Below are 288,358 nucleotides of genomic sequence, written 5' to 3' on the forward strand. Positions count from 1 at the left end.
GGAATATAATGTCGAGACGCAGATTTAGAGGGAGAATTCCTCAGGGGCAAGGTAACTGATAGCACAACCACTCACGATACATATAGTAAAATTGTACATGGTGAGATTTCAGAATTGGAATGGCAGGGGCAAAGGTGAATTTGAAAAAAAAGATGAAGATTTTAAAAGTGAGTCCCTGAATCAAGAGCTGGTGTGGGTCAGCAAGCACAAGGGTCAACAATACAGTGCAATTTAGGATACAGGCAGTTTTGGATGAGTCCACGTTTATTCAGAGTGGGAAGTGCAAGGCCAGCAGGGGGCACTGGAATTGTCAATTCTGGAGCCAACGAAACAATAACAAACAAGCAAAGGCCAAATCCATCCCATATTGTCTACCTACCACAGGACTTAGTTGAGTCCATCCAAATGACTGAAGCCACAGACCTATCAAGTCAACAGAAATTTAAATAATAAAGCATGTGAAAATATCCATTTAAAAAAAGAAACATTACTTATATATTAATTTGCAGGCAGGTATAACAAATCGATTCAAAAGCCCCCAAATCCCCATGCATCTGTTAAAAAGAATGTGCTGATTTAACCCATTGGGGTTAAATGGCTGACTTACCTATTTTCAGGAGTAATTAAGGAAATGAACAAAAAGACAATTGTGACACAGCACAATTCACAGCAATTTCTTTCTTTGAGTAGCTTCAATTGTTTTCTGGGCAAATAATAACATAGAGGCCACAGGAGCAGTATTAACAAATGATAAGCTATTGTTGTTGATTAAGAGATAAATTTTGGAACTTCCAGGTTATCTTCCAAAAGGTGACATGGATTATTTAAAGACACCTACATTACACTATTGTTTATTGACTACAGCTCTGCCTTCGATACTATAATTCCAAACTCCTAGACCTGGGGACTCAACATCTCCCTTTGCAACTAGATCCTTGACTTCCTGACTAAAACAGACCATGATCAGTTGATCAGTAAGGATAGGGGGTAACACCTCTGCCACTAATATCGTCAACACTGCTGCCCCTCAAGGCTGTGTCCTTAGCCCCCTAATTTACACTCTATACTCTCATGACTGTGTGGCCAGATTCTGCTCTAACTCCATCTACAAGTTTGCAGATGATACCACCGTAGTGGGCCGTATCTCAAATAACTATAAGTTGGGGGTACAGGAAGGAGATAGAGAGCCGAGTGACATGTTGTCATGACAACCTTTCCCTGAATGTCGGCAAAACAAAACAGCTGGTCATTGACTACAGGAACGGGAGCAGTGCATACGCTCCTGTCTACATCGATGGTGCTGAGGTCAAAAGGGTTGAGAGCTTCAAGCTACTAGGAGTGAACATCACCAATAGACTGTCCTGTTCCAGCGACATAGATGCTACAGCCAAGAAAGCTCATTAGCGCCTCTCCTTCCTTAGGAGACCAAAGAAATTTGGCATGTCCCCTTTGACCCTCACCAATTTTTACAGATGCACCATAGAAACTATCCTATCATGGATCACAGCTTGGTATGGCAACTGCTCTGTTCGAGACCACAAGAAACTGCGGAGAGTTGTGGACACAGCCCAGCACATCACGGAAACCAGCCTCCCCTCCATGGATCTGTCTACAATTCTCACTACCTTGATAAAGCAGCCAACATAATCAAAGATTCCACCCACCCCAGACATTTTCTCTTCCCCCCCTCCTCATCGGGCAAAAGTTATAAAAGCCTGAAAGTACGTACCACCAGGCTCAAGGACAGCTTCTATCCTGCAGTTAAAAGACTACTGAACTGTCCCCTAGTATGATAAGATGGACTCTTGACCTCACAATCTATTTTGTTATGGCTTTGCACTTTATTGTCTGCCTGCACTTCCTCTGTAACTGTAACACTTTATTCTGCATTCTGTTATTGTTTTCTCTTGTACTACCTCAATGCACCATCTTCAGACTGCAGAATTAGGCCATCTGGCCCAGCAAGTCTGCTCCGCCATTCAATCATAGCTGATTATTTTTCAACCCTGTTCTCCCACCATCTCCCCATAACCCTTAACCAATCAAGAACCTATCAATCTCTGCCTAAATACACCCAATCATTGCCACAGAGGCCTTCACAGCCGTCTGTAGCAAAGAATTCCACAGGCTGTGCCCTCGGATCCTTGACTCTTGTACCACTGGAAATATCCTCCCTACGTCCACTTTATCCAGGCCTTTCAGTATTCGGTAGATTTCAATGAGATACCCCTGTCATCCTTCTGAACTGCATAGATTACAAGCCTAGATTGCTGGTTTCCGTGATGTGCTGGGCTGTATCCACAACTCTCTGCAGTTTCTTGCGGTCCCAGGCAGAGCAGTTGCCATACCAAGCTGTGATGCATCCAGATAGGATGCTTTCTATGCTGCATCGATAAAAGTTGGTGAGTGTCAAAGGGAACATGCTAAATTTCTTTAGCCTCCTGAGGAAGTGGAGGCACTGGTGAACTTTCTTGGCCGTGGCGTCTATGTGGTTGGACCAGGAAAGGGTATTGGTGATATTCACTCCCAGGAACTTGAAGCTCTCAACCCCAGCACCATTGATATAGACAGGAGCATTGTGCACTGCCCCACTTCCTGAAGTCAATGACCAGCTCTTTTGTTCTGCTGACATTGAGGAAAAGGCTGTTGTCATGACACCACGTCACTAGGCTCTCTATCTCCTTCCTGTACTCCAACTCATTGTTATTTGAGATATGGCCCACTACGGTGGTATCATCTGCAAACTTGTAGATGGAGTTAGAGCGGAATCTGACCATGCATTCATGAGTATATAGGGAGTGGAGGGCTGAGGATGCAGCTTTGTAGGGTACCAGTGTTGAGAATAATCCTGCTGGATGTATTGCTGCCTATCCTCACCGATTAGGGTCTGTTGGTCAGAAAGTCAAGGATCCAGTTGCAGAGGGAGGTGTTAAGTCCCAGGTCTCGGAGTTTGGTGATGAGTTGCTTGGAACTATAGCATTGAAGGCAGAATTGTCGTCAATAAACAAGTCTAATATAGCTGTCTTTACTGTCCAGATGCCCCAGAGATGAGTGTAGGGCCAGGGAGATGGTGTCTGCCATAGACCTGTTTCGATGGTAGGTGAATGGCTGTGGATCGAGCTTTTCTGGGAGGCTGGAGTTGATGCGTGCCATGACCAGCCTCTCAAAGCACTTCATGACAGTGGATGTCAGAGCCACCAGGCAGTAGTCACTAAGGCATGTTACCTTGTTTTTCTTAGATACCAGGATGATAGTGGTCTTCTTAAAGCAGGTGGGAACCTCAGATTGAAGCAGGGAGAGGTTAAAAATGTCTGCAAATACTCCCACCAGTTGATCTACACAGGATCTGAGGGACACCATCCAGGCCAGATGCTTTCTGCAGGTTCACTCACCAGAAGGCTGATCTTATGCCCTCAATGGTGACCATGGGCTCAGGTATCAAGCAGCCTCGTGTGCGGCACCTGGTCAAAGGCCTTCTGAAAATCCAAGTAAATAGCATCCACTGAATTACCTTTGTCTCCTACTTGCTACTTCCTCAAAGAATTCTAACATATCTGTCAGGCAAGATCTCCCCTTAATGAAACCGTGCTGACTTCGTCCTATACTTACAGTACCCCAAAATTTCATCCTTAATAATGGACTCTAAAATCTCACCAACCAGAGATCAAGCTAACCGGCCTATAATTTTCTGTCTTTTGCCTCCCTCCCCTCTTAAACAGTGGTGTTACAATTGTGATTTTTTTGATGAAGTGACAGAGGATCAGTAAGGGAAATGAAGTTGATGTGGAACATGTAGACTTCAAAAAGGCATTGATAAACTGCCACGTAACAGGCTGGACACCAAGATTGAAGTTCATGTTATATAAGAGGCTTCTACAGCTTGGTAGAAAACTGAACAAGTAACAGAAAAAAAAATGAACCGACAATCTGCTGGAGGAACTCAGCGGGTGGAGCAGCATCTGTGGGGGGGGGGGGTGGAGTGGAGGAACTGTTGATGTTTTGGGTCAAAATCCTGCATCAGGACTGAGAGTACAGAGGGAAGATGGCCAGTATAAAGAGGAGGGGGAGGGGTGAGACAGGGGCCAGTAGGTGATTGGTGGACTGAGGAGAGGTGAAGGATGACGGACAGAAGTAGCCCACTAGAGGAGGCCAAAGGGTGGAGCTGGGAGAGAGGCAGGTGGATGATAGATGGAGGTCGACGAAAAAGGGGGCAGATGGAGCCAAGTGGGAGGAGGGGAAGGTGAAGGTGGAGACAGCCAGGAAGGTGTTAAGCAGGAACACAAAGGCTGTACAAAACAGTAGTAGTGAAAAGCTGTTTTTCAGACTTGAAGGAAGTGTATAGTGGAGGTTGCCAGAGGTCAGTACCAGGACCACTTTTTAAAAAATCTCTATTAATGACTTGGACGGTGTATCAAAACAAGATTTTAAAATCTGCAGATAACACAACACTTGTAGGAGGAGAGAAGCAAACTTGACGCTTATGGATGGAATGGGTGATAGATGAAATTCAGTGCTAGGACAGGTGAGGTGCTGCATTTTGGTAGGAAGAATGTTTAGAAGTAATATAAAATTAAGGGTATAATTCTAGAAGGAGTACAAGATTTGACAGATCTGGAGTTTTTTTTGACAATTCATTGAAAGTAGCAGGGCAGGTTCAGAAAGTAATTAAAAATAAGAGGTTTCTGGGCTTTATTTATAGAGGCATACAGTGCAAGACCAAGGAAGTCATTATGAACCTTTATAAAAAGGCTGGTTCAACCACAAGTGGAGAACTGTGTCCATTTCTGGATACTATACTTTAGGAAAGATGTAAAGGCTTTAGAGAGGGTGTACAAAAGTGGGTGTACAGAGATGAGGGACTTTAGTTATGTCGATGCACTGGACAAGCTGGGGTTACTCCATTTGCAACAGTAGTAGATGTAAGAGGATTGAAGGAGGCACTTAAAACCACGGAGGATAGACAGTAGCCTGAGAGAGACCATTCACATTGGGATTAGGAAAGGTAGAATGAAGGTGATTGGTAAAAGAATAAAAAGTGACAAGAATTAAAGATTTTTTTTAATGGGAAGGCAGGTTCAATTATTGCATTCAAAAACAGCAGAGACTAGAACAAGCTGGGTACTCTTATATTCCACCAGTATAGATTTGAGATGCCAAATGGCCTCCTTCCATTATGTAACTATGTGATATTTTATATGCACTTGAGCAGGGAGATCAACCAACCCCTGGTTTACCACCTTTTAAGTCAGAAATGCACCAGGGTGTCAACCTAAAACCAGCCATGAAGTTGAATCCACACCCTTTTCACTCTTATGGGAAGGTTTACCTTTGAATTAAGCTGAACAAAAGGGGAGTGGCATCATAATGTTTCTATCTTATCACACAGTTGAAAGGTGTAGAATGCTCTAAAAACCAAGAACACAGATATTGACCAAAAATGAACAAACACCTTTCTCAGAAATGTCAAAAATTATGCACAAAAGGTACAAGTGTAGTGCAAGTTTCAAAATTGGTTTAATGTTTTGATAAGAAAATAAAATTTAAATAAAAATACATTTCTAAAACACTAACATGCAGTTAAACAAGTGCTGTTTCTTAAAAAAGTTTGAGTAAAGCCAATATACAATATAATACAGCAATATGGTTTATCAACATATACAATATTAATGGTCTTGAAGAGAATATATAGACATCAAAATACAAAACAGACTTTGTCTGGAAAATGCCTAATCATGTACCAAATTGTTCAGCAGTCTGTACAATGCTCAATTCATCTGGCAGCTGTCAATCACATTCTTTCATCCTTTGAATTTCTTATCAGTGCTGAGAATCAGGAACATAAGATAACATTTATTAAAAGAGGCTGTCCTCTTATTTTACATTGTAAACTAATTCTCTTTGGGGTGGAGGGGAAGCAACAATTCCAAGGAGTCAGCCAAGAACAAATACATGGTTCATTCAGATCAATAGCTGTTTTCCAAAATGGGATTTTATCAACTGTTCAGACAATAAGAACAATTTGACTTCTTCCACCAAGCATACCTCCTTTAAGCTGACTTTATTACTAATCCCCAATATTGGGAGTATTTGAGAGGCAGTAGTCAATTGTTTAAAAGATCTCCTAAAGGCGAGTTGGTGAAGGCACCAATTGGTGCAATATTAAACTACAGTCAAGAAAGGACCAAGGAGTGTTGAATTGACTCGCCTTAGCAGGTAGCTACAATTAGCTTCAGTTTGAACATGTTTGAAGGACCCACACACCCCCAAACAAAAACAGGTGAAATCAACTGCCAACATGAGTCAAGGAAACACTGAACCAAATTAAAAAGCAAGTTCTTTTCCTTTGCAAATAGAAAAGGAAATTGTATACTGGAAGGGTGCAGAATTGTACTCCATCACTGCCAATTAAAACAAGCAAATGCTTTTGGTTAGTAGAGGTTATTTTAGGAATTTTTCTGTGCGCAGTTGTACAATTTACATAAAAATATGCTACAAACAAGCTTCTTCCCATCATTAGTACCGATTTCTTTGGAAATATTGAAGTTATTTTGTAATTAAGATCCACTATATATTAAATACTGACTACCTCCCTCCACATATTATTCAGGATATCAACATTTAAAAGTTATTATGGTGTTGAGACTTTTATCTAAATTATTCAAGTATTTATTAAAGCTATTATCTTATGAGATGATAGGAACCATTTGATATGTTCAGTTCTGAAAAGCAGCAGATACAGGGAATGCCAGACCTCAACCTGCTCATGGGGCATTTCAGAAGAATACAGTCTAGACTCAATACACAAGGAATACTGAGTGTAATAAGCAGGACATTCCTTGTACTATGGAAAGTACTGTGGATGATTTTGGAAATGAAGACCTTCCTGGGATATTAAAACAAGTATTTAATACCCTTCAATCTCAGTTCATTCACTTTTAAAGGTTGAAGGATGTTAAAAAAAATTTGGGAAGATCATCAAATATTAAATGGTCCAACATATAATGGAATTCACAGAATAGCTCCACAATTAATGACCATGTTATGACCAAATGGATTGTTCAACAAATCAGAAAAAAAATACCAGGTATCAGTCTTTTTAAAAAAATTATAAATTAAGATCACCTGGGAAAGTTCAGGAGATTAAAGTGCATTGAAATCAGTTCACTTTTGTGGACTTCACATAAATGTACACCTTCAGTAAACCAGTTCGTTCATTTACTGAAAGCTTGTGTCCTTAAAACACCAGCATAGTGAAGAAAACTATTAATTTCAGAGCTTCAGCAGCTGCCAGGTCCTGCTCTTCCACTGGGATTATTTTGCTCCTATAGGATTTTCTCTGTAACAAAAAATAATAACAGCATAATATCTTGAATTGCTGCTTTGTGAAGAATTTCAAAAGTCATCTTAAGACGGTAACAATTCCACTTCAGAATTTTTTTTTTACGTTATCTGAATTTGGTTTAGACACCACCACCGAACAAATTATTACAATGGGTTCTCAAAAACAGATGGTGTAGCCTAGAGATGTACTATAGCTCTACTTCATGCTACTTCATGTTTTGCATTGAAGTCAAAAGAAAGTAAAATTGGATGACATGTAAAGCCAGTAACCAATTCAATCCCATTAACTGCTCGTCAAAGTTAAAGATTATCCCACCCATTGGAAGATTTGAACCTGAACTGTCACAGTGGTAGATTAAACTAGTACTTACTCGCTTCCATATTTAGCACGTGTTGATCTCTTAATTCTGTACTGCTCATGGGATTTAGCCAACTCATCCACAACTCCAGTTATTTGCTGAAGTGTTTTAAAGGTAACTCTTGAGTCTTGGATAGTAAAATGGGCATATTCATCTTGCTCTTGTTGAGGACCTTGATACACATCTATACTCCCACAAGCATCTGCAGAGAAAATACACCACAATGTTAAAAACAGTCAAGACCCATCAGCTAACCTTCATTCTCACCAAGTTCTTTTCGATGTCTCCTCTTGAAACTGTTCCTTGTTAACAAAGGAATCGTCATTGATTACATTTAGAATGTGCTCATTTTAATTTCATGCGTATACTTTTAAAAAAAAAAGTTTGGGACACAAAACTAATGAATTCATATTACTGGAGACTCCTGGAAACTTGCCTTCCATTTTTTGTAGCCTGGGCAGGTTAGCTTGGAACAGTGAAAATATTCTCTCAGCTTCCCGGTCACAGTCAATGGCCAGCTGAATATTTGCTGGAGAACCTCTGAAGGTAAAGTAATAAACTGTATTAATAGCAAGAAAAGAAGTAGGTTTTAAATATATAATAATAGAAAATATCAAAAATGTCAAACAATTCAGGCAGCATCTGAGAAGAGAGAAAAATAGCATGAATGTTGCGTGAATCTTTCTTCAAAAACAGAAAAGTAGAAACATTTTCAGATGCAGAGAAGTTTTTTTGGGGGGTTGGGAGTGAAGAACAAAAGATATGCAGCTGTGTGAAAAGCTAGAGATTAAATGACAAAATAGTTGTTAATGTAAGGCAAATGATGATATTGGAACAAAGGTGCTTAATACTAGTCCAGAGTTGTAAATGGGAATGACAGAATTAGCTGAAATTGATGAACTAAATGATAGGACTGGCAGGCCATAGGATACCTACTTGATGAGGTGTTCTTCAAACTTCATGGAAATGTGCAAGAATGCAGAGGTAGAGATCAGTGAGGGAGAGTTTGGAGAATTAAAGTGACATGCAAATAGAAGCTCAGGACCTTGCTCAACTTAGCAGTTCTGCAGAGGTCATCCTATCTGCATTTGGTCTCCCAAAGTACAGGAAATTCCTTTGTAAGAAACAAATACTACTTGTCAAACAGTGGTGTGGCGATTGCCGAGGACAGACAGGTCAGTGGGAGTGGAGAATGGGAAGGGGAGCTAAAATGACATGCAACTGGGAGCTCAAGATGGCAGTTGCAGACAGAGAAGCTGCTCTGCAAATTGGTCAACTGGTCTATACTTGGGTCTCATCATTATAGAGGATGTCACATCACATGCACCAAATAAAACAGACCAGGTTAGAGGAGGAGGTACACTTGAATCTCTGCCTTACCTGTAAGAGTCCCTGGATGGTGGCGAGGGAGATGGTGCACCTCCTATGGTTTCAGGGGAAAGTGCCAGGTATGGGGAGGGTGTGAAGGGGAGAGTGCTCCCTGCAGAAAGTGAAAGTGGGGGGAAGAGGGGAAGATGTGGGATCCCGTAGGAGATGACAGAAGTGGTGAAGGATGATATGCTGGATGTAGAAGCTACTGGGGTGGAAAGTGAGGAGCAGGGAACTCTATCTCTGTTCTGGCAGGGGGTGGGTGGGCAGGCACAGGATGCGAGTACACTCGTGAAGAATATAGGTGCAAATCCCTCTTTGCTCAAAGATAATGACTCACCCAGTACAGCTGGTGCATCCAACTGCTTTTTCATCTGTACTTTTGCAGCACATCCAGCTTCCAGATAGAAAAGCACAAGGATGGTAAAACTGCAGCCTCTTATGATTGCAACGGCTCAGTCTGGTGATGATCTCAATCCATTCATTAGCTTCCACACAGTTACTAGCCTGAACATAAAGGGGTCTTTCAGGTCTATCCGCACTGAGGATTTGAAACATCTAAAAAACAAAAATTCAAATGTTTACTGTTAAGCAAAAGGGCTTTTAATCTCTGATTGTAAATGGTTGGGGTAAGGAGAATTCAAAGTGACATTTGCACTGCTTCTTTAAATCCCTGAATGCAATGAGTTAATTTTCTGTTTAAGTTAAGCAACGTGAATTTTTCCATGACAGGAATCAAATTCAGATGAAATTGTTGATAAAAAAAACAAAATCAGACAATAATTGTACGTGGATTAGTTGAAAGCATACAATGCTTCAAGTTTCACACCAAAACTCTTAAATGTAATGCTTTCAGTTTGGGGGAAAGACCAGTCATAACTTCAACAATATTCAAACAATAACTTACTTTTACCAAAGAATAAGATGCTGATTGGACTGGAGAGGTGAATTGTGATATCCACCCCCATGGATCGGTGATGGAACCAAATGGTAATTTATTGAAACAATTTGCAGTCACAAAGGAGTAGCTAAATAATCATAAAAGTTGGCAACTACAAGCGAACTTCAAAAGAACACAGAAGATATGTACTTTCCTTTCAAAGGTGAGACTGATTATTCCACAATGTTCATCTCCCCTGCCAGTTCCTCAGATAATGTTGTTATCTGTGCCTGGCATGACTTGGACAACATCGAGGCTTGGATTTAAGTGGTAAATCACATTCGTACCAAGTCAAAGTGAATCTATCCACCTCTCTTAAAAGTGAATGGCATTACTATAGTTGATGATAACAGATGTAGAGAAGCACCACCTATTTCCTTTCTGGCTCACACAACACTGCAACTCGCAAATATTCTTCTATTCGAACTTGATAGCTAGATTAAAATCCTGGAACCCCCACTACCAGCACTCCAAAACCCCTTCAGCACACCGACCACAGCAATATTGAGAAAACTACCACTATCACTTTCTGAATTAAGAATAGTCTCGCCGCTGACACCCACATCACAAGTGAATGTAAACATTTTCAAAATATTGTCATCTATACAATTAGTTATCACTGTACAAATGGCACAATTTAAGAGGAGATAAAGAGAGGTTATATGCAATAAACGGTAATGTTTCAAAAGAAAGGGGAAATGAGAAGCACATATACAAATCCTTAAAAGTGGAGCCAGTTAAACTGTGAAAGGAAAACACATAGGGTGCCTTAACCTTCACATTTTGGGAGACAAGATGGAAAGAATATAAAAAAATGGAAGTGATGGCAAATCTATACATGAGTTTGGCCACAGTTGGAATACTGGCCCACAGAGGACTGGAAATTTTAGTGCAACTAAAATGTTGCTCTGCTTTTTCTGGAGATAATTCAATTAGAATGGATGAAAAGGGTTTTAAATGATATTAATGTGCCTCCCAGCCATTCTTCCATCAACTTTTCCAGAATATTTGCAGCTTGCATTCTCACCAGAAAACCACACTGAACTCTTCACATGAAATCTGGCAAGTAGTCAATTGCCCATTGCTGAACTGCTGTCAGCAAATTTAGGACTTGATGCTCCTATATCACATAGGGTATTGGCAACTTCTCTTACATTTTCAAAGATGCTGCATGTACTATTGAGGTAGTTCCAGTATTTTCCATGTACATATATTTAAGGAAACCAAAACATTGTTTAATCATATGTACTTCCACAAGCTAATTTAGGATGTCATTGTTACTTACATTTTTTCTGTTGAAGCATCTTTCTTCAAGTTTCTCGACTGCAATAATATTCTTAATCAGAATGCTGTACAGGGAATCTTTACCTGTGCAAACAGATTTACCAAATGTAGTTAAGGTTCACCCATAGAATATTAAAACAAAAATACCTGTTGTAGTCAAGTTGTGGCTCAGTTCCTGCTTGCTCACTTCAGAGTAAGATCATCGAGCGTTCGAGCCCTACTCACATGATTCTAGCACAAAAAATTAGGCACAGAAACAGAATACCATACAATCAGAAGTGCAGTCTTTCAGACGTTACACCAAAGCTCCTCCTAGTTTTCTTAGGTGGAAATAAAAGGCACGACTTTTAAAAACAAAATCAACATTTAAAAACAGATTAGCTGATCATCACTGGGATTTGACTGCCATTTTCCTACATTACATTGATTACATTTCAAAAATACATAATTGGCTTGGGATATATGAAAGATGGTCTATGAATACTTGGGCTTTTTCAATAAGACTGCATTCCTAGTGAGAGGTGGACATCTATTGAGTACGGTAGTTACTAAATAGGAACAATTAAGTATTCTTTTACAATGCAAGAATGCTAAGAAGCACTTCCTGACAGGCAGATATTACAAAGTTTCAGAGTTCATATATTTCCCATACCTTAATACTTAACATATTTTAAAATATACTGGTGAATTGATATTTTCTTCCCTTAAAACAAGCTTGATATTTGAGCCTCATGTAGAACCCGAACTACAAGACAGGTGAATGCAATAAATGTGGGTTCATTGTGTTAAAAGTGCATTAGCTGTCAACAAAAAAAGCCTTCTGAGAAAACATCAATGTTAACATTTATTTCTTACCCTACTTGATGAGATTTTACTCTTTGATAAGCAACTGACTTATTTGTCACCGTCATACTCAAGAAAGTCAAGTATTCAATCATTTCAACCAACAGATTAATGCAAAATCTTGCACAATTTTAAAGGGGCCAACGTTCCTTCTTCATACAACAGGTTCAATAAAGAGTGTATAAATGAGTGTCTTATTCAATACTTAGGCATTAAAATATTGCTTTCACATGATTGTATACAAACTTTCAAAGTCTTGGACAACGGGGTAGTGGTTATGAAATTCAACCAGCAGTCTAGAAATCAAGACTTACATTTCAAAGAACATACATTCAAATCGTGTAATAGCAATTTTAAAATGTTTTCAGGAGAAAAGTAAAACACAAAACTTTCAGATATTTATAAAATCTGAACTTTTCAAAGGAAATGATAGCTTAACCAAAATGTGTTTCGGCTTCCACATCAATGTGGTTCATTCTTAACTGCCATTGTCATCCTGCAGCTACATTAAACTGTTACAAAGGAATAGTAAAACCAGATAGGATTAAAACATAGAACAGCACAGCACAGGCCATTCGCCCACAATGTTGTGCCGACATAGCTATTCCTCTCATTCATGTGCCCATCCAAGCCCCTCTTGGAAGTTCCTTGGGGCAATCTTGGTATCAGTCTAGGCCATGACCAGGGCACACCAAGCCAGATCGACTTTACAAAGTTCTCCTCAGTAATAGCTGGTAATTGGCACTAAGTATTGAGGTGTGTCCTTCTGGCTAGTCAAGCAGTCTGACAATCATGGTCATGGGTTAACTTTTATTATCCATTGTTCCAGACTCATCCAACATGACAGACCCAACAAAACTGTGACAGAATGGTCTATTGCTGGGAGGAATAGACCTGCGATTCCCCAACAATGACTTTAGTTCCCATTAAATCTAAAACTGTCAGGTCAAAGACTGCACAGAGTTGTAGACCCAGCCAGCTCAATCACAGGCACAACCCTCCTTACCACTGAGGATATCTTCATCAGATTTCTGAACAGTCCATGAACACAACCTCATTATTTTTGTACTATTTATTTATTTTGTAATTTACAGTAGTTTTAGGTCTTTGCACTGTATGACTGCCACAAGACAAGTTTCACATCACATAAGGCAGTGACAATAAACCTGATTCTGATTCAAAGCTGGGAATGGAAATTTTGTGCTGATTATCACTTCATCTCAGCTAATTAAATCAGTACTCCTTCACTTGAAAACTTGAACTAAAGTTGACAAAGGAAGTAGCACAGGATTTAATTTGGATGGCGAAGCTTGAAATATCTGTTACAAGATTTGACAGCACCATCAATGATCCAGTCCTGGTAGCAACACCCTCCAGATTTGACTGCAACTGGTGGTAAGAGGATGCACACCAAAGAATAACTACCTATTCTCAAAAATTTACGATGAATGCAATTTTGTTGGAAGGATAATTTAAAGTGACATCTTAACATTCCTTGTGGAGTTCAAGTATTGTAATCACACTTGGAACATGCTCCACATGAGAGTGGTACACAGAACTGTGAGCTGTCTGTAGTGAGCAAAAAACAAACTGCTGTGAAGTAGTTGCAAAACTACTGTTAGCTCTTGATGTCTCCTATGGTCAAGATCACATCTAACATCCTGGTCATAAGTCTGCTGTGATTTCCTGTTATGAACAAGCATGAATTGCTGAACATTCCAATACTACATCTCCAGTGCAGGTTTCAATTTGGGAAAAAAGTTAACAGAAAAGATCCTATTCTACAAAACTGATGAACATTTTCTCCCCCACCCCAAGTTCTGTTTTTGCACCACATTAAAATGTGAAACAGCAGCTGATACAAGCAGTAGTGGCATTGGAAATATCGGTCACTTGTTTTGAACAGCAGTGAATAGGTTATTCATGATGGATTCAATAACCAATTTTCTTATCATTATTATCGATATGTTTTCCCAATGGTGAAAGTTGAATTGAAGTATCTATTCCTGAATTTTACTGAGTATTTTACAAAGTAAACCCTTTACCCTACCCTGCAAATGAAAACAAGTAAATTGTTACCTTGACAACTTTGGCCTGCTATTGTAGACATTCCCTCTGTTCTATCCATCCCTCACATCTCTGCAACTTTAAGCAGATACCTGCTGAATATTTCCACCATCTTCTGCTTTTATTTTGGATCTCCAGTATCTAAAGTTTTTTACTCCAAAACCAATTTTGCTTACTCTTGTAATGCATACATCTTCTGTGGCATGATGAACTAATGGTCTGGATCTTAAAGCCAAAACAACGAGCTCATAGATGTCTGAACCAAAAAGTAGACACTGGAAATTGCCATCCTTTTTGCTTTCTTGTTCACAAGCTTTGCTACAGTTTTATAGGACTTCACTTATTCAGTAGTCTCATGCTTGTGACAGCATGAAACTGGGATACACACCAATTAGGAATCAACAAAAGGCCAGAAAGGGTTTGGGCTCATCTACTGAAGTGTAAATGAATATTTAATGTCACATTGTCTCTAATTAACTGCCTCTAATTTTGGAAGCTCTTGGTCCCAAAATATAGTCTCATTCCTTCAAATTTTATTTAGGTAGAAATTTTAAAAATTACTTTTTTTTCTCTCGCCATTCCCCTCTTCACAGGATTTCATATTCAAATCAATGTACTTGTATTTCTTGGTTTATAAGCATTTCTCAATCCTAGCCCACTTAATTCCCTGCAAGGATGTGGGACCCATCACAAATCAGTGTTAAAGCCTACAGAAAAAATTGTGGATGGGTGTAGATGCAGGGCCAGTAGTGATTAGATGCTGCTCACACATAATTCAGGCCAATGTTTCTGCAGTGTTGACACTGTACTAAAACATCATTTGCCTTAAGCCCATTGTAGTAATGCTGCATGGTGCATTATAGTTTGTCCCATGAATTTAGCAATCATCCTTCGATAATAAATCCACAAAATAGTAACAGGTGAATATCTCATTCCAGATACAAACATGCCATTTCTTTCCACTTCACCACAGGTCAAAAGTTGCCATGTATAGGTGGAGCTCCTTCAGTGCTGGGTTTTCAGACCCAGCTGCTGATAGCTTGTTCCCAATTGCAGATCGTAGGGTAAAGACTGCCATCTCTGGTTTGGATTTTGCTGCAAGTATATCACAGCAATACCAAAACTTCATCAACAAGGCCTTTGTTTAAATTCACTGAAAAAAAACCTTTGTGAAATTGGCCAATGACTTTCAGGACTTTTTAAGACAGAGCAAAATATGCTAAGTGTCCCCAGTTTAAAGAATACTTCATAACATCCCAAATCACTGTCACTGAGGCTACACTAATGCAAAAGCATTTTCATTTTCTTTTACAACTTGCTCCGTGCTTACAATCCTACCTAGCTTTGCATCATCAGCAAATTTAGAAATATGTCATTGGGTTCCCCAGGCCAAATTGTTAATATAGATTAAGAAAAGCTGGGACCAAGCAGATTCATGTGTTACCTCACTAATCAGAGCATACCAATCTGAGAATGATCTGTTCATTTCCACTCTTAGATTTCTGTTTGATAACTAATTCTCAATCTACTATTAACCCTAATTCTAGCTTTGTGGATCAGTCTCCTGTGCATGACCTTGCTGAAAACCTCCTACTAATATTAGGCTAACATGTCAGTAGTTCATAGTTTTTGGTCTTGCACCATCCTTAAATAGTAGGGACACAGTTGTTACTCTCCAACCCATAGGAACAATTCCAGAATCTATAGAGCTTTGGAAGATTATAACCAAACCATTTATTATCTCTAAGTCTCTAAAAAAAAAATTCCCTAAACAAAAGCAAAGTAATTGTTTAATCCTTCTGCCGTTTCCCGGACATTTGTGCCCCAGCCCAATGTAAACTGGGAGAAATTAATTTAATGTTCACTGACAGGACTATGCTGCCAGACCCCAAGTTGGTTGCTTTGCATTTGGCTTCTCTCACTACAAGATAACTGCAGTGTGCAATGGTTTCCTGCTCAGTACCAGATCTCTAGCTTTTCATGGATTATACAAATGATTTGGATTTAAGTGAGGACCCACAATTAAGCAGTTTGCCAATTACACCTAAAATAAAGCATGGAAAAAAAAAAGGTCTGGGTTGCAAGAAAATAATAATGAACTGGTTATATGTGTGCAAACGTGGCAAATGGAATCCAGTCCAGGGAGGTGCTAGGTAATGCATCTGGGGTAGGCAAACAAGCTAATATGGATACTACATACGGGATAAGACTGCGTGTCCAGACATCTCTGAATATAGCAGGTCAGACAGATAAAATGGTTAAGTAGGCATACTTTATAGACTGATGCTTTGAGTCCTTCAGCAGGGAGGTTATACCAGAAATGTATGTTCTAGCATGACCTCATAAGGCAATCACTGGGATAAAGGCATGATAAACAATTGAGCAATTTGTGCCAATGCTTATTGGAGTTTAGAAGAAAACGAGGAGAGATGATCTTACTAAAACAGATGATTCTGAAGAAGCTTGACAAGGTAGATGAGGTGTCTTCCCAAATGGAGGAAACTGAAAACTAAAAGGGACTCAATTTTAAAATACCGAATTACAGGCATGGTAGTGTAGCCGTTAGCATAACGCTATTACAATGCCAGCAACTGGGGTTCAATTCCAGCTGCTGTCTGTAAGGAGTTTGTACGTTCTCCCCGTGACTCCATGGGTTTCCTCCGGCTGCTCCGGTTTCTTCCCACATTCCAAAGATGTACGGGTTAGGAAGTTGTGGGCATGCTATGTTGGCGCCGGAAGCGTGGCGACACTTGCGAGCTGCACCCAGAACACTCCATGCAAAAGTTGCAATTCACCGTGTGTTTCGATGTACATGTGACTAACAAAGATATCTTATCTTACCCTTAAGATAGAGATAATGCAGTGAATCTTTGGAATTCTTTACCCAAAAGAGCTGTTGAGGCTAAGTCATAGAATAAATCAATCCTGAGACAGATTTCTGGACTGCAGGAGTTGGTAAAGTTGATAGGGAACTGTAATTCGACTCTAGTGTGCAGGGGAGTGGAAAAATCTTGGGGGCGGGGGGGGGGGGGAGGTGGGGTGGAGTGCGAATGGGAACAAGTTAATGGGAACACGGGAAGACTATGTAGAATTAGCATAAGTGAGTGCTCGAGTACTTGATGGGCAGGGCAGACTCAGTGGCTGTGGCACCTGTTTCTGTGCTGTATGACCCAGTTGGACTTGTCCATTACTCTTGGCTCTTGTGCACTGGCACACAAGAGAGGACCCCCACCTTGACTGGAAGTAAGCAAAAATTGATGGCATGTCAGAAACCTGAGTTGTTTTAAGAATCTGTACTCACACTTCCCTGGAACCAGTAACCCATGCAACTTGAGAATCATGCTGCTGAGAATGGAAGTTCAAAGCATTGCGATAGTATGGATCTCAACATTGTGCTGAAAATATTTCATGCTACACTATAAAGTTGATGATTTACCACAGCAATGACAAAATTTCCATTCAGAATTTTTGACTTTGCATATAGGCAGGTTAAGAATTTTCTGACAAATGACAGATTACAGTCATAATCTATTTATGCACATGTGGGAGTCTTGGAAGAATTACTCACCCTAATAGAGGAAGAAAAACAAAAGAGATCAGTAAAATCATCAGAATCTTTTAGAACAAAATAGAAAGTCAGCAAACGTTGTAAACCCCTAAATAAAAACAGTGCTGGTAACTTCCATTTCCTTTTGGATTCCTCTAGCAAAGAATCAGCACATATGGGCAGAATTCCAGCAAACTGTTGTAACACTTTGACGTATTTATTAAAGAGACCTACTGATGTCATACTCAATTATCTGATCTATCACAGGCATGTAGGTTACTGAAAATGGAATTCTTCAGCCTTAAGGAACCACACACTTATCCCTATCCTTTGGTTGCACATCATCATCAGCCTGAAATTTCCTTTTGGACTTCGACAAGTCTGAACACAAATATGATGCTAATTTAGTATAAATTGAAGAATAAAGTTGTGGTACAACACCTAAAATTAACTCAGGAGAAATTCACTTCTGGAGTCAAGGAAGGTACCAGATCCTAAAAGGGGCTTCTTTGTAAATTTAAATTCCTCCATGCTGAACTTGGCTGTATAGCAAGCTGAGCTTTAAACTTCACATAATATCCACCACACAAATCAATTGCTTTCATTCTGTCATTCTTTAACTGTCTCCACTTGCAGTTATAACAAATTCTCCATGCCTTCATTATTCTCAAAGAGTTACAATGATTCAATTACAGATCTTCTCTTGTATTAAACCTCATTCCCTCAGTTCTTTTTCACTAACCTTGCATGCAGCCTCTTTCTGCCTTACTACTAATTCTTTACCTGGTTTTGTCCATATCTTTTGGTATCACTTCAACTCACGTGGGAAACACACAAGTGCAAGGACATTCAATTACATCCAAATTCCACCTATTCTATATTCTCTTACATTCTCACCAAAGAATCTATAATAGTTTGATTTGGAAAATTTCCATTGACCATCATCCTTTGGATGAACGAGTATCAAATTTCTGCTACCCTTTTATGATAAAGCACTTTGAGGAAATCAGGAAGCTAAAAAGGGGACATGAGATATGCTCAGCAGATAAGGTAAAAGAGAATCCTCAGAGATTCTGTAAATCTATTAAGAAATCACTTACCTTCCAGTCCAGGTGAATCTGCTCCAGGTTTTCCAGGTCTGACCTTAAGCAATCACCTACCAGGTGGCTCCACTCCAGGACTTCCAGGACCAATGAGTTGCAGCCACTTACCTTGGAAGCTTGGTAAGAGGGCTGGGCTGCAGGTGAGGCTGAAACAGCACGGGTACAAGACCCTTCCTGCTCAGCATACTACTAGCTAACATCCAGGCCATTGAGAACAAAGTTGATAAACTAAGGGAAAGACTGACCTACCAAAGAGAACCGAGGGACTACCGTGTGCTATGTCTCACCGAAACGTGGCTTACAACTGCTTCACCTGACTGTGCCATACAACCCGAGGGTTTCTCAATCAACCAAATTGACCGTACAGCGTCCTCGGGCAAAGTTAGAGATGGAGGGGTCTGCTTCTTAATCAATAACTCATGATGCTTGGATGTAACGGCCCTGGCAAGTTCCTGCTCACCCAGCCTGGAATATCTAACAGTGGTGTCGACCATACTACCTGCCATAGGAGTTCACTTCAGCTATCCTGATGGCAGTCTACATCCCACCCCAGATGGACACGAAGCCTGCACTCAATGAACTATATACTTTGTGGTCAACAGCCTTGAAACAGGATACCCTGAAGCCCTCTTCATTTTTGCAGGTGACTTCAACCAGGTCAACCTCAAGAGGGTGTTACCAAAGTACTACCAGCACGTGTCCTGTCCCACCAGGGGCCCTAACACCCTTGACCGTTGCTATACAACCAAAGATGCCTTTTGAGCCACCCCTCACGCTCACTTTGGTAAACCAGACCACCAGCCTCGTCCTTCTCCCTGCATACAAACAGAAATTGAAACAGGAGGATCCAGTACAGAGAGTCAGGCAGTGCTGGTCTGAGGAAACAGATGAGCTTCTCAGCGACTGCTTGGAGTCAGTGGACTGGTCCATGTTCAAAGGCTCAGCTGCCAGCCTTGATGAGAATGCCACCATCATCACGGACTTTATCAGCAAGTGTGTTGAGGACTGTGTACCAAAGAGGACAATACGGGTGTTCCCAAACCGGAAACCATGGATGAACTGGGAGATTCATTCCCTACTGAAGTTGAGGACTGCTGCATTCCAATCAGGTAACCCTGACCTTTACAAGAAATCCAGATACGACCTCTGTAAAGCTATCAGAGATGCCAAGAGACAATACCAGTTCAAAATAGAGTCCCAGACCAGTCATCAGTTGTGGCAGGGCTTACATGCTATAATGGGCTACAAAACGAAGTCGGGCAGCATAGTCAACAACAGTGCATCCCATCCTGATGAGCTCAACGCATTTTATGCACATTTTGAACAGAAGGGGATTGGTTTGTCACCACCCACCCTGACAGCCTCCAATGCAATTGAACCCGTCACCATTGAGGATGTAAGATCAGTCTTCCAGAGAGTGAATCCGAGGAAAGCATCTGGCCCAGATGGTGTCCCTGGCCAAGTGCTCAGATTTTGTGCTGATCAGCTGGTGGGGTATTTGCAGACATATTTAACCTCTCCCTGCTTCAATCTGAGGTTACCACCTATTTTAAGAAGACAACTATCATTCCAGTACCTAAGAAAAACAAGATAACATGCCTTAATGACTACCGACCAGTGGCTCTGACATCCACCATCATGTGCTTTGAGAGGCTGGTCATGGCATGCATCAACTCCAGTCCCCCAGACAACCTCGATCCACTGCAATTTGTCTACTGCCAAAACAGGTCTACAGTAGATGCCATCTCCCTGGCCCAACACTCAGCTCTGGACAGTAAAGACACCTACATTAGACTATTGTTTATTGACTACAGTTCCACCTTCAATACTATAGTTCCAAGCAACTCATCACCCAACTCCGAGACCTGGGACTTGACACCTCCCTCTGCAACTGGATCCTTGACTTTCTGATCAACAGACCCTAATCAGTGAGGATAGGCAGCAACACCTCCAGCAGGATTATTCTCAACACTGGTGCCACACAAGGCTGTGTCCTCAGCCCTCTACTCTCTATATACTCATGACTGCATGGCCAGACTCTGCTCTAACTCCATCTACAAGTTTGCAGATGATACCACTGTAGTGGGCCATATCTCAAATAATGATGAGCAGGAGTACAGGAAGGAGATAGAGAGCTTAGTGACATGGTGTCATGACAACAACCTTTCCCTCAATGTCAGCAAAACAAAAGAGCTGGTCATTGACTTCAGGAAAGGGGGCGGTGTACATGTGTTGTCTGCATCAATGGGGCTGAGGTCGAGAGGGTTAAGAGCTTCAGGTTCCTAGGAGCGAACATCACCAATAGCCTGTCCTAGTCCAACCACGTAGACGCCATGGCCAAGAAAGCTCATCAGCACCTCTACTTCCTCAGGAGGCAAAAGAAACTTGGCATGTTGCCTTTGACATTCACCAACTTTTACCGATACACAATGAAAGCATCCTATCTGGACACATCACAGCTTGGTATGGCAACTGATCTGCCCGGGACTGCAAGAAACTGCAGAGTTGTGGACGCAGCCCAACACATTACGGAAACCACCCTCGCCTCCATGGACTCTGTCTATGCCTCTCGCTGCCTTGGTGAAGCAGCCAGTTGAATCAAAGACCCACCCACCCAGGTCATTCTCTCTTCTCTCCTCTTCCATCAGGCAGAAGACACAGGAGCCTGAGGGCACATATCACCAGGCTCAAGGACACCTTCTATCCCACTGTGATAAGACTATTGAATGGTTCCCTTATACGATGAGAAGGACTCTTGACCTCACAACCTACCTTGTTATGGCCTTGCACCTTATTGTCTACCTGCAATGCACTTACCTGTAGTTGTGACACTTTACTCTGTATTCTGTTATTGATTTTACATTGTACTACCTCAATGCACTGTGTAACGAATTGATCTGTATGAGCAGTATGCAAGACAAGTTTTTCACTATACCTCGGTACAAGTGACAATAATGAACCAATAACAATACCAATAAAGGTGGGTACATTCCTGGGGCCCGACAAAGTGTAACTTAGGATGCTGTGGGAAACAAGGGAAGAAGTTGCTGGGACCCTGGCAGAGATATTTGCACCTTCCTTAATCACCATTGAGGTACTGGAAGATTGAAATTGTAGGGATTGGTGCTGGGTTCCCCATTGCTTGTCATGTATACTAACAATTCGAATGAGAACATAGGTGGCATGATTAATAAGTTTGTGGATGACACCAAAATTGGTGGTGTGGCGGACAGTGAAGATAATTGTCTAAGGTTAAAACAGGATCTAGATCCATTGGGAACGTGGGCAAAGGAATGGCAGATGGAATTTAACTCGGACATTTTGGGGCAGGACTTAAACAGTGAATGACAGGGCCCTGGGGAGTGTTGTAGAACTGAGACCTATTTCCCTGAAAGTGGTGATTCAAGTAGACAAGCTGGTGAAGGATGCATATGGCATGCTTGCCTTCATTGGATGGGGCATTGAGTGAAAGAGTTGTACAAGATGCTGGTGAGACTGCACCTGGAATACTGTGTGCAGTTCTGGTTGCCCAGCAATAGGATGGATGTGATTAAGCTAGAGAGGGTGCAGAAATGATTCATAAGGATGTTGCCAGGACTAGAGGAATTGAGTTTCAAGAAGAAACTCTATAGATTGGGATTGTTTCCCTGGGAGCAAAGGAGGCTGATGCGTGACATGATAGAGCTTTACAAGATCATGAGAGGCATAGATAAGGTGGATGGTCACAGGTTTTTCTCCCCCCCCCCCCCCCCAGGGTAGGGGAGTCTAAAACCATAGGGCATAGATTTAAGCTTAGAGTGGAAAGATTTAAAGGTGACCTGATGGGAAAAGGTGACCTGGTGGTGGCTATATAGAATGAGCTGCCAGAGGAAGCGGTAGAGATGGGTACAATTACAATGTTTAAATGTCATTTGGACAGGTTCATGGATAGGAGAGGTTTAGAGGGTTAGAGGCCCAATGCAGGCAAATAGGACTAGCTCAGGAATGCACCTTGGTCCGTATGGATGAATTAGGCCAAAGGGCCTGTTTCCAATGCTGTACGAATCTGACTCTATGATCTGGTACCTTACACTGAACACAATATTCCAGATGGCTTTAATTATTACAACTGATCCATTACTTCCTCCCCTTAGTAATCCAGGCCATTGAGATACAGGCCAACATTCCATTACCATTTCTGGTTGCTTTCTGTTGGGTGCCCTGAACTCCCAATGTTTATAAAATTTGTTTATGACGTATGATCATTGGCAATGTCAACATTTATTGATCCCAAGCGATATGTGTTTATTAACTCCTAAATCTCTTTGCTCCTCCCTCTTAAGTTTTCATATATTAAGAAAATTTGTATTGTTTAAAATCTAAAATACAAAACCTTGCTCTTTTTCACATTAAATAATCAACCAGAGTTTTGCCCTTCTTCACCTCCTCTTTGATCCTTTATAATTTCTCAACAACATCCACAATTATTGTAGTCAATAAAACATAAATGCTGGAAACCCTCAATAGGTTAGGCAATACTTGTGAAAGGAGAAGCAAAGTTAACATTTCAAGTCGAAGACTGGAAGAAAGAGATAGAAGTTATTTTTAAATTTCAAAGAAGTTGGAGGATAGATGAAGAAGACGAAAGGACTATCTCCAAGAGGGTGAGGCGAGGGTTGTCATGGGAATAAACTATTAATGAAATCATTTGGTTGATAGATTAATTAAATCAATTGGAGAAAGAACACAAAAGATTATAAAAGCTGCAAAATGTTTGGCAGGTGAGGGTAAAATTGATGGACGCCAAAGAGAAAACACTCTGCTGGTTGAAATAATATCAAGCACAAAGGTTTATGGGTGATGGAGATCAACCATTTCAGCCAGAGCACATGAATGTATGGCAGTGCCCCAGACTGACTAAACTGACTTGTTTCATCAAAAACATCAAAAGTGGGAATGCTCAGTGATAATTACATAATCTTCACCTTCAATTGTTGTTCCTCAGAAAATGAAATAGTTCATGCATCCAGCAAGATTTAGACAATATCCAGGTATGGGGTGATAATTCAGAGGTACAAATGACCAACTCCAATAAGAACATCTAACTACTTTCCCTTGGTATGCAAGGAAATTACTATAGCCATTCTCCAGCATCAACATCCTACGTATAATCAATGACAAATCAAAAACTCTGCAGTAAGTGAGTCACCATCTTTCTACAATCTACAAGGCAGAAAGTAGGTGATAAGACTATGCATCACTTGCCTGGATGAGTGCAACTGAAGCAATGCAAGCTTAACATCACCCAGGATGAAGCTGCTGCTAGACTGGTATGGCATTCACACCCAAAACATTCATTCCTTTCACTAATGATACACTGTGGATGCAGCACATGCCAGTTACAAATCTGACAACATTTCACAAATCCACGTCTGCTTCCAAAGACAAGGTTACCACCACCAGCAACTCCCTCTCCAAGTCACACACCACTTTGACTTGGAAATAGAGTCATAGAACGATACAGCATGGAAAGAGGCCCTTTGGCCCACCAATATCAACCACCTCTATACACTATTCCTACATTAATGAATCTTTTCTCCCTGCATTCTCATCAACTCCCCAAAGAGTGTACCACCCATCCAGACACTTAATTTACAGGGGTAATTTACAGTGGCCAATTAACCTACCAATCTGCACATCTTTGAAATGTGGGAGTAAACTGGTGAGGATCAATCCTGGGTCTCTGATTCTTTGAGGCAGTGGTTCTAATGGCTGCACCACTGTGCAACCCTAAATATATTCCCTGGGGAATATTTTCCCCCATCTTATCTGGCACCAGGCCTAAATCCTGGAACTCCCCATGCAATAACACCTTCAAATGAAGGACAGCAGCATTTCACAAAGGTGACATCACCATCTTAGGGACAAACAATAAATGTGGTCAACAATGCCCACATCCTGAAATATGAATATAAAGTATTCCAATTCACTGAGTGGAATTTCTACTCAACTTCTGTTTTGGGAGATATACACTAGATCAGAAAGTCAACATATGGCACATACCGCAAAATTATTTTGCAAAGATACTTTTAAACAATAAGCAAATCATTTCATTTTAAGCTGATATTAAGGATACAAGCATAACAGTGTAATGCTTTATGACTGAATTTAGAGTTAAACAAGACAGGTATTTATTTGTATTCTTTAATTTTTCAAGGCAATTTAAAACTAGGTGATTGTTCTCAAAGTTCTTGATGCTGCTGATGAAAACAATTTTTTTTACACTCATACCTGACTGTTTGTGGTAAGAGATCTCTCTGTTGGTCAAACGGAGCCATCGCCTCTTAAAATTATGCACTCTATGAATTCGATTTCTTCCCTGAGCTCTTTTAATGACTTCCCTGCAATGTGGAACAATATATACTTTATTTGCCTTTGTATTCTCAAGGAGTTAGTACCTGCCGAAAGACTTGGGTACAACTTAAGCGGTATTCACCATATCCAAACTTGCTAAATCCTAATCAAGATATTCCAGGTTAGTACAAGAACAGCAGCTATCCACCATGGTGACAAGATCCCCAGTTATACTTCAAGCATATCAGAGTTGAGAGTTCTTCCCCAAATCAGCTTTGATCTGTGGTCAACTTCCCATTCTACTTATTTTGTCAAAATGCCTGTTCTCATGAACAATAATAGTTCCAGGAGAGCTGCAGTAATTGCTAACTATGGTATGTGTTATTCAATGTGCACTTTAATTTTATAATATTTCTCTAGTTTTATTCATTTGCTTTAACTCTTACCCTTCTTTGAGAATAATTGTTTCTTCGACGCCACTGGGCTCCTTACTTTGCACAGAAGATACTTCATCTATAAACTAAAAACAGGATCATTTCAGGATAAAACTGTTGATATTGACGATATTGACAGCAGAGTTAAAAATGAATATGACCAAGCTTTTCTATTTGTAGGATACATTTTAAGTGCAATATTTTCTTAACATTTAAATGATTACAAAACTCCTAAAGTGTCCTAAAGTGTTTGTTATTAGACTCACCTTTTTAACTGAATCAATGCATTTTTCTTCCTGAAACAGTTTAAAGAACTCACACATATAGGATTCTTTGAAGCTTGACTGCAAGTCAAAAGAAATCAGACATCAACACACAGTAGCACAGGAAAAAACTGCACTAAATCTTTGCAAAAAAATAATGATGGTACTGACTAGTTTGTTTTTCGATAAACTGCACCAGCTTCCCAAGGTTTGGATTGTTTTAGAAATTAGAGTCAAGACTCGAGATGTCTGAGCATCCTACAAGGGGAGGAGGTAAGAGAGAAAAAGAAATAAATTAAACTAAGTAATTCGTGCTCCCTTCCAGAGTTTCAGCTTGCAACATGAAATCAATGTTAATTGAAAGGCACTGAACCTTGCTGTCAGCCTCTCCAAGGAACACCTTAATAGTCCCAGTTTAGCATTCAAATGTACTTTTAAACAAGTTTGAAATTTTAGTCTTTATACTTCTACACCACAGCTGGATGGTGACATCAGACATACATTTCACTTGTGTTTCCTGACATATTTAAACATCATTAGTCATTACTTTTCCATCGACTTTCTTAATTTTTTTTTTAAGTATTAGATTCACATGGTTTGGGGATTGTCCCAACAATTTCTTACAAACATACAAATTCGGAGGACGAGTAGACCATTCAGCCCCACGAGCCTGCTTCAGATTTCAATAAGATCCTGGCTGATCCGAAAGTACCCTCTGCATTCCCGTTTATCCGCAGTGACTTTTCACCCAGTTGCTTAATATCCATCTCTGCTTTAAGAATTCAGAAAGGCTCTGGTTTGCTGTCCTTAGAAGAAGGGTTCCAAAGACTCTCAATCCTTACAAAAATATTTTACCTCACCTCTGTCTTAAAAGGGTGACCATTTATTTTTAAACAAGTTTCCAGGTCTAGATTCTCCTATAAGAGAAAAAAAATGTCCTGTTCACATCCACTCTGTGAAGACCCCTCCCCAGGATCTTATGCATTTCTCAGGCACAGGTTCAATGTTACACACTGCTTGAAGAGTGTTCAATTTTTTCACATTTAAACATTGTTCATTGCATCTTTCCAGTTTGCCTACTTAAATGCTTCTTTTAAGGTATTTCACGATTTCCTCTTGAAAATCTTAATACTCAGTGATGAATTTCAAACTCTGCAAAATTGAGTCAGGGTATAATCATAACTCTTCAGGGTCTTTTATGACCTACAAGAACCAAGTGAAGTTACCTCAAATTGTGAACCTAACTTAATCAAAAATGAAATACCACGAATGCTGGAAATCTGAAATAAACAGAAAATGCAGGGAGCCCTCATCAGATCAAGCAGCATTTCTCATGTACCAGTAACTTCAATTTCTCATGCCCATCTTTATTGAGCATATTTCAAGTTCTAGGTAATGTTGAATATGTCCCAGGCCTTTCCTGCTTATCCAGAGTTGATTCAAGTGGTCACAATCAAATTCTGCTCCATGAATTAGCTGGTCTCATTACAAATTGTCCTCATCCTTACGGATATCCAAGGTAAAACTCAGGCAAATCGGACAGCTTATTTCACTTTGCATCCATTCCTGGGCTTCTAATTTCTCAGTTTTGAAATCAGAACAGAGTTATTTTGTACAACTTACTGGGTGATGGGGTCGGAGATGGAAAGTGTGAGGTGAAACAATTGCAACTGCGAAGAATCGAAGGAAGACAAAGCTGCTTACGGCAGAGTACTTCACATGGAGATCATCTGGAAATGCAGATTCAGTAAAGAGGGTTAACGTTTTATTACTAGTTGTCCTTTCTGATGTTTCAGAATCACAGAATGGTTACAGCAAGGAAAGATTTGACCTGTCAAGTCTGTACCAACTCTATGTAAAACCAATCCCGCTAGCACTGCTCACCTCCTGCTCTAGCCCTGCAAATCTTCTCCTTTCACATCCCATCTCTCTTTTAACACGATCCCCCCTCCACCCCACTAACTGTTCTCTCTTTCGGTCAAATGGATTTATTGGTCTCTATTACACTCTAAATGACACCAGAAGAAATATTCAGTGATCAAGCAGAATTAATTATGAGACCTCAGTCTAAACAGTGACATGCCTAGAACAGTGTATCATTCAACTCCTCAAATTCACCCAGTAGAAACTGATGTACTTGTTTTCACAGTATACTTGTGCCATGATTGTGACCTTGGGCATCAATTAGGCTACTCTACCAACAGCCCATAAGAACAAAGTGTTAAATCATAAGATTATGCTTCATTAAAATATTAGTTGAAAAGCTCCATCAGTGTGATAAGATGCAACATCTTGGAGCTCAGGTTTAATTTTCAACCATTAGTATAGATGGTTACTCGATGATTGGCAAAGACAGAGTAGACCGAAGGACCTGTTACTGTACGACTCTGACTCATTAATATACTCATTTACATTTGATTTTTTTTGTAGAAAGACAAAAACTGAATTGTTTTAATTATCATCTATCATGCCTTGCATCTCTCACCTGGAAATTGATTCCTTGCCAATTTTTGTAGTGAATTAAACACCTCGCACATTAAAGTAGGACAACTCATACTTGATTGCACAATCACATTGAACACTCTTTCAACATAATGGCGAAGGTTCTCCTGCAAAATTCAAAACATACAATGAAAAAGAATAACATTTCCATTGCAGCGGAAGCACAATTTGCAACATTATGGACAGTATTCCTTCTCTCACTACCCCTTCCTACACTTTTTACAAGTGAAAAACCTGATGTAGTATCACAGGAGATACTCCAAGATGACTGCTCTGAATTCTCAATGTTTTGTCTATCTTCACCCTATAGAGTTGCAGCAATATGTTGGCATTTAGGGCACATGGAATTTGACTATAATAATATGCATTAGAATTAGTTATCACATTGGAAGACGGGAAATAAATAGACAGTTCTAGATGGTTACCACAGGAAATGGTGCTTGGACACCAGCATTTACAATTTATAACAACTTGGCTGAGGGGATCAAATGCCAAGCTAAGTGAGTGGGTGAGAACATGGCAGATGGAAAGTAATGTGGAAAAACATGAGGTCATCCATTTCCATGCACAAAACAGAAAAGCAGAATATTTTTTTAAAAATGGAACAAAATGAATTGTCCAAAACGGGCCTACCTGTCCTCATACACAAGTCATTGAAAGCTGAAGTGCAGGTGCAACAAGCAATGAGGAAGGCAAATTCTACATTGGCCTTTATTACAAGGATCTGAGTACAGGAATAAAGCTATCTTGGTGAGACCACATCTGGAGTACTGGTGTCTTTCACCAAAAATGGATATACTTGCCGTAGAGGGAGAGCAATGAAGATTGACCAGAATGGGTCCAGGGTCAGTGGATTTGTTGTATAAAGAGAGATTGTGCCTGGATTTTCCAGAATTTAGAAGAACCAGAGGAGATCTCATTGAAAATTCCATCAGGGCTCAAGAGGATGGATGCAAGGAGGATGTTTTCCCTGGCTGAGGAGAATAGAACCAGTCATCCCAGTCTCAGAATAAGGGGGTAGAATATTTAGCTCTGAGATGAGCAGGAATTTCATTTCACTCCAGTGGTGAATCTTTGGAATTCTCCACTATGGAGGCTCAATTATTCAGTTCATTCAAAGGAAATACAAAAGATTCCTGGATATTAAGGGATGTGGGGACAGTGCAGGAAAATGAAGCTAGGGAGATAGAAATACAGCCATTATTTTGATGAATAGCAAAGTAGGCTTGTGAAGTTAGATGGCCTATTCCTGCTCACAATTGTTTTCTCAAGCTCTCTCCAGCTGCAGTCATCTCCCTAAGTCTAGCCACTAAGATTACTCGATAATTACCAGCTGATTAACTTCCAGCAAAATGAATGAAGGTGTCATCAACAGCATTATCAAGTAACACATATTTACTGTTGCCTAGTGTGGGTTTCACCAAGACTGTTGGGATCCATTCCTCATCTCAGCCTTGACTCAATTGTGGATCAAAGTTCTGAATTCTAAAGATATGGCAAGTGTGCCTGCTTGACATCAAGGTAACATTTGATAGAGCATGGAATCAAGCAGCCCTGAAGTAAACTGGGCATTAAAGAAAAAATGGATTCCTACCTCGCACAAAGGAAGATTTTTTTTAGTAGTTGGAGATCAAAAATCCCACCCCAAAAACATCAGTGCAGGAGTCCCTGGGTGTCTGAAGCCTAATCACTACAACTGCTTCACCAATGACTTTCCTTCCATCACAAGGTTCATTTATGATTGCACTATGTTCAATTCCATTTGCAAGTCCTCAGCAAAGAAATGCAGTAAAACCTAGATCTGATAAGTGGGTGTAACATTTATGCTGCAAACGGTGTCAGACTCTTGACAAGAGTGTCTAACCACTTATTCTTAACATTCAGCAACTGTACTGCCACAGAGCATTCAAACTCATCAATAATCATGGGGTTAGATCATTGACTAGTAAAACGCTTACGTTAGTACAGTTGCTATAAGAGGGCAGGTCTAAATGCCTGGGCATCCTGTGACAACCTCCTGACAAACGCTACTGTCTTACTACTGTCTATCAAAGGCAAACACAGAAGCACAATGGAATACCATGTATGTGCCTGGATGGATGCACCCAAACCCCACCCAGTTTAACATTCAATCCCTTCCACTACTGGTGCACAGTGGCTTAGTGTATGCCATGTACAAAAATACATTGCAGTCACTCATTAGGCTGCTCAGAGCCATGACTTATATAACAAAAAGCATATGAGCAGCAGATACGTGTACACCATCTCCTACAGGTTCTTCTTCAATACACCCAGTGTCCTAACCTGGATATCACTGCTGTTCCTTCACTGTGACCGCCTCTAAATCTTGGAACTTCAAACCCAACATCCTTGTGGAAGTATTTTCAGCAGGAGTGGTTTAAAATGTCAACGCTCATCTCCATCTTTGAGAAAAAAATAGGGATGTGCAATAAACACTGGCCTTGCCAGCAATGTCCACATCCATGAAAATGAATTTAAAAATATAGAAATCTGAACAGAGACCTGCCACGTATCTCTGACACAGAGCAATAGTCAAAAGTGCTAGGCTGAATAAAGCAAGTGCTCACTTCCAGCCAACTCAAATGGTAAGCTCCACAGATCATGCACAAGTTATATGGATTGTTGCCAGGGTTGAGTGTTTGCTGCATTGAGCACTTAACTGCCTAATTAGGAGGACAGTGACTGGAACCAATGTGAAAAAAAATTAAATTGGCTTTCTGGTTTTAGTTGAAGGGAATTTTATATTAGCTTGCTGGTTTTAGATGCAAGACAGTTTGCTAGCAGGTCTACTGACAGTAATCCTTGTGTACTGCATGCAAAACTCAAGGTCTGCACACTTCCCTTTGCTGACATGGTGAAAATGAAAGTGTGTTAATCAAGGGGCTACTACATTGATGAAAGGGTTTGGTAAACTAGTTTGATGGTGTAGTATTCTTAGCTTTACATAAACATTAAATTACATATTCTGAAGCAATTATCAGAAAAATGAATGCACGCACCTTGTTCACCTCAAACATTATCACCTTCCTTGAGCTTTATATAGGATCAATCTCACAAGTTTTGCAGGAGTCACAAATCTAAACAAATAGAAATCCAATTAATCTTTAGTAAGGATTTTATGAATATCTTAAAAGTTACATTAACTCAAATAATATAGGTCTTTTTATTGCAGAAACAGATTCATACAGCACAGAACAGGCCCTTACAGCCCACCCTCATCCTGCTTACTGTGATGCCAATCTGCATCAGGCCTGTATCCTTCTATGCCTCTCCTGTGCAAGTACTTGTCTAAATGCCTCTTAAACATTGTAATTGTATCTGCCCCTACCACCTCCTCTGGCAGCATGTCCTAGATAACCACCACCCTGTGTGAAAAACTTACCCTTCAGATCTTTTCTAAATTTCTCACCTCTCACCTTAAACCTGTATCCTCTAGTTCTAGATTCCCCTCTCCTGGGAAACATTCCGACTATCTATCCCATTTATGCTCCTCATAATTTTATGAAGCTCTGTAAGGTCACCCCTCAGCCTCCTATGTTCCAGTGAGGATAAATCCAGTCTATCCAATCTCTCCCTATAAGTAAAGCCCTCCTTTCCAGGAAAAATCCTGATGAATCTCTTCTGCACTTACTTTATTGGTACCACATCCTTCCTGTAGTGTGGTGACCAAAACCGTACACACTACTCCTAGTGTGATCTAACCAACATTTCGTACAGCTGCAACATGACATCCCAACTCTTATACTCAATGCCTCAGCCTATGAAGGGAAGCGTGACAAATGCCTTCTTCACTACTCTAACCAGCCGTGCCGCCACTTTCAGTGAACTATGATTTCCTGTTGTCAACTCGCCTCAGATATGTTCTATCTGAACCTTCTGGAGCAGTCTATATGCAGGGTCTGAATGGTGATCTCAACAAAACTGGAACTACTGGGGAATGAACCACTTGCATTTGTTGTCTGCATTGTTACTGCTCTGAGCCTCTCAGGAAGGATGCTCATCCTCTCGGGATATTGTTTCAGTACAGGTCCAATTTATGTACCGCCTTTTATTGGGACTTTCGTGACTACTCAAAGCTGCGTTATTGGATAATATTTTTCCCCCTCTTCAACTGTCAGCAGCATGACATGACAGGCATATGATATTCCAGGTACACGAGAAGAGCATGTTATCATTAAAATAATTGTTTTGAGATAAACATCACACAAGATGTGTCATGTGTTGAATGTGGAACACAGCTGTCAGGTGGCCATGGATGGAGAGGTTGCTGCTTCCCAGGGATCATTTCTTGGTTGGGAACACAAGATGAGCACAATATACAGTCATGCCTCAGAACATTTTTGCATTGTAAAGCAAAAGAAAGCACAACATTTTCCCCCCATCACTTATACTCAATTCACTGTAGAAAAAAATCCAGGAATGAGATCACATATTTCTGGATGTATTCACACGTTCATTTTTGCAGCAATATTTGTTATAGAAATCCTGGGCCCAACACATTGATGCAATCAGCTCCACTATGTTAGGAGCTTGAAGAGATTTGGTATGTCACCAAAGACTCTTGCAAATTCCTACAGATGTACAATGGAGAGCATTCTGACTGATTGCATCACAGCCTGGTGTGGAAGCTCCAATGTGCAGGATCGCAAGAGGATGCAGAGGGTTGTAGACTCAGCCAGCTCCATCACGGGCACAACTCTCCCTACTATCGAGGACAGCTTCAAGAGGCGGTGCCTCAAGAAGGCAGCGTCTCAAGGCAGCAGCATCCATCACTAAGGACGCTGACCATTCGGGACGTGCCCTCTTCTCATTACTTCCATCGGGGAAGAGGTATAGGAGCCTAAAGACCAATACTCAGCAACTTAGGAACAGCTTCTTCCCCTCCGCCATCAGATTTCGAAATGGTCCATGAACCCATGACGCTACCTCATTATTCCTTTTTTTTGTACTATTTATGTTGTAATTTATAGTAATTTTATATCTTTGCACTGTACCGCTGCCGCAAAACAATAAATTTCACGACATACGTCAATGATGATAAACTTGATTCTGATAAATATAATTATTGCATAAGATTGTTTAAAAGACACACATACCTACCTTCTTGCAAAAAGTGTGAGAACCTAATTAAGAGCTAGCAATGAGACAAAGTGCTCAAGTACCAGAGAGAAAATAAAATTAAAAACAGAAGAGATAAAATTCATGTGTACACGTGACAATGTATTTAGCTCAATACACAATATTTATAATGCTCCAGATTCGAGCATCTGCAGAATTTCTTGTGTCAATGCATTTAGATAGCATCTTTAGTAGAGTAAACGCTGCACCTTGCAGTAGAGATAACGAGCATAAATTGATATCGAGCCACAAACCAACGTCTGATCAAATAAGACTAAGAACTGTTTAAAGGAAGAAAGAGAAGCAGAGCTTTATATAAGAACAGGGATCTATGTAGAAGGCAGTGAAAAAACAAGATGTACTGGTGAATGGAACTGGTGCTATGCACATGTATCAGCTTTATAAGGATGGAGGAAGTTGTAATAGATAGGGAGAAGCATCATCATGGAGGAGTTTGAATATTACAAGGCAATGCTAGGTTGGGATCCAGCTTTCGAAAGTGTATAAATGGGCAGTCAGCAAAGGAATATCAAATGAGAACTTTACAGAGTGGAATACGAGAGATCAGTCAAGAGAGCACTGGAATTCATCAGATCTGGAGATAACAAAGTTTGGATTAGAAATTCAGCTACATGTGATCTAAAGCAACTGCATAGTCAAGCAACGTTATGGAGGAGGAAGTGGATGGTTTCCGTGAAGAGCACAGGGGGTTAGAAGCACAACTCAGGGTCAAGCAGAATACCAAAGAGGCAAACTGAATGGTCCAGTGTTAAAAAATGAACAGGAAGTGGCATAGAATTAGTGGCTATGAAATGTTGTTTTTGGCAGGGGCCAAAATCAATGGTTTTAGTCTTCCCAAAATTCAATTACAGAATATTTATGCTCATTCCCATAATGGATGCAAATCAAGAGTAACAGAAGGTTTGAAGTAGGTAGAACCAGTGTGGTTTAGCACACAAATGGAAGTTATGACGAAAGATACGAGTATAAGAGAGATAAAACAAGACAGTGAAGATGAGAGAGGAAGTAAAAGTTGTGGCGTTTTTCTCAGAACAGAGGAGTTATGAAGGGATTGTGTAAAGGTACTTAAAACCATGGAGAGGGCGAGAATGTTTCCACTGGCAGAAGGGTCAAAGACTAGAGGACATCATATAAAGGGAATTTGGCAAATGAACCAGGGTGAATATGAAGAAATTGTTTTTTTATTTTAGAAACATGAGGAGTGGATAGAATCTGGAATGCACTGCCAGGGGTAGCAGTGGAGGCAAATTCAATTCAAATGCACACTGAAAAGGAATAAAAACTGTCAAAGAGGAAAAGATTAGCCAAAGTTTATGTGGGTCCCTTACAGAATGAGATAAAAGAAATTATACTGGGGAATAAGGAAGCGGTATAAAAATAATTGTTTGATTTCTGCCATCTTCACAGAAGGTGACATGGCAATTATTTGAGAACTCTAAAAATAAAAGAGGAGCTCTAAGAAATTAGCATCAAATTTTAAAAAAGTATTGCAAAAATTAACAGAACTAAAACCCAAGGTCTCGCCACATTTATTCCTGGGATGCCAGGTTAGTCACGAGGAGAGACTGAGAAAATCAGGGTTACATCCTCTTGTGTTTAGAAGAGTGTGATCTCGTTGAAACATAACATTCCTGTTGTGCTTGACAAAGGCACATGAGAATTTGATGTCCTCTCTGGCTATGGAGTCCAGAACCAGGGACAGTCATGAGAGAAAGATGACGACGACTCTGGAATTCATTACCCAATGGAGCCGTGGAGGCCCAGTTTCTTCAACGCAGAGCTTGATAGATTGTTAGATATTAAGGGGAATCAAGGGATATGGAGTCAACACGGACAAGTTGCAGAGGTCAAATATCAGCCAATGATCTTACTCAATGATAGAGTAGGCATAAGTGGGTTTAAGGCCCACTTCTGCTTTTGTTTATGTTTTTTTGCTGCTATTTCTCATGAATTTTCTGAGCCAAGGGGAGAAGAAAGGGAAGTGGAACTATCTAAATTGCTCTTACACAGAGCCAGTATACACTGAAAAGGCTGAAGAGCCTATTTTTGTGCAGTAGTCATTCTATGGGGAAAAGAAATAAAGAAATAGAAAAAAGCTTATTAAACATTTGTTACTCAGCAATTGCACAGGATGATAAACAACAAAATGTATTTTCCTTCATTTGCTAATTGTAGAAAATTTGATCCAAATATAAACTTGGAAGTACATTAATGGAAAAAGGAAAATAACATGTATAACTAAAAGAATAGAACTTGCATCTTACTTCATCTAAAATAGGTTTCAGAGTCACTTTCAGATAATGCTTTCCAACCAGTTTCATCGTTTCATCGATACACCGAGTGGCCAGAGAGTTTCCCCTGAAGATAGTGTTGGCTTCCCTACAAAATCAAAGAATCTGATTACTTTAAAGCTTGTGTGTTTTCTTAAAGCTGCTTAGAACTGAAAGATTGCCAATTGGCAACACAATGTACATTATATCCAACGGTAACTTAAGGTCAAACATTAAATACACATCTTAAAAGCAAGATAACTAAAACTAAAATATAAAACCACTGAGAAAGATATTCAGATTTCTTGCAATATAAATCATTTACTTTATATACAGGATTACTACTGGTTACAGCTTCAAACTTCACTCAACCCAGATTTGGTATTGGTTTATTATTGTCACTTGTAACGAGGTACAGTTAAAACTTGTCTTGCATAATGTTCGTACAGATCAATTCATTACACAGTGCATTGAGGTAGTGCAGGGTAAAAACAATAATAGAATACAGAGTATAGTGTCACAGCTACAGGGAAGTGCATTGCAGATAGGCAATAAGGTGCAAAGTCAAACAAGTCCATCTCATTGTATGAGGGAACCGTTCAAATAGTCTTACTTCAATTTCTGAGACTTCAGCTGAGATTTCAATCCTCAGCTGCACCAATCTACACTTCAAGGAACAGATATTTCCTCTCTCCAGTCTCTGTGCCCTTTGATAACTTTCTAGATACCCAATTAATATATCATGCATTATGTAATTCACATTTATAGGAGGAGTCAACTTTTTATACATTTGAGGCTTTGGATAATTGGTTAAAGTTCAACTAAGCTTGGCTAAATGAAAGTTAATTTAAGAGTTCATTAATAAAGAAAGGAGCTCATTTAAAATAAAAGAGACTCGTAAGTTCAAGAGTATTCTGGTACTGTTATAGGTTCATGTCAGAAAAGGAAGTTGTAGGAATTATGGCTTGGTTTCATCCAAAATGTTTATTTAAATTCACAGTTTACTAAATAAATACTGCACAAACTGGGAACATTCATTGAGGTTAAAAGAACTGATGTGGTACAGGAAAATGTTATCTTGCATAACAGGTCTTAAGAGAATATAATTGAACTTAGAATAAAAAGAGCTTTACTTGGCATCAAGTACATCCAAATCATTGCAACAGTTGTGGGAGTTGGAAACGTGGTCTATTACTCGTTCAGAAACAAATAATGATTTGTTTTAAATATTCCATATCAGAACTAGTGATTAAGCAACCTCTGCTTCTCCCAGGATCAGGTACAGAAGTAAGGGCAACCACTGTCCCAAATGACAGACTTACTGCGTTTGCTGGAGATCTAATTCAGCTAAGCCATGAAGGAAAGGAACTAGCTTCTTATGATGTAACAACAAGCGTACGAGTGGTAACACGGCTTCTTGTTTTGCATTGCATACTTCACCCAGGATATGGACTGCTGAGGCAGATATAGGCTTGAAAACAAGAGAAAAATTAACTTCAGACTGATTTGATCTGAGTGATCACTTAAATTATCCACATTCTATGAATACAAAAATACAGAAAAAACTTAGCATACAGTCCAACACATTTCAAGAAAACCTTAATGAGTGCAAGACTAATCATTTAATTAATAAAATAGATCAGATAATATTACCTATTAGATTACACAAATCTTGTTTACCTGTCGATCTTTGCTTGCTGACTTACACTGGCTTTTGTTTAAACTATGCTTCATTTTTAAAATTCTCATCCTTGTTTTCAAATACCTCCATGGTGTCATTTATCGCTATTTCTGGAATTTCCTCCAGCCCATAATCCTCCAAGTTACCACGCTCCTCTAATTCTTGACACTTGAACATCCCTGATTTCACTGCCAGGGCTTAAAGCTCTGGATATCCCTACCAAAACCTTGCTCCCTCTCTACCACTATTTTCTTTTTCAAGATGCCTCTCAAAGTTTGCCTCTTAAATAATAAAATATAGCCATAGGCATTGTTTATGTGGCTCAGCATTCATTTTTATTTGATCGATAACACTCTGTGAGGCAACCTAGGGCATGTTAAAAACTCCATATAAATATTGCTTTTGTGTTTTTGTATAACAATACCAATCAGAGCCACTGGAAACAAAAACACATTTTAGTACAAGTAGTCAAGCCCGATTCGTCAGCCTGTGTCAGCTCACAATTAGTTGAAACTGGACTCTTAAATGTATTAATGACCAGAAATTTGATATTTAATAATAAATAAATAACCATAAGCAGTATGATTATATACATAGAAGAGCATGTTGCTATAATAAGCTTAGTTATATTTGGATCTGATGCTGTCTTTCATTTTAAGATTACCATTTAATTTGCAATAATATGTGTATTTCAACAGATTATTTAGTGCTGAATGAAAATGCTAGTTAATAAAACCTGGGGATATGGCAATAAACCAAAACTTCTGGCACCAAAAAAAAAGATTTTACATTCTCTTCAAAACATAGACTTACCGTGCTCATATAGAGAAAGGTTACATTTAAGCAAGAAACTTAAGATGCACACACACGGGTGGCCAGAATTATACTCAAAAGGGCAATGATGTCCACTATGATAGGCTGAGCTGTTGTACGTGATTACAACCATTAAAAGACTATCAGCAGATGATGTCAATACCTCTGCTTAAATCAGAAGCTGCCTGTAACTGACAATTTTGTTTGGATCTAAAAGCAGCACTTCCCCCTCCCACCCCCCCTCTATTTTACGCATTAAGGGATAACTGTCATGTCTACCATACTACTGCACAGTACAGGGCCGGTACCAATAACTTTTAAAGGCAAGGTGAATGGCTTGTTTTCATTAGTAGAGCATCCTGGAGGAACAACTTCTTTGTTAGTGGGATATCCACTCAAAATGTGATTTGGTTTTTAAAATGCTACAGAAGTATTTTCTCACATGGTACGGTTACAGTGTCTCAGCAACAACAGGCCACATATCCAAACACATTAATGAAACATATTCTGTACACCCATTCAGGCATAACTTTCAGTTCAGTATCATATACATTTCCCCATTCCTCTACTAACAAAAAAGACAAATCTCACTCAATGGCAGTTATTTTCATTCATTGCACTTCTTTACCCTTCTAGGCTACTCGACAACATATGTTGGATGATATTTTAATAGTTGGCTCTCAAATTGGTAAGATGTTTTGAAGAAGTATAAACTATTGTGCCTTCAAACTTCTCACTCCTTCTAGACACCCCATCTTTCTTTCCCTGCTCCCACCACCACTATTACCAGGCCAAATTCAGCATTTCACCTTTCCTAAGCATATTAGAATAGTTGAGATAATGTTTTGTTGAGAGAAAAGTCAATAAGCAAACAAGATCACCATGTCTTTTTAATTACTGACTCAGTGAATTTCCATTATAATGAGCCAGGTCTGTTTTGTTTTGTACTAGAATGCACAAATTCTACAAAGCTGCATCACATAGCACAAGAGCAAAGAGCTATGACTTCCACCAGTAACTACCTTTACATCAGAAGACTTTAGCAGCAGGTCATTAAGAGAACCATAGTACTGAGATGGAAGAACATAATCTTCATTGTAGGATATGGACAGGCGAAGTGAACCCAAGTCTTCTGATTTTGCAGACTTGTTTCCATTGTCCTTTGGTTGTAGTAAGTACCTGCACAATAACAGTGTGTACATAGTTTTATTTGGAATTTCAACAGCAATGCAAATATTCCATTGGCAAACTGTAACTAATTGGCTACTAATAATGACTTTATCCCATCAGTTTTGGAATGTATTAAGAATACTGCGGTAGAAAGGATTTTTAGAGTTATTTAGTTTTCATACAGATGGTGCTTGGATTGTCAACCAGTAATGGTTTGAAGATTTGAGGATGAGGAATAAATCACAAGGCCATGTTAATTCAATCCAAAATGGTTAATTGCATATAAAGTCTATGCTTGCTGTCTTAGCTTCTTACATGATTTTTGCTCTGTGGTGCTACTAGGAAAAATGTACATAACCTAATAAATACATAACAGGAGTCTGTCTCCACACAGTAGGTGCATAAATGCAATTAATATCTTGGCTACATGTAATTGGACACAGTTGCCACTGTGCTACACCAGGCTTGTTTTTCCATCACTCACTATCACATTAGAAAGCCATGATAATGTGATAACTTTCACTTGATATAAAAGCATTATTATAATAAGTCAACAATAAATTTTCTCTTCTCCTCAAATGCTATAAATTGACATAAAAATGAGGAAGTGGTTATTTAGTTTTCATCCAAAACTGGCAAAAGAATATAGCTTCCACTTTCCCCGGGCAAAACTTTTTCATAAGATAAGGTATCTTTATTAGTCACAAGTACATCAAAACACACAGTGAAATACATCTTTTTGCGTAGAGTGTTCTGGGGCAGCCCACAAGTGTTGCCACACTTCTGGCGCCAACATAGCATGCCCACAACTTCCTAACCTGTACGTCTTCAGAACGTGGGAGGAAACCGGAGCACCCGGAGGAAACCCACACAGACACGGGGAGAATGTACAAACTCCTTACAGACAGTGGCTGGAATTGAACCTGGGTCACTGGCGCTGTAATAGCATTATGCTAACCGCTACACTACTGTGCCTGCTTAGACTACATAGCCATAGAATTAATTAAGTGAGCAAAATTAAATGGCTGAAATCATTTGACACACAGTTTATCTAAAAGTTCTTGGATCTATATATCCACACACACATACATACACACACACACAGATAATAAAGATGAAAATACAGTAGGAAGAAAAAGGGAAAAAAGTGGGGTACATTCTGTTGCATTTTGAAGAGTTGAAATGGCAATTAGGTTTGCATTGGATAAATTCACCAAGACACAATTGGACACAATCTTTAATAAATTAATATAAAATCCTCTCAATACAAATTAGAGATTTAGTCTGATCTTATCTGTAACTTAAAGAAACTTATTTCACATCTGAGCTTCATTTAACTACACATCTGCTAGCCAGCCTTTGTAGGATCTGAAGAATCATATGTAAAAAAAAAACAGGTTCAAGTCACAAAAGATGTAATTATTATATTGCTGGATAACATTATCATGAAAGCAGACAGATGGCAGGTCAAGGATGCTTTTTTTGATTGGTAGTCCCTGACCAGTGGTGCACCACAGAAATCAGTGCTGGGACCCTTGTTGTTTGCAATATATGAATTGCAAGAGGTATGAGTAGTATGCTTGCAGATGCCATGAAAGTTGGTAGTGTTGTGGATGGCAAGGAAGGTTGTCTCAGGCTACAGCAGGTTATAGATCAGATGGAAGTTTGGATGGAGTGTCAGCAGATGGAATTTAATCCTGACCAATGCAACATGATGCATATTGGGTCAAATAGGGGTTCAAGTCCATAGTTCCCCAGAAGTGGCAACACAAGTAGATAGGGTGGAGAAGAAGGCACTTGGCATGCTTGCCTTCATATGTCAGGGTATAGAATATAAAAATTGGAACGTTATGCTGCAACTTTATAAAACAGTGGTTAAACTGCATTTGAAGTACTGTGTCGCCACACTATAAGAAGGATGTGGTTGTACTGGATGGTGTTCAGAGAAGGTTCACTAGGATATTGGTATTGGTATTGCCAGGATTATAGGCCTTTAGATATGGGAAGACATTGGATAGGCTGGGCTTATTTTCCCTGGAGAGAACATTGCTGAGAGGCTTGAAAGAGATATACAAAATTATAAGAGGCATAGATAGGGTAGATAGTCAGAATCTTCTTCCCATGATGGGGGTTTCAAAAACAAGACAGCATAGGTTCAATGTGAGAGGAAAGACTTTTAAAGGGGACTTGAGGGGCAAGTATTTTTTTTAAATGCAGAGGATGGTTGATATCTCAAACTTACTGACAGAAGAGTCGATCCTCAAGGACGAGGTTATGGAATACCGAGAGGTGCACGACAAGATAGGTCCAAGCCAGCATGGTTTCCATCAAGGGAAGATCCTGCCTGACCAACCTATTGGAATTTTTTGAGGTAATCTCAAATAAGATGGACAAGGGATTTTCAAAAGGCCTTCGATAAGGTGCCGCACAAGAGGCTGCTTAATAAAGATGAGTGCCCATGGAATTACAGGAAAGATATTAGAATGGGTAGACCATTTGCTGATGGGCAGAAAGCAAAGGGTGGGAATAAAGGGATCCTGTTATGGTTACTAGTGGTGTTCCACAGGGGTTGGTGTTGGGGCCGCTTCTTTTTACACTGTATATCGATGATTTAGATAACTGAATAAATGGTTTTGTGGCTAAGTTTGCTGATGACACCAAGATAGGTGGAGGAGCAGTAAGTGTTAAAGAAACAGAAAGGTTGCAGAGCGACTTGGACAGTTTGGAAGAGTGGGCAAAGAAGCGGCAGATGAGATACGATATTGAGAAATGTGCGGTTGTACACTTTTGGAAAAAGAAATAAATGGGCAGATTATCATCTAGATGGGGAGAAAATTCAAAATTCAGAAATGCAAAGGGACTTGGGGGTCCTCGTGCAGGATACCCTAAAGGTTAACCTCCAGGTTGGGTCAGCGGTAAAGAAAGCAAATGCTATATTGGCATTCATTTCAAGAGGAATAGCATATAAAAGTAAAGATGTGTTGATGAGGCTCTATGGGGCACTGGTGAGACCTCATTTGGAATACTGTGTGCAGTTTTGGGCCCCTTATCTTAGAAAGGGTGTACTGATGTTGGAGAGGGTTCAGAGAAGATTTACGAAGATGATTCTCATAATGAAAGGGCTTACACACGAGGAGCATTTGTCGGCTCTTGGACTGTATTCATTGGAGTACAAAAGAATGAGAGGGGACCTCATAGAAACATTTCAAATGTTGAAAGGACTGGACAGAGTAGATGTGGCTAAGTTGTTTCCCATGGTGGGTGAGCCCAGGACAAGAGGGCACAGTCTTTGAATTAGAGGGTACCCATTTAGAACAGAGATGCGGAGAAATTTCTTTAGCCAGAGGGTTGTGGATTTATGGAATATGTTGCCACATACAGCTGTGGAGGCCCGATCATTGGGGGTGTTTAAGGCGGAGATTGACAGGTATCTAATTAGTCAGGGGATCAAGGGATATGGGGAAAAGGCTGGGAATTGGGGCTAGATAGAAGAGTAGTTTAGCTCATGAAGTGGCGGAGCGGACTCGATGGGCCATGTGGCCTACTTCTGCTCCTTTGTCTTGTGATCTTGTGAGGAGGTGGTGGAGTCAGATACTATCAATTTGTTTAAGAGACAGGCACTTAAATATGTAAGACACAGAAGGATGAGGACCAAATGCGGGTAAATGGACATGGTGGGCCAAAGGGCCCGTTTCTATGCTATATAACTCTGAGTCCATATATATCAAATAATGTGGGCAGGTTTCTGCAGTTTTCAAATAAAAATGGATTGCACTAGTTTATTGTTTGATTCTTAATGTTATGCAATAAATTAAATAACCAAATAAATTATTTCATCACAAGCAATGTGAGTTGATAAATTGACTCACTGTCTTGTATTATGGGTAACTATTGATGTTTTCCAGAAGATGTGAATCTGACTTCAATGCAGGATAAGATGACAATGGGGAAGAAGTTCTGAAGCATAGATGAGGTGGGTGGGAGTCAATTTTGTAGGAGGCCAACCAGTGGGAACATGCCTGATAAAACAGGCCTTCCACCAGGTTCTTTCGTTAAGGGCCTGCTTCTGTGTTCTGCGTACCATTTGACACGGCCACTGTGCACACCAAATCCATGGATGATTTGGAACAAAAATCAAGAAGTGGTCTTCTGGGACACTTAGTATACTTTTGAAAAAGGTCTATCAACTAATGCCAAAATGTGATATGTGAAAGAATTTCAAGGTCAGTGCATTTTCCTGAAGTGCCAGCTTTCATTTCCTTAACACTAGGTAAAGATGTGTTTCACAGCAACTTTTTTCTCTAGAAAAAGTACAGCTAAACCTCCACTACAGAGAAGCCCAAGCATTTAGACACAAAGTTTCTGTGCAGAGGCAGCAATAATGATATTTGAAATTACTTGTAGTAAGGCACCACATAGAGGCTCAAGTTCTGCATGCACTTTCTCCAGGCAATTCATTCACTGACTACAGTTTATAAGCATTGGGATAAACAATTTGTTCACTGTAGGAGGTTTAGGAAGGAAGGAACAGAGTAAAGAGAAATCAATCCCAGGAGTAACAACATAAAACATTTTTCCTCAAAATAAATTAGACTCAATTCTATGCATCAGAATCCCAACTCTTCAGTCAACTCAGCTTTTCTCTCTTCCAGATGCTGTGCTTTTCCACGTTTTTCTAATTTAAACATGGAATAAAGCCCAACATGTTGTAGCCACACATTTCCATTCTCTTAGTGTCAAGTTTCCAATTGCTTTGATTAAAGATGCTATATTTATTTCCTGTTGCCCAAAATGATGTAAAAAGTTTAAAAAGTTCCAGTCTCCCTCCTTCACAAAGTCTACCTCATATTTTATTGGAAAATAATATGGCATTAATTTGCAAGATTCATAAGAAATATAAAGTTATAGCAAGCAAGACCTTGTATTGTAACAGAATCTGCCAAAAAAACTTCAGGGCTCTTACAAGATTTCATTCTTGTTACATTCTTCTACATGGTTATCTAGTGTTGCCGTAACTCTTAGCCATAACTCTTACCAAGCTCGATGACAATTATCATTCCTTAAAATCTTCACAGGAACCTTAATCTCACCAAGGAAGATATCCTGCACCAGGTTTTCACTGTTCCACAGATCAACTCTAAAAAAAACAAAAAAAAAATCAGTTAATTTTCCATAATTTTTTTGAAAAATTAACTTCTGTACCATTGCTTTTAAATGGAAAAAACATCACTTTAGGTGTTTTGTGATGTGTTGTATTATCTTGATGGATCACATTATCAAAATAAATCGTCTCACAATACCAATTCCAGCACACAGCAAGCATTCGCAAGGTTTATCCATCAATTAAATAGCTACACAATTACAAGAAACTACAAATCATTAATATAAAAAATATTTTGTCAACATAACAATCAGAATAACTTCAAAAGGAATAATTTAATTGCAAATTAAGAAAATTAATAGAGTACACAATTTTTCCAAATTACCAGTAATTGTAATAACCCAGGTTTCAATGGGCAAATAATGTTATAAATGGAACTAATATAATCAAAAAATCCAGGTTAATGACATGGAACTTCAAACAACCCAGCAATAGTTAATCCAATGAAAATAGCAAACAAACATGGTTTTTAATTCATTGCAGCTGAGTTTAATGCAATTATTCAATTACATTTACTATCTGTTAAATGAACTCAGGTGAAAAGCAATATAGAATTCAGTAGGGAGGTTGGTGACTTGAACTTCATAAAGGCACATGCATTCTAACCTTGCAGTCAGTTTGACGCATGGCTTTATCTCACAGAAAAGTACTCAAGCACATCAAATGAAAATCAAAACAAAACTGCAGATGCTGGAAATGTGAAGCAAAGAGAAAGTGCTGGAAACACCAAGGTCAGGCAGCATCTGTGGAAAGAGAAGCCGAGTGAGTGTTTTAGACCCTTTGTCAGAACTGGATAAGAGAGAGAAAACAAGTTACACTTAAGTTGCAGAAGGTGGAGGGGGCATGGGTAGAAAGGACAAAGGGAATATCTCCGATAAGGTAAAGGCTTGAGTTGCTGTGGATACAAGCTGTAGATACTGTCATCTGGTTGTCAGACTAATGAGGGCAGGGAGTGAGTATGAGGACAAGCAACGGAATGCAAAAGTTGCGAAATGCAGAGCTGAAGGAAATACTGTGCTAATGGAGAGAGAAAATTACAGATGGATGATCTGCACAGAATTGAGTAGTTCCAATACAAAGAATGCGAGTTACCCAAAGTTGTAGAATTCAATGTTGAGTCCAGGAAGCTGAAACATGCCCAGGATGAGCTGTTGTCCCTCAAGCTTACACTGGGCTTTGTCATAATATTGTAGGAGGTAACAGGCACGGAAGTCAGAGAGGGAGCAGCACAGAGAATTGACAGGCATTAGGCAGCTCAGGATAACCTTCAGATTGAATGCAGATGCTCTGAAAAGCAGTCACTCAGTCTGCATTTGGTTTCCCCAATGTAGAGGAGAAACCTCCCTGACCTGTGGTTTCCCTCTACCACAGGTGCCAGAGCCTTTGACCACATCTCCTCCATTTCCCTCAACTCAACCCCTTTCTTCCTAGAGAGTAAAAATAAACCTCCCACAGCAGCAAACCTGAGCTTCCTGTTGCCTGCCATAATAATTCCCCCTCCCACTTTGACCTGTCTGTGGCCTCCTGCACAGATATTACAAGGTCCAATGTAAGCTTTAGGAATATCATATCACGTACCATCTGGGCATATTGCAGCCTCCTCAACACAATACTGAATTCAACAACTTCAGTTGACTCTTTTTCTCTGTATCGCAACTGGCCAGTTCATCAGTAATATTGGTTCAAATTTTCCACTCTCCATTAGCACAGTCTGACCTGCTGGGCATTTTGTCCAGTTTTGCATCTTGGCAGCTTTTACATTCCTCTGTTTGTGCTCTCTCTAACTAATCTCATTAACCTATCAACCAGATGACTTCATCCACAACTTATCCCCATTGCCTCACCATTCTGGGAGAATTCTATCCGTTCCTCCCCCACCCTCTGCTGCTTAATTTAATGTTATTTCTTTCCCAGTTCCGAAAAAGGGTCCTTGATCTAAAAAATGTAAATTATGTTTCTCTTTCCATAGATGTTGCAGGACCAACCAAGTTTTTCGAACAATTTTTCTTTTTACTCAATTATATATGGGGAGAGAATTATTACTGGTCCTGGTATTAAAATATCATCCATCCAAGCAGCAAGCATCCAGCAATTTAAACAAAGTGCAATGTGATTCAGAGTTAAATGTCCTGCCAAATAGAGATTGTTTGCAAGAAAGCCTGAGAAGCCTTTGGTGAAGTACAGGCTATTCAGATGGCCAAAGCATGAGACAATGAGGTGTTAATGTATACTCTCTTCTTTGTGATAGGAGATAAACTGCAAATACTGGAAATCAGAGAGAAAAATTCCACAGAGCATTTAAAAAAGATTAGTTAACATTTTAAACAGACAGCAGGCAAAACTTTCAGATGATTCACGAAATGTTAATCTCATCAAATTATGATGGACCAACAATTCTTTTCATTGTACAATTCTCACACGAGATGTGGTCTTCACTGGGAAGACCAGCATTTATGGTTCATTCAGAATTGCTCAAGGTGGTGATGATGAACTGCAGTTTGTGAGACGAACTTTTTCCAAGTCAGAATATAAAAGCTGCTGTAGAAGAGCGCTATTTGAACATTGCTGTTGATAAAGTTTTGAGTAGGTGGGAATGCAAATAGAGATTATCATCAATCAGTCATGATCTTATTAAATAACAGAGCAGGTTTGAGGGGTAACCAGCCAACTCCTAATTCTAATTTATATGTATGTTTATGTGTTGTTGAATTTCTGGAGTTCATCTTGCAGCTAATTCATACTGTAGCCAGGGCCATTGATGATCAAAGGACTAAATGTTTAACATGGTGGATATAGTGCCAATCAAATAATCTGCTAATGGCTCAACACACAAAATGCTGGAGGAACTAGCAGGTCAGGCAGCACCTATGGAGGGAAATGAACAGTCAACATTTCGGGTCAAGGCCATCTGCTATGGCTGGTGAATTTAATGAGCATTGTTCGACATGTACTGAAACAGGTACATATAAACTATTCCTATATTGACTTATATTAACCTATATTGACTTATAGATGGTTAAGTTGCTTGTGGAGTCAGGTGGCAAGTCATGCCTTGTATGTACCCAGTCTAAGACTTGCTCTTATGTTCACAGACAGTATTTATACAGCTCGCCCAGGTAAGTTTCTGGCTAGTGCTGATTCCTGGGATGTTATTGATGGGGAATTTGACTAAGTTATATGTGGAGGAGATGGTCCAACACTTTCTCATTAGAGATGATCAGGGTTGACCTAATAACCCAACTTTGAATGTTGTCCAAATTTTAGTGGCTGTGGATACAGACCATTTCATCCAAAGAGCTATTGGTGTTCTCCCCATTTCCCACTGACTTCACATTTTCCAAAATCTTATTTTTGCAATCCATCATGAATTGTTGCCTTGATGTCAATGACAGTAATTCCCACTTCACCTCTTTTTTTCATGTTTGATTCAGGACATGAGGACTGGAACTATGTTGTCCAAGGCAGATCTCAAACTGAGGAAAGGCAAGCAGGTGTTTTCATTCTTTTTCACATTCCATTCTTATATCCGCTTTGGCACTTAACTAACGGGGCAGTTGGATGTATCACTAACTCAACTACCTGGTAGCTGCTTAAATCATACAACTAAACAATCTAGTAAATGGTCAATTCTACAATTTCTTTTTATTTAGTCTGGTGATGAAGTCTAATTATTGATCTGAATGAAAAGTGCAAAGTAATTTAAGACTAACTCACACAAACACATTAAAATCCACAACTATATTAGTGAATCAATGAGCTAATTTACTCATTTTCTTCTGGAGAAATAATAATGGTTATGATTACTATGGGTTTTATTAACTTTCCTTTATTTTCAATACCAATAGTTTTTTTTAATTGCACTACATGAAATAAATTTTACTCATATGTTTTTAAGCAAACTATTTTGTAAAATTCAAGTATAAATCTCCAATTAGTTTCCTAGAATCCAAGTAGACAATCTGCCCCCTTACTTATTGGATGTGAAACTCTAAACTTTTTACTTAGGCTGGATAGTTGTGTATAGCAAAGTACAAGAGTAAAGAACTAAGGAGGAATTCTTAATTCAAAATGTTTTTGTGGGTAAACATACTCCATATGACATTGAGCCTCAGAGCTCGAAAAATCTCGACTCATCTGTAGAGAATTTATTCATTTCCCTAAAAATGCAACATAGCTCAGAAACATACATTATATATTTCAAAGCAAGGGAAGGAAGATGATAACCATTATTTCTGTGCTGATCACAACCGTGTGAATAGATAATAAGTAAGGACAAGTTTGGAACACAATGCTTAGACACAAATTCAAGTAAAGTCTCTTAGATGGAATAAAGGCTTACAAGCCATTTCTTAACATAAGATACTGGCAACTATAAACTTTGAATATCCTGCCAATGAGCTTTCCTTCATTTCTTCTCTCTTAGATCTTCTTTGTCTCTTGAAATTCTTGCCCTAACCCTTCAGTACTCCTTCATTTGGCTGTCTTCACTTGGTTGATTTTTTGCCTCTCTTACCATTCTTGTCAGGGTACACATTTAACATTTTGGGCATGAAGTACAAGGAAGATATCCAATTTTTTTTTTAAACTCAGAACCTGATCTCTGGTGTTCTCTGTGTGGAGCTTGCACATTCTACTTGCTCAAGTGTCCTCTCATATCCCAAAAATGTGCTGGTTGCAAGTTAACTGGCTATTTATAGAGGCAGAGAGAGAGAGGGAGAGGGGTGGGGGGTGTTAATGGGTATGTGTAAGAGAATGGGTTACAGGGAAACGAGTGGGGAAATGGGGTTTGTTCTGAGAGCCAGCATAGATCTGACAGGCTGAATGGCCTCCTTCAATGCAAAAAGGAAATTTGGAGTAGTTAGGAGCTGGATGCCTCTTGGGGTGGTGGGAACGGAATTAACCAGTGCCTTCAAAAGGGAATTAGACAGGCAGCTGAGAGAGAATAATTTGCAGGGCTACAGGATAAGAATGGAGGAATGGAGCAGGCACAGACATGATGGGCCATAGGTCCACTGTGGATTAACTATTCTAGAAAGTAATTCATTGGAGGAAGTACTTTGAAACAAAACACTATGAATTCATGCAACATATTTATGCAAAATAGGCTGCAATGTTCCTGGGGTGGGGAAGGAAAAGAAAGTTGTTAGGGCTTGGAACAAAGACCAATGGCAAGCCTTGCATAACATAGCGAATTATTAGTCTTAAGTATCATATTCTACTCAATAGCAAATGTGATAAAATTAAAAACTCAAACCCTTTTACATGCAGTTAAAAAAACATCCATATTATAAAAAGGTTGGTCCCAGAAACGAAAAACATGCAGCAATTTATTGTTCAACAATCAACCATCTTACCTCACTGATCACGAACCCCATTCGACAGCATGAAAAGGACAGTTAGAAAGAAGAGGAATATTGATAACTCTCCCTAAACAAAGTCTTAAAACTTATTCAGAGAATTTTATTTTTGGATCTTTAATAGAGATTACACTATAACAAAAAAGAGCATTGCCATTGCAATATAATTGGATGTTCATCATAAAGAATGGAATGTTTAATTGATTTTTTTTCTTAAAGTTTGGATCCAGTGAACTGATCACTACATTAGAGCAAATCATCATGTAGAGCACACATTAATCAACATTGAACAATCTTACATGAATATACAGGTATTTGTCGATTTACAAGTGTTTAATTTATTAATTTTTGGCACAATGCCATTCACTCTTTGGGGTACAATCTTTGATTTACAATGTCATTTTTGCTAAAACATTAAGTGCATTACTCCTCATTCACAAAGATATACTGTACCAAAATTCTCAGAGTGCATTAACCCCATTCTTTTCAATTTACAAAATTTTCCAGAACAAAATATTTTGCCAGTTCACATCCCTTTTGTAAATCAAGGAATATCTTTACTCAATGACTGAAATTCCACAACCCTTGAGCAGAGAATTCCAAAGGTTCACTACCCTCTGGGTAAAGAAATCTCTTATCATCCCCTTACTTTTGACATTGAGAACCCTGACTCTAGCCATGCCAGCCAGAGGCCTTCTTTTCCACCTCCACCATCCCACCCTCTTCCCCACCCTTCTACATCCCTCCCACTGTCCTATGTCCCTCCTTGCTCCCTCATCCAGCCTTAACCCTCCATCCGAAAGGACCTGATTTTGCAAGAGCAGGAAACTGACCGCTGTATCCTTCGATTCAAAACTGCTTATTAAATTACTGGCAGAACAAGCAAAACAGAGCACTAATGGAGAAATGAACAGTGAGAGGAGGGTAAACTAAAAGGATGTGAACTCAGTTTTTAAAATAAAGAACAGAAGAAAAAACATGGAATTTAGAGAGGGAAGAAAGGGAAAAGTACATGTTTTATTTGAGACCCATAGCTCAATCTGATGAATGGGACTGCCAGAGAAGTTAATTGGCAGTCATTAACAATCATCACAAAATAGTTCTACAGTTTTATAATTACCAGCCCAAGAACCTGTTGCTATTTCATTTAACATTGACCTGAATAAATACACCAACTTCACAATATTTAATGCATATCAATACTGAGGCAGATTGCGAAATACCTTTTGCACAAAGCCAACAGTGCACCAGCACAAGGCATTTAATCAAGCCTTTGCTCTTTGCCTGAAGTTGTCCCACTTAAGGATAAGTAATAGCAACTGCTACTGAATAAATAATGCTGGCTACTTTGGATCAGACTGTTAAAGATTCCTCACTCAGTTTAGATAAAAGTGATTTTACTGCAACTTTAAGGTTGATTCCATTTATTCAATTACCTGATTTCCAGTTTTTCTATATTTTCCTCCTCCACTTGGAAATGAGATTTCTTGGTGTAACTGCTGTTTCGAGTTACCTGAAATGTTTTAATTAACCATATTTGAGATTAATCAATATAATTCTGCTTCATTTCTTTCTATGAGAATATGTTGCTTTTGATTCCCACCAACAAAGAAGGAACAATGCAAGCATCTATCACAAGTTACTTACTTCAAAATAGAATGTTTCATCAAACTGTGGGTTACTTGTTTTCTTCTTCACTTTGGTTCTTTTTTGATCCAATCTGATGAAACAAATGAGATAATTTAGAGGAAATTCAGAACTAGGGGCACCTTCAAAGTAAACTTTAAGATGGATGAAGATTAATCTTAACGGTCCGATGAGACTTAGTCAGCTACTAGTAAAAATCAGTAGGGTTCCTTTCCATGCCGATTCCACAACTATATTGCCCAAGCAATTACATTCCTTGGTTCAGCTAACATTTACCTTAGCTTCCTGTAACCGTTGAGTCTCTTTTCTCCTTCAGTTTTCTAGCCAATCAGATCTTGAAATTCTAGCATAATCACAGACTCTGACAGTAAATAACACATATTCTGAAAATTATTTTCTTTGGATCTTGTCCCAAACCCTGCTCAAAAGTGAAGAAGCACTTGGGGTGGAACTAAGAAGTCAAAGAAGTTCAGCATAATTGGTAGCAGTGCCACTACCTCAAGTTTCTCACTCGCTTTCCCAACTGGTGATTCACATCTATGGTAGAGTGTGCTGATCACACATTGGCCTCAGCCACCTCAGAACCATAATGAAAGTAAGTCATCCTCAATCCCAAGGGACCAAAATAAGACCTATGCTCTCATTTCATAACTTCTAAACCACTAGAATAAACCACTAGACTGTTTTCAATCTATCCCATCTTAGCCTTTCATAATTTTAAACACATAACATTTCTGTTCCAATAAAAGGATAAATTTTTACCAGGCACATGTGGTGAATGTGTGTTGTGGCTGCTTCACTTCAAATTCTTCCTACTGTTGTAACCCTGCACTACACAAAGCACCCTTTACTATGGCCATCAATAAAATTACAATTACTAAAGAGTTCTATTAACATACGATGCATGAAAAGCTTGATACCAAAGCCCAATTACTGTTCATGCACTGAGGGGCGGCGTGGTAGCGTAGTGATTAGCATAACACTATTATAACGCCAGCGACCCAGGTTCAATTCCGGCTGCTGTCTGTAAGGAGTTTATACGTTCTCCCCATGACTGTGTAGGTTTCCTCTGGGTGCTCCAGTTTCCTCCCACATTCCAAAGACGTATGGGTTAGGAGTTGTGGGCATGCTATGTTGGTGCTGGAAACATGGCAACACTTGCAGGTTGCCCCCAGAATATTCTATGCAAAAGATGCATTTCACCGTGTGTTTCGATGTAGATGTTACTAATAAAGAAATCTTATTTTATTTACTATTAAGTGATAGAATGGAGTCCAAATTTGCATCAGCCTCACATAGTTTTATAGCAAATTTGAGTTTGATGGACAGAGCAATTTCTGCAGGTATGGGACCATCAAAAAGTCTTATCCTCAACCTTAAGCCATGATGGGATAAGAGTATATAGATGCTTTGCCAAAAGAAGGGCATGCTATTTTTCATTCTATTTGTGACCTGAAACATTCACTTTTCTTGCACCTTGCAAAGGAAATGGATCTTAAAACAACTATCAAGCAATGACTTCTGCTCCATATCACTGTTTCTCAGTGATACAAGACCTCAAAAGTCTAGAAAAGCCCTTGCTAATCAACCAACATTAGGGCACAAACTTATCTTGGATTTTCATCAGTTTACCATCTGTAGAAAAGGATACCAAAGCTGAGCTCTGGAGTAAAATATACAAACTGGTGATCTAGAATTTTTTTTTCAGCAACACAATTTCCCACCTCTCATATAACATAAACTAACAACTACACCTAAAGAGAACACTTTCAGATTGTCAATTTCTACTGATATAGGTAACAAGTACAAACTACTACAATACACTTGCATTATCAATGAATTCAGCCATGATTCTGCAGGCCAGTGGGATATACAGATCAGCTTTTTCAGCATTTAAGCTAAACTTGATATTTTAATATCTCAAGTTCCCAAGATTTGAATTACTATGATATTTTTTCTGATGTGCATACTGCATCTGTACCAACATACCCCTTTCCTATACCTGTATTTATAAATTACATTCTCCTGATCTTAGGCAGCTACAAGCACAAACTAACCAAGGTAACCCAAAAGTCAATCTGCTTCTAAATCCATTGCACACTAACAATAGCAATTAGGTGATGGAGGACCTGGTTTCATTCCTTTTATTTTAAGGAATTCCTTTAAATGGATCAGCTAAAACAGCAAGTTTGAGAAACATAGGCTTACATTAAAGCAACTTTTGTGCTCCATTATTTTAAATCTGTGTGTAAAGCAAGGTAGATGCTAAGGGTCAAATAGACATGAATTAAAATGGCTTATATTCTAAACAGAGGGATTATGTTTGGTCACTTGACCAGAAATCAAATAATTATTCCAAATATCTAATGGTAGTCCCACAAGAGTGGTGAAATTCAGGAAAATGGTAAAAACTAAATATGCAGATGACACAAATGTTGATAGAGTTGTGATAATGACGAAAGTTATCAAAGGATACAGCAAGGGCACAGATCAGTTTGAAAGTTTGGGCGGAGAAATGGCAGATGGAAATTAATCCGGACAAGTGTGAGGCATTAAGTTTTCGGGAGGTCAAATGCAAGAGCAATGTATACAGTAAAGGCCTCCCCCCATTATGGACGTTCAGGTAATGGAAATTCACCCTTACAGAATTCATAAATCATTACCCAAAAACTTGACATGTGGAACAAATTCTTCACAGAATTTATATGGAAAAAAAGAGTAAATAAACAAACACAAAATTTACCTTTTTTCAAACTTGTGTTCTTGACGCATGCGTAGATGACAGCTTCACGTTACAGAAAATCTTGATACTGACCACTTTCTAGGAATGCAACCCTCCCTCCCCCGTACACAGGGGGTGACCTGTAAATTGCAGGACCCTAAGGAGCTTTGATGTGCCGAGGATACTTAGGGTGGCAAGTCCATGGCTCCCTTAAAATGGGCAACACATGTAGATAGGGTGGTAAAGGTGGCACACAGCATGCTTGCCTTCATCATCTGGGACATTGAGTATAAAAATTGGCAAGTCACGTTGCGCTGTACAAAACTTTGGTTAGGCCACATTTGCAGTACTGTGTCCAGTTCTGGTAGCCACATTACAGGAAGGATGTGGAGACTTTGGGAGAGGGTACAAAAGAAAGTTCTCCAGTTCATTGCCTGGATTGAAGAGTATTACCTATAAGGAGGTTGGACAAACTTGGATTGTTTTCGCTGGAGTAGAGGACCAGATAGAATTATAGAAAATGATGAGAGGCATAGATAGGGTAAATAATTAGAGTCCTTTTCCCAGGGTGGAAAACATCAAATAACAGAGGGAACAAGTTTGAGACAGGAGGAGAGAAGTCCCCAAACATTCAACTCAGCAGCTTTACCTGATCCATGTGAAGGTCATCTCAAAGTGAAAGACCTGTTTAATTCTTGGTAATACTTAATGTATTACAGTGATTGTAAAATAAATTTCCAAAATTGGTTGCATTATTCTATAAAGTACAATACAGTTCATAATTAAAATTTTTGAATATTGTACCTGGAAAGGTCCAACCAACGAGACAGAAGCATAGGGATCACCACTCTGTCCACTTACAAGAGGAAGTCCTTGGCATTCAATAATCCTGTAGGTTAAAGAAAAAGTAAACAGAAGTCATTTAGATTCTTTTAAATTATGTTTTAATTTTAATGCTGCCAATTTCCACCCCGCTCTCAATTGCACATGATCCATATCTGATTCTTCCCTTTGCTTTCTTAACATTTCCATATCCATCTCAGGTAATAGGTTAGCAATCAATATCCATGATAAACCCACCAGCTCCACACAGCCATCTTGACTACACCCATCTCACCCTAGATCCTGTAAGGACTTTAATCCACTTTTCAGTTTCTTCCTCTCGGTTTACATCCCATGATATGATCTTCCACACAGGTGCCTCCGATATGCCGTCCTCTTCATTAAACATGCCTTTCCCCCTGCTATTGTTGATAGAGATCTCAAATGTGACTCCTCTATAACCTTATTTCTACTCTCACCTCCTCTCTTCCTAACCAGAACAATGACACAGCTCACCCCACCCGCCTTCCACATTCAATGCATCATCCTCCACAACTTCTACTACTTTCAATGGGATTTCACCACTAGATACCTTACACTCCTCTGCCCTATCAAATTCCCAAGGACCTTTCCCACTGTGATTCCCTGGTTTCACATCTTCATCTCTACAAATCATTCCCTTCCTCATAGCACTTTCCCATGCAGTCATGGGAGATGCACAACCTGCCCCATTTTCTCTTTCCTTCTCCACCATCCAAGGACTCAATAGTCCTTGCTGAGGAAGCAGCAGCTCACTTGCACTGCTTCCAATCAGTGGATTGCATTCAGTGCTCACAATGTGAAGATTGGGGTGAATTTGTTTCAGTTGACAGGGGTGACCGTGGAGCTTTCAGTCACCTGTTACTATAATTTTCCATCCTCTCCCACCGACACCTTTGTCTTCAGCCTCCTCTATGGCTTTAACAATGTCAAATGAGAGACCAAAGAACCAGAAACCTAATCTTCTATATGGATATGTTGCAGCCCTCAGGATTTAATTCTGAATTGACAGTTCAGGCAAGTAATCTTTCTCCTCCTTCCCCACAGGATATGACTGCCATTTTCCATTTGTTTTTTTAATATGTCTTTTTTTTACATCTGTATGCAACAACTGATTCTAATGCAATCATTTCCTTGGTAGCTTTGGTCTGCATCTTTTGTAGGACCTTGCCTGTTCTCTCTGCACTTCCCTCTGGGAATTTAAAATATGCTTATTTTCTCATGTCTCTCCACTTCTGATGGAGACCATGACCTGAAATGTTGACTATTTCTCTTGCCACATCCACTTCTTGACCTACTGGGTGCTTCTCAATTTTCTGCTTTTGTTTTCAATTTCAGCATTCACAGTTTTATTGGTCTATGTTTAATAGACATACTGACTTATTCTAAACCTCAGTTTTTCTACAACCAGATAGTTGAGACATTATATATACAGTTATAAAACTTATTACTGTTTAATCAGCCACCATCTTTACCTTGCTCTCTTTTACCTTCTAGCTCCTAATTAGAGAATTGACTATTAAATATTATATTCCCCATTAACTCCAGACATCACTTTTAAAATAGTTCATATTGAACTTTGCCAAATATCTTTTGAAACTTGGTGGACATGGAATTAAAGAGAGAAAATATTGGAATACTTAACACCTAGGCAGAATGTGTGGAGAGAGAAACAGAGCTAATGTTAAATGTTTCTCTCTATACTGTTCCCACCTAAACTGCTTATTTCAGCATTTTCTATTTATATTTCCAATTTCTTGATTTTCCATTACCAATGAAAAATACTGAATATCTATTTCTCAGGAAACTCTACATTGCCATTATGACCTTCTTTGCTGAATAAGCAACTATAGGTCTCAAAGATCTTCAGTTGAGGCTTAAATGCCTTCTTTTTATAGATCTGATCAATATCTTTGATCGTTTCATCCATTTGACATTAACACTTAGCATTATTTCAGACACAGGTTTAAAATATTCATTGGAGACCAGTTACTTACACACCTCCAATGCATGTTTTTTCACTATTTTTCACTCCCCTCCTGCCAGTTCTAATACCAATATAAACTGACTTTTGGGACATAGAAAATTTACTTCGTCTCCCATAAATAAAAGGTTCTGTTTCTTGTTGCTCAATTTTTTCCAAGCTCTCAGGACTTGTTTTCTTTACTCTTTTGAAAGATGTTTACATCTGCATTGCTTGTACATTAATACTTAGTTGCAAATACTGTTTCATTTCAACTACAATTTACAATGACTACAAAATTGAAAATCTATTATCATGTTTCTGCTCAATTTAGATAGACTAATGTAGTAGCTACCCCTTCATCTTTCATGCACCACTCACAAATAATTTTGTTTTTAAACTTCTGTTGCTCCAGATCTACCGATTTTCTTTTGCCAATATTGCTTTGACTATTTTCATATCATAAAGCCACCCTATCAAATCCTATGCATAAAAAAAACACAGATACAGAGTTTATAATGATACCAGTAACAAAGCTCAGTGCCAAGGATACTGCAGTGGAAACTTATCTATGAACTGTGTTCTTAGAGATGGTGAGATCTGGCACAATGGAGGTATTTAAAAACTGAATTTTTAAGCATAGGTCATAAATATAAGGCACTCGCTAATTCAGGAGAAACTACTAAATTATTAGAATATAGAATTCACTCCCACAAGTAATCAAGATGACTGGTACACTCGCATTTAAGGGGAAACAAGGCAGACATAAGAGGAAGATAAGAAAAGGATACGCTGATGGGGTTTGATGAAGAGGGTTAAGAAGCTGACTTACAGCATAAACACTAGCATGCACCTGTTGGTCTCTCTCAATGTTGTAAATATATTGATAGAACTTTATGATTTCATCATCAGACAAACTTCAATTCAATCATCAAGTCAATCACCACAAACATTCTGATGTAAAAAAAAGAGGCATCTGACACTTGATATGAGACTTATCCTGTGTCTTCTGTACTCACTGATTCTCCTCATATTGACATAACCTCAAACATTTCTTCATTGTATTTAACAATGCCACTCTGCCAGTAGTGCTTTTCCTACTTAAGCCATGTGGAATACTGTTGCGTGAAACAGATGATGGTATATATAGAGAGATTAGAATCAACTCCAGTAATGCTTTATGAAACTATGCAAATAGCAGCATGCATTACATTTCGTCTGCAGAACCTGAATTTAGACCTGCAACAAGTCCTTCAAAATTTGAACGTTTTAGCTTTGAAACTTATTTCTGTGAACTGAAGATAACTGTAAAGTCGCACTGGGAAAATAAAATGTTGAAACTCTGGAGATGGAGAAATTCTGTAATTTTCAATAATTTGATGCATTACCTTAGCTTAAGAAAGTTCAGGTACCAAGTGCAATGCCTCAGCTCTGCAAAGGCTAATTAGCTTGATGGTGCAGTTACTTCTGATAAGCAAAACCCACAGGAAATTAACCCATCAGTTTCATGCATTGCCTATAAAAAGGTATAAAATCTAGGCTTTTACTACAGTTCAACACTTCAGGCTTTTCCAATACCATGCTCTTCTCTATTATTAAATTTGATGACAACAGGCCTTTATGAAAATTGTCTCCATTCCGGTCAGCTTTACAAAGCAAAGCTTAGAATTTTTTTTGGAATCTATGATTCTCCTTTACCATCAGCATCCTGATAAAAACAAAAATGCTGTAGGCAACAAGCAGTTAAATTTACCATCATGTAATACTCTTGTTTTACTTACAGCACAGGTACACAAACTGGTGGCCACTGAAGTCGGCTGTTCTTTTACATTTTTCATTTCTTAAAACTACACAGCTGTTTACAAAGAAAACATCTGATAAATCACTTTTTTGTAAATGATTATTCAAATTAATCTACAGAAGTGCTGAAGCAGAATGACATTACATGTTTTCTCCTTAATAATTCATGTTTTGAAATTAATACTCTTGTTTCACCATTGATTGCTTGAAGGTTATTTGAAACTACTAACACTGCCAATTCCTACTTGTTTTTTCAAAGCCAACAGCAAATCAAAAGCAAATCTGCTGGTCAACAGCAAAACAGTTTTAAAAAAATTACTGTATCTTTTTTGACCATCCACAATAGATGTGGTTAGTCTCATCACTATCTTATAGCAACATAGGTGCTAGAACCACACTGAAAACCTTATCCTGCTCCACCCTTATCAAGATAAAACCATTCACAGTATAATCAGTTATTTATTTCCTTAAATGCAAAGTCATACAAGTTATGAAAATACTGCAGTGCAACTTTATCAACCTATGAACCAAGTAACTCTCAATGATAGCAGTAGTGGGAAGAATTAATCCCTCAAATTCACCCAAGCTTACCTCCGCACAATCTAGAATTTTTTTTATATTTTGGTCGCAAGATCCAATTCTTCAACATTAATAAATAATTATCACCTTTATGCATAAATTTTGCTCATCCATCCCATTGGATTTAACATGACACCATTGTCCATTAAATTGCACTGCAAAATTTCTGTTAATTTGATTTGCACAATTACTGTTAACTTGATTTGCACAATTACTGGATTAACAAGAAAATAAAGGAGAAGACTCACAATCAGTATGATAAGTAAATAACTAATAAATGCAACACATACATTCATAGACCTGACAAGGCAGGAACCAGTAATCAGTATTCACTGACAGAGATTTAGTAATTCATTACTAGGGCCATTCAAAGATTTTGCAGAAAGCTAGCATCCTACTCCTTGTAACAAAGTGAATAATTTATTCTATCAGCAATTAACATTTTAATTTATGCTCCTTTCTGTTCATTTTCATATACAATGGAATTAAAAACTCATCAACTAAAAGGATCTATAAATGCACTCCAGATCACAGTGCTACTGTTACCAGCCAGATAAGGCAGCATAAAAGTAACTGGGTAATCTTCCTCCATCAACTTGACAATGTAGATTAGGCTAACATGGATCTAAACAAACTAGTGCCATCTATCACCAGTCTTCAAATTAATTCTGCAATCCATTCTGAAATCAGGAATTGACTTCTTTTTGAGAATTTTAATATTCACTGCACTAGGTGGCAGCCTAACGCAACCGTTATCTCAGAGTATCGTTTTCACTCTTAGTTAGATATTGTGCAAGCCTAGTCTTTGGTTCCTAATATGATCAAGCTCTTTTTAAACTCCATTGGATGGAATAAGAAATTTATGTTAGTCTTATCCAACAAACATCTCCAGCAGGCCATAAGTGTGGCTACCGCTATATTATTTTAGCAATGCAGCAACTCACCAAGACTCCTTAGACAGCATCTTCTAAAACCATGATCTCTAACAGCTAGAAGGACAAGGGCAACAAAAGCATGGGAACATCACCACCTGGAAGTTGCCATCCAAGCTATACACCATCCTGAATTGGAAATATACTACTGTTCCTTCACCACTGCTGGGTCAAAATCCTGGAATCCTCCATTGAACAGCATTGTAGGGATACCCACACCACAAGGGCAGCAGTTTCAAAAAGGCAGCTCACCACCACCTTCTCAAGGGCCTTTAGGGATTGGCAGTTAAATGCTAGCTCAGTGTGCCAAGCCCATATCCCTTGAGTATGGGTTTGGATGGTTGAGCTCACAAAATGCCTGACATTTTGCATTATACAAATGAATGTATTTTCATTTTATTTTCCACCACTAACTATTCACATGGAACAAAAACGTTCATACAGTTTGCATTTTATTTCATTATTTTACCAACAAATGTCAAGAAAAGGTTACACAGCTACACATCATGTGAATGAGTATTGTGATCACATGCCATATAACCATCTATTATTCATTTTTAAAACGTCACTGATCAGAAATGCAAGTGGCCATTTCAAGGCATGTGGCCAAATATCAATATGTTGGACAACACAGGACACTATTAAAAAAAGGTAGACAAAGCAACCCATTTACGTGGATAAGGAACTAGTTGGGAGGTGGGAGATAGCAGGGAATAATTGGTGTACATACTAATTGGCAAGATGCAACTTGTGTCCTCCAGAGATTTGCACTGTGACATAAGCATACTTTCTGACAACACCACATTAGCTGACACCGTAAGCAATGGTGATGATAGTAGCAAGTTGTAAAAGCTCACTGAGAGATCATGAATGGGCAACACCTTGGAAGATGGTTCAGCATGAGGAGGTTCAAGACTTTACACAGGAGCAAAGATAGATCGAAGTAGTTTCTAAAACAATGGAGGAGCAAATTTAAGCAGCCACACATTGAAGTCAATAAATAGCTGGTCGGCTGTGCCAAACTTAGACTAATTGAATATTAGGCTTTATCGTCTGAAGTCTGCATAAAAATGAATGGGAGTTATGACACAATTTGATAAATCTCTGGTTAAACCATTTGCAGAGTAATAGATTCAGATCTGCACACTGCACTTCTGGAAGGGTGTAGTAGCCATGGAGGGTTACCCTGAAAAGTTATCAGGACATAAGCAGGACTGAAACAGTTAAACTATGAAGACATTTTGCATTGAATAAGGGACAATATTTAACAATTTCTCTTCACTTATGTTATTTGCTCCAGTGGGAGAAATCCAGAACAAAGATACACAACCTAAAATTAGACCTGGGCCATTCAGAGGTGATGCCGGGAAGCACTTATTCACACAAAGAATGTTGGTAATTGGTATCCTCTTCGCAAAATCCCAGGACACTGAACCAGTTGAAAACCTCAAAAGTGAGATAATTAGTTTGTTTGACAACATGATATGGTATTAAAATGAGTAAAAAGAATTAAAGTCCAACCATGATCTAAACAAACAGCGGAACCAATGCAGGGTATTGAATTGGACACTGCCATTGCTCTGTTCTAACATGATACTTAGTCACATCAACCCAGCTGAAACATTTAAATCCAGAGCAGCCTCATTTCTCCAGTTTCAATAAAAAAGAATGTTTGATTGACAACCAGCAGCCATTTTCAGTAGTAGATAAATATGGTAACCAATTTCCGAGGTGTATTTGGTACTTCTATTTCAAGCCTTTGTGTCACCAGCGCCATTGATAGATACCTTAGGAGTTAAATACTCAAGGTGCAATCGGGGACAAAAAATTCTTCTGGCATTCTAACCTCTCATGGGCCTTGAGTAAGAGAGCATTTGGTCACCAACTGTACCTTCAAAGATATCATCAAGAGGGCAAGGGAACACAAGTGATAGAGAGAAACTATTACTAATGCAGAGACAATCTTTGCCAGGCAAATATCAAAGATCAAGCATTCTACTTAAATGTGATGGGCAAGAGGGCAAGGGGACATACCCATGCTTCCCACTTTAAACATAATAACATGACAAGCATACTCAAATGCCACAAGGATACAAGAGAGTGAACATACTAGCATAATTCTTCCACCAAATCTTCCCTTCACACTTCTTGGAACTGTCTGGGCTTGATCCTGCATCTCAGTATCAAAATTCCAAATAACCTCAGCACCCCTGGACACAGTATAATGCTAAACCACAGGCAACTTGAAATGTTAAATACTCAGTTTACAAATCCTGGTGAACAACTTCTGCGCACTCTCCAAAGCCTCCACATCCTTCCTTAAAATGCGAGTAGATCCCATCCCTAAGAACTTTCTCCAATAATTTTCCTACCACTGATGCAAGGCTCACTGGCCTACAATTTCCTGGTGTGTTCCTATTGCCCTTCTTAAACTGGAGAACAATATTGGCCAGTCTTCTGGAACCTCCTGTGGCTAAAGAGTATACAAAGATCTATGTCAAGGCCCCAGCAATCTCCTCCTCTGCCTCTCTCATTCACTTGGGATAGATCCCATCAGGTCCTGGGCACTTATCCAGCTTAATATTCAAGAGTCCCAAAACCTCCTCCTTCTTGACATCAACATGGCCTTGAATATCAGCATACTCGTCCCTGATCACTATCCTCCATGCCATTTTCCTTGGTGAATTCCGATGCGAACTACTCATTTAGTACCTCAGCCACTTCCTCTGGTTCCAGGCATAAATTCCCTCCTTGTCCTTGATTGCTCTTATCCTCTATCTAGTTACATTCTTGTTTTGAACTTGTGCATAAAGTGCCTTGAGATTCTCTTTAATCCTACTTGCCAAGAACATTTCATAGCTACTTTTAGCCCTCCTGACTCCATCTTTAGGTTCTCTCTTTCATATTCCCCAGGGACCCTGTCCAATTTCGGGTTCCTAAACCTTACATATGCTTCCATTTTCTTTCTGACTATATTGGCAACATCCCTCATTATCCAAGGTTCCCAAACCTTGCCATCTTTGTCCTTCCTCACAAGAACATATTGGTCCTGAATTCTGACCAGATGGCCTTTAAACAACTCCCACATGTCAGACATATGCCTTGTTTTGTGTGCCTGTTAAAAATCTGACTGAAATAAGTACTATTAGATCTAGATGCAAAGTGGGAAATATGCCTAAGTCTAACAGATGATGTTAAATGTAGTGTTATGCAAACAGAACTGATGCAACAATTTCAGAAAGGAAACAGATCAGAAGGCTAGATCGGAAGGATATTACAGTACTGCATGCGTTACTGCGGTAAGCAGCCCAGTTTGATTCTGTCAATGAAATTTGTAAACAACTCATTTGTTTCTGCTGTTTTCCCAAGAATCATAAAATAATATTTTGCACAAGCAACATAATGGTTTAGAGTGGAAAACACCACAGAAACCCACTTCATGCTCCTACCTATGTTTGTTCAGCCTGCATTATGATGTGAAACGAAAACCAATGCGGTCAGAAATGGGGCACAACTTCCTGCTGCAGTAGGAACACACTGCATCATATCCTTCACAACCACAAACATTACTTGAATGAAAATTAAAATATCTTTAGCTATTTTTTAAAAGAATTAAAACAGTAGCTATATTACAATGAATTATGATATGATTTGTTATAACATTGTCATCACAATGAAAAAGCAATGGCTTTTCTGATTTATCTCATCACTGTTAGGAGAATAACTGATGAAAGTATGAAGCAATGGTTAAAATGGCTGTATGGATAAGATGACATGCAGTTGCAAGCTGTTCACATGGCTAAAGGACAACAAAACAGTTACAGGTAAACTCAGTGTTATTACTATTATTGTCATTATATATAAAATATAATAAAACCAATTATCAGGAGAAAACAAATATTTTCTAAATAATAATGCCTTGGAAAGTAGGTAAGTAGCAGGCTTTAATATCATCAGATGCTAAAGATCATGATTCAGGGATTGTTGCTGGGATCACAATGGTTACTAATTCAGATTAATAACTAATACAAACTCAAAGCAAAATTGCGGAGTATACAGTGGCATGCAGAAGTTTGGGTACCCCAGGTCAAAATTTCTGTTACTGTGAATAGCTAAGCGAGTAAAAGATGACCTGATTTCCAAAAGGCATAAAGATAAAGATGACACATTTCTTTAATATTTTAAGCAAGATTATTTTTTATTTCCATCTTTTACAGTTTCAAAATAATAAAAAAGGAAAAGGGCCCAATGCAAACATTTGGGCACCCTGCACGGTCAGTACTTAATAAAAACCCCCTTTGGCAAGTATCACAGCTTGTAAAAACTTTCTGTAGCCAGCTAAGAGTCTATCAATTCTTGTTTGGGGGATTTTTGCCCATTCTTCCTTGCAAAAGGCTTCTAGTTCTGAGAGATTCTTGGGCCGTCTTGCATGCACTGCTCTTTTGAGGTCTATCCACAGATTTTCAATGATGTTTAGGTCAGGGGACTGTGAGGGCCATGGCAAAACCTTCAGCTTGTGCCTCTTGAGGTAGTCCATTGTGGATTTTGAGGTGTGTTTAGGATCGTTATCCTGTTGTAGAAGCCATCCTCTTTTCACCTTCAGCTTTTTTAAAACTTTACAGACGGTGTGATGTTTGCTTCCAGAATTTGCTGGTATTTAACTGAATTCATTCTTCCCTCTACCAGTGAAATATTCCCCGTGCCACTGCTGCAACACAAGCCCAAAGCATGATCGATCCACCCCCGTGCTTAACAGTTGGAGAGGTGTTCTTTTCATGAAATTCTGCACCCTTTTTTCTCCAAACTTCCCTGCGTCCTCACCACAAAATTCAGCATCAGAAGTTTGCAAAAGAACATCTAAACAAGCCTGATGCATTTTGGAAGCAAGTCCTGTGGACTGATGAAGTTAAAATAGAACTTTTTGGCCACAATGAGCAAAGGTATGTTTGGAGAAAAAAGGGTGCAGAATTTCATGAAAAGAACACCTCTCCAACTGTTAAGCACGGGGGTGGATCGATCATGCTTTGGGCTTGTGTTGCAGCCAGTGGCACAGAGAACATTTCACTGGTCCAGGATAGAATGAATTCAATTAAATACCAGCAAATTCTGGAAGCAATCACACCGTCTGTAAAAAAAAAGCTGAAGATGAAAAGAGGATGGCTTCTACAACAGGATAAAGATCCTAAATACACCTCAAATTCCACAATGGACTACCTCAAGAGGCACAAGCTGAAGGTTTTGCCATGGCCCTCAAGGTCCCCCGACCTAAACATCATTGAAAATCTGTACATAGGCCTCAAAAGAGCAGCGCATGCAAGACGGCCCAAGAATCTCACAAAACTAGAAGCATTTTGCAAGGAAGAATGGGCAAAAATCCCCCAAACAAGAATTGAAAGACTCTTAGCTGGCTACAGAAAGCATTTACAAGCTGTGATACTTGCCAAAGGGGGTGTTACTAGGTACTGACCATGCAGGGGTGCCCAAACTTTTGCATTGGGCCCTTTTCCTTCTTTGTTATTTTGAAATTGTAACACATGGAAATAAAAAAGTGAGCTTGCTTAAATATTAAAGAAATGTTTCACCTTTAACTTTATGCCTTTTGGAAATCAGGTCATCTTTTACTCGTTTAGCTATTCACAGTAACAGAAATTTTGACCAGGGGTGCCCAAACTTTTGCATGCCACTGTATAAACGGAAGTGGGGGGGGGGGGGGGGGGAAGGTGGGTGGTGGATTGTCAATGAACAACAGCAAGCTCAAATGGTCACCTTTTTATAATATTGCTTTTACGAAATAGTGATGCAACTTAGGTCAATTCCCATTTCTTTCACATGCCAACCCTACCACAATCTTATGAATGCATCAATTCTTGCATGGTCCTGCTGATGCCCGTGAAACTAGCAACTTTATGGAGGAGCCATTCTTTGAGAATGAGGTGAACCACATCTGATTCTGTCAGATGCCCTGCACAATCACATTAATTATTTGATAATGTTGAGGAGCAAGAGGTCTATGGTGCACATTCTAAGCAGAATGTTAAAATGCACAAATTCTAAGCACACATTCTAAGCACAAAGTTAGAATGGATTACAAATTTACTTGAAATAACAACAGCTATAAATGAATATATATGAGAAATATTTGTAGCTTATAACACAAGACACAAGGGCAGATAACTTGTTGATCAAGTGACTGAAAACTATGAAGCCTTGATTGAAGCCAGAGCTCATACGAGCATAAGTCAACTGAAAGCTACTGAATGAAGCTGTCATCCATGATGCAAATGCTTATGCTCTACACAATATGCATTGTGCTTTAAAAAAAGTGCAAATTCACCTGCTACAATTAAAAATAACTAACAAAAAGCTGAACTTGATATTAAATCCATGCAAAAAAAAGTTCTGCTAGACTACCTGACTAAAATAGATTCTTTTTTAGACTTTAGCAAGATTAACATTTTCAGTGTTAAATATTTTAGCCACAAGATATTAGCCATCGTTCAGCAAATGATAAGAGACTTCCTGTAAGCAAATGTCATCTCTCCTCAATGCAGAAGTTGGTGAAGTTCTCACGAAATACAGCAGGATTTCAATCAGTCAAATTTAGCAACAAATCTAATCACTTATAAATAGTTAGATCACACAACTTATCTTCTTTAATTGAAAAAGGAAGAAATTAAAACTAGATCTGTAGTTTAACTCAACTGTTGTTTGTTTGCCCTTTTATTTAGTACTTTTATTGGCCAGTGATATTAAATTGATCTGCATTAAGAATACACAGAGGATCTTACTGGAAAAATTAAGACAACTGAACCAGATACCAAATCTAAATTCAATCTCAGTAAGAGATGTAACTGCTTTCTCAACTGATCAATGGTTTGGATAAGGGTACTAGGTGTCATGTATCCAAGGTGACAAAAATAGTATTTTCTTTCATTTGTGACAGACTTTAAACGTGTTCAGAGGAACCTGGGAGTCTTTGCACACAAATTACTGAAAGTTAACAAGGGTACACCAAGCAATTAGGAATGTATGTTGACCTTACTGCAGAGGAATCATGCATGTAAGTAAAGATGTCTTAAAATATATAGCACTCTGAGTGCAGCAGAAATCCCCAGATCGAGTCTGGGATTTATCCCGTGAGAGGAAATTAAGCAGATTGGGTCCATACTCATTTCAGCTTAGAAGTCTGAAAGGTCTTATTGAAACTTGCAAAGTACTTAAGGGTTTGACAGGGTTGATGCAGGGATGATGTTTCCTCTGGCAGGACTGCCAGGAACCAGAAGTCATAATCTCAAGGAGTTGGCCACTCAGGACTGAGGTGAAAAAAAAATTGTTTAGAAGGCAGTGAACTTTGGAATTCTCTACCCAAGAGGGCTGTGGAGGCTCTGTCACTGAGTATATTCAAGAGATGTCAATGTACTTTTGGATATTAAGGAAATCAAGGAATTTGGGGTTATTACAGAAAAGTGGTACTGCAGTAAAAGATCAGTAAATAATGCTATTTAATTGGGGGGAGCAGGCACAAGGGGCTGAACAGCCTATTTACTGCATCTGTTTCCTAGACAAATAGCTGGACCATTAGAGTATGGAGATTTCACTATTCTTGTACCCCTTCAAGTATGTATAATGCCTCACATAACTCTTACCAAAATTTATCACCTCAAACTTGTGTTAAATTCCTTCTACCATGTGTCTGTTCTTGCACAAGTTTGCATGTCTTCCTGAAGCTGTTACCATCTTCTCTATGTTTACAAAATGTTCATGCTTCACATATACTTACTATTTTCAAGTAACATCTCCTTCATCATCTGTTATTTTATCAAAGCACCTGATCAAGCTAGCCAAAAACCATTTACTTTTAGAATTATTATACTGATTATATGGCCCATACTTATACAAAATTCATATACATTGGAGATTCTCCAAGATTTTACTCCACCAATGATGTTGTTCATCCCACTTCCCATCTTTTGTTTTAGGAATCTAGTAAAGTTGTATTCACAATCATGTACATAGTCTAGTACCATTTCCATATGTAGGCTAATGTGTTACAATTGCTGATTGCATTTGTTTTGGTGGGAGGCGGTGGAAAAATACCAGTGCCGTGACAGAACCAGGGAAGAAAAAAAACACAACAGAATCTTTTTTTAATAAAAACGCACCCAATTGGCTAGAAGCCATTTTCAGGGAAACTGCAGAATGTAAAATGACAATACTGTGTCATTCTTTTATAAAAATGGATTATTTGTAATCACTTCTCTCACAAGTACTTTAGGCAATGAAGTTAATTAAGGGTGCAATGAATCATAAATGCAGCTAAATATTCCTTCCTTAATGCCATGAATGGAGAGTAATCAGCTGGTCATTCTACTCATTACTTAATGACTTAATGTGGGATCCTGCTGAATTCAAAGTCTTCAGCTGGGGAGGAGGGGGAGGGCTTGTTTCTCTGCTTTAAGAGATCTTCCATGTGCACTCAAGACACCAAAATAGACTAATTGGTCTGAGTTTGCAATGCCAAGACAATGGTGCTCCTGACTAAGCAGCATTGCTACTGTACTGCAACCATCTAGATTACCGGCTCTAGTGTTACAGGCTCATATCCTGGACCTGAACACATCTTTCTGACAGTATTATTGCCTCTGTCAGTTGACTCAGGAGGATACAGTGGCAATGGAATAATACCTCAAGAGAATTATTTCACGTCTGACTTTTGTAAAATAAAAGTAGCAAGATTGTAACAATTTTTGTAACGAGCTTACTATTGGTGAATGTCCCTTTAAGACAGAGCATAGTTGTGTGTGTGGGGCATGCTTACGTCAACAGAAGATAAAGGACGTGTTGAAGAAGTCAGTCAGAGGAGGGGGGGGAGAGAGAGGGGGGGGGGAGGAGAGAGAGAGGGGGGGGGGAGAGAGGGGGGGGGGGAGAGAGGGGGGGGGGGAGAAGGAGGGGGGGGGAGAGAGGGGGGGGGGGGAGGGGGGGGGGGAGAGAGGGGGGGGGGGGAGAGAGGGGGGGGGGAGAGAGGGGGGGGGGAGAGAGGGGGGGGGGAGAGAGGGGGGGGGAGAGAGAGGGGGGGGGGGGAGAGAGGGGGGGGGGGGAAGAGAGGGGGGGGGGGGGAGAGGAGAGGGGGGGTGAGGGAGAGGGGGGGGAGGAAGAGGGGGTGGGAGGAGAGAGGGGGGGGGGAGAGGGGGGGAGGGAGAGAGGGGGGGGAGGATGAGAGGGGGAGGGGAGAGAGGGGGGTGGAGAGAGAGGGTGGGGAGGATAGGGGGGAGGAGAGGGGGGGGAGGGGGGGGGGGGGGGCGGGGGGGGGGGGGGGGGAGGGGGGGGGGGGGGGGGGGGGGGGGGGGGGGGGGGGGGGGGGGGGGGGGGGGGAGGGGGGGGGGAGGGGGGGGGGGGGGAGGGGGGGGGGGCGAGAGGGGGGGTGGGGGAGAGGGGGGGGGGGGGGAGGGGGGGGGGGGGGGGGGGGGGGGACGGGGGGGGGGGGGGGGGGGGGGGGGGGGGGAGGGAGGCGGGGGGGGGGGGGGGGGGGGGGGGGGGGGGGGGGGGGGGGGGGGGGGGAGAGAGGGGGGGGGAGAGGGGGGGGGGGGAGGGGGGGGGAGGGGGGGGGGAGGAGGGGGGGGGGGAAGAGGGGGGGGCGGGAGGAGGGGGGGGGGAGGGGGGGGGGAGAGGGGGGGGGGGGAGGGGGGGGGAGGAGAGGGGGGGGGAGCAGAGGGGGGGGAGGAGGGGGGGGGGAGAGTGGGTGGGCCCCCCCAACGAGGGGGGGGGGGGGAGAGGGGGGGGGAGAGGGGGGGGGGAGAGGGGGGGGGGAGAGGGGGGGGGGAGAGGGGGGGGGAGAGGGGGGTGGGAGGGGGGGGGGGGGAGGGAGGGGGGGGGGAGAGAGGGGGGGGAGAGAGGGGGGGGAGAGGGGGGGGGAGAGGGGGGGGGAGAGGGGGGGGGGGAGGGGGGGGAGGAGAGAGGGGGGGGAGGGGAGAGGGGGGGGGAGAGAGGGGGGGGGGAGAGAGGGGGGGGGGAGAGGGGGGGGGAGAGGGGGGGGGAGAGAGAGAGGGGGGGAGAGAGAGAGGGGGGAGAGAGAGAGGGGGGGAGAGAGAGAGGGGGGGAGAGAGAGAGGGGGGGGAGAGAGAGGGGGGGAGAGAGAGTGGGGGGGAGAGAGAGTGGGGGGAGAGAGAGTGGGGGGAGAAAGGGAGAGAGGGGGAGAGAGAGTGGGGGGCAGAGAGGGAGAGAGGGGCAGAGAGAGTGGGGGAGAGAGAGAGTGGGGGAGGGAGCTCCTTCTTTGGCAGTCCTTGCTGTTGAGGATGACTTGTATCACTCCAGTATTTTGAAATGTTATTTCTTTTAACATGAGAGGTGTCAATTGCACACTAGTTACCACACAGAAAGTGTATACAGTGCATCGTCGAAGACAAAATGCATGTGGGTGTAATTAAGGCAACATCTGATGCATTCCAGACATTAAAATATTTACCTAAGGGCAGGTACATGATGGAATTCACTTTGGCTATGGGAAAATTACCTGAAGGTTCAAGAGAATTGTGCATCACAATAAGGGGTGAGAGAACAAAGTGAATTATTGGAAAAGTAGGAGTCGTTTTGTTTTCAATGCATTCTATACAACAGTATTTGGCTGGCTATTGCTACCGAGGAAGGTTTTGACAGCAAGTTATTGAACAACTTATTTAAATTCAAAAACCAGACATTTCTATTTATAAAATTTCCTTGGATATATGTATCTAAGCTTAGGTTTGTGATAGCTCTTTGATATCCCAATGAAAATATGATAATTCATAAAATACATCCAGAACTTGAAGGCAACATTTATTACTCGACAAACAGTTCCTCGTGTATGAGACCCTGTATTGCTTTACAATCAGAATCTTTCTGATCATAATGAAGGGAATTTATGAGGATCAGCTGTCTTATCCAAATCACCAGGACTCGAAATTATGTCAGACAAAGCTCAGCAATGAACTTATTTTTCAGTGGTTCAAAATCCAAGTTATGAACCCAAATATACACAAACATCCTCCCCATCCCAATTTATGAATGTCTAAATTTCTTAGAAGTATTAGATATAATAAATGTTATCCATTACATGCTTCAAAATGGAAACACATCTTGAGCTAATACTCTCTATGCATTTGAACACCACAGTATGGTCTGCCACCCACAAGTGAAAAACCATTCTGTGTCACTATAATTAATCACGTTGTTTAGGATTAAAGGTTTAATTTAACAGGATTAAAGTGCAATTGAGAAAATCCCTTCTCCTGCATTTTAGTCATCTTGATTGTTCTTCTCAAATGAATTCTTTACATATAACCAAAGAGTTGCCTGCAATAAAATAGGTTTCAAGAATAAGAAGGGGGAGGAGACAATGTTTAAAGTCAGTTCCTATGCATATGCTTATACCATTCAGCTCTCTGTAACCTTTTTCAACCCTCAATTACCTCAATACCATCAGCAGTTTGCTTAACCATATTATCACCCTATAGGGTCTACCACCTACCACCACCTCATGAAATATCCCATTCCTTTGGCTCTGGACAGTGATCCCTCCCATTCATCCCAACAGACATCTTTGGAATGCTCTGGAATTCTCTGCTCCCCCTCCCCCTTTTCCCTTAAACTAATAATTCTGTCAAACCTTTGGTCGCCTTATACGTCTGCATCCATTTTGTCTGCATCTCTGTGAAACACTTTGGAATACATAAAAGGCACTAAAATAACGTGATCTTTTATGGAATTCAATTTTATTACCAAAAATATTTTTCAATACACAGCAGCTTGGATATCTGATATGCCACTCTCAATTTGTGACATTTTTTTTTCCCCACATCCTCACTGCAATACGCTTCCTATGCATCTATATAATAAGACAACGTGCACACTCTGTATGTGTTCCATTTAGTTCCAATAACATTACTGTGGAAACTTGGCAGATTCCACAGAACAGCAAATAACTTCATCAGTATTTCTTCAGAAGCCCTGAATGTGTTTTACACAAGATCTTATTGCAAAATAAATTCTTCAGTGAACAAAGCCACGAAGGATTTAGCCATACAAGAAGTAGTACATCACACAAACACAAAGTTCTGAAAAGTGAACTCTAAACTATTCCACTTATTTCAAAAGACCAACAAGTCATCCCTTCCTATTACCCGATAAGCATAATAAGCAACTAAAGCAGCAGTTTGTTTTCAGGAACTGCTGTCATAACGACAAGAGTGGAGAATGTATAGAGTGTTAAACTGTTATGGTTAATAGTGGTTTTAGGCCGAGTACTACTCAAGCTGTGATAGATTGGAAAATATTGACACAGATAGATCTAGGTGTCCTTGAACACCAGTCACTGGGAGCAAGTTTGCAAAAGCAGCAGGCAATTAAGACAACAAATGGAATGTAGACTTTCTTTGTAGGTGTTCTTGAATATACAGGTTGGATCACATCTAGAGTCCTAAGTATTTGCAATAGAGGGAGTGCATTGAAGGTTAACCAGACTAATTTCGGGCATGGCAGAATTGTTGTAGAAAGACAGGTTAGATTGACCAAACCTGTACTCATTGGTTTAAAAGAGTGAGGGGGCATCTCATTGAAACATACAAAATACTGACAGGGTATGACAGGCTGGATGCAAAGAAGACATTTTCCTTGGCTAGATGCCCTTCCCCTCAGGGAGAGGGGGGTCTAGAACCCAAGGTCATAGTTTCAGGACGTAGGTCAAAACATTTAGACTGAGACGAGATTGTTTTTCCAATCAGAGGGTGAAAAACTTGTGGAATTCTCTATCACAAAAGCCAAGGAGGTCAAGTCACTGAATATATCTAATGTAAACAAATTTCCAGGGATTAGAGGTATCAAAGGACATGGGGAGAGAGGGAGAATATGGCACTGAAATTAATTGGTGATGCAAGCTCAAAGAGCCTACTGCAGCTCCTATTTTCCTATGACTCTTTGGAGAAATTCATAAATTCTTGCCTTATACTGTCCAAAATCCCTAGCATTATAACACTTATGTGGATGCAGAATGAAACACTAAATCAGTCTCAAATCTCCATCAGATTTCTATTCATGTTATTCAGATCCAATTTGCATTGTCATTGGGGTACCTTTGTCCTCTATAAACTAGAGTCTATTGCTGTAATAACATCACAAGTGTATTGATTCATATTCAGAAGACATATGTTTACAAGGAAGAGGAGTGCTGCCAGCTAGTTGCAGCACTGGCCACTGTCATAAATGTACTACTAATTTCACACGAAGTAGAACAGACGCAGACGCAATTTGGAACTGAACTGGCAAGTTTGAATTTGCCCAAATAAAGATGCTGAACAAAGATGGATCAATGCCAGTTGACTCAAGTCCTAACAACACCCAACATAATGCTGAAGTATTGCAAGAATAACAATTGTTTAAAAAAAAACTCCTTTGAAACTGATCACTGAAAAACTGAAATGCTTTCGAGTAGGTCCAAGTTAGATGGTTCTACTGAATCTTGTGACAAGAAGATTTAGAGTTGTCTCACAGTGCAACTTATCCACAAAACATTTCCACCAGAGAACAATGTTTCAAAAGACTTAAGTGAAGGGTAATGGCAATCAACCTCAAGTAACTATTATTAATTGTATACATTCATCTGAAAATTCATTGCTTTTGTTTTGCAAAGAAACCAAAGCAAAATTAAGACGGATTTAAGATCTTGCTTTATAGTTTACAGACAACAGAAACTATTTCTTTTGCACTGCTGCTTAACTACACACCGCACGCGCCTTCCCCCCCCCCCCCCCCCCCCCCCCCCCCCCCCACACTGCACCATAGAACAGTGCAGCACAGTACAGGCCCTTTGGCCCACAATGTTGTGCTGACCTACACAAACCTACTCCATGATCAATCTAACCCTTCCCTCCTATACAGCCCATAACCCTCTATTTTTCTTACATCCATATGCCTAAGAGCCTCTTAGATGTCTATATAGTATCAGCCTCTACCACCACCCCCAGCAATGTGTTCCAGGCACCCAATACTCTCTGTGTAAAAAAAACCTACCTCAGACATCTCCCCTAAACTTTCCTCCTCTGACCATAAACTGATGTCCTCTGGTATTGGCCATTGCCACCCTGGGGAAAAGGTGCTGGCTGTCCACTCTATGTATGCCCCTCATAATCTTATATACCTCTCATCCTGCATTGCTCCAAAGAGAAAAGCCCCAGCTCACTCAACCTTTCCTCATAAGACATGTTCTCTCATCCAGGCAGCATCCTGGTAACTCTCCTCTGCACCCTCTCTAAAGCTTCCACATCCTTCCTATAATGAGGCAACCAGAAATGAACACAATACTCCAATTGTGGTCTAACCAAAGATTTATAGATCTGCAACATTACCTTACGGCTCTTGAACTCAATCCCCTGACTAATGAAGGCCAACACACCATACACCTTCTGAACCACCCTATCAACTTGCACTGCAACTTTGAGGGATCTATGGACTTGGACCCCAAGATCCCTCTGTTCCTCCACACTGCTAAGAACCCAGCCATTAACCTTGTACTCCGCCTTCAAGTTAGTTCTTCCAAAGTGTATCACTTCAAATTTTTCCGGATTGAACTCCATCTGCCACTGGTCCGCCCAACTCTGCATCCTGTCTATATCTCGTTGTAACCTACAACATCCTTCTACACATCCACAACACCTCCAACCTTCGTGTCATTTGCAAACTTACTAACCCATCCCTCCACTTCCTCATCCAAGTCATTTATATATATAAAAAAGTCACAAAGAGCAGGGGTCCCAGAACAGGTCCTTGCGGAACACCACTAGTCACCAACCTCCAGAGAGAATACTCTCCATCTCCTACCACCCTCTGCATTCTGTGGACAAGCCAATTCCAAATCCATGCACCAAGTCTCCATGGATCCCATGCCTCATAACTTTCTGGATGAGCTTATCATGGGGAACCTTGTTAAACACCTTACTAAAGTCTATATACACCATGTCCACTGCTCTATTTTCATCAATTAGTTTTGTCACCTCCTCGAACAATTCAATTAGGCTTGTGAGGTATGACCTGCCCCTCACAAAGCCATGCTAACTATCCCAAATAAGACTATGCTTCTCCAAATGCTTGTAAATCCTGTCCATAAGAATGCTCTCCAATAGCTTGCCTACCACTGAAGCAGGAGTCATTGGTCTGTAACTCCCAGGATTATCCCCATTACCTTTCTTGAACAAGGGAACAACATCTGCCATCCTCCAGCATCACTTCCGTGGCCAGGGAAGATACAAATATCATCAACACCCCAGCAGTGTCTTCCCTCGCTTCCCGTATTAAGCTGGGGTATATCCCATCCGGCCCTGGGGACTTAGCTATCCTACTGTTTTTCAGAAGCTCCAATACCACCTCTTTCTTAACCTCAACATGCTCCAGCACATTAGCCTGTTCTACACTGACCTCAAATTCATCGAAGTCCCTCTCCCCAGTGAACAGTGAAGCAAAATATTGTTTCCCCCTTCCACCCCCGCCATTCTGCTGTACATTGCCCTGAGAGCACCTGTTCCCAATTCACGCTCCAGCCTAATACCAACGTAATTCCCCTCCCCCAATTAAAACTTTCCCATATCGCCTGCTCCTATCCTATCCATGGCTATGCTAAACGTCAGGAAGTTGTGGTCACAGTCTCCGAAATGCTCGCTCACCGAGAGATCTGTCACCTGACTAGGTTTATTGCCTAGTACGAGATTCAGTATGGCCTCTCCTCTAGTCAGCCTGTCCACATACTGTGTCAGGAATCCTTCCTGGACACACCTAACAAAATCTGCCCCAGCTAAACCTTTTGCACTCAGGAGATGCCAATCAATATTAGGGAAGTTGAAGTCACCCATGACAACAACCCTGCTATTTTTGCACCTTTCCAAAATCTGCCTACTTATCTGCTCCTCAGTGTCCTGGTGGCTATTAGGGGGCCTACAGAATACTCCCAGAGTGATTACTCCCTTCCTGTTTCTGACTTCTACCCACACTGACTCAGTAGACGATCCTGCATGACATCCTCGTTTCTGCAGCTGTGACACTATCCCTGATCATTAATGCCACTCCTCCCCACTCCCATTTTACCTCCCTCCCTATCCCTTCTGAAATATCTGAACCCCAGAACATCAAGCAGCCAATCCTACCCTTGCGACAGCCAAGTCTCTGTAACGGTCACAACATTGTAATTCCATGTACTGATCCATACTCTAAGTTCATCACACTTATCCTTAATACTTTTCGCATTGAAGTAAACACATTTCAACTCATCCAACTGACTGTATTAATGCCCTATCCCACTGCCTGTCTTTCCTCACAGTCTCTCTGCATATCACATCTACGTTTACACCAACTGCTCCATCATCTGACCTAACACTCTGGTTCCCATCCCTGCCTACCTAGTTTAAACCCTCCCCAACAGCTCTAGCAAACCTTCCAGCAAATTTCACCACTCCCTTCCAAAGTGAAAATTCCTAGCATGGTTCCACAGGCACTAGTTGTCTTCCAATACTTCAACAAAATTGCTAAATTCGAGTGTGAGCCTCGCTAGCATGCATCAGCAGGCTAACACCATGGCCAAGAAAGCTCACCAGCACCTCTACTTCCTCAGGAGGCTAAAGAAGTTTGACATGTCCCCGTCGACGCTCACCAATTTTTATCGATGCACCATAGAAAGCATCCTATCCAGATGTATCATGGCTTGGACCAGAGAAAGCATCCTATCCGGATGCATCACAGCTTAGTATGGCAACTGCTCTCCCCATGACTGCAAGAAACTGCAGAGAGTTGTGTCCACATCACGGAAATCAGTCTCCCTTCCATGGACTCTGTCTATACTTCTCGCTGCCTCGGCAAAGCAGCCAGCATAATCAAAGACCCCACACACCCTGGACATTCTCTCTTCTCCCCTCTCCTATCAAGTAGAGGATACAAAAGCCTGAAAGCACATACCACCAGGCTCAAGGATAGCTTCTATCCCACTGTTATAAGACTATTGAACGGTTCCCTAGTATGATACAATGGGCTCTTGACCTCACAATCTACCTCATTATGACATTGCACCTTATTGTCTACATGCACTGCACCTTTCTCTGTAGCTGTCACACTTTATTCTGCATTCTGTTATTGTTTTACCTTGTACTATCTCAATGCACTGTACAACGAAATGATCTGCATGAACAGTATGCAACACAAGTTTTTCACTGTACCTTGGTACATGTGACAATAATAAACTAATTCCAATTTAAACGTAGGGCCTCACGAGCAAGCCCAAAATATTCAAGACCCCCCCCCCCCCCCCAGCCCCCCAATGATGAATAACAAACAGAAGTTGGAAACCTGACCAACATTCGTTGCCCTAACTTAGGACACTTGCCGATTCAAATGAGATGAGTTAATTCAGCACTTAAACAGACAACTAAACCTTGATCCTTACAATGGAAGGAACACCAGTCAACTTTATTTATTAAAAAATATGTTACACCAATAGACAGGATGTAGTAGCTACAACAGAGATACAGCTGAAAAATAAAAATACACAAGTTATATGCCAGGGTAAAAGATGCCAGGATTTTTCACCTGCAATAGTTACTTTATTGTACCAAGAATGTTAACAACCATACCTGAATCTTATCAGGTAGTAACCTTAGTCATAAGATGCACATTCATTTTATAATGCCATTACATTAGGAAATGTAATTGACATTAGGAAACTATGTGCATGCAAGGGAGACTGGCCCACCATGGTAATAAATTAACATTTCACGCACAGTAAAAACAACACTTGTAACACATATGGCCAAAAGAGATCATCTGTACTAGATCAGAAGGGTCAGAAAAGACAGACTTGCATTTATATATGATCTTTTATGACTTCAGGATGCACCAATATGCATTAAGCTACTGAAGTACCTTTGAATTGCAAAAGGTAATGTATAAATAACACCAATTTACTGGGAACAATTTCCCAAACCTCAATGGGATAATGACTGGAAAATCATCTCTAAAAAAAAGAAAATTGCTGATGCTGATTGCAGGGCTGCATAGAAGAAAGAAGTTAGAAAGAGGCCAAAGAGAACTGAAGGCAATAAATAATGGGGCAAATTCTGGTTGCATTGAAATTATCAGGACACAAATTCTCCTTGGAGTAAATGGGAAAAGAGAGAGAAGGAGTGCACAGTTTTTGGCAGAGGATCCCAGGCTGAGAGGAGCTTCATTGTCGTAACGGATAAACAGAATTAATGTCGCACACCCAGCTGAAAATGCACGATTACGGCAACACGGGTTTCAGAGTACTCACCAGAGTCAGAGATTGTTCTGCTCTTTGCCCTGCCTGTCCCAATGAAGTAGTTACTGGTAGCAATATATTGAAATCTGCAGAAATGGATCTAATTCTGTGCATATAGCTTGGTTTAAGTTAACCTAATGATGAAACTGACTCTTCAAAGATTCCATGCAGCATATTAGATGTATTGTGTTGTTCGGATAGGAAGGCTTTCCAACCAAACTGTCTGTAGTCTGCAGAAAGTGTAAAAGATCCCTTAAACCACAATGGTTTTTAAACTTATATTTCCGTTCACCCCCTCCTTCAAAAAACAAATCTTGCAACTCATCTTCCATCGTACATTTCCTGTCACTCTTCACCAGAGTCAAATTTTTAGTCAGCCACAAGATATACCTCTCTGCAGCCTCCCAGAAAAAATACATCCGACACTGGCAAATCTTTTAGCACTGAAAACATGTTATTGGTTAATTTCACATTTGTGAAGGAATGTTAAAGACATCAAAACACAATGAATCCAAGATTAATATTATCTGTAGAATACGCCAACCTTAAGACCACAGGAAAGAGAAGCAGTAGCTTCTTCATAATTTAGCACTTCATTCTGTTTCCAGCATTCCATAAGATCACACCTGATCTTTTACCTAAGTGCCACATTCCTGTGTTAACCCCATATCCCTCAATACCCATAATATTCAAAAATCTAGAAACCTTATTCTAAAACTTATATTTCTGTACATGAATCCAAACCTTAAGCAAAAATTTCATCATTTCTTAGAAGGCTGGGATAATTATCAAACCTCAGTCAGAATAAAAACGGCACTGCATCATGGACAGAGCAATCTTAATGGAAGCAGAGTACATAATTATTGATCATTCTCTCAGATTTGTACTCACCGTACCACTAGTTGTTGGCAAACCAATCCGGTTTCTGTAATAAGTTCATTAAGCTTAACTTCCAGATGAACTTTTCCCTGTTTGAAAACACAACAAGCAGAAATTTATTGAAGCAGTATAACTGACAAAATTAATACTGCATCTGCCAGTCTCCCTGACCCAAAGCTTTAACACTTCAATGTACAAATCTTAATGTTTCCGGTCAATAACCTTGCATCAAAAGGCTGAGTATTTTGTGTTTTTATTTCATGCCTTATGAAAATCCTACTTAATAGAATTGGCGTTTTTTGAAAACATACAAATTGGCTAACTTAAGATTCCAAGTGAGGATTAGAAAATAAAACAAAAAATCCACAAAAATGTTTGCCACTCTCAGCAGGCTACAGATTGTCATGAATCTAGTCATTTACTGCTCTCGTGCAGTGTGACAACTTGGTGCCTATTTGGTATTCACAACTAAATTCATCATTGTTTTGCAAAATTTAGTTATGTGCTAAACTCTTCAAACTACTAAAACCAAAACTGCTGTACCTTCATGACAAATACAACAAGAGCAGTGTCAAGGATTTTATCTGATTTTGCTGGGCAAAATCTTACAAAACAGTCTTTTGATTCCACCGACTCACAATGCAGCTCTACTCAGGATCACTCCTGAATTTGTACATCGAGGTCCCTCCTTTTCTCAATATCCTTAGGATCCTATCGTTCCTAGTGTATGACATACGCTTGTTTGTCTTCCCAAAGTGCACTTACTTGCACTTAATCAGGATTAAATTCCCTCTGTCATTACTATGCCCAGATCACATAAAGAGCTTATTATGATATACCAAATCACACAGAGGTTTGAAAGATTAAATCTGTAGATCCAGTTTCCAGCATCGAATACCATTCTATGATGCTTTGTAAATTAGTTTTTAAAACACCATCTGCCAGAGAATCATGGCCACCGAATTCCTTCCTGGTCCCCATCAGCAATTCTTAAGCACTTTGACCAGGCCAACATTCTTGCACCTAATGATACAAAGTGCCATCTATAAAACTTTATCAATCCTAATCTGATTGAGAAAAGATCAGGATATGCTGCTGGACATCAACCTATATCAGCCTTCATTGCAACATATTCTCCCTACAAAGGAACAGTTCAATGTTATAAGGTAAAAGGAGATGTCCTCCAAGTCTCTCATGGTGATGGCAAGAACTAAATATAGTATTTTATACAGAAACACAAAATTTGCCATATGAAACCTTAGTAAATAGCTGAAAATGGAAATAACGATCACCAGAAATTTCTTTACATCAAGTGTAGTATAAAGTACCAATGATAAATGATGTAGGTTATAGCAGGGTGCTTTGAATAAATGAATAATAAATCATAAATCGCTGTTTACCCTGAAAGAGGAGGATTCTGGAGAAATAATTCTGGAGTCTACATGCTCATGTTGAACAGGGCAAGATGCAAAAGAATTGGCAAAGGCAACGAATGAAGCAGATGACTAGACTTTGAAATGCATCATTATTGAATTTAATAGATCAATATTATTTGGCCCTTAAAACCTGACATGGAAAGTATTTTTATACCCTCTGCTCTTCAAGCACAGTTTAAGAATCAAATAATCATATAAAGAGATGAGTGTTGTGGCTGACAGTTGGAAGAGCATTTCCGAGATACATTCTGCAGAACTTCTAGTGCATCATTTGTCCATCTGCTGAGTAATTCCAGCATTCTTATTTTTATTTCCTAGCTCATCCAATCTTTCCTCACAACTACGATTATCAAGCTATTTCACTAGCCAGCAACAGATCTAATTTGGAGTCCTCCATTTTTATGGGGCAAAGCAAAACCGAGAAGCTTTACTGTTAGGTTGGAGACTTTAGAGATTTCACATTGGACTAGCACCCGAAGTGAGCACAACAGTGTAGCATTTAGTAGTTAGCACGACGCTATTACAGCGCCAGCGACCGGGGTTCAATTCCCTTCGCTGTCTGTAAGGAGATTGTACATTCTCCCGTGTCTGCGTGGGTTTCCTCCGGGTGCTCCAGTTTCCTCCCACATTCTAAAAGATGTATGAGTAGGTCAATTTGGGTTTAAAATGGGCGGCGCGGACTCGTTGGGCCAGAAGGGCCTGTTACCACGCTGTAAATAAAATTTAAAAATTAAAAAAAAAATTTAAGGCTTGGGCTCACATCCACAAAGTTTTCCAGAAAGCCAAACAGCAAGTTGAGAGCATTATCAAAACTATATGGATGAGCAATTATGAGTGGAAGATAGTAGCCCACTCACAATCCAGTCTGCTTCTTAGAAATTCATAGCAAGAAGATCCACAACACATCATCAGCAATCAAGTTGATGAAACAATCAAGACCATTCAGTTGATGAAGCAACAAGCAAAGAAATCAAAATACAAAGTAAACTAACCCAATGGGTCAGCTCAGACTGGGTGACCTTACTTTTACTACTTAGGCAATAAAGTTGTAGGCCACTTGAAACTTGAGCAGATAAATCAGGCTGGTATGCCAGTGTTGTCCTGTTGCATGCTTTTGAAATAAGACATTAAACCATATCCCAAGTGCCTTCGAAGGTGGATATAAAAGAATGAGTGGCATTACTTGAACAAGAATTCCAACTCATCTAGTGCTTTTTTATATTTCTCAAGCTTTATCACTAAACATATTCCTAGAGACAACATAGAGAAGAATTGTGGAAGTTTATTTTACATGCTTTCTTATATTTTGAAAGAGATTCCACTTCAGAAGTACAAATTCATGGTGAAATGCCTTAAGATTTTCAGAGGATGTCAACAATAGAACATATTCTTTGAGACAGTAGGACAGAGTTCAACTTCAAATTGGTGAAGGGCACATTTAGAACTAGAGATATTCAAGAGGCTATTGCATGGCATGAGGGGTAAAGGACAGGCTTTACATTTTGAATGGTTCGTCCAAATGGCTTTCCATAATTGTGGAAATACTGACCTCATGATAATGGCAACAGTCTAATTCACTCAAAATGAGCTAACTGATGCATTACTGTCTGGTTGGTCACGAGCAGATTTCCAGTGTAGTCATGTAACACCAGCTGTGAAATCAATGAACGTCAGGGCCAGTTGCAGTACTTGTTGTAGTATGGCAAAATCTACATGCTGAGATTAGTTTAAAATAGCTTGCTACTTAAAAAACAATTGTAAGTGCAATTTGATACCGGTCAATCCACTGCAGGTTAGCAGTGTGATCAAAGTCTACATTCTATAGATGCAACTGTTGCACTACAGCTGGCCCTAGTACTGAAGGTGAAGCTTATACTGCTATAAACAACTTTAAGAGTCGTTGAAAAGCTTGGCTAATCCATTCCCAATTCACACAAGGCCTGAAAATTTTAACATGCTTCTTTCTACGCAAGTGAGCACTGCACTTATTGGTCCTGTATTAATTATAGCAACATGCCTAAAGCTCTTGGTTTCATGAGGACTGCAACTGTCAGATAATGGCATGAATTAATCAGATGCTCACACATTTAGTTAAGACTCTGAGAACTAACCTGTACAAAAAGCAAAATTTGCCCAATGAAGCCAAATCTTCTACATTTTAGAGCACTGAGTTTATGTTTAGCATCAACAATGATTTTTTTCTAAATGATCCCAAATGCATGATTGCAATTATAATTACATCCAATATTAGTAGAGCTCAAGTCTACCTTATGTAATTTACTGAAATGTGCATTGGCAACAAGATTAGATTTTCTAAACTATTTTCATAAAAGGTATCTTGGGACCTTTAACACAGCAATAAGGCAAGTGGCAAACAAATTGGATACAGTGGCAACAAGTGGCTACTTTTAACTTGAATAACCTCAACTGAATTTGATAGCTGCAGCAACAAAAATAAATCAAAACACAAGGAAAAAAAATCTTTCCACTGGTACAATATGTACTTGCAAAATTGTACAAGGAAATTGTAAGCTGGCGGAACAGCTTAAAAAAGGATGTTAACAATCTAAGAATATGTATTTCATTAAATATAGAACAAAAAGCAACAGGAGTAAAAAGCAAAGGGTTTGATTACAGAGCAGGGGCCTTATTACAAATATATAGGGCCTTGGTGAAACTGCACCTGGAGTACCATATAAGAAAGAATGTACTTGCCATAAGAATGCAGTGAAGATTCATTAGGCTGGTTCTTGGAATAGCAAGGTTTACCATACAAGATGTTCAGTAGACTGGGACAGTATTGTCTAGGGTTTGGAATGAGTGGAGTTCTCATCAAAATTTATAAAATTCATAAAAGTCTCGACATGCTAGATGCAGGGAGGCTATTTCTCCTGACTGAGGAGTCCAGAACCAGGGGCCACAGTTTATAAAGAGAATAAAGAGTAGGTTATTTAAGAGGAGAAATTTCTTCACTCGGAGGGTGATGAACCTTTGGAATTTTTTTTTACTCTGGAGCACTGTGGGAGTTGTCATTATGTTCATTCAAAATAAAGATCCTTAGGTTTCAAGGCATTGAGGGAATCAAGAGATATGGGTATACTGCAGGATAATGGCATTGATCTTGATGAATGATAGAGCAGGCTGGAAGGGTCATTTGGCCTATTCCTATTCCATATGTTGTTATGAAAAGCTTTAGTTTTTTTTTGGATTATGACCAGAACAACCAAAATGCAGAACCTGCAATACATGTCTGCTGTGGTTTTCATCAAAATTATTAAATCTGGACTTGACCACAGTGAAACAGCATATTTTTAATAATACAAACAGTCAAAAAAAATGAAGCTTCAAAAGGACAAATATTCATCAATAGTGATACCATCAAAGTGATGCTATTGTTTGTGTGTGGTTCACTGGCTCACATTACTCAAGTCAAAGGAAAATGCATAGAAGGCATGAAAACAGAAGGCAGACAAATCTGTAAGCACAATTCTAAAGTTTGACTCTGGTTGCAAAACTCCTATACAAATTCATTAGCACCCAGAATGTCTCAAACATTGATCTTACAAATAAGCACTTAAGAACTTATAACTTAAGCAAATGGACAGGACAGGCAAGGGACACAGCATGAAAGCCTAATCCAGTTGTGGGTTTAGAAACTAAATCATGTAAGTTTGATTAAGATCCATTATACCACAATCGACACCATTCCATGCTACCAACTGCAATCTGCAAATATTACCCACCATTTCTAACATCATTGTAAGTGTGTTATTTATTTCCCTATGGCTGAAAGTTCAAAGAAATATAATAATTACATTAGGATGTCCACTAGTTTACATCAAGCTGTAAGTAAACAGGTGGAAGTTTTAAAACGAGTCTCCTTAGGAAGCACCTGGATAGAGATAAAAGGACAGCTATAATATTATCCCATCGTGAAATAACCTATGTTATGCATGAAGAACTGGCACTTGGACAAGGTACCAGAGAACAGCAGGTGCCGTGTGAATCCACACAAAGAAAATGCCTTTTCCTTCCACCTCCCTTCTTTTTAATGTTATAAATTTGTTCTCGGTTCCAGTTTTAATGGTATAGCCTGAAAAAAGAGTCATTTGTTGATAACCACAGGCACTTGGAAGAGGATTAGTTAACTTACCTGAACTTCAGAGTTGGCATCAACAAGATGCAGTGCAAACCAGCTGTCCTTGCAGTTGTACTTGCACAAATCTTCCTTTTTAATGGATACTTTACCTGAAAGAGACAAAATTAATTATAAAGTGCTAAGACAGTCATTTATAACTACTACAAAATGAAAATTCAAGATTTAAGAAATCACTTGGTTTACTTTTAAAGCTTCCCTGTCAGATTGATTCAATTGGTAGCACTGATTTTTGTTCAAGATCCATCACTTCTATTTCAAGACCTATGCACATAACTTGCACTGATATACCAGGGCAGTAGGTAAATGTGCAACAGTTCAAACATGATGTTAAAACAAGATCCCTGTAAATGTTTGACTTTTTCATACGAAACTAAGTGTAGAAATGTTATGGACAACATATGGCTATCTCTGGCAGGGCCAGCAGTTAACTTGCATCGCTAACTACCCTGTTAGCAATTACGTTCATATGTTGGTGAGCGATGGCCTTGAATGATGAAGGTACTCCAGCAACACTGGGAGTTCCAGGATTTAAATTCAGTGAATAGGAACAGGGATATATTTCCAGTTAAGGTGGTGTGTGACTAGGTGGTGGCATCCGTGTGCACTTTTTTCCTTGTCTGCCGTGTGGTACATATCAGAAGTTTGAGAAGAGCTCTCAGTGTGGCTTTGTGAATAAATGCAGTGAATTTTAGATAGAGGCGAGGGTGCATCAGTTCTGGATTTTGGATGTGGATGGGTTTCTCCCCCTGGATGATGCTGAGCTTTGAGTGCTGTTCAAGCTGCTTTCATGAAAGCAAGTAAAGAGTATTCTATTACTACTTTGAGGTGCTGCATGCACACAAGTGTGGTCCAGTTAACTTTCTGGCCAATTTCCCTACCAACCAGGATGCTTATAACTTGGTGATGGTAACATGAATGATTGGTCACCAGTCTCATCCTTGTTGAAAATCTGTCATTGGCTCAGACTTGTATGACACAAATGTCGGTTGCCGCTCAGCAATTTATCATCTAGGTCTTGGTGCTAAAAGACATTTGGAGGTTCATTTTCTGAGAACAATTTTTAATTGACAGTACACAGCAGCCATTTTACTTTTTTGTCATTTCCAGATTAGGTTTCTCTGTCAATTTTCAAAATGTGCACCTCTTATTGATCCCACTAGTGGTCTGCAAGGAAATCTCCACACAATCTACTACTCATCATGGTCATTACTCTGTCCCTTCTGCTAAGAAATGCTCTTCAGTTGATGTCTACACTAAGCAGGAAGCGCAGTGATGACGTAATGATAACGAGAGGAAACAACAGAAATACTAAAGCAGTTTGCTTCATTGGTAAAAACAAAACCCTCAATGGAGGGCGAGGACAAGAAATACCATTTTTTGTGTCAAAGCAATCTATAAGTGTTTCTATGGAGTTTTTATACACCTAATGTAATGATAATTTATCACAACAGCTAAGATTTACCCCCTTACAGCCAAGCACCTCTGAAAATCACCAATGGCAGCTGCTACTTAAACGTAGATAGCAAAATGGTAGAATATTAATGACTGCTGACTCTTCCCAATATTTTATTTTTGAAGAAATTTCGTAGATTATTAAAAACGTATATAAATGTTGAGCCTTTTACCACGCAATAGTAATAGATGTGTGAAAGTCAGGGCTTTCCATCGTTGCAATGTGACCTTTATACAGACAACTATTGAGTGGACTCTTATGGTGCAAATTTAGGCACCACCCATTTCCTTAACCACAAGTAACCAAATTAACATTAAGCAATACAATTACTTCCTTAAATTTTAAAAAAACTAATTTTATTATCTCCTCCTCCACCCCCCCCTCCCCCCCACAAGCTGCCTGTATTAAGCAACAGTCAAACTGCGGTACTAAGAGCTAACTGCTGCAATGCAAATATCCCAGGACTTTTTTTTAAAATAAGGCACCAGGTGAAGCAGCCCAATCCTACAAATATCTGTACCTGGGTCAGTACATAAAAAAGTCCTTTCTTGATTCTTAAATGGAGTAAAACTGATTCATTCCTATGTAGTATTTTTCATGTCTTTGAAACACCTCAAAGCTTCCCATTTCCAATTAATCACTTTACAAAAGTACTTTGTTTAACAATGTTATATTGTGTGAAAAATACAAATTCTTTACAACAATGTTTATCCAAAAATGCTTAGCAAATCCTTACTAATTCTGCTTCATCATGTACCAACCATGCCATTAGTTAAATTTAGCTTTCAAAGATATTTTAACAGGAAGAACTACTCTTTTGTTCCAAAGTAGAGCATAGAAGAAACATACATATACACATAATGCAACTTCTGATACAGCAGAGACATTAAACTAATGGCCACATAAATTTTTCTTCAATCTTATCACACATTTCTAGGAAGAAAAATAAATAATTGGAAATTGAGAAGAGAGCTAGGTCATTGATTATTATCACAATTCTGTAGTTTGGTAACTATTTAGGCTCTCACACACACAAACACACCTCAAGCATCGACTACCAAGAAACAAGATTGGAGACACAAAAGACTGCAGACTCTGGAATCTGGATCAAAAAGAAACAAACTGCTGCAGGAACTCAGCAGGTCAGGCAGCATCTGTAGAGGGAAATGGACATTCAATGTGGAACAGGAAACACGATTTATGGTGAGGAAATGCTGAATCATACACAATATGGACATACAGTGGCATGCAAAAGTTTGGGCACCCCTGGTCAAAATTTCTGTTACTGTGAATAGTTAAGTGAGTAGCAAATGAACTGATCTCCAAAAATCATAAAGTTAAAGTTGAAACATTCTTTTCAACATTTTAAGCAAGATTAGTGTATGATTTTAGTTTTGTACAATTTTAGAGTGAAAAAAGGAAAGGAGCACCATGCGAAAGTTTGGGCATCCCAAGAGATTTGAGCTCTCAGATAACTTTTACCAAGGTCTCACACCTTCATTAGCTTGTTAGGGCTATGGCTTGTTCACAGCCATCGTTAGGAAAGGCCAGGTGATGCAAATTTCAAAGCTTTATAAATACCCTGACTCCTCAAACCTTGTCCCAACAATCAGCAGCCATGGGCTCCTCTAAAGCAGCTGCCTAGCACTCTGAAAATTAAAATAAATGATGCCCACAAAGCAGTGCAGGAGAAGACTATAAGAAGATAGCAAAGCGTTACTATAAGAAGATAGCAAAGCGTTTTCAGGTAGCCGTTTCTTCAGTTGGTAATGTAATTAAGAAATGGCAGTTTACAGGAACGGTGGAGGTCAAGTTGAGGTCTGGTAGACCAAGAAAACTTTCCAAAAGAACTGCTCGTAGGATTGCTAGAAAGGCAAATCAAAACCCCCGTATGACTGCAAAAGACCTTCAGGAAGATTTAGCAGACTCTGGAGTGGTGGTGCACTGTTCTACTGTGCAGCGACACCTGCACAAATATGACCTTCATGGAAGAGTCATCAGAAGAAAACCTTCCCTGCACCCTCACCACAAAATTTAGCGTCAGAAGTTTGCAAAGGAACATCTAAACAAGCCTGATGCATTTTGGAAACAAGTCCTGTAGACTGATGGAAGTTAAAATCGAACTTTTTGGCCACAATGAGCAAAGGTATGTTTGGAGAAAAAAAAGGGGTGCAGAATTTCATGAAAAGAACACCTCTCCAAATGCTAAGCACGGAGGTGGATCGATCATGCTTTGGGCTTGTGTTGCAGCCAGTGGCATGGGGAACATTTCACTGGTAGAGGGAAGAATGAATTCAATTAAATACCAGCAAATTCTGGAAGCAAACATCACACCGTCTGTAAAAAAGCTGAAAATGAAAAGAGGATGGCTTCTACAACAGGATAACGATCCTAAACACACCTCAAAATCCACAATGGACTACCTCAAGAGGCACAGCTGAAGGTTTTGCCACGGCCCTTACGGGCCCCTGACCTAAACATCATTGAAAATCTGTGGATAGACCTCAAAAGAGCAGTACATGCAAGACGGCCAAAGAATCTCACAGAACTAGAAGCCTTTTGCAAGGAAGAATGGGCAAAAATCCCCCAAACAAGAATTGAAAGACTTAGCTGGCTGCAGAAAGCATTTACAAGCTGTGATACTTGCCAAAGGGGGTGTTACTAAGTACTGACCATGCAGGGTGCCCAAAGTTTTGCATTGGGCCCTTTTCCTTTTTTGTTACTTTGCAACTGTAAAAGATGGAAATAAAAAAGTGATCTTGCTTAAATATTAAAGAAATGTGTCATCTTTAACTTTATGCCTTTTGGAAATCAGGTCATCTTTTACTCGTTTAGCTATTCACAGTAACAGAAATTTTGACCAGGGGTGCCCAAACTTTTGCATGCCACTGTATGCACTTAACAGAGGGAGAAGATTGGTTTTACATACTGGCTAAACAGGACAGATTGTTATCTATCGCTCTCATTCAGTTTGTAATGAGTGTCCATCTTCAGGACCCAGTATCTAGAGCTATACACAGCAGTAAAGTGCCCACAGAATACTTTTCCTGATCTAAAGACTATTTGCTGGTATAAAGACATTGACCTGAAATTTGTTCAATTATACTGTATTTGTTCTGGCACAATTTACCTGATAATCAGCATAACCAGCAGAAAAAAACTGTAGAATTTTAGCCCCTAATTCAATTGTTGCATTCATCAAAAAAAAATTAGCCATTCACCATTGAGAGCTAGCATCAATAGCTTACTGACCTGTAGGAGGATCCTTCTAAAAGATTCTAAAAACTGCTGATTCTACCGCTGCAAGGACTTTAACAGGCACACACTGATTTTTTTTTAAATATAGAATCCACTGTCCACAAACTAACTAGAAAGTAAATAATTTATACATAGAAACATGGAAGTTAGGAGTAGAAGGCAACCATTTGGCCCTTCGAGTCTGCTCCACCATTCAATATGCCTATGGCTGATCAGACAGCAGATGAGCATTAATTAAAATGTTTTGTTTTGCAACAGATCAATCTCGACTGTATTAATCAAACATTACCAAATTGTCCCTTCACTTCCACAATTAGAAAACATGATTTTTTTTTAAAATATAACATTTTAGGAAGTGCTTTTTAAAACCAGCTGGATTGTGCTGGCCTACATTAAATACGATATACTGCAATTAACAAACAAACTTGAGAAGAAACTCTTGAGTATAGGAGTATTGGTTTTGTGGAATTGCCTGAAAATCACAGATTGGATACAGATCAAAAACCCTTCTTACTTTTGGTATTGCATTGGATTTGGTAAAGCAGTAAGGATTTTAAAATAATTAAGGCAAAAGTACATTTACTGCAATATATTGAAGAATCACACACAAAACAACAATCACCAAATTCATTTGCTACTTTACTTCCATACCACTATAATTATCACCACCCAATAGTGAGGAAATACTATAAACAATTGTTACTATATCTGAACTTGCAGTCTACCAAAGGGCCAGTGGGTCTGAGGAAGTGTGCTGGAATATTTCTAAATTTGGGCAGAAGGCAGATTAAAAGCTAGTTGGTAAGCACATGTGGCATTGAAGGACCAACAAGAAGTTTTCAGAAGAATACTTAATTAGTTAAGTTATTGCTTTATTCCAAGGTATTTAAGCAACCAGAATACAGAATGGAGCCACATTAATATTAAAAAAAAGGTATGCTCATGTTTCTCCACCCTGCCCACCACCCCCCCACCCCGCCCCCCCCCCCCCACCACTCACAGTGCACATTTTTTGTTGGGCATAGACCTTATGATTGTCCACGTCAGAAACCAGCATATCCGCACACCCACCTGGATTCTGACACCAGAGCCTGATACAACTGCAGCAGCACCACACAATTATTCATTTCCGTGTAGTTACATGCAAAAACAGTTCTAGGTATTTAAGGGCAAGCAAAATATCATGGCGTATTATGGTTACACTAACTTACCAAAGGGCAGATCTTTTTGGAAAAAATTCTTATCGTAAATATAAAAGGAGAGATACTGGAAACTTCTGGGGATTTCGAAGTAAAAGTCTTCACCATAAAAGGGGCTGCAAGAAAAACAAAAGTTGCACAAGGTTAATAAATTCTGGCAAGATGATAAACATTTAAAGATAAAACTGTCATTACATTTTCAATAATATTGATTTTTTGAAATCTCCTTCCACAAATAAAGGTATTCATAAAATTTGAATGAAATGCTATAAAAATTCTGAACTATAATCGGAGTTCAGGATCACAAAGAAGAAAGTGAAATAAGATCAAGAAATACTCTGATGGAATACATTCAGAACCCAAAAGCAGTCTTGCACCAAAACAAATGACTTAAAATAACACAAAATGTTTCTTGGGCTCAAATGCAGCCAATGATCCCACAAGAAATAATACATTTTGCCAGAACAGATTCTGAAGAACAAAAAACACACACAAGATCCACATCAGTCTCTCCTGATATTTCAAATACTATGCTCATATGATTGAACTCTTCCCTTGAAGAGGAGGGCTCAAAAAGAACCAGAATCTGGAGATTCAACCACAGGTCAACAGGATGATTGAGTATAAATAGCACCCAAATGAAAATCAATCTCTACTGCACAAACTCAGATGAATGAATTGATGAACTGAACTGCCAATGCCCCATACAAAAAAATTTGTTAAAAAGATCACAAGTATTAGGCAACTATGACTTACAATCACTCCACTTCTTGAAGTACCACAATGTGATCCAAATATAAACAGTACTATTAACTCCAAGTTTATAAAATGACAGGGAGTTAGTTCTACAACAGAACCACACAGTCTGAAGAAGCCAAAAAACTAAATAAACCAAAATCAATATAAATTAAACACACTAATAGATAACACATTAAAGTCATGTGTTTACTGCTTAATTCAGGGAAAAGCAAGCACCCTAATAGTTTTGTATTTCAGTGTTATTCTCCTAATCTACAGATTCCAAGACGGAAATAAAAATTCTTTGGCTGAATGTCCTTAAGTTAGCTGGGCCTGACAGAAACTGGTAGCTGTTAATCGCATGAGTCAGAAGTTCAAACATAGTAAGCAAGCTGAACCTGAACTGCACTTAGTCACAGGAAGGATCTGGGCAAGTTTATCATTCCAGCAGAAATTCTTTCAAGCCCTTTTGCACTGTCAGCAACCACCAGAATTCACTTAGAAAGCCTTGTTAATAAAATTGCCTGTTCCTAGGTCTAGCATCAGAGTTAGTAGGAATTGGCATAATAATTCTTTTCCAAAGCAAAAACAGAATTAGATGCAATAAAAATTTGTCCATTTTAAAATTTGAAGACTGAAGAACAAAGAAAATATAGTGAAATATATACCATTACCAAAACACTTGGGGGAAAAAACCCACCAAATCTCAGACAGACTGAATTGATCTATTTCATTTGAACTAACCATTCAACTGGGCAGTAAATGGGCAATGGTTTGGCAACATTACACTGGAAAACATAATTGGAGGAACTGAAAGGGAAAAAAGCAGAAGTTAATTTACCACCTGCTTCTCCACATCTGTTGCTTTGGTTAGGAATGAAAGACTGCCTATTCTCTCATGTATTTACTTAACAAAATCCACCCTCCAGGAGTCATAAGTGAATTGTGTAGAACCACATTCAGGATTTTTAACCTCACAGAAGTCCTGCAAAGTCAAACAATTTTTGAAACACCCAAAGATGGGTTTAACATTTGAATCACTTTTTACAGATGAATATTGATTTGGTTTTGTGTTTTGTTTCCCCTGTGCCTCAAGTCCTTTACACAACATTCAATAGGACAGTCTGTACCCTTACCAATACAAGTAGAAGCATGAAAGGAGGTTGGCCGGGGAAGGTGTGATCAGGAACACCCTCACTTTTTTCCCTACACTCTTAATAGAGATAAATATACCCAGCAGCACAACTGGGACAAAGAAAGCAAATGGAAACTTCAGTGCAAGTGCCAAAAACTTCAAAATGAAAATCATTGACATTTCTGCCAACAATAACCACACATGAATTGAACATTGTTAACTCAACATTCAGAGGCATTGGTTCGTACATGGGATTAGAATGTCGAAATGAGCAATGCAGTGAACATTTTCTTTAGGTAGGTGATGAAACAGTTAAAAATAGAGTAATTAATTCCACACATTAAAATTAGTCATAACAATAAAGATAAATCACAGGCTGAAATGCAGGAAATCTACTGTTCAAAATCTTGGTGAGATATTTGATGAATTTGCAACAAAAAATCTGTTCCACTACCAGGATTATCTACTTCTGTCTCTAAACTCACCTGAGTTGCCCCTTGCCTGAATTCATCTGCTGCTCAAACCTTCATTTGCTACGTGCCTTTGGTTATATTTACATTCAACAATTTAATGCTTTGTACAGCTTCCCATCTATCAGCCCAAAATCTTTAGCTCATAAAACTCTGCACCAAGCCTTAGTCACCCATCACCCCTGAAATTCAGCTTCTGATCCACGAGCTTAAAGTTCTCAACCTGGTTTCCCAACCTGCTGTGGTCTAAGCTTTACCTCTCTCCATCTTGCCTCCATCACTCCAGAACAGATCAATTCTGGCCTCATTTTAATCATTCCACCACTGGCAGCCGTCTGGATCCCAAGCACAAGCTTTAAAATTCAGACTCCAAGCTACTCAGTCTACCTCCTTTTGAAAAATACTCTTAAACCCATTTCCTTGCACAAGCTAATTATCATTTTCCATGCCTGGATATCAAATGTTGTGATAATACTCCTGTGAACTGCCTTTCGATGATAAACTAAACAATTCATCATAAAGCAAGTTGAATTTATTTGTCCATTTTACATGGAGAAATAGTTGAAAACAAAGCTCACACCCAGGGGTCCTGATTGTGCTCTCCCTCAAACATCGTGCCATGATTTGCATATATCACCAAATCTGAACATTTCTGGTCACCTCCCACATAGGTGTGTGTACATCTCTGCCAAACATTACAATCATCTTTTAGCGTCAGTCATAGAGAGATGCAGCATGGAAACTGACCCTTCGGCCCACACTGCCATCAACCTACATTCATCTTACGCAGAGCACCTAGAGGAAACCTACGCAATCACGGAGAGAATGTGCAAACTCAACACAAATAGCAGATGAATCACAGAATCATACAGCACGGTAACAGGCCCAAACCACCCAACTCGTCCATGCCATATTAATTCCATCATCCAGTACTTGATCCATAGCCTTCTATGCCTAGGTGATTCAAGTAGTCATCTAGGTATTTCTTAAATGCTTTCAGTAACCCAGTGGTAAGTAGCTGGAATGCACTTCAAGCAGTGCATTCCAGCTACTTACTACTCTTTTGGTGAAGGTCCCCCTCATTTCCTCTACAAATCTCTTCCCAGTTACCCTGTATCTCTACCCTAAACCTATGTCCGATAGTTTTAGCTACCTCTGATACGAGGAAAAGTTTACTGCAGTCTCCCCTTCTCCACCCCTCATAATTTTATACACTTCATTCACGTCCCCTCTTAACCTCCTCTGCTCCATAGAGAACAGACCCGGCTTCTCCAGTCTCTTCTCATAACTGAACTGCTCCAACCCAGGCAACATCCTGGTGAATCTCATCTGCATCCTCTCCAGTGCTATCACATCCTTCCTATACTTTGATGACCAGAACTGCATGCAGTACTCCAGCTGAGGTCTGACCAAGGTTTTATGAAGTTCGAGCATAATCTTCCTACTTCTATATTCAGTGCCCTAACTAATGAAGGCCAGTATCGAATATGCCTTCCTAATCACGTAATCGACCTGCTTTGCCACCTTTAAGGATCCATGGGATTGTACTCCAAGTTCCCTCTGTTCTTGAATACTCCCCAAGACCCTTCGCAATGTATTACCTCATAACTGTTTCCAAAATGCGTCACCTCATATTTGTCTGGATTAAATTCCATCCACCATTTTTCAGCCCATTTCACCAACATGTCAACATCTCGCTGCAGCCTAAGACTACCTTCCACACTATCAACAACTCTGTCAACCTTCACATCGTCCCTGAACTTACTGATCATGTCTTCCAAGTCCAAGTCATTCACTCATATTACACAGCAAGAGTCCCAGCACCAACCTTTGTGGGACACCACCAGGCATGGACATTCAATCACAAAAATAACCCTCTACCTTCATCCTCTATCTCTTCTTGCAAAACCAATTTTGCATCCTAAATGAGTCTTAACCTTTTGAGTTAGTCTCCCAAGTGGAACTTTGTCAAAGGCTTTACTAAAGACAATATAAATCACATCTCCTGCCCTGTCCTCATTGATACACTTTGGTACCTTTTCAAAAAATTCAATCAAATTGGTCAGATGGGAGCTGCACTTGAAAAAGCAACGTTGGCCGTCTCGGATTAGCTCCTGCCCTTCCAAGTGATCACAAATCCAATCCAGCAGGATTTTTTTCTAGCACCTTTTATGAACTTGTGAGCCTAACTGATGTTAGGAAACTTACCAGGCTTTTCCCTGCTGTCTTTCTTGAAAAAGGGGGACCATGTTTGTTATCTTCCAGTCAAATTTAAAATCCTTAGCCAGAGCCCCAGCAACCTTACCTCTCATGGCAGCCTGGGATAAATCCCACCTGGTCCTGGAGATTTATCCACCTTTAAGATACCACCAAGGCACTGAGTACCTCCTCTTTATTTATGGAGACCTGCAGTAGACCTACCCTTTCACTGAATTCTCCAACTACAAAGTCCGTTATCTCTGTGAAAACTGATGAAAAGTATTTATTTAGGAGCTCACCTCTTCCTTCTGGCTCCATGCACAGATTGCACTCATTTTCCCTAATGGGCCCTAGTGTTTCCCATGGTTATACTTTTGCCGTTAATATACCTATATAATGTCTTCGGATCTACCTTAAACCTGACTGCCAGTGATTTCTCATGACCCCTCTTGGCCTTCCTAATTTCCTTTGTAAGCACCTGCCTACACTTTTTAAAACTTATGACAAGCCTCCCATCATTAGTTCCCTATACGCATCATATGCTGCCTTTTTTCTCTTTATCCAACCCTCAATATCCCTCAACATCCAGGAATCCCCATACTTATTACCGCTGGCTTCTACCGTTATTGGAACACGTTGGCCTTGAACTCTTGGTATTTCTCCTTCAAATGTTTCTCACAGTGCAGATGTAGACTTACCTGAAAGTAGATGCTCCCAATTTACCTCTGCCAGGTCCTCCCTTACATTAATGAAATTGGTCTTCCCCAAATTTAAGATCTTTATTACTGATTCATCCATATCCTCTTCCATAATAATTTTAATATATATGGAGTTATGGTCACAATCTCCCAAAATGATCCCCCACTGACAATTCCTCCACTTGATCAGCTACATCCCACCCCAAAATACTTCCTAATCTATATCAGAAGACAGGACATGGATAATGCAGCACACTAATTTTATTCCAATAATGCACCAATTTTCTAGCACAAGTATAAACAGAAAAATTCTCAATGAAAGCTGAAAGGAGTAGTTCCAAACCTCCCCCACGGAAGAAGTTTTTGTGACCATAAGACTTATTGAAATCGAGCTTTTCAAATGCAACTCTCTGTACCAATTCTGTTTCGTTGCATCTCAGAAGAACGTCTTTTCATATTTTTGTCCAATTCAACACTGAAGAACTTCAGCCTTAAAAGCTAGTAATGGGAAAGCATGTTATAAACATCAGTGAGCAAGGAATGCATGGGGACATAGAATTAACTCTTTCCTTCATCACATGACTGGTGTCAGTTTGGATGACAGTTTGCCAATCAAGGAAGCAATGTTATTTTATATGCTGCTCGACTTGCTGAGGGTTTCCAGAAATTTGTCTTTCCATCTGTAATCAAATTAGACCACGGCAAGCTATGTAAGGAATACAAGAGATACTAGGTCGGATGACCAAATGGTTTGGCAAAAGATTTTTGTTTAAGAGGGGAGGGGCAGAGAGGTTTAAGGTTTAAGCAATTCTTTGTGCTCTACCAACTGAAGACCTAGACACCGATGGTACGTCAATTATAATCAGGAGGCATTCAGACAAATACTTGAATAGGCAAGGCACAGAAGGATAAGATTCTAATGTTGGAGTAAAGATCGCAATGGATGTGGTGAGCCAAAGGTCAGTTTCTGAAGGTTTCCAACCATGACTCTGACTATGCAAGAGGGCAGAATTGTAGTAGCATAAAAAGCTCAGAAAACAAAACAATTGGATCTAAAAACCTCAGGATTTAGAAAATTATCCAAGTATGAATTGCAATGACTGATTCTATTAATCTGTATTGACAATAATCATTTTAAAAAAGTGAAATATTGCAAAGAGATTTTCCATTAGAGAAGACGAAATGTGCATCTCAATCTCTTCATCATGGTAAAGGAGACTACTGTTTCTTAAACTACCCTTGACTCTTAAAGTTTGGTGAGATTCAATCTCTTCATCATGGTAAAGGAGACTACTGTTTCTTAAACTACCCTTGACTCTTAAAGTTTGGTGAGATTGTAAAGACACAACTATTGGAAAATTAGACTTTTTAAAAAGTAAAGCCGAAATTGATGCAATTTCTCAGATACAAATATTATCCTATTCACTTACCTCCAAATAAAGAAGCACGTAGCTCATAACTGTCATTCCACTAATTAGCGAATCCAAATTTACAACACTCAAATATAGCGGTTTTCAGACACCTTAACTAATGAAAGACAGTTTAATAAAGCATTGCTCATTATCATTTCTAATCGAATAAAAGCTTAAAATACAAAGCTGGAAGCCCACATCTTCAAACATAACAGTTGAAATATATCCTGATGTTGTTAAAATTGTTTAAGATGAATTAATTTGTGACTCACTCCTTTCCTATTCTGTCTCATTCTCCTTTCATACATTTATGGTACAAGTGAGATAACCTCTGGAAGATCACTGTTCTGAGACACCTCACAGCATTCACACACAAAAAAAAATCTGGCTTCCTTACATTCTAAGATTTGTAGTCATGGGTTTTCAGTGAAGATAACTTGAGGCTTCTGTAAACACATCTTCTGAAAACACTTCCTAGAACCCCACTGGATGTCAAATTTCACAATTTCTTTTAATGACATGGGCCAGTTGTAAAGGAAAAGGAGAGATGTAATATGAGCAGGAGTAACAAGGCGATAAGGTGTTTATACAGAGCAAAATACAAGCATTGATATGAATCTTTACTGCAGTAAGTCTTCCCGAGGCATTTCACAGGAACATTAGCAGACACAATTTGATAACGAGGCACAAAGTTTGGTCAGAGAGAGATTTTTAAAGGAGTGTGTAAAAGAAAGAGTGACAGAGAAGGATAAATGAAGGGGTTTAGAAAGGGAGATTCAAAACTTAGGGCCTTAGCAGCCAAAGGAAGAGCCAAACTGATGCAAAACACAAGGGGCCAAGTTTGTTAGAGTACACATCTCAGTGTCCGAGTCGAAGTTACAGATTGGATCGGGTAAAGATGTGAAGGGATTTGAATACACTTATGAGAATTCTTGAGATAATGCATGAACACAAGAGCCAAAACTGGCGAATAGACACGTGAGAGACAAGGTTAATAAGGCTAGGGGCAAATAGGTTACAGCAGCAGAGCCTTGGGCAATGCGATGTTTGAGTGTGGTGAATAATCCAGGAGAGCACTGAAGTATGTGAAGTCTAGAGCAAAATCATGGATAATGATTTATTAACAGCAGGCAAACTAATCAGGGCAGTAACAGTTGAACTTGTAGAGGTGAACTTGGATAATCCTGGCGATCAGGACAATACAAGATTGAAATTTGATCTTGGGGTCAACCAGGACGTAGTTTATGTGGATAGTCTAGTTCATAACAGATGGCAAGGATGAAAACCATATGTCTTAGGCCTTAGGAGTAGCCAGGAAGGGGCCAGTGGGATTGGAATTGAATTTATAATGGAGGTTAAAGATGGTGGTTTTATTCTTAACTATATTTAACTGTATGAGATTCCTTATGTTCCCAAATCAGATGCAATGGAGGCACTGGGACAGTGATAAACTAGAGCCAGTACCTTTAGCTTACATTTGGAATCTATTGAGGAAGCAGATGAAAAATACAAGGTGGGCAAGGATAAAAGTGGGACTTCAGAGGGAATGATGCCATGCACACATGGGATACAGTCACATTGTTGTTGTTACTGAACACTGACCCAGAAACACCAGTTTGAATCCCACACTGACAGTTGGGGAACTTAAATACAAGTAAGTAAATAATTGTGAAATATTTTTTAAAAGCTGGTCTTGGCAACGATAACCAGATTATCATAAAAATCCATCAATCTTACCACTATCCATCAGGAAAGGGAATCTGATATCCTTACCCAGTCTGGCCTTTATATGATTCCAGACCCACTGATGTAATTACGTTCCTAGTTCCAGGGCAATTGGAGATAGAGAATAAATACCTGCATTGCCAGTGATGTCCACATACTGTCAATGAATACATTGAAAAAAATTTCTACCCACCCACTGGAAGGAATGCTCTAAGGGTAAGGGAAAATTACTAAATTATGCTTCTCTGCCAGTTCTTCATCTCTTCACAAATGATTAAACAAGATAAAAAGCCAAAATGTAACAATTGCCTCCTCATTTTCCAGGTCAAGAGTCCAACACTGCACAGCATGAGTTATTGGATCACTTAACACCTATAATATTCAAAAGAAACAGCCAAAGCAATAAGCAACCAAAATTGGAAAATGCTGCGTGTCATGAGTATATCCCAAGATACCACAAATCTTCAGTGCTAAAATACAAGCAAAATCTGAATTGGAAATAAAATTTACACTCTTAAGTTCATTGATTCAAGGATTTTCCCATTTTCCAGTTTATATTTATTAAACTTTGCTTCAAGCAATTCATCCTTTTATCCAGTCACATAACAAACTTCAAAATATGGAGGTGTGTGGAATTATTTCAGCCTTTTTTTTTGTTACGGGTGCAACTTCTGCCTGGCACACAAATGTTCTGCTGCCCCCATATACATTTGTTGCATTAGAGGTGCTTATGGCTCAGCTTGCAAAGGCAAACCGTTCCTTAGGGCAGGCTGATCTCTCAATTTTTCACCTCTACAGTGTTACGTAATCTTAACCAGAGATATGTAGAGGCACTATTAAATTGTGTGGTTTCAAGTCAGGTGGATTGAATATTGGTGATTTTTTCTTATTCACTTTCAAAATCTGGGTGTCATCAGCATTTATCATTCATCACTAATTGAACCACAGCAATCCTTCTGGTGAAGGTACTCTTGGACAAGAAATTCCAGCATGTAGACTCACTGATGAAGGACCAGTGCTATATTTTCAAGTCAGATGGCGTCAACTTGGAAGGGAACTTGTAGGTGGTGGTGACAATGCACCCATGGCTCTTGTCCTCCTTGATATAGAGCTGACAGGTTTAGGAAATGCTGTCAAAGAAGCCTGGGTGAGTAACAGTAGAGCATTTTGTTGATGGTTCACACTGGCTATACACTGGAGGCAGTGAATATTAAGGTGGTTAATGGGGCACACTCATCATGAAGGTTACTTTGCCCTGAATAATGACAAGCTTTCTGGAGTTGTTGGTGCTGCAGTTATTCAGGCAGCTATAGAATATTCCATCAAACTCTGTGCTTTGGAAATAGTGGAAAGGCTTTGGATGTCATCAGATGAGTTACCTGCCACAGGACACCCAACCTCCAACCTGTTCTTGTAGACGTGGTATTTATGTAGTTGGTCCAGTTGAGTTTCTGGTCAATGGTGCCCCAGTGATGTAACGTCATTGAATGAATGTCAAAGGTAAATGCTTATTGGAGATGCTCATCACATGGCACTTTGGTGGCACAAATGTTACTTGCCACTTAACAGCTTATGCCTCAATGCCTAGGTCTTGCTGCAGCAGACACAGGCTACTTCATTTGCGGAGAGCAAATTGCCATCCCTCAATCCCTCCCCCCACAATAACATCCACCCTATGATGGACGGGAGGTCATTTATGAAGCAACTTAAGATGGGTGGACCTAGAACGCACCCCTGAGGAACTCGTACGGTGATGTTCTGGCTCTAGGAAGAGTGACATCCATCTTCTTTTGTGCGTGGTATGACTCCAGCCATTTGAGCTTTTTTCCCCTTTGACTACAATTTTGCCAGGATACCTTGATGTCACGTTCACTAAAATGCAGACTCAATATCAAGCGCAATCACATTCAGCCCATCTGTGGGAATTCAGCTCATTGGTCCCCATTTCTGCCAAGGCTGTGATGAGGTCCAATGCTGAATGGTCATGACAAAACCCAAACAAGGCATCAGGCAAGTGTCATTTTTCTGATGATTGAGAGTGGATTAATTCGGCTGTGATTAGTAGATTTAAGTTTAGTTTTTTGTGTGAATGTAACACGCCTGGGCAATTTTCCAAATTGCTGGGTAGGTGATAGTGTTGCAACTGTATGGAACTGGCTAGGTGCACAGCAATATCATTGCATCTTGCAGAGAAATCTGAATGGTTGAGTTAAACAGCCTGGTTTAACTACAGGTTGCCCTGGATTGGCCTACTGTTTTAACTTAAATATATTGCCAGGCGGCCACATTTTTGATTTGCGGACTATTAGGGTTATGAACAGTTATCAGGAATGGAATCCCATCGTGACCTGCGGAGGACCTGTACTCGACTGTCTCTTGGTTTTTGTATTATTCTTTTCGTTACTAGGACTCTAAGGACTAATGAGGATTACACAACCCACATCTCTTCTCCTTGGAATGGAGCAGGATGTGGAGACTGAGTGCCAGACAGACACACAGAGAGCCAAACAGCATGGAAACAGGCCATTCGTTCCACCATGTCCACAGCAACCAGTGGGCACCCATCCACATTAATCCCACCATCCAGCACTTGGTCTGTAGCCTTCAATGTGATTTAAGTGCTCATTCCAGAAGTGAGTTGACCAAGGTCAATTAAAAGAATTGATAGAAGATAGATGGAGAGGAAAACTCCTGCTGGTGAATCCAGAAAGATAGGGCACAACTGTAAAATGAGATTCAGGCCCTTTGAGAGAAGGGCTAGGGAAGATTCCTTCATGCTACAGATAGTGACCTACAACTCTCCCTCACAAAACAGTAGGTATAAACTCAGATAATTTTAAATTAGGCATCAATTGGGAGTGATCTCATTGATTGGGAAAAATGGCTTAAGGGCTTAATCAGTCTCTTCTGTTCTTGTGTAGAGGTAGGCTATCAACTCAAAGAGGTGAAAAAATGTTTATAGGATCCATGACAACAAGACAGTAAACTACAGATGTAGATTAACAGTTTCACTAGCTAGTATAAAATTCAAATACAAAGAAACATGCTAAAAATTAGCTTTAATTCATTTCAACAATACAGATGGTGAGGCATGAATATATAAATGTTTAACATAATGAAGTGCTAGGATGTTAGGGAGAAGAGCACTACACCAAATAGTTGCAGGATAATGATAAGTCATAAATGCAAATGATTTAGAAGGCATCAAAACATCTCACAGCGGTTATAGGTTGTAATACTTACAGGATTAGTATATGAACAAAAACAATGTATTGATTAAATTGAGAAAATTAATGAAAAAGGTGAAGGGAACCATTTGTGTGAATGCAGTTAGACTTGTTCAAGTGGAGCAAATGTAGGTATGGAAAGTTCAATGATCCAAATTAATATAAACAACCATCTTATTAGAGAAACAAAGGACTGCAGATGCTAGAATCTAGATGAAAAACATGATGATGCTGGAGGAACTCAGCAAGCCAGGCAGCATCCATGAAGAAAAGCAGGCAGTCAACATTTTGGGTCAGGACCCTTCTTCAGTACTGAAGATAGGAAAAGGAGAAGCCCAATATATAGGAGAGAAAAGCAAAGCAGTGATAGGTGGACAGAAGAGGGGAGGCGGGGTGGGCACAAGGTGGTGATTGGTAGATGCAGGCAAGAGATAGTGATAGATAGGTACAGGGGAGGAGGAGAGCAGATCCACTGTGGCATGGGTCAAGGGTAAGGAGAGAAATGGAAAAAAAGGGTAAAAAACAGGCTATGAAAGAAGAGAAGCAGCATGGTGGGGGTAGGGATGGGGTTGTTGCGGGGAAGAGGGGTGGGGATTACCTAAAGTGGGAGAATTCAATGTGATGCCATTAGGCTGCAAGGTTCCAAGACGGAAAGTGAGGTGCTGTTCCTCCAGTTTGTGCTTGGAATTCTCCTGGCAGTGGAGGAGGCAGAGGACTGTCATATCAGTGATAGTGCGGGGGGGGAGTCGAAGTGACTGGCAACAGAAAGATGCAGGTCGCGACCACGGACAGAGTGCAGGTGTTCTGCAAAATGGTCACCTAGTCTGCATTTGGCCCCACCATTATAGAGGAGGCCACACTTGGAGCACTGAATGCAGTAGATGATATTGAAGGTAGGTGCAGGTGAATCTCTGCCTCACCTGAATGGACTGTTTGGGTCCCTGGATGGAGGTGGGGTTGCTCCTATGGCAGGGGCAGTGGAAAGCCCTTGGGGTGGGAGTGGGATGGGTGGGGGGAGGGGGGAGGGGGAGGGAGGAATGAACTAACTAGGGAATTACGGAGAGACCAGTCCCTGCAAAAGGCAGAAAGGGGTGGGGAGGGGAAGGTGTGCTTGGTGGTGGGGTCCCGTTGGAGATGGCAAAAGTGGCAGAGAATGATGTGTTGGATACGCAGGCTGGTGGGATGAAATGTGACGACAAGGGGGCTCTACCCCTGTTGGGTCTGGGAGGGGTGGGGATGAGAGCAGAGGTGCAGGAAATGGCAGAGAAATTGAGAAAAAAGGGATTCACCTGCACCTCCCTTAACATCATCTACTGCATTCAGTGCTCCTGGCGTGGCCTCCTCTGCTTTAGTGAGACCAAACGCAGACTAGGTGACCGTTTCGCAGAACACCTGTGCTGTGTCCATAACTGCGACCTGCATCTCACTGTTGCCAGTCACTTCAACCATGTTTCTTCTCTTCTTTCCTAGCCTCGCTCTTTTTAAAAACCCTTTTTTTCCCTTTCTCTCCTTACCTTTGACACATGCCACAGTGGATCTACTCTCCCCTCCTCACCCGCCCCTGCCTATCACTATCTCTTACCTGCATCTACCAATCACCACCTTGTGTCCACCCCGTCTCCCCTCTTTTGTCAACCAGTCACTGTTCTGCTTTTCTCTCCTACATATTGGGCTTCCCTTTTCCCTATCTTCAATCCTGAAGAAGGGCCTTGACCCAAAATGTTGACCGCCTGCTTTTCTGCACAGATGCTGCCTGGCCTGCTGAGTTCTTCCAGCATCATTGTGTTTTTCATCTACAACCATCTTATTGGTTTAGTTTCTATTTTCTTAACTTTAAGCCACTTAGTGTCCAGGGTGGTTCTCTTATTGTTAACGGTACTACATAAATGCAAACTACGTCATAGCAAACAGAAGTTTCAGAAAAACTAATTCTGCACAGAATAGTCAATTGGTTTAGCTCAACATTAAGCTTGTACTTTATCACAAACAAACACTTTCCACAAGAAAAAGCAGCAATAACACATGGCCATCCATGTGGATGTGTACTTGATACAAGTTACAATACAGGCAGCAAGGCTTAGGCCAAGTTCAGATAACTAATTGGCAAAATTCAAAAATCCAAGTGCTGGAGATTGCACAACCGGTAGACATGAAACTATGTGGCAAGCAGCATCGGAAAGAGAAAGATTACTTGCTGTTTTGGAATAAGATGAAAGGTTATGTCGAAAATCTTCAAATAAATGCTAAGCCTTTAGTTCTAATTTCCGTTATTTTTATTCAGTTAAGTTTATGGAAACTACCCCTTTTTGTCCAATTCTACAAATACCTTTCTAAGTGCATTGTGCAATAAGCTTTTCATCTTCAATACTATAATTCCAAGCAAACTCATTACCAAACTCCGAGCCCTGGGACTCAACACCTTCCTTTGCAACTGGATCCTTGACTTCCTGACCCACAAACCGCAATCAGTAAGGATAGGCAGTAACACCTCCACCACGATTACTCTCAACACTGCTGCCCCTCAAGGCTGCATCCTCAGCCCTCTACTCTACTCTCTATACATTCGTGACTGTGAGGCCAGATTCTACTCTAACTCCATCTTCAAGTTTGCAGATGATACCACCATGGTGGGCCGTATCTCAAATAACAGTGAGTAGGAGTACAGGAAGGAGATAGAGAGCTTAGTGACATGGTGTCATGAAAACAACCTTTCCCTCAATGTCAGCAAAACTAAAGAGCTGGTCATTGACTTCAGGAAGGGGGGGGGGGGGGGCGGGGGGCAGTGCACATGCACCTGTGTACATCAATGGCGCTGAGGTCGAGAGGGTTAAAAGGTCCAAGCTCCTAGGAGTGAACATCACCAATAGCCTGTCCTGGTCCAACCACGTAGATATCACAGCCAAGAAAGCTCACCATCACCTCTACTTCCTCAGGAGTCTAAAGAAATTTGGCACGTCCCCTTTGATACTCTCCGACTTTTATTGTTGCATCATAGAAAGCATCTTATCTGGATGCATCATGGCTTGGTATGGCAACTGCACTGCCCGGGACCGCAAGAAACTGCAGAGAGTTGTGGACACAGCTCAGCACATCACAGAAACCAGCCTCCCTTCCATAGGCTCTATCTATACTTCTCGCTACCTCGATAAATCAGCCAGCATAATCAAAGACCCCATCCACCTGGGACATTCTCTCTTCTCCCTCTCCCATCAGGCACTAGATACAAAAATCTGAAAGCAGATACCACCAGGCTCAAGGACAGCTTCTATCCCACTGTTTTAAGACTATTGAATGGATCCCTTGTACGATGAGATGGACTCTTGACCTCACAATCTACCTCGTTATAACCTTGCACCTTAATGTCTACCTGCACTCTCTCTGTAACTATTACACCTTATGCTGCATTCTGTATTGTTTTACCTTGTGCTACCACAATGCACTGTGTAATGAATTGATCTGTATGAACGGTAAGTAAAATAAGTTTTTCACTGAATCTCAGTACAAATGACAATAATAAATCAGTTCTAATTCTTTTACTAAATGTTCTGTATCTGATCCATGTGCTTCCAAAGGCAATCTAAAGCAGGACTTTGAGCAATGAGTCTATACTGATGCATTATAGGATACATTCCATGATTAAGAGTAACATCCCCCTTTACAAATTCACTTTTTTTGTTACCTGGTGTTTAAACTCCAAGGAATCATTTAGGACATTTGTTTCCAATTACTTATCTTGAAAGTACTGTCAACTCAATAAGTCTCATTGGTCTTCACTCACATTTTACACAGATAATTGCACACAAAGATTCTCTTATGAGTTGCTGCCACTTGCATGCCCTCCCCCATCTCCAAAGGATTGGTGAACAAAATAAACAAAAATTATTGACACCTAGGTGGGAAATGAAGGGAAGAAATGCAAAAAGATCATTTCAAAAAAAGTGCTGGGTCTCCCCTGTGCATCATTCACTCATCTTGTTTCACACTTGACATTAAACTGAAGATATTTCACAACAATCACTAGTAGCAGAACTAACTTCTGAAAGGCTGAACACTATATGACAGAAAAAGAGACTGGGAGGGAAGAACAATGATATAGAAAATGGAGGAGATTTCTAACTACAACCAGAGATCCCATTTCCATGCTGTATAACTCTTATTGTAACAGAACAAACTTCCGTTAAAAATAAGATCCATCTCCTTTGAGAACTGTTTATCCATAAAGCACCATGAACAAAGGAAAGCCCACAAAGCACATGTCATATCGATATCAGATATGGGAATCTGCTGCAATGGTTACCTTAAAGATTTTTCAACTACTTTTGTCCGATAAACCTCTTCTTGGTCCAGTTTTATGATACAAAAACAGTCTCGCATCTTGTTTGGTCCATGGCATGGAGGTAGGTTCTTGGCTTCGCCTGGTAAACAAGATTGAAAATAGCTCACTGAATAGTAAATCAAATCTATAACAACAGTAATCAAAACCCATATCTCAATGTAAAAATTACCTATAGAATGTTTTCGTCATAATAAACATACTCTTCCATTAGCATGCCTTGATCATTCACTATATTATTGTGCACAAGTACTAGTTAATATAGTATGATCCATGAAAAATTCTTAAAGAAAAGTGAAGGCCTTGGACACAATGTCAAAATCTATTAATGCTTTGCAATTCTTGAATGCTTTAGCAACACATATCACAAGTTAAATTTATTACAATACAATGAATAGGGAAATATTTCCATAAGTCAATTCAAAAATGACTTAGGAATTTTTCAAAACAAAACATCAATGAGGTCCTGAGGACTGTTTCCTTCAGAAAACAGTTAAACACTAAACGGAAAACATATTTTACCTGAAAGAACAAATCAACTGGAAAATTAACTCAGCTTATGAACATATAGAACATAGAACAGTACAGCACAGTATGGGCCCTTCAGCCCACAATGTTGTGCTGACCTATATAGACCTACTCCATGATCAATCTAACCATTTTTCTTACATCTGTGTGCCTACCCAAGAGTCTCTAAATATCACTATTGTATTAGCCTCTACCACCATCCCCGGCAGTGCAATCCAAGCACCCACCACTCTGTGTAAATAAACCTACCTCTGACATCTCCCCTAAACTTTCCTCCACTCACCTTAAACAGATGTCCTCTGGTATTGGCCATTGCTGCTCTGGGAAAAAGCTCCTGGTTGTCAATTCTGTCCATGCCTCTCATAATCTTATACACCTCTATCAAGTGGTATGTGTTGTAAAGATTCCAGGAGGTTCATTGTGTCCACCTCCGGTCCAGTCTGTGTTGTAAGACTACCAGGAATTATGTCGTGTCCATCTGCATTCCAGTCTGTTACTTTTAAAACTGCCCATAGTTACATTGTGCCCATCTGTCGTCTGGCCTGTGTTGTAAAATTTAATCCAGTCTAGAAGCGTGTTGGTGATGCATAAACTGCCCAAACCAAAAGCAGGTGCATATAATTCAAGCTAGATGTGCCAGAGCAGGTTACCAGTCTAGACAACAGTATGTGGGAGTTTGTGGAGAGCAAAGATGACTGCAGCAGATGTCTCTGCTTCAGTTCACCCTGCATGAGAAACTTTCAGCTAGACTTGAAAACAATTAAACACGACAGGAAAGAACATGACAATTGGCCCCAGACATCAGCTCACAGCAAGGTACAAAATCAAAAGCTGCTACATTGACTGATAGGTCAGAGTAGGTGTAAACTGAGAAGAGAAAAATCAAAAAGGTACTCAAAAATAAAAACAGAAATTTAAAATGATTGAAAATCAGTTTAACTAGAAGAGACAAGAGCTCTACTTGATAAAAGAGCCAATGCCCAAACTTGTATAGGTAAAATTAAAAGAAAACCAAAGTAACATTTCAAACATAAGCAGAGATCCTGGTGACCAGGAAGTACAAATATTGACCAGACGGACAGTAGGAGCTAAAGAGCAGGTATGAAAAAAAACATTTAAGAATATCAAAAGCCTTTGAACCTCTTCAATTGTTCAACCAGATACCATTTAAATGTGATGAATGCTTCTGTCTTCACTACCTTTCAAATAGTGATTCCATACCCCACTATTCTTTGGTTTGAAAGATCTTTCTTTAATTCTCCACTACTCCTTCTATTAATTAATCCAAATCTGTGTTCCCTCATTTCTCTGCCTTGTGAACAAGTTCTTCCTGTTCACAGAGTTAGCATCTCTACTTGGTACACCCCACTTAAATCTCTACTCAGTCATTTTTTCCAAAGAAAACAACCTACCCCAGCCGACCTCTCAGCCCTAGCCACATCCTCGTAAACCTCCTCTGCATCCTTTCATGCGCTACCACATCCTTCTTATAGTGCGGCGACCAGAACTGCGTGGAGTACTTAAACTGTGGCTTAAGTTATGTTTTACAGAGTTCTAAAATGCTCTGAAATCAGATGCTTTGGTCGATGTAGACAGATGTCCTGCGTGTCTTCTTAACCTCAATCTACCTGCCTTGCTGAGTCTTCAGGGACCAGCGAATCCCTCTGTTCCTCTACAATCCTTAGTAGCTTGCTATTTATTGTGTATTCATTCATCTTGTTTGCCCTCTCCACAAGCATTACTTCACATTTCCTGTATCGAGTTACATTTTTGCACCCATCCAACCAATCTGCTTACATCTTCCTGCAGCCCAGAACTTTCTTCCTCAGTATCAACCACACTGCCAATTTTGGTATCGTCAGCAAACTTCAAAATCAGAGCCCCTAAGATCAAGTGGTTAATATATAATTTTTAAAAATTACAAAAAGCAAAGCTTGAACCAAACTCTGTGGAACCCTCCAGTCACAAACTCCCATTAACCATTATCATTTGTTTTCTTCCCCTGGCAACAATTTTCAATCCAACTTTAAACTATTATGCCAAAAGAATTTTTTTTTAATAACAAAAGAGTTAAATCTGATGAAAATGTTTAGATTAATGCAAGCTTCAAAAAAAATATTAATTGGGAAAATCTATTTCCATAAAAAAAATTTTTTATTGATTTCCTCATTAAAGCAGAGGGTTAACAGGGTTGGAAAAATGGCTTTTAAGCAGAGTAAATAGGAACAATAAAACAAATGTGGGAAAATGCAGGACATATGGAGCCAAGCAGAAAAATCTCATGCTGCCAAGGCTCAGCTGGTTGGCCTCTTCTTGTGATACCAATGATCCTTGAGATTAGCATTTCCGTTACTCTACCATATTTGAACACAGACAGGCTGACTCAACTACAATTCTATTGCCCCAACTCCATTCTGAAAAATATGCCAGACATTAGTGACAGATCCCTACAATCATTTTCAAGTACAATAATGGAATAGAGATAGAATGCAAGTGTTGAGGGAAAAATTGCCAAAATTCTTAAAACAAAAATATCCACAAGATAAAATTGAGGTACACCAATTTCCCTTACAAGAGGAGCTGAAAGAAATTAGAATTAGTTTTTTTAAAAATGGAGAAATTATTATGACAGAAAGCCTCAGATCTTGATGGTCATCTTAAGGTTTTGAAAAAGATGGCCCATAGGAAAAGAGTGAACTCAATGATTGCCATCTTCCTAAAAGTTTAGAATGGTTTCCATAAGTTGGAAGGCAACAAAGATAATCTCACTATTTAAAGAAAGGAAGGAGAAGGAAAACACAGACCTCAGATCTGTTTGTCTAACATTAGAAGGGAAAACATTAGAATCTATTTTATCAATGAACTGCTCACAGTGCATTTCACTTCCGTTAACCAGTCCTCAGCTATGCCAGTATATTACCTCCAATCCCATCTAATTAATTAAGTTTAACAATTTGTTACATGGCACCTCATCAACAGCCTTCAAGTCCAAATAGATCACTATTCTGCTAGATGCAACAGGATTCAACAGAATAAACGTGGATTTATAAAAGGGAAATTATGATTGACAAATCTGTTTGGTATTGGTATATTATTGTCACTTGTACCAAGGTACAGTGAAAAATTTGTCTTGCATACCAATTGTACAGGTCAATTCATTACACAGTGCAGTTACATTGAGTTAGTACAGAGTGCATCGAGGTAGTACAGGTAAAAACAATAACAGTACAGAGTAAAGCGTCACAGCTACAGAGAAAGTGCAGTGCAATAAGGTGCAAGGTCACAACAAGGTAGATCGTGAGGTCATAGTCCATCTCATTGTATAAGGGAACAGTCCAGTAGTCTTATCACAGTGGGATAGAGGCTGTCCTTAAGCCTGGTGGTAAGCGCTCTCAGGCTTCCGTATCTTCTATCTGATGGAAGAGGAGAGAAGAGAGAATGTCCTGGGTGGGTGGGGTCTTTGATTATGCTGGCTGCCTCACCAAGGCAGCGAGAAGTAAAGACAGACTCCAAGGAGGGGAGGCTGGTTTCCGTGATGCGCTGGGCTGCGTCCACAACTCTCTGCAGTTTCTTGCAGTCCTGGGCAGAGCAGGTGCCGTACCAAGCTGTGATTCAAAGGTTTTCCAAGTTGCATCTAGCAGAATAGTGATCTATTTGGACTTGAAGGCTGTTGATGAGGTGCCACGTAACAAATTGTTAAACTTAGAGCAGATGGGATTGGAGGTAATATACTGGCATAGCTGAGGACTGGTTAACGGAAATGAAACAGTAGTAATAGCATGTCATTTTTAGTTTGAGAGGTTGTGACTACTACAGGGCTGTCACAAGGATTAGTGCTAGGCCCTAGCTATTCAAAATCTTTATCAACGATTTGAATGAGGGAACTAAGTAAATTGGTCAAGGTACAGTGAAAAACTTGTCTTGCATCTTGTTCATACAGATCAATTCATTACACAGTGCATTGAGGTAGTATAAGGTAAAACGATAATAGAATACAAAATAAAGTGTAACAGCTACTGATAAAGTGCAGTCCAAGTAGACAATAAGGTGCTAGGCCATAAACGAGATAGATTCTGAGGTCAAGAGTCCATCTTATCTACTCGGGGACTGTCAAATAGTCTCATAACAGCAAGGTAGAATCTATCCTTAAACTTAATGGTGTGTGCTTTCAGGCTTTTGTATCTTCTGCCCAATGGGAGGGGGGAGAAGAGAGAATGTCAGGGGTAGGTAGGGTCTTTGATTATGATGGCTATGTTACCAAGGCAGCGAAAATTGTAGACAGAGTCCATGGAGAGAAGGCTAGTTTCTGTGATGTGTCCATAACTCTCTGCAGTTTCTTGCAGTCTCATGCATAGCAGTTGCCGTATCAAGCCATGATGCATCCAGATAGGATGCCTTCTGTGGTGCATCAATAAAAATTGATGCGTCAGAGGGAACATGCCAAATTTCTCTAGCCCCTTGAGGAAGTAGAGGCACTGATGTGCTTTCTTGGCTGTGGCGTCTACGTGGTTGGACCAGGGCAGGCTATTTGTGATGTTCACTGTTGATGTAAACAGAAGCATGTGCACCGCCCCACCTTCCTGTAGTCAATGATCAGCTCTTTTTGTTTTGCTGACATTCAGGGAAAGCTTGTTGTTGTGACACTATGCCACTAGGCTCTACCTCCTTCCTGTACTCCAACTCATTGTTATTCGAGGTTCAGCGGTAGCATCTGCAAACTTCGCTCTAAGTCCAAAACTAAGTGCAATATATTCAAGTTTTCTGATGATATAAAGCTGGGTGTCTGTATAGGTTTAAGAGAGGACGCAGAGGCTACAAGAGAATGTAAACAAGCTAGGTGAATGAGTAAGAATGGCAGATGGAATATAATGTGAGAAAATTTCAAAAAATAGAAAAGGGGAGCATCTTTCAATATTGTGAGTAATTGAAAGGAGTTGTACTGCAGAGGGATCTGGCTTTCCTTGTAGATGCAGCATGAAAAGTTAGTGTGCAAGTTATGTTAGCAATTAGGAAGGCAAATAGCACATAAGAAGATTTGAGTTAAAAGAATAACAATATCTTGCTACAAATTCAATAGGACACCTGTGAGACCACACCAATTATGTAACATACAGGGTTTGCTCTCCATGCTTAAGGATATACCTGTGACTGAGGGATCGCAATGTGGGTTCCCTAGATTGATTCCTGGGATGGCATGTTTTCCATACAAGAAGAGGTTAAGCAGACTTGGTATACAGCCTCTTCAGTTTAGAAGAATGATAGATGACCTTATTGAAATACACAAAATTCTTAAAAGGGCTTAACAGGGTAGATACAAGGATGAGGATTTCCCTTGCCCATGGTGTCTTGAACCAGGAGTCACCAATCAGGAGTTGCCCATTCAGGACTTGCATGAAAAGAAAATGTCTTCATCCTGAAAATAGTGAATCTTTGAAATTCTTTATCCAAAAGGATGTGGAGGCAGAGTATATTCAAAGCCTGAGATTGCTAAATTTTTGGATATTAACCCCAGATCTCTTGATTACCTTTTAATACACTAAGATAAAAGATCAATGCATTCGTACTGTATGAAAGAGCAGGCATGAAGAGCTAAACTGCCTGCTCCTGCTTCTAATTTTAAAAAAACCTTCTTTTATTCAAGTTTATAACTTATAGAATTAGTTATGTCCTGTTTGGTTGAGGCTGTCATGTAGTCAAAATATTTATCTAGAACAGTAGAACACCAGAACTGCAATTATCAATCCATGAGCATGTCACTGGCACAAGAATATCAAATACAAGCAGATTTATGAAAGCATAATCAGAATTCAAGTTTTAAAATATGTGGCTTGATTTTTAAAAAAACTAAGTGGAGGCGACAGTATTTGAGATTACCTTAACATTTCAAAACTGCAAAGTGTTAAGGGAATCCCATGTCTTTCTAGACTTAGTGACTAACAACTACAAACTGTCTGATTGATGGGTGTTTCCAAATGACTAATAAAGGAGTTAAACAGGAAAGAGAGCTGGATGATAGTAATCCCTGGGTAGTATTCATATCCTGAACATTCATAAGAGAAAAATCAGTATTAGGAGCCTGAAGACCCACACTCAATAACTTAGGAACAGCTTCTTCCCCTCCACCATCAGATTTCTGAATGGTCCATGACCCAAACACAATTTTGTTATTCCTTTATTTTTTGCGCTATTTATTTATTTTGTAATTTACAGTGATTTTTATGTCTTGCACTGTACTGCTGCTGAAAAACAACAAATTTCACAACATATGTCAGTGATAATAAACCTGATTTTGATTCTGACAAAATAACTCTTCCAGTAATTATAATCAATCACAATTTTGAAACTTCCTTTTTCAGTATGAGTTTGTATTCAGTCACTAGTGACCTGAACCAATTTCCCCTTGATGCTGGGAAGCTACACAAATCACACTCAGGCAACTACAAGAGCAAAGTTCACAGAATCAGAAAACTTGCAGCCCAGGAGTCTGTTTGGCCCATCATGCCTGTGTCATTCATAAACTTAATACTAAACTTTCAGCACAAGATCTGTCACCCTTCAGGTCACAGCTCTTCAAGTAAACATCCAAATGCTATGCAAGTGTGTGAGTTTCTTCCTCCTCCATCCTTTCAAATAGTGAATACCAGAACCCTATCACCCTCTGGGTGACATTTTTCCCCATTTCCCCTCTGATCCTTAGACCCATTACTGGTTTTTGACCCATCTGCCAAGAGCAACAATTTCTTCCTCCTTGCTTCATCTGGGCCCCTGATAATTTTATACACCTCAATTAAATCTCCTCCCATCCTCCTCTATTCCAAAATACAAGAATGTTAGCTTTTGCCATCTTTCCTCAGAGCTACAATTTTCTAGCCCTGGCAATTTCCTTGTAAATTTCCTTTCCACCCTCCCTTGCGTTGTTGTTGCCAGAATTCAAGCTGTAGTCTAAGTATTATATCTGATTCAAGCATTATCTCTCTGCATTTAAATCCTATGCCTTGGGTAATACATGAAATCATCCCAAATGCCTTTTTAACTATCTTGCAGACCTGTTCTTCTACTTCGAAGGACCTATGGATATACATTCAAAGGTCCCCATTTTTGAGCACTGACATTCAGAGAAGTTCAGGAAGGGACAATATATACAAACATAAAATCGTGCCTCCAAATACAGTGAGGGCAGGGAAAGACTGAAAAGAAAAAATTGTGAAGTTCATTATAGGAATGCATGCATCATTTGTAATTAGGTAAATGAATTAATGGAACAAATAGAAAAAAAACAGGTACAATATAAAAGAACTGTAAAGTTGCAAAAAAAACTGCAGATGCTGTAAATCTAAAACAAAAACAGAAAATGCTGGAAATATCCAGCAGGCTGATTGTGTGGGAAGAGAAAGAGTCAACATTTCAGGTCCATGCAAAATGTTCACTGCTTCTCTTGCTATAGAGGAGGCCTGACCTGCTGAGCATTTGCGGCACTTTCTGTTTTTGTTTTAGATTTGCAGCATCTGCAGCTTTTTAGATTTTTACTGTATTGTTGAATTCACTGCCACTCCTCTTCCAACTTCACTCCGTAACCTGAAGTTTTATTCTGCTCTCCGATGCGATTTCCACTCATCTCTCTTGCCTGTTCATCCTCTGTGATATCACTTTCCTTTTTCTTCTTTGATAAGATGTTGACCAAAACCCACTTCCACATCTCGTTCCTTGGCATATTTCTAACTCAAACTGATTCCAACTGAAATTCCATCCTTCGCAATTCAGATGCACCCTGGATCACAGGTATGTTCAAACCACCCAACATCTCTCAAAGCACTGTTCTCTTCACATCCTCAGATCCACACTCAATGTCATGTGTCAGCACACACATGCTCTTGACCTCTCTCTGCAACACCACCAACCCACTCTATCTCAAAGCTGCTGTGATCCACAGTTCCAGTTTATTCTTCGCTGCATTTGGTGCTGCAATAGATGATTTTTCTCCTTCTTTTCAGATGTCAAAGAAACGTGGTTGCAAACTAAGGCTGGGAATTAAATATCACAAGATACTTACCTTTTAGAAGCAATAAACAAGATAGAAAAAGCAGGAGAATGCTGGCATGAAAGAGTGGGATAAAGGCAGGAAGCTGGAAAAGGCTTGCATCAGAAAATCAATAGTAGCATCAGTGTGGCTGGAACAAAGAAATACCAAGGGAAAGAAAATATTGGTGGGAGTTTTTAATATATAGACCCCAAACAGTAATGGTGGTGCAGCAAAGAGTATAATTTAGGAAGTCAGAGGTGGATGCCACAAAGCTAATACCATGATCATTGGAGACTTCCATCTACATACAGCATGGAAAAGAAATTCATCGAGAATTTAAAAGATTATTTTCCATAGAAATGTGTTGAGGAACGAGCTGTTTTTGATTTGGTATTCTGCAATGAAAGAGGGTTAGTTAATTATCTGGTAGTTAAGGTGCCTTTAGGGAGCAGAGACCACAATCAGAAAGAATTCTTCAGAATGAATTGAATCAGTTTCAATTCTTATGTAATCCATTTCACATATCTTGATAAAGCAGACTACAAAGCCAAAAGGCACAAATTGACTAAATTAGCTTGGGAAATTACGTTGAAAGATATGACAGGAGAAGAACAATGGCTAACTTCTAAAGAACTAAATACATAGTTTACAAGAAATACATATCCCTCTTGGGTCAAAAAAAACAAAAACCAAAAGAAAAAAAGTGATCTAACCATGTCTATCAGGAAAATTTAAAGATAGGATTACATCAAAGGAGAAGACTTGGACACTTCCAAACAAAAGCTGGACACCTAAGAATTGGGCTAATTTCAGAATTCTTATAAAGGATCAAGGCATTGAAAAGGGAAAGCAGAATACCAAAGGAGCAGGAAGCAAAAGCATTTATAACTTACATAAACAAGTAAAAAAATTAAGATTAGTATAGGTCCCTTACAGACGGACAGGAAAAATTAAACTGGAAAATAAGGAAATGACGTATGTATAATACACACACACACGCACACACACACACACACACACACACACAGTGGCATGCCAAAGTTTGAAGATGACACATTTCTTTAATATTTAAGCAAGATCACTTTTTTATTTCCATCTTTTACAGTTTCAAAATAACAAAAAAGGAAAAGGGCCCAATGCAAACATTTGGGCACCCTGCACGGTCAGTACTTAGTAACACCCCCTTTGGCAAGTATCACAGCTTGCAAACGCTTTCTGCAGCCAGCTAAGAGTCTTTCAATTCTGGTTTGGGGGATTTTCGCCCATTCTTCCTTCCTTGTAGTTCCGAGAGATTCTTCGGCCATCTTGCATGCACTGCTCTTTTGAGGTCTATCCACAGATATTCCATGATGTTTAGGTCGGGGGACTGAGAGGGCCATGGCAAAACCTTCAGCTTGTGCCTCTTGAGGTAGTCCACTGTGGATTTTGAGGTGTGTTTAGGATAGTTATCCTGTCGTAGAAGCCATCCTCTTTTCATCTTCAGCTTTTTTAAAAATTTACAGACGGTGTGATGTTTGCTTCCAGAATTTGCTGGTATTTAATTGAATTCATTCTTCCCTCTACCAGTGAAATATTCCCCGTGCCACTGGCTGCAACACAAGCCCAAAGCATGATCGATCCACCCCAGTGCTTAGCAGTTGGAGAGGTGTTCTTCTCATGAAATTCTGTACCCCTTTTTTCCCCCCAAACATACCTTTGCTCATTGCAGCCAAAAAGTTCTATTTTAACTTCATCAGTCCACAGGACTTGTTTCCAAAACGCATCAGCCTTGTTTAGATGTTCTTTTGCAAACTTCTGACACTGAATTTTGTGAGGACGTAAGAAAGGTTTTCTTCTGATGACTCTTCCATGACGGTCACATTTGTGCAGGTGTCGCTGTACAGTAGAACAGTGCACCACCACTCCAGAGTCTGCTAAATCTTCCTGAAGGTCTTTTGCAGTCAAACGGGGGGTTTTGATTTACCTTTCTAGCAATCCTACAAGCAGTTCTTTCGGAAAGTTTTCTTGGTCTTCCAGACTTCAACTTGACCTCCACCGTTCCTGTTAACTGCCATTTCTTAATTACATTACGAACTGAGGAAACGGCTACCTGAAAACACTTTGCTATCTTCTGATAATCTTCTCCTGCTTTGTGGGCATCATTTATTTTAATTTTCAGAGTGCTAAGCGGCTCCTTAGAGGAGCCCATGGCTACTGATTGTTGGGACAAGGTTTGAGGAGTCAGGGTATTTACAAAGCTTTGAAATTTGCATCACCTGGCCTTTCCTAACAATGGCTGTGAACAAGCCATAGCCCTAACAAGCTAATGAAGGTCTGAGGCTTTGGTAAAAGTTATCTGAGCGCTCAAATCTCTTGGGATGCCCAAACTTTCGCATGGTGCTCCTTTCCTTTTTTCACTCTAAAATTGTACAAAACAAAAATCATACACTAATCTTGCTTAAAATGTTGAAAAGAATGTTTCAACTTTAACTTCATGACTTTTGGAGATCAGTTCATCCTCCACTCACTTAACTATTCACAGTAACAGAAATTTTGACCAGAGGTGCCCAAACTTTTGCATGCCACTGTATGTCAAAATCTAAATAAATATTTTCGGTCTACCTTCCCAGAAGACCACCCCAAAATAATAATGCACTGCAGGTTTAGAGTGAGTAAGCTCAAGGAAGTTAGCATTAATAAAAAAATAGCTGGACTAAATGGCAATAATTCCCAAAGACTTGATAACCTGCATTTAGTAGTAGAGGTTTTGGGGATAGTTGATGCATTGGTTGACATTTTCCACCTTATATTTGCACATTCATTTGAAAATGAAGAAAAATATTCAAAAAGTCCACCTCTCTCACAACACCCAACCAGTCTCTGGCAGAGCTCATCCATTTCAAGGACAGCAAGGCTTGCTGAATTACACTTTCATTCTACAAGATCATACTCCAGAAGTATCATTCTTCTTGTAGTGTGCCTTTAACCCTTTTCATAGCTAGTAGCATCAGGCTTTCAAATATTTAAGAGAGAGAAAAAAAAACAGATCAATTCTCACCTTAATTACATTCATACATAAGCATTTTGCAGCCTAACTCATTGCAGCAACAATCAGATCCCAAACAGATCTAGTATTTTCCTAAAGCAGGGGCACGAAGTCCAGATATCCCACTGGCAACACAGAATAAGCTTGCTTTGGTATGGCTCAATACAACATCATGTAATGAAGAGACAATGATCTACAGAGATTACCCAGTGGCTTGAACTATTGGGTAGATCTGTTGCCTTCAGATTGCTGCCTACCTGCCCTGGGCCTTCCACTGACATGAAGTAGTGCAGTATAATGGTGCTGTGTCACCAACTGGCTGTACTCACAGAACAGCTTTGAAAGCCTGGGAGGACCTGCCCAGCTCACCTGCTGTCAAAATCTTCACTGTATTGAACTGCTATGATTATCTATGATATTCACAAGGATTCAAAAATATTTTGGACCAGTCTATAAATAAACAGCAACGCTTAAAATAATAAAGTAAGATACAATAACGTTTTTAAAAAGTTAACAGCATTTAAATTGAACAAAGGCTCCACTACTTTTCTCCGAGCATTTGATTTTGCCCGTTCAGTTGAATGGGACCTCTAAACTTGCATCATGTTTACACTGCAGATTTCCACTGCAGTTTAAGAGCTGGAAAGGCTGCAGAGGTTCACACTGCCATTGGACTCCAAGAGGGGTTCACCAATGCAACCTAAGCAATATCTTCCTCCCTTCTACCTTCGGATAGCAAATGCCAGCCTGACATCAATGGTCGCCTCGGAAGATTCAGTCCAGTGCACATCAATAATGAAATAAGGCAGACATGTGCATCAGTAAATAATGCAAGAGAGAGCGCTTCAGATTCCTGGGCAATCGGGACCAATTATAGAATAGAACCATAGAAAAACCACAGCACAGAAAACAGGCCATTCGGCCCTTCTAGTCTGTGCCGAAACATTATTCGGCTAGTCCCATTTACCTGCCCCCAGCCCATACCCCTCCAGACCTCTCTCATCCATGTATCTATCCAATTTAATCTTAAAAGTTAAGAGCGAGCCCGCATTTACCACATCAGATGGCAACCCATTCCACACTCCCACCACTCTTTGAGTGAAGATGTTTCCCCTAAACCTTTCTCCTTTCACCCTAAAGCCATGTCCCCTCGTACTTATCTCTCCTAATCTAGGTGGAAAGAGCCTACTTGCATTAACCCTGTCTATGCCCCTCATCATTTTATAAACCTCTATCATATCTCCCCTCATTCTTCTCCGCTCCAAGGAATAAAGTCCTAACGTGCTCAATCTTTCCTTATAACTCAAATCCTGAAGACCCGGCAACATTCTAGTAAATCTCCTCTGCACTCTTTCAATCTTACTGACATCCTTCCTGTAGTTCGGCGACCAGAACTGCACACAACATTCTAAATTTGGTCTCACCAATGACTTATACAACCTCACCAAAACATTCCAACTCCTATACTCAATACTTTGATTTATAAATGCCAGGATTCCAAAAGCCTTTTTTACAACCCTGTCTACCTGTGACTCTACTTTCAAGGAATTATGTATCCGAACTCCCAGATCCCTTTGTTCCTCCCACTCCTCAGTGCCCTACCATTTACTGTGTATGTCCTACCTTGATTTGTCCTTCCAAAATGCAACACCTCACACTTGTCTGCATTAAATTCCATCTGCCATTTCCTGGACCATTTTTCCATTTGGTCCAGATCCCTCTGCAAGCTTTGAAAGCCTTCCTCACTGTCCACTACACCTCCAATCTTAGTGTCATCCGCAAACTTACTAATCCAATTTACCACATTATCGTCGAGATCATTGATATATACAACAAACAACAATGGCCCCAGCACAGATCCCTGAGGCACACCACTAGTCACAGGCCTCCAATCTGAGAAACAACCATCCACAACCACTCTGTCTTCTCCCACTCAGCCAATTTCAAGTCCAGTTTACATCCTTTCCATGGATACCCATTGACTGAACCTTCTGAACTAATCTCCCATGTGGGACCTTGTCAAAGGCCTTACTAAAGTCCATGTAGACAACATCCACAGCCTTGCCTTCATCTACTTTCTTAGTGACCTCCTCAAAAAAACTCCACAAGATTCGTTAAACACGATCTACCATGCACAGAGCCATGCTGATTATCCTTAATCAACCCTTGGCTGTCCAAATACTTATATGTCCTATCTCTCACAACACCTTCCAATAATTTACCCACTACTGATGTCAGGCTCACTGGCCTGTAATTACCCTGTTTACTCTTAGAGCCTTTCTTAAACAATGGAACAACATCAGCTATCCTCCAGTCCTCCAGCACCGCACCCATGGCTAAGGACATTTTAAATATATCTGCCAGGGCCCCTGCAATTTCCACACTAGTCTCTCTCAAGGTCCGAGGAAATATCTTGTCAGGCCCTGGGGATTTAACTACCTTTATTCGCTGTAAAGCATCAAGTACCTCCTCCTTTTTAATCTCTATATGTTCCATGACACTATTACTTGTTTCCCTTCCTTCCATATCCACAATGCCAGTTTCCTGAGTAAATACTGATGCAAAAAAACTGTTTAAGACCTCCCCATCTCCTGAGGCTCCACGCATATACAACTACTCTGATCTTCTAGGGGACCAATTCTGTCTCTTACTATCCTTTTGCTCTTAATATACCTGTAGAAACCCTTTGGGTTTACCTTCACATTATCTGCCAAAGCAGCCTCATGTCTTCTTTTTGCCTTCCTGATTTCCTTTTTTAGTATTTTCTTACATTTCCTATACTCTTCAAGTACCTCATCCATTCCTAGTTGCCTATACCTGCTATACACCTCTCTCATTTTCTTAACCAGCTCACCAATATCCCTTGAAAACCAAGGTTCCCTATGCTTGTTACCCTTGCCTTTAATCCTGACAGGAACGTACAAACTCCGCACTCTCTAAATTTCGTCTTTGAAGGCTTTCCATTTACTGAGCACATCCTTGCCAGAAAATAACTTATCCCAATCCACCCTACCTCGATCCTTTCTCATTTCCACAAAATTGGCCTTTCTCCAATTTAGAACCTCCACTCGAGGACCAGACCTATCCTTATCCATAATTATCTTGAAACTAATTGCATTATGGTCACTGGACCCAAATGCTCACCTACACATACTTCTGTCACCTGACCTGCCTGGTTCCCTAATAGGAGATCAAGTATTGCCTTCTCTCTCGTTGGTACCTCTATATATTGATTTAGAAACTTTCCTGAACACATCTGACAAATTCCAAGCCATCCAACCCTTTCACAGTGTGGGAATATGGAATGTATAGAAGGGATATTGTACCTCCATCAGATCTGGGACCAATTTCATTGCAGAAAAATTAATTGTGGAAAAAATTAAACTTTGACATAAGAAAGGAAAGAAAATTTTGACAGGGGATTTTTTTTTCTTAAATGTGAATAAATAATTAGTTATACACAGTAATTAAAGTAACACTGCAGTAAAACAAAAACTGCCAGTGAAGAAATAATTCAAAATTTTCCCAGTGGCAGATATGGATCTCATTGAAACCTACCAAATATTGAAATTTGATAGAGTGGATGCGGAGACAACGTTTCCAGTAGTGGGAGAGTCTAGGACCAGAGGACACGGCCTCAGAATAGAAGGACGTCCCTTTAGAACAGAGATGAGGAGGAATTTCTTTAGCCAGAGGGTGGTGAATCTGTGGAATTCATTGCCACAGACGGCTGTGGAGGCCAAGTCATTGGGTATATTTAAGCGGAGGTTGATAGGTTCTTGATTAGTAAGGGCGTCAAAGGTTACGGGGAGAAGGCGGGTGAATGGGGTTGAGGGGGAAAAATAAAATCAGCCATGATCAAATGGCAGAGCAGACTCGATGGGCCAAATGGTCTAATTCTGCTCCTATGTCTTATGGTCTTATTACAAACAAAAAATTGGAAATCCTCTTGTGAGTGTATATGCAGGAGTAAGATTTGAAAATGAACCAGTTGAAACTTGTATGCAAATTATTTATTGGGGTGAAAGGCTCATCTATCAGAGAGCATAAGTTGTTAAAATAAAAGCAAGTGAAACGGTATTTTTTTCCAAAAAACTCCAACAGTGATATACTTGCAAAATGTCATAAACCACTGAAGCAAATAGTAAAAATGGCCGTGAGCCAACTAAGTACACTTCTTACACAAGCAGAGCCTGATGAGAAGACAGATCAATTCGGTTTTCAAACGGTTTATCCTAATTCTATCAGAATGTTGGTAGAATACATTCAAACAGCTTTTGGGCAGATATTTTTGAATATAATACCTGATGTTTCTGTTCTCAAGGGCATAAATTGAGCCTTATGAAGCAACCCTGATCAATGCAAAAGCTCTAAAACATCTTGGCACTACCTAAAATAAAAACAGATTTCACTGGAGGATAATAGAATGAATCATAACTTCTTGCTCAAAATGGAATTCCAAGGGCTCTAACTGTACGAATCCAGCTTTCTGGCAAAACACCAGACATGAAACTGCTTCCATTTTCCATTTTACTAATGCAAGGCTCTCTGGAAGCCATTAAAATATCTACCACAGAAGGAAGCCAGAGCTTCCAAATTAGTCGCAAGAGAATTTTGCTGAGTCCAAATGATGCATCTAATTCAATTTTGGAATAACCTTGTGGTGCAGTGAGATTATACAAATCTTGCTCACCAGAACATGCAAGAACAATAAACACAGTCTACAATGATTTGAATACAGTCCCAAGATTCAATGAGTTGGAAAAGCACATAGTAAAAATAGTTAAATGACTGGTTAGATTTCATGTTGGTTTAACAAAAAAAGCTAAATTTGTAAAATTACTTTGGAGATGGTGATTTTATTTAGTGTATTCATTTTTTGGGATGTAGGTATCACTGGGAAACCCAACATTTATTGTCCAAACGTAACCGCCTTTGAGAAGGTGATGGTGAACCAGTCTTGAACCACCACGGTCCTAGTGAAACTACTCCCACAATAATGTTTTTTCCAGAAGTTCCAGGATTTTGACTGGAGACAATGAAGGAACAATGATAGATTTCCAATTCAGGATGGTGTGCAACTTGGGATTATTGGTGTGCCCGTCTGCCAGCACACCTCGTCCTTCATGATAGTGGAGGTTATAGACTCGGGAGGTACTGCTGGATCAGCCTAGGGAAGTAATTCCATATATCGTGCAAACTTCAGCCACAGTAGACAGGTAATTGAGAGAAAGATGTTTAGGGTGGTGGATCAAGTGCTTATCAAGGAAGTTGCTTTGCCCTGGATGGTGTTGAGTATGAGTGTTATTGGAATTGCACGCAACCAGGCAAGTGAACAGTATTACATCACACAAACAAGCAGATGAAGGAAAGACTTTGGGGTGTCAGGAGACGAGTCCCTCGCTACAGAATTTCCAGGCTCTGACCTATGACCACAATATTTATGCAGCTGGTCAAACTGAATTTTTGACCAACAGTGACCCAAAGGATATGAGTGTTGGGATATGTGCTGATAATGTCAAGATTAGGTGGTCAGATTCTCTTCATTGTAGATGGTACTTTTGTGGCAAAAATATGTGACTTACCACTTATCAGCCTGTGTTTGAATAATTTTTAGGTCTTACTGCACACAGCCATGGATTGCTTCATTTACTGAGGATTTGCATGTGAAATCAAATATTGTGCAAATCATCAGCAAACAAATCCACTTCAAGCCAAAAGGTGGAAGGAAGAAAGGGTCATTCATGAAGCAGCTGTAGGTGGTTGGGACCAAGACACTGCTCTGAAAAACTCCTGTAGTGGAACTAACCGCCAACAACCACACCCATCTTTCTCTGTGCAAGTATAGCACAAGAATGAAGTGTTTTCCCCTTGATGCCCTTGTAAAACTGAAGACAATGGGCTTCTTCTTGATGCACTTGGTCAAATGCTTCCGTGATTTCAAGGGAAGTCACTGTCACCTCAGCTCTGGAACTCACCTCTTTAGTCTGTGATGAAGTTTGGAACAGAGTAGTCCAGATAAAACCCAAACTGGGCATCCGTGAGCAAGCCATTGGTTAAGTGCAGCTTGACAGCACTATCAGTAACACTTTCCTTCACTTTGCTGGCAACTGAGAATAGTGTGATTGAGAGTTAGTTAGCCAGATTGAGTTTGTCCTGCTTTTTTGAAAAAGGACATATCTGGGCAACTTCTACAATGATTGCAACGGTGCCAGTGTTCTAATATATGGAACAGTTTGGCTAGAAGTGCAGAGAATTTCTGGATTACAAATTCACAGTACTATAGCCAAAATGTGCACTGGTTCATAGAAATTGCAGTATTAGTGATTTCATTGCTTAGTGTCATGTTTAGTCCAGTTTATGCAGTGACAGTCTCAGGAGAAAGGTGATATGGATCATCCACTGAGCATTTCTGGCTGAATATAGTTGCCAATATTTCAGCCGCAACTTTGGCATACATATGCTTGATCCTGTCATCACTGAGGATTAGGATGTTTCTGTTACTTCCTCCTTTCATCCATTCACTCATAGATATTTGAAAATCAAAAAATTACAGATGCTTGATATCTTAAACAAAAAAAACAGAAAATGCTGGAAATACTCAGCAGCTGAGGTAGTATTCTGTGGAAAGAGAAAAGAATGAATTGATGTTACAGGTGAAGGATCTTACATCAGAACTGAAGGAGAGACAAGAAAACATATATGCTTTAAGCTGCAGAGTGGGAACCAAGATTGTCCAGGTGACACAAAGCTTTTGGAGTGGTTAGTAATAGAAAAATGAGAACAGTTAGAAAGGAGGATTAAAAAAAAGAAATGAATATACTAAAACTGCAAGAGAAAGAACACAACAGCTACTGGAACTCTAGAGCACAAGAGAATGCTGGAAATACCTAGATTAGGCAGCATCTTAGGAGAGAGAGAAAAACCGAATAAATCCTGCTGGCCAGTTCTGATCAGCAGGAAAGCTGTTAACTAAATTGTGAATTCTACACAGAGTCCAGAGAACTGCAAATGGAAGATGACATGCTATTCCACGCTTATGCTGTGCTTGTTGGAACCCAAGATGGTGGTGATAAAGAAGCTGTACGGCCATACTTGCAACTTACCGGTCAGGGTGTGAGTATTAAAGTCAGGGAGTCATGTTGCAGCTGTATAAAACTTTAGTCATGCCTCAATTAGAGTATCGTGTGCAGTTCTGGTCACCACATTTACATGAAGGATGTGGAGGTGCAGAAGGTCTCCTCTGCATTGGAGAAACCAAAAGCAGATTGGGTGACTGCTTCACAGAAGGTCACCATTCAGTCTGTAAGGCCAACCCTGAGATTCCAAACACCTGTCATTTTAAGACTCCATGCCGCTTCTTCCAGTTTCTTCCCCTCCACCATCAGCTTTCTGAATGGTCCGTGAACACTACCTCATTATTCTTCTCTGTTTTTGCACTATTTGTTTTTGTAACTTATAGTAATTTTATGTCATTGCACTGTACTGCTGGCCACAGAACAACAAATTTCACATCATTTAAGTCAGTGATAATAAATTCTGATTCCCACTCTGACCAGTATTTGACTTCCTACACTGATCCAGAGAGGTTCAAAGCAAGCTCAACAAAACTGCACCTCATCTTCCATCTAGGCCATTACACAAGATTCAATACAGAATTAAACAATTTCAGATAACCAGCTTTTCATGCATGTCAGAAATGGCTAGTTCTGATGCAAGGTCATCCATTTGTAAAGTTAAATTTCTCCTCTTTCCGCAGATGCTGCCTGATTTATTGGGTATTTCTTGTTTCAGATTTTTAACTGCTGTGCTCTGCCTCTCACAGTTCCAGTATGGTTCTTTTTTTTTGCTTCCTCGCTCACTGTCCAAATTCTGTTATTATCTGGACTCTCCACAAGTATTGTGTCATCTGAACAATCTGGTCTCCAGCTTATCAGACATTCCCCTTTGTTCTCTCCATCCCTCCCTCCTCTGCAATTTCAAGCCCATTGTTTGCTCACTTCTCCAGTTCTGGTTAAGGGTCATTGACTGAAACTTACCTTATGGTCTCTCTACAAAATGTTGCCCGATTTGATATTTCCAGCATTGTTGACAGGATATGCTGGTACTACAGAACTTACATGTGATTCATTGGTTTGGGACCTTTCAACTGTTATGAACATCTTTGCTCCTTGGCACAAATGTAATTTAGTGGTTGCAGTTTCACTAGGTTGGGCATCTCATGCATAGCACACCTAGTCCACATGATGCTGAGTTTTGTACATTCAATTGTGTTCCAATTCTATTCATTTAACAGAACTATAGTGACACACAATTTTGACCTGAAGGCAGGACCTTTTACTCCACAAAGACTGTCCAATGGTCATTTTCTACCAATGCTGCCACAGACAAGTGTATCTACTACAGGTGGATTGATGAGGATAAGCTGGTTTGCACTCACGTCAGATCATTCAGTACTGTAACAAACCCAATCTGACAACAACATTCTTCGGGACTCAGCTAATGGTAGTGTTACCAAACCACTCTTGGGGACAGAGACAGGAATACACTCTGCATCCTTGCTATTTTTCAGTGCTTCTTTTAAGTGCCATTCAACATGAAGTTCCATCAATTCATCAGCTGAGGGATAACTACAGATGGCAATCAGGAAGTGTTTTTTCTTGCTCACGTTTGACCTAATGTCTGAGACTTCAGGGACTCTAGAGTCAATGCTTGGAGAATGACTATTTCCATTTCTATACCAAACGTAAAGCTCCTTCCGATGGGTCTGTCCTGCTGGTCGGACAGGACATACCCAGGGATTATGAAGGAGTCTGAAATATTGCCAGGAAGGTACGATTCAGTAAGTATGACTTGGTAAGGCTGTTACTTGACTAATCTGTGAGATGGCTCTTGCAATTTAGATACCAGTTCCCAGATACTTGAGGACGTCAAGATGCACTGGGTTGGAAGCAGTTTCGCTGTGTCCAGATTGGGTGTCTACTCAATGTGAGGTAGGCTTCCAATATGATCCTTTTCCCACTCTCACATGGCAGTAATAATTTAACCATGGCTTACTAAACCATTTCGGAGGACATTTAAGAATCAAACATTTTTCTGCAGATCTGGAGTCACAGATGGGTTTTCACAATAATCAATTAGTTTCACATCATCATTACTAAAGTTAGTTTACAGATTTAAAAACAACTATCAAAGCTCAATTCTTAATCATGCCAAGTTGAGTGGACCACTTGGTTCTGTGCCCATACCAGGATCAATAGTACAAGTGGCAACACAAGAGATGGCAGATTCCAGCACAAACGGCTGCTTATTAGCAAATCCTAACACAAAACAATGCAAGCGAGCCCAGGAAGTTAAAACTAAAGCAAACAGCATTTTCAATTTTCATCCCAGGTAGTTAAATGATGTTTTTCAAATATAATATTCTATATTTATATATTATATTGTGGCGGCCCGCACATGCAGGACTCTAACAGCCATCGGGTAGCCGCGGGCAGGACACACGATAGTGCATTTTGAACTACCCACTCGGGGCAGACCCTCTGGGGACAGTCGGACGTTACGTCCGCCCCGCGGGTAGCAGGGGCCCATGGGATGGAGATTTAAGCGCGGCAATTTTGAGTCAGTAAAGGTTTTTGAGTTCAGCACTCTCTGCCTCCATGTTTTCCTTTAGTAGTGTGTTGCGTGTGGCTACAATATAAATAACCACCACCCCTACCCTCCCACCTAAATAGCCCAATAATTCAACCTAATTTGCTAATCAAAATTATTGGTCTACACTTTTCAATTACAGAAGACATTGGGAGACCAAATTCACCTTGGGTTAAGCTACTCAAATTTTGAAATCCTTAGCAAAAGCTCAGCATTTGAGGTCAAGTAATTCTAGACTGACACAGAAACAAGATTGCCTTGTCATAGCAAATGAAAACCTCATTTAAAAAAAATACAAGAAACAGGAAGAGTAGGTCATGGGGCTTTGAGTCTGCTCCATTATTAAATAAGATCCCAGATGACCCTGTATCTCAAATCCACAAGCCAGCCCTTTCCCCACATAACAGTCAAGAACACGAAATAGGAGCAAGAGTAGGTCACTCAGCCCCTTGAGACTGCCCCACCATCATGCTGGCCTCAACTCCTCTTCTGTGAGGGTTCCCCATAACCAAACAATTCCTTAATCTTTCAAATACTCAGTTACCTCCTCCTTAAATACATCTAATGATCTGGCCTCCACCACCCTCAGGGGCAGAGAATTTCGGAGATTCACAACTATCTGTGAGAAGAAATTTCCACACACCTCAGTTTTAAATGACCAGCCCCTTATTTTGTAGTTATGTTCCCTTGTTTGTGGCAGTCCCAAGTGGAAAATCTCAACACTTACTCTGTCAAGCCCCCTTAGGATCCTCTATGTTTCGATAAGGTCACCCTTCAATTCTTCAATCCCTCCAAGAAATACAAACCCAAACTGTCTAGCCTCTCTATATAGGAAAACCATCTCATCAAGAATTTGCCTGAAGAATGTTCTCTGGACTTCCTCCAATGCTATAATATCCTTTTTTTTGGTAAGGGGACCAAAACCATGTACAATATTCCAGGTGTGGCTTTGCCCGCACCCTGTACAACTGTAACAAAACCTCCCTATTCTTAAACTCCAATTCCTTTGCAATAAAGGCCAACATACCATTTATTTCAACACTTAAGCACCGATCATCCATACCCTCTGCAGGTAGTACTTCAAAGATTTGTACCCATCTCACTCCAAAACAACTAACACTTAATCCCAAGGTTGTCCCCTATTACAGAATCAGGAAAATTTCCATCATGGAAGGCCGTTATTTGATTTTGTCTCTATGGCAGTCAAGAGGAAGAATTAGGCAAACCCCACTGCCTGGCTCTTGGTCCAGTGCCCTCCAGGTTGCGCCACTTCCAGTGCTCATCCAAGTACTGTTTAAAATATATATTTAGCATTTCTACCTCCATCATCAGCAATCAGCTCCAGATCCCCACCTGTAACAAACCTTCCAGCTTCAGTATTCGTCTTATCAAGGCCTCTTAGACCTACCCAAGTTTCAATGAGATCATCTTGCTTTTTACTAAATTGTACAGGACATCCTACTGAATTTCCATCTCATATTTCTACTGAACCTTAATTGCACTCTCTCTACCTTTTTACCACCCTTAGGTAAAAAGGCCAAAACTGTGTCAAGTAGTCAAGGTTTGAGCTCCCCAATACCAACTGGCATTGCAGTAGGATTTCCTTATTCTGGCATTCCAACTTGGATATTATCTGTCTTCTTAATTCCTTACAGCCAAATCTAAACAATTGACAGTTTCTCATCACTACAAAAGCATCCTTCTTTGTACAAAAGATAATCTCCCATTTTTGTGCATATACTCCATGACTTAAATCCTTTAAAGATCTTTGCATCCTCAAACTTCATTTTGCTAGTTACTTTTGTTTCATCACTGAACTTGGATACATTACACTCACTCCCTTGATCCAAGTCATTAACATAAGTTACAAATAGCTGCTACTCCACGATTGATCCTTGTGGCATACCACTTATTACAGGTTGTCAGCCTGAATATGACCTGTTTATCCCTTTCCTCTTTTCTGCCCTTTAACTAATCTTCTATCCACATAATAAGGTTATAACCTCAACCCCAGAAGTCCTCATGTTTGTTGGATGAACAACCTGTTTTCTTCAGGGTTCTAGCTAGGCCTGCATGAAAAATTAAGCTTTGTAATGTCATCTACAATGTTACACAGAATCACAGAAAAAGACAGCACAGTTAACGGTCATTTGGCCATTGTACCTGCATCAACCGTTTAACAAATTCTCTCAAATTTTTCCAAAACAATGCATTTTTCACCCTTGCCTCATCTAATTTGCTTTTGTATTCGATGCCTCTATTTATAAAACCAGGTATCCAGTATACTCTATGTGTCTTTCAACTTCCCTGTCATTTAAAACAAAATAGTTTAAATACACCCCAAATCTGTTCCTACACCTTCTTTAAAATAGCACCACTTAAATTACTTCAATTGCCATCTCATTCTTTCAACCAAAATGAATCATTTCCCATTTCCAACTTAAAGACACCCTTGCCATATGATGCAAGAGCTACAAAATTCTGGAATCAATAATCAAAGTGAACCATATACACAAGAAAATAGGAGCAGGAGTAGGACACCTGGACCTTCAAGTGTAACTTGCCACTCAATATTACCAATAGCTGATCTATGCTCGCCTCAACACCTCTTTTATGACAGTTCCCCATAGTCCTCAATCTTTCGAATATTTATCTCCAAGTTTAGAAATACCTGGTGAGTGACAAAATGCTGCCTCAGCTTCAGAATATAACGACCTCTAAAATAGTCTTGGTAAAAAGCCAGCTTGGTAATTTTGTGCCGAAATACAAAATGAAATAAAGCCTGTCTTCTGCAATACAATTTTTTTCACCATATTAAACTCTTTTTTAAAAAATAGGAATTACCCTATACAAGACTCCAACACAGTATGTGCCAGTTGGAAGCAGAAGGTTATCCGGCAGCCAATATTTTATAAAACTTTATCACCTCACCTTTCACCCCCAAAAAAATTCTTGCAGGGATAAAATCAGGTTAGATCTAGTAACAAAGTTTTCTATCAAGCTCTGCTGTTATCCAAAACACCAAATGAATCTAATCTTTCACAATTAACTAAGAGAAACGAGCAGCCAAAATCAATGCACACCAGGTTCTTCGACGAAAGATAAATGGCCATATTTCAGCAGTGCACAAAAGACAGTAAATTCTGCTGTGTCAGGCAAACAGCATTGCAACGCTCTGTTTTACAGCTTGGTAATTTTGTTACTAGATTAGCAATTCAGAGACTTGAACTAAAGGTCTGGAGATTTCCCCAAGGCAACTGAGGTGTTTAAACCATTAAATAACAGTCATAATGGTACCTTTTCCTTGTTAAAACTCAGTTCATTAGTATCCCTTAGGAGAATGAAATCTGCTATTCTTACCCAGTTTGGCCTATAGAAACTCCAGACCCACAGGACACTTTGCCCTGAACAAAGTCCAACACAAACATGGGCATTTATCATCTTTAGTCCCAATAAGAATTAAAAAAAAGATGCAGTCACAAATGTTGACTACTGTTAAGGAAAGAAATGAAGATTGATGAATGATGGATAACGAGCACAGCAGAGAAAATAATACCTGTCAAGAGGCTAATTACTCAGTGGTGCATCTACAGTAAAGTAACTCAGCAAACACCCCAATGAGTCTTTAATATTATACAGGTTTTGACAGGGTAGGGAAATCACATTCATTGTGGTTAAAAACCCATCAACATTAAACATAGCCAACCACGTACTGTCATCAGTAACATAAATGCAGGAGGGGCGGGGAGGGGCATGAGCTAGAAGGAAGTAGTGGGTCACACTGATAGACAATGCAGAAATGGGAATAAAAACTTGCAAGAATAGTTGGAGCCTTTAATTGGTGCTGCATTTACTATAATATAATCCTATAGAATTACAGTCTCTGGCAGCAGCACTTGTTCAAGTCCTCAAAAATACAACATCCCTACTAACTGATCGCAATACAAGAATCCAACTTCCAGTTCTCCATCATGAGAATGAGGATTACTATTAGCTTAAGTAGATTATCTCAAAATGAGCACTGACATTTCTTACAGAACTTCTACACACAAGGAAAATTTGCATTTATACAAACTTAAAGAAATTATGCTAAAATACAAAATATCTACAATGCATTTGTATGACACATATGTATTGCAAAAGGGAACCACCAATTCCCTTTTCATTACCAGCCAATACGTCTATAATACATCTGGGGCAAATAGCACACAAGGCATCAAAGTTGTTTTTGTGCAACATTGCCAGGGCTTAAAGAGGAGGCTTCCAAAAAAAAAATCACCTATCCTATCCACAGTTCAGTACATTTAATTAAATGCTGCCCTGCCTGTTGAAGCTGGTTCCAAATGTTTAATATTCAGGTTGGCTTGACAGTTCAATAGCTATATGCACAAAGTAACATATTATACAGATCAGAATAGTCTCAGGTTCAATTCCTCATCTAGATTGTTTAATCTCAAACAGCGGTGGGGGATAGGGACGAGGGGAGAATGAAGTGATTGCTGCCGGCTTTGCATTAGAATATCTGGTAAAGCCCACAAACTGAATACAAACCACCTTCAAAGGGTAATGTTTGAAAAAAAACTTAACATTCAGTGACTGAAACAATGATTATGCATGACTGAAAATAGCCCACTTAATGTAACATTTAAAAATGCTGGCCAGTGCTGAAAATGAAGTTTTAGATCCGGTCTGCTTGGTTTAAATGCATAAAGGCTAGTGCAATCATGGAAATGTGTGTAATGGACAAGCTTCAGAAAGGATAACATTTTGATGAGAAGCCCTTTATGTGTCCTTTCAAATTCAACCTTTCAACCATATCGTTTTCATTTAAATCTCTACTGCAGTTTATGCCTGCCCCACTCTTCAGCTTTTCTATGCGAAAAACTGCATTTTATTCTGCAATGTTAACATTTCCTGGTTAAATATTCACCTATGCATTTTTTGGGTTAATATAATTCAAGTGCTTCTGAAAAGCAATTTTTCAGTTCTCTGGAAGAATATGAAAAGTTAATAAGTCAAGTTTATTTACTCACTCACATTTCAGAACCTGTATCATTGGCAAGCCCACCATTTACTGGCTATCCCTAAACACCCTTGTGAAGGTAGTGGTGAGCTACATTCTTGAACAACCAAAATCCACCTGCTGAAGATATTTCCACTATGCTGTTGGATAGCAAGTTCCAGGATTAAAACCCAGTGACAAAGGTAAGATAGTGTGCACCTTGGAGAGGAATCTGTAGACAATGGGGTTTCCAACCACCAAAAGCCCTTGTACTCTTTGCAGGAGAGATCACAGCTTTGGGACTAGCCCATATAAATAACTGCAGTGCATTCTGTAGATGGAACAAGATGCGCCAGAATCGGATGGGGTAACCAATCAAACAGGTTTTTTTAAATTTTATTTACAGCGTGGTAACAGGCCCTTCTGGCCCAATGAGTCCGCGCTGCCCATTTTAAACCCAAATTAACCTACTTGTATGCCTTTGGAATGTGGGAGGAAACCAGAGCACCCGGAGGAAACCCACGCAGACACGGGAGAACGTACAAACTCCTTACAGACAGCGACGGGAATCGAACCCCGATCACTGGTGCTGTAATAGCGTCGCGCTAACCGCTACGCTACCATGCCGCCCTGGATGGTTGCTTTGTGCTGGATGGTGTCAAGCTGCTTGAAAGTTGTTGGAGCTGCTCTCACCCAGGCATATAAGAGTATTCCAACACATTCCTTATTTTTACCTTGTGGATGGTAGAAGGTCTTTCTGGTGCAAAGAGTTTGTTCACTTACACAGGAGACCCAGCCTCTGACCTGCTCTGTAGCTGATCCAGTTGACTTTTTCTTTTGTCACTGGTGATGCCAGGATATTTATGATGAATAACTGTGATGGTAATGTCACCAAGTGTCAAGGGTAGGTGATTAGACTCTTTCTATTTTGCAGTTGGCTATTGTCTTGCATTTTCATGGCACCATTGTTACTTGCCGTTTATCAGCCCATATTCGAGTGTCGCCTTGGTCTTGCCAAGTTCAGGTATAGAGTGATTCATTTGACAAGGAATTGCAAATGGAATTGAACATTGTGGTATCATAAGCAAATAGTCCCATTACAAGCCTCTTAGCATCCCAATGAGGGAAGAAAGGTTATTAATGAATCTGCTAAAGATAAGTGGGCCTAGGACACTGCCGTTACACTTTTAACCCCCTTGATAAGAACATAATAAATTAGAGTAGACCATTCACGACACACCAACATTTGACATGGTGATCTTCTAACTCAAACATTATTTTCTTGCTCCATCCACACATCCTTAATATCCAGAAATATATTTATTTCTATTTTGAGTGCAAAGCAATGAACATGCCTCCACAGAAGACCTGGATAGAGAATTCTATATTTACTGTGGTTTGAGTGAAGAGATTCTTCTCATCTTAGTCCCAAGTAGCCAGTCCTTTACGTTGAAACTGTAACCACACATTCAAGGCTTCTCAACCAGGAATAACATAGTACATTCCTAAAAAGTCACCTTTCACTCTTCCAAACTCTAGTAGACAAAGACTTAGTAGCTTAAGTCTCTCCTCATATGATGTACTCACCATTCCAGGAACCAGCCTGGTGAATCTTCACTGCACTACCTCCATTGCAAGTGTATCATTAGGTAAAGAGATCAAAATTGTACACAGTACTCCAGGCACCAAGTCATTTACGCATTAACTGACTGTAGTAGGATTCTTGTGCTCAAATTCTTTTGCCATAAAAGGCCAACATAACAATTGCCTCCCAAAATATCTGTACCTGTATATTAGTTTTCAGACACTTGGGTCAAGGATGCCCAGGTCTCTTTGAATATCAACATTTCCAAATGTCTCACCATTGAAAACACTTAGCATCTTATTTTAATGATGTAGATCAATTCTCATTTTTCCACATTATACTCTATCTGCCACTTACTTAGCATGACTGAACTTAGCAGGTCAGGCAGCATCTGTGGAGAGAAACAGACAGTCGATATCTTGGGTCAAGACCCGTCAAAGTCAAAGTCGAGTTTGTCATATGCACAAGTACATGTCTGCACAGGTGCAATGAAAAACTTACTTGCAGCAGCATCACAACATATAGCATCATGTAAGCAGCATTCACAAGAAACACAAATTATACACAATTTTTTACAACAAAGAAAACAATTAGAACAAAAAAAGCAAAGTCCATTTCAATGCAAATTGATCATAGTGTTACTAAACTCTAGTGATTAGGGTTGTGCCAGTTGGTTCAAGAACCAAATGGTTGAAGGGAAGTAGCTGTTCTTGAACCTGGTGGTGTGGGACTTCAGGCACCTGATGGTAGCAGCGAAAAGATGGCATGGTTCGGATGGTGGGGATCTTTGACGATGGCTGTTGCTTGAGGCAGCGCTTCCTGTAGATACTACCGATGGTGGGGAGGGATGTGCCCGTGATGTATTGGGCAGAGTCCACTACTCTCTGCAGCTTCTTACATTCCTGCGCATTTGAATTGCCATACCAGACCATGATGCAACTAGTCAGGACACTTTCAACAGTACGTCTGTAGAAGTTTGTTAGTTTTCGGTGACAAACCAAACCTCCTTAATCTCCTAAGAAGGTAGAGATGCTGACACATTTTCCTTGTGGTTGCATCTATGTTCACAGCCTACATGTTAATGCCCAGGAATTTAAAGTCATTAACTCTCTCCACCGCTAATCCCCCAACATAGATTGGCACATGTTCACCCTCCTTCCCCTTCCTTAAGTCAACAATTGGATCTTTAGTTTTATTGACTGGCAAAGATGAAGGGTCTCAACTCAAAATATTGATTGTCCATTTCCCTCCACAAATGCTGTCTGACCCACTGAGTTCCTCCAGCATTTTGTTTGTTGCTCCAGATTCCAGCATATGCAGTGCCTTGCGTCTCTACTTAGCTTGACTATATCCTCTTGAAGCCTTTTTGCATCCTCATCGCTCATATTCCCACTTAGTTTCATACCTTTAGCAAACTTGAAAGTGTTACGTTTGATCCCATCAGCCATATCGTTGATGTAGATCCTGCATAGCTGGAGCCCAAACACATTATCCCTTCTTTACCCCTAATAGTCACAGGCTGCAAAGCTGAGGAGGACCTGTTTATTCCTACTCTTGGTTTTCTACCTGTTAACCCATGCTGGTACATTACCCTCAATTCCATGCTCTCCAACCTTGTTCACCAGTCTCCTGTGAGATTGCAAAGCTTCTGAAAATCCAAATGCACCTCACCCACCAATTTCCCTTGTCTACTCTACAAGATACATCCTCAAAGAATTTGAATAGACTAGTCAAGCATGATCATCTTTCATAAATCCACAATAACTGCTCAATCATAATTACTTTTTAAGTGCCTTGATATTATGTCATAATAATAGATGAAGCTTCTTCCAAACTGCCAATGTCAAAAAACAGTTCTCCATTTCTCTCCCTTCCCCCTTAAATAGCTGTTTCAGATTTGTGGACCTCCAGTCTGCAGAGACCATTCCAGAACCCATGGAAGATGAAGATGGAATGTCTGTGATAGGCTGAAGCAAGACAATCTAGGAAAAACAATGCTGTTAGTCCTGTCTATGAGAGGATAGTCATTGCTTTTTAATCTTTGCTGATCTGCCTAAGGGGGGTGTAAACAGAGGAAGACAAATGAGAACCGGGGGTGGGGGGTGGGGGGTGGGGGGGGGGGGGGTGCGCGGGGGAACAAACCAAACTGAAACTTCCTGGTAATCTGAAACAAGAATGCTGAAAATACCCATCAGTGAAGTAACAAGTAACAAGCTGCCTTTGTGTCAAGTCACCCACCTGTACAACTAACTTGAGTTTTTCTCCTTCCACACACACTACCTTGTTTGCATTCCCAGTGTTCTTTTAGTTCAGAATCACTCCTGACTTAATTAATCTACACCATCATGGGGTTAGGAATAATACGTAGTTAAAGACCAGCTGCATAAACATACAAGGACTAAAGGAGTAGGAGGGTTTGCTGGAAGGGTTTGGTATGTTGGTCAAGTTCAAGAGATTGTTAGATGAGCATATGGAGGAATTTAAGATAGAGGGATATGTGGGAGGAAGGGGTTAGATAGTCTTAGGTGTGGTTTGAAGGGCGGCACAACATGGTGGGCCGAAGGGCTTGTATTGTTCTATGGTTCTATAACCGGAGCATTCACTATATCCGGAGGCACCTTTTCAACACTCTGGGCTGAAATTCACCAGGTCCTTCTGATTTACCAATTTTCAGGCTCATTAACTTCCCTAGTGATGGAGACATGAGCAAACACAAGGTCGACGATATTGGGAGCAAATTTTCTGTATCCAAATTCAATGCTTAGGTCAATACTAGTCCATCTGGCTTTATTCCCCATTTCAACATAGCAGTGATGGTTCAGCAATTTTCAGAGAGTGTTAAATGTCAATTACATCTGGAATCACAAATGCAAGACTCAAGAAAAGATATCATATTTCCTTCCATAAACAAGATGAATTGCTGTTTCCACCCGCCCCCCCCCCCACACACACTCACACACAAATTCCAGATCATTAATGGTCACAAAAATCCCAGTCAATGACCACCTCCAACAACAAAAAAAGTCTAACCACCCTGACAATCAATGGCATTATCTTTACTGAATCCCACACCATTATTAATAACTTGCAGATTACCACTGATCAGAAATGCAACTGGATTAGTCACACAAATACCATGGCTACAAGACCAAGTCAGAGGCTGGGTACCCTACAGTGAATGACTCATCCCCAAGCCCTCTCCACCAACTACAATAAGGCACAGATCAGAAGCATGATGGAAAAGGCTCCACTTGCCTGGATGAGTGAACCGCCAATAACCTTCAAAAAGGCCAACACCATCAAGGAAAAAGAAGCCCATTTGACTGGCACCCCTTTAACTATCCTAAACATTCACTGTCTCCACCACCAGCACACACAGCTGCAGTGTGCATAATCTACAAAATCCATTGGAGTTAGTGCGCCAGACTATTCTGACATCTCCCAAACCCACAACCTCTAACTACCAAGAAAACAAGGGCAGCAGGTGCCCGGGAACATCATCGCCTTAAAATTCCTTTCCAAGTTGCACATCATCAATTTGGAAATACATCACCAGTCCTCCAACATTGCTAGGTTTAAATCCTGACACTCAACTGAACAGCACCCTGGATGTTGCCACACCAGAAGATCTGCAACAGTTCAAGGCAGTGGCCTATCATTACTTTCTCAAGGGCATTCAAAAATGGTAAATAAGTATCAGCTTGACCATCAACAACTATTGGTATATTATTGTCACTTGTACCAAGGTACAGTGAAAAACTTGTCTTGCAAACTGATCATACAGGTCAATTCATTACACAGTGCAGTTACACTGAGTTAGTACAGAGTGCATAGATGTAGTACAGGTAAAAACAATTACAGTACAGAGTAAAGTGTCACAGCTACAGGGAAAGTGCAGTGCAATAAAGTGCAAGGTCACAACAAGGTAGATCGTGAGGTCATAGTCCATTCATTGTATAAGGGAACCATTCAATAGCCTTATCACAGTGGGGTAGAAGCTGTCCTCAAGTCTGATGGTACGTGCCCTCAGGCTCCTGAATCTTCTACCTGATGGAAGAGGAGAGAAGAGAGAATGTCTCGGGTGGGTGGGATCTTTGATTATGCTGGCTGCTTCACCAAGACAACGAGAGGTAAAGACAGAGTCCAAGGAGGGGAGGCTGGTGTCCATGATGCACTGGGCTGTGTCCGCAACTCTCTGCAGCTTCTTGCGGTCCTGGGCAGAGCAGTTGCCATACCAAGCTATGATACATCCAGATAGGATGCTTTCTATGGTGCATCGGTAAAAGTTGGTGAGAGTCAAAGGGGACAAACCAAATTTCTTTAACCTCCTAGATCCCAAAAATTAATTTTTAAAAAATTCCATAATTGCCGTCGCAGGATTTGAATTTGGATCATTTGTCCAGTAATTTAACTACTGCACCATTACCATTGTCATGGACAAGAGCATAACACGAGTAGAGTTCTGTGCTTCATTTGTCAGGAAAGTGCGACTGCAGCACAAATTCAACACTAGGGATAAAAGGGGAAAACCAATGCCAATGGTTACATTGAGGGTCATAATTCCTTGAATATAGAAGATTAAAGAAAATCTAACCGAGATCAAGATAGGTAAACACTTTGACAGGGTAGATACTGTTACAAACCAGCAACAAAAGAAATACACTGAGTCATGTATCGGTGTTAAAAAAAACTACTTTATTAATAACTACTTATAATAATGAGAAAAATAAAAGTAAAAACATTAGAGTTTTAGAAGTAAAAATGTTAAATCTTAAACATTAACCCCAAAACTAAACTTAGTGTGTGTGTGGCAAATTCCCAAACTCCAAGTCCAGGAATAATTCTCAAAAGTTCAGTTCAGCAAGCCGTAAGGTGAAACATGAGCAAAGGCTTCTTCAACAACCAGCGTTGACTGAAGATAAGACATAGATGTAGAGAGAGAAAATAGAGATTACAAAATCCGAACGTTCCATGATGGAACCCATACCACACCTCAGTGTCTACTCAGCAGTGACCACTCCACCGCATCTGCCTCACCCCAAAAGGCACTCGAATTGTGGCCGCCCACACAAATACCTGCTTCCTTCTACAGGTCAGCAACAAAGTAAACTCCACTGCTTTATTCCAAAATATCTGCCACCCCGAAAAGCATCCGAGACGTGGCTGTCCACACAAATACTCGTTTCCCTCTACAGGTTAACGACAAAGTGGATTCCACCAGATTACTCCAATAATCCAAACGTGGATTGTAGTGACAGGCACAGTTACTGTTTTTCGTCCATCAATAGAGACTAGCAGGCTGCTGTCTCCCTTTCTTCTCTCTCTTCCACTGACTCCAACTGCCTGCCTCAAAAATGTCATTACGTCCCTTATCTTCTGTTGTCGTCAGCACTCCACACACACTATGCTCTATCTTAAAGGGACATTCACTAATAGTAACCTAGTTCGTAACAATACATATTCCATCTTCCCCTCAGCATAAACAAGCATAAGCATAACTACATGAACCAAAATAGTTTTAATAAACAGTAGGGTTAAGACAATGCATTTAAAATTAATCAGAAGGAAATATGGCTTTAGCCCAGTAATGAAAACTGAATTTTTAAAAAATTGATTCTGATGCAAATATGATACATGATAACTGCTCTTGTACAGAATCAGCACAGGCTCGATAGGCCAAATAGCCTTGTTCTGTGCTGTAACCAATCTATGATACTATCTCAACAAAACTGTAAAGCAAATAATTAACATTTGGCAACAAGCAATTATCAATTCATGGAATAACAAAAACAGATGTCACAACAGAGGAGGAGCAAGTCATGTGATAATTAACAAGGCGGCCCAAAAGAGAAACAGCAAATCCAAATAATTTGCAGCCAGTACTTCAGGCCTGAAGATGAGGATCACCTAATAAAATGTTGGGACTTGGATTTTGGGCAGCACAAGAGTTGGTGCTGGTCCCTCATAGCTCCAGCAAATCGGCTTCAATCCTGACCTCTGATGCCATGTTCAATTTGCGCACTCTCACCATCACCACATGGATTTCCCCCAGGTGCTCTACAATAGTAACCATAGACTCTTGGCTAATCTGTGGCCTCCTACGCAACGAGAAAATACAAAAATACAAAATGCAAGAAGACTGGCTTCCAACGACCACTATCATTTTCATATAGACTCTGTAGACCTCCAACTATACAGAGTGTTCTCCCCAAATCCAATCAACTCGACCTTTTCTAGAGCTCCTAACGCTAGCCTGTCAAATGCCACCACGATGTCAAGACCAGTCACTCACTTCCCCTCTTGCCTATGGCCTTTGCATTATGCATAATGTGCAACTGTTTCCTTGCACCACACAGAAGAAACTCAAATGGCTGCAGACTGGTTTCTGTAATGAAGGTGACACTAAAGAAGGCAGAGATGTTTTATTAATCAGTTCTGACTGAAGCCGACAGGAAACCCTGCAGCCTTTTTCTTTTGCACTGATACATCTTTGTCCTTCTCCACTTGTTTGTTGTTTAATTACCCACATGCATCTAGAACTGGATGCAAATGGGTGCTTTGATTCAGTATTGTGGATAAGGGATTATTCAACTGCACATCTGCAACTCAATGTGCATTTAGTCTCACTTGCAGCTTCACCAGATTGAATCCTTATTTTCAGATAATGGTGCTCTTTCTGGCATTCTCATTCAACCAGGGTTGGTCCAGTGGCTTTATGGCAATGGTGGATGGAGAAATATACCAGTCCGCAAGTTTGTGGCAGAATGCAATTCTGTTGCTGATGATAACGAGGCATTCATGAGCTGTTGGTCTTCAACTTACAATACCTGTTCCGAACCTGTCTCATGCCACACAGCACAATGGAGTGTGCACTTCCTTCATAATGACTGAATAGTTACAGTGGCATGCAAAAGTTCGGGCACCCCAGGCAAAATTTCTGTAACTGTGAATAGCTAAGCGAGTAAAAGATGACCTGATTTCCAAAAGGTATAGAGTTAAAGATGACACATTTCTTTAATATTTTAAGCAAGATTACTTTTTTATTTTCATCTTTTACAGTTTCAAAATAACAAAAAAGGAAAAGGGCCCAATGCAAAAGTTTGGGCACCTGCATGGTCAGTACTTAGTAACACCCCCTTTGGCAAGCATCACAGCTTGTAAATGCTTTCTGTAGCCAGCTAAGAGTCTTTCAATTCTTGTTTGGGGGATTTTCGCCCATTCTTCCTTGCAAAATGCTTCTAGTTCTGTGAGATTCTTGAGCCATCTTGCATGCACTGCTCTTTTGAGGTCTATCCACAGATTTTCGATGATGTTTAGGTCGGGGGACCTTGAGGGCCATGGCAAAACCTTCAGTGTGTGCCTCTTGAGGTAGTCCATGGTGGATTTTGAGGTGTGTTTAGGATCGTTATCCTGTTGTAGAAGCCATCCTCTTTTCATCTTCAGCTTTTTAAAAAATTTGCAGACGGTGTGATGTTTGCTTCCAGAATTTGCTGGTATTTAAATGAATTCATTCTTCCCTCCACCAGCGAAATGTTCCCCGTGCCACTGGCTGCAACACAAGCCCAAAGCATGATCGATCCACCCCAGTGCTTAACAGTTGGAGAGGTGTTCTTTTCATGAAATTCTGCACCCTTTTTTCTCCAAACATACCTTTGCTCATTGCGGCCAAAAAGTTCTATTTTAATTTCATCAGTCCACAGGACTTGCTTCCAAAATGCATCAGGCTTGTTTAGATATTCCTTTGCAAATTTCTGATGCTGGACCTTGTGGTGAGGACACAGGAAAGTTTGGAGAAAAAAGGGTGCAGAATTTCATGAAAAGAATACCTCTCCAACTGTTAAGCATGGGGGTGGATTGATCATGCTTTGGGCTTGTGTTGCAGCCAGTGGCACAGGGAATATTTCACTGGTAGAAGGAAGAATGAATTCAATTAAATACCAGCAAATTCTGGAAGCAAACAACACACCGTCTGTAAAGTTTTAAAAAAGCTGAAGGTGAAAAGAGGATGGCTTCTACAACAGGATAACGATCCTAAACACACCTCAAAATCCACAATGGACTACCTCAAGAGGCACAAGCTGAAGGTTTTGCCATGGCCCTCACAGACCACCAACCTAAACATTATCGAAAATCTGTGAATAGACCTCAAAAGAGCAGTGCATGCAAGATGGCTCAAGAATCTCGCAGAACTAGGAACATTAGCAAGGAAGAATGGGCAAAAATCCCCCAAACCAGAATTGAAAGACTCTTAGCTGGCTACAGAAAGTGTTAACAAGCTGTGATACTTGCCAAAGGGGGTGTTACTAAGTACTGACCATGCAGGTGCCCAAACTTTTGCTTCGGACCCTTTTCCTTTTTTGTTATTTTGAAACTGTAAAAGATGGAAATAAAAAAGTAATCTTGCTTAAAATATTAAAGAAATGTGTCATCTTTAACTTTATGCCTTTTGGAAATCAGGTCATCTTTTACTCACTTAGCTATTGACAGTTACAGAAATTTTGACCAGGGCTGCCCAAACATTTGCATGCCACTGTATGCCTAAGAATACTGTCACAGACAGCTGAACCTGAAACAAGTCAATTTGTGAAAAGAATATCAAATTAATTTTTCTCTCATGTTAGTTCTTTCCACCTGGTGCAGTTATGTCCTTCAGGACTTGGCCTGCTTATCTTAATCATAGACATTAAAGTTTCTTATTCAGCGATCAGTCCTGTGATCTTGCTACCCTCACTGTTTACTCTATGCACTATTCAAGATACAGCAGCACATTCACTCAGCTGCAGCTGGTGGTATTTATCAGCAGGTTTGTGGAGTCATCGCTGAGGACCACAGAGCCACTCTTTTCCGACTGCATAAAGGTGACCGTTGCATTATTGGGTGGGTGGGGGGGGGGGCGGGGGGGGGGGGGGGGTTTGTAATCCTAGAAGACTGATTTTCTATAATACAAAGCCTTGTCATCTGCACATGAATTAAGAAATGAAACTTGCAAAAATAAAATTTTTATTTACTTTATTCTCCCCCATAGAAATTTTGTATCAGCCAATTTTTATTCTGCATCCCAGATTTTTTGGCAGCGATTTGTGAATTCTGTAAGGGCGAATTTCTGTTATCCAAACTGCCATAACATGGGCATCACTTGTACTGCAACAATTGGTGGATCAGTGGATACAAATATGCCAGACTGTTAAAGAGTCACCAAGCACAGAGACAGGCCCATCAGCCCACCATCAAAAACTGTCCATCCATGTTAATCCCATTTCCCAGCACTTGGCACCAGCCTTCCATGCCTTGGCAATCCAAGTGCTTGCCTAGGTACTTAAAGGTTGCGAGAGGACCTGCCTCCACCACCCACTTACCCAGTGTGTTCCAAATTCCAACCACCCTCTGGGTGCAAGAATTCCTCCTCAGATCCCCTCCAAACCTCCTGCCCCTTACCCCAAATCTATGTCATCTAGTTTTAGACACCTCTGTGATGGGGAAACGTTTCCTACTATCTGCCCCTCAATTTTATACATCTCCATCAGGCATTCCACCACCCTCTCACCCACCCCCAAGCCAAGGAAAACAAACCGAGCCTGTTCTGTCTCTACCCATAACTGAAACACTCCAAGCAAATCTTCTCTGCAATCATGTCCTTCTGGTAGCATGGCAACCAGAACTAGACACAGTACTCCAGCTGTGGCCTAAACAATATTTTTATGAAGTTGTACCATAACCATCCTACTCCCTAACTAGTAAATGCAAGTAATCCAAACACCTTCATCACCACCTAATCTACAAATGCAGCCACTTTCAGGGACCCTCGGATTTGCTACCTCAATGCTCCCTGGAGCATTCATTGTGTATGTCCTATCCTTACAATCATCTCAAAGTCCACTCATCATGATTAAGTTCCATCTGCCATTGCTCCACCCATCTTACCAACAGATCAATACCTTCTTGTAGCCCAAGACTATCCTCTTCACTATCAACATCATCACTAATTTTCACAACCTTAAAGTATCTAGGCAAGCACTTGAATTGCCAAGGCATAGAAGGCTGGTACCAAATGCTGGGAGATGGATAGTTGATGGTGGGCTGATGGGCCTGTTTCTGTGCATGCAAACTTATTTATCATACCCCCTACACTCATATCCAAATAATGTATACAAGGGTCCCAGCACCAATCCCCGTGGAATATCACAGGTCACAGGTTTCCATTCACAAAGACAATCCTCCACCATTATCCTGCCTCCTACTACCAAGCCAAATTTTAGAACTGATTGCCGACATGTCTTGAATCCCATGGACCAGTATCCCACGTGGGACCTTGTCAAAGGCTTACAGAAGAACATGTAGACAATATCAACTGCACTGCCCTCATCAAAACATTTTGTTACCTCTTCAAAAGTTTCAAATTGATCAGTCATGGGCCCTCGCAACAAAGCCATACTGACTCGCTTTGATAAATCCCTGTCTTTCCAAGTATGGATTCATCCTGTTCCTCAAACATTTCCAATAACTTGTCTACCACTAACTTTAGACTCACAGGTTTGTAATTAACTGACATTCCTGCTGCCCTTTTTGAATAAAGGTTTGACTAGTCTTTGAGACAGCTCACCCAATTTTCTCAAACATTTTTATTAACCCACCTCTTAACTCACACTTCCCTCACAATTTCTACCTCCTCCTTTTGTCACGTGGGAGTGCCTCTATAACTCCAAGTAGTGTCTCAAGATGTTTTTTCCACTTTAAAATGAAAGTACACATTCAAATTGATGTAGCAAAAAAAACCACTGGAAGAACTCAGTGGATCAAGCAGGACTAAGAGTGCAAAGGAAAGATATCCAGTACAAAGCGAGAGGGAGGGGTGAGAGACAAGCTGATAAATGATAGGTGGAACCAGACTCCGTGTGCATGCGCATGTATGTTGGCAGGTGATAGGTGGAAACACAAGATGTGGCTGATCTTATTTCCAATATCAAATTTTGGGTGGCTCACTTGAGGAAGAATGTCAAATCTACAAGGCAATGGCAGGAAGTCATTAAGATATCAATGAGAGAATGTATCTGTGAGCAGCAACTGGAGAAACCAGGCAGTTTTTCCCTCCATTAGAATATCAAGATAAGATTAGGAGTGCTTTTAATAAGTTAAAAATACATTCGTTGGTCAATAACTTAATTGCTAGAAAGAAAAATAGAGGTTTGCTTTGTTTGAAAATCCATTAGATTGTTAGGACAACAAACACTACTAGAAACAGGAGGAAGCAGAATCCATAACAACTTTGGAAAAGCAAGTGAATAAATATTTGAAAAATCAAAAACTTAAGGGCATGGTCATATCTGATATTTCTTTACAAGAACCCACACGAGTAATGTACTAAGTGCTTCTTTCTTGTAGAAGACATAATTCTGATCACATCATTCATAAACCCCATACAAAGGCTTAGTTATATTAACATTCAGGACCAGCCATTTTTCTATGAGTACAAAATTCTGACAATCTAGTTTGATTTTTTTCCTATCAGGTTAGCAACCTGAGCAAACAAAAAGTAGAGGATTTTAAGTTTTTAAAATATTACATGCACTATTTAAAAGACGTTCTCCAAGTTTTAATAAACTAAAAGCTAGAATAGATTATTTAACTGTCCAAGCACATCCCACCATTTAATGAGATAATTGTTGATCTGTGACCTTAACTCTAAACTGCATAGTTCAATGCCAAAAGAAACAATTAATGATTTGCATTTCCATTGTTGACAGTCATTATGCTTCAGAGCTGCTTCTTGTTTATCTTGCATACTCCTTTGGCAAAAGGGGAAATAAAACGTTGGGGGTTTGGAGTTGCAGGTGTGTATGTATGGTGGTATGAAATCTAATCTTTGATTTTAGTTATTTGAAACTCAAGTTTTAACCATATTAATAAATTATTGATCCACCAGGCAGCTGTGATCCCAGCTCTCTTATATGCTACAGAGACGAACTAACCTACAGCAAGCACTTTGATGTACTGGTGATACAGCACCATCACGGTCTCCGAAAATCCTCCAAACCAACATCAGTATCCTCTCCTGAGCCAACATCGCCAATGCTAAGGCCGTAATTAAACTCAGTCCAGTCAACTAGGAAGACCTTGTCATTCACATGCCCAACACCAGACTTCCAAAGCAGTCTGAGCTCTTCCCACAAGAGGAGATTACTTGGTGGCCAAAGAAAAAGATTCAAGGATACTCTCAAAGGCTCCTTGGAAAAAAATCACCACCAGCTCTTGGGAATCTACTCAAAGTGGAAAAGGAACATTCAGGGTGGCACTTATAACCTAGAAACCACGTGTCAGGGGCGCACAGAGTCAATGTAAACAGCAAAAGGAGCACACCATCTCAAACTACACAGCCAGCTATCCCATCAGAAACCTCTGGTCCAATCCATGGTCAAGTATGCATGCCCCATTATAGCCTCATGTATCACTCAAAACGGACAGAACCAGAGTGGAAGCAAATCATCCTCGATCCTGAAAGACAATTACTGTATATTTTGCCAGGGCTAGATTTTGACACTTAAGTACTCCTTCTGGAAGCCAACAACAATCTGCACATTGGTCAAGTGATCATTTTGTTATCAGCTTATTTCATAAGGGATAGAGAAGAGTAACAATTAAAATCAAGATTGATTTAGCCCTAATCTATGCTCACTCTTGCAGTTCAGTGAAGAGCTTTCAGCACGAACAACCCCTAATAATTTTCTCACTCTCCTTCCTTTAAGCCTTGAACACCAAGGCCTCTGTTGTGTATCTATTTACCTAAGTACAAACTTAAGACCTTTACTCCATGACTTCATACCATGCTGTGCATTTACCTGGCTAATGAACTTGGCATAAAAAGCCTGTACAAAGCAGTATCAAAACCTTTCAAGTGCTTCCTCAGTAACACAAGAGCAAAATTTCTTCAGCTTGAAAAGAAACAAAAACATATTTGAAAACTGATACAGAAATTATTGCTGAGAATCAAGGGTTACAATTATGAACGAACGTCTCACAATTCCTCCTGTGCACTCCGAGATACTAATTCTACAATTAGTATTCAGAGAATATTGAAGATATTCAAGTCAAGCAACATCTCTCAAAAGATAAACACAGTTAACATCTCAAGTTGACAAGCTTTCATCAGCACCAACAATCCCAAATAATTTTCTCGCTCTCTTTCCTTTCACCACCTTGTGCCCACCCCACCTCCCCTCTTTTGTCCACCTATCACTGCTCTGTTTTTCTCCTCTACATCTTGGGCTTCCCCTTTTCCTATCTTCAATCCTGAAGAAGTGCCCTGACCCGAAATGTTGACCACCTGCTTTTCTCCACGGATGCTGCCTGGCCTGCTGAGTTCCTCCAGCATCATCGTGTTTTTCCATCAGAACTGCCAGTTGATGATCTTTCACTAAAACCAAAATACTGCAGACTCTGAAAATCCAAAATAATGGTCACTGACCAGAAAAGCCAACACTATTTCTGCTTCATAAACACTGTAACTTGTTATGTAGTTCCAACACTGTCATATTTCATAATTCCAACATCTGCAGTATTTTTTGCATAGAACAAAAATCACACTATATGGTGGCTTTCCACGGTGAAAATTCTCAGCATTATCCTAGTTTTGCTCTCCATACAAGAACTAGGTCCCAAAAACACCTTGATATACAATAGACACAAGTAGTTGCAAGGACAAATCAAATTGTTCACATAAGAAAGGAAGTGAGAAAACAAGATGTATAAACCAATACACAGTACATAGCAAGGTTATGCTAAAACTGTATACAACACTAGTAAGGCTGAAGCTAGAGCACTGTGTGTAGTTCTGAACATCACACTTGAGGAAAAGATGGAACTCTACTTGAGAGGTTGCAGAAGATTTTTACAAAGTTGTCTGGATGGAAAACTGCAGATATGAGCAAAGGTTGGACTAGTTAGCACAGCTTGCTTTGGAAATGAGAGAGCAGAGGGGAGACTTAATTAAGATGAATAACATTATGAACAGTCTAGATAAATAGAAAGGAACTCCCTACCCTTCTCCAAGCACAGAATTAAAATAAAAGGACATATTTATCATAATTATTTGAGGGATTTGGGGGGGGGGGGGGGGGGGGAATGTGGAAAAATTATTTTTTACCCAGATGATAGTAGGAGCATGGATTTGAAAGGGTAGTGGAGGCAGAACTCTATTCATACTTAATGAGTACTTGAACAGCAGCACTACCAACGCATTGCTAGATGATGGGATTATGTTGTGTAGCAGTTATTCAACCAACATAGACACAATGAGCTGAATGTAATAAATTTTCTATGGTTCTAAGGGCGACCACTAAATAAGCGTTCCAAACAACCAGTTCAAAAACAGAAATGTAAGGTACTATGCAATATGCAGGGCAAACATTAAAATATAAAAACAAAATACCACAGATGTTGGAAATCTGACCATCAACCTGAAACTTTGTTTTTCTCTCCATACACGCGACATAATATTTCCAACTTATTGTTTTTATTTCAAATACTAAAATGCAATTGTTTTCACAATATCAGCACAACTTAATATATCAATAATGTTATAAGTGTGCACAATACGCCCAATACTTTTCCCCTTCATGAAACACAAATGTCTCCAACCTGAAACGTTAACCTGTTTCTCCTTTCTCAGATTCTTCCCGACCTGGCTATTGCTTCCAGTATTTCCCATTTTATTTAACACCGAGTAAAGTAACTGAATTGTGAAATTTGTTATAGATTGATAATAGAAAGGATTACACAGGCACAGTATCAACTCAAGAAATGAAAATAAGCAGTGCGTGGAGTTACAGAATAAGCTAATGAGCAAAACTGGAACTCTTGAAACTAGGTTCAATAATGCATTGAGACAAAGTAATCTATGATATGTGGTGCAAATGTAAACAGAACTGCCCTCCATTTGGCTTTTTCCTTCCAACTCCCAAAGAATCAGTATCTCGAAGTCAATGAAGAACGGCAGCCGATGGTACCAATAGCAGATACCAACAATCTTGCACTGAGTAGAGAAAAACAAGTCTACAATCCTCTCAGCTCTTCGTACTACAACTGGCAGCATGGGATTTTCCCTATGGCTCACCTCAGTCAAGTGACACAAAAATGTGCAGGTCCAAAACCCCCTCTCTTTCTGGTGCTCAGTCTAAACCCCATCTCTAATGTTTTTGTTTTGCTGAGGAACCATACATCTGCCTCCAAAAATGTAGTAATACGATTTCAAAATGCAACAACTTGAAGTGCTACTGTCCCTTTAATATAGTAAACGTCCAAAGTGCTTGACAGGAGTTAGAGAAAATTTACAATACATGGGAAGATGTTAAAACAAGTGACAAAGTTTTATCCAAGCTTTTAAAAAGGAGCATCTTTGAGGAAGCGGGAGACATGGAGGTGAAGAGAAGGAATATCAGAAGGGGCTTACATAGCCAAATGCACAGCCACTAATGATGGAACAAATTAAAACAGATTTTCAGGAGTCCAGATTGAAGACAAGCACTGCCCCAAAAAAAGGGTAGATAAAGCCACAGAAAACGTGGGTGACTGTTCTAAAATTGAGGTGCGGATGCATGATATGCCAATGGCAGCCAGCATCCTTACCTTATAAAGAAATTGTCGATCTGCTCAGATTCATTGACGGGCATGAGGGTGGATGAGAAAAGTGTCAATTTGTAGAGCAACAAAGATAAGCCAGAGTTACCTCCGTATTCCTCAAACACTGAACGTTGTTGTTTAAGCAGAAAAGAGCAGAATCTGAGATCTGGCAATGAATAGCCACCATTAATGTTGAAGTCTGCATTGTTTGCACTTAATATTTACTCGTGGAGTGAAGGGGCCTTTCCAAAAATCAATCCTTTAGCGGTGAAGAATGCAATCCAAAGCACCTCATTTGCAATAAAAATACTAACCACAATCACAATCTAGCACCAAACCCAGTACCTTGTCAACCATATATGTACTTCATAATAGTACAAAAAAACTCCAAATAGTACCATAATTCTTCAACAAGAACTCTCTCAATACACTCAGGAGACAATGCAAATTCAGACAATTGTTCAATATCCATGTTGTTAGCAGAAAAACTTTTAGTTTACAAGCAACATGGCATTCTTATTAAAGTATTCAACACTAGATGAATCAATGGTTTTGTTATTAATATTTTCTATATTAAAGGATTTGCCAGTCAGTTCAGTGGAAGTAATCTCATAGCACATGTTAAACCACAGTCCAAGCTGACCCTTTTTGTGCCAATCAGTAGTGCAATATTCTAGATGAGACGTTGAAGCATTTTAATACAATAAAACAACTTAATGCAAATTAATATTAAATAATGAGCATTTATGATGAATTTAAATTAAGTGGGTCAATAGAACCAGAAAAAATAGGCATGCCAAAATTATGAATGAATTCGTAATCCTTTTACGTGCTGAAGTGAAGTTAAAATCCAAATTAGAATGACATAGTACTTAATCCTCAACCACTACACGAGAGTTTATATTAGCTATGCAATGGAACAGTGGAAGGCATTCTTCACTTAATGTAATTACAAAAGGTTGGATTAAACTAAAAATACAGGGAAAATAAATTTGACTCGAAGAATTACACTGTCGAAAAACAGTATCAATGACACGCAAGACTTTAGAATAATTGTAGTAGACCCGAAGGCAATGTATGAAGATTTATACATTGAGCATAGTCACTGGATTAACGATAGCAATAAAGGCATGGGCGCCAATGTGATACAGGAACGGCAAACCGCGATTGCGTTTATGAAAAATGAAGAAAATCCGCTGCTTAAAAAAACATATCGCAACGGATCAGCATTTTCGACTTGTCATCCCCACTGAAAGAACTTCAGCGATTTTTGCACCAGATGCGAAAACAAAAGTTATATTGCAGTCTAAAATTTAACTCCGATTTTATTAGAACATGCAGGTCAATCGCAATGTACACATTGCACCGATCACATCTTTCTATGGAAATAATTCCCCGCTGGGGCACAGGCTCACGGCTGGTGTAAGTATGAGTATCTTACACCACAGCCAAGCACGGTGAAATTTCTATCTTAAGTTTTGCTGGCGCTTGGAGATTCCCGTTCTCACATGACGGTGTTTCAGAAACATCAGCGGCCAACCCGGCGCTGAAAGCCTCCCAATGCCCTGGTGCCAGCTCGACCCGGTGGTGAGGGAACAAGGGCACGAACCCATCCACACCGGCTCACCGGCGAGGGGTGGGGGTGCCACAGAGCAAGTTCGGGGCCACCGTGCGCCGCTGCCTCGCTTCATAACGCCGGCGTCAGGAGCCGCAGAGCCCGCCAGGCCACCAAGCCCCGGAGAGTGGGAGAAGCAGGCAACGCGATCGAGAATAGAAGGTTAAACTCACAGATCTTTCCCCTCAGGCTCTGTAATATGCGGACCGCTTCATCTTCTTCCGCCATGACTCCCTTCCAACGATTGCCTACTGTACATCTTGCGTCCCTCACATCCGTTGGCGGGCGCTCTCTCTCTCTCTCTCTCTCTCTGTAGGGGGGGCGGGGGAGGGGGGGACGGGGGGCGGGGCCCTGGGGCGCAGCGTCACTCCCGTCCTCTTCCCATTGGGCGCTGCTTGGCGGCCCGGCGTGCGTGCGCAACACTGCCCGCCAGGGGCCGCTGCGACCTGGGCGTGACGTCATCGATTCCCAGCAAACTGAAACAAATGCCGCATGTGTCGGAAATCCGAACTAAAAGCAACCCCCCCCCCCTTCCCCCCAATGCTGGAAATGCTGCAGAGGGAGGGATACCGTCACCATTTCAGGAGGGAGGGGGGGAATCTGCTGAGTATTTCCAAACTGATTTGCCTGTCTCACAGAGAGTTGGCTGCGGAAGTACCAACTTCACATATATTAGAATACAACGAAACTGTCTTCCTACCCTCACTAGGAGGAATAAAATACATCAAATGCTTGGGATAGCATCTATTGCAAAAAAAGGGTGATGGTGACTTGCGTATTTTCTGCATTTGATCAAAATAAAGTGTTCAGGATTTCTAATTGCATGCCCATTTTAGCATTTCGGTGAAGGCTGTTAACCCTCTGTGATCTGTATAAGGAAGATGTGCGTTCAAGTTCCAGTCTAGAGATTTGTGCATAAAAAATCTGATGCCTGAGTAACAGATTGTTATGCTGTTGGAGGGGTTGTCTTTCAGTTGATACATAAACCCAAGCTGCATCTGCCCTCAAGCTGAAGTAGAAGATTTTTGTCTCACTTTTTGTAAAAAAAAACTGGGGATTTATTTTGGGTGTCCCTATCAATACATATTCCCCAATCAAACATAAGAAATAGAAACACGAGCAGGTCATTCAGCCCCTAGTGCCTGCTCCACTATGCTGTAAGATCATGGCTGAACTTTTAGCTCAGTGCCACTTTCCTGCACTATCCCAATATAGCTTGATTCCCATAATACAAAAAATATGAAAACAAGATATGGTCATTTTAATATTGCTGTTTGTGTATGCAAATTGTCTATATGCAAATATAGTCAGAATTGCAACAGTAGCTATACTTCCAAAGGATTTCATTGGCCCTATAGTTCTTTGGAGCATTCTGAAAGGGATGTGAAAGGTGCTAAAAATTATGTCACCTTTAACATTTTCCATTACCCACAGAGTACAGAGCAAGTGTGTCTGTCATGTGATCTTATGAAACGGTAAAATGGAGCCACAACGCAGTTTAATTTTAAAGCCATAATTTTTGATAAGAACGGCAGAAATAGCAACCACTGTATACTGACAGGCTGGGCCCTGTGTTACAGCTTTCTGAACGATTCTCTAACAGAATGTTTAGGCATGAACCATTTGTGATTTTAACACTCTGTATGTGAATGTGTTGAATTGCTTGATACAGTGAATGAAGCTAATGGAATATCCCAAATTTATTACTGTATATTTTATGAATAAATTATATTTTGGGAAAAAAAGTATTGAAAAGACCAGCAGGAATAGACCATTTGGTTCCATCAAGCCTTTTCAACAAGGTCATGCCTGATCTTTCACCTCGCACACCATTTTCCTGTCTTATCCTCATATCCCTTGATTCCTTGAATATCCAGAAATCTACCAATCTGTTTTACTTACCTGACTCTTCACAGCACTCAGAAGTACAAAATTCCAAAGATTCACCACCCCTTGAAAGAGAAACAGAGAGATTCTTTAACATGAAATGTTAATTCTCTTTCTCTTTCCACAGGTGCTGCCTGACCTGCTAGGTGTTATTGGCTCTGACATCCACCATCATGAAGTGCTTTGAGAGGTTGGTCATGGCACGCATCAACTCCAGCCTACCAGACAACCTGGACCCATTGCAATTCGCCTATCGCCGAAACAGGTCTACAGCAGATGCCATCTCCCTGGCCCTTCACTCAGCTCTGGAGCATCTGGACAGTAAAGACACTTACGTTAGGCTATTGTTTATTGACTACAGCTCTGCCTTCAATACAATAATTCCAAGCAAGCTTGTCACCAAACTCCAAGACCTAGGACTCAACATCTCCCTCTGTAACTGGATCCTTGACTTTCTAACAAACAGACCGCAATCAGTGAGGATAGGCAGCAATTCCTCCGGCATGATTATTCTCAACACTGGTGCACCTCAAGATTGTGTCCTCAGCCCTCTAACTCTACTCCCTATACACTCATGACTGTGTGGCCAGATTCTGCTCTAACTCCATCTACAAGTTTGCAGATGATACCACTGTTGTAGGCCGTATCTCAAACAGTGATGAGTGGGAGTACAGGAAGGAGATAGAGAGCTTAGTGGAATGGTGTCATGACAACAACCTTTCCCTCAACGTCAACAAAACAAAAGAGCTGGTCATTGACTTCAGAAAAGGGGGCGGTGTACATGCACCTGTCTACGTCAATGGTGCTGAGGTCGAGAGGGTTGACAGCTTCAAGTTCCTGGGAGTGAACATCACCAACAACCTGTCCTGGACAAACCTCGTGGATGCCATGGCCAAGAAAGCTCACCAGCGCCTCTACTTCCTCAGGAGGCTAAAGAAATTTGGTTTTTCCCCTTTGACTCTCACCAACTTTTACCGATGCACCATAGAAAGCATCCTATCAGGATGTATCACGGCTTGGTATGGCAACTGCTCTGCCCAAGACCTCAAGAAGCTGCAGAGAATCGTGGACACAGCCCAGCGCATTACGGACACCAGCCTCCCCTCCTTGGACTCTGTCTTTACCTCTTGTTGTCTTGGTGTAGCAGCCAGAATAATCAAAGACCCCACCCACCCAGAACATTCTCTCTTCTCTCCTCTTCCATCGGGTAGAAGATACAGGTGCCTGGGGGCACGTACCACCAGACTTGAGGACAGCTTCTACCCCACCGTGATAAGACTATTGAACAGTTCCCTTATACAATGAGATGGACTATGACCTTTGACCTCATGACCTCACGATCTACCTTGTTGTGACCTTGCACCTTATTGCACTGCACTTTCTCTGTAGCTGTGACACTTTACTCTGAACTGTTATTGCTTTTTTTTACCTGTACTACATCAATGCACTTTGTACTAACTTAATGTAACTTCACTGTGTAATGAATTGACCTGTAAGATCGGTTTGTAAGACAAGTTTTTCACTGTACCTCGGTACAAATGACAATAATAAACCAATACTAATACCAATACCAATTTTCTGGTTTTATTTCAGGTTTCCAGCATTCACAGCTTTATTTTAATTTTCTTTTATATTTAGTTAATGCGACTGGTTAGATGTCATAGTAGAAAACTCGCAACAATTTTGGACACAGGAGTTTGGATTTTAGCAATTTCTGTGCATTGCTGTCTGAATTGGAAATCTGAGGGACTGCAGCAGCACCCTTGGTGGGAGGATGTAATTACGGCTTGACATTTACAGAAGCAGTTTCAATAAATTCAGGCGCTCCCTAGGTTATGAATACCCATCTTATTATGTACAGTCCATACATACCATCGAGCATTTGGGAGAACGACGGGATGGATTTGCCAGCTGCTGCTTGGCTGCAGGCATCTTCTGCATTTCTGACTTGTAAACTGTTCAGGTTACAAACAGTTCACAGGAACGGAACCCTGCCATAACCTAGGGGTAACCTGTATGAGCATATTTGTTCTTATTGCTATCCATGTATATTAATTTATATTACATGAAAATTTTTGACATAAATGTGTGTTAAAACAAATCAGTAAGTAAAATCTTCTATACATAGTATGGATATAAGAATTTTAATATTCAAGATAGTATACAGTATTGAGATTTTTTTGAATTTGCATGCTTGTGGGTGTGTATATGTGCGTGGGTGTGTGTGGCTGTGTATGTGTGAGAGAGAGAAAAAGAGAGAGAGAGAGACTACCTTCAGGAAAGTAGATCAAACAGGCACAAAATAATTGGAAATTGGATTAATTAGCTCCAATAAGGCATTCAAAAAAAGATTGCCTTCTTACGATTCTAATGAGGTGCCGTTAGGAATAATTCAACAGGGGAATGCCTGAAGTACAATATCTTCAAAACTCTTTTGGTTTTGTTGATTCCATCATTTAGGGATCATATTTCTCTTCTTCCACTGTACAGAAGTATCTCTGTCTGCACTTATGAATATAATTCATGAAGTCTGTGTTTCCTGCCCCATGTTAAGTTCAAATATATCTCACAAAGCTGGAGTCGGGCAAAGGGGGACAAAGAGTGGGATGATCCAGTTTTTTTGGCTCACATAGAAAACAACAACATAATTAAAACTAGAAATGAGGTTCTACTGAGAGAGTTAAAGGAACTCACGTTGAAATTTAAATGCAAAACTTTCAGGATAATAATCTCTGGATTGTTATCTGAACCACATGTACAGTATATTGGCTTACAGTTAAATGGATCAGAAATTTGAATGGGAGACTTGTGGGGGCCACACTTTGGATTCATACAACTTTGGAACCAGTACTGAGAAAAGAGAGAACTTTCCCTTTTTGACAGGAAGTACATCAACTAGATTGGGACCAGGGTTCCAGTGAATCAAATTACAAGGACTGTAGGCTTTAATTTTTTTTAAAAGAAGTGTGGAGAGTTGAGAAATGGTGAAAGTTAAGATTCAAAGGGAAAGGTGAAGGCCACAGGACAAAGTAGCAGTTTGGGTCATGATAAACAGAACGAGGGAGGTAGGGACAGAGAGTTTAACATAATTGTGCATCATTGACTTAGTCAAAGCAAAGATGTTAAAATTAAAGGCATTGTATCTAAATGCATAAAGTGATCATTCCAAAACAGACAAATTCATGCCACAAGTAGAGATAGGTGGGTTTAACTTATTAGCTGTAACAGGGATATTTGTGGTGTTACCATGGCTGGGAATGAAATAATTATGTGTATTTAAAATTTAGAAAGGACAGACAAAATGGAAAAGTAGCAGATGTCCATCTAATAATAAAGCTTGAGATAAAAGGGCAAAAGTGAAGAATGACCTTGATCCAGAAGAAGAGGCAATAAAGTCAGTATGTGTGGAGATAAAAGCTAACAAGGGAGCTAGAGCAAGAAATGTGTCTTCACCATTCCTCAAAGTCAAATTCGAGTTTATTGTCATACGCGCAAGTTCATGTATGCACTGGTGCAATTCAAAACTTACTTGGAGCAGCATCACAGGCAAACAGCATCAGATGCAAAACATTCACAAAAAAAACATAAACATAAATTATATATAAAAAAAGCCCATTGTAGTGCAAAGAGATCATAGTGTTGCTATACTGAGGCTGTGATGAGAGTTGTACAGGTTGGTTCAAGAACTGAATGGATGAAGGGAAGTAGCAGTTCTTGAACCTGGTGGTGTGGGACTTCACGCTTCTGGGCCTCCTGCCCTGTGGTAACCTCGAAAAGATGGCAAGGCCCAGATGGTGGGGATCTCTGATGATCAGGCATTGAGCCAGCATAAACTCCTAATTTCAAAACAGCTCTTTCCCTCTCATAATCCCTCTCATAATGTTCCATTTCAGGAACATCAGGCATAAAGAATTGAATTTTCTATGTTAGTTTCACCTTTGTTCACATCTCTGACATCAGGAGGTCACCTTCAAGTCATAATACAGGCACTGGAGAGTGCTGGCATGCAAATTTACATTTGGCTTGGATAACAATCCAGAGATTATTTGCATTTAAATTACCATCCCAGTTCCTACAATTATGGGAGAAGATGTGGCAGAGATCCTCCCACTCCCTAAGGGACAGAAAACCAGTACAAACACCTGGGCTACTGTGTATGGAGAAGGCTCTCCCCTGTGCAAAGAGCAGTCATGGCACAAGTTTCCAGGGAGCTTTCTGTAAGAGTATGAATGCCCTCTATAAGTGCCTGCACTTTTAGGAACTCTGCAATGCAGCCAAATCACCCTACTAGATATGAATGCAAACATTGATATGACCATAAGATATAGGAGAAGAATTAGGCCGTTTGGCCCATCGAGTCTGCTCCACCAAGTCTGCTTTCTTTTTTCAACCCCATTCTCCTGCCTTCTCCCCGTAACCATTAATCCCTTTACCAATCAAGAATCTCTGCCTTAAATACACCCAATGACAGCTGTTTGTGGCAATAAATTCCACAGATTCACCACCCTCTAGCTGAAGAAATTCCTCCTCATCTCGGTTTTAAAGGAGCGTCCTTTTATTCTGAGGCTGTGGCCTTGGATGCTAGATTTTCCTACTAATGGAAACGTTCTCTCCACTTCCACTCTATCCAGGCCTTTCAGTATTTGGTAAGTTTCAACGAGGTTCCCCCTCATCCTTCTGAACTCCATCGAGTACAGGCCCAGAGCCAACAAATGCTCCTCATACGTTAAACCTTTCTTTCCTGGGATCATTCTTGTGAAAAATGTTCCCTTCTTTGCTGGCAGAGCTTTTCTTGACTTTTGCAGTACATCAGTGAACAGCAAAGTGACATATGTGATACATGATTAGACCACACCTGGAGTATTGTCTGCATTTATGGTCGCCACACAAAAAGGACAAAGAGGGTGCAGAAAGGATTCACAAAGATGAAACTGGAGAACTTGTTATAAGGAGAAATAGGTTAGGCTGGGACTGTTTTCCCTGGATCAAAGGTGGCTGAGAGCTGAGCTTGCAGAGGTTTATGGAATCATGATGGGCATAGATAGGGTATGCCCCTCATGATTCTATAAACATAGAATCATGAGGGTAGGGAGCATAAAACTAGAGAGCATAGGTTTAAGGTGAGAGGGGAAATTTTAAAAGGAGATTTACAAGGCAAATTTTGCACACAGAAAATGGTCTGTATATGGAATGAGCTACCAGAGAAGTGAAAGAGGCAGGTACAATTACAATATTTAGAAGATATTTGGACAGGAACATGGATTGGAGAGGTTTAGAGAAATATGAGCCAAACACAGGCAAATGGGACTAATTTAGATAGGCATTTTGGTCAACATGGATGACTTGGGTCGAAGGATCTGTTTCCATGCTGTGTAACTCCATGAGTTTATGAAGAGAGAGATTAGGTGTCAAAAGCCCATCAAGGAAGAGATGCCACTTTCAGAATGAGTAAGAATTTATATGCAGTCAATTTTTCTTTTTGTTGTTCATTTCTGTCCTCTGCACACCTATAAAAATCTTGCTCATGAGTATGATTTTTTGATTGAGACAAAAAAGTCATCTAAATTGTAAATGGCATCTCCTTGAAGAACTAAAAGTTTTTGGAAATTGTTCCAAGTGGTTACCTGCATATGCTACCAAGATACATAGTTTTGTGAATAGTCTAAATTACAATACTAAAACTACTAACAAATGATATTGGCTAAATTATTTATGAGTCATTCGCAATGCAGGACAAGTTTAGTAAACTAATTTGTAAGTTTTTGTTCAGATACAAGTGAACCAAGAAGATGGAGTCTTTATTTCAAAAACATATTATTTTTCTTTTGAGTAAGTTCAGTTCTGTTGTATCCATACAAATAAATTATTTCACTTTGGATTTATCAGCAGTGAAGATACTGTGGAAGGCATAATATCTCACTGTAAATGATATTTTTAAACCAGCTTTGGAGTGACTTTTTTGCTGAAAATTTCTGAATCAGATTATTGTGACACAAGAATGAACAAGAGTAATGTTTTACATGCAATGTACTTTACACAAGGAAATAAAAGTTTATATATGGATCTGGAAGATTATCAACATATTATCAACATAGTACACAGTAGTGTAGTGGTTAGCGTAACACCATTACAGCGCCAGCAACCCGGATTCAATTCCGGCCACAGTCTGTAAGGAGTTTGTACATTCTCCCCATGTCTGCGTTGGTTTCCTCCCGGTGCTCCAGTTTCCTCCCACATTCCAAAGATATACGGGTTAGGAAGTTGTGGGCATGCTATGTTGGCGCCAGAAGCATGTTGACTCTTGTGGGCTGCCCCCAGAACATTCTACGCAAAAGATGCATTTCACTGTGTTTCGGTGTACACATGACTAATAAAGATATCTTATCTTAATAATCTCATGGAAAATGCTGCGCTATTTTTCATTTGTTCTTTCATAAAGTCTTTGGTGGAGCATAAGACTAAAGAGGTTGTATAGAAGAAATATAGAAAAAGGGAAGTAATCATAGAATGTGTAATGCCAGACTGCAGGCAGATGTTGAGTTGAACACCACAGAATTCTTTTTTGGCATCTTAACTACATAACCTCTAATTTTGGTTTCAAGTTCATTTATGATTGACTACCAGACTACTATCCTAAAGGCTTGGATCACTAATCCAGTAAATGTGAAATGATATTCCAGCACTCTGACAATTTGCAGTGGAGGTGGTAGTTGGCTGCACCATATCACACCTGGAGAACTGCATCCTCACACACTTTCTCTGAGCACTGCAGGTGTGTTGTCTTGGGCCTGTAAAGTGAAGGACTCATGTGAGTTCATCTCCTTTCATTCGCTCTCCATCCAGCTGCAACTCAATTTCCTCCATCAACCTGCAGCTGTTCCTCCCACACCTGCCAGTGGAATTTCCAGAATCGCTTACATGAAAAAATAATTGCAATGCCTTTAGCCATTTATAGGTCCAATACAACAACTACAAAGACATTAAAGGTCTTTAACTTACAAAAAGAGAGCTACGTGATAAAAGAAAAATATTTTCATAACTATTTTCAGCTTTACTGAAGGGCAGGTGAGAATATCACTGGAAATGGAAGACGCTTTACTGTACTTTCTGTGGTTTGCTGGTGGATGGGGTGTGCTGAGACACTGTGGTTTTAATCCCATACTTGGAGTCCCATTGACATATAACAATGGAGTGCCCATCTGTTTCCAAGTAGGCTTTCATAAACTAGGTCAATTTCCACCCAAAAATTGGAATGGACAGGAACACAAGCCCTTGTTTTCTACCTGCTATTTTGTTCCCATCACTGCCTCATTTTCAAGTGCAATGAGATTGTAGAGGCATAACATTTGTTCCCAGTATTTCTATACATAATTTATTTTAAATCCATCCTATTGTTAACATATCGGTACTTCTGTGGACTCAGGAGAAAGGTAGCTGTTAAATACATCATTTATCCTATCAATAAATACATCCCAAGGCTATTCATTTTATTTCCTATTACTAAAACCCATGGCTGAGGTGCTAAAAGTCAGATCTCAAAAGGCTAGCTGAGACTTGCAAGATATTTCAAAGCAATGCTAAAACCTACAATGCTGAGTCATCATAATTATGAGTGAGAAGAAAAATAAAATTTAACATGTCTCCAGACGGTCTACCCAATCTATGAGTCTATATATGTCTCGCATTTAGCATGAGTGTATCTCACCTACAAAGTTGCTCTTCAAATATCCTGAATAGAAGAGACAGGAAAAACAATGGTCAGTCATTTTATAGTGCTTATAATGGTAAATAGAGAGAGTACAGGCTAGGAAGCTACTGCTTAGACAGCTTGGTGTAGTTGGTCTAGTTAGTGAGTCATAATATTAAGTTTCCTTTCAAATGGTAGGTTGGCAGAGGTATCTAATGCAAAATAACTGCTATTAAGTACAACTGCCATGTTTAAGGATGTGTTGAAAAAAATTTGCCCTCACAAAGATTTGATAAAAATGGATTTAGATGTTTGGTAACTTTTATACTGGTAGAAAGATAGTGCTCTTTATAAGCACTGTCTAACTTTTATTCATTTTGGTATTCTATTCAAAAGTAGGTGTTTGGTTCCAACACATTGCCATATGGATGTCAAAGGAAGAAATCCACCTTATTGTGTTTTAAAGTGTAGCTTATAAAATGTGTTTAAAATACGAGCTAATTTTGATGTTCATTATTCTTGCTCAGTGGTTCCCAACCATTTTGAATGAAAGTCCCAATTGTTCACACTCTGCAAAGTGTAGCCTTCCCCATAAATCCCTGATGGCATCACCGGCCAAGCATTTAAAGAAGTTGGGGATGTTCCAGGGAATCACTGAGACTGCCAGCAGCCCCATGGTGGGGCCAACTTATATGAAAAATATACTTTTATTTATTTTTTTAATGTTTAAAAAAATTAAATTGCTTCTAATTAAATTGCTTCAACATTATTAAAGCCTCATAATCCCATGTAATCTCTGGTTGGGAACCAGTTATTAGAAAAGTTATTACACACAGGATGCTTTTTGGCCTATCATATCTAACCATATTGGCTATGAACAGAGAGAGTTTTAACAAAAAACAGATGGAGACAGTTGTTTTAAAAACACAGAATCCTGAAAAGCATTCAGGCTCAGACAAGACTGTGAAAAGGCTACGATACTGAACATGTACTTGTTTTGTTTACGTCAAGAATGATGACCTGCCAATGTGTGGGAAGTGTGGCGTGTTCATGTATTTTTATATGAAAGCAGGTTGCACTCATCGTAATCTTCTTGAATAGCTTCACTTGATGTAACATAAGGCAACTTAATGATTCATATCTTTCTTTATCTCACTAAAAATGTTCTATACCTTCAGAGAGTTTGAGCAAATATGCAAACAACAAGGTGGATTCAATTCACAAATGTAAGATTTCGTTATAACCCTTTTATGCCTTCACGCAAACAGATATTGTGTTGTATGGGTGTTGTTCTAAGCACAAGACTTTCAGGCACTTTATTGTGTCTAGAGTAATATGAACAACTTCTTTTAAAGAACACCTTTATGTGAAGCAACAAGAAATTTGCTACATTAATGGTGCCATATAAATGGAACTTTTCATTATTAATATATCAAAATGTTCAAAGGCACTTAACAGGTGCTGTACATTTATAAAACATGAGCCTTTAAGGGGATGATAGAGTAGACAACTAAAATCATGGTCCAATAACCAGATTTTAAGCAGAAGAGAGATGTGCAGAGGAAATTCCAGAGTTTGGACCCTTGACAGCTGAAGGCAGATCTAAATTGGAGAATTAAATTTGGAATTGTTCAAGATGCCAGAATTAAAGGAGTAACAACTACCAATAATAAATTAATAAGACGATCTCAGGCAAGAATTCAAACTTGTAGCAAATACCATTAATTCACCAAAATCCTGTCATTTATTTCAGGTTAGGGGTGCACATCCAACATTTGTTCCTTGGTGCCCGTATTGCAGCATGCATATCTCAAGATCAGAATGTAACTTGTTAATAACCTGGGTCCTTGCAATTTTCATTTCCCACAATTCTAAGGGAACCCACATCAACTGACAGACTTGATGGCTGATAATGGCATTGGTGATTACTTGCAGCATCTTGCAGATGATAACATTTATGTTTTTTGAGGAATTGCAATAAATGTAGAAAACATTTCACTTTCAGGGTTTTAAGTGCCAGCTGACCTACGAACTGTTAAAGGTGTTATTTGATTTAATTAAGATAAGGTATCTTTATTAGTCACATGTACATCAAAACACACAGTGAAATGCATCTTTTGCCTAGAGTGTTCTGGGGGCAGCCAGCAAGTGTTGCCACACTTCTGGTGCCAACATAGCATGCCCACAACTTCCTAACCTGTACGTCTTTGGAATGTGGGAGGAAACCGGTGCACCCAGAGGAAACCCACGCAGAGTCAGAGAATGTACAAACTCCTTACAGACAGCAGCCGGAATTGAACCTGGGTCGTTAGTGCTGTAAAGTGTTAGGCTAACCGCTACACTACCGTGCGAATACTGCTGTCCACAATGCAAGCAACGGCAGCTCATTTTCAAAAGAGCCAATGGTGACCATTATACACTTGTTACAAAACTCAGTTGTTAAACCTGTGTAACTGGAGAGGTATGTTAGCTGTGGCAGCTTTGCAAACCAAAGTGCTCTTCCCTACTGCATACTCCCCGTATATCATCAAAACATAAAACTTGTGTGAGAAGCACTTATTTCAGTTAGTATGGGGAGCATCATTGCATTATATGTATGAATTTTAATCTCAGTTGGTTTGAAGGGATTTAGATAAAAATAGATGGTTATCTATAATTCTGTAGAATACACAAGAATAAGGAGGAGACACCCCATAAGGTGGACTACCATTACAGAATCACTCTTGCTTTTCAAGACAAAAGCTCCATAATGTCAAAATCTGTGCCAAAACTTCAGTGCAGTAGCGAGGAATGCTACACTTTTCAAAGTGTCATCTTTCAGAAAAAACAATGTGTCAGATAGTGTTGGACCCTGTGGGATACCCACTGTTACACTTTCTTTTAACAGCGTTGTGGTTTCCAATTTCCTGATGGCCTTGTTGCTGAGATTCTGTGAGAGGGTGCACCAAGAGTCTAGATTACAGGTGGGGGACACCAAGGCCCTGCCTATGGACCTCCCTGTTTGTTTTCAAATGCATCCATTCTTCCAAATCTTTCAGAAACTGTCAAACAACATTTAAACTATTAACAGTATTAAATATTCATTTAAATCACCTTCAAACTATGTAAATTAACGTACAAAAAATTACTCAAAAAGAAAGGTAAGTAATTAATCTACTCTCTTTTTTAAGCACTGGTTAACTAATGGGGCTGCAGAGTCCAGCGCTTCCTGTATTTCTGCATCATAGCGTACAGGTACAGAAGCCCAGAACACTCTGGCACTAACCAGCGTTTCTCTACCAAACAGCCAGCTAACCATCAGCATGAATAAATGATGAAGGGTCATTGATCTGAACTATTAATTCTATTTCTCTCTCCACAGATGCTGCCTGAATTTCTGAACTGAATCATTCCAGCACTTTCTTTTTATTTCAGCAACTGTAATATTATGATTTTCAATAAGAGACCTTGTTGACCCTCTTAAGTACCTAAAGCACCCTATGACGCTATTTTGAAGAATATGGGAGCATGACATTCCATTTCCAGCATTTTGCTTTTAGGTTTATGATCATTAAGGGTAAATTCCACCACACTCTTCTTCAGAAATTAAAACATCCAGATACTGGATTTTACATTTGGTCACACTGGCTTAACACCATTCCCTTCCTTTACGACGCCATAAAGCATACTATGTTACGAAGCTTTCCCATAGGAGGAGGCCATTTGGCCATTGAGTGTATGCCATATCTCAGCATGTTCCTATCAGGCCCATTCACTCATAACCTTATGCACACATCAACTCCCCTGATATTTCTGCCTAAATCCTACACTAGGATAGTTTACAGTTACAATTTAACCTACCAACCAGCAAGTCTTTGTGAATTAGGAGAAAAACAGAGGACTCGGGAGAAACTCCACACCGTCAGCACCCTAGATTAGGATCAAACCTTGGTCACTGGAGCTGCACAGCAGCAGTAGTACCTTCTGCAACATTCTACTGCCCTCTTCATTGTTATTATTAAAGACATTTATAATATTTACATTGATAATAAAAGCATAGGCAGAATACACAACATGACAATAGGTCTCCTAATCCAATTATCCCACAACCTCCAACATCCTGGGCAGCACTCCAGAGAAGATCAACTGACTGTATTTTGACAGATGGGTCTGCGAATAATCAACCTTAAAGATCACATATTTTGATATTTTCCTGCAGGTACTTTATGATTCCCCATGTTTCCACATGTAATATTGAAATCCATGCCTCTTTCCTCACCTTTAGCTCCAAGTGGTGAAAAACATTATGGACTTTAAAAGCCTACATGGTAGAACATAGAAAAACTACAGCACAATTCAGGCCTTTCAGCCCACAAAGCTGTGCCGAGCATGTCCCTACCCTAGAAATTACTAGGCTTACCCATAGCCCTTTATTTTACTCAGCTCCATATACCTATCTAACAAGTCTCTTGAAAGACCCTATCGTATCAGCCTCCACCACCGTTTCTGGCAGCCCATTCCATGCACTCACCACTCTCTGAGTAAAAAACTTACCCCTGACATCTCCTCTATATCTACTCCCCAGCACCTTAAACCTATGTCCTCTTGTGGCCACCAATTCAGCCCTGGGGAAAAGCCTCTGACTATCTACCCGATCAATACCTCTCATCATCTTATACACCTCAATCAGGTCCCCCCTCATCCTCTGTCGCTCCAAGGAGAAAAGGCCGAGTTCCCTCAACCTGCTTTCAGAAGGCATGCTCCGCATTCCAGGCAGCATCCTTGTAAATCTCCTCTGCACCCTCTCTATGGCTTCCACATCTTTCCTGTAGTGAGGTGACCAGAACTGAGCATAGTACTCCAAGTGGGGTCTGACCAGGGACCTGGTAGATTAGTTTACTTCTTCCAATTTATTGTAGTGCATTCGGTATTCACAAGGTGGTCTCCTCTGCACTGGAGAAACCAAATGCAGGTTGGGTGAACACTTTGCAGAGCACCAGCATTCAGTCCGCAAGGGTGACCCAATGCTTCCTGTTACCTGCCTCTTTCATTCTCCATCCCACTCCCACCCTGGCCGATTGGTCTGTGGTCCAATGCAAACCTGAAGAACAGCACCTCATCTTCTGGCTGGGTGTGTTGCAGCCTTCTGGACATAATATTAAGTTCTACAACTTCAGGTAACTTGATTTCTCTGTCAGGATCAGTCATCTATCTGTGATACTAGCTCAACTTATTTGATTTTTCTTTACCTTCCTTTTATTTCCCCCTCCACCCAGAGAATTGTGAAGGTGGAATTTTATATTTGTGAGATTAAGAGTTTTAAACAAAGAAGAAAGTGTCATAAATTCCACCTAATCACCTCTATCACACTAAATTGGAAAATTTTCACCAGCTTTCGAAAAACAGAGTGACAGGTGTGTTGTTATGTAATTATAATAAAGAACTACAGTTCCCAGTAGGCAATGTAAGGGGTCACATGGGGAACAAGAAGTGGCTGTAAGAGAGGGAAAGCAAGCCAGTCTGTATTGGTTAATAAAATTGTTCAGATGTTAAACTCACACAAAGTTTGTCTCTTGATGAAGGACAAACATAACAACAGGTACAGAGAAGGAAAAAAGAAACGGGGAACTATGGAGCATTTCACATTCTCAATTGAAGGGTGCAAACGTGGATTTGCAAAAGGGTAAAATCATGCCCGAGAAACCTGACTGAATTTCTTGAAGAGGTAACTGAAGCAGCAGAAGAACTGCATCCATGCATAATATTTAAAGAGACATTCAGGGGCATTTGATAAAACACCTTAAAGAGATATTAGCAAAAGTTAAAGACCACAGAATATGATATAGCAAGGAGCCAAAATGGGCTTCTTTTCTTATGTAGGAACCAACTTGCAACTTAATTTACTTCAATCCAAAGTTGAATTACAGCCCACAACTCTTTCGTGCTAGAAAAAGAAATTTGAATTATAAATTGTATTGAACATAAATGTCAAAGTGGATATTTAGATATTTGCCAAATTCCTTAAATCTTTGTAACTCTGTTTTCTGGTCCAAAAAAACCCTGCAAAACTAAAGCATGTGACAGTCAAGGAAAGAGTAAAGGGATATAACTGTTCACTTTTCTTCCACCAAGATTTAAGACTCATTTTGTAACAAAATAGAAAAAAAACCATGAGACTGCATTTACCAATTTACTTTCAACTGATGCATTTTTGATAACCGTGAGGAGATGCAGAATGAACCTTGGTATCTGGAGCCTCTAAAAACTCTGCATTCTTCCATTTCTGGCCTCTTGAGTGACCTTCACTTCACATGTGGTAATGACTTGGCCCAAATCTCTGGAAATTCTTCCCTAAACCTTTTTGTCTCTCTGTCCCAGCTTAAGAAACTCTTTAAATCTTCCTCCTTTGACCAAGGTTTTAGTTACCTGTCCTAAATGTCCCATTTTTAGCCCAGTGTCAATTTTGAGGCATGTTTTTTTTAAATACTTGTTACAAAGGCTATACAATTGCAAGTTGCTGTTGTTGAATAAATAACACAAAAAAGATAAATAAAAAAACAGATGAAATGGAAATGTTTATAAATCAAATTATACATCTTCCTATCCACCAGAAAACTATTAATCTAAATAGTCTTAATAATAAGGGCTAAGTTGTTTCTGTAATCAGCTGTCAGGACTTCATGATGATTTACTTCCTATCATTCAACTTCACTATGATAATGATCAAAGTTAAATGAGTTATGGAAAATTAACCTGAACGCTGCACATAGTTCAACAAGACAAAACAAAAAAATGACACTTTAATTTGCTTTATTACATCAAATTAATTCCATTATCAATATCATTACAGTGTTCATATGCTTTTTCACACTCTTATCCAAAAGTAACTTTACCCCTTCCCCCGTCAAAAGAAATGAATATGTGGTTTGACACAACCAAACTGCTTTACACTTAGTTACACAAAACGATAATCCAGTGGCAGTCACAATAAGTTTACAGGATGGAATTTCATGTTATTCACCATATGTACAACAGGAAAATTCCTTAAATCTTTGTAACTCTGTTTTCTGGTCAAAAAAAACCCTGCAAAACTAAAGCATGTGACAGTTCAGTAAAGAGCAAAGGGATAACTGTTCACTTTTCTTCCACCAAGATTTAAGTCTCATTTTGTAACAAAATAGAAAAAAAGTTTTGACTGAACTAGATCTTCAAGACAACAAATTTTTCCAATAGACTTTTACTCAGGAACATTGAGTAGATCACAAATTAATCTATCCAGTTATATATTATTGTAATAAAAAGTTATATACATACAGAGTCACGGTGTATACATGTGCAGCCATAAAGTCTGGAATAAGTCGACTGCTAGATTGGTCATGGTTTTCATTTTGTTTCTTTGCAATATATTCTGGTGTTTTAGAGATCAAATATGTTGGATACTTGCTACATTATAACAAAACTACTTGCTCTTTGTTTCTTTGAAAAAAATTAGTTTGGTTTCTAAACTTTGTCTTACACCATGAGCTTGCCTTTCTGCACATTGTCACAACGCAATGAAAACATTATTTGCAATAGTTTTTGGTTTCAACAAATTTATAGCAATGGATTATATTTAGGAGCTCCGGGAGATTAGGGCATTATAACAAAAAAAAGGAAGAGGAAAATTCAAAAGGAAATGTGTCTTTTTCAGTAAAAAAATCTGACTTTTAAACATTTCATAATATACTACTCCCCATACTTGGAGAAGTACTGAAACCTTTCAGTTAAGCATGTTGGATTTCATAGAATATCCCCACATCATTCCAGAGCCCAAGGAAGCACATAATTTTCAAGGCAGGGCCTTTCACATAGCTTTGTACACTATACCCTCCACCTGACGGCTATAAAACATTTCGGAAGAATGTTGATAGAAAGCAAGTCTTTCATCATCTCCATGACTACTGTCACACTGATTGTATGAAATATTTGTACAAAGAGGCAGATTTATATCTAGACTTTGCTGGTGAATTTTCCACGTATTCTCACCATTCCCTGGTAGCGTTCTTTGTAGGTGACTTGGTCCCACATCATGAGCACTTGTCCATGGATATGCAACACAGTTAGTCTTCTGTGGTACAGTTGCCAGTTCAGGTTGGCTTATGGGATGCCTGAGCTCTATATTGAGAGAGCAAGGAATCTGGTCAACATTTCCAGACGTAGTTGGCAGAGGGGTTTCGTCCTCTGCCTCTGCTCTATTTTTGTGTTTGGATTCTGTTTTCACATTTGCACGTTGATCACTTTTGTAGTTTGACAATCCTTCAGAATCCTTGCGAGCAGAATGTTTCACTGAGTGCTTTTTTTGGTGCATACCAAGTGCAGCTGCTGTTTTACAAATTTTAAAGCACTGGAAACAAACATGTTCTTTCCCTTCCTGCTGAGCACGCTTTCTTTCCAAATGTTTCTGCTCATGATTTTTCTTGGTAGTCAGGTAAAGGAAACGTTGAGGGCAAAAATGGCAGCGGTACCGTTTCTCGCCAGTATGGATCCTCTCGTGCTTTTTCAGTGTTTCACTCAAAGTGAAGGCCTTGTCACAGTACATGCAAACAAACTCCTTTGTACCCAAGTGAATGCGCTCGTGTTTGTGGAGGTTTCCTTGGACCGAAAATCGGCGCCCGCAAGTTTCACAGGAGAATGGCTGCTCACCAGTATGACATCTTAAGTGTGTCTTCAGAGTAGAAGAGTTTGAAAATAATTTTGCACAGAGAGTACACGAGTAAGGCTTTGTGGTTGCACTCCATTTTAGGTCTCTTTCCATTTCTTCCTCAATAGGTTTTACTTTATCATCAAGTAGATTGCTACAATCTTGGGATTCATCACTAATAATGTTATTATGAGCAATTTCTTCAGGGATATTAACATCATTTTCTTCAGTTGTGCTAGATATAGAATCAGGATGGTTAGGGTCCTTAGATCCATTCTGTTTTTTCCACCTAGGTTTCCTCATTTTGTGAAAGCCTTTAGCTTTCTTTTTTGGCTTGTACTTATAGTATGGTCTCCAAAGTTTGTCATTTGAATCATGATCACTCATTTCATCGCACGTTTCTGCACCTCCTGCTGGATCTGCGATACTTCCAGTAGGATCTGAACAGCCAGATGACTTCATACTTTGCTCTTCATCATCTTCCATCTTGAAATTTTCAGCCACCTTTTCTTCTTCTGGCATCATCCATTTCGGCTTCCGACCTTTTCGACGGAACAGTTTGGAGCCTGCAATGTGTCTTTGTACAACTGCTTTATCCCCAATTTTCACAGTAATTTGGCAAAGGGGGGCTACCTGGTTGTCAGCGGAGGTTCCAGGGCAGGCAGGCTTTGCAATGTAGGTTTCTGTCCGGCTTCCTCCAGAGAAAGTACTTGAACGGTTCTTGTGTGCAGCCCCAGGTCCCACAGCTTGTCCACTTCCCTTTGCTGATTCCGTTGTCTTCCTATAGCCACCTTTACTCTGTAGTTTAACACTGTCTTTAGCAATGCTTTTCCTTGTTTTCGCATCTGAAGAATCACTGCTTACATTGGTCTTTGGACACATTTGATAACCATCATTACCACCACTGTATGTAATGACAGAAGAAAATGCATTTCCATGTTTTATAACAGAAGAAACCCTATTGCTATGCATTATCACAGAGGGTGCTGTATGCCCATAGTTAATAACAGAGAGACTGGTTGTATTTACATCAGTGGCCAAACCTTGCTGTCCATTTTCAATACAATGTTTACCACTATTGTTAGCTTCATTTTCTGTTGAAGTCCAATGAAGCAAGGAATCATCGAGTTGGCAGTCATTGGTTCCTGCCAGGCAAGGTCGCTGTTCTTCTCCTTCACTTCGCCCATCTTGGGTTGATGCAAAATGAAGTGTCTGTTCTGAAGGAATGGTCTCTGAAGAGATCAACTTGTCCTGCAAATTCTCTGAAGTAGACAATGGATTACTAATGGAAGGGTTACCGAGATCAACAGGTGTCATATTTTGATCATTTGAAGAAACTCCAATAGCTTGATTACTGTTGAACTTTTCTGGACTCGATCGAGTGTAAGTTTTGTATGGTCTTTTTTGTAGCTTCATAGGTAGAAGCCTGTAGAGTTTGAATGGATACATCTTGGCTCGGTATCCAGCATTGGCCGTTTTCTTGTTTGTGGGAAGTCCTGGGTCAATGCCGTGAAAGGATTTCTGATGGGTTTTCAAAGTATAGTAGGTCATAAAGGTCTCCAAGCAAAAGATGCACTGATACCGCCTTTCACCAGTGTGCCATATTTCATGTTTGGTACGATATTCAGCCAATGCAAATACTTTACTGCAGTAATGACAGGGATAGCTTCTCCTCCAAGAATGAACATTGGCATGTCTCTTCAAGCTGGACAGAGTTACATAGGAGCGCTTGCAAACACTGCAAAAATACAAAATGTGTCCCTCAACAACCTTCACAAAATGTTCTGGGTCTGGTGAGCTGCTGCCTCGCCTTGAGCGTACCAAATTTATTGGGTGCTTGTTAGAATTCTCTGGTTCTGAAGCACAAGTAGTCATATTTAGGTCTTCCTCACTTCTGGCAACTTCATTGTCGCTAGAAAAATTCTCCACTTGCTCATCTGTAGATTCAGAGTCAGGCAAAACTGTTCCCGGCCCTCTGCAAAGGTGCTCATGTGTCTGGAGCCTCTTGAGATGAACAAATGGTTTACCACAGTGCCTGCAGGACAGGGGCTTTTCTAAGAGGCTTGTGTGGATCTGGGAATGGACATTCAATGAAACTCGAGTGCTGAAAGATCGTGGGCAATACTTACAGCTGTAAGCAGCTTGGCTTTCCATTTCTGGCACTGTTTCAGACCAAACAGCATTAGACACTGATTTGCTCATCTTTTCTCCAGCAGGGGAACATTTCTCTGCATCAGTAACACCACCTGTAGTTTCCTGCGTATTCAAGGTAGGCTCATTTAATGGGTCAGTAACCGGCACAAAGCCTACTGAACTACTTTCATTTGTGGTCTGTAGTGCATTCAAATTAAATCGTAAAACCTTAAAGTCAGTTGAACTGGCAGTGTGAAGTGATTGGCTTGGCTTGCAAATCTGGTCTTCCAAATAAACATCCTGCCTGCTTCCAGTGCTAGCAGTATTGCAATTATTGTTACATAAAGCCTTTTCATTTTCTTGCAAGGTTTCTTGAAGACCATAGTGTTCACCATTCTGCTGATCTTTTCTAGAGGAGAACACAGCATAGGAATGTTCAGCGAATGTCTGAGCTGGCTTCTGCTGTGCTCTATTTGTATCCTGGGGAACACATACCATGGACAGCTTATCAGATTCTACTGCTTTTTTGTTGACATTGGCTGTTAAGTCAAGTGGAAAATACAAGTCACTGCCATCCTGCATGTTGAAAATGGAAAACGCATTTGTGATTCGGGGTCCATTAACAGACTGAAAATCTTCACTGCCTTTGTCACAAACTGAATTGCAGGCCTCTGCTTTCAGGTTGTGAACACTTGCTGATAAGGAGAGGGAAGAAGCAGGAGAAGGCGATTGAGTAGAATTGGGTGACAAGCTGCACAAAGCATCCAAAGACCCAATGTGTTGTTGAGGCATGGGCATCAGATTTTCCAAAAATGATATCCCTAATCTTTTTCCACCATCCACAAGATCTTTCACTCGCTCTGACCCTTTAACAACCACCTTTGCACTGTAGATGAAATGCAATATTTCTGCAAACACATCTGCCTTGAAGTCAGGTAGTTCAAGGATATGGCCGACCAACCACAACTCTTGGCTTGAAAATAGATTCTTAAAGTAAGCACTGGATGCTGCCAAAACATTCTTGTGGGCTTTAAATTTGGTGTCTTCCACAACAATGGTGACATCACAGAATACACCTTTGGTGCGTTGTTCATTCAAGCAACCAAGGACGGACTGGCTGTGGGAGTTGTCCATGATATCTGTACTTGATGGCATGACAGTCATCTGGAAGAAAAATAAGTGAATTTAATCAATATTAAAATTTGATCCCATTCTAACCACGTGCATATTAAAGATCCATCCTAATCTCATACTAGTAGAAACAAATGGAAACCCTTTATCCCGTGATGCTATTATTACAGGCACAGTGCTATCCTGGTTGCTTTTGCAACCAAATAAAAAGATCTTTTTAATCCCATTATTTAAGTTGCTTTCTCTTTAGTGGCAAGCTACCTATCCCATAGTAGTTTAGGAGCTATTAAAATCCACACTGTAACTCATGGGTGAATATAATATCTATCCGGCCACTTTCTAGCCCCTCGTTCTGTCCCCTTTGTACCTGCTATCTTCCCTCTTCACTGTCAACCTTGGTGCAGGGTCTTGACCCAAAATGTCAACAATTCCTATCCTCCCGCACACGTGCTGCTTGACAAGCTGAGCTCCTCCAGCAAATTGTTTTTTGCTCCCATTTCCAGCATCTGCAGTCTCTTGTGTATGATATAATAGAAATCTACTTGCACTTTGCTTTAGCAATTGGAAGTTTGGACTATTTTCTTCAGTGCAGTTGATACAGATGGAGACAAAAAATTGCCCTAACTTCCATCCACCCAAGGTTGAGTAATGGACAGATGAGGCTATAACAGCAGCTAAGACTATTATTTGCTTTGCAGCTCCACATATATTTAAATTCATCCCAAGATTTAAGACAAACAAGAGGAGCTAGGAGGCTACAGTCAGAATATGACTTTTCATTACTAGATATTTTCAGCAAATCTTAGATTGAAGATGGACGATCTCCACAAGTGAAAGGAGACAACTCACGTGAACCACAGTGACAGTTTGAAAGGATCAGAATCACGTTTATTATCACTGACATATGTCATGAAATTTGTTGTTTTGTGGCAGCAGTACAGTGCAAGACAAAAATTACTATGTTACAAAAATAAATAAATAGTGCAAGAGGAATAACCACCATTGACAAAGCAAATTTAACTAGATGTTGCGCAGATTTTTTGTGCAGAAGTATCATTGCATTTAGTGCCGAAATCAGGCCCTCCTCAGAATATTGAGAAATTGGTCAAATAGTGCAGTCTAAGAGCATTCTATACCCAGAAACACTAGAAGCTGACCTGCGTGGTTCTCAATGAGACCATGTTAAATTTAGCACAACTGCCTATGCTTTGCGATACCAATCAAAGGGCATTATCCCTCATAGGCACTTATCTCATGGTAGCCCAATAGCCGTACCACATGTTACAGCTGCCACGAGGAAGACAGAAGGTGCACGGGAGGACCAAACTCCAAAACTCACAGGGAGTAACTTAGGACCTCCTCGATGTACGTATTTCACTGATGAGTACTTCTGTGTGTCAAGGAGACCAGCAGAGCCACCAGGATCAGGAGGAGCTTAGCACAAGATGGCTTGAGTCGTCTCCTCCAGGACTGAGGATCGCTGAACAATGCAGCAATACTGCAAGAAATTTCATGACCTTACAAAGTACGTCCAAGTGAGCTGCACAGCACTAAAAATGCTACCACCTCAGACAGTCACACTTATCCAGACACACACGTACACACACACACACACACACACACACACACACACACAGTTAATAACACAAAATGTTACTCCACCTTTCTCTCCTTGGGCAGTCCCTTGGGATTGAGGATAACTTGTCTCCACTCCAGTTTTATGGGTTCTATGGGGCCAAATGAAGCCAATTTGGGACAGATAGGTGAAAGATCATCAACCTGAAACATCAGCTCTGTGTCTTTCTCACCAGATGCTGCCTGACCTGCTGAGTATTTCCAGCATTTTGTGTTTTGGTGTGGAACCTACCATTTCTGCCACAGATGGGGCAGGACATGCTTGGTGGAGCAGGCACATGGGTAGTGTGGAAGGCGTTATGCTACTTCATCCCTTTGAATTGATCTGTAATATGAACCTTCACTGCCATGAAGATGTTCTGGATGCAGCTTACGAGTGCAACTAACTTCTGTTCTGTCCTTGCAGGGTATAAAAGCAGGCCTGGCAGCTTTGATAGAACAGGAGGAGCTGGATGTGCAAGCAAAGTGTGGAGGGTGCTGATGAGCACATCTCCAGGAGTAAAGGGGTGCTACACATATTCCGCTCTCCTTCAAAAGAAATGGAGTACGTGAAAATTGTTTTCCTGTGCAAGCAGAGAAGTGACTCGCAGAGCTTCTGTAAAAGAGACATCTTCATCCTGCTCCGTGGACAGCAGACTCAAAAGGGTGAAGACAGCAGGGACTGGACACCTGTGAAGTGGGTCTGTGTGCTGGGTCAGCCCTGGTTTAGAGGATGAAGCAATAGTGGCATGTTCAGGGTACCAGAGGACCATTGCATCATTATCTACACAGTCTTTTGAAAGGTTAATGCAGGTTCAGGACATTGACGTGTCCATCGCGAGGTCACCAAGTCATCTCTCACTACAGCCTCTTGGATAGCATGTTCACCCATGCCCACAGTCAGCCACCCAGGTTGGTCCCTCAATTGGCCCTGGGCAGCAGTCCGAAGCCTGCCCATCTAGAAGAAGAGCATCCTATGGACCAAAGACACTTGTGTGGGCTCCAAGTGAAAGCCTTCCTGCAAACAGACGGCAGCCACGCAGCAGACATTATAACGTAGTGCCTGGTCTTTGAAAACCACCTACAGTTTTGTCAAAAGGGAAAAACAGCAGGATGATGAACTTGACAAATAGAAAATCATAACATTGTCTATCTATTTATTGATTTCACTTAGTCTTAAATGATTCAAGACACCAAATATGGGGGCACAAAATCCTTGTATGCTCGGGGATAGGTCACACTGCCTGTGGCAGCTGCTGGAATTGCCACGTTCTCCATGATGCCTCACCCAGCAGGTTTGCCGATACATGCACCACACGTCAAACATGTTCAATGAAAGCCTCGACTTGGCGTGACGGTGAGGAGGTTTTGACTAACATTGACTGCACCTCTGCAATGACAAAATGCTTTCACTCTTGCCAATAGCTGGCATGTTATTTTGACATTGTTTAAAGTATCAGTTCCAATGTGTTGTATACGCCTATCTCTGTGTTCTTTTCCCCTGCTTGACCTGCACTTACAATACTTATAATGGCAACCTCTGAGGGAGGGACTGCTACAGAAGATTGACAAATATGAGTAAAGGTATTGGTAAAGGTATTTGCTCCATGTTGCCCATTGTCTAGCTCTCTCCTATACAAGTGGGAGTGAAAATGACAATAGGTGAGAGACCATTAGTGGAGGTAGACATGACATTGTGCCGATCACATCCAATTGTAAGCGGAGTGTAATGTGACGAGACTTTCTGTTCTCCCCCATGGTCACCTGGTGCAGAGGCTCAACACGAACCCATCTGGACCTCTGAAGGATTTCACGTTGAGCAAGTGTGGACTTCGAGACCGACTGTGGAAAGGCAATGTTTTTCAGTGATGGCTGCCTTAGAAAACGTGTGTCTATGATCGCATTGCTCATCGGACAGGTGGTATCTCTGAAGACTCTTTGGGGATAGGTACTTTGTTGATGGATAAGTCTGTGCACCCTGGCCATGATCTCCACCATCCCAAGTGTTCAGCCCAACTTTCCTTGAAGGTTCCATCAAGGAATTACTGCCAGTGGTGTACCAATGTCAGCAGTGTCCCTTTAAATCAGGAGTAAAACATAACATGCTATATTACGTCTCCTGACTGCTCTGTGATAGTTATCTGTAGCTTTGAGCTCTAATTTGTGTTTTTATGGGCTGAAACTTGTGTTGCACAACATTTGACATCATTATTAATGCATCCAATGCCAAAAAAGTGTCAGTCATGCTAACATAGGTCAAAATTGAAAGCGTCCGTTCCAGTTTCATGACAGGCACAATTTCACCCAGATATGATCAGCTAAAATTAATGGAAAGGGGTTACGCTCTTTAGTATCAAGGCACTTGTCAATCACCGGGTATTAGAATTGTCTGAAGTCGCCTCCAAATGCATGGAATGTATCACAAAGCAACACAGTCATACCATTCCTGACTGAACTTCCCCACTTATGCAGAGGTGAGACCTGCCATTGTTGACAGCTCAGCAATCGGCCTGGGAAGGGAGAGAAAATGGTTCAAAAACTATGTCCAAAAGCAGCTTCTTCAGCCACAAACCGCCACAGAAGTTGAAAGATGTGGAATAGAATCACATAGCAAAGCTTCTGCTGGAAGTTAACGGTGGGACAGTTGTACATATTCAGCAGAATTCTGCTTGACCCAGCCGATGCCCCACATGAGCTCCCCTACACAATCTCTGTAGCCACACACACCTTTATTTTGTGCTATCCATAATATTGATACTGCCAATTGAATGTCTTAGGCATTTAAAAAGTTTAAATAGGTTTAATTTTTAAAAAAACTACAGTAAGTTAATTGAAGACAATGTGAAATAAAGAAAGATAAACAAAAAAACCTAACCTGAACTTAAAGGTCAGAAGTCCCATTCAAATAACAGGGTCATTGTTTATACACCAGTCTCCGACACCTCTCCAACTTCTGCTTTGCAGAACATACCAGTATATGCACAAGTTGAAGAGGGTTGAGTAGAGGACAGACATTGTGAAATAACTGTGGGCAGGATTATGCTGTGCTGTGCAATGACCCATTACTGCACTTTTAAAAAAGTGAGAGGGATGAACTCTCAAGCCCATGCCTTAATGCAAAATTGGACATGATAAATGTCATTCAGGCCAATTTTTTAAAAATGCTCTTGGACCAGCTTGACAGTCATGTGAATACTACACATTTTTCATGAGGAAAATGTAGAGAGGGAAAGAGAGTGGGTGGGTAAATAATTATGTTGCTTGCTGTGTCCCAGAATAACATGCATTAAAAAAACAGAACTTTACAACACAGTACAGGCCCTTTGGCCCAATGTTGTGCTGACATTTTATCCTGCTCTAATATCCATCTAGCCCTTCCCTTCCACATAGCCCTCCATTTCTCTATCATTCATGTGTATATCCAAGAGTCTCTAAAATGTCCCTCATGTATCTGCCTCCACCACCTACACCAGCAGTGCGTTCCACACACCCAGCACTCTGTGTAAAAGAAGAAGAAAACTTACCTCTGACATCCCCCCATATCTTCCTCCAATCACCTTAAAATTATACCCCTTTGTGTTAGCCATTTTTACCCTGTGGAAAAAGTCTCTGACTGTCCACTCGATCTATGTCTCTTATCATCTTGTACACCTCTATCAAGTCACCTCTCACCTTCCTTTGCTCCAAAGAGAAAAGCCCTAGCTCACTCAAACTATCCTCATAAGACAGTCCAGTCCAGGCAGCATCCTGGTAAATCTCCTTTGCACCCTCTCTAAAACTTCCACATCCTTCCTATAATGAGGTGACCAGAAATGAACACAATACTCCAAGTGTGGTCTAACCAGAGTTTTATAGACCTGCAATATTATCTCGCAGCCCTTGAACTCAACACCCCAACTAATGAAGGCCAACGCATCATACGCCTTCTTAACAACCTGATCAACCTGCGCGGCAACCTTGAGGGATCTATGGACATGGACCCCAAGATCCCTCTGTTCCTCCACACTGCTAAGAGTCCTGCCATTAACCTTGTATTCTGCCTTCAAATTTGATCTTCCAAAGTGGATCACTTCACACTTTTCCAGGTTGAACTCCATCTGCCACTTCTCAGCCCAGCTCTGAATCCTATCAATATCTTTTGTAACCTGCAGCAACCTTCTACACTATCCACAAAGCCACCAACCTTCGTGTCATCTGAAAACTTACTAACCCACCCTTCCACTTCCTCATCCAAGTCATTTGTAAAAATCACAAGGAGCAGGGGTCCCAGAACAGATCCCTGCAGAACACCACTGGTCACCGACCTCCAGGCAGAATATGCTCCATCTACAACCACCCTCTATCTTCTATAGGCAAGCCAATTCTGAATCTACGCAGCCAAGTTTCCCTGGATCCCATGCCTCCTGACTTTCTGAATGAGCCTTCCATGAGGAACCTTATCAAACACCTTACTAAAATCCATGTACACCACATCCACACACACACTTCATCAGTGTGTTTTGTCACATCCTCAAAGAATTCAAATCAGGCTCCTGAGGCATGACCCGCCCCTTACAAAGCCATGCTGACTGTCCCTAATCAGCCTATGCTTCTCTAAATGCCCATAAATCTTGTTTCTAAGAATCTTCTCCAGTAATTTGCCCACCACTGAAGTAAGACTCACTGGTTATTCTCAGAGTTATCCCTACTCCCACTCTAATTCCCAGGGTTATCCCTACTCCCTTTCTTAAACAAAGGAACGTTTGCCACCTTCCAATCATCTGGCACTACTCCTGTGGCCAGTGAGGATGCAAAGATCATCACCGAAGGCACAGCAATCTCTTCTCTCGCTTCCCATAATAACATTGGATATATCCCGTCAGGCCCCAGTGACTTATCTATCCTAATGTTTTTCAAAAGTTCCATCACATCTTCTTTCCTCATGTCGACATGCCCTAGTGTATCAGCCTGTTGTACACCATCCTCACAATTGTCAAGGTCTCTCTCACTGGTGAATACCGAAGCAAAGGACCTCTCCTATCTATTCCAACTCCAGACAAGTTTCCTCTTTTATCCCTGATCCGTCCTACCCTCACTCTAGTCATCCTCCTATTCTTCACACGTGTAGAATGCCTTGGAGTTTTCCTTGATCCTACTCACCAAGGCCTTCTCATGCCCGCTTCTAGCTCTCCTAAGTCCATTCTTAAGTTCCCTCCTGGCTACCTTGTAACTGTCCAGAACCCTGTCTGATCCTTGCTTTCAAAACGTTAGGTAAGCTCTTTCTTCCTCTTGACAAGATATCCTACATCTTGTGTCAACCATAGTTCCTTCACTCTGCCTCAATGGGACAAATCTATCCAGAACCCCATGCAGGTACTCCCTACACAACATCCACATTTCTACTGTGCACTTCCCCAAGAACATTACTTCCCAATTTACAATCCCAAATTCCTGCTAATAGCATCATAATTCCCCCTCCCACAGTTAAATACTTTCCCATATCATCTGCTTCTATCCCTCTCCAAGGCTATGGTAAAGGTCAAGGAGTTATGGTCACTATCTCCAAAATGCTCTCCCACCGAGAGATCTGAAACCTGATCAGGCTCATTGCCTAGTACCAGGTCCAGTATGGCTGCTCCTCTAGTTGGCCTGTCCACATATTGTGTCAGGAATCCTTCCTGGATACACCTAACAAACTCTGCCCCATCTATCCCATTTACACCAAGGTGGTGCCAATCAATATTAGGGCAGTTGAAACACCCATGACAACAACCCTGTTATTTTTTTTACGCTTCTCCAAAATCTGCCTCCCGAACTGCTTCTCAGTGTCTCTGCTGCTATTGGGAGGTCTGTAGAATACTCCCAATGGAGTGATCGCTCCCTTCTGTTCCTATAACTTCCACCCACACTGACTCAGTGGACGATCCCTCCAGGACATCCTCCCTTTGTACAGCTGTGACACTGTCCCTGATCAGCAAAGCCACTCCCCCACCCCTTTTACCTTCATCCCAGTCCCTTTTGAAACATCCAGCAGCCACTCCTGCCCTTGTGACTGCCAAGTCTCTGTAATGGCCACCACGTCATAGTTCCATGTACGGACCCATGCTCTAAGTTCATCAGCCTTGTTCCTGATACTTCTCACATTAAAGTCGACACATTTCAGCCCATCCAACTAACTGCAATTTTGCCCTTTCAACCGCCTATCCTTCCTCACAGTCTTTCTACACTCTGTATCTACTTGTACACTAAATGTACCAACCTCTGACCTGTTACTCAGGTTCCCATCCCCCTGCAAAACTAGTTTAAACCCTCCTCAATAGCTCTAGCAAACCTGCCCACAGAATATTGGTCCCCCTCCAGTTCAGGTGTAACCTGTCCCTTTCATATAGTTCAGGTGTAACCTGTCCCTTTCATACAGGCCGTACCTTCCCGAGAAGAGATCCCAATGATCAACAAATCTGAAACCCTGCCCCCTGAACCAACTCCTCAGCCACACATTCATCTGCCAAATCAACCTATTCTTACCCTCATTGGCACATAACAGGCAGCAATCCAGAGATTACTACCCTTGAGGTCCTGCTTTTCAGCTTCCTACCTAGCTCCCTATATTTCCTCTTCAGGACCTCATCTCTTTTCCTATGTCATTGGTACCAATATGTACCACGACCTCTGGTTGTTCACCCTCCCCCTTCAGAATGCTGAGGACCCGATCTGAGACGTCACTGACCCTGGCACCTGGGAGGCAACATACCATCTGGGAGTCTCTTTCACATCCACAGAATCTACTGTCTTCCCCTGTTACTATTGAATCCCCCATCATTACCACCCTCTTCTCCCCCCCTTCCCTTCTGCACCACGCAACCAGGCTCAGTGCCAGAGACCTGGTCACTGCAGCTTTTCCCTGGTAGCTCGCCCCCCCCCCCCCCCCCCCCCCCCCCAAACAGTAGCCAAAGTGGCATACCTGTATTCAGGGGAACAGCCATAGGGGTACTCTGCACTACCTGCCTATTCTCTGTCCTTCTCCTGACAGTCACCCAGCTACCCACCTCCTGCAGCTTAGGAGTGACTGCCTTCCTGTAGCTCTTATCTATGAATTCCTCATTCTCCCGTAGGAGCTGAAGGTCATCCAGTTGCAGCTCCAGTTCCCTAACATGTTTTGTAAGGAGCTGCAGCTGGATGCACCTCGTACAGATGTAGCTATCAGGTAGACTGGAGGTCTCCCAGAACTCTCACATCTCACGAGGTGAATACACCACTGACCCTGGAGCCATTCTAACTACTCTAGCCTGGCACTAAAGGAAAAATCAGAAAGAAAGACAGACAGAAAGAAACTTACCTTAGCCACCTCCACCTCCTTCTCTCACCAAAGCCTCTTGTGCCAAAGCCTCGTGCTCCACTCTAACACCACTCCACTCCCAGAAAGGTCACATCCAAAATGGCTTCTCCGCTTATAGCCACCTTCCTTTTATTCGCTGCTGTTAATTAGCCAATCAACTAGAAACAATTTGCAAATGTCCCTCTTTTAGATTCTTGCAAGGTGAAACTTACAAGCACAGGCACAGAGACTCACCTCTTTTAAAAGCTCCCACTCAAATCTTGATCCAACTCCTGACTCTGCAAGGTGAAACTCACAAGCATACACTCAGAGACTCACCTCTTTTCAAAGCTCCCAACCAAAATCCCATAATAATATTATTGAAAGAAAAAAAAATCAATAATATTATTAACTACAGCAATCATGGAACAAAACTACAAAAAAATTTAGTGCAGTAAAATTATCCTTAACCATGTATCTGGCTTGTTGACATTCTAATCACAGGTGTGTCCTCCAATGATTTTTGAAAGATTTGATAAAGTTCTTGAAGATGTAACAGACAGACTGGATAAAGGGAACCAGTAGTGTGCAGTGGGTTTGGATTTCTAAAGGGCATTCAATAAAGTGCCACTTGAAAAGTTAATCCTCAGTTAAAAGCCCCTTAGAATGGACAGAGGACTAGCTAACTAACAGGAAGCAAAGTCAGGCCAAATGGTCTGTTTCCAAGTTAGCAAGATGTACATTGTGGGGTGCCAGGCCCTCAACTACTTACAATCTATATTTATGGCTTAGATTAAGGGACCCAATGTATTGCATGTGGAGAAGTTTTCCTAAAGCACAGTTGCCAGAAGCTGCACTCCAAGTACGTTTGATGTGCTGTATTGCTGCTGTGTGTACCATTAATGTCAAATCAAAAATCAAGAGAGAGAAAAAGAAAAAAAAAAGGTCACAGAATTGGGTTGCCCTTGCTTTAAAAGAAAATGGACATTACAGTTTGCTCCACTTTAAAGACCATTAAAACCCAATCTACGTGTTTTGCAGAGGACAGCTGCTTCTTGCGGTGTGTTTCAATTTTTAGCCCACAGGAAGTTTTTAAGAAGAGATTTCTCTGACAGTAAGAAATTGGCCAAGCAATGCTTCATGTTAAGTTTTGAATATCCTGGCAACATTTCCTTCTCGAGAGTTTCCTTGACTATTTTGACTGACCTATCAGCTACTTCACTTGAAGCTAGATGATATAAAGCAACAAGAACTTGGTTGATACCACTCTATTTCATAAAGATACCAAGCAGAGGAGGTGGAAGTGGAGGTCTAGTATCAGAAAAGTGATAGAGAGTCATAGATTCACAGAGCACAGATATAGATCCTTTGGTCCAACATATTCCTCTCTACACCAACCTCATTTACCAACACTTGGTGAGTTCTTCAGTTAAGCCATGATATGCCAGAATAGTTCTCAACTCATCTATAATATATCCAGCTGTGTGCACGAACCTATGAGTTTAATTTCAATCCACTTTGATTGTTCCTTGGTCTCAGGAAATTGTCATTCCCTTTTTTACAAAAGTCTAAGTGCACTCTCTGAAGTAGTCCAGTAGTCCATGACCATAAATGCAAAGGAGATTTTCACAAGTATTGCATTTGTCTTTCAATGATTTATGGCCCAAAATGGGGCCAGTAAATAAAGCTTCTTGCAATTACTGTCATCCAAATATTACTTGCATTAAGGTTGGACAAAATCTTTGCTGTTAAAAAGAATGGGTAATACTGGTTTGTGATCCCACTTGATGCACCCCCACTCACATGACAACTCATTGCAATGACTGTGAAATAGTTTCAGTTCTTTATCTCTACACTAGTCAAATCTGTCAATTCTTTAAATGTCTGTTCTCAGACCTTTCTCAGTACGGTCTTTCTGGGTCCGCTTGTGATTTCAGACGTAGTCAGCGGAAAGTCCATGTCAACTGCATTTAATGCATTGATCGCATTTTCCCCATCCAAAAGAGTTCTCAATGTGGTAGCTGTGACAGAGCATCTGCAAATATCATTCTGCTAGAAACTCCTATATTCACTTGTACACTGGCACTGTGGTAGAAGGGTTATCCAACTTTGCATCTTTGACACTGCCATAGTTGAAATCATTGGTTTTGGACCAGATTATGATTTATTATCAGGGTAAAGGATTTTCCAAGTAAAAAAAAATGGAATTTCTTGACTTCAAACACTACTCCAAAAGTTTTCTTCTCCATTTCATACACTCACAAGGAGTGCAAAACTACACTGATGGGTTTCCTTTGCCCATTATCCATCACAAGGCTTATTAGAGAATCTGCATAATAACTTAATGGAGCACTTGTTAATTTCAACTGACAATTTCCTAATGAACAGGAAAAGCTTAACTTTTCTAATTTGTTCATGCATTCATCACACACACTCAATCACTCCTTGTTCCTATCCATTTCACAATGAGTAATGCAATATTGTGACCAATGGTGCGAGATCTGGAAGCAACTGTCTTTCATAATGCATCATCCCCAGGAACAGCCCAAGCCCTGGTGTATTTTTAGACAAGCATATTGGTGATGGCCTCCATCCTTCACTGGTTGTAAGCCATTGACATCAGCCTTCAGAGCAAGATACAATATTTCACATTACAAAAACATACAACTGCTTTGCTTTCACTTCACTTTATGCTTATGTAATCTCAAGAACACTTCCTTCTAAACTAGAAAATATTTTCTTCACGTGCTCATGGTAATCAACAGATCATCTTGATTGCATAAGCAATGATTCACTCCTTGCCAGATTTTATCTACAATTCGACCAACTCCAAGGGGTTTCTTTCTGTACGAGTTGACTTCTTTGTGAGTGTTGATGGTCAGATACCGGAGACCATCTTTACCAACGATCAGTTGTGTATAGAACATGGGAGTGGTAGAATTCTGTGAATATCTGTGACCTTGCCAACTTTGTGTACAAGTCTTAAGTGGGAAGTAGATATTATTCATCACATATAGCTTGATATAGCGTGACTTTGCAATCTCCACGCAGTTAGACCATGCTGTTTACCTTGGCCATAACCATTATTGGCAAGGCCCACACAGATTGGTCAATTGTCTCAAGCAACTATTTTGTTCTAACTTGTCCAATTTAACCTCAACATGATTCATTGCATCAGATCTATTGCAAATGTACACATTGTACCCTGTTTTGCAAGTACAGCACCTTCAAGTATACTATCATACCTTTCCGACATTGGTGCTTTCAAGTGGACCATGACACAATGCTGAAAACATTCTTTCAATTTAGCTTGAGTTGCCTCAGCCAATCTGTAGACAGTGTCCAGAGTTCTGAGCCTGTTACTTTGCAGTGGAGTTGAAATCAGGATATCCACCCAATAATTCAAACCCTGTGAAACTCAGTAATAAGTTAAAACTATAATGTAAAGTTACAATGCTTGGTTATACAGTTCTGCCTGTGGTTCCCTTGCAAGTCAACCCAATTCACTCAGTAAAGCTGAATTGCCCCAATTTGGCCCATTCTCCTCATAAGAACAATAGTATTAGGAGCTGCTCCATTTATTTAGAATGTCATTATTTGATCTTGGCTTCAACTCCACTTTTTTTTGCTTTCTATCAATAACATTCAACCTCCCGATAGACCAAAAATGTGTCTTTTTCTGCCTCAAATATGTTCAGTGTTTCAGCCTTCACAGCTCTCTAGGGTAGAGTATTCCAAGAATTTACAGCCCTCATCAGGAAGCCCCTTCTGGAATGAAGGGCATAATTTCAGAATATTACTTCACAAGGATCACAAGGAGAAACATCCCCTCTGCATCATGTCCTCTCCCAAACAGCTATCATATACCCGTGCAGAGCAACACATGATGCTTTAATTTAGTATATCCATATATGGTTGTAAGTCATAATTTCCCAAATTCTTAGGTTTTTAGGATACCCAATCATTATATTGTTTTAGGCTTTAAACTTTCTCTTCCACCTCCACAATATTGTTTGATTTAATGAATATGGTAATCTTTTTGGTATATCAATAGAATATGCAACCAGTCAGGCAGCCATATTGACCCATTCCCATTCAAAAGTGACACAACTAAACTTGGTGTGTGCAATTTTCCAGAGATGTTAATGCCTCTGACCCTTGCCAAGCACGCTCGTAATGCACTATCAGTACACATGGAGGCTTCATTCAAAGAAGGTTCTGTGCAAAATATCACAGGAAGAAATACTGGAAATATCATTTGTGCTACAAACTCTTCTCAAAGTTGCCCAGCAAGAGTCATACACGTTGAATTGTTCAGCTTCTGCTACAGATTGAGAGTAAATGTGGAACAGGATGATCACGGTACGTCCACACATGTAGATACACAGAGTACAGGTCTGCATACTTAAGGATTGGGAGGCAGTTCAGAGAATATTCACTGCATTGATACCTGGGAAGAAGGGATCATCTTATGAAAATATTTAAATTTTTTTGGACCATAGGGGAGATGAGGATTGTGATAAACAGGCAGAAAAATAGATGCCAAGAACAGACCAGTCTTGAACTTACCAAATCAGTCAGCTGGTTCGAGGAGTCATGTGGCCTACTCCTGCTCCCCATTTCTTACATTCATCAACAAATCCCAGTCAGGATGAAAAGAAAACAAAAAGCAATCTATATTTTATGGGAAATAAAATGCAAATAAAGCAGGCCTATGGGAGGGGCAGGACCCTGACCTGCCCACTGGAATTTATGAGTGGTTGGTGAGTTGGTATCTGAGAGGCATGGGAAGGAACTGAACAACCGAAGAAGCTTAACACCTGCAGGTAAGCATTGTAGTTGTGTATTTTTTCAATTTAAATTCAAATTTGTCACATCCAGTTCTCTGATGCAAACATTCAGCTTCCATCTATTGTCCCCAGTGCCTCATCACCAATGAAGGCACCTTTATGTTACATTTTAGCGACCAGGATGTGTTGATCTATTTTTTATTACATTTAAACATGTAAATACACAATACAGTTGCTGTCACTGGCTGAGATGCTCACTGCTTGTACAATGGACCCCCTTCAAAATCCCACTTTTTGGCAGGCTAATATTCTCAGTTATAAGAACAATTTCAGCCAAACTCAATAAGTCCCTTTCAGTTCCCTCTCAAATTTTCTGATCCTGTCAGAGTTATGACCAGAACCACATACTTAATTGTGGCTAATAATTCACTACAGAAACAAAATACAACAGATGCTGGAAATCAAATTAAAAACAGGACATTGCTGGAAGTACTAAGTATGTCAAGCAATCCACGTGGATGGAGGATGAAAGTTAATTCTTTAGGTTAGTAATGTTACCTGCAATCAGAAAAGTCAGCTCTATAGAGAAGGATGCTGCTTTACTTATAGTGCTGAAGGTTTGCAATTTTATTCCAAGATTAGATTTACTATAAAGAGTTTTTAAGGACTTTTCAAACTACATTCTGTGAATCTAATTCCATCCTATAAGTTTCCTATGAAAACAACAAATTTGTGGCCTTGGATTTAACACTTTCCAATATTTTCTGCTACCTAATTATTTTGGTGCAAAACCTACTCTTTGCTGCTCAAACACGCTTTGAAGTTCACACATCCTCCCTTCCTATAACAAATGCAGCTTCCAAGCAGTCATTTTCCCTTTATGATCATTTCAACTTCATAAACTTGGACCAAAAGGTGTCCAACATAAATGGAAGGGCTTATACAGTGAAATAGCCATTTTATACAAAGGACAAGATCCCACTAATGAAAGGAGAATTGTTTTCCCACATGTTGGCCAATAACAACAGTATCTCATTTCACCTTCACTTTGAAGACTTTTAGAGATTGTGGTTTCCATTTTCTAGCCAGTCCAGAGACTATTGACAGCACCAGGACATAACAGCACAGCTGGCCTTTCTCAGTCCTGAGTACTCTCAGAAAGGTCATTATAGACTGCCAGGTGCACAGCGTAGAAGGTCTCAGCCGTGACAAGTATGAGAAATTTTCCTCCCCATTTGAGGAGTATTTCTGCTTCTGCTCATGACTCCCTACTGATGGGAAAAATCACTGATAAAATTGTAGGCACAGCCATATCATGTTATTTTTTAGCACGAGTCAGGGATACACCTACACACCAGTTCTGGTCACCCTGCTATAGGAAGGACGTCATTAAACTGGAAAGGTTGCAAAAACGATTTGAAGATATTACCAGAACTGGAAAGCTTGGATTATAAGGAGGGACTGGATGGGCTTGGACTTTTTTTTGTTTTGAGCATAGGAGGCAGAGGGGTGAACTTATAGGAGGTTTATAAAACCATGAGGGGCATAGATAAGGTGAATAGCCACACAATCTTTCCCCCAGGATAGCGGAGTCCAAAACTAGAGGGCATATGTTTAAAGTGAGAAGGTAAAGATTTAAAAGGGACCCGAGGGGCCCCCTCCCCCCAATACAGAGGGTGGTGCGTATATGGAACAAGCTGCCAGAGGAAGTGGTAGAGGTGGGTACAATTACGACATTTAATAGGCATTTGGACAGTTATAATGTATTGGAAAGGTTTAGAGGGATATGGGCCAAATGCAAGTGAATGAGATTAGCTCAGTTAGGCAACTTGGTCTGCATGGACAAGTTGGGCCAAAGGGCCCGTTTCCATGCTCTACGACTCTATTTACACCAGGCTGCCTCAAAACTGAATTGATATGGTGCCAGGAAAATATTTTCTTTTGCTATTTAAAAATGTAGGCTGCCAAAGTCCTTCAGACAGATGCTTAGCAGGCTTTTCAATTGTTTGATATTTCAGTCAAGCACTTTTGTTAGCAGTTCATATCTTTAAAGAGTAAATGAACTCTCATTAAAATCTATGTTTTTGTTGACACTTCTAAATCTGTCAGTAACAGTCATAATATGCTCTATCTGTACCATTTGGTGCACATTTCAAGGTTACTCCATCCAGTCATCCTATAAAAGGAGCAAAATTCAAAGTTCAGACTATTTAATTTTGTACAAATTATCTGAGCACTGAATACATGAAACGAAGTTCATGTCAGTGGTTTAACCAGACTGCTAGATTAGAACAAAATGCATATAAGTGTGGGCAATTTTTAAAAATGCTACCCAAAATGACATAGTTGTAAATTGTTAATTACCTTTCAGTCAGATGTATATCTGCAGCAGGGACTTAGCACTAAATGTTGACAATTGTGTTAAATATTAGCTTTACTGCTTTGTTTGTCTAGGTGTCAAAGTCAGCTATGAGACAGGTCATTTGGCTTAGGTATCGATGCAAAATTGTTACCAGTCTTGTTTGACTTCTGTTACTGGGGAATCTATTCAGACTTCCAACGTTCATATCTTAGCATTGCCAGTCAATGCCAATAGTCTGCTTGAAAGTGGTTTCAAATAGGTTTATTTACAAAATGCAGCATGGTTTAAAGCTGTTTTCACTCAAGTCTTCTGGGCTTCCTGTGTTGCCAAGATAATTGTGACATTGACAAACAGGTGTTTCAAAACCTTCCAATATATTCAAACGGGAAACAGAGCAAGACATGCACGTCAGGGTCGATGAGAGATGGGTAGAGAAGAACTGAAGTCTTGATCAGATCATATCTGATCAGATTTCCCTGTAAATACAGACAGCAAGTGGCACTTTCCTCAAAGTGTGCTAGTGCCCATCCTCTACACAAAGGGATTTTTACCCTTTCTTTGTACCCAGAGTTTTTCTCCCAATTCTCTTGTATTGCAGTTGACATATTTCAAGAAGCAAAGGAAAACATTTCATATGTTTGCTGGAATTAATTAATGGCTGGCCTCCATACACAATAAACTTTCCCACCTTGAAAACTGCAAATGTTGGGAGCACCAACTTTTAAAACCTACCATTATGTTTGCATAATAAGAAATTCTGCTGCCCAGTTGATGCATTTTAAATTGTAAAGTCCAAGATGAAGTGGTCCCACTCTAAATTCCTTTAGCTGGTTTCCATCAGAAATCCTCAGACATTTAATTTTATTTAAGTTGGCTTCAAGCCAACCACATAATTCAAATCCAGCAACTCTTCATTAAAATTCACTTTATAGACACTTGACATCATTTCCCTTAAAGTATAGAAGGAAGTCTTAAATATTGTAAGCAATTCTGCATGTAGAATGAGATGAGGAAGCTCAGAAGATTCAAATACATTTCATCATCAAATATTTTTTTGAAGCTTTCCCCCACAAGGTGGTGCTAGGAGCTCTGCATTACAGGAACAGCTTTGCACTTCTTGCACTGAAGGCAAATAAAATTATTAAAAGGGAAAGAGCTGCTTTTATAAACATCTTGCATTTTCCACTCCTGTAAGCTCATCCACCTTCTCCCACATCCCAATTAAAACGCTTAAGGCAGGTTGAATTTATTTTCTATTAAAATCACTGGGGAAAATATGGTGAGAAACAAAGGACTGCAGATACTGGAATCTAGATGAAAGACACGATGATAATGCAGGAACCCAGAAGCCCAGGCAGCATCCGTGGAAAAAAAGCAGGCAGTCAAATGTTTCAGGTCAGGACCCTTCCTCAGGACTGAAGATAGGAAAAGGGGAAGCCCAATATACAGGAGGGAAAAACAGGGCAGTGATAGGTGGACAAAAGAGGGGAGGTGGGGTGAGCACAGGGTGGTGATAGGTAGATGCAGGTAAGAGATAGTGATAGGCAGGTGTGGGGGAGGAGGGGAGAGCAGATCCACTGGGGGATGGGGCAAAGGTAAGAAGAGAAAAAAAAGGCTAGGAAGGGAAGGAAAGAAGCATGGTGGGGGGTGGGCGGTTTGTGGGGAAGGGGGGGGGGGGTGGGGATTACCTAAAGTGGGAGAATTCAATGTGATGCCGTTAGGCTGCAAGGTTCCAAGATGGAAAATGAGCTGCTGTTCCTCCAGTTTGCACTTGGAATTCTCCTGGCAGTGGAGGAGGCCGAGAACTGTCATATCAAAATATGGTGCAAGGAAAACAAAAAGTCTTCAAGATTAAATAGTCTGCCCCAGTGAAAGCAGTTCCAAACCGTAGTTCCAACTTGCAAATCCCTCCATAATTGCAACATTACTGCTTCAAATAACAAGCAGACAGTTTCTATTTTAAACGGGAAACCAAATCACTTGCTGCAATACAACATTGACTACTCATATCAGGATAGGGAGCAAGTTTAAAAATGTAGAAAATCTCATGGTTGGAAAAGTGCACGTTCATTTTGTCTATGATCTTGCTGCCCTATTTGTAACTAGCTGTGTTTCTTTTTCAATATACTCATACAATTTGATATTGAGGAGTTCCAAGTTTCCAGACACACCTCCACTGGTAAGCTATTCCAAAAACCATTGTCCTTTTAGTAGAGTATATCTAACCTCCCAACCTCTATTCCATCAGCTGAAAATGACTAGAAATTCATAACGCAAGTTCATAACGATATAGTAATAGAGTGCAACCCATGTCATTCCTACATAGCAAATGTCCTTTGTTCTGTTATTGTGCATCAGGTCAAACTTACCAGACTGATCCTCTCAAGAGAGATTTTTATTTGCGGATCCCCATGACGTCAGCCTCCTTTTTTCTTGCCCAGTGCATTCAAATTCAGCGAGTGTTTACAATCGGTTTTTGTGATTACTCCTATACCGATAAACTTACTCACTCTAATCTTGTCCTTCAGCCATTTTTCCTGTGGCATGAATCAGATAGGATCCTCATTAATCTATGGAAATCATAATCTACAACGCTAACATTTTAATATGCTCAGTAAAGATTGGAGGCTCAAGGAGGAGAGTACAAAAGAAATTATTTTGGGCAGGTGCCTCTCAGGACTCTGCATTAAAAATGTAGGCTAGTGTCCCTGCATACTGAAGCAGGGTAGGCATGATGAATATTTGGTACCTGTGGTATGCACGTTAATGAGGCCAGGCACTTGAAATGTTCTAGCTTCCTCCGAAGTGTTCTCCAAGTTTGGTTAATCAGGTGCACGAAAGTCAAAAACCCAATGCAATATTTTTTTTCTCCCCCCCATTTCAATCTGTAAAACTAAGTTATTTTTCCTCTACTGAATTCAGCTTTCAATCGACATGTTGAGCTTTTTCCAACCAGAACCACATAGGCAGGTTAATTTCTGATGAATAATTAACACTAAATAATTATTGCATTGTTAATATTTCTCCCAAAATCTCAGTTGAATTCAGTGTGACTCATAGCATTCTCTCTTGGTTATTGGGTGTTACAAGGAACTGTTAAACAATTACATAGATCAAAAGGTATCATATAAATCCATAACACATTCACAACTTCTGGTCAATGTAAAACTGGTGGAAATTATCATCTTTACAATAACTTAAGAGAATTTAAATGGTCACGTATTCCAGCAATCTTTTTGTTAGCATTTTTGGTGTTCTGAAAAATTTGGTTTTGATCAAGGAGAGTTTGTAGAACACAAGAAAATAGGAGCAGGAGTAAGCCATCAGACCCTTCGAGCATGCCCCACCACTTAATATGATCATGGCTGATCTATGCTGGCCTCAACTCATCTTCTGTGCCATTTCTCCATACTCCTCTAATCCTCAATCTAACAAATATTTATCCACCTCCACTTTAAATAATTCTCATGATCCAGCTTCCAGCACCCAACAGGGCAGAGGAGTTCCAGAGATTCACCATCCTCTGCAAGAAGAAATTTTTATATTATACAAGTTTACTAGCCCCTTATCTTGTAGTTATGTTGCCTTGTTTGAGACTTTCCTACTAGTGAAAACATACCAATATCTACATTATCAAGCCTCCATAGGATCTTATGTTTGAATAAGGTTTCCCCTCATTCTTTGAGACCAAGGAATACAGGCTCAAACTATTTAGTCTCTCTTGGTAGGAGAACCCTATCATCCCAGGAATTAGTCCAGTGAATCTCGTTTGCTGTGCCCCCAAAATACTATTTTTTTTAGTTAAAGGGACCAAAACTGTACAGTGTTCCAGCTGAGGCCTCACCAACACCCTGTACAATTGCAACAAAACCTCTTTATTTTTAAACTCCAACCCCTTTGCAATGAAGGCCAAAATGTTGTTTGTCTTCTTAACTACTAGTTGGACTGGCTCGTTAGCTTTTAATTCATGCACTAGGACATCTAGATCCCAGTCACTCATTTTCAAGGACTGAATGATGAATATCTAGGATGATAAATTGAATTCTCCACCTGAAATTTCAAGGTTGAATTAATTTAGTCATCGAATTCCCACCATCAACATCAGTGGGTTTACATCTGTGGAAAGAGATAACGTTCAAATTGAAGATCCTACGTCAGACTCATCAATTCTGATGAAGGGTCTTTGACCTAAAATGTTAACCCTATTTTTCTTTCCACAGATACTGTCTGACCTGCTGAGTGTTTCCATTACTTCTTTTTATTTCCAGCATCCGTAATTTTTTTTTTGACTTACATCTTTGGGATTACTATTGATCAGAATTTCAAATGGTCGAGGTCACACACACATACATACACTGTGGCCCTGAGCAATCTGGAGGTTACGTATTCTGCAGGTATTACGGAAACATGGCAGAACTGGCAACTTAATATTCCTGGTTACAGGACTTCCAGACAGGAAAGAGAGGGAGTTTATGGGGAGCAATAATATTAAAGAAACAATAACAGAAAACTTAGAAAAACAAAAATCATTTTTGTCACTATGTAGATTGAACTAAAGAACCAAAACAAAAGTTGGTCATGGTATTGAGACCTCCAAACTGTTTGAAGGAGATAAACACACAAGTTTGTAAGCAAATTTTTGACAAGTGGATTAAATCAACATAGAAAAGGTATAAAAGGGTACAAAGCTCCTATACAGCATTCAGCAGGACTTTTTTCCTCCCCCCCCCCCCCCCCCCCAGTCAGGATGTGGGAAGCTAAACAATAGGGGGTGCAAATCTGGATTTGGTTTTCGGCAAGGAAGATTGGAGGAGTAACAATGGGAGAGCATTTTTGTGATTGTGATCATAACTCACTTAGATTTGGTACAGTTATGGAAAAGAAGAAAAGAGAAAAGGTTCTTAATTGGGAGAAGAGCAATTTTACTTGACAAAGGCAACTAATAAGTTATTTAATGGTTTGGAAACAGTGACAGACCCGGAAAAATGGGAGCACTTAAGAAAGATTCAAGGGATAAACATTACCCACAAAGGGAAAGTTTGGGACCGTCACATCTGGAGTCCCAGATTTTCAACGATCCTGTTCTCCAGCAAATCACACACCATTCAGACTTGTGAATATATTGGTATTCCTTTGGCACTCCCGAGTCAAATTCCTAGCTTTCCCTCTAGACGATGGTAACAGAAATATCCTCGCCTCACATACTGTACACATTCAGAAGCTGGTGCAGCACCACTTTCTCAAGGGAAATACACAATGGCCTCATCAGCAATGCCCTTTTCCCAAAAATGAAGATGATATCACATCACATCCACACTGGTCTGGTTTACAATTTGCATGACGTTTAATTATATCCTGTAGAATAATTATATACCATTTAATAACTTTGTCAGTCAATGGAATATAGCTTGCTGTTATAAATCCACGTGTGACTCATGAGTGGAGTTAACACAACCCTTTGATGTGACCATACTCGCTGTGGGAAAACCCCCCAGCAAATCTTGCTCAGTGTACCTCAAGGAAAGTACTATACAGTGACCAGTTACAGTTACATTAGCACTTAGTCCACCAAGCCCGTTAGGATATATACAAACTGAGTGAAGGGGTTATAGCCTTCTTCACAATTATTAATGAGGTGTTATTCCCTTTCTACCAACTCTACAATTAGACTATTAGAACCATCTTGTTGTTGAACATTTAAAAGTTAAATAATGAAAGGTGGATATTCTAGAATAACAGAAGTCATAAAAACAGAATTCTAACATGCAAGATTAATGCATTGTCAGTCTCCTCAAGATGTTTAGTTAGCAATGGTCTATCAAGATACACAAATAATAAATAGTTTAACTTCCTGCTAATGAGCTAGAAGAACTTTAAACTCCCAAGTTGAGAATGCAGAGATTTTTTTGTGCCTTATTGCCTTCTGGGAAGTTTGTGTGAGCTGGGTAGAATCTCAGATTTGGTATCTGTTCCCTCTTGGATCACTTGTTTCACATGTCAGAAGATACATTTGCATTTTGGCTCATTTAAATTTCACTTCCCATATACAAGTGGAACACTTAAAACATTTAAATTTGTACAGTACAATCTCAATGATTGTACTCTCAGAATCCATCCATCTTTCCTCTAGTTTATTGGCCTCTCTTTTCTGTGTGTGTTTTGACACTTTCTCCAGCTTGTGTCAAAAAATGTTATAATTTTGATTTCAAATAAATTCCTATTTAATTTTTAACTAACCTGAATGATGCATGCAGTGCCAGAATTCTCCTCTTAATCAGCAATCATTTTGAGTATTTGTTCTTCAGACAACCTTAATCTTCAATCTCAGTGAAGAATTTTAATTCTGAAACAAACAGAAAGGATACGTTGAAGCCTTAACTTCTGTCTTCAGTGACACAGGAACTGAAACACTCCAGATAAAGTAGCAATGTTTTGTTTCCTCTCTGATTTTCCCAGCTCATTATTTCTAGGTTATGACCTTGACAACTTGGCTGGGTTTTCTGAGACAGTGCTCATTTGCCTCTGATGTCCTACTTATTGACAAGAAGCTGTTGAAAGTCTGGAAAACTTGGGTAGATAAAGTTGCGAAAAAGTGACTTGTTTCATTTAGGCTTTCATGATTCTCACCGTTCACCAGCTTTGCTTCCCCAAACATCAGGCAGGTGGCGATAAACTTCATTTTTAAGGCAACCTTTTATGGACATTTTCTCCATAGACTGACACTCTGGTACGGTACTGCGTGTAGGCCGAACCCTCCCAGGTAGCCATTAAAAAAACTCCTCACATCATTTTGAAGATGACCAATGTCCTGGCCAAAAATAATCCCTCAATTAACATTATTTAAAAAAATAATCAAATTTCTTGGTCATCGTTATATTGCTATTAGCAGGAGCTTGCTCTGTGCAAATTAGGTACTGCATTTTCTATGTTATATCGTAGATTTCAAAAATTATTTCCTTGCCAGTAAAGCACACTTCGAAGTCCTGGAAGAATTGTTAAAGGAGTTTTATATATAAAGTGTAAACATTTTCCCCCTCATTTCAGTTAGTAATTGAACACAGCAGTTGTCAAATACAGTTAAAATTCCCAATAAGCCAATGCAAGTCAAGACACTGCAGATGCTGGAAGAATTAAATAAAACCAGAAAGTGCCAAAAACACTCGGTAGGTCAGACAGTATCTGATGAAAGATACTAGACAATCTGCTATCTTCTGGACTCAATATCAAATTCTAGAGCTTCAGGAAACTCACTTTTTCTGTCTGTGTCAGGTTTGGCCATTTCTGCTACGTCTTCCATCTGTGATATTTACTCTGTTTTTCTCTCTCTCCTTCCCTCCATTAGCACAGCTTGAATTTCTTTACACATCCTACAGCCCTGCATTTTGCAACTTTCCATATCCCTTTGTATTCTCACTTGCTGACTCCCCTTATCTCATAGCTCCACCTCTCCAACACATTCTTTCTTCTCACTAACTGCCCCCATTAACTTATTACCCAGATGTCCATTGTGAATTACCTCGCAGCAACCTTCGTCTCACCCTACCCACCCCTTCCCCACCTTTTCTGCAACTTGAAACTAAATTTGTTTTTTTCCTCTTACCCAGTTCTGATGAAAGGTCTTCAACCCAAAATGTTAAACTAGGTTTCTTTTTCCCACAGATGCTGCCCGACCTGCTGAGTGTTTCCTATGTTTTCTCCTTTTATTACCCAATGGTTGAGTCAGGACTGCTCTCATAATTCTGTGCAAGGAGGGATTTAAAACCCTCATTTGGAAACATTGTTTTTCAAAATGGTGGAGGCAGATACATTAGGGACATTTAAGAGACTCTTAAATAGCCCTCCATTTTTCTATCATTCATGTGGCTATGTGGGAGGAAAGGGTTAGATAGATCTTAGAGCAGGATAAGATGTCAAGACAACATTGTGGGCCAAAGGGCCTGTACTGTGCTGTAATGTTCTATGCTCTAAAAAAATTGAAAACTCAGCTGCAGGACACAAAAGTTTAAAATTGCAAAAGGGAAAAATACATTTAAAAAAAGGAACAGCAATTAAGTGGGGTTGAAGTGCAAAGCCTATCCCAAGGCAAGAAGAGAAAACACACTGACCTCCAGTAAAAAAGTTTCAGACCAATGACCTTTCATTTGGACTGAATTTTACCAAGTCATTTTATTATCTTAATTTGTCATTTTTTAAAAATGACTATATCAAATCCAGCAAGTACTTTGTGATAGACTGCACTTTGAGTACAGTAATTAGTACAGCTACATTACAAAATACACTTTACAGAAAAGCATGGGAAAATTCTATAAAGTGGGTTTATTAGGTTACCAAAAAAAGTGTTTAACAATGTTTTTTCTCCCCCCCAATCACAGCAATTTGGGTTGCCTTTCAACTAGACACTCAACAAACTGGGTGAATGCGAATGATCACAAAGCTCGAGTGTTCACACTGGTTGAAGTGGTTTTCACACCAAAATAAGAGCAACTTCACTCTGATTTCCAGGAGATTGAGCACTTCTGACAAAGGTTGTAAAATATCATTGAAATAGATATCAGTTAAGTTTCCTACCAAATAAAAAGGCAGCTCTTAAAATAGCTCAATCTATGAGACAGTATGGCACTTAAATGAATAAATTCAGATTTTTGCAATTCACTCATTTAATAGGGTAAGTATCATTAGAAAAGATTAAAAACTGAATTGGTCTATGGAAAATTTTTCCATTTACTAGCTTTTCATGCATGTGGAGTTGAATGCAACTCCTTTGGTTCAATGCCAAATAGCATCTTGCCGGGCTGCAGCATTGCTTCCTTATTCAAGTTATTGTTATTTTATATTTCCATAAAGATCATTTGTCAGAATTACTCCTTTCCACATCTAAAAGGTCCAAGATGGCAATTTTAAACCCAGTTGGTTGGTTGGAACTTGGAATGTACGTTAAGATACCTTTAGGAACTGGCTTGCATCACAGGGCATGATGCTCAATACGTGGTGAACCCAAACACAGCTGTTTAGTTGAGGTTACCGTCTTCAAAAACAGAAGGTTCTCATTAAAGATCTTCCTCTGAACATTTGCAACAATGCAAAAAAAGACTCACAGACACTTCAAAACCAAGAGAGTGGAAAACAAAAAAAAACACCTTTAGGGGCTCACCCGCTGATTTCTCATACAGACTGATCCCACAGGGTATGTTTTTAACCTGCCTTTCAACCTGCAGAAAATACGCAGAACTCTTGGTTAAACAAGCTTCTTTGATGTCATTCCACCCAAAGGCTGTTTAAAGGCAGAAGCAATTGCCACCATTTGACCAGATGTGCTGAGTGGACGATCTAGCTCAGCTTCCTCTATCTCTACCATCACAGAAGCCAGTCTTCTGCCAGTGTGATTCACTTGTGTGGTACCAAGAAACATTTGAGTACACTGGACAGAGCAAAGGCTATGGGACCATGCAACATCCCAGCTGTAGTACAAGTAGTTCTGCTATAAGGTGATAGTTACGTTTCTAAGAAACCTTACATTATAGAAAGTTGAGTTATAGCAGAACAGGCTGTAGTTGCCTTCAAACCACTGATTTAAACAATGTTCCTGATTGTGCTATAACTAATGTGGCCCACATAATGCAAATAGTCCATCGACCACATTACAGCCAATTCACATTATGGAAACATGCCTTTCAGCAAAACTACCTGTACTGCAGACCATAATTCCAGAACTAGCCACACCTTGAGGCAAGTTGATCCAGTACAGTTACAACATTGGCATCTACTGGACAAATATGGAAAATTGCCCAGAGCAGGAGAAATCCAAGTAGGCTAACCTGGCTTGGTAACAGTAGGCAAAGAGTGATGGTGGAGGGTTGTTTGTGTGATTGGAAGCCCATGACCAGTGGTCTACCACAGGGATGGGTGCTGGGTCCTTGCTGTTTATTATACACATTAATTTTATGGATATGAATGGAGGTATGATTAGTAAGTTTGCAGATGACATGAAAATCAGTAGAGTGGTTGATAATGAGGTTACAGTATAATATTGATCAGTTGGCAAAATGGGCAGGATGGAATTTAATCCTGATAAGCGCAAGTGATGCCCTTTGGGAGGACTAATAAGGGTAGGGCATGGCAATGAATGGTAGGGCCCTAGGGAATACTGAGGAACAGAGGGAGTTCAGTGTACAAGTCCAAGGATCTCTGAAGGTGCCAGTGCAGGTAGATGAGGTGGTCGAGAAGGCATACAGGATACTTATGTTCATTAGTCAGGGCACAACCTAATAGCAAGGTGGTTGTGGTAAAGCTTTACAAAACAATACTTAAGCCACAGCTGGAGTACTATGTCCAGTTCTGGTCACCACTATAGGAAGAACGTGATTGCGCTGGAGAAGGTGCAAAGAAGTCTCAACAGGACGTTATCTGAGATGGAGCATTTCCATCCCAGAGAGACTGGATTGGCTTTCCTTGGAACAGCTGAGGCCAAGTAGAACCTGATACTAAATTACGAGGGGCATAGATGGGGTAGATAGTAGGAAACTGCCTCTCAATACACATGTACCTAAAACTAGACAGCATAGGTTTAGGAAAAGAGGTAAGATATTTACAAGGGATCCAAGGAAGAACTTCTTCCACTGAAAGGGTAGTTGGAAGATGGATGCAAAGCCTGATTGGGTAGTGGAGACCTGTACTCCCACAATATTTAAGAGGTATATAGACCAACATTTGAATTGTCAACACGTAGAAAACTAAGGACCAATTGCTGGTGAGTAGGATTGTACAGACAGGTACATAATGGTTGACAGGGACACGGCGAGTCCAAGGGCCCATTGCTGAGCTGCAGAAGTCTAACACTACAATCCGGTCTACTCTCAATTGTTGGCAAAGCGATGTAAAATGTCATCAGCAGAGCTCCAAAGTGACCCAATTATGGACCAAAATAACTAAATTCCAGATGTGAGATGCGAGTGATGACCCTTAGCTTCAAGGCAGGATTTGACCAAATGTAACATTGAGGAACCTTGGTACAATTGAACTGAATGGGCTTCAGGGGAAAACTTCCCAGTGGTGGGAGTCATGCCTTGTACAAGATGGCTGTTGTTATGGGAACTCAATCATCCCAGCTCTGGACATTGCTGTAAGAGTTCCCCAGGGCAGCATCTTAGGCTCAACCATGGTTAGCTGCTTCATCAAGGATCTTCCATCACAAGATGGATCTATTACACCAAAGTCATTTCTAAGTTTTCAGATGACACAATGCTGGGTGGGAGTGAGAGCTGCAGAGGAGGAAGTAGAAAGGCTCCAGTGTGATTTGGACAGGTTGAATAAGTGGGCAAATGCATGACAGATGCAGTATGTGGATAAATGCAAAGTTCTCCATTCTGGTGGAAAAAACAGGAAGCAGATTATCTGAATAGCAATAGATTAGGAAAGACCTAGGTGTCCTCAAATCAGCATGGAGATGCAGCAGGCAGTAAAGAATGCAAATGGTATGTTGGCCTTTGTAGTGAGAGGATTTGAGTAGAGGGGTGACGCAGAAAATGTGCAGGGCCCTGGTGAGACCACGCCTTGAGTACTGTGTTCCTGCTATGGACGGAGCGCAGAGAAGACTCACCGGACCGATTCCCAAGAAGCAGGACTGATATAAGAGAACGGGACAACTGGACTTGTATTTGCCAGAGTTTATAAAAATGAGAGGGGACTTTATCAAAAATTAAATTCTGGCAGAACTAGACAGACTAGATGCAGGAAGGATGTTCCTGATGGTGGATAGTCCAAAACCAGACCTTCTCCTATTTTCTAGGTTTCTACATTTGCTGATGATTATGCAGCATTCAATTCCATTCACATCTTTTCAGCAAAAAACAAAAATGCAGGCAATACCTTACATTCAGCAAGACCCAGATCACATTCAGGTACTTGCTGAGACGTAGCAAGTAACATTTTTGCCACAGAAGTGACCATCTTCAATGACAAAAGAAGCCAACCACTAGCATTCGATAGCATTCCCATTGCCATCGCCCCAACAACAACATCCTGGAGATCGCTGCTGACCAGAAACTCAGGATCAACCATATAATTAAATACCTTGGAAACAAGAGCAGGTCAAAGGCTAGGTATCCCGTGGCAAGACTTATCATCTACAAGGCACAAGCCAGGGGCACGATGGAATACTCTCCACTTGCCTGGATGAGAGCAGCTTTCACAACCCTCAAGAAGCTCAACATCATCCAGGACAAAGCAGCCCACTTGATTGACACCAACTTTAGCATGTTAAATATTCATTCCCTCCACTGCCGGTGCACAATAGCTGCAGTGTATACCATATACAAAAGGCTCTATAGTCACTTGCCTAGGTTGCTCTGACGGCATCTCCTATACCAGTGACCTCTGGCACCAAGGACAAGGGCAGCAGGTGCATAGTGCATCACCTGCAGTTCTCCTCCAAAAATCACACCCCATCCCGAATTAGAAATATATCACTGTTCCTTCATCATCGCTGGATATAAATCGTGGAACTCCCTCCTTAATAGCAGTGTGTGAATACCAGATGGAAGGTCAGCATTGGTTTAAGGAGAGAGATCACTATTACCTTTTCAAGAGCATTTAATGCAAGGCAGTAATGCTGGTCTCCCTACCAAAAACCTACATCCTGAAATATTTATAAATAAAAGTTCTTGTGGTTTTATTTTAAATAGTAGAAGAGTCAGGCCCAGAAAGAAAATAAAGCTATGCCTTTTTCTTTGGCTTTCCTATGGGACCCAGAGGAGCTGGAATGTGCCCTGTTAAAGCAGCTTCAGGCCCAGGGTGTCGGGGGATGTTGATTCAAATGCTGAAAACTACTTCTCAACCTGCTCTTGCCCACTGATCAATCTCCTAGCAAATCCAAAGTGAGGTACAGCACTCTGAGGAGGCTTAAGAGTTGAAGTTTCCCAGCCCTGACACAGCCATGGTTAGGACTGTTTGGGCCTATTTTAGCAACCATTCTTGCTCAGTTAAAATTGGGCTCAAGCCATGTGGCGTTTCCTCAACACTGACCCCTGACACTAGGGTTCCACCTTGTGGTTTCTTTGATAAAACTTCCACTTGTATTCTGGTTGCTCTAACTGCTGTTCTTCATTAGTCACACAGATTGAAAGGTGGCCAGAATTTGCTGGAAAAACAAAAGCAATGAATGATGCATGCTCCATTAGCATGCAAATTACCCAGCAATTGGCACTAAGGAAGGCAAACCCTCAGATTTGTACAAAGCAGTGTAAAAAGCCCATAATCTCTCCAGAAGTTTGATTAATTTACATGTTAATTGTTCATTAAACTCACCGGCAAAAGTCAAGTTCAGTGGTTAACTGTGCACATACTCCTTTAATGATACATTACTTATTGATGGCCACCAATTAACCTCTTTTGCACTGAAATAAACCATTGACAATGGTGTTTCCTTTCGTCAGGGAGTGAATTGTTGTTAGAGATTTGTTTTAAGAAAGGTATGGGCAAGGGAAGGTTAGGAAGATCAAGTCCCCCTGAATGATTATCCAAAACAATTGCCTACATTTAACCTGGGCTCACAGGACCACGTTTACCTTGTGACATTAATTTCACTTCCCAACCTTGAAAGAAGTCATATTTTAATTTTTCTTTTAAACCTTTCCTTCGTCTCTTTACTCCCACTCTTTCTTACAGTATTTCTTTCTCTCTTGCTATATCAAAATTTGAAATTCATCCTCCTAAATTCAAACTCCTTCTTTGTGCTTCCAACTGTTCAACTCTCACTGATCAGAGATGATCTATTTGGCCTCATTATTCACCGTTGCCAATGCCCAACTCATGCAGCTATTGGCTCTTGCTCCTCACTGCTTGCCAGGCACACGTTATTTGAGCTGATGGTGAAGGAAAAGTCAACCCAACCAGATGTACTTTGTTCCAGCAACTTCAGGACTGGCAGGTTCCCAAAGACCCTGATAACCACTCGGTATCTGTCTTCAATAAATACTGGGCAACCAAAAAAACCTCACAAGCAAAGCAAGCTAAACAGTTCTCAAAAAGTCACAAGTGTGTAACAAAAGCTGCAACCAATCCATAAATAAACTCCGAGTTCTAGAGAGATGCAGCGCGGATACAGGCCCTCCACCCATTTACACCATTCCTGCCGTAAGCACTCACCCACACACTCGGGGCCATTTGCCTTTGCCAATTAACTTACCAGCTCGTACATCTTTGGGAGGTGGAAGGAAACCGGAGCACCTGGGAGAAACATACACAGTAACGGAGAACATACAAATTCCGTGCAGATGGCACCAGAGTCAGGATTGAATGCAGGAATCTGGCATTGTGAGACAGTGGCTCTTCAAACTGCGCCCCTGTGCCCCCCTTAACAGAATTCTGACTGATATCTTGCATTTTCTTAATAAAATTCAAACCACTCAATTTTGACTCTACACCATGGTGGATTTGCAAGAGAAGAGTGCTGTGACACAAATGCTCAATTAAGGTCAGTTAATACATTCGTACCCAGTTGTAAGAACAGTGCATACAGGAGAAAATTGACAGTCTAAATCTGCCAGCCACGTTTCGTACTTTGCTGAGCCTGCTGCTAAATTTCAAACTGTTAATCTTTGACCAATGAGTGACCCTTGTTACTCCCACTGTGAGTACAAACAGTCGTGTAATTGAAGAGAAGTGAGCCCCCCAGAACGGAATGATAGTCCAGTGATAGTGATAAACCCAGGACAATCACAAGATAGCTGGGCAGGTGCAGTCAGATGAACCGACTACCTTGCAAAGGTTTTGTGATTGGATGAGTAATGTTCAAAATAAAATCACCTGTCTTGAATTTTTTGAAAAGCAAGTTGTTGATCTGCAGGTGTTGTGAATACTGACCGCATATGCAGTGTGAAGATTTTTGTCAGCATGTCAAGGGGTGGAATGGAGGGGGTAGGGTGTCCTAAAATGCCAACATCTCTTGCATTCAGGGCAAAGACTTAGGCAAAGTCCACTTGTCCAAAACTGAAGTTAACCCTTTCACTGCCGTTTCTGGTTTCTCTCCCAGAAACATGCAAAATAAAAAACAATTTAGCCGCCTTCACTCAGAACATCTTACAAAACAAAAAAAAATTGAACTGAGAACCCAAAGGCCACATTTAATATGTCGCAACAGTGACTACACCTCAAAACGTACTTTATTGGCTGTTAAGTGTTGAGGTTACAAAAGGAACTATTAAATGCAAGTCAGTCAACCCACTGCAACCTGATTTGGCCAACTGAACGACTCTGCTGACAAAGTTAGTGCAGTTATCTGCTCAAACAAGTCAAAACAACAATTGTAAAAACAACAATTGTAAAACCAGCAAATGGAATTTTGTTCTTGGTGTTTGGTCAGAATCAACAATCATGAAATGAAATCACCACAATTAAGCATACTGCATTGTTTTTGCAGAAGTATTGACACGGTTGAACATCGGATGCTGATGCGACTAGAAGCTTTTTCACAATGGTTGTGGTCTTTATTCAGTCTTTAGAGCACAAGTGATCAGTCTATAGAGTCCCTGAAACCCCCAGGCCTTGTACTTTGCAAGGAAAAAAAACATAGCAGATCTAACATGGACAAAGAACAACCTTGACTGGTACGTCTTGCCCACAGTTGAAGTAAAAGCCTCCATTTTGCATACCCTGGCTAATAATGGAACAACGCGACAGCAGATCAATTCAATGAATTACTAAAGTGAACAAACTCTATTCAACTTCCTCCACTGCCTTTCCGATTTGCTACACCCTCCAATTTCCTAGTTCAGGACATTAGTTGATATATTCCATTCACTCTAGATCTGTTTTAATCCAGTGTCAGCCATTTGTACACCAGGTTATAGGTATTTACAAAATAATGTTCGAGTGGAAGGGAAATGATCTAATCTAGGAAAAATAATCTGGCATTTGCTAATGTTAGTAATTCCACAATCAAATACTCTTTGTATTGTTTCACTATTAGCAGAAGCAAAATAGTTTAATGGGATATTACAGTTTCAGCAGATACAAGTGAATAAAAGGCTTCTCTTGCTATTGAATTTGCTGCAGTTTCTTTTGTCCACGCTTGAACAAATTCCAGAGGTAAGGTAAGAGTGACTGCTCTTGACATCAGGGAGGCCCTTGACCAAGCATGGCATCAAGGTGAACTACAAGGTTAAAGACAATTGGATTCTGCAAAGAAAACTGTTCATTGGTTAGGGTCATAAACAACACAAAGACAAGTTTCTTTAGAAAATGTATTCATATGATATCGATGTCACCACTATTTATGGCTCTTATCCTTGAATGGGCTATCTTCACCTCCCATATTTGAGGGCATTTAACCATATGTCTGGAGTTACCATATGGGCCAAACCAGGTAAAGTTGGCCACTTTCCTTCCTGGAACGATATTTGTGAAGGAGATGGGTTTTTAAAATGACAATCTGGTAGTTTTATAGTCACCATTACTGAGACTAGCTAATTTTAATTGCAGCTTTATTTAATTAACTGAGTGTAAATTTTCCAGTTATTATTGTAGAATTTGTAATCCCAAGATTACTAGTCCAGACTATTAGACCACCACATCATCATACCGCCAGGTATTGGTGGCTACTGGACACCAGTCATCTTCGCCCAAGGACCCTTGGTAAGGGCTCCACAAGGCCAATTTCTAGGCCCAGACATCTTAAGCTGTTTCATCAATGGCCCTCTCCCCAAACAAGTCTCAAAAGTGGGGATGCTCAGTTCCAATTGGTAAAATTGGTTTATTATTGCCACATGTACCAAGGCACATTGACTCCACAGATAATGGAGCAGTGCATGCCTGCAGAAGTAGCATTTGCAGTACAGAGGAGTTGGCAGTGACCACCCCCAACAACAAAGTCTGACCACCTTCCTTGACATTCAATTGCATTGCCATCAATAATATACTGGAGACTACCATTAACTTGAAATTTAGTAGATTTGCTACAAAATTCTTTTGCCACAAGAGCAGATCAAAAGCCAAGTAACTTCTAGGAGTGAAACTAAAGGTTTCCATCATTTAGGAGTCTAATCACATGCCCAAGTGCTTCAATATCAATCCAGAAGCTGGACACCATCTAGGACATAGCATCCAACAATTGCTCCTACCCACCCCCTTCCCCAGCCCCCCATCCATTGCACTAAACACTATCTCCTAGGCTGCATCTACAAAATCCACTACAGCAACTTGCCAAAGCTTCCTCCCAAATTGTAATTTCTCCCACTAAGGGAACATAGGAGTTCAGTCACTCTGAACATCAGCACTTGTGTCCTCCTGGTCACATACCAGCTTTACTTGGAAACACATTGCCATTCCTTCATCATTGAAGGTCAAAACCCAGAAAGTTGCTACCAGTTACTTCTCAAAGCATTTAAATCAAACAAGGGAGGTCACTATTTTCTTCAAGGGGATCGAGGGATAATGCCGACTGCCAGCAATATCCATATAAATGAATAAAAGCAGGTAGGATCTCCTACAGATTTCAGGATCACCTTGGAACACCTGGCCAAGAATTCCTGCTGGTAAAGATACAAAATATATCACATGGGATGTTGGGGTTTATAAATATAGGCAGGGAGCTCAAAAGACTTAATGATAAAGCTACATTTCAAAAGACATTAGGTCATTCAGAATTCTATATCCAGTTTTGAGTGCTCAGTTTTAACAGGAGCACAGAAGAGATTCATTAGCTTCATTAGGTTAAGAAGAAATCCATTGGGCACGCGAAGTTTTGAAAAGGTAAACAGAAAACAAACAAACCCAAATCTCCGATGAGCAATTTAAGCTTACCCATCATAAGGACTGAAAGGTGGAGGTCATTTGGTGCCATTTTTGAAAGCCTGACATTAGGACATGAATATGCAGCAGAAAAGCTAAACCCAAAATAGTTTTTTTTAAAAAGAAAAAGAGATAAATCTCTTTTTAAAATTATTATGGGGGAAGGGAAGGACTATCTAAGAACCAGCAAGGTTGACATGGGCAGAATGGTCTCCCTCTGAATAGTACAATTCTTCAATTCTATATGGAAACCTCTCTTATAACACAGTAACCTTGAATTTTGTCCTACAAATGCAGAGGTTGAAATATTCAACATCTGGAAGGTCAGGGTTGGTGAAACCTGTACTATTCTCCAAGCCCTTCATTAGTTAATGGGTTCAAGTTTTGTCTGTCTGTCTTTCCCACTTTCAACAGCAAATGGGGTTAATTTTGATACATTTGTCCTTCCTTTACCTCTTACAAATTTTATTCTATTGGTTTTATACTGTTTTCCCAAAGCCATTTACTGAATTCATACACCAAACATCTTTCTAATTAAGGACATCTAATAATAGTACATGCTCTTTAACTTAAAGCATGATGTATAGCAGCTACTTAATGAAGCAGCTGCTGTAATTATGTACATTACGATCAGACAATTGAAATTTCATAATGCTGTTATCTTTGACACAGATTATGTTCAATCGGGGGCTCATTAATTTGTCAACCAACAATTTTGTATATACAAACAAAATGCAACAAAACATAATTTTCCAATTCCTTAAATTGGTACTTTACAACCCACACACTGCAACACCCAAATCCCATTTATAGTTCTTCATCACATGTAAACAGCATGATCCTAGAGACCAAGAAATCTGACATCCACCTGCTAAAGTGGCAACCCACACACCTAGGTACATTATTGTTCCTATTGCTTGTTCACAGGATCATTATCCTTCCTGTTGAATTAATTCAGCCTTGTTGGCTTAGGTTTACTTCTTAACTCACACATTTTGTCAGTATAATGTAACATTCAAAGAAGAAAATTGATAAATTTCATTTGGACTAAATTAGGGTCAAGTGATTTGCCATTTTGAATCAATTTCTACTGTTTTGTGTGAATATCACCATAGTGAAGCTAAGTTATGCTTTAAGGTCTTCACTGGCTATTCATGCTAACTTATTGAATTAAAATAATTTTAACCATCAACCCAAATTAAAGTTATCCTATCTATCACGCCTTAACTAAGGGAATCTTATCTCAGAACATGGACCAGAAGCAATAGGTCAAAGTGCGTATTCAGATTTGACAGCCAAATTTTGAAACTATTACCGGTTTTGTGACAATAAAAGACAAAGATAAATAACTTCAGGTATTTCTTCTATTGATAGTCACAGCCAAAAAAAGAGACTAGATAGTGAAATATTCCAATTGAAAAGTTAATTGTTTCTTCCCCAGCACAAGGTATCCCCTCTCCCCCACCAAACAAACACACACTTTGTAAATGTACTGTAAATACCATAATTTGTTGTAGGATTTTGGGGGTAAATCTGGGAAGCGAGGTGCAGCAAAATGAAACATTTGGAAGTTTAAGCACTGAAGTAATTAGATTTTAGCCAACTATTTTACTCCATTAAATGGCCTTCAAGATCTCTCTCTAAACAGTTAATTACAGAGCAAGAGATGCAAGATTTCCCAGTGAGCCACATTTTTAAACTTGCATCTACCAAACGGTGTATAATTACTAAGTGTGGTCACGTTAATGTTCTTAATTACTGATGCACCTAAAAACTGAAAAAAAAACGCACTGTAAAAGTGTGATTTCTACGTTAGACTTGTTTTACTTAAGGTAGCAAAGAGGGACAATAGGGCAGTGTAACAGTGAACACATGAACCCCTGGACCCTTTTCGCTGCCAAGTTCCCAATAGTCTGCCCACAGTAGGGGACAACACCACCTTATGGAAGGAGTTAAGGGCTAATCTGCTACCAAAGGACCTCCCATTGGAGGGTTGAGACCCACACAGATGGAGGTCAAAGAGAAGGTCACCCTACCAGCCCCCTCAGCCTGAATCTGTGTGTGGCATGAGGGATTAGTGAGCAAGAGAAATTACCCTATATATATAAAAATTGGTACAGCTCTACGTGTGTACATCTTTGAAGTCAACTATAATTTTTCTGTCTAGCACCGAGTTATGTGAACTGAGATTCATACTTCAGTGCTGTGGAAGAGCAAACAATAAATCTAACCAGAAAAAAGGAACATTTCTGTCCTTTGCACCGATGGGTGGAGCCTCTGTGCACACAGGCCTAACCACAAGAGACTGAATACGACTTTGTATTAATCCACATTGTGGTCTAAATTCTGTTGAAAAAGATTCTGCTAAGTGATTCTCGGGCGCAAGTGTTATTGCTTCTGCTGAGCATAACATTGCAATATCACACTCACGACCTAGATGCACATTACACGCTGCAGAAGTATTAACTCAGCAGTTCCATCAGTGTCTATTTTATCTGGGTTTGTAAGCCAAGGCTTCAAAAGATGTCGGCTGATGAACTCTTCATTCAATGCCATTATCTTTTGCTTTCTTCTCTTACATGCCCAGCACTTCCCCCACCACCCAAACCTATAGATCGTCCTAGGGCTCACTTTAGTTTCAAGTATTTAGGCTGTCAAATGTCACAGGCCAGGATACATTTACGGTGAAACAACAGCAAGGACATTAAATAAAAAGCTATCTATATTAGTTTCCAAAAATTGAGTGAGTCAGTCAGCTACTAAAATAATAGAAAGCATGTAACCTAATCAGCTTTCCCTTTGTATCTGATTCAAGGTAGGACTGCGTTGCAACACCCCTACTGCAAATATCAGCGTGCTTGCTGCTCGTGAGTTAAAGATTTTGTTATGTGTGACAGTACCTGAGTCATGCCATCTTTGCTGCTATGATCTGTGAACATCTTATCATCTTTGAAGCAAACTATTTTAAATCAAACATAACTGTGCAATTTCAAAGCAATATATTGTGCTTCAAGGCTGTTATGACATGAATTATGATATAATTACTGGTGCTCGAAACAAAATTGCTGTTTCCACTATTAGTGTGCACTGGTTATACGTTGCCTGTGCCCAAATGCAGCAAATTGCACCCGTCTCTATCCAGCTCATCATAATGTTCTGCTGCAAGGCTGCGAACACAACCACAGCAGCAAACAGCCATTTTGAATCCAACTGCAGAAAAACAAAATGCGATCAGCTCCTGTAAAATGGCTGCTGCTGAAAGCACATCAGCTCACAGTGCTGATACCACTGAACAGTATCACTGAGCAGCAATCACAGAATTTTCCCCAAAGGACAATTTCCACATCAGTAAATTATGTCCTAAGCATATGGTAACAAAAGGTGAAATATTTAAAACGGTTTTTAAAATTATGTGTAGTTACTTTTTCCCCACATAGAATCTACTAAAATAGCATTGAGACTACAATGTCATTGTCAACCTTACGCGTTTGACCTGGGCATAGACTTTAATCCTTGGCGTAAAGAAAAACAGTAAATCCTTTACACACGAGTTTTCAGAGTTCAGCACGCCATGTTACTGTCACCCTCTATTCTACTGCATTTGCAAACATTTAGGACTTTTAATTAGATTGTAGTCAGCCTGCTTGGCAGATCAATAGTAGAATGCTAATTGCTTTGGATGCCAATAAACATTGTGCACTTAAAAGCAGAAAAATTAATTTGAAGCGCAAAATTAAAAAAAAGGTGTTCTCTTTTCCTTCATATCAGATTAAGCGCTTAATAGCAGACAAAAATGGGAAAAAAAATCAGTTTCTCTGAAGTTTAAACTCAACCTAGTTAAAATAAAGAGTCTTTCATCATTAATCCCTTGACTTCATCCAACATTGATACCAATTTACAGCTTTCCTGGTGCAATGTTAAACTGAAAGCAAGCGCAAATGTGGCTGCCTGAAGAAAATGACGGTGTTAGGAAAGATAGGTGATGATAAAGATATGTAGATGAAGAAAAAAATCCCGAGCTTGGGGAACCAGTGCTGCTTTTTTTGTTGCTTTTCATGCTAACAGGATGTGGTTGTCAAGGAAACGTGTTGTTATGCAGTAGTTATTGGGAAGCATATTGTATTTTCAGCTTTTGCAGTAATTAATTCTCAAGCAATTGATTCCATGAGCCCTTCATGTTGCAGGTATACAGGTTAGAAACCAAATTACAGAATGGGATATGTCCCGCTGGCAATTTGAGCAGCTATTTCTATTATAACATCCACCTCCTCTCCCTAGAACGTAGTGATTGAGGAACACCAGGCCCATTGGAAGAGAGCAGAACCACAGTTACTAAAATAAGCATACAATGATGAACATGAACTTTCTATTAAACACAGGGCTGTGACCTTTCCCAAACCATTGAGAATTAAGTAATTGGCAGTACATCACTGATGGGCTTATCATTTGGAAAATACACCTTTTCTATAAAGCATTTTCAATAAGAATGAGCTACTCATGTTTTACACAGAAGTGGAAAATTGCTGCTTCCAAGATACATTTCCCTTATTATATTTCCTCAAGTACAGCCTTGGAATAAAAAGAGGGCACTTACAAAGGTTTGTGATAAAAGATTCTAAATAGCAAAATCCTGCATCCAGCAAACAACTGAAGCTCAGTGTTATTAGATGTTACATTAACTGCTGTCTGCTGTTATTGTCGAGTACAACGCACCCTCCCCACACATTCCTCAGTTTAGGAAGAAAAAACTGCAAATTCTGACTAGCAGTTAAATTTGTCTGATAATCATCCTTAACCAAGGACATAGCGAAAAGATTTTTAAGATTTTTTTTTCAACCCTACAGAAATATCAAATAGGAAAAGATTATGCGCTAAAATCTGCATGCGAGGAGATTAAAAAAAAGACAAACAAAATACAATTAAAATATTTTTGAGATTTTCATGCAACACAAAAGAGACCAAGCAATGGACAACTACCTTAATTACCTTTTTTTGGGAAAAAATAAATCAAAACGCTCCAATTCTCAGGAAGCTGTCATCGCTCTTGTGCTACTTCTCGAAGAAACGGTGTTCCTGAAAATTCTGCTCATCAACAAGACTGCTCAGCAAAAATACCCCATCTGCAAATCTGTGAAAGCTATTGCGCAAAGATCATTCCTCCCAGGGCTCAGAGCCCGAAGCTGACCACTGCAAAGGCCACTTGTCACACTAGGTGAGAATCAACTTCACTGTCGAAAATACCAGTCAGAAGCATACAAGCGCTGGTACACAATGTACACGACTTCACAGCTAAAAATAGATATGTTGCATCGGCCAACTGTATCATAAACCTGGATAGCTCAGAACCTAGAAATTCATATCAGAATTCTGGTAAACACCAAAAGAAAAGATGAAAAGATACTTGGACTGAGCTCGTCCTGCAATACCAATTTGGTATCACAATGCAAGAAATTATTTTTAAAAAACGCTGCATGCAAACAGCTTCACTAAAAAGGTACTTAAATGGTATTTCAGAAATGTATTACTTCAAGCTATATGAAGCTATTTTTTTTGAAAATGAAGGATTATCTGTTCTATATTGCAATGCAGTCCCAACTATTCTCAAGCTGACAAGGCAACATATGCACAATATTTACATACTCACATTTAAACACAAGGCATCGAACACAGTAATCAATACATGGCATGCTAAGAAAAGAACCAGCATTAAACCTGCCTGCCATTTTTGGTTTGCAGGAGTAAGCTTAGTTCTGCTGTACACTGCACCATAGCTAGGGGAGGGGGAAGGGCAGCTCACCTTAAATTCAGTAGCTGTCAACTACATGGTGCTGTTTCAAATGGATAGGAGGCTACAGTAAAACATTGTTGTTGAGCACTGATGATGAAAGACGAGCCCGATCACCATATGAAAAATAAAAGGCAGCACAACCAAATTCTTTAGTGATGGGAAAACAGGCATATCAAATGGTCGAAGTAGCCTGCTTCCTGTCCAGTCAGTCTGCTTACCAGCTCAGTACTTCATTGCAAATGCAGTGCAAAGAAAAGGATGCAAAGAGCATCACCATTAGGTGGAAGTATTTGACAGAAACGGGTGATTCTAGGTAGAGTTCATCAAAATGTAATTTAAGACGGACCTTGTATCTCCCATGGAATCGTTAAGTAAATGTTTGAACGGTTAGATTCCCCTTGAAAAGCATAAAAATTTAAAAGCCTTCAGCCCTTCGAATTCACTGCTCCAAAGCTGTAATTAATCGCTCTATTTCTGCACCAGCAACCACAGAGACAGAATCTCAAGTCACATGAATAGTCGTTGGTGTTTATAGAATATATTTAATATGGAAATAGTAACATTACAAATATCTCCAGGCTAGCACTGTACACACAACAGCAGGATGCATTTGCAAGATTCCACTTCCTTCAAATTCTTTTAAAATGACTATACTTACAATTTATTTTCTGAAAGCGTTAAAATATAAACTGAAAATATCAGCTAACGTCATGAGGGTTGCTTTGCAACCCGTCTCTTGAGCAGGAAATTAATTAATATGCAACAAAAAAGAAAGCACATAAAATATCGTGACCTAAATAGCCACCAAATTTAAGCATCAAACAAGCGAGTCAGGAAAAATTGCAAAATATGTTAAGCCAAGCCAGTTTCTAAATGGCACATTATTACAGCTGTGATCTCCAGTGGGGTCCCTTCATTGCTACCCTCCTGAAGGAGTAAAGCTCACACTGACATCAAAGCCTGAAGCCACACAAATCAGCATTTAATTAACTGTACATTGTCAAGAAACACGCATGAAGACTTCTCCGAAAAAAAGAGGTCGAATTTTTATTACTGATTTCTTTGCTTTCAGAGGATGTTCCGACTCCATTTCCGATCAGAATGCCAATGCTCAATGATTCAACACTGGCCCCCGTTGCTGCCACCAACGCCATCAGCCACCGGCCAGCCACCATTGGAGAAACCAGTCCACCACTGGCCACTGACCCACCAATGACGTTGCCATCAGCCCATCACTGTCGGCCACCAGCTACAAGCCCACAGCCATCACCACTAGCCAATCAGGCTACCCGCTCACCACATCCGGCCACTAGCCCATGGCCATCATCATTAGCCAGACTACCAGCTCACCACCTCTGGCCACTAGCCCATGTCCATCACCACCTGCCAAATTGGGCTACCACTGACCAGTAGCCCATGGCCATCACCACTAGCCAATCAGACCACCAGCTCACCAGCACTGGCCAGTAGCCCATGGCCGTCACCACCAGCCAGCCTCCACCACCACTCTCATCCACCAGTCCACTAACACCACTACCCTGCTGTTGCCTCTGACCACCAGTCCACCACTGCCATCTCCACCAGTCCATCACTACCAGCCCAATTCCATCATCACTACACCTGCCCACCACTATGACACCACTGGCTACTAACAACGAGCACTGCAGGTGTTGTGAAACAGATTCGGGGTCTCAGAGGCAAGGACTCTGAGCACAGTCTTAGAGGTAAATGATTTACAAAAGATGAACATGGGGAAAGGGTAACGGGAATAACACACACACACACACAGTTTATAGCAAGCATGGGGGAGGGGGGGAAGAAAAACATCGCAACAAAGGGTAAAATACACACACAATGAACCAGGCACAGACAATCAAGGAAAAATAATACGATACTCGCCACCCCTCGACTCAGTGCAAGCACAGCTCTATGCTACCAGAGATACTAACTAGAATGCTCCCAATCCTATTAGCAGTGCACACCTTACCAACGATTTCTCCAGCGCTGTTCCACGGCTCCTCGGCCTGGTATGAAGCAGGGTGATTCCTCGAGGCAGGCAAAAGAGAGCGAACTGAGCACATGTGGCACTCTCTATAGTGCGGGAGGGCTGGGGGGTGGTGTCCAGTCTAGGTGATTTAAAAAGGCCAATGGCCCAGTGCCAGCAAGGACTAATTGATCACAAAGGCCAAAGGCCCGAGGCCAAATACAAAAGGTGCTTAAAGGGACCAATGGTCAGGTGTGCACTGATGGGTGGGGTGGAGCCAAACCTTGATTGGCAGTGGTGCGTCTTTCGACCAGGTAATGGGCAGTGCTGTCATGTGACATCCACGACCCTCCACAATACAGCAGGTCACTGACCCACTACAGCTGTCAATACAGAACTCTTGTCCACTCCCACTGTCACTGGCCACCCACCCACCACTGTTGTTTATTGTCATTTGAGAAAGATGGAGTATTTTCTGTCCTTTCCAAATTATTTTGCTTCACTGTTCTCCCCAGTCATACATGGCATCTTATCCTCCACTACCCAACTGCACATTGGTATAGCTACACCTCCCTTAAATTAAAACAGGACTCTGGTTCTTTTGGGTTCCTTTCGAACGACAGAATCTGTAATGAAAGACACCACATTTTCACAAAAAGTTTAAGTAACTTTATATAACACAAGTAAAAACATCTAAACATGAAGGAACCTACAGCTCTAACCACAAATCTAATCTAACCCAAATTAAAAGAAACAAGACCAAAAACCCAAACGCTCTCACTTAACACTTCCCTGGTCCCTGGTAAAAATCAAGCTCATGTTTACATGCAATTCTCAGTGATACTTATTGGCATCCAATACTTAGCAACATTGCATTCTCTGCCACTCAGTCACTCATCAAAGGGGACTCCCAGGGTATTTCAGCAAGACGTGAAGAGGCTCGACGGTCGTCAGGCATTGGGTGCAAACCAACTCGTGGAGAAGCTCTGAAGGACTCTCTTGCAGGGCGCTTCTTTATAGTCAAGGGGGGGCTTTGTGCCCGTTTGGTCTGAGCATAACAAAGGATTCCACACCTTTGCTAAACCTTCCTGCTGCTTGAGTGTCTTATCACTCATTAGTGCAGAAAAATTCCACTGTTAACGAACAGATATTCCTTTCCTACCTTCAGTCCCGAGGAAGGGTCCTGACCCAAAACATTGACCGCCTGCTTTTCTCCATGGATGCTGCCTGGCCTTCTGAGTTCCTCCAGCATCATTGTGTTTTTCATCTCGATTCCAGTATCTGCAGTCCTTTGTTTCTGTAGATAAAAATTCCAATCTTCTAGCAGGCGGGTGGCTCCATGAGTGTGTAGCCGAGAAAGGTTTGTGAAGAACTCAAACAAAGACCTGGGATCTTGTCTGATGGGGCAAATTAACACTCCCCATTGTCTCGCTTGGCTGAAACAGACCCTGATTGTTTTGCAAAGCTGCCCGTTTAACTGCACCTGATTAATGCTTGGGGCTACCTTCCACATTGATGTCTTGCTACTTCAGTTTCAGTAACTCCTGGGAAAAACAAATAGTCCTAACAGAGAAAGATGCTCCTTTTAACCCTTTAGTTACATCCAGCAATTGGTAGCTGCTGCAACAGGGAAATCATTGATTGTTTTTCATCTTACCACAATCCACCCCTTGATTTCACTGTTGCTTACAGCTTTACATTAGGGGTCACAGGCTGTGCGTCGGCACCTTGGCATGAAGCATCTGCATACAGCAGCATATAAGTATCTGAAAGCATAAGAAAATAGCAACAGAAATTATTCCCTGCATAATGGAAATCCCAAGTGAACCCATCCAGGCGGCGTCCCAAGCCCAGAAGGACTCAGTTTCAGTCTGATGGGATTCCATTACGAACTTCCTGATGTGAGCTGCCAAGTTTGTAATGTTTTCTGATTTATCAGGAATATGGGTCCAACAGTCACTTCCCACAACTACACACATTTTGCCCTCTTCTGCGAGGATAAAATCTAAAGCCATTTGGTTTTGCAATGCTACAGTCCTCAAAGCTACCGTTTCAGCATTAGTTTCACTTAAAGCTTCAGTAGTGGCATTTGCAACCCCCTCCAGTAATCCAGCAAAAGTTTGCAACACCTTTATAACCCTTACCGTACCACATGTAGGGATTACAACTGCAAATGCCCCCTCTACTTGACTGATCTCTCTCGTTACGCCCTTCAACTCGTGCGAGTGTATCGGAATGATTATATATACGTGGTATCACAAAGCCCTCGTAACAGGAGCCTTGCCACCTGTTTGGTAACCAGGGGTAGGCCCAATGGCCACAGATAAAATAGGTACCATTCAAAGGAGGTGGTACAAAATAACAGCCGTGGTCCATAAGGATATCAACATTACAAGAGCTATTCCCAAGCCAAGGTCCGGAATCATTAAACTTCTGAAAACAAAAACAACCCTATTGGTTGGCCGATACCCAAATTGTTGGCAGAGATGGCAGACAATGGGAAGTGTCATACTGACGATTATGCCATCCTTCAAAATGCCGATAGTTATATTTCAGAGTAGCGTTAGGAGAGGATAGTTTCTTCAGCAGTGATGAGCGAGTATTATTACCTAAAGCTAACCAAGATAAAACTTCAGCTCTATTAAGGGGGACAGGACGCAGCGGCATACCCGCCTTGGAGTGTATGGGAATGTGCGGCACACCCAACAGCTTGTTATATCAACACTTTTAGCATAGCTATGTGACATATACAAATGGGTATTTACATGCAAATCTCTACAGTGCCGCAATAACATTACAATATGATAAAACTATAAAACTAATTATAAGCAGAAACTGCATCTTATTTGAGATTTTTGAGTACGATTTGCAATACTTGTGCTCATAAAAGTCAGTCCAAGCAAAGTCCGACACTGCCACCTAAACGTGAAAATCACAGCTCTCCTCACAATGCTCTTTCCAGCTTTTTAATCCTCATTTGTTATCCTGTAATGACAGAAAGGGCAGTCTCGACATTATCACTTCATTCTCTTTTAGTCAGTTTACCACGGTCTATACAAATGGGTTTTTCAGCCCCCCTTAACGTGACCCAAGAGGTATTGCCATTGCCATTTGCTATTACTGCACCATTGTGGGGCTTGGTTAGGCCAATTCACCCTTTTTTTGTCCTTTGCTCCTCCTCTACCTCCAATTCAGGTGTGACAAAAGGGTCTGACAGAATCGTTCCACTCGTAGGGGTGCCTAGGGGTCAGGGTCTGTTGTTCAGATTATATAGTGCTAAAGATAGCACAGAATGCCATCCCTGCAATGTATTTCACTGTGTGTTTTGATGTACACATGACTAATAAATAAATATATTGCATCATATCTTATTTGTGCGGATCAGCACACAAATTTGCTCTTTCAGGAGACCTTTCATCCTTTCAATTAACCCGGAAGCTCGGGGGTAATGGGGAATGTGAAATACCCAGGCCACACCATTTTGTTTGAACTTGTTGCCTGGTGAAATGTCTTCCGTTATCCGACTGTATTCCTGCAGGTACCCCATATGCCTGTACCAGGCTCTGTAGCCCTTTAATAGTGCTCTTCTGGTCTACTCGAACAGCTGGAATCGCCATTAATACTCCCGAATAGGTGTCCACCATAGTTAGTAGGTATTTAAAATTCCTGTGAGGAGGCAAGGACCCTACATAGACAACTTGCCAAATGGTGTGCTGGCCCCTCCCCTTGCTTGATGTGTCCCATGGTCCAGCGGGGTTACCGCTGTTGGTTTTATTTGTGGACAGGCTTTGCACTTTATGACTTTGGCTTTTACTGTATCGTAGGGTATAGCTACTCCTAGGCTTTTTGACCATTCCACTGCTCTAGCCACTCCCAAGTGCCTGGACACTTCATGAGCTCACCTGGCTAGTGGGGATAAATCTTCTTCCGCTATCGTCGCCTTACTGATTTGCACTGGGTGATCCACTTCATTGTTGTACATCATGGGATCATCCCCCTTTAGATGGGCATCCACATGAAACACGATGATATTCCTAGTCTGGGCTGCGTCCCACAACTGTTGCCAATGCTGAGCTCCGCACAGGGGCTCACCCGTCATCTTCCGGTCCTGACTTTGCCATTTCATCATCCATCCCACCAAATCGCTTGCACAGACCCATGAATCTGTGTAGATATGGATGCTACTCGCAGTCCCTTTCAAGGGCAAGGTCATAGCTACCAATTCTGCGAGCTGGCTAGATCCTCCTGTCCCTGCTTCCATAAGGACTTGTCCAGTGGTCAGATTTAAGGCAGCTGACTTCTGCCCCTGCGCACGATTTTCCACTGGGCTGTCCAGTCTGTGAACCAAGTGCAGTGCTTTTCTTCCATTAACAAATCAGCAAATGGGACTCTCCCCACGTCACTGGTGATTTGGGCAATTCGTGCAGAGGATTTTCAGTCTCACCTTCTGGCAGCTCCACTACCTTCTCATGTAATTCACTTGTCCCATCCAGCCCCTTCCCTGCTCGCTCTGACACGTACCATTTCCACTCCACAATCGAGGAAGTCTGCGCCCGCCCGACCGGGTTTCCGGAGTCATTTGATTTTACCCGTGTCCTAATGGGCAGATGTGGGTGCATGATCACTGGCAGGTCACCTGCCTGACTTCCAGTCTCCACCAAGGCCCAATAACAAGCCAGCAGATGTTTCCACAATGGAGTGTACCGGGTCATTGGGTCTGGCAGTATCCTGGACCGGAATCCCAATGGTACATTCGTGGCACCCTGTTACTGCCACAGGCTCCAAACAGTCACATCTTCCTGCCCCGATACTTGTCATTCAAATGGCACGTCGGGTCTTCATGGTGCAAGTGGCAGAGCCTGAGCCACTGCCTGCTTTGCATCCTGGAAAGTCTTTTGCTGGTCGGGCCGCCATTCAAATGTAGCTTTCTTCCTGGCTAGTGCATACAGAGGCTTAAGCAGGATTGTTCTGTGGGGTATGTGCTGCCTTCAAAAACCAAGCAGGCCAGTAAACTTCCGCACTTCTGTCTTATTGGTGGGAGTTGCTGCATTAGGTATTTTATTCTTGGCTTTATCCGGGATGGTTCTCTGACCCGAGCTCCAGCTAATGCCCAAAAACGGAACCGTTTTACTGGGCCCTCGTACCTCCTGAGGGTTAATCGCCCATTCACGCTACATCATGTGTTCCTTTAACTTATGGAGGGCCTCCACTACCTCTCCTTCCAAGGGTCCCATCAGTAAGATACCATCAATGTAACATGTAACTTGTATATCAGGTGAGAGAGGGCATTGCTCCTGGTCCTGAGTGGCCAGGGAATGACACAAGGTCAGGCTGTGAATATACCCTTGGGGAAGTCTGGTAAATATGTACTGCCTCCCCTCCCAAGTGAAAGAAAACTGATCCTGTGAACTCTCATCCAAAGGAATCAAGAAAAAGGCATTAGATGGATCAATCACTGTGTACCACTCGTGTCCTCCTCTGACATGCTTTCCACTAGAGACACGATATCCGGCACTGCCGAGGCCAGGGGTGGAGCTTGCTTGTTTAGTTGTCAATAATCGACTGTTCATACACCAGCTCCCATCCGATATCCTCACTGGCCACACAGGGCTATCGTACGGTGATGTGGCTGGTCTTACCGCCCCGTGTTGTTCCAATTCCTGAAGGGTCTCCGTCATTTCTTTGGAGTCCCCCAGGCATTCTGTATGGTTTTTGGAAAACTACCCGATTGGGTGGGAGGTAAATGCAAAGGCTCCCATTTAGCGTTCCCCACCATAAAAACATCAGCCTTCCAAATCCCAAACGTAATTTTTCCTATATTTGTTTTTGCACTCATGCCCTTGAGCACATTCATTCCCAAAATCGTTTCTGGCAACCGGAATAACAATACCTGGGCGTGCATTCTGGGGCCATTATCTACTGACAATATCACCTGTACCTCAGTCACTGGTATCGGTCCCCCTCCCTCCCCCAACCAATGAATCCCTCTACACATTTTTGTTTTCCCTTATGGGCATTTGGACTGCCCGGTACCAAGGAACACTCTGTGCCAGTGTCCAATAATGCCATTAATTGCTGTTGATTTCCCTTCCCCCCCCCAAAAAGCAGTAACTGGGACATATGGCCTTGGGTCCCCCATCGGGGCTTGGGAAATCCTGTACACAGTCAGAGGACCCTGGCCATCCCCCATGGGACAGGCTGACCTTTTACTCAGACGTAGCTATCCCTTGCTTCTCTAGATCCCGAATAATCTGTTTTGGGCTCTGCAGAGAAGGATACAGTGACGCATCTACGTGTGCGGAAGGTGCTACCCTTGTATTCCCCTTCCCCACTTTTCCTTCCACATAGCATGCATTGTTGCGGTAGTAATGCCATTGACCTCCTCTCTCAGTACCCCTGCCTTCACCACAGCTAGAAATACTTCTTTGCGAGTTGGTCCGGGAGACGGTTTGACAATTCCCCACTGATCTTTCCGAACAGCCTTTGACCGGTAACATCGTTTATGTGGAGGTGCTTCCCTAATAGGTCGCATCTTGCTCCTCCCCTCTATTGTGTTTTCCAATGTTCCCATAGCAACCACTGCCGCCTTTACCGATTTACCTAGCACTAGTTAGTGCTGACACCACCCCTCTTAATGAACTAGCAGCTGACTGTCCTAGTCTCGCTTGGAGTCCCTGGGCCTCCCCTCGGCTGATCTTCATATATTGTGCCTTGAATGGCCATTTCCCACAGCCGCTGTACACCTTGCTCAGGTGTGCTCCACTTTGCTGGGCTCATGTGCCAGTCTATTGGGCTAGGGTAACACTGTCAAATAGCGTGCGCCACCCGGCTGTACAGGGAGCCTGCTGCCGACCCACCCTGTAGCACTGCATTGTGGTCTTATGGATGCCAGCACAGCCACTTCAGCAGTGGACAGTTCAATCTCATCCCCAGCTGCATCCCGGATTCAGGCTAGCCAGGCCGTGAGTGACTCTCCTCTCTGCTGACAAAATCCATCCCGCAAATCCCTCAACTCCATTCCACTACAATCCTGGGTAATGACCTGCCATCGCTGGGCATGCCGTTGGGGTGCCCACTGTTCTTGGTCATCCCAATCCTTGTATTGTTCCCTACGTTCACCACCCCATTCATCCTCACGCTTATTCACCATAGTTTTTGGGGGGTGGGGGGGGCATGAGGGTAGCAGGTGAGGTGCAGTCCTGATAGGGAGGTTTGTAATCATCCACTTCCTCCATGGGCTGATTTTTTTTAAAAATAAAAACTAAAAACTTTATTCATCATAAAGAAACAAACTATATACAATAAAACAGTGCAAACCTTTACATTCATGTATGGATCAGTCATTAGTGTTACTAATTTTTTTAAACCCACAGCACCAATGCCACTCATGTGGCTCCCTGGGGTGATACCCCAATCCCATATTTACAACACTTAAGGGGCTTCTTTGCTTGACCCCGCCCCTCTGTCTCCTGTGGCAGAAGAACCCTAAATTGTATTCCTTCCCCACCGAGCCCTTGTGTTGGCTGCACTCAGCTTCAATGCATCCCTCAGCACGTACTCCTGCAACCTGGAATGTGCCAGTCAGCAGCATTCCCCTACGGACATCTCACAGTGCTGGGAGACCAACAAGTTTCAGTTAGACAAAATGGTGTCTTTCAACGAATTGATGACCTTCCAGCAGCAGTTGATGTCCATCTCTGGGAACAGCCCATAGATCAGAGAATCCTCTGTTACGCATCTGCTGGGGATGAACCGTGACAAGGACCACTGCATCTTTTGCCACACCTGCCTCGCAAACCCACAGCCCACAAAGAGGTGGGCAACCGTCTCGTCCACTCCCTCCATGGGCTGATCTACCCGTCTGTCGTCAGGGTCAGACCAGATATCCCCATCCCCTGTGTCTGGATACCAGCCTTTTATCATCATAGTTCGCGCCTTTATTGGCTCTGGGGTACAACCAATCTCCTCTGCCCTTTCGTTTTGTTTAGCCACCGCAAGCCAGCAGGCGAGCATGGCCCCTGACTGTTCAGCTCTCTCAGGCCGTTCTTGGGCTGTGTGTACCGTTTAGTCCCAGCATAACAAAGGATTCCACACCTTTACTAAACCTTCCCATTGTTTTCAAGAGTCTCATCAGTCATTAGTGCAGAAAAATTCCACTGGTAATGAACAGATAAAACTTCCTATCTTCTAGCAGGCAGGTGGCTCCATGAGTGTGTAGCCGAGAAAGGTTTGTGAGGGACTCAAACAAAGCCCTGGGATCTTGTCTGATGGGGCAAATTAACTCTCCCCATTGTCTCGCTTGGCTGAAGCAGACCCTGATTGTTTTGCAAAGCTGCCCGTTTAACTGCACCCGATTAATGCTTGGGGCAGCCTTCCACATTGATGCCTTGCTGTGTTCAGTAACCCCTGGGAAAAACAAATAGTCCTAACAGAGAAAGATGCTTCTTTTAACCCTTTAGTTACATCCAGCCATTGGTAGCTGTTGCAGATTGGTTTTCATCTTACAACAGACACGGAGTGATCATTCTGCTGCAACCTCAGTTTCTAGATCAAGGCTCCCGAGACATCATGTGTACTGCTCTCCTATATTTAGACTGTGTGCTCTGCAGGAGCTCCAAGTATGCTGGACATATTTTTGTTAGTTATTAAAGCAGAGGTTTTCAACCTGTGGTCCGCAGACCCCTGGGGGTCTGTGGCAGGTTGCCAGGGGGTCTGCGAGCAAGCCAAGAAAAAAAATGGAAAAGCGACCTGTTACAAAGATGTAGCTTACTTGCTTGCTCCAGTTTTCCACTATTCAGAAAATAGGCCATATCTATTCCGTTATAGGCAACAATCCTAGAGACTTAGATGATGTTCCCTTCTGGTAAGCTGCAGCTTAATATTCAATTTGTGTAGTCAGTAGTGTTCACTACTCACTACTATTCTGTTGGGCACTGTAGTGTTAGCGAGACTGAGTGAGGTTGTTGGTGTGCCTTAATAATATTGCTTACTTACCATGCATTTATGCCACAGTGACGTCACTGTTAAACGAAAAGTGCGCAAGCGTGTAAATTTTAGATTAGTTTTGATAATTTTGTTTATCAGTAATAGTAATTAAACTGTCCAGCGTGTATTGCTGAGTATGGAGAAATTTCTGAAGAGAAAAGCTGACCAGAAACTGGAAGATTCTGATGACGAAGGGGATAAGGGTGACCGAAAGAGAAAACAATGTGAGTACGATCCAGAATACATTTCATATGGCTTCATCGCAGTGGGGACAAATTCAGACCAACATCTGTGTTGTGTGTTTGCAAACACTGTCCAACGATGCAATGAAACCAGCGAAATTGAAGTGCCATTTAACAACAGTGCATCCAGGATGCCAGTAAGCCGAAGGAATATTGTGAGCGGCAAAAGGAGCTGTACCTCAAGCAGAACGGCAAAATGACAGCCTGCGCCACCGTAAATGAACAGGCTCTTCGCACATCATATTTGGTAGCATTATGAATAGCACGTTCCAGAAAGCCTCACACAACTGGAGAAGAGCTTATACTGCCTGCAGCAGTAGATATGTGCAAAGTTGTACTGGGAAAAGAATCCAGTCAAAAACTGAAAGCCATTCCACTGTCTGATAACACAGTAAGCAGAAGAATTGGCGATATGGCAGGAGACATACAGAGCCAGCTGATAGCACGTCTTCAGCAAGTCAGATTTGTGATTCAGCTCGATGAAAGTACTGATGTTGCCAGTGCTGCGCAGTTGTTGGTTTATGTTCGATATTGCTGGGAAGGAGAGGCTTTGGAAAACTTTTTATTTTGCAAGGCACTCCCAGGGCATACAACCAGTGAAGAACTTTTCTGTGCGCTTGATACTTTTTTTGTACAATCAGCATTGGCGTGGACACAGAGTATTGGAGTATGCACGGATGGTGCTGCCGCAATGACGGGATGGAAGTCGGGTCTAGTCGCACGAGTGAAAGGAGTAGCTCCACAAGTAGCAGCAACCCACTGCATGATTCACCGTGAGGCTTTGGTTGCAAAGGATATGGATGAAAATCTTGCAGATGTGTTTTCCACGTGCATTAAAATCGTTAACTTTATCAAAGCCAGGCTGCTTAATCATCGTTTGTTTGAAAACTTATGCCATGAAATGGAAGCCGTGCATAAGCATTTGTTGCTACATACAGAAGTCAGATGGCTGTCACGAGGACGTGTTGTGCAGTGTGTATATGAATTGCGAGATGAACTGCTCATATTTCTAAATGAGCATAATGGATCATTGGCACAGTTCTTGACAGATGAGACGTAGGTTGCCAGATTAGTTTATTTTGCAGATATTTTCAACATTTTGAACAGCTTAAATCTATCATTGCAAGGACCTGGCTCAAATGTTCTGAAAATGCATGACAAAATCAATGCCTTCCAGAAAAAAAACTCCGTATCTGGAAGGGAAGATGCGAGCAAGGCACCTACGATAGGTTTCCGTTGCTGGCTGACTTTCTGACAGTGAACGAGACTAAGACAGAGGCCATTGCGAGCACCGTTTTGAACCATATTCAACAGCTGTCACATTATTTCCACGAGTATTTCAGCGACGATGACACAAGCATGTTTGATTGGATTTGAAATCCGTTTGAATGCATGCTTACTGATTTAACTGGATGTGAACAAGAAGAATTGGCTGAACTGTCATCTGACAGGACTTTGTGCTTGCAGTTCAACCGAATGTCGCTGTTGTCGTTCTGGATAGCATGTTCCCAGGAGTATCCACTGCTGTCCGGCAAAGCCGTCAATGTTTTGTTACCATTTGCGACCATTTGTGTGAAATAGCATTTTCTGTAGTCACTGCCATGAAAATCAAATACAGATCAAGACTGAATATTGAGGATGGCATATGCGTACGTTTGTCGCACATACCACCACGTTTGGACAAACTCTGCAGTGCAAAACAGGCACAACCTTCACATTGAACTGAACACTGAAAGACACCGCTGGTAATTGTCGGTGATTGAAATAGTCACTCTTTCAATAGGGCCTATGTGCAGTAATTTAAGAGTTGTATGCATGAATTATCGATTGTTTGATTTTGTGGGCTTTGGGGGTCCGCCATCTAACAAGGACATGTTCTGGGGGGGTCACAGCATGAAAAAGGTTGAAAACCACTGCATTAAAAGGGATTCAGGTGTTGCTGGTGAAGCCAAAACTTATGGTCCCCACCTGGATTGAAGCAGCAGCAAAGAGTCAGTTGATTGGTGAATCTGGAGTCAAATATTGGTTAAATCAGGCAAGGATGGCCAAAGGACACTGGAGTTATACAGCAGAGAAACAGGCCCTTCAGCCCAACTTATTCATGCTGACCAAGTTACCTACCCGAGCTAGTCTCACTTCCCTGAGTTGACCCATATCCCTCTTAACTTTTCTTATCCGTGTATCTGTGCAAGTGTCTTTTAACATTGTAATTGTACCCACCTCTACCACTTCCTCTGGCAGTTTGTTTCACAGAGGGCAGTGGGTATGTGGAAATGTTGCCCCTCAGATTCCTTTTAAATCATTCTCCTCTCACCTTAAATCTATGCCCTCTAGTTTTAGACTCCTTTTCCTTAGGAAAACGACTGTGACACTTATGAACCAATTGGGTTTTCATGACAATCTTGTCCTTTTATGGCCTTTATTATTGAAAGCAGCCTATAATTCCATATTCATTACTTGAATCTTACCAATGTCCCCGGATCATTAGTCTGGATCTCTAACCATTATTCTACTCCATTCACACTGCCGTGCTATTCAAAGTGCAAACATAGGCGACAGGCTTTTCACCAAAACCAGGGCTTCAACATTAGTGTCACAGAAAATCATAACACTGTAACAAAAATATTTTAAAGTTTGTTCCTTTTTACTGTAAGTAAGACACAGGAGCAGAATTAGGCCAATCAGACCTTCGAGTCTGCTCCACCATTCGATCATGGCTGATTTATTTTTCCTTCTCAACCCCATTCTCCTGCCTTCTCCCCATAACCTTTGACACCTTTACTAATCAAGAACCTATCAACCTCTGCTTTAAGTATACCCAATGACTTGGCCTCCACAGCCATCTGTGGCACAGATTCACCATCCTCTGGCTAAAGAAATTTCTCTTCATCTTGGTTCTAAAGGGACATCCTTCTATTCTGAGGCTGTGCCCTCTGGTCCTAGACTCTCCCACTACTGGAAACATCCTCTCCACGTCCACTCTATCCAGGCCTTTCAATATTCAGTAGGTTTCAATGAGATTCCCCCCCCCCCCCATCCTTCTAAACTCCAGCGAGTACAGGCCCAGAGTCGTCAAACACTACTCGTACGTTAACTCTTTCATTCTGAGGATCATTCTTGTAAACCTCCTCTGGACCCTCTCCAATACCAGCACATCCTTCCTTAGATATGGGGCCCAAAACTGCTCGCAATACTCCAAATGTGGTCTGACTAATGCCTTATAAAGCCTCAGCATTACATTCTTATTTTTATATTCTAGTCCACTGGAAATGAATGCTAACTTTACATTTGCCTTCCTTACTACCGACTAAACTTGCAAGTCAACCTTTAGGGAATCCTGCACTAGGACTCCCAAGTTTCTTTGCACTTCCATAGAACCATAACCATAGAACCATACAGCACAAAACAGGCCCTTCGGCCCACCATGTTGTGCCTTCCAATTTCTGAATTCACTCCCTGTTTTGAAAATAGTCTACACCTTTATTCCTTCTACCAAAGTGCATGACCGTACACTTCCCTACGCTGTATTCCTTCTGCCACTTCTTTGCCCATTCTCCCAACCTGTCCAAGTCCTTCTGCAGACTCCCTGCTTCCTCAACACTATCTGCCCCTTCACCTATATTTGTATCATCTGCAAACTTGGCCACAAAGCCATCAATTCTGTCATCCAGATCATTAACATACAACGTGAAAAGTAGCAGACCCAACACCGACCCCTGCAGAACACCATTAGTCACAGGCAGCCAACCAGAAAAGGCCCCCTTTATTCCCCCTCTTTGCCTTCTGCCAGTCAGCCAGTCTTCTATCCATGTTAGTACCTTTCCTGTAACACCATGGACTCCCATCTTGTTTAGCAGCCTCATTTGTGGCTCCTTGTCAAAGGCCTTCTGAAAATCCAAGTAAACAACATCCACCGACTCTCCTTTGCCCATCCTGCCTGTTACGTCCTCAACAAATTCCAACAGGTTTGTCAGGCAAGATCTCCCCTTAAGGAAACCATGCTGACTTCAGCCTATTTTATCATGTGCTTCCAAGTACCCTGAAACCTTATCCTTAATAATGGACTCTGACATCTCACCAACCACTGAAGTCAGGCTAACTGGCCTATAATTTCCTGTCTTTTCCTCCTTCCCTTCTTAAAGAGTGGAGTGACATTTGCGATTTTCTAGCCCTCTGGAACCATTCCTGACTCTACTGATTCTTGAAAGATCACTACTAATGCCTCCACAATCTCTTCAGCTCTTCTTTCAGAATCCTGTGGTGTAGTCCATCCGGTCCAGGTGACTTACCTACCTTCAGACCTTTCAGCTTCCCAAGCACCTTCTCCTTAGTAATAGCAACTACACTCACTTCTGTCCCCTGACTCTCTCTCTTTCCTGATTCAGCAGCAAGAGGTATTCGCAAACAAAGGAAGCACTGTACACGTATTCAAAGTTATAGAAACTACTTTATTGGACCTATATAAAATATAAAAAACAGAAAGGAAGAAGGAAGCAAAGTAATACTCATCAACCAATCTATATAATGCTAGAGGGAACCTCAGGTGTCCAACAGCCTTCTCTCTATCTCTTAGCACCAGTCACGACCCAGCCCAAGGGAAGATTCCAAATTGCACAAAGAAGGTGTCCCTTTTATGCCCTTCAAAAACTTACATAACCTTGACCCCAGTACTTGTGGTACCAGCCTGTACCTTCTTATCTCTCGCAACCTTCGGCCTCGGAACATAACTTAGAAACAGAGACAGCAGGTCTACAAAGAAGAAAACATTCTTCACCAGTAACTACTCTAAAGGACGTGCTTCCATGCACATCTTCAAGGTATTACCACATTCCAAGATGACGCCATTTTGTCTTGCAACCACCATTGTGTTACACACTACTGCACATACCAAGGAGAAATCAGAAACCTTTGGCTAATTTGCCTTTCCTTACAGACACAAAAGGAGGCAATTCTGACAATCATGTCCATGCTGGCCAAAAAAAAGTGCTGCTATATCATACTATCTTCCAGCACTTAGTCCATAGCTCTGCAGGTCATCACTCTTCAAATAATATTCCCAGTCCTTTAGCCTGGGAATTCCAGACTCCCCACCACTCTGTGATTTCGTCTCCCTTCTACCAATTACTTGAAATGTAAGATTGGTTTTTAAAACCACTCTAACAAGAGAATTAGGTCCTTAGCTATCATATCTAGGACACCCTCTTAATTTTATACATCTCAGTTCACTCTCCCCTCAGCATCCTCTGTTCTTAAGTTATCCAATCTATCGCTGGTTTTCCAGTCCTGGCAACATTAGTAGATGGTATTTCTTTTGTGAGTTACAATCCCATTGGATCCCCAAAAGCACACACAAGTACTGCTAATGAAGTGTGATACCTGCTATCAAGTAAAAGGCATCTAGAGTGGAAAGCAGAAGGTCAACATCAGAACTCAAACTGCAGTCAACAACTAGAAATCCAACAATTTAATATTTTGGTACATTTATGGTGTGAAATCACTGAAAATGCCATCATTTATTGCTACTCCCCAATTACCCTTTGTTGACCCTATTACCTCTATATGGTATAAGCTGACGTGTCAAACAAAGAAAATCTCAAACTAAAGGTTTTGTACAACTTGGTCTTTATTAGTGTTCAAGTTGCTTTGACATGTCAGCATACATAATTTCCAATAACTCCACATTTGATTCACTGATCTAACTTATCACTCATTGTACTAAATTACAAGAATCAAATACTACTCCTGCAAGGTGAACTGGCTGGGCTCACTCTGATTGGGGTTGTAATTCTCTCTGTGTTCCAAAATCAGGACCTTCCTTCTGCAATGGTTGTTCCCAGGTTATTGCCACCATGTCCTTGATGACCCCTCTTTTATACAATTTCTTCCCATCTTTTGGAAGATTTGTTAATGTACCCCTGCCAGGATCCTCAGGACTCTGAGGTCTGATGACCCCTCTTTTATACAATTTCTTCCCATCTTTTGGAAGATTTGTTAATGTACCCCTGCCAGGATCCTCAGGACTCTGAGGTCATTCATCCAAGGGTTGGGTAAATGGACACACAGGTCCCATTCTTCCCTTTACCATCCTTAATTTAGCGACCTGAGCCTCCATGGAGTTTCAGCGACCTTTCACAATTGGCTTAGATAGCTGAGGCAGCTGTTTACTTCCAGTTCCTCTTTATAGCAGACTAGAGAGCTCATGTAAATGTGACTTCTTTTCACATCATGCTCAAACAGGTTAGCCACAAGGCTATGCACCAAATTGAAAAGGCCGTTAAGAGTAAATGTTGGTGGCACCGGAGTCACCTAAACACCCGAGTGGGTAAGGAAGGCCAATTTCTTTCCCTAAAGGACATTAGTGAATCGGGTAGGTTTTTAATTATGATCCTGGCCCGTTGTGGTTATTGTTACAGAGACCAGCTTTAGTGAAAGAACATAAAACTGCCACAGCAGAGATTCTTTCAATATAGATTAAATAGTTTTGCAAGAGCATTCATTTCATTCACAATAACATATTAATTATGCATCAAGTGGAATGAGAAATTGAGCCAGAGGAAGAAGCAATGAGTCACTTCATATTTTAAAATTAAAGCACACACCCAACAGCAAAGAGCACAACCTGCCTCAGTCCTGTTGCCAAGTCATGCCTGGGAAATATGGGTACAACACAGAGGAAAATGCTGGCGGAAAAAAGCCTTTGCATTTGAGCAAGATTGCACACAAACGTTCTCCTCTCAGTGCCAGCTCAGGGAACAGGAGCTGTAAACATAACACAAATGAAAGCTCGACATCTCTGCACTTGGATTTCCTTTCAATGCAAACTTGCTGCTACCAAGATATTGCTGCTTGTAGGTGCAAACAGACCAAGATGATGTCACCTAGAGAGATCCATCTTTGTTTTTTCAAATGAAGAAATTAGTTTGCAGTTTCAGAACTTACTAGAGAATGTGGTTTACCTTTTGCACTTATTAAGAGGCGGTGGTCACTACAATAGCACATCCTCTGGCAATATTGTTTACTCATGACAAACAAGAACAAACAACTACAAGTACTCTTGGCAGCTGAAATGATTCACAACAACATTTAAAAGATATTTGGATAAGTACATGGATAGGAGGGGTTCAGAAGGATATGGGTCAAATGCAGGCAAAAGGGATTAGCTTGGTGGGTACCATGGTTGACATGGACAAGTTGGGCTGAAGGGCCTGTTTTCATGCTATATTACTCTATGACTCTATGATATGGCCTCTCCTGAATGACCAACAAACAACTCTATACCCATACACAAAAATTAATTTACTCAATAATCAAAAGACAAGAGTAGCAATGCCAGCATTTATTGTACATCCTAACTGCTCCACTGGCTTGGAACGTGCACATTGGTGATTCTGAGTCACACAAAGACTGGAGAGGGTAAGGAGTAAGGGGTGGGGGGGGGGGGTGTATTTCCTTCCCTGCAGGAGATCATTGAGGCAGATCGGTTTTTAATGACAGGCCTGTAGTTTCATGTTTACCCCTTTTCCAGACTGTAGTAGCTCTGTGGTACCAAGACAAAGGGAAACCTTAGTCAAACGTCTATTCTGTCCTATCCTTTCTCCACTCCTCTCTCCACCTTTACCAAGTCTCCCTACAAGGCAGCTTGCAGGGGGTTCTCAAGATGAAGTAACAACAAAAATTCCTTTTTACAGTGAATGGAAACCTTAAATGTTGTACAAAGGAACAACTTTCCATTGAATGTGGAAAGTGCTGTAAACTTCAAAGTCTGAAGAATCTTAGAACCTTGTGACAGAATTTTTTGGTTTTCAGGCCTTGTTAATAGTTGCTATTGTGAAAAAGCAGATGGCTGAAAAGGTCATTAGAAACATGCCTGTGGCAGGGTTTTGAGTTTTAAAAAAAATCCTTATCAAAAATCTCAAAGAAGTTCCGCAGCATTATCTGCTCAAACACAAAGTGCTTCTGCTGCATCAAGACTATCACGACTGCCCCTTGAATGATGCTGCTTCCAAGAACGAGGAACTGGCCAGACCTGCAGCCAACACTATGGCCCAAGGTGCCCCTTTCACCTTAATGTGCCCCATGGGCACCAAGTTCCGGGCTGCGCCAGAGCACACTTCTCCCCTGCTCTGCAGTAATTTCTCGTTGAGAGTGTCGGGAGGGAAAGATTGACCTTATGATCCAAAATGAGACGAAAAGATGATAAATGAAGTGTAAAGACTGTAATGTGATGTTGTAAATTGTCCGTGGCAACTAGGTTAACTCTACCAGAGTTTAAGACCGTTTATTTAGTTTATTGCAACACTACTACAATGGTGTGCAATTCACATTTAAAAAATCTAAGGCGAACTCACCTTCCAAAATTCAGATATTCAGTTTTATTTGCCTCATACTAACTGAACTCAAACCTCAAAACCAACAATATGCTGACAATGACAATTCCTGAACAATAACCAATCAGGAAGGGAATGAAATATTACCCAATGAAAGCAGAGCAATATTTCAGCAGCAAGGCAGCCCATTGTGTCTGCTGATGTTGTTGCTTTAACGATCTCAGATAAAGAGAGCTTTATCATTGTTTTTTTCGATGGATATACGAGCTAGTGCCAGTGTCACAAACAGGCTCTGTGACTGCGGGAGTTTATGATTTACTGGGCATCCATGTTGAGAGCTTTTGTAATATTATCATTTCTGAGAACTTTGTAGAAAACTTGCTCATGAGGTTGTGCCTGTGAAATTCTTGGGGCATCACTTTAAGCATTTAGTACCCCTCAGAGCTGGAACCCCAATTCATGACAATCAGAGAGCAGAACCTTTAGTTCTCCAAGATAACCAGTTGCTACTTCAAGAGGAGAAACCGCAAGGAGCAGAATTTTCATTCTCTCTGGATGGACTGCCTCTGAGCTGGAGCAAGATGTGCTGCTCCAACATCTCCCTGGAAGTTCGAGACAGGAACCTTGCATGACCAACATGTCCCTCAACAGGAATAGACCACTTGGACTCTTGAGCCAGCTCTTCCTTTCAATGAGGTCATTCCTGATCTGATCTTGGCCTCAGCTCCACTGTTTCCCATAACCGGAGCTCTCCAATAGACCAAGTACCTGTCCATCTTGGCTTTGAATACAGCAAATGATGCAGTCTCCACAGCTCTCTCAGGTAGAGAATTCCAAAAATTCATGGCTCCAAGAGAATAAATTCCACCTCATCTTGATCTGAAGTGGGCAATCCTTATTCTGAAATTGTGAACCCTAACTCTAGATTTCCCTACAAGAGGAAACACCTTCTCACCATCTACACAGTCAAGACCTGTCAGAATTTTAGGTTTCAGTAAGATCACCTTCTATGCAAATAACCCTACCATTAAAACTCGAGGTCCCCTTGTACCCAATGAACCTCAGGAAGTTATCAGTCTGTAATGCACTTACAAAGCAAGTGAGGGATCTGAAAATAAGCAGTGTGGATTTCCTTCACCTGGAATCACAACAGACATAACCTTCACTACATCACATCTTCAAGAGAAATGTAGGGAACAGTACTAATCACTATACATCACCTTTTTTTTGACCTCACAAAACTTTAGTCAAGAGGACAAGACATCTTTATTAGTTACATGTACTTCAAAACACAGTGAAATACATCTTTTGCGTAGAGTGTTCTGGGGGCAGCCCGCAAGTGTCACCACGCTTCTGGCGCCAACGTAGTATGCCCACAACCTCCTAACTCATACATCTTTTTGGAACGTGGGAGGAAACTGGAGCACCCTGAGGAAACCCACGCAGACACAGAGAGAACATACAAACGCCTTACAGACAGTGGCCAGAATTGAGTCTGGGTCGCTGGCGCTGTAAAGCGTTACGCTAACCGCTACTGTGCCTGCCCTGTGAAGTTTTCCTTTCAAATCCAGCTGCCTACAGGAATTCACCTCCACTTCACTTTTGCTAGAAGATGAGATGTAAAAATTACAGTCAGTCACCTTGGATAGCCAGATCACATCACTCACACGCCTAGCACCAGGCTCCCAAAAACAAACAAATGCTATCTTGAGCTCATTCTCAGCAAGAGATTACCAGGTGGACAGAGGGAACAATTCAAGGGAGGTTCTCAAAGTCTCCTCAATAAAACGCAGTATCCCACCGACTCCTAGGAATCCCTGGCCCACAACTGCTCAAAGCAGAGAAGGGGTAACTGGAGTGGCACTAAGAACTTCAAGTCCCTTCATTGGGAGCACACAGAAGCCAAACATAAATGGTAGAATGACTATGCCATCTCCCAATCTGCCCTCCCATCACACCACCTTTACAACAGACTGAGATTCCCACACTCACCCCTCCGAACCAGGTCAGAAGTCATCCTCCAACCTGAGGAACTGCTTAAGAAGGAGCAGATGAAGTGAAGTAGGAACTAAATTACACAAAGTTATGGAAAAGAGTGTCAGTGAGAGTGAAGTTATAGCCTCAGGCCATCGTCACCAGATATTGTACCTTAACTTTCTTCTCAATTGTCTTCATATTCAGTTTCCAGGTTAACTGAGTTATTCCATCCATTCACCTCAGTTCATGTCAACAGAAGCATGCTTGTCTGATTGACAAAAGTCATATGGTTCATTCCAATCAAACCAATTCATTAACATAATTTCAGTTTATCATTGAACAGGTGTCTCAAACTTGTATCTCTCTTGTTTAAGAGCAGGAAACTGGCCTGTGGAGTGATCACGTTAACCGCCCCCACATTGCAAAATCTAGCCTTTAAGCAACTTTCTTTTTTCTAGAACAATCACCTAAAAATTCCTTTAAAAAAACACATACATACAAAAAAGACAATGTTAGGAAATGCAGCCTCAGTCTCAGAAACAAAATTCCTAAATGCAAATTACAGGAGTTCTGTCCCAGGGCACTACAATTTCAAAAGAAACACAAGTAGTAATCACTTTGCAAAACATACAAAAAAGCTATTAACATCTTGTAATCAGTGATTGGCAGGTAATTTCAGGTGCTTTTGATTTATCTTTACCACCTGTATGATAGCAGTAACAATCTGTCAAATGCAGAAGTCCCCTTCTTAATTAAGAACTGCTTAACCTCTGCAATTAGGTTCAAACAGAAATAATAGTCTAAAGTATCCCATCACATTGAAATTAGGTTTGGCATGCAAATCAGCAAATTAGGAACCCAGCTTAATGGTATGAACAATTATGTGAATTGGCCAGTCTGCTGTTGCATCCTTATGATATATAGAAGACACAAATTTGTAGTGATGTGAAGCTTAAAGGGGAGCCACGCAGATGGAATTGATGTACACTTCACCAGCGGATGTACTATCTCTGGCATTACTGGAGAAATGTGTCCAACCAAGATAAAGAGGCACTTGGCCCATTGGCAACACAACCAGCTGGGTCACAGCACGCCCAAGGTCAGTGCAGCCATGCATTTAGTGTCAGCCAGACTCAAGGGGAGCCTGACAGTTGCTCTTTGTGCAAATTGATTTACTTGGATATCTCCACACTTTGTAAGCAATTGAATTCTCCAGCAAGCAGCCCTGACCAATGCTCTTTCTGCTGACAGCACCTGTTGTTTGGCATGTGATTCCAGGTTGGAAGTTGTAGGTTTAATTGAGACTTGGTGACTTTAAACAATAACCTGTCAAGACTTAATTATGTTTCAGTTTGCCTGTTGGGAAAAGTTTGGCAAGATTTTATGTCCTGCAAGTTATTCCTTACATTAGAACTACAAACAATGCCACCACTACCTGGAGAAAGAACACACAAATATTTCACCCATGGTCTTTTAAATCTGAAGTTCTTCTGATTCTATCAGAAGACAACTGTAATTAAAAACCAAGAAATATGCAGAACTGTGGGTTATGTTGATACAAGAGCAACGAAACAGTAACTGAACTTTGCAGCAATGAATGGTGTAAAAATCCTATTGCTGATAACAAGAGTAAACAAATGGTGATTTGTGAGTGTAGGACAGGGCAGGGTGGGAAGGCGGAAGATTAAAGCTTTCCACGGAATGTTGGTCCTGAACCCTATCTGGCAATGAGCTGATCCCCAGCTCATTGAAGAACAGAAGTGTGAAAGAGGGTTTGATGCAAAGACGAGAGAGATACTGGGAAAACTTAGATTATTATTGCTCAGTGTAAATTCCATGAAACTGAAGACTGCAACGTGAAATGATTCACTCATCAGTTCTCTACAAGATTACAACTGAGCACAACAGAACAGTAAGTTACACCCCCAGGTTTGCACGGGGAACAAAGCCATGTTTCAGTATTAATGCAAACACTTCACATAGAATATTTGCACCAGTTTTCCCTGCTTGGGACCACTCTCCTGGTCTTACCTGCATTCCTTTACAGGCCTTGTAGAAGGTTCAACTTTGATGAATTAGTGACTTGCCCCAGCGGCCATTGGGGTGAGCTCAGAATCACATTTCCTTGTCCGAGCTCTCTCATACCACCCACTCCAACTGCTTAATGCTTGAATTTAAACCCCATTGAAATGATTCCAAACTCACCACTCCATCATGTGGCCAGTAGCTGAAATAGCTTCTCATTGCCATCAAAGATGCATTGTGAGGATTTACTCTACTTCTAAATATATATGTGATTTGCTTTTTATTTGCTACAGAATTGAAGTAGAAAATAAAAAAAATTGGTCCAAATCAAGAATCTGGGTGTTATGTTGTTGACTTACCTACAAATGGGTTGTTGTTTTACCAAAACAGAAAGAAAATGGGTACACCCAAGATATGTGACTGAATGGATCGTATTGCAGTGTATGAAATCCTGCAATAGAAGGAAAAAAGGGTTTAATGAACATTTCTGAGAAGCATAAGGAAAATAAGCAGACTCTAACCAATGAAGGGGGTGATCGAAAGGTTGGTCAGACCTACATTAGAGGAGGGAGGTGAAGGGGCAGAGAGGGAACTTCAGACCATGGGGTACATGCTGCTGTTGAAGACAAGACTGAGAGGAGAGCAAATGGGTGAATGAGGTGCCACAGTCAGAGCAAGGCTGAGTCCAGAGAGATTCCAGTGTTCAGTGAATTTTTCTAACTTACATTTAAACATAATGGAATCAAAGCAACCAAATTTACACAAAAGAGACACAAGAGATTACACGACAGAAGACACTGCAGTAGGAGGGCTCATAGAACTTGGAACAGTACAGCACAATACAGTCCCTTCGGCCCACAATGTTGTGCCGACCTTTAAACCTCACCTAAGACTATCTAACCCCTTCCTCCCACATATCCCTCTATTTTAAATTCCTCCATATGCTTATCTAGCAATCTCTTGAATTTGACCAATGTACCTGCCTCCACCACCACCCCAGGCAGCGCATTCCATGCCCCAACCACTCTCTAGGTAAAAAACCTCCCTCTGACATCTCCCTTGAACTTCCCACCCATTACTTTAAAGCCATGCCCTCTTGTATTGAGCATTGGTGCCCTGAGAAAGAGGCGCTGGCTGTCCACTCTATCTATTCCTCTTAATATTTTGTACACCTCTATCATGTCTCCTCTCATCTTCTTTCTCTCCAATGAGTAAAGCCCTAGCTCCCTTAGTCTCTCCTCATAATCCATACTCTCTAATCCAGGCAGCATCCTGGTAAATCTCCTCTGCACCCTTTCCAACACTTCCACATCCTTCCTATAATGAGGCGACCAGAACTGGACCCAGTACTCCAAGTGTGGTCTAACCAGAGCTTCATAGAGCTGCATCCTTACCTCGTGGCTCTTAAACTCGATCCCTCGACTTATGAAAGCTAACACCTCATAAGCTTTCTTAACTACCCTATCCACCTGCGAGGCAACTTTCAGGGATCTGTGGATCCTCAGCCTTCTCCACTGCCAGGGTGAGGCCCAATGCAAACTAGAGGAACAACACCTCATATTCCTACAACCCAATGATATGAACATTGAATTCTCCAATTTCAGGTCACTCTCACCTCCAGGGTGTTTCCCCACCCCTTCCCTCTGTTCCTCTGATCCTCCTCTAGTCCTCCAATCTTTGTCACAAGAGAGACTGCAGATGCTAGAAATCTGGAGCAAGGCACAAAAAGATGCTGGAGGAACTCAGCAGGTCAGGCAGCATCTATGGAGGGAATTGACTGTTGACGTTTTGGGTTGAGACGCTACATCTGGACTGAAAGATATAGGGGAGATAGTAAGTATAAAAAGGTGGGGGGAAGAGGTGGAGGGAGAGCTGGCGGGTGATAGGTGGATCCAGGTGAGGGGGGGGGTTGATAGCAGACGAGGGGGGTGAGAGTGGAACGGTGTTAGCAGCTGGGGAAGTGACAAATTGCTGAAGATGATGGAACCTGATAGGAGAAGGAAGTGGTGCCTGGAATAAAGGGAGGGACGTGGGGAGGGGAAACAAGGGGAGGAGTGTGTGGGTGACGGCCAGATGGAGAGGTGGGGGAGGGGAAAGAGATCGGGTGAGGGGGGCCAGGTGGATCAAGACGAGATGGGAGAGGGACAGAGGGGGAGCGGTTATTGGACGCTTGAGAATTCAATGTTCATTCCGCCAGGGTGGAAATGACCCAGGCGGAATATGAGGTACCGTTCCTCTGATTTGTGTTTAGCCTCGACTAGGCAGTAGAGCAGGCCAAAGATAGATGTGTTAGTGTGGGAATGGGAAGGAGAATTAAAGTGGCTGGTCACCGGGAGATCCAGACAGCCACGGCAGACGAAGTGAAGGTGCTCGACGAAGCAGTACTCCAATCTGCGTCCCGTCTCACCGATGTAGAGGAAGCTGCACCGGGAGCACCCAATGCAATAAATAGCACCAATGGATTCACATGTGAAAGACTGCCTCACGTGGAAGGGCTGCTTAGGGCCCTGGATGGTGGTGAGGGCGGAGGTGTAGGGGCCGGTGTTACACCTTGTGCGGTTACAGGGGAGAGTGCCGGGGGTTTTGTGGGGGGGGAGAGAAATGAGTGGACAGGGGACTCATGGAGTAAGCGATCCTTGCAGGAAGGGGAGGGAGGGGAAGATGTGGTTGGTGGTGGGATCTCAATGTAGAAGCTGGAAGTTGTGAATTTTACACAAAACCCACTGAGGAAATGAGAAAGCATTGATAAACAAGGTATAATCATCTGCAAAACACCATACTGTAAAGTTAAAGCATAAAAACTTGCATCGCTAATTTGTTTAAAGAAAAATCCCTGTCTTCCCACTGATAAGGTCACACTGCCGCTTTTTGGAAAAGTTCTTGCCTGATTGGTATTGGTATTAGTTTATTATTGTCACTTGTACCGAGGTGCAGTGAAAAGCTTGTCTTGCATACCGATCGTACAGGTCAATTCATTACTCAGTGCAGTTACATTGAGTTAGTACAGAGTGCATTGAGGTAGTACAGGGTAAAAACAATAACATTACAGAGTAAAGTGTCACAGCTACAGAGAAAGTGCAGTGCAATAAGGTGCAAGGTCACAAAAGGGTAGATTGTGAGGTCAGAGTCCATCTCATCGTATAAGGGAACCGTTCAATCATCTTATCACAGTGGGGTAGAAGCTGTCCTTAAGTCTGGTGGTACGTGTCCTCAGGCTCCTGTATCTTCTGCCTGATGGGAGAGGAGAGAAGAGAGAATGACCCGGGTGGGTGGGGTCTTTGATTATGTTGGCTGCTACACCAAGGCAGCGAGAGGTAAAGACAGAGTCCTTTATTACTGGGCAGTCAATATACGAAATCTTACGTTTTGTTTACATTACATTAATCAGGAGGCTCGTCCAGTATGGGTCTCTTCGGAAATTAATTCTGTTAAAATATTTTCTATTATCTCTTTGCTTGGTTCTTCACTTCCAATATCATTAAATAAACTAACAGATAATTTAGTAGTTAAACATGTTTTGAGGATTTGGTTACAATTTAGAAAATATTTTGGTTTATTAAGTTTTTCTTTGTCCAGTCCCATTTTCTCTAATTACTTTTTTAAACCTTCTATGACTGATGTAGTTTTTAAAGAGTGGGACAAATTAGGTATTACTTGTTTTCAAGATCTGTTTGTTGGAGGAAACCTTTCTTTGTTTGAACAATTGTCTACCAAGTATAATTTACCAAAACCTCATTTTTTTAGATATTTACAAATTAGAGATTCTCTTCGATCTCAATTAAATTCTTTTCCTTTGAGTCCTGATAAGAATTTATTAGATGTAATTTTTAATTTGGAACTTTTTCAGGATGGCTCAATATCTAATATTTATGACAGATTACTAGGAATGAGTAAGGTGCCACTAGATAAAATTAAAAACGCTTGGGAACAAGATTTGCAGATGTCAATTTCTGAGGAAACTTGGAATGAAATTTTCAAGTTGGTTAATACTTCGTCATTATGTGCTCGTCACTATCTCCTTCAATTTAAAGTGGTCCATAGAGCTCACTTGTCTAAAGATAAACTATCCCGTTTTTATTCTGATATATCTCCTTACTGTGACAAATGTAATAACAGAGTGGCTTCTTTAATTCACATGTTTTGGACGTGTCAGAGTCTTAAAAAATATTGGACAGAGGTCTTTAATACTTTTTCCGCACTTTTCAAAATAGGTTTTAAACTTAATCCTTTGACTGCACTATTTGGGATTGTTGGAGAAAAAGATATAACTTTGAAGGCTTCTGATTTACATATTCTGGCTTTTATTTCTCTTATAGCCAGGACTGCTGTATTGCTTAAATGGAAGGAAATTACTCTGCCTACTCATGTTCAATGGTTACGGGATGTTATGTCATACTTGAATCTAGAGAAGATTCGCTGTTCAGTTTTTGAATCTAACCTTGACTTTCAAACCCTGTGGGGACCTTTTTTGAATTATTTTCAACCTCTGATTTGGCGACTGAAACTCAGATATTGGCTGACACGATTATGTTTTTAAAGGTTTTTCCTTGCTGCTTTTTCTATCTAACAGCTTCGGGTTTTGGTAGTGAGAGTAGATTGTTTTATAATAAAGTATTTCAATTTTTTTCTTCCTTTATTAACTAACTTCTATATGTGATTATTAATTTCGAGTATTGTAATCTAAGTATGATTTAATACAACGTATTCAGAAGTGTTTTTATTCTCTTTCTTGATGCATGTACTCTATTTTTTTCATGGATTCAATAAAAATATTGTAAAAGACAGAGTCCAAAGAGGGGAGGCTGGTTTCCGTGAACCGCTGGGCTGTGTCCACAACTCTCTTCAGTTTCTTGCGGTCCTGGGCAGAGCAGTTGCCGTACCAAGCCGTGATGCGTCTCGATAGGATGCTTTCTATGGTGCATCGATAAAAGATGCATAGAACAAGAAGGAATGCTGGAGAAAAGTGGCTGTTACCAGTTCCGGAATTCTGTCGAACCATGTCGGGTTCTGTCAATTACGAGAGAAAAATAAAGATGTCATGTGGTTACCTAAAAAGACGAGTAGTAAAGGGCAGTGGGGAATGGACAGTGGAGGGAGCTGGACTAGGTGACTCACACGTTGGGAAACATCAGCACCGTTCGATGGTGAGATGTCCTATTTCGTTACAGGAACTAAACCGCATCACCATTGTGACCATCGGTTCACAGTCCTTCAGCTGAATGTTTTATCTATCTGTGGGGATGAATTCCACCTTCCTTTTGGCCATTGCAGGCTTCTCAGAAATGTTAACAGTTCATTTGTTTTGCCAGTTCAGACTTCTAAGACAGCATATCACTTGCAGTCTAAACGGCATTTGTTACTGATGAAACCCTCCCCCTTGATGGATTTCTTGGACCTGATGCGGTGAGCTCGTGACCTGCTCTCAGCCCTCTGCTTTCATCAGTGGAAAGAAAGTGACTGAAATCTCTGACTCCCTCACCTCCACTCAGCAACTCACCCCAACTCTGAGGGAGAGGAGGAGAGAACAATCCAGTGCAGCTTAAATCAGAAGTGACCCCTGCTTCAGCGTGAACCTCGGGCTGATTGAACCCACTGGCTGGATCTGCAAAACATTTAGATTGGAAAGTGCCAATTAGCCTTTTCAATGTCACGGGCCCCACTTCAAGGCATCTGTTACCACCTAACTGCCTTATGACTAACAACCATTTAAAAAAACAAGGATTCAAAGCAATGTGATGCACTGTATAACAGCTACCCCACTGTTTCCCGCTCCACATCAGACCCTGAGTTATTCGGACCGAATAATGCAATATTTTACTTCACGTCATCATGTGACGGCTGAGGTTCATTCACTCACTAAGTCAAGTCATATCACTGATATCTGTAAATTGAACAGTTTGGTAGTGCCATTTTTGACGTGTGTTGGTAACGCTCCCTCCCCCTCTCACGTTCTCTACTCCTGGCCTCTATTCAGTATTTGTCAGGGCCATTACAAAGCCCTTTCTGTTTCAAATGCCTATGGTCACAGGCTGGGATAACTGTTCTCTGGAGCCGTTTAGTCCGTATACTGATTTCATTGTGCGAATTTTCTGAAGGGATTAAGACAACAGTGAAAATTTTGTATTGTTTAATGGAAGAAATCCAATCCAATGATTAAGACATGGGTCGGCTTTCTCCAAACACGTAACATGTTAAAAATTAGTCCTTTGCTTTGTGAGAATTTCCAAAAGAACAGTAACAAACGAAAAACAATGAATAATGTGGTTATCTATAGATAAGAAGGTTATCTATATTTTTGACAATACACTTGTCCTTCACTTGCTAAACACCCATCCTCCACACTCGCTTCTCATTGGTTCAAAGATATGGGAGTCGACCTCCATCATTTAAGTACTGGTGCCCTTTAAAGGAAAAAGTGGTGGTGAGGTTAGAGGAAAGCTATAGTTTAATAAAAATCAGTGCACACTCAATGACTGGCATTGTAACACGTGAGCTGTTCTGTTTTAAAAAGGAATCACGTTCCCAGAGTATAAGGAGGAAATGTCCATTCACCTAGACAAGCTTGTTCTTTTCATAGATCCGATTTTGCCTAATTCTGTTCAACATATTTTCTCTCCAAAGGAAAATGAATGCAAAAGCATACTTCATTGGACAAATCTTCTTAGATTTGCCATTTTGCTGCAACAAATTTCATCAAGGGCAGCATTCTTTGACGGAGTGCTTTTTTAGTCTTTCTGTGTAACTATTAATTGCTGGTCTTTGTTTGGCTGACAGTTGAATTTATTACTTTATTGGGCATCCAGTTTAAATCTGTTTCCTGGTTTACCTCACTGATGTTTTTTTTAAATTTAGATGCTTAATTTTTAAATTTAGATACTTATTTTTAAGTTGTGTCTTCTTAGTTATGCTATTTATGTTTTCAGTGGTTTTTTCAATGCCACATGAAAATTCCTGGTTTTTTCCCTCATGCACGATCTACCATTCCAAACAAGGAAGAAAACTCACTCCCTGTCTGTATAATGATTAATATATTGCTACAAATTGATCAAAGATTAGTTACAGTTTGAACTGTGACTTCCTCCACCCAGAACCCCAGAGACACGATAAAACTCACGTCTGTGTTTTTCCAGTTCTTACTTCTTGTGTACACTCTCCATTCCTAGCTGTGGGGAGGACAAAAGAAAGAGATAGTTATCTGACCCGTCCTGCATGCTCCAATATTTAATACAAGCTTGGCTTCTGTTTTACCTCAGCACCACTTTCGTGCACTCCTCCCACACACCATGATTCCCTCAATATACAAAAACAATCTACTGATCTCTCTCTTCAATACATGCAGCAACTGAACCTCCACTGTAGAGGTAGAGACTTGTAAGGCTTCACTATGCTCTGGGTGAAGACATCTCTTCTCACCTCAGACCTGAATGGCTGATGCCTTGCTTTGAGTCAGTGTCCCCTAGTTCTAATTATCCCAGCTTGGAAATAACATCATCCTCCACCCTGTCGAACCCTGTTAGAAACCTTCTGGTGTCTAGGCCCCATGCTCAGGAATTCCATCGTTAAATCTCTCCTCCCGTCTATCTTTCCTCCTTTTAAGGAGTCTCTTAAAATATAACTCAATAGTTACGTTTTTGGTCAGTAAGACAGAATACAAAGGATGAAATAGTAGGAGCTTGTCGGAAAAGAATTGTAAAAATGAGGGGGGGGGGATTTTAATCTACATGTAGACTGGAAAAGTCTGATGGGCAGTGGCACCAGAGATAAGGTGGTCATAGTGTTTTGGGGATAGTTTCTTAGAACAGCACATTCTGGAGCCAACCAATGAGCAGCCCAAACTAAACCTGTTATTGTACAACAAGATGGGATTAATTAATGACCTTATAATGAAGGTACCCTTAGATACCAGTGAATATAATCAGATACATTTTTATGTTCAGTTTGAGGGAGAGAAGAATGGGTCTAGGACTAGTATTTTAAATTGAACCAAGAACAACTAAGAGGAGAGCTAGCTAATGTGAACTGGCAAATTAGATTAAGGGATTGTTCAATCAATATGCCTTACCTAGCATCTAAAGGAATCTTTACAAATCCACGGATTAGACATCTGGCAACAAGAAAATAAAAATCCAAGGGGAGGACCACCATCCATGGTTAAATTTAAAAAAAAACTAAAGATAGTTTCAAACTTAAAGAAAAGTATATATTTACACAAAGATGGGTGGCAGGTCAGAAAATTAAACAATATTAAAAAAAGTAGCAAAGAATAAATGAAAAAAAATGAAGAAGAAAAACTAGAGTTTGAGATAAAGCTAGCTTGAAATGTGAAAACAGATCGTAAGAGTTTCCACAGATATTTCAAAAAGAAAAGAGTTATCAAAGTGAGCATTCGTCCCATAGCAAGTGAGTCTAGGAATTAATAATGGAGAGCTTGAAGATGCCAGATGAATTAATGAGGCATTTTACATTGGTCTTCACTTTAGAGGATACAAGTAACATTCCCAGAAATAGCTGTGAATTGGAAATTAGATGGGAAGGAGGAACTCAGAAAATTACAATCACCAGGGAAGTGGCACTGAACAAATGGTTGAAGCCGCGGACAGGCAACTCTCTTGTATGATTTTGCTCTTCAGAAGCTCTATTCAAACCGCTTCGTGAATGAAAGGTTTTATAACTCACCTTGGAAGCACCTGAATAGAGGAAGATTGATATCATTTCTAACTCAGTCTTGATCTGGGAGTGTTTGATGACAATATCAGATGCTACAAATGTTCCATTACCTACCATTCACATTACTCCCACCGAAGAACTTACCTAGACCATAAATGGTCTACCTTATGCAAAACTTTATATGAATTTTCGCAAGAAAACATCTTGTTTCAAAGACAGAACATCCATGAATCTTATTTTTCATCCCAGAGGCCAATAGTTCAAAGATGTACATCTTTAGCAGCAAATGCATAAAAGTGGATTTAAGAGTAATATTTTTATTGTAGGATGACGCAATCTAAAGAGTAAATTAAAAAGACCCAGATTGGTGTAATAAATGGATAAATTACAAACTCCAGGCTCTGTTTTTTTTGGACCTAATCATTTGCACATCTTATCTATTACGAGAAAAAAGGGGGTATCCTGCCCATTGGCTTCATGTTGGCTTCCAACAGAGAAATCCCGAGTCCGTTTCCCCCCTTCCTTATTTCCCTGAAGCCCTGACAATCCTTTCTTACTCGTCCATCAAATCTCCTTTGATTCTTTTTGTCATGTACTTACACTAAATGTGGTTTACAGTCAATAATTAACTTACCGGCACGTCTTTGGGATGTTGGAGGAAACCAAAGCACGAACAGAAACCCAGACAGTCACAGGGAATACATGCAAACTCCATACAGATACCACCAAAGGTCAAGGTCAAACCCAGATCCCTGGAGCAGTGAGGTGCCACCACAATACCATTGTTGGTAATCCAAGCTCCAAGATTCCACGGAGAAGAATATCTTTCTCAGAAATAATTTTGCAGTGAATCCTCTATCAGTTTCAAAGATTCAGCGGAAAATTGAGGATTTCCTTTTGCCCTTTTCTCATGACTTAAAGAATTAAATCAATTTTGATGAGCACTGTAAATACCTTTCGGCACCAGGAGAGGGCAGACAGGCACCAGATTACTGCAGGCAACCTGACTCCAGCAAGTGCTGTCTGCAGACTGGAACATAAATCAGCTTTAAACCAAGTGATAAGACAATTAATTAGTACTAGCCAAGTCAGGCAACGAGACGCCAATAAATAATGAAGCATCACCTTGTTATTTTGTAGTGATGTAACGACATACAGTAAACCCTTACCTCTCGCAGGGCATCCAGTCTGCTTGTCCATTCCCTGCCCCCTCTCCTGGCCACAGCACAAGCCCAGTGGGGCCCGATTTATCGGTTGGAGGAAGAGGAGCAGTAGAGTCAGTAACACGTGAGGCACAAGAGACCACAGAGGCTGAGATCTGGAGCAACAAACAATCTGCTGGAGGAACTCAGCAGGTCGAGCAGCATCTGTAAGGGAAAGGAATTGTCGTCGTTTTGAGTCGAAACCCTGTGTCAGGACTGGGAGTGGAGGGGGGGAGGTGGCCGGTATAAAGAGGGGAGAGGGGAGAGGGGAGTGGTGAGATGGGGCCAGAGATGATTGGTGGACCGAGGAGGGGTGAAGGATGAGGGGCAGATCGAGCCAGGTAGGGGAGGGGGAGGGGAGAGTTGGGAGACAGAGTCAGCTGGGTGGTAGGTGGAAGCAGACAAATGGAGCCAGGGTGAGGGGAGGGGAGGGCGAAGGTGGGGACAGCTGCAGGAGAGTGATGTGGGAACACAAAGACTACCAGTGCTGGAATGTGTTAAGTAAGGACGGAGAGAATGGGAACCATTAGGAGAGAGGTGTACGGCAGATGGAACCACAACCCAATGGGGGAGGGAGAGAGCCCGTGGGTGAAACGTGTGGGTACTAGGTGGATGTAACCAGGAGGGGGCAAAAGTGGGTGATGGGGTGCTGGTGAAGCAGTATGAGAAGGGGAACAAAGACTGGAGGACTAGAGGAGGATCAGAGGGAGAGAGGGAGGAGAAGGTGAAACACACCAGAGGTGCGGGTGACCTGAAATTGGAGAATTTGATGTTCATATCATTGGGTTGCAGACCACCCAGGTGGAATATGAGGTATTGTTCCTCCAGTTTGTGTCGGGCTTCACCCTAGCAGCGGAGAAGCCCTCCTGCTATAGATGAGGAATTCCAAGACAAGGGCTGATTGGTGTGCACAATGTTTGGTGCCTTGGCAGGAGGGCTGTGTGCAGTGGCAAGAAGTCCTGCACCAGCCTTACACAGGACATCGCTCTGAACTTAAAGTTCATCCACTGAAGCACGAAGGTGATGTCCAGCTCCGTGGATCAGCTGATGGCGGATGTCTCTGCCCTACAGTGTAAGCTCACACTTTGGTCTTCTTGCCCCCTTTGAGTCCATTGTTCCACTGAGCTTACAGTGGATGATGCATGCTTATTCTCCTGCACATGCCCAGATTGCAGGACCACTGTCCCAGGGCAATGGCTATGACTCAGTAGGACATGAATCAGTGGTCCTCTGTCAGGGCAACAGAATTTGCAAGAGAACTGCTGTTATGTGGATGGTTAGCTCAGCTGGTCAGAGCATGGTGCTAATAACGCCAAGGTCATGGGTTCAATCCCCACACTGTCCAAGCGTGTGCTTTAGCCATCCTCTTTGACAGCCGCTGTCTAAGGGCAGGCACGGTAGTGTAGCGGTTAGCGTAACACTACTACAGCGCAAGTGACCCGGGTTCAATTCCCACTGCTGTCTGTAAGGAGTTTCTACATTCTCCCTGTGTCTGCGTGGGTTTCCTCCGAGTGCTCCGGTTTCCTCCCACATTCCAAAGAAGTACAGGTTAGGAAATTGTGGGCATGCTTTGTTGGCGCCAGAAGTGTAGCGACACTTGGGGGCTGCCCCCAGAACACTCTGTGCAAAAGATGCGTTTCACTGTGTGTTTCGATGTACATGTGACTAATAAAGAAATCCTGTCTTGTCTTGTCTTGTCTTGCCCTGGTGTAGCCGTTGGCCACTTTGTCATCCTGGCCTGTTGCCACTCATGCTGGGAAGGTGCGCTGTGAGGATGGAGCCTCATGGTCCGGAAACACTCACTTGTTGCAGCCTCTGTCCTGACAAGTCAGCAGCTGCCTCCAGCTGTGCTGTGGACGCTGGGGAAGAGCTGCAGGAGAAGTACGAGAGGTAAAGGCCTGGTGAGGTATGGGTATGAAGGGACTGAACTAGGGTGAATGTTCGACGTTTGGATGAAATGTGGCGGAACTGCATTAAAACTGTTGTATTTAAATGTTTATTTTGGTTTGTGCTCAGCAACTGAGTGACGTTAAAATGTTGGGCTGCTGGTGAATGGGAAACTGAGCTTTCACTTACAGATGCAGTGGATGTTTTGTGTACTTATGGTTCAGTCAGAACAGGCGGACTGCTCACTGTCTCTGTCCATCCCACCACAACGTCCTGCCATCTCCCTCCTCCTGCTCCGCTGCAGGGAGTCAGGGAGTGGCTGAGTCCTTGATGACAAGGTTGTGCAGAGTCCACCATGAACTTGGACACCCAAGAACTGTAGGACCTCTCAACTGGTTCAGGCTGCAGAAGTCTTGATTCACCACATGGGGCAAGACATGGGCATGTTGTGTGTGTGTGTGTGTGTGTGTGTGTGTGTGTGTGTGTGTGTGTGTGTGTGTGTGTGTGTGTGTGTGTGTGTGTGCGCGCGCGCGCGCGCGTGTGTGTGTGTCCGCGCGTGTGTGTGTGTCTATGTATTTGTGTGTCTATGTATGTGTGTGTCTCTGGGCTGCCCAGTAGAGCTATGAGCCGTGGCATCAGCAAATGTCACCCAATGCCTGCTATTATTTGCTGCGGTGTCTCATATACTGAGCTGGCACAGCAGACTGGGGCAAAATGAAGATACCATGGCTCTTGCCAGGATACCAGGCATTCACTGTGTGGCCCACAGCCTTGGCCACACTCTGGCTGGATAACGAGCAAGTGGTATCCCCGTCATTTGTGGTACATCCCAGAGTCTCAGTGCACCACCCCCCATACATTGTGTGTGCAGTCTATGACTCCCTACTCCATGAGGAGGTTACAATCCTTGCTATGTCACGTTCTCACCCTTCCCATCGGTTACATACTTACTATGACACAGAAGGAGGCCATTCAGCCTATCAAGTCGATGCCTATTCCTGGCACAGCAATCCCATCAATCCCATTCCCCCTTTTATTTCCTTGCAGCTTATTCTCTCTCACATGCCTATCACCACCACCCACGTCCATCCTGCCACCAATCCACACCAGAGGTAATTTACACAAGCCAATTGGAATGTGGAAGGAAACTGGAGCTCTTGGGGGGGGGGGGGGGGATATATGTGAAGTCACAGAGAAAACATGCAAGTTCCACACATGGCAGCATTCAAGGACAGGATCGAACCTGGCTCACTGGAGCTGTGAGGCAGCAGCTATAACTGCTGCACTCTGCGTCACCCTGTTCTCTGACAAGAGTGAATTAAATGCATTCAGTTCTCTTTCAATAGGCAGTGTTGGTGACTTCCTCCCCTGTATGAAACTGGGGACTACAAACTGCAAGAAGTTCAAATACTTCTAGCTCCAGTCGGATTCCAATGTATAAAATTACTGTCCCTGTCAGCTATTGGTAATGCTATCCTTGCCCTGTTCTTAAGACCATAAGACATAGGAGCAGAATTAGGCCATTCGGTCCACCAAGTCTGCTCCGCCATTCGATCATGGCTGATTTATTTTTCCCTCTCAACTCCATTCTCCTGCCTTCTCCCCATAACCTTTGACGCCCTTACTAATGAAGAAACTATCAACCTCCGCTTTAAATATACCCAATGACTTGGCCTCCACAGCCTTCTGTGGCAATGAATTCCACAGATTCACCACCCTCTGGCTAAAGAAATTCCTCCTCATCTCTTTTCTAAAGGGACATCCTTCTATTCTAAGGTTGTGCCCTCCGGTTGTAGACTCTCCCACTACTGGAAACATCCTCTTCATGTCCACTCTATCCAGGCCTTTCAATATTCAATAGGTTTCAATGAGATCCCCCCTATCCGTCTAAACTCCAGCGAGTACAGGCCCAGAGCCATCAAACGCTCCTTTCATTCTCAGGATCATTCTCTTAAACTTCCTCTGGACCCTCTCCTTCCTTAGATGTGGGGCCCAAAACTGCTCACAATACTCCAAATGTGGTCTGACCAATACCTTATAAAGCCTCAGCATTACATCCTTGCTTTTATATTCTAGTCCTCTCAAAACGAATGCTAACATTGCATTACTACTGACTCAACCTGCAAGTTAACATTTAGGGAATCCTGTACTAGGACTCCCAAGTCCCTTTGCACCTCTGATTTTTGAATTTGCTCCCTGTTTAGAAAATAGTCTACACCTTTATTCCTTCTACCAAAGTGCATGACCGTACACTTCCCTACGCTGTATTCCTTCTGCCACTTCTTTGCCCATTCTCCCAACCTGTCCAAGTCCTTCTGCAGACTCCCTGCTTCCTCAGCACTACCTGCCCCTCCACCTATCTTTGTATCATCTGCAAACTTGGCCACAAAGCCATCAATTCTGTCATCCAGATATAACGAGAAAAGTAGCAGACCCAACACTGACCCCTGCGGAACACCACTAGTCACTGGCAGCCAACCAGAAAAGGCCCCCTTTATTCCCACCCTTTGCCTTCTGCCAGTCAGCCAGTCTTCTATCCATGCTAGTACCTTTCCTGTAACACCATGGACTCCCATCTTGTTTAGCAGCCTCATGTGTGGCATCTTGTCAAAGGCCTTCTGAAAATCCAAGTAAACAACATCCACCGACTCTCCTTTGTCAATCCTGCCTGTTACTTCCTCAAAGAATCCCAACAGATTTGTCAGGCAGGATTTCCCCTTAAGGGAACCATGCTGACCTCAGCCTATTTTGTTACGAGCTTCCAAGTACCCTGAAACCTCATCCTTAATAATGGACTCTAACATCTTACCAACCACTGAAGTCAGGCTAACTGGCCTATAATTCCCTGTCTTTTGCCTCCCTCCCTTCTTAAAGAGTGGAGTGACATTTGCTATTTCCCAGTCCTCTGGAAACATTCCTGAATTTAGCGATTCATGGAAGATCACTACTAATGCCTCCACAGTCTCTTCAGCTACCTCTGTCAGAACCTTGTGGTGTAGTCCATCCAGTCCAGGTGACTTCTCTGCCTTCAGACCTTTCAGCTTCCCAAGCACCTTCTCCTTAGTAATAGCCACTACACTCACTTCTGCCTCCTGACTCTCTCTCTCTCTTAAGTTGCATTTATGGCTGCACCAAATGGCAGATTTCACTTCAGATGTCCTTACTGAAGTGTGGCTATCTTACATGTTTCTCCCTGCGAGTCAGGCAAGATCGTTGCTGAATGATCTTGTCTCCTACTGAGAAACAACCTCTTACTGAGAAACAACCTCTTACAGGACAAAGTCCCTTACCATCTCCTGTAGATTTAAGACAACTCCAGAAAACACCAAACATTTATGGAAGCAGAGCAACAGCTGAAAGGAATCCACTGCTGTACCTCCAGCAGGGAGTGTCTTTAGTAGTGCAGGTGAGTGGTCATTCCCACTGCAGACTGAATGCATGTTCAGCTGCCTGAGGTAAAGACAAGGCAAGAGCTGGAGAGCTGAGTTCCACAATGACTGCACGCTTGCAGCAGGCATGAGTTACCTTAAACCAATGTCTTCATCAGATGAAGTCCTGATCATCAGATAGTCCTGATGAAGGGTCTCAACCCAAAATGTTTCCCTCTGTAGATGCTGCCTGACCTGCTGAGTTCCTCCAGCACTTTGTGTCTGTTGCCCCAGATTCCAGCATCTGCAGAACCTCTGGTAGTGTAGCAGTTAGCGTAACGCCATTACAGCGCCAGCAACCCGGGTTCAATTCCGGCCACTGTCTGTAAGGAGTTTGCACGTTCCCCCTGTGTCTGCGTGGGTTTCCTCCGGATGCTCTGGTTTCCTCCCACATTCCAAAGACGTACAGGTTAGGAAGTTGTGGGCATGCTATGTTGGCGCCAGAAGCGTGGCAACACTTGCGAGCTGCCCTCAGTTCACTCTACGCAAAGATTTTTTAAAATTCCAAAATAAACTTTATTCATCATAAAAAACAAACTATATACAACAATAAAACAGTGCAAACATTTACATTCATGTACGGATCAATCGTTAGCATTACCTTTTATATAAAAAAAAGCACCGATGCCACTCGTGTGGTTCCCTGGGGTGATACTCCAATCCCATATTTACAATATTTAAGGGACTTCCTCGCCTGACCCCGCCCCTCCCTCTCCTGTGGCAGAAGAACCTTAAACTGTAGTCCTTCCCCACCGAGCCCTTGCGTTGGCTGCGCCCAGCTTCAGTCCATCCCTCAGCACGTACTCCTGCAGCCTGGAAAGTGCCAGTCGGTAGCATTCCCCAACAGACATCTCGCAGTGCTGGGAGACCAACAACTTTCGGGCAGACCAAAGGGCGTCTTTCACCGAGTTGATGACCTTCCAGCAGCAGTTGATGTCCGTCTCTGTGTGTGTCCCTGGGAACAGCCCGTAGATCAGAGAATCCTCTTTATGCAGCTGCTGGAGATGAAACGTGACAAGGACCTTTGCATCTTTTGCCACACCCTCCTCGCAAACCTATAGCCCACAAAGAGGTGGGCGACCGTCTCGTCCCCAGCGCAGTCTTCCCGGGGGCAGAGCACACTGGGACTGATGTTTCGACCATGCAGGGAGGATCTGACTGGGAGGGCCCCTCTCACTGCCAGCCAAGTGAGGTCTTGGTGCTTGTTGGTGAGTTCTGGTGATGAGGCATTCTGCCAGATGGTCTGGACAGTCTGCTCCGGGAACCACCCCACAGTATCCATCGAGTCCTTTTCCTGCAGTGTCTGCAGGATATTCTGTGCTGACCACTGCCTGATGGACTTGTGGTCAAAGGTGTTGGTGTGGAAGAATTTTTCCACAAAGGACAGGTAGTGCAGCAGTGTCCAGCTGACTGGGACGTTGCGCGGTAACAGGGCCAGGCCCATCCTTCACAACACTGGGGACAGGTGGAACCTCGGCATGTAGTGACACTTGGTGCCCATGTACTTTGGTTCCACGCACAGCCTGATGCAGTCACAGATGAAGGTGGTCATCAGGATGAGGGCGACACGGGGGGACACTTTTGCCCCCCTTGTCCAGGGACTTGTGCATCGCGACCTGTCGGACCTGCTCCATCTTGGATCCTTATGCATTTCACTATGTGTTTCGATGTACATGTGACTAATAAAGAAATCTTATCTTATAAAGCCGACATCCCACTCCAGCTCAGCCACATTTAAGTGAGGTGTGAGACCAAATTTGCTGCAGGTTTCATAGATCACTGCTGGGCCGATTTCACAAGGCTGTTTCTCACCTTTGACCCCTCTCACATAGCATAGAGTTTGCCCTTCATTAAAGCAATTTTCATTTTATTCCTGTCAATAAATCACTGGAGAGTATGCTTTGTGCAAGATAAATGCAATGAAAAGGACAGAGTGAAAATTGAGCTCATTGTTCACACTCACCATCGTTAGGACAGCACGAGTAGATGGTGCAACCAGCAGAGCTGTTGCCTCACAGCACCAGAGACCCGGGTTCCAGCTTGATCTCAGGGGCTGTCTGTGTGGTGTTTCACATTCTCATTGTCATTGCACGGGTTCCCCCTGGGTGCTCTGGTTTCTTCCCACATCCCAAAAATGTGCAGGTTGGTCGGTTACAGCCACGGTAACTTGTCCCTGGTGTTTAGGTGTGGTAGAATCAGGGGGGAGTTGATGAGAAAGTGGAGAGAATATAACCTGGGATTCATGTAGGATTAGTATAAATGGGCAGTGATGGTCGACACAGACTCAGTGAGCTCAAGGTATTGGTATTGGTTTATTATTGTTACTTGTACCGAGGTACAGTGAAAAACTTGTCTAGCATACTGATTGTACAGGTCAATTCATTACACAGTGCAGTTACGTTGAGTTAGTAGAAACTGCATTGATGTAGTACAGGTAAAAACAATAACAGTACAGAGTAAAGTGTCACAGCTACAGAGAAAGTGCAGTGCAATAAGGTGCAAGGTCACAACAAGGTAGATCGTGAGGTCAGAGTCCATCACATCGTATAAGGGAACTGTTCAATAGTCTTATCACAGTGGGGTAGAAGCTGTCCTTAAGCCTGGTGGTACATGCCCTCAGGCCTCTGTATCTTCCATCCGATGGAAAAGGAGAGAAGAGAGAATGACCCAGGTGGGTAGGGTCTTTGATTATGCTGGTTGCTTCGCCAAGGCAGCGAGAGGTAAAGGCAGAGTCCAAGGAGGGGAGGCTGGTTTCCGTGACATGCTGGGCTATGTCCACAACACTCTGCAGTTTCTTGTGGTCCTGGACAGAATCTAATATGTTCATAAAAGTGTTCAATACTGAACAATGCAGATGGGCTCAGATGTCAGTCTGGTTTACAACCATCGCTTCTGGATCAGAAGATTGTAGAGTGACGTAAAATCTAACTCAATGTGTATTTGACTCTCACATTTACAAAGGAAGATAGATTTGTGTTTCTATTGTTTCTTTCAAGTCCCTTTCATGACATTCCAAGGTGCTTTACAGTCCATCAAGTACTTTTAATGTTGACAGTGTTATAGTATAGGGCGGCACGGTAGCGTAGCGGTTAGTGCGACGCTATTACAGCGCCAGCGATCGGGGTTCGATTCCCGTCGCTGTCTGTAAGGAGTTTGTATGTTCTCCCGTGTCTGCGTGGGTTTCCTCCGGGTGCTCCGGTTTCCTCCCACAGTGCAAAGGCGTACGGGTAGTTTAATCTGGGTTTAAAATGGGTGGCACGGACTCGTTGGGCCAGAAGGGCCAGTTACCACGCTGTAAATAAAATTTAAAAAAAAATCAGTTTTCACATAGGAGATTCTCACAAACAGAAAGTGATAATGATCAGATGAGGGGGTTTTGTGGGGAGGGGGCTGCAAGAGGATTACAGTTTATGGAAGCAAAGCTGCTGGTTAGATTTAAGATATGGATCAGCAATGAATTAGTGAATGGGAGAACTGGTTTGAGGAGCCAAATAGCTAATTCTCTTCAGTGCAACTCCTTGAAGTATCTTTGGATAAGCTGCTTAGTGTCCATTAAGGATAGCTGCAGCTTTTGCTGCCTGCATTCCATTCTTGTGTTTTGTATTAGGTGCCCTACCTTAGGCCTAGACCCTCTATTAGGTGTCCTACAGCTGCCTCAGTCCCCAATTAGGTGCCCTACAGCTGCCTTGGCCCCCTATTTGCATATCTAAAGGAGTTTAGATCCTGTGCCAGATTATTTCTGACAAAAATTCAACATAGCAACTAGTGCAATTCCAAAATATCTCTGCACGCCAATGTCAGTTGGAGGGCTTGCACCAATTTTACCCTGGTACACATTGCCCCAAGTCTCTCTCCTCTAACTATCTTTCAACTATTTCCCTAAAGGAAGGAAAGAATAACAATTTGAAAGCTGATGGAGTCCAGAGAGCAAAGTACAGAGTCAACCAAGATGATCTGATTAAATAGACAGAGCTGATCTCTGAGGCTCCTGTGAGTTCAACTTATTGGTTCAACACAGTACAATTCTTTGTCTGTTTTTACCTCTGGGAATTTTAATTAAATTCTCAGTTTACTTAATTGCTGCCAAGTAATAAAAGTACACTAGTTCCATAGGAAGAGGCAAACACTGTCCTTTGATAATAGTGTATTTTCTTCAGACAAATTACTACTTCATAAATGCTTAGTAAAACATTCAAAGCATATTCACCTGTGCAACTCAATATATTAGGTACATTAATCTGTCTGAAATTCACTTTATTTAGTCAGCCACTGATAAATGTCAAACAAAAATTGCAAATTATGCACAGGGAGTATTTGATTCTAATAATAACAGTGACAACAGATCAGTTCTCCAGCAACAACAAAGAAAAGTATAAATTGAAATGAAACTTTGTTCTATAGAAATCTGTAAAATACATACACACTTCTTCTCTTGTGCCTTGCATAGTATCCAATCTGAGAGTATGAACATGTGGCTTTGGTTATCCTGTGCCTGTCGTGTTTGTTGCTGCACCACGCCATATCTGCTGCATCTCCTCAATATTTTTTGTGGAGGAAGCCAGCTAGCGCTCATCTGGCTGGAACCTGACACCAGCCATGCCAGGAACACAGATCATGAGTCCATTTCCTGAGGCTACAGAATAGAACAATGCAGGAAGAATAATGCGTTTCAGAAAAAACAAATCATTATAAGGAGGCAGAAATTAGGATATTTTGGTTCTGTTACAAGACCTAGTAATCCAGAGGCATGGACTAATAATGTGATGTTGTGGGCATGCTATGTTGGCGCCGGAAACGTGGCGACACTTGCGGGCTGCCCCCAGAACACTCTACACAAAAGATGCATTTCACTGTGTGTTTCAATGTACATGTGACTAATAAAGATATCTTATCTTATTTTACGTTATCTGAAGTTCTATCTGGCATAAGTATCTATGAGTACTCTCACACTAGGGAGACTATACTGTATCAACCTACCCTCCAAGGACTAGTTTACTTCACTACTTTAGCCTCTACGGAAAGGTCTAGTTGTCAACAATCACTATTTCGAGCGGCGGGTCCCTCCCCCCAACCAAGGAGAAGATACTTCCAGCTAACAAAGCAGTTTAAACACAGTTTATTTTATTTTAAGAGAGACATGTTTAATTCTAGTAAGTAATTCTTAACAACGACTTGTAACTTACAAAGGATTTCCAAACACAAGTACAATTCTTACAAGCTAAAAAGTCATACCAACAAGTTGCAGATGAACAAGTCGTCTGTTGCACAAACCAAAGGCTGAGGAATGAATTCTAGGTCTTCTCTCTGTAACCCCTTCTCTCTGTCATTCCCCCCTACCCTGACTGCTTTCTAACATTTATACTGTTTTTTCACTGAGTTGACATCATTGGCGTGTGATGATTTTTCAATCACATTTTCAGGTGAGGTGACTGGAGTATTTAATTAATTAAACATGGATCCCATTGTTCTCTTGTTTATGTTAAGAGGCTGAGCGGGGAGTATTGGTTAGAAGTTTAACTTAGCAAACAACAAACATCTTGAGCCTTGGACAATTTCTGCTGATTTTGCAAAAAGGGATTTTAGCTTAATGAGCAACCACTTCTTGACCTTTGGACAGGTCATGCTATTGTGCTAAAAAGCTGAGGTTAGCGATAAGTCTTTTTGGGGCCTGGAAAGTGAAGATCCATCACAACAACTAATAACATGATCCGTTTTCAAGTTGCACTGGGAATTCCTTATGATTCATGATCCAAATTGTAGGAAGACACTAATATTCTTTTGATAATTAGTATGGCCTAAGGAGGAAATACATTTGGAAACACAAGAGATTGCAGACGCTGGAATCTGGAGCAACAAACAATCTGCTGTAGAAACTCAGGTCGAGCTACATCTGTGGGGGGCAGGGGAAGGAATTATTCAGTCCTGATGCAGGGTTTCGACCTTAAAATGTCGACAATTCCTTTCCCCCCACAGATGCTGCTCGACCCATTGAGTTCCTCCGGCAGATTGCTTGTTGCTGAAGAAATACATTTATTCTCTAAAACTTAGAGCACTATGTTTGTCACCCCCTGATAATACTTCAGTCTTAAATTCTGTCAGTTAAATAATCTGGAACAAAATGCTAACATTCTAAAAACCCATCTGTCCTTCAGGGAACAAAATCAAAACATTCTGGGAAGGTCACCAGGTTTGTTGTGTTGGTTGGTAGATGATGGACCAGGAAAGGAGATGTGTTTCATCTGATCACATGCATCCAAGTAAAATATTGGTGGTGTTTGGGTTGGCAGCTAGCACAGATGTAGATGCCTGAGGATTATATCTCTCAAAACAAAGCTGCTACATTGGAAAGTTTGTGCATTGTGAAGTTGGAATTGGAAAAATGATGAAAGATTGATGGTTAATGTAGAAAAAATGCTGTTGTAGCTTTTCAGTTCTGCACTTTCCTGAAATGGGAGATCATCTCCCTGGCAGAGAGACGCTGGTGGAAGTTAAATCCAAGTGGTTTCTATAAGGGTCATCAATTTTCTACCCTTACAGGTGGCCAGTGGAAAAGCTGTTCTGTTCACCAGCCATTGGAAAGCTCTTCTTGGTCTCTATACTCCAACCATCCTAATGATATGTTGACAAGGTCTGACTCAGAATCAGGTTTATTATCACTGATATATATTGTGAAATGGAGAATACATATCAATATAAACAAATTGTTCCTCATAACCTTGTCCTGTGCTGCAAGTCCCATGAAAGATAAGCAATGGATGCAAGGCTCAGTTCACCTAATGTTAATTTTGACAATTTGATAGGCTGTGATAAGTGATTTTCGAACATTTTACACACATTTGAAGTATTTACACTCCTGCACATTTCTCTGTCTTTCTCTGGTGCCATCATTGCACTTGGGTATCTGAAGAATTGTGACAAGGGCTGGTTTTGGAATCGCTTAGGAGCACCATGGTGATCCTGATATCCTGACCAGGCTGTGCCACACTGGCAATTCATTATGATTCATGATCCAAATTTTAGGAAGGCAGTAATATTCAGTTAATAATTAGTATGGCTAAAGGGGGATATAAATTTGTTGTTAACCTTGTAGTACCATGTCTATCAATCCCTGATAATGCAATGGTTTTATTTAGTGTCTATTAAAGTGGTATAACATAAGAAAATGCTGGAAACATTCAACAGGTTGGGCAGCATCTGTGGAAAGAGAAACAGGTAAAGTTTCAGGTCGGGGACCCTTGGTCTGATGAAAGACCATTGAGCTGAATTGTAATCTCCGTTTCTCTTTCCACGGGTACTGCCTGACCTGTTGCCTATTTTCAGCATTTTCTGTTTTTATTTCAGATTTCCAACATCTACAGCTTTTTCTGATTTTTGGTATACGAGGACAGTGCCTGGTTTGGTCCAGGGATTCGAAAAACAAAATGAAACAGCAGATGCTGGAAGTTTGAAATAAAAACAGAAAATGCTGGAAACAGTCAGCAGGTCAGGCAGCATCTGTGGAAAGAGAAACAGAGTTAATATTTCAAGTTGGAGACACAAGAGACTGCACATGCTGGAACCTGGAGCAAAAAAACCCAAGATTTCAAGTTGATGGTCTTTCATCAGATCTGAGCAAAATGGGAAAACAAGCACGTTTTAAGTGGCAGAAAAGAGGAAGGGGAACGCAGGGGACAAGGGGTATGACTGTGATGGGGTGTAGACCAGGAGAGCCTGAATGTGAGAGGGTGGTGACAGCTTGTTCATTGCAGATACTCAGTCTGGAGGAGATGTTCACCAAAGATGAATGAATTATTTTATCCTTTGTCCTCATTCTTGCCAGCATCATGGGAGCATCCAGCTTGTGTTTGTTTGTCTGTTTAATTAAACAAAATGCTAGTGTTTCAATTCCAGAGCTGCTTTCTCTAGCCAGAGATTAATACAAAACTGGCAAGGCACGAAATTCAGCTCAGTCAACTGCCTGCCTCTAGAAACCGTTAATAGTGCAACACCAGCGTCAACTGGAGAATTTATTTGCTGAAATAATTTTTACCTTGCTGTTAACTTGTTTAAGTACAAACATACAGGAAATTATTTCAAAACAAAACCTATCTTCTACAGTTTTAAAGAGTTTCTGACAATCCTTTATCAATAAAATTGGGGAGGGGTGTGGGTGTGGGATGAGAGAGTTTGTAGGTTGAAAGGAAACATTTTCAGTGTTGGGAATTTACTGCCGGAAAGAATGGTGGAATGATAAAGTTAAAAAAAAGGTTAAATAATTGAAGGGGAAAGAATTGCAGGGATTTGCTGCATCACGTTGCATTGCAGGGTCAAAGTGTCTTATACCAGAGGGCATGCATTTAACGTGGGAGGGATAAGTTCAAAGGAGCTGTGTGGGGCAAGTTTTTTTCCACACAGAGAGTGGTGGGTGCCTGGAATGTGTTGCCAGGGGTAGTGGTGGAGGCAAATACGATAGAGGCATTGAAGAGGTTCTTAGACACATGAATGTGCAGAGAATGGAGGGATATAGACATTGTGTAGGCAGAAAGGATTAGTTTAGTTAGGTGTTTAATTACTAGTTTAATTAGTTTGACACAACATTGTGGGCTGAAGGACCTGTTCTTTTGCTGTACTGTTCTATATTCTATGTTCGGTAACAATCAGGACACTGGGATGAATTGGATATTTCCTTCCAATGGGCCAAATAATTTCTCGTTCTATAATTCTATGAAATGCTACAATGCAACAAAATGGGAATAACAACACAATAATCAGGGATTGCAGACCTGACTGCTCCTGGTGTCAATCACTGTGTCAATGGCATGGATTTCACTTAGCTGAATCACTCCAGCACTTTTCTTTCTGTGTTTAAAAACACAGCAACAGAATTTGGTATTAGCTAATTTATTTCTAAGCTCTTTGCATCTGAGACCATAAATCACTGGACTAAGACACTGGGCTACAGAGAAAATGGCAGTGTTGACTAGTTTCAGTATTACTAAGTTAGGCTTTTTACCTAGTCCTATTGTGATCAAAACCGGGAGAATGAAGAAGCTTAATTGTATGCCATGGATGAGAATGGTATTCCTTGCTTGCACATTAGAGGACACAAAATGCCCAGCCCGCTTTCCTTCTCGGTATATTAAACAATAGCTTATTACAATCATGAGAAAACACAGTAGAACAAATGCAATTCCAATTTGCCTTGAAGCAAATCCATCCATTGGATGAGGACAGCTAGGGTCTTTTTCAATTATATATGCCAAAGAGACATACTGACTTTGATAGATTATTGACCACAGTGGATTCTGCACTGCTAATATCCATATTATTGCAGTTATTTTCTTGTTTGCTGAACCAACAAGTGAACGATATCGCAGTGGCCAACAGATAGCTAGGCATGCATTCAAAGACATTAGGGTTAAAGTTAGCATAATGCATTGTGCGAATATTATTTGTATAGGGAGCAGGATCCAGCAAAGAATTCGAGGTGAGTTGACTTTGAAGAGTCGAAAGCTGTTTGTCAATGTGCCCAAGGCGAAATACATGGAAGAGTAGATGAGATGCTGGCACAGGAGAATGTATCTTGTCTCTTGCTTCAATTCCAACTCTTGCTGCACCGTACTAATTATTACATGACTGCATACAGCAGTGACGATAAAATCAATTAGATAAACTGAAGTCTTCACTGTATCAAATGTATAATCAGAAGTCTCGTTAGAGCTGTTCATGGCTTCGTTTAATGCTCTTTGTAAATGGAATGAACATACCATACTACGTTATTCCTCCATCAAGTATTATTGCTCATATTAAAGGGCATCTTGCCACTTCAGTTTCTGTGCTTCACTGTTCATTGATGTAATTTGTCTGCAACTACAGATCTCTAAAGGAAAGAAACAACGAACTTAGCTGAACATTATCAAGCACAATACAAACTGCATCAGGTCCAGAAGGCTGGATCATTATTGAGTTCATTATATATGGAAAGATATTTCATTCTCTGTACAAAATGGGGAAAATTACCCCTCCTTCTAGGACTAACTATGTCATGAATGTGTATCTGATAATTGGTTTGTATAACATGAACAGAATATCTGTTCTCATAATTCCTGCAATATGCTCCGGAATCGCCATGAATGGAATAGCTTGTCTTTGGTTTGCTATTGACTTGGTTAAATGGTAGCTCCTGTTCAGTGGTCACCCGCAAGTCATTGTCCATGAAACCTCACCATCTTAAGAGAAAATAAATTGGGACTTTGGTTTTATTAATGGCTAAAATAGCAGTAAAATAGACTAAAACAAAGACATGCTACAAAACAAAGATCAAAATCAAAACTCCAGATCTAAGACAAAAAGGGCAATGAAATGTTTTTGCTGTTTTTCTCTCCGTAGATGCTGCCTGACTTGCATGACACAAGGCATTGCTTTCTTAGAGAAGGGCACTGCACAGAGCAGTTATTGAGACAGGATGGGGAAGAAATTGATTAAGAAACTTGACATTCCAAATAATTAGAAATGAAATATAATGAGTGAACAGATCTTGCATTAAGCCAGATGAAATGCACCCTGTTTTGTTTTCACCTGATACGCAATTCAATCTTCAGAGAAAGCAATTGTGTCAGTAACTGTTCAAGTCTCACCTTCATAATTCATGATACTTAATTTATAGTAATTTATGTTTATGTTAACTTCTGTTTGTCCTCATCTTGTACTGTGCTGCTGCAAAAATAGACCCAGTGTATGTACTGTATGCCTATGACAACAATAAACTTGAACTTGAATCATTGTAACGGGAATAAGATTATTTCATGTGCCTCGCTTCTGCAAAACAAAAAAAATAGGAGTGGGATAAAGGGGTCAACTATTTTTTTGCTTTAATTGTTCTGCATTTTGTTTAACAAGGAAGATTTCAGTTTCTCCTTAATTTCTCTGAGGAAGTGATGTTTTAAATTGACTTTGGTGTACTCTACAACGCTGGCTTTGAATCCTCCAAAAGGAATTTGATTAAGTTCCACATGAAAGATTACTAATTAAACTCAATGCTCTGGAGGTTCTGAGCAGACACAGGGAGTAAGAAGATGGTCACACAGTGGAAAACAACGGTTATTGAGTGAAAGATTATCTGGGAATACTGAGTGGATGCCTTTAGGCTCCATGTTGAGATTACTATTGTAATGAATTTGTATTAATTAGTTGAATTTAGAAGATTGTGCAATTAGAGAAGACATCTAACTGCATAAAGTAGTTGATGGTGAGTTAATTGCAGTTTTCAAAACTGAGATTACAAGATTTCTGGTTTGCTTGTTGAGGGATATGAAACAAAGCAAGAAGTACTGAGGTATAGATTAGCCATGGTGAAACAAACTTGAAGGACTGAATGGGCTAGTCCTATCCTTATGTTCTGGTTCTAAAAGCAGAGTAGGATTGATATTGATTGGGTTTATAGAGAGACTTGAATAGCAGTGTTAAAGTTAGTAGTAATATTACAGCAGGGTCAAAGGTAGTTCTAGATACAAATGCAAAGTTAACATTAGCCCTTAAAACTATAGATGGTTTAATGTTTGTCATTGATAGCAACTTAATATAAAATTAATTAGTTTTAATTTTACTACAGGATCAAAAGGAATCAGAGGATAGGGCGGTTGACTGGGAAGCTGGATATGAGACAAGATATTCCATGATATGCTGATTGGTAGAACAGGCTCAAGAGGCCACAGGTCCTATTCTTGCTCCTAACTTATGTTCTTTATGTTTAGTCCTAAAGATCTATCAGGTCAAAGATAATTGCAACAATCAAATAGGGATAAGTCTACTCATAATAGTAAGACATTATTGAAATCAGTACTGAAATGGAAACAGCTTTATTATGGACATATGCTGCTTCTTTAGCTGAATTGTTATAATGACAAAATCCTTAGTTGAATTATTTGAAAAAAATACAGATGTCAATAAAACTTGACACGTCTTTTGTATTCAATAGAACTCATACCAGTTTGAGGTTACCAAACAATTATTGTGTATTGTGGCATTTCTCTTTGTATAGTTTTGTTAAGAATCTATAACTATCTGCCTTTATGGAATTGTTTGAAATTCCTGACAATTATCATGTGTTGGGAATCTGCAGGTGTTATTAATATCTTATAAAGTTTCAACTGGTTATCTGCAACATTTATTATTTTCATACTTATTTCCATCATCATTACACCACCCCTTGCTGTCCCCATCCTGGCACTCTTGTTAAACCCTCCAAGAGGCCAGGAGTGCAAGATGCTTTTCATGATTCTATAATTACACTTCTCTAGCAAGTTGAGCATTCGCCATAACTGTGAAGCAGCCCCTGCTGTGCCAGGGCATGAAAGATGGTGAGTAGGCAGAGCTGAAACAGCTGGCACATCCATTCAGTGTATCATCCCTGCGGTAGTGTAGCAGTTAGTGTAACGTTTTACAGCGCCAGCGACCTGGGTTCAATTCTGGTTGCTGTCTGTAAGGAGTTTGTACGTTCTCCCCATGTCTGCATGGGTTTCCTCTGGGTGCTCCGGTTTTCTCCCACATTCCAAAGATGTACGGGTTAGGAAGTTGTGGGCATGCTATTTTGGCGCCGGAAGTGTGGCGACACTTGCGGGCTGCCCCCGGAACACTACACAAAAGATACATTTCACTGTGTGTTTCGATGTACATGTGACTAATATGTACATCGAAAAGATATCTTATCATCCCTGCTCATGATGGTTCAACAGCTGACCTGCAGTCTACAAGGCAGAGGCTTTCAATCAATCAGGTCACAAAAATCGAAGCTGAGCAGAGAGAAAAAGTATTGAAATGTAATCTAGATGACCCCAACTGGTTGTCTCTCTGAGCTATAATAACGAATTTAGATTTTGTATTCAGCAGTAGAGTGAAAACACTCACCACTGACCTTGAAGGAAGTGTCCACAAGGATCCAATGAGCTTCATGGTGTGGGCTTCCCCTTTTTTTGTGTCGGGTGCTATAAACCAAGAGTTCAAGGGAATCCCTGGAACAGATTAAGCTGGCTCAGTTCCCAATCACAATGAAGTATTCTCACAACACATACAAAATGCTAGAGGAACTCAGCAGGTCAGGCAGCATCTATAAAGCAAAATAGACAGTTGATGTTTCGGGCCAAGATCCTTCATCAGGAGTATTCTCACAGAGAGCATACAGAAAGGAAAAAACCCTCAATTTTTAGCTGATATTTTAAGTATTTTACAAACTATAAAATAAAAATAGAAATAGACTTGTTAAATATTTTAAAACTTAGTAAAATCTATTAACTTTTTGAAATTTTATATGATGGAATTAACCTAACACATGCCTTTTTTAGGGCCAAAGAGAAAATTAAGAACTAATTATGGCCTAAAACACCATTAAAAACTCAATTACATCTCAACCATTTTCAGTAAAACCGTTTGCTAAATACCTGGAGTTTATGTCAATTCATATTTCTGAAAGTTCATCTGGAAGGCTGCGAAATGTTTCTTTCTGAGGAGGAGCAGTGAGTGACTGTGACTTCTGGGTTTCTGCATTTAACTGGGTAGTCTCTATCATTTTCATCCTGTGACCCCAGCAAATGTTCTTCATTCCGCTGTCATTACTGCCGTATAATGACTTTAAAGTTAAAAAAGCAGTTTTGTGGCACACAACACAGTCTCATGTCACACAGTTGTAACTGTCTTCAAATTACAGAACTAATCCCAGGCATTGAAGATGTCAGTATGAATCATTGGAGGCAAGAAGGGAACAATCCACTTCCATTTTGTCTATGAAAATGAAAATGCATTGTTAGTGAGCTTTGAGAGGAATACATAGCAACCTGCTGGTAATGTTTTTCTCATCTATGACAGGGCAATGGCCTCAATTTCTGATTTTGCCAGCAATGTCATTGAAAATGCACGATGCCTGAAGCACACTTGTATCAGTGTCCATTGGCACTCTGTAGCAATGGATTGGTAGACAACTATACTCTCTGCATTCTTGCGTAGTTGGATACAGCTGTGCTTTGTTTTACATTATTGATCTAGTTGTGACTTAAACCTCTCAAATTATACCCTGATAAACATTTCAAATGGAAATCAAAGTTAGGCAGATTCAGTAGGTGGCAGCCAATGTCCTCACATCAACTTCACTCCAGAAGGCGCAGTGACAATCTATTGTAACATCCTGTCAAACCATGGATAGAAGCAATGTTGCTGTTAGCAACAAATAGTTAAAGGTAAATGAAAACCACCTTGTAATTAACAGTTTAGATGGCAATACTATTAAGAATTAATGATACGTTCCTGTTATTAACTCTTTCAGTATATGACCATTAATAATCAAGCTGAAATATTTCTATTAATCGTTTTACCAACATTACTCTTTGTACAGTACATCTATGTGATTTATCTTACCTTTCTGGTATCTTCCATGCAAACCTCAACAAATATTGCTAATGCTAATTTTCATCCTTGCAGCACACTTTCATGATGATTATTTTTAAAGTTGCCTTTTCAGGATTTTAAAAGCACGTCAGCCCTAAGAGTATCTGCAAGTATTGTCGTAACACAAGCTGCTGAATGCGATGTCAGGCTGGTTTCACTGTAAGGGAACTGAGGAACCAATCAGAAGAGTTGAGTGACTGTGTGCCTTGAGCTCTGAAAACTGTATCCGCCTAACTTAACTTCCTTATAATAAGGCCACCTCTAAAACCACCCTGCCCAATAAAGTGGAGGTAAATGTTAGGCATTCTTTCTAAAGTTTAGGTATATATAATTAATTACACAAAACCCTCACTCTTCAGTGTCTGAAATTATATTGCTGTGCTTGGAAGGGCACATCAGGTTTTCAAAGTTTGTATGAGAGCTCCAGCTACCTGGTACTACCACCTCCCTACACATTCTTGGGATAAAAGAAAGATAAATTCAGAACCTTTATTACACATCACATTCCTCTCGACTGAAAGGAGGACAGATATGGAAACTGGAATTCCCATAGTTGCCTGATGTTTTTTGATGCAGTTTGTGCGCAGGCAGACAATGTTAGTGGAGACACTGCCAGTTCCGTTAGTAGACTAATTGAAATGTTTACAGCTTCCACAATGGGCTTCTTTAGACAGTGAGGATGCCACTGGTCCTGTCCTCAGGTCTCCTGCCAGATTGGTTCAGGGGTCTACTGTCTGTAATAGGAACTTCCCAACCAGTTTAAGATTCATGGAGTAACAGACTAGATGGGAGCAGCAAATGTGCCCAACTCCCTTCACTCTCTTCCCCTCACTTAATTTTCTGTTACTGTGCTCTAATTCCCTCCACCATCACCCAAACCTACTTTGAGAAGCAGATTGACTTGTACAATGACACCACAAGTAAGATTATTGAGCACTATAAGGAAGTTGAGATTTGGGTTACTCATGATACAGCTGACATCAGATCAGTTATTGTTGTTGAGATTGTGCCTCCAACACTTCTGGCTTTCTTGCAAAGCAGCTATCCTGGAATAACGACAGCGTTATAGGAGAGATTGAAAAACTGTTGCACGTCTCGTAGTCTTTTAAATAAAGGTAGATGGAAATGATTTCCAAAAAGAAACATTGAAGTAGGTCAGTGTGAGGCCATTACAATTATCCAGGTGTATTGTGTACCAAGTAACATAACCTGGGTCATGTACTCCACCACTCCTTCAGTTTTTAGTTCATGGAGTAAATGTTTGCTTTTAACTGCCAAATGGGAAGCTTAGTAATTCAAACTAGATAAGAGACGGGGTGTAAACTGAACCAAGTGTAAATTATACGGAGTGCAAATCAGGCCAGGGTACACAATCCACCAGAGGCCCTCCAATGTGCCCGTTCTTGTTTCCTGCACTTGTGCTCTCACCCTTCTCCTTCTCCCCAGTGTGGTGACAGGGATCTGTCCCATCGCCTTCACACACAAGGATTTCCTCCATGGCACCAACAGACAGTTCCTCATGGTCTCCACACTTCAACTTTCCAGCATGGGCGTCACGGTGGCACAACGCCAGATACCCAGCTTCGGTCCTGACCGTGGGTGCTGACTGTGTGGAGTTTACATGTTCTTCCTGTGACTGCATGGGTTTCCTCGGGGTGCTCCAGTTTTCTCCCACATCTCAAAGAGGTGTTGTTTGGGAGTCTAAATTGCCAATCTGAATTATCTCTGGAATGTAGCTGAGTGGTAGAATCTGGGGGGCAGTTAATGGCCGTGCGGGAAGAATAACAAAAAGGGGAAAATGTAGGATGTGTAAATGGGTGGTTGAAGGTCGGCCTGGACTCAGTGGGTGAATGGCCTGTTTCTCTATGTCTCTATGACTGAAAGGGATCAGTTACTCAACGATACTCTAGTTTACTCTTCCACCTCAACCAATGGCCGCTTCCCTTCTCAAGGCACCACTCTTTGCAACAGCAGGAGAGGAGAACCAGCTGTCTTTATACAGCCTTCCATTGTTCGAGGGTCTCCCCCACCTGACTCAGCCCCTCCATGTGCGGCAGCGGAAGGAGCCCAGACTGTGGTCCTTCCTTACTGAGCCTTATCGTTGGCTGCACCCAGCTTCAGTGTGTCCCTCAGCATGTACTCTGCCAGTCTGCAGCGTTCCCTTACGGACATCTCGCTGCGCTGGAAGACCAACAAGTTTCGGGGAGACCAAAGGGCATCTTTTACCGTGTTGTTGACCTCCCAGCAGCACTTGATATCTTTCTTGGGCTTGGTGTGTGTCCGCAGGAACAGCCTGTAGATCAGCGAGTCCTCTGTTACTCGGCTGCTGGGGATGAACCGAGGTAACAACCCTTGCATCTGTCTCCACACCCTCTTAGCAAATCTACCATCTGCAAAGAGATGAGTGACTGTCTCTTCCCCATAATCTTCCAATAAAGCCAAACGGGAGCTTGAGGAACAGCACTTCATCTTCCCACCTGGAACACTACAGCCTTCCAGACTCACAATGAGTTCACAGTTCCACATAAACATTTATTCCAGCATTCTTGATTGTTTTGCTCTTTGCTGATAACTACTTTCTTTTTCCTGTTTTTAAGTCTTCCAGCTCTCCCTCTTGTTACACACTGATGCCTTTCTCACCCCTCCTCACTCATCGATTTGCCCTCCAACCAAACACAGATTTTTTTCTTTCTATTATCTACATCTTAAAGCTTGTTATATTTCTAACCTTTTCCCATTTTGATGAAGGGTCATTGACCTAAAATGTTAAATATGCTTCTCTGTCCACAGATGTTGCCTGATCTGCTGAGATATCTCGTAGGACAGATGGAAGTAGATAGCACTGGCTTTAAATCAGCCAGGTGTAACATGACCAAGATATAATTTGGATAGGGTGAAAATTAAAAAGGTGAAAATCTGAGTCTGTTTTATTATTTTTGTTTACAGGATGTGGATTTCTCTGTAATGCCACTTTTGCTTCAAGTATTTTAATTTTCTTCAACTGAATGGTTTGTTACTCTTCCTCTGAGGAAAGTTATGTGTCTGCAGCCACTCTGGGTCTGAAGACTTGATTGAGTAAGGACAACAGCTTCCTTCCTTGAAAAATATTAATGAATCAATTGTGATTTTAACTGATCATGAGTTTTCAGCCTTGCAGTATTATTTTGGATACCACAAATAGTGTCAGCAAACACAAAAATCCAGGCCAAAAATGAGGATATGATCGAAAACTGCTTCGGTCTGCGTTGGAGCAATTTTCAACGTTGGAATATGCTATATTTGGCATTGCTCACATGTATTTCCAGGCCCATGTCCAGTAACCTAACTACATGCCTGTAATCAGCAAAGAGCAGAATATAAATCCAGTAAGGTGTAAACCAAATGAAGTATAGATTGGGTGGCTGCAAATGAGGCTGGGTGTAAATCAGATGAGGTGTAAAATTTTACAGGGTGTTAAGTCAATCCAGGTGTGAAGCAGGCAGGTGTACATTGGGCCTGGTGTAAATAGGACATTGTGTAAATTGGATGGGGCGCACGTTAGAAACAAAACAAAAACAGAAAATGCTCGAGTTATTCAGCTATTTAGGCAGCATCTGTGGAGGGAGAAACAGTTTTAGAAAGAGTTGACATTTCAGGTTAAATACACTTTCTCAGAAGGTGCAAACTAGGCAATGATCTAAATCAAGCCATGTGTAAATAGAACAGTTTGTAAATTAGAATACATGAAAGTACAATGGAGTAAATCAGGTGAGGTGCATATCAACTTAAGCGTAAGGTGGATGATGTGTAAACCAGGCAATTGTAAATCAGATTTTTTGTCAGATAGACCAGGTAGAGAGGAGATAGTTGTATCTCACATGGCGTGATAGTCAAGTGGGGTGTATATTGAACAAGAGACTGCAGATGCTGGAATCTAGAGCAACAAACAATCTGCTGGAGGAACTCAGCGGGTCGAGCAGCACCTGTGGTGGGGGGGGGGGGGGCGGTGGGGGGAAGAAATGTGGATGTTTCAGGTCGAAACCCTGTGTCAGGTTCCGCAGAATGTTGACAATTCTTTCCCACCCCCCCACAGATGCTGCTTGACCTGCTGAGTTCCTCCAGCAGATTGTTTAGTTCTGTATATTGAACAGAGCATATGCTTTGAAGGGGTATCAAATGGACAGAGTGTAAATCAAGCAGGATATGGAACCCTTATTTACAATGACACAGAGTGATATATGTCAGTCAGGTAGGGTTTAAATCAGATGGGTATAAATTGGAGAATTTGTGTAAATCAAACAGGGTTTTAATAGTTTGGGATATAAATTGAGCAGGGTTTTAATCAGGTAAGATGTAAATTGTAAGTTGAATTGGGTGCAAATTGAATAGGGTGTAAATTAGGTAGTGTGTAAATGAAGGAAGGTTTACATCTGACATGGTGTAAATTAGATGGAGCATAAATGAATGGGAATTTATCAGGTGAAGTATAATTCAGGCTGAGTGTAAATTGGGGGTAAATTGGATGGGCTGCAAATCAGGGGGTTGTAAATAAGGCTTAGTCCAAAGTGGACAGTTTAAAAGTGGGTGGGATGTTAATCAGGTGAGGTATAATTCAGGGGGAGTGTAAAATGGTCTGTAAATTGGATGGGAGGTAAATTGTACGGTTTAAATCTGGCAGTTATAAATCAAGTGCAGTGTCAATCAAATATAGAGTACATTGGATGAGTATGGAGATGGTATTTATCTGACAGGACATTAAATGGGTTTAGATTAGGCAGGGTTTAAATCAGGCAAGGTGCAAATTGGATTGGGTGTATATTGAAAAGTATGTAAATTGAATGTGGCATAAATCAGATGTAGTTTAAATTACAGTGTGTAGTTTTTAAATTACATTTACATGCATATTTAACTTTCCAAAGCTTGTTTTTTTTCTTTCTTACCTGTGCCTCTACCTCAAGAGCTTTTATTTTCACTGTTGCTCCAGATTTATATCCAATACCTTCTTTATGATCTTATGTAGTTCCTTCCATTTCTCAACAGAGCTTTGCACAATCAGTTTTGTTCAGGCTAAAAGAATAATCGGTGCACATCAGTCATTCTTGATCTATTAATAGCGTTTAAGGAGAAACCCAAATTGTGAAATCCTTGCATTGCTCACCAAGCTGTCTCGTGAATTCTTGGCTGGTTTCACACTAATTCAGGGAGCTTGCTGTGCAATCAACTTCCTCCTACTGAAACCCCCTTAAGTCATTAGTCCCTACCCCATAATGTCCAATTAGTATTTTCTTTTAAAAATGAAAAAATTCAAATGGGCAATAAATAATAATACGGTTTTTTTAAAGTAGGAGTAATAGAACTGTTTAACTCACTTTGATAGGGAATACTTTCATCATGGTGGGAAGGTTACTGGAGGGAATTCTGAAAGGCAGCACCTACCTTCATTTGGAAAGGCAAAGTCTGATTAGGGATACTCAGCATGGCGTTGTGTGTGGGAAAAAATTGTGTTTCATGAATTTGATTGAGTTTTTTGAAGAAGTGACCAAGAGCATTGACAAGGACAGGGCAGTAGACATTGTCTACATGGACTTTAGCAATGCCTTTGACAAGGTCCTACAAGGTAGCCTGGTCTGGAAGGTTAGGTCACATGGGATCCAGGTGACCTAGCCAATTGGATACAAAATTGTCTTGGTGGTAGGAGTCAGTGGGTAGTAGTGGAGGGTTGTTTTCATAATGAAAGGCTGTGACCAGTGGTGCGCTGCAGGGATCGGTTCTGGGTCCACTGTTGTTTGTCATCTACATTGGCGAGTTGGATGAGAATGTAGATGGCATGGTTAGTAAGTTAGCAGATGATACAAACACTGTAGGTATAGTGGACAGTGAAGAAGGTTACAGTAGGATCTAGATCAACTGGTAAAATTGACCAAGGAATGGCAGATGAAATATAACTCGGACAAGAGAGGAGTGTTGCATTTTGGTATTTTAAACCTAGGCAGGACTTACACAGTAAATGGCAGAGCCCTGGAGAGTGCTGTAGAACAGAGAGACCTAGGAGTACAGGTACATAGTTCCCTGAAAGTGGTGACAGAGGTAAACAGGTGGTGAAGAAAGCATTTGGCACATTTGCCTTACCGATGCACCATAGAAAGCATCCTCTCTGGATGCATCATGGCTTGGTACAGCAACTGCTCTGCCAAGGACTGCAAGAAACTGCAGAGAGTTGTGGACACAGCCCAACACATCACGGACACCAGCCTCCCCTCCTTGGACTCTGTCTTTACCTCTCATTGTCTTGGTGAAGCAGCCAGCATAATCAAAGGCCCCACCCACCCGGGACATTCTCTCTTCTCTTCTCTTCCATCAGGTAGAAGATATCGGAGCTTGAGGGCATGTACCACCAGACTTAAGGACTGCTTCTATCCCACTGTGATAAGACTATTGAACGGTTCCCTTATACAATGAGATGGACTATGACCTCACGATCCACCTTGTTGTGACCTTGCACCTTATTGCACTGCACTTTCTCTGTAGCTGTGACACTTTACTCTGTACTGTTATTGTTTTTACCTGTACTACGTCAATGCACTCTGTACTACCTCAATGTAACTGCACTGTGTACTAAATTGATCTGTACGATTGGTATGCAAGACAGGTTTTTCACTGTACCTCGGTACAAGTGACAATAATAAACCGATACCAATACCATTGAGTTCAAGAGTTGGGACGTCATGTTACAACTGTACAAGTTGTTGGTGAGACAACACTTGGAGTATTCTGCACAGTTCTGGTCACTCAGCTATAGGAAGCATATCATTAAGCTGGAAAGGGTGCAGGAATGATTCATGGGGCTGTTACTTGGACTGGAAGGCTTGAGTTAAAACAGAAAGGCTGGATAGGCTGGGGATTTTTTCCCTTGAGTATAGGAGGCTGAGGGGGTGACCTTCTGGAGGAATATAAAACCATGAGAGGCATAGATAAGGTGAATAGTCAGTCTTTTTCCCAAGGTTGGGGAGTCTAAAACTAGAGGACATAGATTTAATGTGAGAGGGGAGAAATTTAAAGGGGACCTGAGGGGTAACTTTTTCCTCACAGAGGGTGGTGGGTATGTGGAATGAGCTGCTAGAGGAATTGGTAGAGGTGGGTACAATTACAACATGTAAAAACATTTGGATCCATACATGGATAGGGATGTTTAGATGGATATGGGCCAAACACAGACAAATGAGACTAGCTCATGTAGGCAACTTAGTCGGTATGGACAAGTTGGCCCGAAGGGCCTATTTCCATGCTGTATATGACTCTAACTCAACTCTACATAATTCTGTTGGAACCCTGTTACCCATGCTTGCTCTTCCAAAACTGGGGGTGTGTATGTATCTTGTTGGACAGACGTATACAAAAAAACAGTTGTCAATTCATAGGAAACAATATTACTTACATTGAGTTGTCACAAATATCATTCTCAAAGCCCAGTATCAAAGCTCTACTTTTCCTCTGTTTGATGGGCATCTCAGTTTAAAACAAACATGCACAGGAGTTGACAGGATGTTAGAACTATCTATCTGAAGCTTTCCCACAAGCTTTGTAGCAATGCAAGAATAAAATGTGACATTCACCCAAGTTATATCATGGCAGGTGTGAGCAACCATAATGTTCTAAATATTTCCACAAGAAACGCAAGGGATCCGCTTCCATTAATTAAGTGCTTAAGTCACCATGTTAACTACAATGTGTTAGTTCTGGAGCAAAAAAACAAACTGCTGGAGGAACTCAGCAGGTCAAGCAGCATCAGTGAAGGCAAAGAGATAGTCAACGTTTTGGATCAAGACCCTGCAATAAGGACTCACTGTAGGTTCTCTTCACTGGATTGGAATGTTGTGGGACCAGAACACCATGCCAACTGCAAGTCACCTGGTGTGGACAGATGCAACCTTTAGAATGGTTGCCCTCCAACAATTCATATCCTTAATAACAGCAATTCATGCAATTGGGAAAAAAATGAGCACCAGACATTTCCTTCTGCTCCTCCCCAAACCATGTGCTGCCAAGTGTATAATCCTGAAAATCATCAAGACTGCCAGTTATTGTCTGCTAAACGTTCAATGGTTTGCTATGCATTAGTACAGCCTGCACTCTGCCCATATTCATGTATATAAATGCTGCACCTCATTGTGACATCAGGATATTCCAAAACAACTTACAATCAATGGATTATTTTGAAATATGGCAACCAATTTGCCATTAAAGACAGAGCAAAGAAATAAGTTACTTGCTAATTGATCTTTGATGGTGTTACATGAGGAAGGATTGTTGACCTCAGAAGAACTAGCTGCTCTTGTTTGATGTTGGCTTAGAAGTTCTATTGTTATATTGTGTTCACTTGTGTTACACATACCATTCAATAAGAATATAATTGCTAAGCAAAATCAGGATCTCACTCCCAGGGTTCATGGTCTGTGATTTTCCTTCTGTAGGTGTCACGTGTGAAACACTGAAGTGTCTGGCCATGCACACCAATTCCACGACTGACAGTTGCACATCATGCCTGTGGGCAGTATGGATCATTCACGCAGCAGCCTGCCTTGCCATTACTCCAGATTGAGGAGTCTGATGATGGGAACCTGCTTCAAATAGATCCTTTTTAACTTACATGTCTTTCCGTCACAACAGCTCTCCTTTGGTGACAGCAAACCATTTCCTGCAGGTCCTGACTTTGCTACCAAGCCCACTGAATGAGAAAGTAATTCTTTCTGTCTGCGCTATAGTTGTGCCCAGTCCAACCCTTGACCCAGGAGCTGATTGGGACTCCCTCTCTCCCTCTCCTTGATAAGTCAAGTGCATCAAAGTCCTGATTTCCCTCCCATCCACGTCTGACATCCCAAAGCTCCTCCCCCTCCTTGGTGCCCATCCCCCAACAATGTATGGGCACCAATGTATGTCAGGCCCAATCTGTAGCACCCAACATCTTGGGGCTTGGGTGTTATCAAATTTGCAGTCGTAAGCCCTTGAAAGAAAATGTCTTGGAATGTTTGTGCAACCCCAAAATAGGTGCCTTTATAGGCCAAAGAATTTATAAACCATTATCATTAATTAACAGCAATGTAAATAGGCAAACAGGGCCTCTAACAATTCACATCCTTAATACAGCACATGTATAATGGGTTGAATGGTCCTTTGCGATGTAGATATATTCATTCTTCAGAGCTCTGGTGAGGCTCAGGTCCACTGAGTTAGAAACTCTGAAGCACTTAAAAAGGCACTGTAGGGTGGCAATATGTGGAGGAACTTACACTGGTTTTGTCTAGGCCACTTGTCAAAATGCTCTATTGGCTGAGATAGATTAGGTCTTACACATTGACATCACACAAAGGCTGATTGCAAGAACATAAGCAAAAGAAAGTGAAGCAGGATTAGCAATATGGCCCCCTGAGCCTGCTCTACTGTTCAACATCCATGACAAAGTCCATCTTGCTGCACAATCCCCACATCCTCTGAATCCCTTAATGTTCAGAAACCCATCAAGCTCAGCCTTAATGATTGAGAATCCCCATCCTTCTATGGTAGTGATTTCTGAAGATTTACAAACCACTGTGTAGAGGAATTGTCTCCTCATCTCAATCCTAACTGGCCAACCCCTTATCCCTAGACTATGCCCCCTAGTTCTACAATCCTGTTATACTCTCTTGGAATCATGTCCATAAACCCGTGCCATTGAAGGGAGTGGAGCTTACAGAGTAAATCAGCTGGGCACCAGATTGGGAGGAGAGAGTTTGTATTGATTCTCCTCCAGATCGTACTGCAATCAATGTGAAATGACTGTTTCCAATACTTAGCCAATTTTATGCTGCTATTTGTCATTGCGATGCTCCAACAACAAACATGCAGTGCAGCTGGATCATTAGTCTGCAGAATCACCATTTATCAATGTGTTTTCTAAATGGAAGTTATTGAGTAACATGAAGAGTGAAAGTAGCACTTGTGTGGCTCCAAGCAACAATTGTAATTGCAAATTGTATCAGCCACCTCTGTAAGGGAGCATCATCCTTTGTCTACATTTCATATTTTGGCATTTTTGTTTTTCTGTGAAGGCCATTGTATATATCTTTTGGCAACTAGCTCATTTATGCAATAGCAATACTTTCAAAGTAATACTGATCTCTGATACTTTTATTTTTAATTGTTATGTCATGTTTATTTAAATGTTTCTGTATTGCTGATCATTGAACGAAACATTGAACACTTACTAACCTCTTAGCCCTTGGTGATTATGTTACACATGTTTACCAGCAATGCATGAAAACATGGTATAACTGTTTTAAGTTTTCTTTTGTAACCTTTCCTTTTTTGCCATTGATATTTCTCTCTCACTTTATGTATCCTCTGCATTGGCAACATGGATGAAGAACCAATCCTCAATGAGTGGACAGAGAGACAACCTGATTTCAGGTCGTTCTCAATGATTTACAACAAGCTTTCCATGGTGACTTGATTTAATGAGTATTCCCTGTGGATGGCGTGACATTACACTAGATGTAGTAGTTGTTGATCCCTTCAAGATCATTATTTTAGCAGTGTAAGATATTTATAAGGTATTTATTTATTAGTCACATGTACATCAAAACACACAGTGAAATGAGTCATCTTGCTGGGAGGATGTGCTGGGGGCAGCCCGCAAGTGTCACCATGCTTCCAGTGCCAACATAGCATGCCCACAGCTCCTAACCTATACGTCTTTGGAATGTGGGAGGAAACCGGAGCACCCGAAGGAAACCCACGCAGACACATGGGGAGAACGTACAAACTCCTTACATACAGTGGCCAGAATTGAACCCAGGTTGCTGGCGCTGTAATAGCGTTATGCTAACCGCTACACTACTGTGCCGTTACGCTACCTTGCCGTAGTGTGCAATGAGAATCGGACTTTCATTGTCTACGGAGAGCTCATTGAATGTGGGTTGATAAACAGAACCTTCCTTTGATGTTGAACGAAGCAACTGAAACAATGAAGTCTGTTACGTTGTATAGTCTGACCGACTGGGATATGCCCACAGGCCAGACTATACAAAGAAGAAAAAGGAAGAGAGGTGGCAGCAAAAGTGGCCAGTGCTGATAGAAACAGAAAGAAAGAGCGAGTTATCTAAAGTTGGAGAATTTGGTATTGAGTCCTGCAGGCTTCAGTGTGTCCAGATGAAAGATAAAGCATTATACAGCACAGAAACAGGCCCTTTGGATGATTAAGTCTGTACCAACCGCCAACTGTTGATTTTACACTATACCTACATTAATGCCATTTTATTCTCCAAGCATTCTCTTCAACTCTCTCTCAGATTCTACTACTCACCTGCACACTCGGGGCAATTTACAGTGGCCGATTAACCTACCAACATTGCTCCTAAGGTTTGCGTTGGACCTTGTAACAGCGCAGAAGGCCACAAACAGGAAGGCCAGAGTGGGAGTGGGATGGAGAATTAAAGTGGCAGGTGACTGGAAGCTTGGGGTCTCTCCTGTGCTGTGAGCACAGGTGCTCCACAAACCAGTCTGTGTTTGGTTTCTCCAGTGTAGAGGAGACCACGTTGTGAACACTGACTGCGGTCACTAGATTGGAGGAAATACAAGTGAATTGTTGCTTCATCTGGAAAAAAACATTTGGATCACTGGATGGTGGGAAGGAAAGAGGTGAAAAGACTTTTGATTTTCAGCTTTGAGTCACATTCCTTCAAATTTTAGTGGGTGAGCTTCTTAAAAATTAGAATATCTTTCTACTTTTTCTTTATCTCTCTTCTTAAAACATTTCTCTTTACCTTCTGTTCAATTCCATTTCTGCACTTAATATACCCACTCTAATTTCAACTTCTCTCTCAGCCTTCTGCTTTGAACTTTGTACATCTTCAATCTGACCAGTTCAGTAGAGACACAGTTACTGGTTCTGTTCACTCCGATCCTGGGATCCCTGGAAAGGATGATGCAATATATCCACCTCACACTTGCAACTCAAAATATCATCGAGATTAAACAGACAAGAGCAAGTCTAGCTATGTGGGTTTTCATTGATAAGTTACAGCAAATTCCAGGAGGATATTTTATTACTGTGCTTAGATAAAATCAATACAGGTCATCCCCAGGTTACAGCAGGTTTCCATTCCTGTGAATGGTTCGTAACCTGGACAGTTCGCTAGTTGGAAATAAGTTCCCAGCAAAAGATCCCTGCAGTCCTGCACGCAGCTGGAAAATCCACCCAGTGGGTCTCCTAAACGCTCATTCATAGGTGCAGGCTGTACATAAGTTGGGCATTTGTAACCTGGGGAGAACCTGTAGATATTTCCAACTACACTTGGTTATCTCTCATCTTATCTGGTCAACCTAAATTGAATATACAGCATAGCTTTATGTAGCATCAAATAGCTATTCACCCAGGTAGAGGGTGCTAGTAAACAAAATAGCAGATCACTTTAAGTATCTATATTTTAATTTTGTGGTATTTTAAAATTCTGACCCTTTTCCATTCGCCTTCTTACCTCCCTTCCCCCTCCATCCCCAACCCTCCAGGCATGTGACGGTTGTTCCGTCTGAGATCAGCCAAGATCTGAGACCTGAGTCTGGGATCTGTCTGAGATTGCCTTCCTTTCTCAATATTGTCAGGCACACCATTTTGGAATTGGCCAAATTCACTAATCTTGTCTTCACTTAAAGGAAAAAGTAGTTTCTGAAGTTGATGAAAAATTGTACTGTGACCTCTTCAGTTAAAACAGGTTGAAATTGAGCTTTGTTGACATTGACCAATGCTGTTAAACATTGCTAACATCCTAATTTCAGTCTCTTTGAAGTGACAGGTTCTGGTGGCATGTAAGGAACACATATTGTGTACTGCATTATGAGATGTTAAGACATCCCCACACAATGCAAGACATGAAGTTCAACATGCTTTTACAGGAAGGATGTTAGCTGTGAATTTTTTTTTGGGTAAGGCTGTTCTCTGATACCTGAATGAGATTCACCGAGATCTGGGAAATGATACTCTGCATCTCCTCATAAATGGGAAATGTTATTAATACTGGCAGTGGAACCAAACTGAAGAGGAGCCAGACATTGCTTTCTGCTCAAGGGGCAGTGGAAGGGGTGGAAAAGACAAAAATAATTAGCTGTGCATTTGCAGATTAAAAGTGTGTTTTAAGGCATATGATCTGACTTTGTAAAGTGGCATCTGGAAAGTAAGAGAGAATGACAAGAGTTTTAAAGAGAAACAAGACTGCACCAAGCTATGTTCCCAAATGACAGGAAAAGGCTACTGTGTGTTCTTAGAAATCTTTTTTTTTGTTTCCTGGTTTACAGGATTGTTTTCACAGTAGCTATCACAATCTGGAATTGAAAATAAAATGTAAGTATTGCTTTCAACTATATGTTTCAATTGGTGTAATTCTGAGCACAATTCCAAGCTGAGGTCAATTGGGTGAGCTGGTTTGAAGGGAAAGAAATGAACGGCAAGTGGGAGGCTTTAAAGAGTGTGATATCAAGAGTCCAGGAGCAGCATGTTCTTGTTAGGGTGAAGGGTAAACCTGGAAAGTTTAGGGAATATTGGCTGTCAAGAGATATTGAGGCTCTGGAAAATAAAATGAAAGAAGCATACATTGGGTTTAGGATGTCGGGAACAAGTGAATCCCTTGATGACTATAAAAAGATTAAGAATACTCTTAAGAGGGAAATCAGGAAGGCAATGAGAGGGTATGAGATGGATCTGACAGGTAAGATCAAGGAAAATCCCAAGAGGTTCTATTGCTATATTAAGAGTAAACGGGTGGCTAGGGAGAGAATAGGTCCTCTTAGAGATCAGCAGGGCTGCCTATGAAAAAATCATGGTTGCTCAAGAGATTAGTGGAGATGTTTTGGAGGACATTCATTTTACCATGGAGGAGGAATTTGCAGCCTTGCAGCGCATTAAAGTGAATAAATACCCAGGGCCTGACCGAGTTCATCCTCAGACTTTGTGGGAGGCCAGAGAAGAAATTGCAGAGGCCCTTGCGGAGATATTTGCTTCATCGTTAGCCACTGGTGAAATTCCTGAAGACTGGAAGGTGGCTAATGTTGTTCTGTTGTTTAAGAAGGGTAGCAAGGGTAAGCCAGGGTAAGCCAGGGAACTACAGGCCAGGTCAGCCTGACATCAATAGTGGGGAAGTTACTGGAGGGAATTCTGAGGGACAGGGTCTACCAGCATTTGGATAGACAGAGTCTGATTAGGAGGAGTTGGCATGGCTTTGTGTGTGGTAAGTCATGCTTGATGAACCTTTTAGAGTTCTTTGAAGAGGTAACCAAAAAGGTAGGTGAGGGTAGGGCAGTGGATGTTGTCCATTTGGACTTTAGCAAGGCCTTCGGCAAGGTCCCGCATGGTAGTCTGGTCTGGCAGGTTAGGTCCCATGGAACCCAGCGAGAGCTAGTTAGGTGGATTCAAAATTGGCTCGGAAGTAGGAAGCAAAGGGTGGTTCTTGAAGGTTGTTTCTTGGAATGGAGGCCGGTGACTAGTGGTGTGCTGCAGGGGTTGGTGTTGGGACCCTGTTTATCCATTATTTATATAAATGATTTGGAATAATTTATATAAATGATTTGCGAATGCTTAAGCTTGATCAGTAAGTTAGTGGATGACACAAAATTAGGAAGTATTGTTGATAGTGAAGAGTGTTACATACCAACAACAAAAGAAACACACCAAGTCATGTATAAGTGTTAGAAACTGCTTTGTTAATAACTACTTATGATAATAAGTGTCACAAACCAGCAACAAAAGAAACACACTGAGCATGATTCAGTGTTAAAAACTATTTTATTAATCACTACTTATGATAATACGTAAAATAAAAGTTAAAAAAAAAATGTTAGTATGTTAGAATTCAAGAATGTTAAACCTCGAACGTTAACCCCAAAACTAAACTCTTCGTGTGTGTGTGTGACAAAGTCCAAAACTCCCAGTTCCGGAATGGTTCTTAAAGTTCAGTTCCGCAAGCCATAAGGTGAAACATGAGCAAGGGCTTCTTCAACAACCACCGTTGTCTGAAGATAAGATGTAGATGTAGAAAAACATAGAGAGAGTACATACGAAATCCAAATGTTCCTCGATGGAACCCAAACGACACTTCAGTGTTTACTCGGTAGTGACTTCCTCACCCCGAAAAGCATCCGAACCGTGGTCGTCCACACACAAATACCTGTTTCCTTCTACAGGTCAGCAACAAAGTGAACTCCACCGGATTACTTCCAACTTCCATACATGGATTTCAGTGGCAAACACAGTTATTGTTTCTCATCCATCGATAGAGAAAACAAGCAGGCTGGTGTCTCTCCCTTCTCTCTCTCTCTTTCTTCTTCTAACTTCTTCAACCACGTCATTACGTCCTTTATCTTCTATTGACGTAAGCACGCCCCACACACACATACACACACACTCTCTATCTTAAAGGGACTTTCACTGAGTCTGTAACATAAGAAAGAAGAAAAAAAATTAAAATGTTGGATACGTGATAAGACTATTGAACAGTTCCCTTATACAATGAGATGGACTATGACCTCACGATCTACCCTGTTGTGACCTTGCACTGCACTTTATCTGTAGCTGTGACACTTTACTCTGTACTGTTACTGTTTTTACCTGTACTACATCAATGCACTTTGTACTAACTCAATGAAACTGCACTGTGTAATGAATTGACCTGACGATCAGTTTGTAAGACAAGGCTTTCACTGTACTTTGGTACAAGTGACAATAATAAACCAATACCAGTACCAATATTAAACATTAACCCCAAAAACTAAACTCAAATTGTGTGTGTGGCAAATTCTCAAACTCCAAGTCCAGGAATAGTTCTCAAAGTCCAGTTCAGCAAGCCATAAAGGTGAAACATGAGCAAAGGCTTCTGCAAAACCATCGTTGACTGAAGAGAAGATGTAGAGAGAAAATAGAGAGAAGTTACGAAATCCAAATGTTCCACGATGGAACCCATATGACACCTCGATCACTGATGATCTCCATTCTTTTGTTCCGAAGTATCTGTCACCCCAAAAGGCATTCGAGACTTGGCCGTCCACACAAATACCTGTTTCCGTCTACAGGTTAACGACAAAGTGGACTCCACCAGATTATTCCAAAAATCCATACGTGGATTGTAGTGACAGACACAGTTATTGTTTTTCATCCAGAGACCATCCATGATACAGAGACCAGCAGGCAAGGTGTCTCTCTCCCTCTCTCTCTCTTTCTCTGACTGAACTAAAATGTCAGCACGTCATTATCTCCTGTTGTTGTCATAATTACACCCCCCCCCCACCCCCCCCCCCCACACACACACACACACACACACACACACACACACACACACACACACACACACACACACACACACACACACACACACACACACACACACACACAATTACAGGGGGACCTTGATCACTTAGGGAAGTGGGCCGAGGAGTGGCAAATGGATTTCAATACAGATAAGTGAGAGGTGTTGCATTTTGGAAAGTCAGGCTCATATACAAGTTATGCTATGAACGGTAGGCCACTAGGGAGTGTAATGGAACAGAGGGACCTAGGAGTACAAGTGCATAGTTCATTGAAAGCAGCATCACAGGTAGACAGGGTGGTGAAAAAGGCATTTCACACGCTGGCCTTCATCAGTAGGGGCTTTGACTATAGGAGTTGGGACATTATGTTGCACTTGTATAAGTCGTTGGTGAGGCCGCACTTGGAGTACTGTTTACAGTTTTGGTCACCCTGTTATAGGAAAGATGTGTTTAAACTGAAAAGATGCCACAAAGATTTACAAGGATGTTGCCAGGACTAGAGGTCCTGAGTTATACGGAGCGGTTGGCCAGGCTAGGTCTTTATTCCTTGGAACATAGGAGAATGAGGGGCGACCTTATAGAAATATTTAAGATTATGAGAGGCATTGATAAGGTGGACGGTGACAGTCTTTTTCCCAGGGTAGGGGAGTCCAAAACCAGGGGGCATAGATTTAGTGAGAGGGGAAATATTTAAAATGGTCCTGAGGGGCAACTTTTTCATGCAGAGGGTGGTGAGCATGTGGAATGAGCTACCAGAGAAAGTGGTTGAGGCAGGTACAATAGTATCATTTAAGAAGCACTTGGATAGGTACATGGAGAGGCGGGGCTTAGAGGGATATGGGCCAAACACAGGAAATTGGGACTAGTTTGGTGGGCACTGTGGTCGGCGTGGACTGGTTGGGCTGAAGGGCCTGTATCTGAACTGTATTGCTTTATGACTCCATGACTCTAACAATCCCACTGCAGAGCTCATGATTTATTATGCAACATGCAATGTAAGGTTTTGGTTTTGTCATAATGGCAGCAGTTTGTCCATTGATACATTCTAAATGTAACCTGATCAATAGGTTTCCATAATCTGCAAAAAAAAGATACATCCGTTATAAATACATTTCATATTAATGCTACAGCTTATATTTCCCAACATTTTATCTTGTCTACCACTCATCTCAGGGCTGACTCGTGACTCCCAACAAATATTGCGGCCATAACTCAAAGGGGAACAACAGCAACTTGACAACTGTTGGTTTGCTTCCACACGCAATATTTGTCCTTTGGTGCCTCTCCCAACATTAGTTATTGCGGTATTAGAGTACAATCTGGTCATGGGAGAGTGATTACAGGTGTGCTCAATCCTTCTTTACTAGACACAGCTACAATTTGGAAGCAGAAACCCTGGCCAAGTCTCTGTTCCATAACTCAAGGAGATATCAGCAAATCCAGGAGACTTCCTGTCGACAAGACTCAACAGACAAAGTGAATCACCAGAGCTGGCTGACAAGGGAAGGCTGAGGTTGATGTCCTTAACTTGATCTAGTGCCCTGTTATTTTATGATACATGTATTACAATGTTTTACAATCTAATTACAACATGTTTTACAACATATGATGTTTTTACATTGTAGAGTGTTTGTGTGCACATTTGGACGCGCGTGTGTGCGCGCGCGTGTGTGTGTGTGTGTGTGTGTGTGTGTGTGTGTGTGTGTGTGTGTGTGTGTGTGTGTGCATGTGTGTGATGTGCTTACATGTGCTTGTGTGTGTTTGCTGTTCTTGGTAAAGTTCTGCTCTAATTTCCACAGAAATCCACCCAAAATACTGAAAACTCCACATGGGTTCTGATCCACCAGGTCCCATCAATGTCTTAGTTTTCAAGTTAGTCTTGTGACCTTCAACCTTGCCATTCTAGGGCATCAATGATTGGGGCTTGGGATTCCCTAAGGTAGCAGTTCCTGTGCCTTGACCTCATGTGTTCACAGCGAAAGTCCAGGATGAAGTACTGAATGAAAAGGTGAGCGACATATTGAACGGAATACCTCTGGGTGCTCCAGTTTCCTCCCATGTCCCGAAGACGTGCAGGCTGATAGGCTACTTAGTAGAATCTAGTGGGGAGCTGATGGGAATATGGAGTGAAAAAATGGGATTACTGCAGAGCAGGTGGTTGCATTATTGTCAGTGAGGACTAAATGGGCCGAAGGGCCTTTTCTGTGCTGTATCTCTCTCTGATTCTATGACTCATCAGGAGAATTCTGGAAACAGGATTTAACTCCTTACCGAATCCTGGAACAGCATGAAAACCTGGGACTAACACTCACAAGGAGACACCCTGAGCCTGGCTATCAGAGAATGCAGGGTTCCATAAATCTGAGGCTGATCTCCTCATGTTCTGACAGTAGTATATAATGCAAGCTGAGAGTACTCATTCTTTGTCTTTGGAATTAAAAGTTTGAATAAAGCCAAGTATACTTTCACCAGTTTCAGTACAACTGCTGGGATATTTAATTCCATTGTCTTGCCCTGGTTAAATCCAAATGTCCATCAGGGTTGTCTTGTCATTCTACAGGCCCACTAACTTTATATTTTGTGCTTCATATAGTTGCATATAAACTTGCTTCATTTCCCAACACCCTCTTTTCTTCCTTTGTTTCTGATCCATTTATTCACTATCCCTCTTCTCAACCTATCAAGGTTTATTTCTTTAGAAACCTTGCACCCATTGGATCAATTGAACAAGACTGTTTTGGCTCTCCATTATATAGATTCCAAGCCCCTTGGCCATGTTTTAATGAAAGAGGCAGGTCAAAGATGTCTTTAGGAGGCCACCAAGTATGAATTGTCTTCTGATTTCCCCACGAGGTAGCACTGGCCTTCCTCCAATAGCATGGTTAAGACTGGAATTCTGGATGTTGGAAATGCTATCTCCCTACGATGAGTGAGCTACCCCTGATAGAGCACAGCATTCACAAACCCTTTCAGACACAGGATGTAGATGGGTTTGGCTTCACTTTGCTACAGTTATCTGAAATGCCTTTGAAAGCTGTTAAGAAATCCAGTTTCCAGTACACATCTCCCTCCTGTTCCTTCTGTCCTCCTACGGTTTTGCATAGATAGTCATATCACCATATCTCCTGAGGTTTGGCTGCAGTCCCATAGACATGACAGGCAACCATGAACCATTGCTTACTCATGCACAGGGAAGTTAAGTCATCTGTGGATTAGATTAACCAGCCTTTCATCTGTGCATGTTCTGAGAAATCTGACAAAATAAATCAGTGCCTGTTCATTGTTGAGTTGATAAAAGAAAACTATCAACAGTTAACATGCAAATCTCTTACTACATAGATCATTCCATGGCCATCTCCTTTCCATACACTTTTTGCCTTTTTAAGGGAAATAATGAAATTTAACTCCCTATTTTTCCCCTTTACTGATGTTGGGATCACTTCTGTGCTTGTTCAAGTCATTCCTCTCCAGGTGTAAGTTTGGACAAGAAGTACTGAAAAGCATTTCATCCATAAAGGGTATCAAAGTCAAACTCAGTTAAAGAAGGATTAGTTTAGGAAAAAATGACCAATACCAATCAGTTCTACTCTTCAATAGTCTAATTTGGAAGTAAGAGAAAATCAACAACCAGCCATGTTCTGTGGGAAGAATTAAAAGCTGACTTGATCCCATGAAGCTAGAGAAATAAATCAGAGTGATTCAAATAAGCAACAGCAAGGTTAAAATAGGATTATTATTTGCAATTGGAGTTAAAGATCCTTTTTAAAATATGACATGCTGCTTTAAACAATAAGCAAAGATTTCCTTTGTAACAATTTGGACTGAAAACAGGGAGTTTAACTGGACAATTTTACGTCCAAGGACATCCACCGACTACACAAGCCTGAGTGACATTGCTGTTAAGGAAAACACTTGTCATCGCCTTGCTAAAATCTTAACAAACAATATAGTTCATTCAGAAATACAGCATTCTTAAAAAATATTGCTATGCTCTTCCGTGTGATTTCATAACAGACAGCACAGCCAGTGATAGTAAAGATTCACCTCTCAATGTTTGACAGTAATTGAGATGACTTCTATTAACAGTTCTTCGTTCATGAATGATGTAACTACAGTTATATTACCCAAAGTAACAAAATATTCTAATGGATATGTTAAAATCCCACAAATAGCAATGGGATATTTCAATTCAGTTAGTTAAAAAATCTGCAATAAAAAGGGAGTACCATCAATAGCATCTAAGAAACTATTGGATTGTTGTTCCCTGATATTGCCCAGGGAAGGAAATCTACTATGCTAACCTGACTCCTGATATACAGCAAGGTAGTTTATTCTTATCTGCTTGCTAAACTGGCCAAGCAAGGCACAGATCAAGCAAGGCACCTAACACACTCTGTGTAAAAAAAAACTTGCCTTTTAAGTCACCTTCAAACTTTCGCCTTCTCACCTTAAAGCTCTGCCCTCTGGTATTTGACATTTCCATCCTGGGAAAAAGAATCTGACTGTCTACTCAATCTATGTCTCTCATTATTTGAAGCCCTGACTGATGAAGGCAAGTATGCTGTACACCTTCTTTACCAACCTATCTACTTGTGTTGCCACTTTCAGGGAGCTAATGACTTACACCCCAAGATCCCTCCGTACTTCAATGTTCCTGAGAGTCCTGCCATTTACATTACTTTCCTCTTGCATTTGACCTCCAAAAGTGTAACACCTCACACCTATCTCAATTAAACTTTATCTGCCACTTCTCTGCCCACATTTCCCACTGGCCTATATCCTACTGAATCCTTTGACAATGTTCTTCACCATCCACAACTCTGCCAAGTTTTGTATCCTCTTCACACTCACTAATCAGCCCATCTACATTTTTGTCTACTGCAACAACATAACCTGCTGGAAGGACTCAGCAGGTCAAGCAGCATCTGTGTGAGGAAAGGAACTGTCGACACTTTGGGTCAAAACCCTGCACCAGGACGTTTAGGGTTTCAACCCAAAACATTGACAATTCTTTTCCTCCCACAGATGCTGCTTAACCTGCTGAGTTATTCCAGCAGATTGTTTGTTGCTCCAGATTTCAGCATCTGCAGTCCCTTGGGTCTACATTTTTGTCCAAATTATTTATATAAATCATAGAGGTCTCAGCACTGATCCCTGAGGACCACCACTGGTCACAGACCTCTGGCCAGAATAACATCCCTCACCACTACCCTCTGTTTTCTATGGCCAAGCCAATTTTGAATCCAATTTACCAAGTCTACATGGATCCCATATGCCTTAATCTTCTGGATCCGCCTACCACGAGGGACCTTGTTGAAAGCTTTATTAAAGTGGTTGTAAACAATATCTACTGCCCTAACCTCATCAATCATCTGCATCACCTTCTCAAAAAACTCCATTAATTTTGTAAGACATGACCCCCTCCACACAAAGCTCTGCTGACAAATCCTAATAAGTCAATGATTTTCCAGATGTGCAAATGCTGGAAGCACTCAGCAGATCAAATCATTTTTCATTTATATATCCTTAGTGGCAGAACTTTCAAAATTGGCAATTGCACAATTAGTAATCCCAATCAAGTAACCCCCATATCTTAGTTCCAAAAGGCTGACAAGGAATTGT

General features: G+C 40.9%; 3 protein-coding genes and 1 non-coding gene across 12 annotated transcripts; 1 reads left to right on the top strand and 3 right to left on the bottom strand.

Moving 5' to 3' along the window:
- Window positions 1–5,502: 5,502 nt before the first annotated feature.
- On the bottom strand, window positions 5,503–152,446 carry rasa2 (RAS p21 protein activator 2). Its single transcript, XM_052018237.1, is given in 25 exon segments — window positions 5,503–7,336; window positions 7,713–7,902; window positions 8,137–8,240; window positions 9,409–9,626; window positions 11,294–11,376; window positions 25,123–25,232; window positions 25,632–25,705; window positions 25,886–25,963; window positions 26,054–26,140; window positions 27,506–27,612; window positions 28,368–28,488; window positions 31,403–31,444; window positions 31,447–31,482; window positions 35,809–35,923; window positions 37,137–37,285; window positions 39,331–39,487; window positions 44,514–44,615; window positions 51,433–51,509; window positions 51,644–51,722; window positions 55,177–55,254; window positions 79,696–79,772; window positions 85,273–85,367; window positions 91,201–91,304; window positions 107,090–107,207; window positions 152,337–152,446. Coding segments are annotated over 25 exon segments (2,481 nt in total). The 5' UTR covers window positions 152,392–152,446; the 3' UTR covers window positions 5,503–7,311.
- A 16,064-nt stretch (window positions 152,447–168,510) lies between these two features.
- Window positions 168,511–237,031, bottom strand: zbtb38 (zinc finger and BTB domain containing 38). 9 transcript variants are annotated; one of them, XM_052017985.1, is made up of 4 exons: window positions 234,823–234,979; window positions 195,958–196,063; window positions 192,090–192,257; window positions 168,511–173,693 (listed from the first exon to the last, which is right to left on the bottom strand). In XM_052017985.1, the coding sequence occupies exon 4, from the start codon at window positions 173,691–173,693 to the stop codon at window positions 169,560–169,562; it is 4,134 nt and encodes a 1,377-aa protein (XP_051873945.1). In that variant the 5' UTR covers window positions 192,090–192,257; window positions 195,958–196,063; window positions 234,823–234,979; the 3' UTR covers window positions 168,511–169,559. The 9 variants fall into 9 exon arrangements, with proteins under 9 accessions (XP_051873945.1, XP_051873937.1, XP_051873946.1 ...); XM_052017979.1 differs by lacking the exon at window positions 234,823–234,979 and adding an exon at window positions 236,839–236,928 and having other exon boundaries at window positions 168,564–173,693; XM_052017980.1 differs by lacking the exons at window positions 192,090–192,257; window positions 234,823–234,979 and adding an exon at window positions 236,839–236,928 and having other exon boundaries at window positions 168,564–173,693.
- Window positions 237,032–247,972: 10,941 nt separating this feature from the next.
- Window positions 247,973–248,046, top strand: trnai-aau (transfer RNA isoleucine (anticodon AAU)). The gene has a single exon. It is a non-coding gene; the product is annotated as a tRNA-Ile (tRNA).
- A 12,717-nt stretch (window positions 248,047–260,763) lies between these two features.
- LOC127571891 (odorant receptor 131-2) lies at window positions 260,764–265,469 on the bottom strand. Its single transcript, XM_052018638.1, has 3 exons — window positions 265,432–265,469; window positions 264,909–265,005; window positions 260,764–261,875 (listed from the first exon to the last, which is right to left on the bottom strand). The coding sequence occupies exon 3, from the start codon at window positions 261,763–261,765 to the stop codon at window positions 260,764–260,766; it is 1,002 nt and encodes a 333-aa protein (XP_051874598.1). The 5' UTR covers window positions 261,766–261,875; window positions 264,909–265,005; window positions 265,432–265,469.
- Between the last annotated feature and the right edge of the window lie 22,889 nt (window positions 265,470–288,358).

This window comes from Pristis pectinata, chromosome 6, assembly GCF_009764475.1.
Source record: "Pristis pectinata isolate sPriPec2 chromosome 6, sPriPec2.1.pri, whole genome shotgun sequence".
Taxonomy (NCBI): Eukaryota; Metazoa; Chordata; class Chondrichthyes; order Rhinopristiformes; family Pristidae; genus Pristis; species Pristis pectinata.

Excerpts from the sequence above, each read along its gene's own strand:
- zbtb38 (XM_052017977.1), bottom strand. The coding sequence starts at position 235,041 with ATGGATGGAATAACTCAGTTAACCTGGAAACTGAATATGAAGACAATT. Across the intron at positions 173,694-234,978 it reads CAATTGAGAAGAAAGTTAAG|ATGACTGTCATGCCATCAAG; the intron begins GTACAATATCTG and ends TTTTTCTTCCAG.
- LOC127571891 (XM_052018638.1), bottom strand. The coding sequence starts at position 261,765 with ATGGTATGTTCATTCCATTTACAAAGAGCATTAAACGAAGCCATGAAC.